Source organism: Elephas maximus, chromosome 2 (genome assembly GCF_024166365.1).
Source record: "Elephas maximus indicus isolate mEleMax1 chromosome 2, mEleMax1 primary haplotype, whole genome shotgun sequence".
Classification (NCBI taxonomy): Eukaryota; Metazoa; Chordata; class Mammalia; order Proboscidea; family Elephantidae; genus Elephas; species Elephas maximus.
The window spans coordinates 173,748,661-173,981,820 of NC_064820.1; the positions used below are offsets into that span (position 1 = coordinate 173,748,661).

Below are 233,160 nucleotides of genomic sequence, written 5' to 3' on the forward strand. Positions count from 1 at the left end.
ACAACTCTGTCTTCTTAGAAGTGCAACCAGAATGCTCCTTAGAAGCGAGGATGGTGACACTCCATCTTACATACTTTGGACATGTTGTCAGGAGGGGTCAGTCCCTGGAGAAGGACATCATGCTTAGTAAAGTACAGAGTCAATGGAAAAGAGGAAGACCCTCAATGAGATGGATTGACACAGGGGCTGCAACAAATGCGCTCAAGCATAACAATGATTGTAAGGATGGTGCAGGACTGGGCAGTGTTTCGTTCTGTTGTGCATGGGGTCACTATGAGTGGAAACCGACTCGATGATGCCTGACAACAACGACACAACTCTACCTTACCAAGCATGATGTTCTTCTCCAGGAACTGGTTCCTCCTGATAACATGTCCAAAGAATGATACTCTGGCAGCAGTGAATGTGTTCACTTGTTCACATATGTGTGTAAAGACTACGTATCATTCAACAGCATTCATTCAACAAGTGAATACGAAATGCTTCCTATGTATCATACGCTGTGCTGAGTTCTGTGGAAATAAAGATGAAAAAGGCAGTTTTTACTTTCAAGAAACCCCTGCTCTGGTTGGGAAGGCAGATATATAAGCAGGCAAAGTTATAATACAGCAATTAGAGTAACAACAGAGATGTAGTCAAAGAAGACAAGAAAACAGAGAAAAAGTGTTGGACTCTATCCAAGGAAGGGTAGCATCTGGGGCAACTTCATAGTGCCTTGCTACTCCAACTGTGGTTCCCTGGACCAGCAGCAGCATCACCAGCTTGTCAAAATTGTAAAAGTTCAGGCTTCTCCCCAAACCTACTGAAGGAGAATCTATTTTGACAAGATCCACAGGTGATCGTATGTATGCTCAGTAAAGTTTGAGAAGCACTGCCCCAGAGAATATAAAATCTGACTCAATTTTAAAGATGAATAGGCAGAGGGAACGGCATAATGCAGTGGGAAGATATCAGCAGTGCAGTATTGCTGGAGCCTAAGTGAGGTCAAGTGTGAATCCGTGTGTGTGAATGTGGTCTCAGCAAGGGCAGGGATGGTAGAAGAGATGTGCAAGATGAAACAGGTTATAAATCTAGGCAAGGACCATATTTTATTATTTTTTTTTAATTTTACTTTACATGAAGGTTTACAGAGTAAACACATTTCTCATAAAATATTACATGTGACATTGGTTTTCAACCCCACAACATATCAACACTCTCCCTTTCTCCACCTTGGGTTCCCCATTACCAGCTTTCCTGTCCCCTCCTGCCTTCTCATCCTTGTTGCTGGGCTGGTGTGCCCCTTTAGTCTCGTTTTGTTTTATGGGTTTGTCTAATTTTTGGCTGAAGGGTGGTCCTCAGGAGTGACTTCATTACTGAGCTGAAAGGGTGTCGGGGGGGCCATACTCTTGGGGTTCCTTCAGTCTTTGTCAGGCAAGTAAGTCTGGCCTTTTTTTGTGAGTTAGAATTTTGTTCTACATTCTTCTCGAGCTCTGTCCGAGACCCTCTATTGTGATCCCCGTCAGAGCAGTTGGTGGTGGTAGCCCCATACCATCTAGTTGTGCTGGACTCAGTCTGGTGGAGACTGTGGTAGTTGTGGTCCGTTAGTACTTTGGGCTAATCTTTCCCTGTGTCTTTGTGTCTTTGTTTTTCTTTTTTCTCCCTTGCTCCAGATTAGGTGAGACTAGTGGAATATATTACCTGGCCACTCACAAGCTTTTAAGATCCCAGATACTACTCACCAAAGTAGAATGTAGAACATTTTCTTTTAGATGTTCCCCGAGACCATGGTCCCCAAAACCCTCAGCCTAGTAATTTGGAAGGGCCATATTTTAAAAGACCGAGAAGTTGGCACTTTACTCTGTAGATAGGGAAGAACGGTATCATTGGGTAAGCCAAAAAATACCCACTGCCGGCGAGTCGATTCTGACTCATAGCGACCCTATAGGACAGAGTAGAACTGCCCCACAGAGTTTCCAAGGAGCGCCTGGCCGATTTGAACTGCCAACCCTCTGGTTAGCAGCAGTAGCACTTAGCCACTATGCCACCAGGGTTTCCATCGAGTAAGCAGAGAAGGTCAAATCTGTATTTAGAATGATACTCTGGCAGCAGTATGGTGAGTAGATTTGAGAAATGCAAAGCTGGGGGTAACTTTTGCCTTGTTCCTACTGTCAGGTCGTTGTTCATATACGTTCACTGATTAATTGACACACCTGAGGTTGCAGACCCACTTAACAACACAAGTGGGATTCAAACTCAGATCTTATTCCAAGCTCTGTATTCTTCTTACTGGATCTCACCAGAATACAAAATACATTAATAATAGTACTACTACTTCTGATAATAATAGCATTTATTATGTACAAGACTCTGGGCTTAGTGTGTCACTTATTATTTAATCCTCACAAGACTTCAAAGGATAGGTATTGTTATCTCAATTTTACAGATGAATGTGGGCTCAGTGAATTACTGAGGGACATCATTGAAGGCCCCACGATTAGTAAGCGACAGAGTGGGGGCTTGAATCCAGACCTGTCTGTCCCCAAAGACCATGCCCTAGTCATTTTGGGGGACCGAATAGCCTACAAAGAATACAGCAGGACCCACTGTTGTGCCTCAACTACAGTGTTGCATTCCAAATGCTGTTTAGAATATGCTCAGACCCTACTTATCAGTCCTTATCAAATTATTTTCAATAGCATGTATTTAAATAAAACTGAAACGTTCTCTGCTATCGAGTTACATGCTTAAAACACCTGACCTTCGAGTGAGTCCAGTTCTCCAGAAGTTGTGGGAAATAAGCAAAGGAAGGATAAGACAGCAGAAAAGGGAAGACAGCTATTTCCAAATGGCCCAGGGTGGAGCTGCAATGTTTCAGCCAGAAAAAATCCCCAATTTTTCATTTGTGAAATACTTCTCAGGATTGCGTGAGAATGATATGAACCTATCTATAAAAAAGGACTTAGCATAGAGGCTGGCCTCAAATAAACATTCAGTAATTATTAAATATATGATTTAACAAATGGTTTCAGATTCGAAGAGATTAGTCAACAGTTTCCTATGACAGACCTGGGATCTGGGTCCAACCTGCTGTGGGTAACCCTTTTCCTTCCTGGTCCTCAGTTCTTTTGTCTGTAAAATGAGTTCATTTTGAGCAAGCAGTCAGGTTTTATCTGATGGACAGTGTAAACTGTGTAAGTGATCATCCGTTTTTTTTTTTTTTTTTTTGCTAAACCACAAGAATGCTTAGCACATAGTTGTTTATTACTCACGTTTTTCTCTCTATCTTATATTTGCACCCTTTTCCATCTTTCTTTTTTAAAAATTTCTTATTTTTATTTTTTGTAATGTAATGTATCCCTGTAACTTGCATTAAATATGTTTTTGGAATGAGGTGGCATATTAATAAATACATAGATTCAGTTTGGGAGAGGGAAAATGAGGCTGCATGTAATCGTGGTTAAAAGTATGGGTTTTGGTTTCAGTACCTTGGGTGAGTTATTTAACTGCCTTAGTTTCCTCAACTATAAAATGGGACTAATGATTATATTTTCCTCATAAGATAATGGTGAAAATTAAATGAGATAAAGCACTTAATAAACGATAGCTATCATTATTATTATTATTTTTTTTTTTTTTCTTTCTTTGGATCCAATTCTCAAGCCAAGTCTTGAGCTATGGGCTTTACTACCAGTTCCTATGAAACAGGGTCTGCTGATGGTTTTTTAATAAGAGACCTAAATGTTCTGGCTGATTTGAGGCTTTTCTAAAAACAAGGCGATGTTGCCACACATGGAACCACAATGCGTGGGCCACAGCTTTGAAGGTGGCAGAGCAATTATCCCTCATTGTTGATGGTGAAGCCTGGGGTTGGACTCAAACGAAGTCCGAAGGCAGTAGACAGCTGCAAATTTCATTGGGAAAGTGTAAACTAAGATTTTACCTTCAATAATTCATTCAACCATTTTTATTGGGATCCTATCATGTACCACGGAAACTCTGGTGGCATTAGTGGTTAAGAGTTATGGCTGCTAACCAAATGGTCAGCAGGTCGAACCCACCAGCCACTCCTTGGAAACCCTACGGGGCAGTTCTACGCTGTCCTACAGCATCGCTATGAGTCGGAATCAACTGAGTGGAAGTGGGTTTGGTTTTGGTTTTTATCATGTACCAGGCTCTGTGGTAGGCTCTAAGGATGCAATGGGGAGCAAGACCGTCTGCTGTTTTAGATTTTATGGCCTAATGTGGGATGCAGGCAACAATTATAACACAGCATCATAACTGGCATGATAGATGAAGCCTAGGGAGCTATGGATGCATAATGAGGGACACCTAACCCAGACATGGAGGGATCATGGATGACTCTTGGAGAAGGTAACATCTAAGTGGATATCTGAAGGAAGAACACAAGTTTAGGCAGGCAAACTGAGGAAACTGTGGAAGGGGGCAGTGGTGTCACTAGGGCTGGTGTCGCCTAGTGCAGTAACTCATGGTGTTACCCCCATCCCCATGGACCTCCTCCTATACCAGACCATACAGAATCCTTGCAGCAGCAATGAAAACAACAGCATGTACTTGTAGGGCATGCAGACAAAATCACGTCATTTGAAACATCACTGTAATTGGGTAATGACAGCTCTAACCAGAGAGCATCAGGTTCAAAAAGTAAATTAGCATAGTGTTTTAGCCTTCTAGGTACACTGATACATGTAAGCTGGGCTTACAAAAAATGTTTTTGTTGTTGTAACTACAGGAATATTTTTATTAAAAATAATAAATTTCTGCTGAAACACTGCAAAAGATTTTTTAGATGTTCTGGTGCCATCCCCCCGACAGTGTAACCTGGTATAGTGTAACCCCCTAGCCCATCTAGTGACACCACTGGAAGGGTGAAGGGAAGGACAATAGTGTGCCAAGCAAAAAGCCCAGTTTACGAAAGGTCAAAGGTAAGAGAATACACAGCAAGTTTGGGGAACTAAAAGAGGTTGGTTCCCTTTAGTTGAAGCCTGTTCACAGCACAAGGAACTGGAGAGGTAGGAGGCAGATCACAAAGACCCTTGCAGGCCCAGGTAAGGAGTTTGGCCTTCATCCTGAGAACACTGGGGAGCTACTAAAGCACTTTAAGCAAGGGAGGGACATGCCCTTTGTTTTAATTCATGCAGTTTTCCACAACCATAGGGACCTTGGGGCAGGTCCAACCCACTTCGTTTTATAGATGAGGAAACAGAGCTGAAGCAACTAAGGTCACTCTTCTGTTAGTTGCAAAACTAGGACCAAAAGGCAAGTCTCTAGATTTCCAGCCCATTGATTTCAACAGTACCATATTGCTTCTCCTTTAGAAGTACATGGAGCCCTGGTGGCGCAGTGGCTAAGAGCTCAGCTGCTAACCAAAATGTCAATAGTTTGAATCCAGCAGTTGCTCCTTGGAAACTCTATGGGGCAGTTCTTCTCTGCCCTCCTACAGGGTCGCTATGAGATAGAACTGACTAGACGGCAATTGGTTTGGTTTGGTTTTGTAAGTAAATAAGATCTAACCAAATATGTAATTTTTTTTTTTTTTGAGCAACTTGGTCCTGATAGGTGAAAAGAAGGGAAGGAACAACAGGGTGAAATATACCTTCCAGGATATGACAACATCCAAAATAACACCCTTTAGAATGAAAATCCACTTTACTAGGACTCTGATCAGTAAATATTTGTAATCATTGATACTAAATATCCCAAGGTTAAAAAAATTGAAAATTAAAAATTAAAAAAAAAAAAATCAGTTCTGTTTTTGAAGCCATCTTCCATGAACATCCCCACAGCTTTCTCACATGGCATCAGGGACAGAAATATATATATAAATAAAATCATCCTCTCTAAAACAGCAATTTAAATTGGAATGAGCGACATCAAACCACATAGGATCATGCATTCTGAGCACTTGGAAATGATGTGACGTCAGTGAGGGCAAAGACTTCCACAGTCCTTTGCTGACACGTGAACAGTATGGCTTCTCTATAGGTATACCTTAATAGGAATAGCTGAGAGATTAAGTATAATTTTGAGGGCCCAAGGCAATCCTTTGGAACAAGACTTTATGCCTTGTATACATACTTTAAAATGTCTCAAATGCATCAAATTATTGACCCCGTGAGGTAGGAAAATGCCTTGAAACGGAGTCAATTCCATCTCATCACAACCCCACAGGACAAAGTAGAACTGCCCCATAGGGCTTCCAAGGAGTGGCTGGTGGATTCTAACTGCCCATCTTTTGCTTAGTGGCAGAACTCTTAACCACTGCATCATCAGGGTTCCGTGTGGCAGGTAAGGTAACTATTATTCCATGTTCTAGGTGAGGTGGCATCTCAGACCCAGAGCAATGAAGCAACAACCATCTCAAGGCTGAGATCTGGTGAAGTCTGACTTCAGCCCAGTCTGAAGGCCCACCAGGCTGCATCTTAATTGTTTCTTCAGAGAACCCTAAACAGCAGAGGGATGCCGGTTCTCTGGGTTCTTTCTGGATGCTGGGCCTTGCCAGGAACTGCTTTCCTGTCGCCGTATAATTTTCCTTTTGTCCAGTGGCCATTTCCTCTTGGATGAAGCTGGGACAGGTCTCTGCTTGAGAGAGCAGTTTCAGGGATTCTGTGGGATGGAACAGGAAGGGGGAATGGGGTGGAGAAGTCATTCTTGAGCAGAGGAGCAGTACTGGGGACCAACTTCGACTAATCGAAACACCCTGCTCCCAGCCCCTAGATCTATTTTCTATCACTTCACCCTGTTTCTTCCCTTCATAGGCCTCCCCGTTGTAACTGGGTTAATTTATGTCAGCCTCTTCAGGTAGACGGTAAGCTCCAAGAGGGCAGGGTCCCTGTCTTTTACAGCAGTGCATACCCAGCTCCTGGCACGGTGTTTGGAACAAAATAGGTGCTCAGTAAAGATTAGGTAAATAAATGAGCACTTGAAAATCCTGTGAGATTAATGTCATCCCAATGGCCTTCCATCCGCCCACTGCTGCAGATGGAGATGGGGGACATGGTCTTAGGTCCTCCCTCCCTTCTCCACTCCCAGAGCTGGGGCGGCTGCCTGTCTTGGGACCGGAGGCCTGGGTCTCCAGCGATCCTCTGAACCCGAGGTGCAGGCCATGGGTGTGCCAGCTGCATAGGGGACGCGCAGGGGGCCCCTCGCCGCAGCCATTTCCTGCTCTTTGTGTGGCAGTACGGTGGCGAAGGGCCGACCAGCAGGGAGGAGGCGGAGCCGCGGCGGGCGGCGGGGCGGGCCCTGGGCGGGGCCGAGCGGCGGCCGCCGGCTGTGCGGCCGGCCCGAGCATCCTGCGCCCCGGCGCGGGGCCCTGCGGTAGCTGCGGGCCCCTCCCCAGGACCTGCCGCAGACCCAGGTAAGCAGCGCTCGCAGGCTCTGGGACCCGGATGCAGATGGGGACGGGGATGCGGCTGTGAGGATGCGCAAGGGGCCGGCGCCCCTTTGCCCAGCTCGCGGGGGTCGCTTGGCGCCGAGCCCGGGCTAGAGCGGCCTGGGGGCCCCCGAAGCCCCCGGAGGCCAGACCCTGGCCCTGCGCGGCCCCCTTCCCCTGTGGCTGGCATTGGGTCCCGCGGCGGTGGCACTGGGTCTCCGGGAGACGCGGGCACGCCGCGGAGCTTGGGCGCGGCTGCCCGCAGCAGCAGCAGGTGCGCGGCCTGGGTCGGAGCCGCCGGCCCGAGTGGAGGCGGCGCTAATCCCGAGGACCAGAGACACCTGCAGCGGCCGCGAGCGCGGCAGCCACGACATCCCGGCGCCCAGGTACTGCAGAGCCCTAGCGGCTATTGCCGCCGTAGCCACCATCATCTCCCCCGGGACTAGCAGACCCGCCTGGGCCCACCTGGCAGCTGCGTTGGGCACGCAGCACCCTGCGGTGAACGTGAGGTGGGTGGGGCGAGGGGCGACGTGGTGATGTTTGGGGGTGCAGGGCTTTGATGAGAGAGGAGGCTTGTCAGGCCCGCCTTGAAATCTCTGGCCTGCATCAGCATCTTTCTCCCTGCTGGCTGGGAGCGCGGGAAGGAGTGGGAGGCCGGGGATGAGTGGGCTGACTCCTGGGGGGAAAGGTTGGATTTTCTTGAGCTCTAAAGAACCAGGAAGGTGCCTGCCTGTCTGTAGTGGCTTCTGCAATTCAGGAGAGACCTCCTCCTCCTCGGTGGATATAAAAAACAAACAGAGCCAGTTGCCTTTCTAGTCAACTCCAATTCATGGCAACCCCGTGTGTGTCATAATAGAACTGAGCTCCACAGGGTTTTCAAAACTGTGACCTTTTGGAAACAGGTTTCCTGGCCTTTCTTTCGACGTGCCTCTGGGTAGGTTCAGGCCTCCAACCTTTTGGTTAGTACTCGGGAACTTAATCATTTGTGCCACCTGGGTACTGTTTCTTGGTGGTTAGAGCCCACCTGTTTGTAAAGGAAGAGAAGGGGGTGTCTGAGTTTGTGGGGGGGGACAAGTGGCCTGGTTCCACAGGGCCTGAGGAATTACTGTAGGGAGAACCTCACTGGGAAGGACATTGGGACTGGCCTGTGTCTCCCCAGACCAGGGAATCTGACTTTGACTTCCCCTGCCTGGTTTCCCAGCACAGTGGAAATAGTCCCTAAGGGCTGATGGGTCATCACCTCCCCTTCCAGTGAGACCAACAGGGCACAAGGATCCTTTCCTGCCGGCTCCTGGTTGCCTGTGCCTTCACTGCGTAGGCAGGGAGACTGGGCAGTTCTGCTGGCATCCATCTTCTGCCTGTGTCCCTTTTAGGGCAGTGGATCTCAGCTTACTCTTGTGCATAGACCTCACTGGAAGCTGTGCCAGCACCCCGGGGCCCTTAGATCTTGGAGGGCAAAAATCTAGGACAGGATTGTGAAGCTTTGAAGATTATTTTCCCCCAGGGCTTCAAACCAGTTTGTTCTGGTTTGAATCCCTGCTGAACTTTGCATTTCCAGCCCAGATATACTGAATCAGAGTCTACAGTTTGACAAGATTTCCAGGTGATACTTAAAAAAACAACTGCTCTACTGGTAGTTCTCAGAATTGGTTCCTATCCAGCAGCATTAGCATCACCTGGGAACTTGTTAGAACTACAGATTCTCAGCAGGGGCCCCAATCTGTTTGAAGCCCTGTTTACTGCATTGTCAGCTCCTTTCTCTGTGGCCCTCCCTGGGGCCTCCCACCTCCACTTCCATATGGTGCCCCCTGCTTCCTTCATTCTCCTGTGCCAAAAGATGTTTTCAAGAAAGGAGCCAGTGAACGTGTTCATCCTGAAGAGCTAATACAAAAGAATTTCCCACTTGATTCAGGACAGGGGTTTTAGAAGATATTTGGCCAGAAAAGAAACAGAGGCTGAGAGGCATTGCAATGGAAACAAAGCTTTCACTAAAAATATTGATATCTTTAATGGTGGAATTTCAGGCAGCGGGCCGGAAGTGGGGGTGGGGACTAGGTAGCTCTTTTGGGGACCAGCCCCCTGAAATGACAACATTTAGCAGCTGTCAGTTCTGTGGGCTTGTAGGGCCTCTTGGCCCTGAGGGCAGGAATGCTATAGGGGTGTGTGTAAATGTAACTGGTCATGGGTCACTGTTTCCAGAAGGCATTTTTGAGCACCCAGTGCCCACTGATGTGAGGGGAAACTTCGCTATGGAGAGTTACACGTTGTGCCAGGGCAGATAGGAGACCATAGGAAGCGTGTGTTGTTGCTTACAAAGCCAGTGCCTCTGGTCAGCTCTGCACACTGAGCCTTTGACAGGGGGCTTTAGCTGTCTGCTCACTAAGCTTCTTTATTATATTTCCTGGCCAGTTCTGACTGGTTCTGTAGGCACCCTAGCCTCCCTTGTTCAGCCTCTACTGGAAAATGGGAAAGGAAAAACTTGCTTTAGGCATTAGGCCAAGATGACTGACTTCACAGAGTGGGATATAAAATCCAGTAGGGTTGGAGAGTTTTACTCAGATCAGATGGGAGACTGGCTCAGAGAAGGAAGTAAATACGAGTTTTAAAAGTGGGAAAGAGCCCCAGGAGCCCACTACATGGCCCCCCTGATAAATTGTGCCCCTTGGGGGTTCGCTGAGTCTCCAGGTTGTCATTGGCCAGCAAGCAGAATTAGATGATGAATAGGCAGCGAGCTCATTAGCATTGGGAACAGCACTCCTGGAAAACCGTGCAAGGCTCCAGCCTCCACGTGTGAGTATCAGCGTACATGCTCAAAGAGGCTTCTTTTAGCCACTGTTGGCCCCAGGGTTCTAGCACAAGCTTCACAAAATGGCTTTTTGTAGCCTCCATGTGGCCACCGTAATAATGAGTCTTATTTCTTTTTTGGCAAGAATTAATTATCATTTGTAGTTGCTGAAACCAGACATCAGTCATCTCATTGAAGTCTTTGTGGAAGGACTTGGTCTTTTCATTCCGAGGAGCAAAGCCCTGTCTAGGGTCCAGAGGATGGACCCTGCATTAGGAGTGGAGGTGGAGGGAGGGGGTGCAGCCTGCTCCTGGTTCTGGTCAGTGACATGGAGGTCAGCTGAGTGGAGATGGAGGTGGTACTTCATGGGATGCTCTTATGAAATGAGGGATGCGTGAAAGTGCTAAGCACAGTGGCTAGCTCATAATAAACCAGTTGCTATCGAGTCTACTCCAACTCATGGTGACCCTCTGTGTATCCGAGTAGAACTGTGCTCTATAGGGTTTTCACTGGCTGACTTTTTGGAAGTAAAATGCCAGGCCTTTCTTCCAAAGCACCTCTGGGTGGACTCAAACCTCCAACCTTTCAGTTAGCAGTTGAGCACATTAACCATTTGCACCACCTAGGGACTCCTGTCTAGCACAGAGTAAGTACGATTATTGTTGTAATATATGAATTGCATAATCATTGAGAATTTGCTTCCACGTATGTAGTCACCCCACAGCTCTTACCAACCCCTCTACTGCCAGGACATTCCTGGGCTTTATTTTCTGAGGAGAGCTGGTCTCTGGGACCAGGAAACCCAAACCCAGGTCTCCTTGCAAAAGGTATCCAAAGGAAAGAGTGTAAGACACAGTGATCAGCAGGGTCTTCAGGTAGGAAGTGCTCTTGAGTAGCACAGTGAAGTTGGGTATAACTTGAGAAGGCAGTGGGGAGGGAATAAGCTGAGCAGAAGCCCAGAGGTTCTCACATTTCAATGCTCAGAGGTCAGGAAGGACCTCTTCCTCTGTGTGTACTCAGCATTTTGCAACCAACTAGAAATGTCGAGGGCACGCTTCAGTTCGTGGACACATAGAACAGGGCACTGGACTTAGGACACAGGAGTTATCCCTGACTTACGCCCAACCACTACTTCTCAGACTTTAAAAACTGAGCAATGGAAAGCAGGCTTCCCAGCTTTTTACCTGCCCGTCACCACAGGAGGCTGTGGTTGAGATCATGTCTGTACACCCCAGCCTGAGAAGAAAAGGCCATGGAAATACAGACAAGAAGGATGTTTCTGAATGTGCACCCCTTTTGGATGGGTGCCCTCCATTCCTAGAGGAACAATTTATTAATTGTATGTTGCGTTTCAGTTTAAGAAGGCAAATCTGTGGCCTGTTTCTACTGTCAAGCCAATGGGAGACGGAAAGGCACTTTGTGATTCACAGACTCTATCAAGGCTGCTGGATGGCCTTGTCTGTACAAAGATCCTGAATTCAGCCAGTGGGTGTGGAACACCTCCCAGGATGCACAGTTTGGATCTCAGCTTTCTGGCTATAGCCATTAGTCCAAGGGCTGTATGTGATGTGCCTCAAAGCAGGACCATTCAAACTATATTTCTTGGGTCCTGGCAACAGAGGAGAAAATGAATTGGGTGCAAATTCTAGAAAGAAATTGTTTTGAGTCATCGGAGCTAGGGTTCAGGAAGAATGTTTTTTTCCCCAGGGATCATTTTGGTTGAATGGCATTTTGAAAAGCTTACAGTGGCTCAGAAAGAGTACAAGGAGAGGGGAAAGTAAACACAACCTTCTGGAGAGACACCCAAGAAAGACCCAACTGGTGATTTCATCCACTGGCCTTTCGATTTTGGGTTTGCATCATCATTAGGTCATCTTAGAGCAGGGAATCTCAGGCTTCAATCTCCAGGTGAGAGTGGGGAGGATGTTTAGTATGTGCACATTATATGGGCTCTGTCTTCTCAGTGAGGCGGTAAATGAGGTCATCTGCACGAAGTAAGGGCGGTGGACTGGTTAGAAGACTTCAGGATACGTCCAGAAGCTTGGACCAGCTGCCTCTGTGGGCAGAATGAGAAATCAGCTGGGGATGAATGAGAGGATTCTCTAACTTCATGGAGGGCCCAGCTGGCATCACAGAGAATCTGCAGGGCTGACCTTTCCTCATTACTTGAGAAGATACTCAGTAACTCGGTGTTAGGTAAGGGGATACCTGAGAGCTGTTTTCAAATGCACTTTTAAAATGTGATGCCTTAGGACTGATTTTGGCGAAGAATGAATGCTGAGACAAGAATTCAAAACTAGGGCTCTACCATCAACCTTCACATATAAATGAAGGCCTGCTTCTGGTTTGAGATGGGAGCTGTATGACAAGAATTTTCTAAAGAAGTCTTCTCAGATTTTTATAGCAATAGGTACGGTGCCCGAGAGGACCATGATGTTTTAAAATTACTGCTATTACTATTTTTAACCAGAAGAACTGGACTTTGGAAGTGTTCATTAAACAAGTAATACCTAGTGTGTACCCAGCTCTGTGAGAGTTACAGTGGGTCACACCAAAGAAAAATGGTTATCCCTGTTGTTCTTAGTGATCCAAAGAATTAGTTGAATGGAAAGCAGTTTGTAAAAAAAAAAAAAAAAAAAAAAAGGAAATCATGAAATATAGTCTGTGAATGCTATAGGAATTCAGAGGAATAAAGGCTGTTCTGGGGTTCCACTGGTCAGTCCTTCACAAAGAAGGCATGTCTTGAATTGGGCATTGGTGGATGGGTAGGATTTGAGGGAGGAAGAGGACAGTCCACGAGGGAGTGAAGATAACCATTTGAATAAAAGAACAAAGCAAGAATGTACATGGTCGTGGCTCCCTGTACACCCTGGCCATGGTGGATGGTCCGTATTAGGGAGTACATTGTTAAGGAAGCCCTTTGGATGGAATGTCCTTTTATTCCCAATAGTCTAATAGACTGAGGAGCCCTGGTGGTGGAATGGTCAGCTGGACTGCTAACCAAAACGTTGGTGATTCAAACCCACCCAGTCACTCTGCAGGAGGAAGACCCGGCGAGCTCCTGTAAAGATCACAGCCTAGAAAACCCTATGGGGCAGTTCTCTGTCATATGGGGTCACTATGAGTCGGAATCGACTTGACAGCACCTAACAACAGCAGTGTAATAAACTAATGTTCCAGTAGTCATTTGCTTTAGACTTAGAATGACCCTGAGAGAAGCTCAAGTCCAGTGATTCTTAACTGATTGTTTTTGCTTTTCTTTCTTTTTTAAGTACACGTGATGGACAATATTGACATGCTTAACACATCATACCCCGCAGCCAACCCTGGTTATGTCCAGTGCACCCCCTCCAACTCCACTTCATTTTCTCCCACTCAAGAAAAAGAGGTGAACAGACAAACGAGGATATTGTAGGGAAACTTTGAACCCTGTCTCACTTTAATAAAAAAGTATCTTTTTTGTAAACCTCAGTATGTAAACTTTTATTAGTATAAGTCGTCTATAGCAAACTTCACAAGAGAGGTTTGGACACCATAGTTGCGAACCACTACCAGACCAAAGTCCACAATTTACACACAGAGAAATTGCCCTTTGAGAGTTAGTGGAAACATGATTTCAGGACCGAAGCCCATCTTCAGACTGAGCCATGTTTGAGCTGAATTGCGATTCCACAGTGATGAAGATGAGGCCTGGGTGCTCCGATTTGGTGACCAAACCTGAAGTCTTGCTCTTTGTTTCCACAGCAGATTGATCAAAGCAATGCATGCATGTGCTTAAAAATACCAAATAGTATTGAAAGGCTTCTAATGCAATGACTTCCCTTTCTAAGTCATAGCAGGTGCCCCTGAGAGGCAGCTCCTCTCCCCTGATAAAAGTCACATTGGTAGCCCTCGTGGGGTGGCTCATCCCCAGCGGTAGCGAATCAGCAAGCTGCCCTTGGTGGCATGACCTCCCTTCCTGAGAGATGGGGGGCCTCTGCCACAGAGCTGCTGGCATCTGCCTGGTTTAGTTATCAAAGGAAAGGCCCCCCTGCAGCCCTGACAACACAGGAAGCAGCAGAGTAAAACGGCAAATGAAGTGGTAGGCCCTTTAAAGGCCCCACCAAAATCCCTTCCTCTGCTGTAAACATCAAGGAAAGGGTAGACCTTCTCCAGAGGCCCAGTTCCAGGCTGAGTTGGATGGCTGTGGCCTCAGGCCCACGTGTGGAAAGTGGCTGCAGGGAAGGATGGCAGTGAGGGACCGACTTAGCAAACATTGCCTGGGTAGCAATGCTATGCAGCGGTCTTGCTTGTGCTGCTAGCAGGGAGGCCTTGGGGTGTTGTCTTTTTAAATTTTTTGTTTTGATCAAAGCAATGCATGCACATGCTTAAAAAAATCAAATAGTATTGAAAGGCTTCCAATGAAAAACAACCATCCGGTGCCCACCTTCCCCAGAGGCTGCCTCTTTTAGCTCGCCATGTCTTCCGGTGGCTGACTCCAGGCCTAAATGATACGCTTACACTGCTGGCACTTGATTTATGTATTTGACGCGTTGACTAGTTACTCCCTGCCCTGATGGATGAAAATTTAGCTTCCTTACATCATTCTCCTTCCTTCAACTACCTCCATCTCCCAATATAGTAAAAAAAAAAAAAATAGTAAGAGCTCTATTTTAGCCTAAATCGTGTTTAAGACGTGTAAATGGTGATCATGAAAGAGCCAAGTAGTGTCCTTTGATTATATCTCCTTTCTTACAGAGCTTTTTGTTTTGTCCCAGAATTAGAATTTTCTTTTCCTTTTTAATATTTATCTTTCTCTCTGTTTTTAAAAAACTCTGTCACGTTAGTTATTGTATGAAGTCCCTGTGTACTCCCAGGAAGTTGCAGTGTTAGCCTGGGCTCTGCCCCTACTAGCCCATGACCTTGTACAAGCCCCTTCTCCTCTCTGGGCTTCAGTTTCCTTGTCTGTGCAAGAGAGCTCAGGTAGGAGGAGGGCAGCTAGGGCTCATCCTGTTCTCTGGCTAAAGCCCATCACCCCACCTCAGAGAGTTTTATCTTCTGAGGAACGTTTCCTTCAAAGTAGGGCAGCCCTGGACCTCCCCTGAGGCAGTGAAACAAAAACAGGCAAGATGAAGGGTCCTGGTCTGGACCCTGCCTCATGGTGCCAGTTCATCCCTGTGGGACAGGAGGCTGCTCCATGGGTAGTGTGGGAGCCTCTGGCATCCCTTTTTCTCTCCTCATAACCCTATTGATTTACACTCACCACAGCCTGTGGTTGTAGGGGCAGCGTTGTGCTCCCCTAACTCCCTGAGTACCCATTCCAGCTTATACCAGTTTCCCAAAAGTAGTCATGAAAATACTAACTTTTTTTTCTGAAAGCTTTATCGAGATATAATTCACATACCGTATGATTCACCTATTTAAAGTATAAAATTCAGTGGTTTTTAATACATTCAGCCATCACTACAATTAATTTTAGAACATTTCATCACTCCAAAAAGAAATTTCCTACTGTTTAGGAATAACGCCCCCACTTATGCCAAGCCCTAGGCAACCACTAATCTGTCTTTTTATGTTTATAGATTTGGCTATTCGTGACACTTCATATTAATGGGATCTACAGTATGTGGACTTTATGACTGGCTTATTTCACCTAGCATAGTATTTTCAAGGTTTATTTGTAGCTTAAATCAGTACTTTGTTACTTTTTATGGCTGAATAATATTCCACTTTATGGGTATACCACATTTTATTTATCCATTCGTCAGTTGATGCACATTTGAGTTGTTTCTACCTTTTGGCTATTAGACGAATAATGCTATGAATATTTGTATACAAGGTTTTGTGTAGACAGGTTTTCATTTCTCTTGGGAATATACCTAGAAGTGGAATTGCTGGGTCTTACGATAACTCTATGCTTAAAAATTTGAGCAACTGCCAAAATGTTCTCCAAAGTGGCCGTGCAATTTTACAGTCTCATAAGCAGTGTATGAAGTTTGCAATTTCTCCACATCTTCTCCAATATTCCTTATTATCAGCATTTTTTATTATAGCCTTCCTAGTGGATGTGAAGTGGTATTTCATTGTGGTTTGATTTGTGTTTCCCTAGTGATTAATGATGTTAAGCATCTTTTCATGTGCTTGTTGACCATTTGTATAACTTCTTTGGAGAAATATTTGTTCAAATTTTTATCTTTGCCCATTTTTTTAGTTGGGTTATTTGTCTTTTTATTATTTTAAAGAATCATTTACATATTTAGATACAAGTATCTTATCAGATATATATTTGTAAATATCTTCTGTGGATTGTCTTTTCATTTTCTTGATGGTATCTTTTGAAGCACATAAGTTTTTAATTTTGCTAGTGTCCAGTTTATCTCTTATTTCTTTTGTTGCTTGTATTTTTGGTGTCATATCTAAGAAACCATTGTCTAATCCAAGTTCACAAAGGTTTACTTCTGTGTTTTCATCTAAGAGTTTTGTAGTTTTATTTCCTACATTTAGGACATTGATTCATTTTTAGTTAATGTTTATGTATAGTCTGAGGATATCTTTTGCATATGGATATCCAGCTGTCCCAGGAACGTTTGATGAAAGAGTATTCTTCATTGAATTGCCTTGGTACTCTTGTCAAACATCAATTGATCATAACTATGAAGGTTTATTTTTGTACTTTCAATTCTCTTGCATTGATCTATGTCTATCCTAATGCCAGTATCACCCTGTCTTGATGACTTTAGCTTCGTAGTATTTGTAGTAAGCTTTTTGAAATTGAAAGTTCTCTAACTTTGTTCTTCTTTCTGCAAATTGTTTTGGCTTTTCTGGGTCCCTTGAATTTCCCTATGAATTTTAGGATAAGCTTGTCAATTTCTTCAAAGAAGCTAGCTGGGATTTTGGTAGGGATTTGTTGAAACTGTAGATCAATTTGTGGAGCATTGCCATCTTAACAATATTAAGTCTCCCAATCCATGAATATGGGATATCTTTTCATTTAATTAGGTCTGTTTTAATTTCTCTCAACAATTTTTTGTAGCTTTCAGAATAAAATTTTTGTACTTCTTTTGTTAAATGTTTTCCTAAGTGTTTTATTCTTTTTTTAATTTTTATTTATTTTGATATTGAGAATATACACAGCAAACCATATACCAATTCAACAGTTTCTCCATATACAATTCAGTAATACTGATTACATTCTTTGAGTTGTGCAAGCATTCCTACCCTCTTTTCCGAGTTGTTCTTCATTAACATAAAATTACTTTTTTTAAGGTTCCTATCTAATATTTAGAGTTGCCCTTGTCAGTTTGATCCCACGTAGATAGTTCTTAAAAGAGCATAGTGCTCAAGGAAGATATTTTTTACTAGTTAAGCTAAACTATTGTTTGGTTTTAAGAAGACTTCAGGGGATATTTTTTAATTAAAGTTTAAAGATTATCTTAGGGCAATCATTTCAGGGGTTGATCCACCCTCCATAGTTCCAGAAAGTCTAGAGTCCATGAGAATTTGAAATTTCTGTTCTGTGTTTCCCCCTTTGATCAGGATTACTCTGTAGAATCCTTCATCAAAATGTTCCATAATGGTAGCCAGGCACCATCCAGTTTTTCTGGTCTCATATCAGTTCATGTAGGCAATTAGCCACACATTCCATATCCTCCTGCTATTTCTGACTTTCCTTCTTCCACTGTTGCTCCAGGTAAATAGAGACCAATTGTGTGCCTTGGAAGGCCATTTGCAAGCTTTTAAGACCCCAGACACTGTGCAGTGAACTAGGAGATAGAACAGAAGCACTAAACACATTATTAGATCAGCTAACAGATGTCTCATGAAACCATGACCCTAAACCTCCAAACCAAGGAACCAAATCCCATGAGGTTTTTGGTTGTACATAAGCAGCCTCAGCAACTACTTTTTTTTTTTTTTCCTTTATTGTAAATGTTTCCATCACACAGCTTTTGCCTATTCAAATTTTTACAGGTGTTACGGATTAAATTATGTTCTCCAAAATATATGTTGTTTTTCCTAACCTCTGTGCCTGTGGTTATAATCCTATCTGGGAATGGGTCGTCTTTGTTATGTTAATGAGGCAGGATTAGTGTAGGGTGTGTCCTGAGTTAATCTCTTTTCAGATATAAAAGAGATTAATTAAACAAGCAACTGAGTTAGCGGAGATAGGGTAAGATAGATGTCAAGACACATGAAGATTTCCACAGAACCAGGAAGCAGAAGCTGAAGAGACAGGACCTTCCCCTAGAGCCCACAGAGAGAAAGCCTTCCCCTCCAGCTGGCATTCTGAATTCAGACTTCTAGCCTCTTGAACTGTGAGAAAATAAATTTCTGTTTATTAAAGCCATCCACTTGTGGTATTTCTGTTATAGTAGCACTAGATAACTGTACAACTTGTTGACAGCAATTACAATAATCTGCTGTGCAACCCTACCCTTAATCAGTGTGATTTTTCTATCACTGTTAGGCCCCCTTTTCCCCTTCCCTTGCTCCCCTGGTAACCACTAATAACCTTGATCTCTATACATTTGTCTTAGTTTGTCTTTTTAAATAAGCAAAATCATACAATATCTGTCCTTTTGTGACTGACTTATTTCACTCAGCATAATGTCTTCAGGCTTCAGCCATATTGTAGCATGTATTAAGATTTCATTTCTCATTACTGGGTGAATAATATTTCATTGTATGTATGTACCACATTTTATTTATCCATTCATCTCTTGATAGGCATTTAGATTGTTCATTGTTTTTGATACTATTGTAAGTGGAATTGTTTTCTTGATTTCATTTTTGGATTTTGCATTGCAATTGTATAGAAATACAACTGAGTTTTGTATATTGATCTTGTATCAAGCAGTCTTGCTGAACTTTTTATTCATATTAATGGTTTTTTTAGTAAACTTTTTAGAATTTTCTACATATAAGTTCACATTATCTGCAAACAGAGATAGTTTTACTTATTCCTTTCCAGTTTGGATGCTTTTATTTCATTTCCTTTTCTAATGCTCTGGCTAGAACCTTGAGTACAATGTTGAATAAAAATGGCAATAGCACAACTCTTCAGACAGGGATTAGACTGGAATAGGGGATGGAAAATGATACTGGTGAAGAATGAGCTTCTTGGATCAAGTGGACACATTATGTTGGCATCTCCTCTCTGGAGAGGGGATGAGAGGGCAGAGGGGGCCAGAAGCTACCGGAATGGACATGAGGACAAAGAGTGGAGGGAAGAACTGTGCTGTCTCATTGGAGGGAGAGGAATTAGGAGTGTATGGCAAGGTACATGTAAATTTTTGTATGAGAGACTGACCTGATTTGTAAACTTTCACTTAAAGTACAATAAAAATTAATTAAAAAAAAATGGCAATATCAGACATTTTTGCCTTGTTCTTGACCTTAGGAAGGTACATTCAGTCTTTCTGTATATGACCTGGGTTTTCTGTATATGTCCTTTCTCAGGTTAAGGAAATTCCTTTCTATTCCTAGTTTATTGAGTGTTTTTATCACGAAGGTGTGTTGAATTTTGTCAGATGCTTTTGCCACGTTTTGAGATGATCTGTGTTTTTCGACGTTTATTCTATTCGTTTGGCATATTACATAATTGATTTTCAGGTGTTAAATCAACCTTGTATTCCTGGGATAAATCTCACTTGGTTCGGGTATATAATCCTTTTTATATATTTCTGGATTTGGTTTCATTGAGGAACTAACATGTATTCAGCACTCACTACCTTCCAGTTTACATGGATTAGTTCATTTAAATTTCCAAGCCTATGAGGTAGGAACTACTATTATTCCCTGTATTAAAGATGAGTAAACTAAGGCTCAGAAAGTTTATATCGTCTGCCCAGTATCATAAAGGCAGGTAGTGGTAGAGTCAGGATTCTTACTCATCTGGTTCACCAGCATGCTAAACTACCTCTCATGTGCATACAGTTAGCGGATGTGAAATGATTTTCGGATAGTACCCAGACCTGTGTTTGTTTTCATTGCTTTTGCTTTTATGGTTCCCTTCTATTTATGACAAGCAATACTGCTTTTCTATTTTTGATTGTCCTATAAATTTGCCGTATGTATATATTTATTAAGTTTAAAAAAAAAAAAAAAGCGTGTGTATTTAGAGAAAGGAGCCCTGGTGGCGCAGTGTTTAAGGGCTTGGCTGCTAACCAGGAGGCTCGCAGTTTGAATCCAGCACTTGTTCCTTGGAAACCCCATGAGGCATTTCTACTCTGTCTTATGGGGTTGTTATGAGTCGAAATCATCTCGATGGCAATGAGTTTTTATTTTGGGGTTTTTTATTTGTTTCTTTGTTTATTTAGAGAAAAGTATTTGGAAAATTATAAAGATTTACGAATATGACTGCACATTCCATTTTGATTTACTTATGTGTTATTAATAGTGAAGGAGAAGGAATGGGAAAGCTAGATGTGAAGACATGGCCAATTTCAGGTCATCTCATTTCCTGTGTTATCGGAGATGCAGATGTGTTCAAATATTCATTCATTAGATATTTCCTGAGTGTCGCATCTGTCCAGGGCACTCTGCTAAGGTCTCTGAGGCTTTTGGTGATGGCTAAGAAATAGTTCCTGACCACCAGGAGCTTACACATGCATACACTGTTCTAATATATAGGGCAGGCATATATGCTTCATTTCATGAGCAAACTCAGATGGATTGCTGGTGGCCTCCTGGAGCTCTGAATCGAGAAGAATTCTGAGACAGCCTGGGGATGCAGTGGAAAATAAAAGCATTATCACTTAGCAATGTTTGCTGTGGCGTGGGAGGTGAAATAAGCAGTACTGAGGTCCCCTCTGAGGCAGGAAGTGTCATAAGAGAGGTACCGCTGATGAGTCCTGTGAGTTTCAAGGAAGGAACAAATTACTTCATACAGGGGAGAGATTTTGAAGGACAGGTGAAATGAGAACATGCAGGAGTAGAGGTAAGAAATTTTATTTCATACCTAACTTTAAAAATATTGAAGCTTATCACTTTAAGAGCTCAAATGTTAAATATTTGAACCATTTGGATGGCGCTCATTCTAAAATATGCATAGCTTTCTTGCTCTTTCTATTTCTTCTGCCCGTTCTACACTTAAAAAAACCAAGTAACTTGGACACATAGTGATACTTTCTTGATCTCTTGTAGTCATTGGTGTTAAGTCATTCATTCATCTACTTACTGAACAAATCTTACAAATGTATGCCAGGCAGCGTGCTAGGAGCTGGGTATGAATTAGACCCATCCCTGCCCTCAAGGAGGATTTCTTTTTTTTTTTTTTAGCGAAGGAGAGAAAACATGGCTAACTAGTGTCATAAAATGTTGTAGGTGCCATGCAACAGCGCACTGGGTTCAGTGAGGACCAAAGGAGAAAGTGAATTCAAATGCAGTGTGGGGGTGTCAGAAAGGCACATTAAGGAGGTGCTCGTTTCCTTGAGTTCCTTCCAGCTCTAAGATCATTCTGGTGCTGGATGAAGTATTCGTTACAAGTTCTAATGTTTACTGTGACGTGAATGATGCTTTTATAGGCTCTTGGGCCATGTAGAGTTACTTGCTCCTATACTCAGTGGCCCTGATTCCTATGCCTGTAGGTTCTTCTCTCCACCTTGTATAGCTCCATCTCTCCTCTCCACGCTTCACTGTAAGGCTTGCTGCTGTCAGCGTCTGGTCCTAACCTGTGGATGTAATTTACAGATTGGTATGGGTAATACCCTAAAGGTGACTTCAGGTGTCTGCTGTGAGTTATGAATCCCCAGGGTCTGTCCACTAGATAAGTGGAATGTTCTCATAATAAAGTTTTCACTCCCAGCTGCTCAGAATAAGGTGCACAGCCCATTCTGGTACACTCGGTAGAAGGCTTGTGAGATACACACAATGATTGTATCCCAGCTGGGCCCCACACTGGGAAGAAGCTGGCTCTGAAGTGTGCTCTGAAGTGTGCAAGGGTCTCAGCTCCATAGGGAACACTATGACCTGTGGCACTGTGTACTGTCACCACAGACTTGGATCCCACACGGTATCCGTGATGGAGAAGCAGGCTATGCTCCAAATTTCTTCTTTGCATTTTTCCTTGTTCAGTCAAATGCTGTATTGTACACACACAAACCAAATATTATATAAATATACAAATAAAAGCTCCTTGGAAACTCTATGGGGGCAGTTCTACTCTGTCCTATAGGGTCGCTATGAGTCGGAATCGACTTGACAGCCCTGGGTTTGTTACTGGGTATATGTATATAAGGAACCCTGTGACACAATGGCTAAATACTCAACTGCTTTCCAAAATGTCGACAATTCGAACCCACCAGCGGCTCCAAGGGAGAAAGACCTGGAGATCTACTCTTGTAAAGATTACAACCTTGGAAACCCTTTGGGGCAGTTCTACCTGTCCTATAGGGTCACTATGTGTTGGAGTCAGCTAGATGGCGATGTTTTTTTTGTTTGTTTTTTGGTGTACATTCATGCGTACATTTATGTATATATGTGTGTGTGTTTGCTGTTTAGCTAGGAAGCCTTACAGACAGGAAAAATATTTCCTAGCCTCTTGATGAAAGCTAAAGAAAAAGGTGACAGTTGTCTACATTTTCCAGCTTTTCAGAGTCTTGTTCTTCTTGAGGAAGGAAAAGGCCTCCAGGCTGGAAAAAAAAAAAAAAAAAAAAAAATGTGCTTGGCATCTTTCAAAAAGGTACAGAAGCAGGTGTGGTCTAGAAGAAAGGGCATAGAGCTGGGAGTCAAGATATCCTGTTTCTACCCTGGCTCTTCCACCAGCTGACTGGGTGACCTTGCTTGAAAGTTTTCACTTCTCAGAAACACAGTATCCTTCAAAAAACAGCAGAAAGTAGCACCTGCCCTCTTGACCTCACGGGGTAGTTGTGACTGAGGAAATCAGTGTGAAAGATCTCTAAAGTTGCAATATTAGTACAGTGATAATGATGCCTTCCCTTTTTTGTAGGAGAATTGTTGTAGTGTTTAAGTCATGCAGTCACTGTATCAAAACAGGCAGCCCCGCTGGCCAACATTTCCAGAGTGCTTACTTTGTTCCAGCTACTGTGCCAAGCCTTTCACGTGCCTTAATGCTATTTAATCCTCAGAATAAATCCTCAGGGCAGGTACTATTATCAGTTATCCCCCTTTTACAGGTAAGGAAACTGAGGTTTAGAGAGGTTAGGTGACATGCCTATGGTTATGTAGCCTAGGAAGTGGCAGATAACAGATTCGAACCCAGAACTCTTATATAAGCCCAGTGAGCACTGGTGGCACAATGGTTAAGCACTCGACTACTAACCAAAAGTTTGGTGGTTCAAACACACCAGCAGCTCCATGCGAGAAAGACCCTGGTGATCTGCTTCCATAAAGATTGCAGCCTAGAAAACCCTATGGGGCAGTTCTGCTCTGTCCCAGGGGGTCACTATGAGTCAAAAATCGATTTGATGGCATCTCAAAACAATAAACATTCTACTTTCGTAAAAATATCTTACTTTTTCTTTTTCTTTCCAAATAGTCAAACAGAAAATTACAACGCAAATCTTTTTTTTTTCTTCTTTAATTGTAGTGAAATATATTTAACAAAAGGAGGCCCTGGGTGGCACAAACAATTAAGCGCTGGACTACTAGCGAAAAGGTTGGTGGTTCAAACCCACCCAGAGGTGCCTTGGGCAGTGGGCCTGGCAATCTTCTTCTGAAAGGCCACAGCCTTGAAAACTCTATGCGCCAGTTCTACTCTGCATTCATGGAGTCACCCGGAGTTAGAATGGGCTTGACAGCAACAAACAATAACATATATAACAAAAAGTTTTCCATTTCAACCATTTTTAAGTGTATAATTCAGTGACATTAATTACATCCACCGCGTTGTGCCACGATCACCACTAGCCATTTCCAAAGGTTTTGCTGCTGTTGTTAACTGCCATTGAGTGGGCCCCAACTCATGGAAATGATGTTTTCCATCAGCTCAAACAGCAACTCAGTACCTCTTCAGCAATAACTTCCATTCCCTCCTACGTCAACCCCTGATGACCACTAGTAAACATTTGTCTCTTTATTTGACTCTATACATCTGTCTACTCTAGATATTTCATATAAGTGGGATTATACAGTATTTGTTCTTTTGTGTCTGATTTATTTCACTCAGGATAATGTGTTCAAGGTTTACCCACATGGTAGCATGTATGGGAACTTCTTTTCTCTTTATGGCTGAATAATACTCCATTGTATGGATATGCCACATCTCACTTATCCATTCATCTGTTGATGGACACTTGGGTTACAGTGTTAATCTTCTCTGAGTGAGTAGCAGGATTTAGGTGCAAGCGATCAGAATCCTGTGTGGGTCTAGCACCCTCGCTGTGCAGCCACCGGTCACTCCATCCTGTACTTGTGGGACCACACCCTGCTCTCGGTTTTTCAGTCTTCCCAGCCAGAGTGTAACCCTAAGCCCTTCGGAGAAGCAAATTGCCTGTGAGCTGAATGTTACTACTTTTCTGGGGCATACCAGGCCACTGAGTTTGAGTTTGGTATGAAGACACTGGATTTAAATCTGCCACCACTGCGCCCTGTTGAAACGATGCAGCTGTGTTTGGTAAATTATGCTCCCGGAATACTATTGATTTTAAATATCTTATTAATTTCCTCTTCCAAAATAACCGAAATGACCATGCGTTCATAGAGTGAATGTAACGAATCATTCTCATTTGGAAGATTGCGTAACAGGCTGGACACTCAGCCAGAAAAGAAATACTCATTTTCATGTATATTTCTGTAAAAATTTCCAGAATGTGTTTCCTTTCTGACTGATGTGGAGTTGGCAGTGCCTTCTAGCACTTGAGCTAAAAATGTCTAATTTCTTTCTCCCTTGAACAGCAAGCATCTGCACACACATCCACGAGAGAAGCTGCATTTATAAGCAGAAAAGGAAAGGTTGTATTAGTGGTGATTAAGACTCCTAATTCATCGGCCTTGTAGGTTGATCGCCTACTGACTCTCTTCAGGGGAAGTGCAGGGCCACCATTATGTTAAAGGGAAAACCTGAAGGGTTATTCTGATAAATAAACATTTTGAAGTTTGAGGAGCCCAGAAGTTCTGGGGAAAGGGAAATGGGAAAGCTCATGACAGATGGGAGTAGGAGGTGAAGAAGATCAAGGAGGGGAAGATAGATAAGAACTAGGAGTATATATGCCGAGTTGAGGGGGGAGTAGTTATGGAAAATGTCAAACATTAAAGCTGGATAGAAAAGTATAATAAATTTCTATACCTCACATGACACAGCTTCAGTAATAACCAAATCATGGCCATTTTGTTTCACCTGTACTCACTCTTCTCCCTTCTAATATTATTTTGAAGCAAACCTCAGTATCATTTTATCCATATTTTAGTAGATATCTCTAGAAGATAAGTCCCTGGGTGGCGCAAGTGGTTAAGTGCTTGGCTACTATCTTTGTCATCTAGCGCTGCTATAACAGAAATACCACAAGCAGATGGCTTTAACAAAGAGAAGTTTATTCTCTCACAATCAAGTAGGCTACAAGTCCAAATTCAGGGTGTCAGCTCCAGGGGAAGGATTTCTCTGTCTGTTGGCTCTGGAGGTAGGTCCTTGTGATACATCAGTCTTCCTTTGGTCTGGGAGCATCTCTGCACAGGAACCTCAGGTCCAAAGGATGCACTCTGCTCTCGGTGCTGCTTTCTTGGTGGTATGAGGTCTCCACGTCTCTCCGTTCACTTCTCCCTTTTATATCTCAAAAGAGATTGGCTCAAGACATTATCTAACCTTTTGGACCTCATCAGTGTAACTGCCACTAATCCATCTCATTACATCATAGTGATAGGATTTACAACACATACGGAAATCACATTAGAAGATAAAATGGTAGACAATCATACAATCATAGAAGGAAATCATGACCTAGCCAAATTGACAGATATTTTGGGGGGACATGATTCAACCCATGATATCCCACCATTTGCCCCCCCAAAATTTATGTCCTTGTCACATATAAGATATATTCACACCATCCTATTATAGCAAAAGTCTTAAATCAACTCCAAGTCCAAAAATCTCTTCATCTGTGAAATCCAGAATACAAGTTATCTGCTTTCAAAGTACAATGGCAGAACAAGTACAAGCTAGACATTTCCATTACAAATGGGAGAAATTGGAGAGAAAGAAGGCGTAACAGGCACCAAGCAAGTTAGCAGAACACATTACATCAGCCCTCAAGGCTTTGAAAATAATCCTCTGTTCTCTGAGACAATTTGCACAATGGCTGTACCCTCCAGACTTTAGGTATTGGCCACACTCTCTGGATTCTGAGTGGAGGCCCCTTAGCTCTGGGCTTCAGCTCTGCCTTCTAGGCCCACAGGGATGGCAACCCTGCTCCCTTGGCTTTACCTGCACTATTCTCCTCGTTCCTCTGAGTGGCAACTTCACCCTTAGAAACACCAGAGGCCATGGCTCCGTCCTTTGACGCCCCAGAGGTCATGGCCATACCTTTTGAGACTGGGGCAGCTTGGCTTCCTCTGTTGTCTCTTCAGCTTCTGCTTCCTGGTTTCTTGGCCTCTGGGGAATCTGGGCTTTACCCCCGCATCTGCTCTGCTGGGGCAAGTGTTCCAAAGCTCTGTAGCTCCACCGATAAGTGCCTGGAGGGCACCTCACTCCACCAGGGAGCCTCCTGCACACAGGTGCTCAGCCCTCTGGCTCCATAGGTTGGCTCCAGTGCTGTCTGGCACTGGTCCCTGGTTCTGCTGCTGCTGGTTCTCTGCTGCTGCTAGTTCTCTGCTGCTGCTGGCCCTCTGTCACTGCTGCTTCTCTATCCATTCACAGTTTCAAAACCACTCCACATTTTAGGTATCTGTTAGAGCAGCACCCACTCTCTCGGTAACAAATTCTGTCTTAGTCATCTAGTGCTGCTGTAACTTCCACAAGTGGATGGCTTTAACAAAGAGAAGTTTATTCTCACAGTCAGGCAGGCTACAAGTCCAAATTCAGGGTGTCAGCTCCAGAGGAAGGCTTTCTCTGTTGGCTCTAGAGGACGGTCCTTGTGATGCATCAGTCTTCCCTTGGTCTGGGAGCATCTCAGCACAGGAACCTCAGGTCCAAAGGATGCACTCTATTCCTGGCACTGCTTCCTTCGTGGTATGAGGTCCTCATGTCTCTCTTTTATATCTCAAAAGAGATTGGCTCAAGACACTAACTAATCTTTTAGACCTCATCTGTAACTGCCGCTAATCCATCTTATTACATTATAGTGATAGGATTTACAACACATACGGAAATCACATCAGAAGATTAAAATGGTAGACAATTAAACAATCATAGAAGGAAATCATGACCTAGCCAAGCTGACAGATATTTTGGGGGGACACAATTCAATCCATGGCAGCTCCTAACTGAAAGGTTGCCAGTTCAGATCTACCCAGAGGTGCCTCAAAAGGAAGCCCTGATGGTCTGCTTCTAGAAGATCACAGCCATTGAAAACCCTGTGGAGCACTGTTCTACTCTGAAACACATGGGGTCACCACGAACCTGATTCTACTTGATGGCAAACAGTTTTGGTTTGGCTCTAGAAGATAAAACCTCAGTGTCTTTATACACCTAAAAAGTAACACTATTTTCCCAGTTGCGTCACTGGCGGAATGCAGGCCATGTGACCCCCAGTGGATGACACTGTCAGAGGGAGTGACACCAAAATGACTGTCTATAAAATTTTCATGCAGTGATTCAGCAGAAATTTATAATTTTCTAATAAAAATATCCATGTAGTTAGCTATAACAGCAAAAACATTTTTCACAAGCCCAGCTTACGTGTATCGATATACCTACAAGGCTAAAACTCTATGCTAATTTACTTTTTAACCTTCTAATGTGCTGTGGTCAGAGATGTCATTTTATCCAGTTACACTGACACTTCGACTTATGTGGTTTCATCTGCACATCCCACAGGCTCGCGTTGTTGTTTTCGTTGCTGCCGATATTTTTATAGTCGCTGATTTTGTCAAATTTTCTGGTGTTTTAGCTATAAAACAGTGTTGTGGTGATTAGTATTTATGAACCTAATTCAATACCTTTTTTGAGAATAAATTATTAATTCAAGGGAAAGAAGGAGAAAATAAACATTAGAACCAAAAACAGTACTAAAGACAGGAGATCCATTGGGCTGGGAGCGGGATCAGGGGTGGGGACGTGTGACACCATGAGTTACTGCACTGAGTGACACCAACCCTAGTGATGCCACTGCCATTTCCTTAATATTATCAAATATCTGATCATTGTTAAGTTTTTTTACTCCGTTATTTTTATGGTTGGTTGTTTGAGATAGAATCCAAATAAGGTCAACGCATTGTGACAGTCTGTTTAGTCTCTTATAGCCTATAGCTTCTCCCTTCATCTCTCTTGTTCTCTTGCTCTGTGTTTTTTGTTTTTTGCAATTTATTCGTTGAAGGTACTGAGTCATTTGTCTAGTAGTTTCCCATAGATTGTAATTTACTGATTGTATCACTGTGGTCCTTTGTTTCCTGTGAACTGGTATTGTTGGGGATTGAATTATGTCCCCCCAAAAATGTGTGTATCACCTTGGTTAGGCCATGATTCCCAGTATTGTGTGGTTGTCCTCCATTTTGTGATTGTCATTTTATGTTATGAGGATTAAGGTGGGATTGTAATACCACCCGTACTAAGGTCACCTCCCTGAGCCAAGGTAAAGGGAGTTTCCCTGGGGTGTGGCCTGCACCACCTTTTACCTCTCAGGAGATAAAAGGAAAGGGAAGCAAGCAGAGAGTTGGGGACCTCATACCACAAAGAAAACAGCACCAAGAGCAGAGCACTTCCTCTCCACCCAGGGTTCCTGTGCCTGAGAAGCTCCTCCACCAGGGGAAGATTAAGGACAAGGACTTTTCCCCAGAGCCGACAGAGAAAGTCTTCCCCTGGAGCCGACGCTCTGAATTTGGACTTGTAACCTACTAGACTGTGAGAAAATAAATTCCTCTTTGTTAAAGCCATCCACTTGTGGTATTTCTGTTATAGCAGTACTAGATGACTACGACAAGTATCAAAGGCTGAATAGATTAAGGTATTTTGTTTTGGGTCTAGACTTCTTCATAAGGTGGTGATATACTTTTCCATTAGGAGACAATGTGTTATTGTCTCTCATTTAGTGATGTTAGCAGTTGTTGATGATTGATGCCTACATCCATTTGTTCATCAGGGGATTGGATTTTCTTGGAGGGGGGAGAAAAATACTTTTATGGTGAGAAACATCCCTTTCTTCTACAACTTGGTTATCCAGTGGTACTGTTTGTATAGGAAAGGCAAGTTAAATATTGGTTCACAAGCATTTTCCAACAGTAACCAAGTAATAAAGACCAAGTTTTTATTGTCATGATCACACAGATTTAAGCATATTTGATACTGTTTCAGTCCATTGTAGTTATTTTGCTAGTTGATGCTCAGATTGTCCCATCTTTGGTCAGTGGAAGCCTCCCCAGGTTGGCTTCAGGGTCCCTTTGATTCACCCTAGTAGTCTTAAATTAATAGCTTCTTTGCTTTCTGGTATGACAAGATTTTCTTGACTTTTATACATGTTCTGTCCCAGACCTAGAGAAAGCCAACTCTTCAGTGAGCACTGATTCCAAATGATATTTGGATATGACATTCTGGGCACCAAGGGTGCCCATTGCTCTTGGGTTGGGCATTGTTTCTAGGCCTTTTCAGTGGACAGAGTTTTTGTTATGTTTTATGGTAGAAAGATACATAACAAAACGTACGCCTTCTTTATTTTTTATTAAAACGTGTAAGTTCTTACTAATGCTTCAAATCCATGTTCAGGACTATTAGGTTTTTACTTAGTCTCCTCAGTCTTACATACGTATCTCCTTTATCCTGTGTCAAGGATGCCAGTACTTCATGCCAGGAAATGATAGAATTAGAACATTCCATAATTACTAATTTTCTTTACCGGACAATAAATCCTCATATTCTCACAGCAACAGTACCTCAATATAATTACGGAAAACAACTTAAGCTATATATTTACAAGTCCTTTGTCGTCTCTAGAGTATATCCCACTAAGGATGTGCAGTCAAATTAATGAATTTTAAAATTACTTGGGATGGTTTCTTTCTGTGTGGTTATGCCGCCAACCAGATAGACCTTTAGGTTCATTTGTTTTGGAGATTACTTTGTAAATTTAAATTTTATTTACATGGTTTTAAAGGCAAATCTATAAAACCAGATATATTAAAAGAATTCTAGTTTCTATCCTTGTCCCTTTAACTGTATTCCTTCCCATTCCTTTCTCCTCTCACCGTAGGTAACCAATCTTTAAAATTACATGGTTTATCCTTTCATTGTTTGCTTTTTAAATATAAGATATATGTGTGTGCATCTCCTCCTTTTTATATAAATTGTAGCATACTATACATTGCATGTCCAAGAGCTTACTGCATCACTGCATGTAGAGTGTCATCTGTCTTCGGTGCCGCCTGCTGCTTCATCGTATAGACGTACCATGGTTTATTCAGCCAGATGTGTGCATGGTTTCCAGTCTGTGGCCATTGCAGATGGTGCTGCAGTGACTACCTTGTACAGACATCTTTTTGCCAGTGTGTCTTTGGGATAGATTCCTAGAAGTGGGATTGCTGATCAAAGGGTAAAATGCTTATGAAAGTTTGCTAGATACTACCTGTCTTAGTTATCTAATGCTGCTATAACAGGAATACCACAAGTGGGTGGCTTTAACAAACGGAAATTTTTCTCTTAGTCTAGGAGGCTAGAAGTCCGAATTCAGGGTTCCAGCTCCAGTGAAAGACTTTGTCTCAGTAGGCTCTGGAGAAAGGTCCTTGTCATCGATCTTCTGCTGCTCTAGGAGCCTCTCGGTGCAGGGAGCACAGGTCTGAAGGATGGACTGTGCTCCTGGCACTACTTTCTTGGTGGTCATGAGGTCCCCTTGTCTCTCTGCTCACCTTTCTCTTTTCTATCTCAAAAGAGATTGACTCAAGATACAACCTAATCATATAGATTGACTCCTGCCTCATTAACATAACTGCCTGTAATCCTGCCTCATTAACATCATAGAGGTAGGATTTACAACACATAGGAAGATCATATCAGATGACAAAGTGACGGATAGTCACACAATGCTGGAAATCATGGCCTAACCAAGTTGACACACATTTTTGAGGGGCACAGTTCAATCCACAGCACTACCAAATTTCCTTCCATAGTGGCTGCGCCATTTTGCATCCCCACTAGCATTGTATAGGACGGCCTGTTTCTCCACTGCCTCAGCAACAACGTGTGTTGTCAAACTTTGGATTTTTGCTAGTCCAGTAGGTGAGAAACAGTATCTCTGTGTAGTTTAATCTGAATTTCTCTTATTACGAACAAGGTTGGAAGCTTTTTAAAAACACAGTCGTCAGAGTCCTATGGATGAAGCCCAGACATTTAATGCGAAGAAGCTGAGCATGTGCATCTCTGCCATAAGCAGACAGGAGAAGCACTAATGTATCATCTTTCAAACACTTAGCACAGAGCCTGATACAGGATAAACCTCCAGTCATGTGTCTGGTATCACAAGTGAGGCTGAACATTGGGGCAGAAGTACAGGGTCATGAATATGACCACAGACTTTGGAGCTGAACAAACCTGGTTCTATTTTCAGCTCCACGACTTGCCAGCACTTGACCTTGTGAAATTACTTAAATTCTGAACTTCTGTTTGCGCATCTGTAACATGGGGATAATAATAGTACCTCCTTTTATAGGGTTTTCATGCGAGATTATAATCGTCAAGTGCTTGGCATGGTGTCTGACACAGAGTAAGGCTGAAGAAATGATAGTTTTATTATTATTTGAATTAATAAAGGAAATTATTAGGCCTTTGGTGGTTATAGATTTGAATCATTACTGATTGCTGTCGAGTCGATTCCTACTCATAGCGACCCTATAGGACAGAGTGGAACTGCCCCGTAGAGTTTCCAAGGAGTGCCTGGTGGATTTGAACTGCCAGCCTTTTGGTTAGCAGCTGTAGCTCTTAACCACTATGCCATAGGGTTTCCTTTGAATTAATATGCCCTGTAAAATCATTAACCCTTCTGTAAAATGGACTTAACATTAATGTAAGAAAGAAGGCAATCTTTTATGGATTGGCAAATGGTTTTGCTGTGGAGCTGAATGTCACACTTAGGATTCTGAGGAGAGAAGAGAACAAAGAAAGAGGGGGAGGTGCAGATGGGGACCTGAAACCATCCCTGTGAGGACTGATGCCCCAGAGGGCAGAGGGGGAAGTCACTTCTGAGCTGGGTATTCCCTCATTGCACGTGGCTTTCACCATTACCATAGTACGTGACAGGAAGATGTGTTTGAGAACTCAGTGAAGTGTGTGAGCTGCTCAGCGGTGGGTGAAGGTTGTCTTTCTTCCTAGTTCAGCCCCCATCTGCCCTCCCAACCTTGGGTCTAAAGAAAATATTAGTTTAGTGATAGCACGACCTTGGTATACTCTGCAGCTGTTTCAACTCTCTGCAGCCCAGGTTCACATGTCAGTTGTTCATGCCTCCTCTGGCCTGACGCCTCGTTTCCTTTGAGCAAAGCAAGCTGACATCCAAGCAAGAAACTTCAACCCTTAAGTATGTCTCCTGCCTCCCTGGGATTGGCATGGGAGGGAGGAGTTCCCGCAATAGAAAGATGAGTCTTCTCGGTTTCCTCCTTACTCACACATGCTAAAGGGTTAGCTTTTCTTTTTAATTAATCTTTTTTAGAAACTCAATTTTTAACATTGGTGTCCACCGCTACTGCCGTTTGTTTGGTTTTGCTTTGCTTTTTTTGTTTCACTTATTTCTGCTTTTCTAATTATTCCTGTATTCTCATTTTCTTGTGTTGATTTTTTTTAATTCTCTTTTTTTTTTAGATTTTTGAATGGAAAATTAGGTTCATTTAATTCCATTTTTCTTATTTTCCAATAAATATATTTATTAGTGCTTTATCTTTCAGTTCAAAATATTTTATAATTCCCATTTGAATTTCTCTTTAGCCATCAATAACTTTGAAGTGTTTTATAAGTTTTCAACAGAATGGATTTTTTTTTGCTTCATTTTGCATTATTGATTTCTAATTTCATTGTGTCGTTATCTTTGACTGTGACTTGTTGGATATCATATTTAGGGGAACTTGTGGCAACTTGTTCTAAGGCCTAAATCACAATCAGTTTCTATCAGTGTTTCCTGTGTGTTTTTTTTAAAAAAAACAAAGATGGATAAGCTGTTCGCTGGGTGCTGAGTTCTTAAAATAGCAATTGGCTTGAGTTGGTAGCAGTGCTTTTCAGATCCTCTGCATCTTCACTGCCTGGCAAATATGTTGTTCTCAAAGCAGCTGCACTCTGCTGGGTCCAAGACAAAAAATGTCCCCTTAGGGCTTATTTGTTTGATGTGGCACACGAAACATACCAGGGCCAAGGGAGATGAGGGCTCTTCCATCTTTGCAAACAAGGTCGATTTGCTGGAGCCTGAATTCTTTTAGTCCCGGCTTATTTGCCTTTGGATGGTGTAAACTGGCTGCTAACCAAAAGTTGGAGGTTCAGGTCTAGCCAGAGGCACCTTGGAAGCAATGCCTGGTGATGTACTTTCAAAAAAATCAGCCTATGGGGCACAGTTCTCCCGTCACATACATGGAGTCACCAGGAGTCCAAATTGACGCCGCTGCAACTGGTGGCTTAATTAGCCTATGAAGCCTAGGCTCTGGTTTCAAGTTGTTGGTTATCTTGGCTGTTGAAATCGTGAATATCTGTGCTGTGCTTTAATTTAAAAGTGGAATGGTAAATATCCTTATGAAGAGCAAAAGGCGGGGACTGACTGGCCTGGTGTCAGGCATTATTTTAGGTCATTTACCTTTGGTTACTGTGGTTGTATGGGTATTACATAACTTCTCTGAGCCTTGTTTCTTTATGAGTTCTTTGAATATAATACTTCCCACTCACCCTGTTGATCATAGCGGGTTGTTGAGTCTAAGCTGAAATAATAGGCATACAAGTACTCTGTAAACTGTAAAAAAAAAAAAGTTACGGTCAAGTTGACTGACTCGTGGTGAACCCATGTGTGTCAGAATAGAACTGTGCTCTGTAGGGTTTTCAGTGGCTGACTTTTCAGAATTAGATCACTGGGCTTTTCTTCTGAGGAGCCTCTGGGTGGACTTGAACCTCCAACCTTCCGGTTAGCAGCTGTGTGTGTTAACCATTTGCATCACCTAGGGACTTCATAAACTGTAAAGAAATCCTCAAATATATAAGGTGCAGGTTGAGGGCACCAGCCATCCCTAGAGCATGGTTCTGAAGAAGTAGCAAGTGGAAGTGATCTTAATGCATGTTAGCCCCCTTTATCCCACGGAAAGTGTCTGCACTGGGTGGGGTTGGATGAAATGTTTAGAGCCCCCTGAAATCCTCTGTTGCCCTTCTCTTCCTTTCCCTCAGTGCGGAATAGGGAAGCTGCAGCCATGACGACTCACGTCACCCTGGAAGATGCCCTGTCCAACGTGGACCTGCTGGAAGAGCTGCCCCTCCCTGACCAGCAGCCATGCATCGAGCCTCCGCCCTCCTCCATCATGTACCAGGTAAGTTCTCCTGGCCCTGCCTGGAAATAGTGCATGGGCCTCAGGACTCTGGGGATCCCCTAAGAGGGTTTGCCCTGCAGACAGAGGGAAGGGGGAGGTCTGCTTCTGGAAGGTGAAAGGTTGAGAGCTGATGGAGTTCCTTGCACCCTTCTTGGAGCTGAATGTAAGGAATAGATTAGCTAGTAAATGTTCACCAAGACTATTTCCCTTCCCCAGGGAAGGCTTGTTGAACTGCACTGACCCCAAATACCTTCCTGGTTGTTCTTGCCGCTGCACCAACCAAGCTTTTGGCAGCGCTGACCTCATGAATTAAATATTGCAGTTTAGAAATCCCCAGAGCCTGCCTGGGTAATTACTCCTCCTTCATGTGTGTGAAAAGAACTCTATAACTGCCTACAGCAGGTAATGGCTCAGGGAGGCTGATCACAGTTGTTTGCTTTTGCCTACGAGAGGAAAGCTTGTGATAAACAACAATGGAATTTCTCAGATGGTGATCCCGTCAGGGCTTGGTGGGGAAGGGCACCAGCGGGGCTGGAGTTAGCCTTATACAGAGCCCCTTGTCGGGGTGTGCGAGGAGAGTATGCCACGTTAATAGAGAACTCGTTAATTTGACATTTTCGGCTGTGTTTGACCTTTTGAAAGTTCTTGGACTACTAAATGAGACTAAATATAAGACTTATTTTTAATTTCGTCCAGTGGTTAAATGTAGTTATTAAACACATGCCTGAAGCCTCAGCTAACATCAGTTAAATTTTTAATTATGCTTTTGTATTACAAGCAGTACAGAAAAGTGTAACTTTAACAAATAAAAGTTTCCCTGTATTATGCCAATATGTGTACACTTTTTTTATTGTTTTAACCAAAAGGGAATCATACTGTATGTATTGATGTACGATTTGGCTCTTTTTAACTTAAAATGTATTAGGGATATTTTTCTATGACAATACAACTGCTAATAATAATGTTACCACATTATTTTTAACCGCCACATAGCACTTCTAAGTCCATTGTATGAATATACTTTTACTAATTTAGCTGTTCTCTTTCAATGGACGTTTGGGTTGTTTCTAGTTTTTTCTATCACAAAAATTCCACAGTGATTATCCTTTCGTTTATGTATCTGCACCCTCAGATGAGTATTTCTGGACCTACTGGATCAAAACAATGCACATTTTAACTTTTACCAGCTCTTTGGGCTTTTATGGTTTAAGCCTTTATTGCTGAGGCTCCACCGAGTAAACCTGACGAACTGCCAATGGGAACAGATGCGGGCCTGTCTTCCACCTACTCCTGCCCAGTGTGATTCAGAGTGGGGTTTTGGGGGGTGTTGGGGAGGATGAGAGGGTAATATTGTGATAGATTTCTACCGAGAGCTATGGCATTTGTAGGCAGCAGCTTGTTGCCTGGACATTCAGGTCTCTTGGACCTGTTTTCCAACAATGAAATCCTCCTCTGCTCTGATTCCCACAGGCCAACTTTGACACGAACTTTGAGGACAGGAATGCATTTGTCACAGGCATCGCAAGGTACATTGAGCAGGCTACAGTCCATTCCAGCATGGTAAGTCTCTGCAGCAGATGGGTACACGCTCCCTGCCAGGGCTGGAGGGGCCCTTGGCAGCCTTCAGACACAAAGGACAGGTGCTCAGCTATTCCAACCCCCACTGCCTCAAGCAGACCCAGCTCCTTAAGTCCCTGCTCAGGCCAGGCTCCGTTCACTCTCATATTCAGCTTTCTCTTCTGGCTTTGCAAATCTGACTCACCTTTAGGGCCTAACTTAACCCCTGTTATTCTAAAGCCAGCATTGATTTCTCACTTCTCCAAGCTTCTATAGCTTTTTGGGTTAACATATGATTAAATCTTGCCTTCTCTTATACTTTATAAATTTCTAGGTGTGGGATATTTTTTCCTGAGCAAAACAAAAGGTTCCTCACTCAAAAACAGGGACAGTGCCTTTGAAATAACACAGGTATTGACTCGAGGAAGCTGGTAGCCTTCTTCACTCCCAAGTGGGGCTGGTTATTATTTTCTTTTGTAGTGCAAGTGTCTGACCCATTTGCAAAGGATCGTCGCCTTGCCTCTTGGGCCTTTGTTGGTTTTATTCTCATGCAACACAGAAATTTGAAGAATTCCAGGATCCTTACTCAAAGAGTGTGTAATTCTTATTGGCTCTGCCCATGGTTCAGTGATTTTTTATATATAATCGGTTGTATTCTAAAACCTTATCTTAACATTCCTTATTCACTCAATACTGTGCCACCTGGACTGTGCTAAATGCTGGAGAGGTGTACATGGAAAAATAGGGCTGAGTTTTGATTCTCACAAAGTCAATTGGGAAATAGACAAGCTTCATTTATTGAACACTTCTTCTGTGCAGATATTTTAAATGCATTTATATCATTTCATCCACATATCAGCCCTGTGCAACAGATATTATTATAATGCCCATTTTACAGATGGAGAAAACTGACACCCAGAAAACTTAAATAACTTGCTCAGGGTCCTTATGCTGACAAGTGACAGATGTAAATCCAGGTCTTTCTGACAACAAAGCCTTTGTTCTAGGCTATTCTTTGCTGATAAAAATGCACAAAGTTAAAGGTAAATATCGTGGTAAAATTTCAAAGTGAAGCTTTTAAAGAGTACTTGAGAGGGTCAGAGAAAGCTTGTTGAAGGAAGTGGCTTTTGAGCAGGGCCTTATAAGAGGGTAATGATACCTTTGTGTATATGGTACTTCAGAATGTATAAAGTATTCTTAATACGCCTTATCATTGGTGCCTTATAACAGCCCTGAGACTTGAAAAGGGATCATTATACCTATTTTAGGGATGAGAAAACTGAGGCCTAGAGAAGTTAATAAGCAAGTTGTCCATGATCCCACAACTAGTAAATCACAGGATTAGACCTGGAACACAGAGCCTTCAATTCCCAGCCTTCTTATCTTTCCAGTGCACTCTGCTGTCTCGTGTAGTTAGAATTTTATAAGTCAGGGAGGGCATTCCAGGTGGAGGAACTGGCATGAACAAGGCACGGAGGCAAGGATTTTCAGGGACTATCTGGGTTTGGATTCTAAAGAACATATAGGGAAGTTGTCTGTGGTATTTATGGAAAATTACATTAAGTGTCAGGTGGCTGGGTGATGCAAATGGTTAAGGAGTTGCCTATTATCGGAAAGGCTGGCAGTTATAAAGTACAAAGAGGCACCTTGGAAGACAGGCCTGGAGATCTTCTGAAAGACCACATCTTTGAAAACCCTATGGGGTACAGTTCTACTCTGCACACAAGGAGTCTCCATGAATGGATGACCGAGTTTCTAGTGCTGTTACAACAGAAATAACCACAAATGGGTGGCTTTAACAAACAGAAATTTGTTTTCTCATGGTGTAGGAGGCTAGAAATTCAAATTCAGGGTGCTGGCTCTAAGGGAAGGCTTTCTCTTGAGTCTAGGGCAAGGCCCTTATCGCTTTTTAGCTTCTGTTCCTTGGTTCCTTGGAGATCTCATGTAGCGTGGCATCTATCTTTCCCCATCTGTGCTTTGTTGCTGCTTGCTTGATCTGCTCTTTTATACCCCAAAAGAGATTGATTTAAGACATACCCTATACTAATACTGCCTCTGTAGCATAACAAAGAAAACCCTATTCCCAAATGAGATTATAACCACAGGAATAGTAGGATTTACAACACATACTTTGGGGGATACAGTTCAGTCCATAACAGTTAAAGTCAACTCAATGGCGACTAACAACAACAACATAAAGGTCAGGGCTTGGAGGACTTTCAATTCATTTAATAAAACATCAAAAGCAATGGAAATTTTTTATTCATAGGGTAAACATGAATAGTATAATGCTTTCAAAATAAGTTTCATATTTTAGTTATGTGTAGAATAAGCTGTAAGGACCTGTTAACCTATTGCTGCTGAGTCGATTCTGACTCATAGGAGTGAGTAAATCAATTAAGAGATAACGAAAGTTATCTACACTGTAGACGTGAAGGCCTCAATGAGGGTGATGGCACCGAGGGGTGGCAAAGAGACTCTGGAGAGAAGAGTCGCTGGAGGTCAGGTCCACCTGGCTTAACAATTAACTGTGCGCTGGGGCAGAGAGAGCCAGGGCCAAACTGACGCCTGAGGACACCCTGCATGCCTGAGGGAATGGTGAAGCCATTACCCAGACACACTAGGTCCAGGACACCAGTAGGGAACTGGGGAGGAGAGGCTGGTTTGGAGAAGCATCGTATTAATTTTCTATTGCTGCTGTACCAAATGACCACAAATTTAGTGGCTTAAAATAACACAAATTTATTCTCTTACTATAGATCAGAAATCTGACACAGGTCTCGCTGGGTTAAAATCAAGGCATTCGCCAGGACTCTACCTTCTGGAGGCTCTAGGGGAAAATCTATTTCCTTGCCCTTTTTTTTTTTTTTTAATATTTTACTGCATTTTAGGTGAAAGTTTACACGGCAAATTAGGTTCCTTAGAACAATTTGTATAAAATTTCGGTTCCCCTAAATTAAGTTTCCCTTTAACAATTTGTATAAAAATTTGGTTCCCCTAAATTAGGCTTCCCTTTAAAATTTTGTATGAAAATTTGTCCTCCTAAATTAGGTTCCCCTTTAACAATTTGTGTAAAAGTTATACAGATTGTTAAAGGGGGACCTAACTTGCTGTGTAAACTTTCACCTAAAACACAATGAAGTATTACTGAAAAAGAAAAGATAGAAAGCAGGGAAACAGGATTTCTCCTAGAGCCTCTAGAAGGAGCAAACTTTTCATACAAGTTGTTAAAAACCAAAACCAAACCTGTTGCCATCGAGTTGATTCTAACTCATAGCGACCCTATAGGACAGAGTAGAACTGCCCCATAGAGTTTCCAAGGAGCACCTGGAGGATTGGAACTGGTGACCTTTTGGTTGGCAGCGGTAGCACTTAACAACTACACCACCAGGGTTTCCACAGATTGTTAGAGGGGAACCTAATTTGCTGTGTAAACATTTGTGTCGTTGGTTACAGTTTTTACAATGTATCAGCATTCTCGTTATTTCCATTGTGTTTGTTCTCTTTCCGTTGTTCTAGCTTCTCTACCTCTCCTTGTCTTCTTACCTTTGCTTTTGGGTAAATGTTGACTGTGTGCTCTCATGTAGTTAATTGTGTAAGGAAGCACATTACTCACAGGTGATACTGTTTATTATATAAGCCAATCTATTATTTGGCTGAAGGGTGACACACAGAAATAGCTTTAATTCCGTGCTCAAAGGTTATCTTAGGCCGGTAGTCTCGGAGGTTTCTCTAGTCTCTATCAGTCCGGTAGATCTGGCCTTTTTTAGGAATTTGAGTTTTGTTCTACATTTCTCTCCCTTTCTGTTGTGTCCCTAGTCAGAACAGCCAGTATTGGTAGCCAGGCACCACCTCGTTCTTCTGGTCTCAGGTTTGAAGAGGCTGTAGTTCGGGTGGGCTCTTAGTTCTGTGGGCTGCTTGCTGCTTTGATTCCATTATCCTCTTTTGTTCCATACAAGTAGAGACCAATAGTTGTATCTTAGATGGCTGCTCACAAGCTTTTAAGTCCCTAGACACCACTCACTAAACTCAGATGTAGAACATTATCTTTGTGAACTATGCTATGCCAATTGACTAAATTGTACTCTGAGACTATGATCTTAAGGCTCTTGAGTCAGTAAACCAATCCCACCAGTAGTTTGCATATGTTTACTAAAGCCTCCATGATTGTGCCCCCTTGTTTTCTTGCTTCTTCCAACTTCTAGAAGCCAACCATATTCCATGGCTGTTGGCCCCCTTCCTTCTCCTTCGAAGTCAGCAATGTTACATCTCACTGGCTTTGCTTCCATCATCATATCTCTTCTGACCACAGCCAGGAAAGGTTCTGTGCTTTTAAAGATCAACGTGATTAGCTTGGACCCACTTGGTTAATTCAGAATGATGTCCCCATCTGAGGGTTCTTAACTTAGTCGCATCTGCCAGGTCCCTTTTACTATGTCAGGTAACACAGTCACCGACTCCAGGGGTTAGGATATGGACATCTTTGGAGCCATTATTCTGCCTTCTTGTTCTCTGCCCTGTTCCCAGCATACCAGTGCCAAGCACCTGGTGAGTGGTCAGTCAGTCAAACATTAGTTGAATCAATGAGTAGGAATTACTCACACCTGCTGGTGGACATTTGGTGCTAAGAAGTAAACACGTGCTCCCTATATTACTGTCACTTTTTTTGAGATATGTTCTGGGGCACGTGGCAACAGAGACCCATTGGCTTGATTTTGGGTCCCCTCATCTCAAGCAAAACATGTTGCTGATTTGAAAAGTGTTCCAAGAATTGAAAGTGTGAGAAGCTAGTTCTGTAAACCTTCGTCTAAAGTACAATAACAATAATAAACATAAATAAAATTGAAAGTGTGACTTGTCACCAATATTTGCTGTTAAAAACAAAACCATAGTAAGTAATAAACTCCAAATTAAATTTGTTCTTGTACTAGCAAGGCATTATGAAATTGATAGGGTATGTGGATTAAGACATAAATTGGTAAAGGTTTTTTGTATGAATACAAATGTTTATGTTTAAAGAGATGGTCTAGTAATACATCTTTTAATTGTATTTTTTGAGATATAATTCATGTAACAAAATCCACCATTTTAAAGTGTATAATTCCCTGTAATCACAATGTCGTACAATCATCACCGCTATTTAATTCCCATTATCCCAGAAAGAAAGCCTGGCTCCTTTAGCAGTCACTCCCAATCCCCCTCCTTCTATTTCTATTGTTAGTTGATTCGACCCTACAGGACAGAGTCGAACTGTCCTAGGCTGAAATCTTTATGGGAGCAGATCTCTAGGTTCTTTCTCGTGGGTTCGAACCACTGACCTTTTGGTTAGCAGCTAACCATTTTACCATCAGGCCCTCCCCCCACCGCCCCCCCGCTTCCTAGGCAACCTTTATCTTCTGTCTCTATAGCTTTGTCAATTTTGGACATTTCCTATAAATGCTACCATATAATACGTAGCCTTTTGTGTCTAGATTATTTCACCTAGCATAATGTTTTTAAGGTTCATCCATGTTGTAGCACGTGTCAGTATTTCATTCCTTTTTATGGCTGAGTAATGTTCCATTGTATGGATACACCACATTTTGTTTATGCATTCATCAGTTGGGTTGATTCTACTGTATTAGTTTCCCAGGGCTGCTGTAACAAAGTGCCTCAAAGTGGGGGATTTAAATAACAGAAATTTATTGTCTCACAGTTCTGGAGGCTAGAAGTCCAAATCAATGTGTCGGCTGGGCCATGCTTTCTCTGAAGTCTCCAGGAGAAGATCCTTTCTTGTCTCTTCCAGCTTCTAGGAACCCCAGGTGTTCCTTGGCTTGTAGGTGCATCTTCACATGATGGCCCTTCCAGTCTGTCTCTCTGTGTCTCTTTTCCTCTTTTATAAGGACATCACTCAGATTGGATTAGAACTCGCCCTACTCCAGTGTGACCTCATGTTCACTTAACTGATAACATCTTCAAAGACCCTATTTCCAAACAAGGTCCAGGGGTTAGGACTTCAATGTATATCTATATATATTTTTGTTTGTTTGTTTTTACAGCAAATTTTTTTTATTGTACTTTGGATGAAGGTTTACAGAACAAATTAGTTTCTCATTAAACAATACATATATTGTTTTGTGATGCTGGTCACCAACTGCATGATGTGTCAACAGTCTCCCCTTCTTGACCTCGGGTTCCCCATTACCAACTTTCCTGTCCCCTCCTGTCTTCTTGTCCTTGCTCCTGGGCTGGTATGCCCATTTAGTCTTGTTTTATGAGCTTGTCTAGTCTTTCTCTGGAAAACCTGGTGGCATAGTGGTTAAGAGCTACGGCTGATGACCAAAAGGTCAGCAGTTCAAATCCACTAGATGCTTCTTGGAAACTCTGTGGGGCAGTTCTACTCTGTCCTTTAGGATTGCTATGTGTTGAAGTTGACTCAATGGCAACGAGTTTGGTTTTGGTTTAGTCTTTGCCTGAGGGGTGAACCTTAGGAGTGACTTCAGTACTGAGTTAAAAGGGTATCGGGGGCCATACTCTCGGGGATTCTCCAAGTCTCTGTCAGACCACCAAGTCTGGTCTTTTTTTTGAGGACTTTAACATATCTTTTTGAGGGACACAGTTCGATCCGTAACATTCTGCTTTTTGCAGTTATGAATAATACTGCTATGAACAAGTTTTCATGTGGGTATATGTTTTCAGTTCTCTTGGATATGTTCCTAGGAACAAAATTGCTGGGTCATATGGTGACTCAATGTTTTACTTTTTGAGAAACTGCTGGATTACTTTCCTAGTAATATTCTTAACTTCCTTTACAGATTACCTAGCATGCATGTGTGTGTATGTGTGTATTTTTTTCATTTAACGCTTACAAAATTCCACGTGATGGTGAGATTGTTATTATTATCATCACTTAACAGATGACTAAATGGACAATTTTAGGCTATGAAAGGATTTACTGAAGGCCAAAGAGATAATAAGTATTGAAGCTGGCATCTGAGCCCAGATATTTGGACCCTCAGTTTAGGGTCTTTCCACGGTAGCACTTACTAGGTGAGGTGAGTAGTCACTGTGTTTTGCAGATTCATGCATTGTTGGTTTTGCCATCTGCTCTATTTATTATTTTTAAAAATTGATGTTAATCATGTTCTTGTTTATGAAATGGTAACACGGACTCATATAAAAGTGCGAACATTATAGAACCATATGACTTAAAAAGTGAAAGTCCCCTAGAGAGCTTGCTAGTCATAGCTTTGTGCGTATTCTACCAAAAACTGTTTCAGTACATAATACAGTATATTACTGCAATGACTACTCTTTGTTTTGTTTTTTCACCCATCTGCTGTACATGCTGTTTTGCTACGTGTTATTTTTCTGCTTACAGTATAACTGGGGCACCTGTTGCTGTGTGAACACATAGCTCTGCCTCATTCTTTCTATGGTGGTCATTCACGGTGTGAAAAACATGGCCTGGTTGCAGAACCCTGGGGTTGCTGATGTGGATGATTTAGGCCAGTGCTCCTCAAGCTTTCTGTGCATTTGAGTCACCTGGACATTATGTTGAAATGCAAATTCTTGTTCCATAGTCCCAGGGAGGAACCTAAGATTCTGCATTTCTATTAAGCCTGCAGCTGGTGCTGATGCAGCTGGTTCTGTGCTGAGGGTTTTAGACGGTTGTTGAGCAGCCCTGTGGCGCTAGTGTAGTTTCTCCCTGCTGAGCGTGTTTTGCTGTTTCAGAATGAAATGCTGGAAGAAGGGCATGAGTATGCGGTCATGCTGTACACCTGGCGCAGCTGTTCCCGGGCCATCCCCCAGGTAAGACTGTCCCTGCTGTGTGTCCCTCTTTCCCCTCCAGGGCGCGCTGTTATCTCCATGCCCTCAATACAGAGAGCTGAGAACGTTGTCCTCTCCAGGTAGCGGGGAGCAAAGCGGTGCCTGTTGACCAAGTGTGCACACTGGAGTCATTTAGAGAGCTTTCCGTAAAATTAATGACGAGGTCCCATGCTCAGGGACTTAAAAATTATTCAGTATCTTCTAGTTCAAAAGCAGTATATGTTAATTGCATTGCACTGAAACCATTGCAGAAGGGCATAAAACAAAAATTAAGACATCCCTATCCCCTTACCCTCATCACTGTGATTACTTTACTGTATATTCTTCTGGATCTTTTTCTTTGCATGTATATTACTTTATAAATTATTAACATTGACAAAATCGTGTTTTTCTTATATTTTTCTGCCACATGCTTTTTCCACTTAATTCCTTATTACTGACTTTTTCATGTTGATACATGCAGATATTATTAGTGTTATCATCATCCTATAATTACCATATTTTTACGCAAATAACGTGTGCCTTCTTTGTTTGCCAGCCATGCCCTCACCCCCCACCTCAGGGATTTTTGTAAACATACTATGCTGATTTCTTTTTTTTCTTTTTACAGCAACATGTTATTTGCATAAAATAGGTAGTGGGTCCCATTTTAACAAAACCAAAAAACCAGAAGTGTGCAAAGAAAACAGAAACCATTCTTCTCCCCTCCTCCTTATCCTAGTCCTTTGAGGTAACTGCTGTCAACAGTTTGCCTTGCACCCTTTTGTATTTTCTGTGACTGCATTATATCTGAACACACACACTCTGTTTTGTTCAACAAAATGGGATCAGATTATACTTAGTGTTCTGCAGCTTTTTCACCTGTTAGTTTATCATGGCCATCTTTTCCTGTCAGCTCATATGGATCTCTCTTGTTTCTTCTAAAGGTTGTATGATGACATTGCATGAATGTACCATAATGTATTTTATTCATTTAGCCATTGACAGGTGGCTACTTAAGTTGTACCTACCACTTTAAGAATGTCCTAACAACAGTATAAAGAATGTCCTTGTACTTACCTTGTCTCAGTCTTTGAATTCAGTTGACCTGTTGGCATGGTAGACCTATCAGGCACACATGCTGTGAAAATGTGTGTCCTGTGATTCAGATGCACACCTGGCTGAAAATCACTGGTCAGGAAATGGGCTTCTTGATGAACCCATCTCAAATTGGCCAGCGTTGGCCTGGGTATGGCTGGGGAAGCTTTGTCCCAGGTACATCTGGAGCAATGGACAGAACATTTTTCTCTGCTTAGAATCTGACCAGGCCCCGTGGGTTAGGGATGGGGGAAAGGCTGAAGGAGGGAGAACTTGCAGACCTACGGAGATATGTGTACTATTCATGATCAGGGCCCAGAATGGAGTGAAGGAGAGGAGGGTTCTGGTCTCAGGACCAGTTGGTTCCTTTTCTACTGCCAAACTCTGGGGAGCAGTCTGCCTCCTACCAGGCCTGTCTGGCAGGGGCTACCCAGCCTCTTCTTACTAAGGTGATCAAACCAAGAGTGATCACTTAAGAGTGACAAGGGGGCCTATTACTAAGACAGCAGTTGTGAACTAGGACTTTCTGGGCAAACTAGCATATGTGACCCTGCCTCTCCCCCACAGGTGAAATGCAATGAGCAGCCCAACAGAGTGGAGATCTATGAGAAGACAGTGGAGGTGCTGGAGCCAGAGGTCACCAAGCTCATGAAGTTCATGTACTTTCAGGTGAGAGGTCGGGGTGGATCATGACCAGGAGACTTAGACACTGGCATCTGGATTTTTCTGCCATGCTATTTATTTATGCTTTTAGCAAAAGCTGTTTGAGTACCTACTACACCCCTGGGCGAATAAGACAGACAAGCTCCCCGCTCCATGTAATTTACATCCTAATGAGTATATGAGTGCATTTGGGGCAGGGGGACATTCAGACAATAATACATAATAATTTCAGAACAAAGTAAGTGATGAATGAAATAAAAACAGGATTTCTGTGACGGAGAGTGGTTGCAACGTGGGTCCAGCTCTAGGGACAGCCTCTCAGGAGGAGACGTTGAACTGTGGTCTGTGTGGTGAGCAACAGGCTGCTGTGTGATGATCTAGAGGAAAAATGTGTCAAGCAGAGGGTACTGCAAAGGTCAAGACCCTGAGGCCTGAGTGAGTTTGCCATGCTTTGGAAATGGAAGGAAGCCAGGAATGCTGCAGTGCAGTGGGAAGAGAGAGAGAGAGGGACCTGTTCACATAGGGCGTTGCAGGCTGTGAGGTACGCTATGAAGAGGATATTTGGATTTTATTCATGAACCACGGGAAGCCACTGGAGTATTTTAGTGACATGATCTGATTTAGGTTTCCAAACAATGCTATGGCTGGAAAATAGATTGGGGGGAGGTGCAGAGACAGGAAGGTACGGGTCAGCGTGACAGTGGGGAGACCAGTTGCAAGGCCAAGAAGAGCGACCATTTAAATGAGGAAGAAAGAAGAGAGCCGGCACTTTCTGTGAGTGGAAGATGGCTAGCTGGCTAAACAGAAATGACAAAGGAAAAAAGAATGCAAGCAAGTTGGTTATTGTGGTTATGTCGGGAAGCTGTTCAGGAATGCAGGTTGAACACTTAAAGGCAAGTCTGTACCCCAGGGCGAGGGTCAGGCCACATCCCACACCTTCTACATGTTGCTCAAGGACTGGTAAAGTCTGCCTGCTCAGGGCTGTGTTAGCCCCCTGGGGGCAGCAGTGGGAGTGTTTAGAGAAGGTGAAAATGAAGCCAGGTGCTGCCTCTGAGCACTGGCTCAGAGGACAAGAAACCCAAGTCAAACCCTAGTTCTGCCACATTCTAACTTGTGTGAGCTAACATTGCCGACCTTCAGATTTCTCACTTGGAAATATGCCTATTTCAAAGTTGCTGAGTGGTGCAAGCTACTAACCAAAAGGTCAGCAGTTCAAACCCACCGGCTTCTCTACAGGAGAAAGATGTGGCAGTCTGCTTCCATAAAGATTTGTAGCCTTAGAAACCCTATGGGGCAGTTCTGCTCTTCTGTATAGGGTTGCTATGGGTGGTGGAAACAGTTTACACTTGGCTACTAAATGAAAGGTTTGTGGTTCGAATCCATCCAGCAGCGATGCAGAATGGCTGGGTGATTTATATCTGTAGGATTACAGTCACTGAAAACCCTGTGGAGCACAGTTCTACCCTGACACACATGGGGTCGCCCTGAGTTGGAGTCAACTTGACAGCACTGGGTCAGGTTCATAGGTTTGTGGTCAGGATTCAATAAGGTCAAATATGTAAAGAACCATGTAGAGGCCTGGCTACACTACAGAGTAAGTTCAGTAAATCACAGTTGTTACTACCATTATGGTCCTGCCTTCAGTGAGCCTAAGATCTTTTTGGGAAGAAAGATCCATGAAAAAAGAAATATCCAGAAGCTTAAATGCCAACCTGAGGTCCTCTGACAAGAGGTGCTTAGAGAAGGGAGGATCAAGAATAATCTAGAACTCAACTATCCAATATGGTGGCTATTAGCTGCATGTAGCTATTTAAAGGATGACAAGACTTTGTCTCACATACTTTGGACATGTTATCAGGAGGGATCAGTCCCTTGAGAAGGATGTCATGCTTGGTAGAGAGTCAGCAAAAGAGGGAGATCCTCAACAAGTTGGATTGACAAAGTGCCTGCAACAGTGGACTCAAACATAGCAATGACTGTGAGGATGGTGCAGGACCGGGAAATGTTTCGTTCTCTGGTACATGGGGTCACTATAAGTCGGAACCAACTCAACGGCACCTAACAGCAATAGCTATTTAATTAAAATAAATTTTAAAATGAAGTTTTTCAGTTGCGTTAGCCACATTTCAAGTGTTCAGTAGTCACATGTAGTGAGTGGCTATCATACAAGATAGTGCAGATATAGAACATTTCCATCCTTATAGAATGTTATATTGGACTTAGACTCTGGAAGGAGAAAATGTGGCTTGGTCTGGTCTTTAAAGGAGAAGAGTGACTGGCTGGTAGGACATCTCAGACTGATGGGAGAGAAGCAGAGCTCCCATTCTGAGGACTAATTTCTTCCCCTCCTCTTCCCTTTCCCTATCCCCACCTCTTCTCCTCCTTCTGCCTGTCTCTCTGAATTAGTGCAGTAGCCTCTGCTTTGTTGTTGTTCAACTGCTTTTTTTTTCTTTTTGGTAACAGCTTTATTGAGATATAGTAATTTACATACCATGCAATTCAACCATTTAAAGTGTATAATTCAGTGGTTTTTAGTAAATTCACAGGGTTGTTCAACCGTCACCACAGTCAATTTTAGCATATTCTTTATCACCTCAAAAAGAAACCCTGTACCCTGTAACCATCACCCCACAATGATCTCAACTTTCTCTTCCTCCTTTTCCTCCCCCAATAATCTACTTTCTGTCTCTTATGGATTTGCCTATTCTGGACATTTCATATAAATGGAATCTATACTACATGGTCTTTAGAATCTGACTACTTTCACTTAGCATAATGTTTTCAAGGTTCATATATGTTGTAGCTTATATCAGTATTTTATTCCTTTTTATGGCCAAATATTATCACATTGTACAGATTTACACATTTTGTTTATCTGTTCATCAATTGATGGACTTTTGGGTGATTTCCACTTTTTGACTATTGTGAGTAATGCTGCTGTGAACATCTGCGTTAAAGTTTTTGTGTAGGCATATATCTTAGTTATCTAGTGCTGCTATAACAGAAATATGGCAAGTGGATGGTTTAACAAACAAATTATTCTCTCACAGTTTAGGAGGCTAGAAGTCCAAATTTAGAATGCCAGCTCTAGGGGAAGGCTTTCTTTCTCTGTTGGCTCTGGGGGAAGGTCCTTGTCATCAATCTTTCCCTTGTCTAGGAGCTTCTCAGCACAGGCACCCAGGGTCCACAGGACACACTCTGCTCTTGGCACTTTCCTCTTGGTGATGTGAGGTGCCACTCCTCTCTGCTTGATTCTATTTTATATCTCAGAAGAGACTGACGCAAGATACAACCTAATCCTGTAGATTGAGTCCTGCCTCGTTAACATAACTGCCTCTAATCCTGCCTCATTAAGATCATAGAGGTTAGGATTTATAACACATAGGATAATCAGATCGCAAAATGGTGGACAACCAAACAATACTGGGAATCACGGCCTAGCCAAGTTGAAACACATTTTTGGGGGACACAATCCAATCTATAATATTCCACCCTTTAACCTCCCAAAATTCACATCCTTGCCACATATAAAACACAATCACCCCATCATATCATAGCGTAAGTCTCAAATCAACTCGAAGTCCAAAGTCTCCTGGGGCAAAATTCCTCTTCATCTGTTAAATCTAGAATTCAAGCTATTTGCTTCCAAAGTACAATGGTGGGACCGGCACAAGCTAGACATTTCCATTACAAATGGGAGAAATTGGAGGGAAAGAAGGGATAACAGGCACCAAGCAAGTCAGCAGAACACATTACATTAGCTCTCAAGGCTTGAAAATAATCCTCAGTTTTCTGAGACCATTTAGGCAATGTCCCTGGCTTCCAGACTCTGGGTGTTGGCCACAGTCTCCGTATTCTGGGCGGAGGCCTCTTGGCCCTGGGCTTCAGCGAATCTGGCCCCATCCCACTGGCACCTGTGAAAGGCAGACCCACACTCCAGAACCCAGTTGGTGAAAATCTGACTCTTTGAAACCTTGGAGGCTGCGGCCCCACCCTTTGAAACCCTAGAAGCCATGGCTTTACTCTGTTAGACCCCAAAGGTCATGGCCTTACCCTTTGAGACACAGGCAGCTCTGCTTCCTACGCTCCTTGTCTCTTCAGCTTCTGCTTCCTGGTTCCTTGGCTTCTTGGCCCCTTTTGCTGGCCTAGAATCTGCTCTGCTCAGGCAAGTGTTCCACAGCTCTTTAACTCTACCAATAAGTACCTGGAAACACTCCACTCCACTCCACCAGTAAACCTTAGCCAGAAGGCACTCAGCTCTCTTGCTCTGTGGATTGGTAAGCCAACCTCCACCAATAAGTGCCTAGAGGTACCCTACTCCACCAAGAAGCCTCCTGCCAAAGGCAGTCAGCTTTCTCACTCCCTGGGTTGGCTCCCACACTGTCTCACACCAGTCTCCTGGTTCTGCTGCTGCTGTTTCTCTGCTGCTGCCTCTCACCATCTGCACCATCTCTGGTGTTACAGCTGTCCTGACTTCCTTCTGAGTCCTCACCATAATTATCTTTGATGTCTGTAATTCCACCAACAGTCTCTTCAAGGCAATCTAGGCTTTTAGTACTAGGCACTTTAAAACTCATTCAGCCTTTACCCATTACTCAGTTCCAAAACTGCTTTTACACTGTAGGTATCTGTTAGAGCAGCACCCCAGTCTTAGGACCAAATTCTGTCTTAGTTATCTAGTGCTGCTGTAACAGAAATACCACAAGTGGATGGCTTAACAAACAAATTTATTCTCACACACTCTAGGAAGCTAGAAGTCTGAGTTCATGGCGCCAATTCCAGGGGAAGACTGTCTCTCCCTGTCGGCTCTGGCGGAAGGTCCTTGTCATCAATCTTTCACTGGTCTAGGAATTTCTCAGCTCAGGGACCCTGAGTCCAAAGGACTTACTCCACTCCCGGTGCTTCTTTCTTGGTGGTATGAGGTCCGCCTCCTCTCTGCTCACTTCTCTCTTTTATATCTCAAAAGAGATTGACTCAAGATATAACCTAATCTTGTAGATTGAGTCCTGTCTCATTAACATAACTGCCTCTAATCCTGCCTCATTAACATCATAGAGTTTGGGAGTTATAACATGTAGGAAAATTACGTTAGATCACAAAATGGTGGACAATCAAGCAATACTGGGAATCATGGCCTCACCAAGTTGACACACATTTTGGGGGAGCACAATTCAATCCATAACAGCACGTGATTTCTTTTCTCTTGGGAATATACCTAGGAGTAGTATTGGTAGATCACATTGTAATTCTACCTTTAAATACAATAGCCATTTTAACTATCCTCCCTGCTTCTACCCTTTCCCCATGATCTGTTCTCACCACAGCAACCTCTGTGACCTTAGTAAAATATAATTCAGACCACTTTTTCCTGTTCAGAACCGTCTCACATCTCCCCAACTTGCTCAGTGTCAGGTCCTGAGCCCTCACAACAGCCCACAAGAGCCAGTGTAGTCTAGCCCTGGCCCCTTTCTAACTCCTCTCGTGCTCTTCCCCCGCTTACCCTCAGTCTACTTCAGCCACCGGCCTCCTTCCCATCCCTCAAACACACCTGTACACTCTGTCCTCAGGGCCTTTGCACTGGTAGTTCACACTGCTTGGAACATACCTCCCTGGTCACTACCATGTCTTTCCTCTTCTCCTTTTTCAAATCCCTTTCCTAAAAGTCACTTCTTGATGCTTTCTCCTCTCATCTTCCTACTTAAAGTTACAGCTCCTCCCAGCCCTCCTCATTCCCTTGCCTTCCTTATTGTCCTCTGTGGCACGTATCATAATCTAATATAGAGCACTTATTTATTTTGTTTTCTGCCTTCCGTTACTAGAATGTAAGCTCCTTAGGGCAGAGTTGGGTTTGTTTGTTTGTTTTTTCTGTTTTGCTTCCTGCTCTATCAAAGTGCCTAGAACGGTGCCTGGTACATAGTAGATGTTCAATAAATAGTTGTTGAATGAATGAACATCTTTCTCTGAACGTCTCTCTCACTGTCTGTAGATACCTCCTTATTGTCCTGTACCTGACACTGCCCTGGGTGCTGGGGATACAAAAATGAGTAACATAATGGCTCTCAACAAATGTGCATTGAAGGGAGAAGGGTTTAATTGGTTTGACTCACCTGGGGAGAGGGGGGCAGATTCCAGGCTCCTCTCTAGAAATCAGCTTTGGATTTGGGGACTCCTCTGAAAAAGGTCACCTGGCAGATTTGCTTTCTCTAAATGTCTGGGCTGTGACTAGGACCCCAGGGGAGCCTTGACCCCGCTCCCCACCAGCGCAGCAACCAACCCCCCTCGGCTGCCCCATCCTTACGCTCTGCCCTCTGCCTGCAGCGCAAGGCCATCGAGCGGTTCTGCAGTGAGGTGAAGCGTCTGTGCCATGCCGAGCGGAGGAAGGACTTTGTCTCCGAGGCCTACCTCCTGACCCTGGGCAAGTTCATCAATATGTTCGCCGTCCTGGACGAGCTGAAAAACATGAAGTGCAGCGTCAAGAATGACCACTCTGCCTATAAGAGGTCAGGGCACCCTCCCCACACCCTGACCCTCTCCAGCCTGGCCCTTCTTTCCTGGTAGCTGGCCAAGGGGAAGGAGTGGATGGAGCCCTTCTGCCAGGCTCCTTCTCCAGAACCAAGCTAGCCATTCGCCACACACGGCGGGGATGGGCGTGTATCAATTTTTGTGGTTTGAGGGATAAGGTACAGAGCTGGGTTTTTGGACGGTTTACTGGATTTTATTTCTCAGAGTTGAATCCAATCCATATTTCCCCACCCTCATGGAGTAGCAAGGGTTTTCTGTTGTCCCGTGTAGTATGGGACCATTAAGGTAGTCATAAAATAGTTGTTTTTGGTGAGAATCAGAAAGCCAATTCAAAATGCTTATGTAAAAGAAGGAAATAATTGGCTGCTGGAACCGCAAAGTCCAGGTATACCTGGATCCAGGTGCTCGAATGATGTTCGTCCTCTGGTTCTCTTCACCTCTCAGCTCGACCTCCCTCTGTATTGGCTTCATTCTCAGGCAGGCTTATGGCTTCTGGAAGCTTTAAGCTTCCCTCTGGCCAGTGTAGCAACCCAGGCTACTAAGGAAACACCTTCTGCAAAAGTTCCCGGAGGATTGTCCTTGATCCATCTTGGGCTGTGTGGATGGAGAGAGAGGGGTTGGTGCTCTGATTGGATGTGTTCGCCCTTGGAGTTGGGAGACAGTGTCAGCTCATAAGGAAGAAGAGCCAGGAGGACTGAGAATAGGGTGGGGGAGTGGTCATTCTTCTCCAAAAATCAGGATGTAGTCACCCAATAGGAAGAAGGGCAGGCAGGAACAACACACATCCTCTGCATTGGTTAAGACTCAGAGGAGGTGCAAACTGTCTAGATAAACGTCTTGGGGAGACGTTCTGTGTCACTGATACGGGACGGGGGGACTCTCCTTCTTGAGCCACATTCCCCCAGGTTTCGAGGTAACTGGAGAAAGCAGAGAACAGGCTGATTCTCACAATTTTATCCTCCAGGCTGAAATACGAAACCGGGGGCTCCCAGCAGGCAGGGCCCCATCACGGGCCAGACTCAGAAATGGCAACTTTCACAAAGATTTCGTATATAGCTCATTGCACACTCTCTTCCCCAAATGCTTCCCGGTTATAGCCAACCACTTCCATCCCAGCCACAGCCCACATCCTCTAGTGGCCAGCTGGAGCCAACAGCAGGGTGGGTGTCCTGTCTGCCTTCACATTTCATCACACGCAGCCTGCACCTCTTCCAGTTTAGAGCGTGCATGTCCAGATAGCTGAGGGTTTCTCCCTCTGAGACCTGTTTGTGCTCCCTACACCCATCATCCCTTCACCTGTATCCTGTTAGGTTAGAGAGACTTTTGTTTTTCATGCAGTGCTTTGCTTTAGAAACTTCTGTGTTTTCCTGTAAATAACAGAGCATGTGACAAAAGCAAAGCATCCTTCCCAGGAGTGTCCTCCGTAACTTTCACGGTTAAAGCACTCATTATGCACCTTCACTGGGGGTCTCCAGGTGGCACACGGGGTCTCGTTTCACTTTTCTGGCCTGCCACTCTCAGCTTGTTTATGGGATGCTAAGGAGCCCTGGTAGTGTGACAGTTGAGCACTCAGCTGCTAACCGAAAGGATAGCCATTCGAACCCACCCAGTGTGACTCTGCGGAAGAAAGACCTGTTTATTTGCTCCCATAAAATTATAGCCTAGAAAACCCTATGAGGCAGTTCTACTCTTTCATTTAGGGTTGCTATGAGTCAGCACCAAATAACAACAACAATTGCTTTTAGGGGTCCCTGGGTGATACAGATGGTTGGAGGGTCGAGTCTAGCCAGAGATGCCTTGGAAGAAAGACCTGGCAATCCACTTCTGAAAAAACTAGCCGTTGAAAATCCAGTGGAGTGCAGTTCTGCTCTGACATACCTGGAGTCACCACAGGTCGGAGTTGACTCCAGTTTGCCTTTAAACTTTATGAGCTTGAGTTTCAGAGATTTTAGGTACCTTCCTGCTTTTTAATTTTAGGTACCTGATGTAAACAGTCCCAAACAAATGACTCCAGAACATACATTCCTTTGACTTTAGAGTCGCCTGCGATATTCAGAGTGTGTTAACCTTGGATTCTGGGCAGCTCCTGGGCTGTGTGGGAGCCAGAGCCCGCGAGACGTAGTCTGGCTGTTTGTTAGAGCAGTCCTCTCGGCAGCACCCACTCTCTGTGTTTCAGGGCGGCGCAGTTCCTGAGGAAGATGGCGGACCCCCAGTCTATCCAGGAGTCCCAGAACCTCTCCATGTTCCTGGCCAACCACAACAGGATCACCCAGGTGATCGCAGACCCCTTGCTAGTTGTCTCGGCTCCCAACCACAGTTGGTCCTTTTGTCCTCTCCAGTTTGTGTTATCTGAGCCTTCTCAGCCAGTGCTCTGCCCCTGCATCTGCCCCTGGAGCTAGACTGCCTTGTTTTCTAATCCTGGACTCACCACTGACCTGCTTTGAGACCTTGGGCAAAGTCTAAGCCTCAGTTTCCTCCTCTGTAAAATGGGGCTAATATGTTGAGGAGCAAAAGGCATGCAGTTCAGCAGTTCACATCCACCAGCTGCTCCTTAGAAACCATGTGGGGCAGTTCTACTCTACCCTATAGGGTCGCTATGAGTCGAAATCGACTCAATGGCATACAACAACATGTTGAGGATGTTATGAGAATTCATCACAACGTCATAGCATTGTTGTGAGAAGTAAATGAGATAGTATATAAAAAGCCCTTCACACACAGGGCCTGACAAATAGTGATTTAGGAGACATAGCTGTTATTATTGCCACAGCTTTGTCAGGGCACTTGCACTCAGCTGTTGCTCTCATTCTCCAAGTCCAGGCTCGACATAATGGGACCCGTCTCACTCATCTGCCAGCCCAGCCTAAACTGGCACTAACAAGAATGTCAGCAGGACCAGGCTAAACCTGAGAGGGGCCCTCACCATTTTGAGGGTTTTCATGCTCAAATTCCTCTCACGGAGGCCCTGGACTGAGAGGGCCTATCTTGCTCTTTGTTAAATGTGGAGACTGTTCAGCTGCAGAGGCTCCCCAAGGTTTCCTTCCCAGAGACTCAGCTCCATGTTGCCTGTGGGGAGCACCAGCAGTGGATACTCCCTCCTCTGGACATCCACAAGTGCCTCTTTTGTCCCTTTGGGAGAGAAAAGGCCCAGGGTAGAGGTAGTGGTCCAACCCCCTTCTGACAGGAAATGTTTCTGGACTGTCTGACAGGAGGGAGACACCCGCTGGCCCAGCTCTCCTCACTGAGCTGCCTCTTCCCTGCCATCAGTCTAAGGAGACTAGGAAATAAGCCCACACTGTAAAAACTAAGCCAAAAATTCCTACAGGCCTATTACTCTAAGGAGCCCCTGAGTGGTGTAAATGGTTAACTCATTTAACTGCTAACCAAAAGGTGAGAGGCTCCAGTCCACCTAGAGACACTTTGGAAGAAAGGTCTGGTGATCTGCTTCCCAAAAATCAGCCATTGAAAACCCTAAGGAGCATAGCTCTACTCTGACACACATAGGGTCGCCATGACTCAGAATTGACTTGATGGCAACCAATATTACTATAAAACTGAGCTGCTTTTCAGCTCAGCCCAGGAAAGAACCTTTTAACCATTGGAATAACCAGGAAATAAGATCAAGGGCCTCGAGGTGAGCTCCTACCGTGGGAGGCGAGCAGGAACAGCCACTTGTGGGGATCTTGAGGAGAGGATTCAAGCATCAGGTGTAGGCGGGCGTGCAGGGTCCCCTCACTGGTGTGTGCCGCAACTCTCAGGCAGTAAGCAGGCCCATGCACCCTCAGTCCCCACCTGGCCAGCTCTGGGCGCTGTGGTGAGGGTGAGGGTGCAGGAGCACACGGGTGCCTGCCTAACCCAGGCGCTGCTGTTTAGTGTCTCCATCAGCAACTGGAAGTGATCCCTGGCTATGAGGAGCTGCTGGCTGACATTGTCAACATCTGTGTGGATTACTACGAGAACAAGATGTATCTGACCCCCAGTGAGAAACACATGCTCCTCAAGGTAAACCTCCCTGCATTCACAGACCACAGGGCTTCCATTTGCACTCTCCCCTCCTCCTTATTTAAAATTAGGGTTTAAAAACAATGTTGATTTTTTTCTAACTTACATATTAATAACAGCTCTTATGGCGCCTAATGTTTTGTGACCTGTTCTTTCCATCTAATATGTCACGTACACCTTTCCAGGAGCATAATGACTGCCAAGTATTCCATTGTATGGAGACATCATTCTGTAGTGAATCCCCTACTGGTGGATATTTGTTTGCAGTGAGCATCCTTTTTAGCACAGCCTTTGGGCACATCCGCGATTATTGCCAGAGTGGGTCTTGCTGAAAGAGAAATTGCCGATTCAAAGGGGATACAAACATCTTTAAGCTTGTGCTATACCTTGCCACAATGGCCACAATTTTTTCATCAGTTTACAAGTCGCATTTTAAAATTATTAAGTGATATTTGTTCCTTGTGGAATATCTGGAATATACAGAAAAGCATGAAAAAATTAAAATCTCTCACAACCTTCCCATCCGGAGATGATACTTCTAGCATTTTGAGGTATTGCCTTCTAATTTTTTTTAGACTTACATATTCAAAATATGTAATAAATTGGTAAATTTCTATGTGAACAAACATTTTTAGAGTCTGAAATAAAATAAACATAAATTGTTTTGTGTATCACTTTCATCCCATGTCATTAAATGTATCTGGAATATTACACAGGCATTAAAATGTCACGTGGATAAGCCTTTGCTTGGTTAGCTGCTTACCAGCTGCCTTTGCGTCAACTCCAAGTCATAGCAACCCCATGTGTTAGCTGGTTAGCTGTTTCTGTTCTGCCTCGGCAGTTATAGTGTGGAAATGAGAAACCTTCTCCGTCAATCTTTTATTCTTTCTTCCCCAGAGCCTGGCCTTTCAAAGCTTTCCTGGTGGGTTTTCCTTTCTTCCCCTCTCTTCCAGCCCTGGTGGTATTCCCTTCTTTACTTTTCTGTAGCACCTTGATTGAGTTTTCAGGGAAGTGTGGCTTTGCGACGTGTTCTCTCTGGCTTCCTCTGGGCAACTGGAAATCCAGAGAAGCCATTCAAAGTTCAGTTGCCCCTCACCCCCAGTTCTCTACCTGGGTGGTTACTTTAGGTCTCCCCAGGCTTCCTGCTTCCACAACCAGTTACTAAATTCAAGTCCAAGTTATTAAGTTAGATACTGCCTTCAAATTTTTGGACCCTCCTTTTCTCTCACCTGCCTTTAATCCTGTACACTCCACATCCCCAACTTCTCCATTCTCTACCCTCTTCATTCTGGCCTCCAAAACTTGTGGTTTCACTTCTCCCTGCAGTTTACATTAGTTAACTCAGCTGCCACCAGGTGGTGCCACTGAGCACGAAATGAAAAAGCCTGACTCCTCTGCAGAATTGCAAAATGCAACCTAGGGGAAACCCTTTACAATCGTGTAGTTCACTCCCTTATGTATCAGATGAGAAATGCAGGCGCCGAGAGAAAAATGACTTACCCACAGTCACACAGCCACTGTGGGCCGAGGAAAGCTACTTTCCTTCTGCTTGTCCAGGCCCCCTTTCAGCTGTCCGTTTGACAAAAAGGATCAAAACAAGCCAGCATTCAGGAGGTAGTTAAATGAACTGGAGTATCAAGAATTAGCCTTGGTAGTTGACTCGTTGCTGGGCATTCTCAGTCAGAGTTCTTTTGTTTTTGTTTGTTTTGCTTTTTAATTCACTAATGACTCCAGGAATCTTGGGGAAAGATGTAGGTATTTTTATATTCATTCAGCATTTAGCAAGTAGTCATCAGATGCCTATGATGTGCTAGATCCCAAGAATGCGACAATAGGCAAGACACAGTCCTTCCCAAGAAACTCCTAAATATGTAAATTTGTTTTCAGACAGATCCTGGTTCAGATCCCATTTATTTCCATTTATGCTGTGTGACCTTAGCAAGCTGTTTAACCTCTCTGTGTCACTTCTCTAGATTCCTCATCTCTAGAATAAGGTTATTGTAGAGAACTTGAATTATGAGATTGTTGTAAAAATTAAAAGAGGTAACACTATTTTTTAAGCCCTAAGTCTAAAAAAAAAAAAAAATCTTTTTTTTTTTTTTTAAGTCAAGCCTCAGCCATCATAGGAAGAGCTCAAAGCAGCAGCCACCATAATAACATAGTAAAGGGCTTTCCATTTCTTCACAGAAATCAAATTTCTGGTTGAAATCGGACTGATGTTTCCTTTTTTTGTTTGAAGATGTGTGGGTTTTTGTAATGTACCTCTACAGGGTCTTTGTGTGTGTGTGTGTGTGTGTGTCTACCCATGTAAAAAAATCCTGCTTTTTTTTTTTTTTGAGGCTTCTCCCATGGATGTGGCTATTTCCTATGCTCTGTCCCTTCTCATTCTAGGTCATGGGCTTTGGCCTTTATCTGATGGATGGAAATGTCAGTAATATTTACAAACTGGATGCCAAGAAGAGAATCAACCTTAGCAAAATTGACAAGTTCTTTAAGGTCAGCGACTGGGGCTGCGACTGGGCCAGGGAACAGGGCTTCTCAGGGCCAAGTCTCTCTGGTGAAAGGAGTAAAGTCAGCCAGGGGAACAGTGGAGCTTGCTGATTGTCCTGTGGGGAGGAGGAGAGCAGAGTGGCAGGCCCCCTCTGCCCTTGGCGGAGGCATATGCACTCTAGAAGGCAGCCCCAAGGAAAGTCACACATGGTTCCAAATCTCAGGCCAGGATTTGGCTGGGAGGCCTAATGATTCTTTTCCCACACTGCTTTTTCCTTTTCTGAAATCCCTTATCTGAAACAAACAAACAAACATGCATAGCAACATATGCCCCTACGTTAATTTTAAGTGCAAATCAGAGCTCACAGAAGTAGGAGGATTGAAGGTTGGTTTTTTTTAATTGATTCACATGTGCAAAATCACACCCTCTCGCCTGGCCCACCAAAGACCATCTCAGCTTGCACTCTTCTTCCAGCCAGAGGCCTCATGAGTGTGCATCTATTCCATTCCGGTGCCTCGTAGATTTGAACTTCTGGCCACACATTTTTAAAAGTAAAAACTTGCAGTTAAATTAAGCCTTGAAGATTTGTAAGGGAATTTCATACTTTGGAACTGAATTCCATTTTATCAGTTTATTCTAGTGTTGGGCATCCCAGTCCTGGAGTTAGGCCCGAGGGGTCAGACATGGAAAAGCCCAACTTAATGTTGAAAAGAAAAGCCCTTGAAGATGTGGCCTAGAGGACACTGGGCTGGTCCTGTCTCACCAACTTTTCAAGATTTAAGGAAAAATAAATCACCAAAGGAATCCTGTGTATTTGGCTTGTTTCTTTTCAAGGCTGGAACTTACACTTTTTTTTAGAGATGCCCCAAATGAAAAAAAGGGCCTATATTGAAAGACCCTTGCAGAATCTGCCACTCCCTTAAATCAGCGTGGATGAGACTGGGGTGGAGCAGAAGAACCCAACCTCACCAAAACCAGGCCTGGGTTCCTTCCGGTTATGGCTCTGCCACTTCACAGCTGGATGACTTTAGGGAAGTCACTAAAAAAAACACCGGTTGCTCTGGAGTCAGTTCCAATTCATGGTGATCCCATGTGTTGCAGAGTAGAACTGCGCTCCATAGGGTTTTCAATGACTGCGACCTTTCAGAAGCAGGTCGTCAGGCCTTTCTTCTGAGACACCTCTGGGTGGATTCAAACTGCCAGCCTTTCAGCTAGTAGCTGAGTGTGTTAATCCTTTGGAACTCCAGGAAAGTCACTAAGCACCTTGAAACTCAGTTCACCAGCCCGAAAAATATGAACTATTTATCATAGTCCCCTTGGAGCCCTGTGGTGCAGTGTTTAAGAGCTTGGCTGCTACCCAGAAGGTCGGTGGTTTGAATCCACCAGCTGCTCCTTGGAAACCCTGTGGGACAGTTCTACCTACTCTGTCCTATCGGGTCACTATGAATCAGAATGAACTTAATGGCAACGGGTTGTTTTTTTGTTTTTTTACTATGAGTGAGTCAGAGCACTGGGTTATAATCTTGGCTGTTTGACATTTAGGTGGTCTGAGTTTATGAGAAGTCACTGAACCTTTCAAAGCTTCAGTTTCTTCATCTGTAAATGGGAATGAGAATAGTAACTTCAGAGGGTTATTGTACTAATTGAGATCATATTTATAAAGTTCTTGGCAGAGTGCATCGGGAGCAGAAAATAACCGCTAGCCTCCCCTCCATTTGCCCTAGTATTCTGATGGAAGTTGTCTGCCCTCTAGTGTTAGGTGTTATGATTTCAGTTACTCTCACAGCACGGAGTTTCTCAGGAAGCCTGTACCCAGCCAGCAGCACCCCAACACCCACTGCTAGCCCAGAGTTCAGAGCAGCACGGATCATCTAATCTGGGGGAAAATTAGCAGAAAGGACATTGCACTGGGAGGGAGGCCATTGGGTCCCCTTCCTTTATCCATTCTGCTGGGAGATCTCAGACAAGTCCCCCTGCCTCACTGGGCTCTTACCTGGAACATGAAGTTGGTTGGAAGGCACAAGAGGACCTGTGTGCTTGCTGGGGCTCCTTCTGGTTCAGGGACACACAGTAGCATCATCAGAGGCAGAAACTGGGAGTCAGCTTAGAAGCACACACAGTGGCCTGCCTTCCCCGCTGGACTGGCGAAGGCTGCACCCCAGCTCCTCCCTTGGTGACTCACATGCTGTGTTTGCTTCCTTTGCAGCAGCTGCAGGTGGTGCCCTTATTCGGCGACATGCAGATAGAGCTGGCCAGATACATTAAGACCAGTGCTCACTATGAAGAGAACAAGTCCAAGTGAGTGCCTGCCGTAATGTCTCTCGGCTCCTGCACGCATGCCCAGCCTGGGCAGGGAGCCGAGGGGCCACTTCAGTCCCTCCTCCCTCCCCAGCCCTGGGCAGATGGATCCTGTCACAACATTGGCGCCTGGCCAGAGGGGAGCCTCTGAGCTTGCTCTGAGCCCTTTTGTATCCTCCTTTGCTGCCAGGGCTCAAAAGGGCCCAGAGCACAGCTACCAGCACCTTCTCCATCCAGTGGTGACCCACACCGCCCCCTGATGGGACAGCAGGAGTCCTTCCCTTGAGAAGTGGGGGACAGAGGTGGGCCCTTAGTAGGCAGGTGGAGTCAGATGACATTGGTTTTCATCTGGAGTTTTCTTCATCACCCTGATTCTCTCCTCAGGTGTCCTGTCCATGAGTAAGTATGCAGTTGAGTGTGTGGTTTGGGTGTTTCCAACTCTGAAACGGGTTGATGGCCTCATCTTAGGTCATTTTATAAACCGTGATTTAAGTTAGTCTGTACCAAGATTGGAGGAGCCCTCGTGGTGTGGTAGTTAAGCATTCGGCTGCTAACCAGAAGGTCGCCGGTTTGAACCCACCAGCTGCTCCATGGGAGAAAGATGTGGCAGTCTGCTTCCATAAAGATTTAGAGCCTTGGAATCCCTATGAGGCAGTTCTACTGTGTCCTGTAGGGTTGCTGTGAGTTAGAATTCACGCAGCGGCAACAGGGTTGGTTTGATGCCAAGATCGGGGGTGTTGGTGCCTCCTAGAAGTTGGGGAGAATCTGACTACAGCCTTGACCACCCTTTTGATCTTCTTGTGAATATCTCCCAAAACTGAGCTCTTGGTTGAGAAATGTGGCCTTTCTGTATAGAAAGGGGCCACCCATCCTTTAATGAAGGGGAGGGCATTAGTCCCTTAAAAGTATGTGCATAAATAGTTACGGAGACTTCCTAAACATAGCCAAACAACTTGCAGGATTGGTTTACTGGGTCAGAGGACTTGGGACCATAGTCTTGGGGGACACCTTAGTCAATTGGCATAACATAGCTCACAAAGATAATGTTCTACACCCTAGTTTGGTGAGTAGCATCTGGGGTCTTAAAAACTTTTGAGCAGCCATCTAAGATGCAACTATTGGTCTCTCCTCATATGGTGCAAAAAAGAATGAAGGAAATCAAAGGCTCAAAGATGAAACTAGCCCACAGAACTAATAGCCCACGTGAACCACAGCCTCTTCTAACCTAAGACCAGAAGAACTAGATGGTGCCCGGCTACCACTACCAACTGTTCTGACCAGGGACACACTAGAAGGTCCCAGATAGAATGGGAGAAAAATGTAGAGCAAAATACAAAATTTCTTAAAAAAAGGCCAGACCTACTGGACCGATAGAGACTAGAGGAGCCCCTGAGACTATCTCCCTGTGATACCCTTTGAGCTTAGAATTGAAGCTATTTCTGCAGGTCACCTTTCAGTCAAATAATATAAAATAAACAGTATCACCCATGAGTAATGTACTCCCTTAAACAATTAACTATATGAGACCAAAACAGTCAACATATACCCTAAAGCAAAAACGAGAAGGCAAGGAGGGAAAGGGAAGGTAGATCAATGGAAACAGAACAAACAGAATGGAAATGATGAGAATGCTGACATATCGTAGGATGGCAATGCTGTTGGAGTCAGAAGATGTTCTTAGGGAAGTTGCCCAACCTTTTTCTTTGTTCAAATTCCAGTCCTTTGTAGCCCTAGAGAGGCTCATCTCCTTCCCTGCTTGCTCGCTCATGTACCTGGTAAGTACCTGGACAGGGTACCTGGAAAATTATGTGATTGGGTCTTAGAGGAGGCCAGCCACAAAGGAGGAAGAGGGGGGACTGTCACTCAGCCTGTAGTCCCTATAGCGTTGGATTTAGCAGGCTCTCTCGCTGAGGTGCCTGGGATACCTCTTGGGTTCCACCAAGGAAAGCTGGCTGTGTTGGTTGAGTGTTGGAGGCGCCAGGAGCAGCTGCTATGTGGAAGGAGCCTGTCTCACCCAGGCACTTCAGGCAGGACCTGCTCTGACCCTTGATTTTCTGCCCAGGTGGACGTGCACCCAGAGCAGCATCAGCCCACAGTACAACATCTGCGAGCAGATGGTGCAGATCCGGGATGACCACATCCGCTTCATCTCCGAGCTCGCTCGCTACAGCAACAGTGAGGTGAGCACCGTCTAGCTTCTAGGATGGAAGTGCATGTGGGCTCAGGGCAGGAAGCGGAAGGACCGGCCAGGATAGAGCATGGACACACAAGATACGGGAGGGCAGGGCTGAGGGCAGGCACGTGGGGATCCAGGAGGGCACAGGCCTGGCAGAGCTGGATTTGATTCTGGCTCTGCACTGACCATGGACAGCCTATTCAACATCTTTGTGCCTCAGTTTCCTTGTCTCAGAAATAGAGGTAATAATGGTACCTACCCTCAAAGGTTCATTGAGAAGATTAAATGCTCTGATTGATGATGCATGGAGCGTGATTGGAAACCCTGGTGCCGTAGTGGTTAAGTACTACGACTGCTAACCAAAAGGTCAGCAGTTCGAATCTGCCAGGCGCTCCTTGGAAACTATGGGGCAGTTCTACTCTGTCCTATAGGGTCGCTATGAGTCGGAATTGACTTGATGGCAATGGGTTTGGTTTTTTGGTGGTTTGATCCAAGCCATCTTTACTTTGGATGGCAAGAGCAGGTTTCTGAACGCACATACTCATGATGCCATCTAAATAATTTAAAACTACACAATAGTAAACAATCATGGTAAAAATATTATTAAAAAATACAATTAGGGACAAAAGAAGACCATAAAAATCCCCTATAATCATAATAGGTTCTTATTTTCCCCAATAATTACATTTTATTGATGTTGAGTTTTTCCTTCTTTTTCTTAATACAGGAACACGATCAGTGTACAAATCTCAGAAAAAAAATACAGATATGCAAAAGGAAGGAAAGTTAATCACATAAAATCATATCATCCAGAACCAACTACAACTGATCTTCAGACGTATATATCTTTCTGGACCTCTTTCCACATGAGACTGTCTAATAAATATACATGTTATTTTAAAAAACATAGATCACCTCACTTGAATTCTTTATTATCTAGCACTACTCCTGGATTGGAGTCCCTGGGTAGTGCAAGCAGTTAACATGCTCGGCTGCTAACCAAAAGGTTGGAGGTTCAAGTCCAGCCAGAGGTGCTCAGAATTAAGACCTAGCGACCTACTTCTGAAAAATCAGCCATTGAAAACTCTACGGAGCACAGTTCTACTCTGGCACACCTGGCGCCACCATAACTCAGAATTGACTCAATAGCAACCAGTACTCCTGGATTACTCAGTGCTACCCCATGTTTAATGAACCATGGTAGCACAGAGGTTAAGTGCTTGGCTGCTAACCAAAAGGTCGGCAGTTTAAACCCACCAGCCGCTCTATGGGAGAAAGATGTGGCAGTGTACCTCCGTAAAGATTTACAGCCTTGGGAGCCTTATGGACCAGTTCTACTCTGTCCTATAGGGTCCCTATGAGTCAGAATTGACCTGACTGCAAACAGGGTTTGTTTTTTGTGTGTGTGATGTTTATCCCCTGTTTGCTCACTGGCTCCATCTTGTGGCTAGTGGTCATAGCGATTATGCTTTTCAAGCCCCAATTCTGGAATGTATTTGATCATTCTTGTTAGTTGCCATCCTGTTGCTTCCAACTCATGGCAACCCTGTATGTGCTGAGTAGAACTGCTCCATAGGTTTTCAAGGCTGTGACCTTTTGGAAGGAGATCGCCTGTCTCCCAAGATGCCTATGGGTGGGTTTGAACTGCAATCTTCCAGTTAGTAGTGGAGTACTTAACAGTTTGCAGCACCCAGGGGCTTCTCTTTTGATCATAGGGCAACATATTTGAAATGGGCACCACCTGGAAAACACAAACGGTGTCGTCATTGGACCAGAGGCACACGTTCTTGTGAGGGCTCCTGGTAGACATTGACCAGGTCAAGCCCAAACCTTTGGCATTCTTCCCATGTGCCAGTCAATTGAATTAAAGCTAGGGGAATCATTTATCTAGGGTGCTTGGGCCCCAATACTCGGTCATATTTTGTTGTGGGCTAAGAGCAAGTCTGGCTCGAAGTTATTTTTTAAAATTGTACACAAAACCCATTGCCACTGAGTCCATTCTGACTCATAGTGACCCTACAGGACAGAGTAGAAGTGCCCCATAGGGCTTCCAAGGAGTGGCTGGTGGATCCAAACTGCCGACCTTTTGGTTAGCAGCCATAGCTCTTAACCGCTGCACCACCAGGGCTCCATGTAGGTATGTAAACACACACACACACCCATATATATACTTTATGTCTGTGCATACACACAATTACACAGGCATATAACATTATACTTCGTTGCCAGCATATGGATGTGTGATGTCTACATCAGTGCTTTTCAATTCATGAGTAATGTCTAATTAGTGAGTTGTGAAAAAGTTAGGTAGGTTGTGATTGACACTTTTGTGTGAGATAGACTAGAAAGTCAGAGGGAATCACATGTGTGAAGAATAAGATTGCTTCCTGAAAATGTTTCATGTATACGTTTAATATCCCTATGTAAGTATGTATTCCAGGGTCACTATATAGTATTCACTTTTTACTGTAAATTGCAGTCAAAAAGATTTGAAAGCCGCTGCTCCATGACATACCAGAGTGGTAAAGAGTGGGACTGTGGCATCGCACCACCTGAATTTGGGCACTGAACCATGTACAAGCCGTGTGGCTTCAGCAGGGCACTTTGAGCCTCAGTTTATCTGTCAAGGGGGTATCATAATAGCACCTTCTATATAGTGCCCTGGGGAGGAATCAACAAAATAATGCATAAAGAATGCCAGGCACTTGACAAGGAGAATGACAGCCAATGTTCCCCAGGTGGTGACAGGCTCTGGGCTGGACAGCCAGAAGTCAGACGAGGAGTACCGCGAGCTCTTCGACCTGGCCCTGCGGGGCCTGCAGCTTTTATCCAAGTGGAGCGCCCACGTCATGGAGGTGGTAGGTGCCTGGTGGGCAGAGGGCCCTGTCCCCTTCCCTCCCCTCCAGACTGATCCCTCTTCACTTGGGTTCTGTCTCCACCTCTCCCCAGTACTTTTTTTTTTTTCTTTTAAACAGGTCGATTGAGATATAATTCACGTACCAGGTCATTCACCCACTAAAGGTGTGCAATTCAGTGGCTTTTAGTATATTCACAGAGTTATGCAACCATCACCACAGTCAATGATAGAATATTTTTATTACCCCAAAAAGAAACTCCATACCCATTAGCTACTACCCCCTACCTCCCTGTTCCCAAGGCCTTGTCACTGTGTGCTGTCGAGTCGATTCTGACTTATAGATACCTTATATGACAGAGCAGAACTGCCCCATAGGGTTTCCTAGCCTGAAATCTTTATGAAATTAGAACTCTAGGTCTTTTCTCCCACAGAGCAACTGGTGAGTTTGAACCACCTTGCCAACCTTTTAGTTAGCAGCTGATTGCTTAGCCATTACGATACCAGGGCTCCTCCCCCAAGGCCTATGCAAACCCTAATCTACTTTCTATCTCTATAGATTTCCCTATCCTGGACATCTCATATATAAATGGAATCATATCATACGTAGTCTTTTGTGACTGGCTTCTTTCAGTTAGAGTAATGTTTTTGAGCTTCATCCATGTTGTAGCACGTATTAGCACTTCATTTCTCTTTTTGGCTGGATAATATTCCTTTGTACGGATATGCCACATTTTAGTTATCCATTCATCGGTTGATGGCCATTTGGGTTGTTTCTACTCTCCCTAGTACTCTTGGAAGCTGGTTCACCCCACAGACAAGTTCTGCAACAAGGACTGCCCTGGCACAGCAGAAGAGTATGAGAGAGCCACTCGCTACAATTACACCAGTGAGGAGAAGTTCGCCTTCGTAGAGGTAGGTGCTGCCTCCCTCCTCACCTCAGGAGGTGGCTCTTCAGGGTTTCTTGTGGTGGTTCCAGGAGCGGGCCTGAGCAAAATGACAGCAGTAGTCTTCCTGATTCGTACCCTCTTCCGTATCCCTCTTCTCCCTTCAAGTTCCTGCTGTCACCCAAATCAGTCTCTATCAAAATTTATTATGCAGAAATAATTCAGAACTCATTGTGCTCTTAAAATCACATAAGAAAGCATTGACCGCCCTCCTTAAAAAAGCGGGCAAAAGGTAACCAGCAGAAGAAAAACAAAAAAAATGTTCAAACTGATGAAAACCTGCAAATTAAAACTAAGATGGGATATAGTCTACCAATCAGGATGGCAAAGATTTAAAAGATTGATAATGCCTGTCATTGGTTGAAGTGGGGGAAGTAGACTTTCTCAGAAACTTTTGGTGGCCATCTACATTTTATAGGATTTCTAGAGGGCAATCTGATAAAACGTATTCAAATTTTTAATGTACATACCCATTGGCCCAGAAGTTCTTCTGGGAATATGTGCCAGGCAAATAAGCTAACTACAGAGACACGGGTGCATGGATATTTGTCACAGTATTCATAATGCTAAAATATATGAAACACCTTATGTACCCTTCAACATGGGACAAGGTAGACAAATTAAGGTATAGCTATATAATTGAAACTATCCAGTCACTAAAGTGGATATATATACATGGTAGGATATGCACAGTATACTGTTAAGTTTTAAAAAAAAAAGATGAAAGAACAGCATGTAAAATGATCCCATTTATACTAAAATCAATTTACTTTTGTATTTTTGCATAAAAAAATGATGTTTATGTTTATATATACCACACCATTAACAATATTAACAATAGTAATTTCTGGAGGGATAATTCTAACTTCCTGGTTTATCACCTTTTGCAATGTCTTTTGTTCGTTTGATGACAAAAAGATTTTCTGTTTTCGGGGGCAGGGGGAACACTCATTCACACTAGGTTGTGAGTGATGGCTTCCTCTTTCATGAGCATCTGAAGTCTAGAAGAGACTAGTCTAGAAGTCAGAGCCCTGGATACTAGCTCTGGGCCCTAGGTCAGTTCATCTCTCTGAGCCTTAGCTTTCTTACCTGTAAAATGGAGCTAATAATCTCTACCCTCTCCCACCCCGGGGTTATTGTTGAGAATCACCCAATAATTGTTAAATAAAATGATGGATGTATATAAACTTTGAAAGCTGTAAAGAGTCATACAGATGTAAGGAATTAGGGTGGTTATTGCAGCATTCTAAGCCATACTTTAAAGAACCAAGGCCTGGTGGTGTAATTTCTGGCAGGAAAAAAGTTTTAATCACACTTGACATTGCCTGTGACCTCTTGGCACCTCTGTTGCTTATGTCAGCCTGGCAGCAAGTGTCCCAGTCATCATCACTGGAAGAGAAAGTCATCCTCACACCTGTTTAAAATGAGTTATAGTCAGAGGGTCTATGTAATTTTGTAAAACTGTGTTTCTTTCTTTAATAACAGGAATATATTTGTACTGTAGATAAATTAGAGGTTCCCAGGTGGTACAAAGAGTTTAGCTTGGCTGCTAAGTGAAAGGTTAATGGTTCAAACCCACCCAGTGGTGCTGCGGAAGAAGGGTTTGGTTATTTGCTTCCATAAAGATTACAGCCAAGAATATCCTATAGAGCAGTTCTATTCTGTAGCATGAGGGGTCGTCATGAGTCAGAATTGACTCAACAGCAATGGGTTTGCATTTGAAAAATTCTTCTCCCAAACCCAACTCCCACCCTCACCTTCCCACAGCCTCATATCATTCAAAGACAACAACAAATAACAGTTTGCTTTGTTTCTTTCTAGTCCTTACTTTTCTTTGCATTTAGAAATTTTTAAATTTTTATTCCTAAAACATTTTTTTTAAATGTTGCAAGAAGAATAGTTCAACAGAGCGTGCAGCAACAATAGAACAAAAGTACTCTACACCATCCTCAATCCCAAAACAGGAGACAGCTTTCAACTCTTTAAGCTGTTTCTTCTGTTATTTATCTGTGTATTTCTAAGTATCATGATTATGGGATGTTTCTTGGTTTTTCAATTTATACCATTTTCTATGGATTTCCCACTTCAGAAGATAAGGGTTTAGCCCTCTCATCTTCATCTTTCACCCCACAAATCACTCCATTCTTTTCCCCCATCTTGCCCATGTGGTAATTTTACACCTTTTGGTTAAATCAATAGTTACTTTATATTATTATGACCAAGTAACTACTGCTTATTGATGAGGCAGCGGTCTAATATGAATACATTATTTTCTTGTACAACCTTTTGTTTTTCCTAGAGTTAACAATTGCCTTACTTTTGTTTGTTTAGTTTTCTATGAACCTATCAAAAATGTTACTACCAACATACTAATAAAATGTAAAACTCCTTTCAAAATAGTCAATCACAATAGTTGTTTTATGAAAATTTTTTTTTTTATTGGAGCCATTCCTCCTGAAGCACTCTCTCTTTCTGTTCCAACCTGAACTGGTTTGTCTGTAGACCTGCTGCCCAGCTACTGATCTGTCTCATCATTATCCTTTGTCTTTTCTCTTGTGTTGGATCCCAGGTCTTCCTCTTTCTTCATGTTCATGCAATCTATCCTTTGGTAGCTTTCTAAGAAAAGGATCTCGAGATCTTGAATATCAGAAAATGTTTTTATTCTAACCTCACTTATCATTTGGCTAGATAGAGAATTCTAAATTGGAAACAATTTTCTTCCAGAATTTTGAGGTATTTTTTCATTGTCTTCTAGTTTCTAACGTTGCTATTGAAAAGTTGGATTTTCTTCTGAGTTCTGATTTCTTTATTTCCTCTGTAAAAATTTTTTAATAACAGTTTTACTGGAATACAATTCGCATACCATAAAATTAGCCCTTTTAAAATAATTTAGTTTTTTTTTAGTATATTCATAATTGTATAACCATCACCGCTGTCTAATTTTAGGACATTTTTATTACTTCAAAAAGAAACCCTCACTCGTTGCAGAGACTCATCATTTGCCCTTGCCCCTAAGCCTTAGGCAACCACTAACCTACTTTCTGTCTCTGTACCTCCGGTGCCATTTGTTGAAAAGAGTATTCTTTTTCCATTAAGTTGTCTTGATACCCTTGTCAAAAATCAATTAATTATAAATGTAAGGGTTTATTTCTAGATTCTCAGTTAGTTTCCATGAATCTGTATGTCTGTCCTTATGCCAGTACTACACTGTCTTGTAGCTTTGTTAAGTTTTGAAATCACAATGTGAGTCCTCCAACTTTATTGATCTTTTTCTTTTATAGAATTTTATAGGATCATGTCTGAATGCCTTTTGTTCTGAAATTTCACACTCAGGCATCTTGAGGAGAGTCTTTTCCATTCATTGTTTTGGATACTACATAGGCCATTCCAATGTGAAAACAAATGCCCCTTAAACCAAAACCAAACCAAACCCATTCCCTTCGAGTCAATTCTGACTCTTAGAGACCCTATAGGACAGAGTAAAACTGCCCCATAGGGTTTCCAAGGAGAGGCTGGTGAATTCGAACTGCTGAACTTTTGGTTAGCAGCCGACCTCATAACCACTGTGCCACCAGGTCTGGGAAATTTCCCAGAATTTTTATTTTAATAATTTTCTCTTCTCTGTTTTTCCTATTCTCTCTTTCCAGGATTTCAAACTGTCAGATCTTAGGCATCCAGGATTTAATTTCCAATTTTCTTATTTTTTTTCTCTTGCTGTACATTGCTTCTTTTTGGTCCACTATATGGAATAGTTCCTCAAATTCAACTTTAATCTCTATTAGAATTTTTTATTTTGACTATAATATTTTTAATGTCCAAAATCTCCATCTTATTCTCTGAATGTTCTATTTTTATAGTGCACTGATCTTGTGTCATGAATGTGATATCTCCATAAGAATAATTATAATTTTTATTATCAATTTTATTGAGAAAGAATTCATATATACTGAACTGCATTCATTTAAACTATACAGTTCAAAGAATTTTGACAATTATACACACCTGTGAAGCTACCAACACAATTAACATACGGAACATGTCTATCTCCCCCTAAGGATTTCTCGTGCCACTTTGCAGTCTGTCCCTACCTTCTATATCCCTAGCCCCAGGCAACAACTTACCTGCTTTTTGTTGCCGTAGACTAATTTGTATTTTCTAAAATGTTATATGAATGAAATCATTTAGTATGTACTTTTTGTGTTTGGCTTCTTTGACTTGGCATAATAATTTGAGATTTACGTTGCTTTGTGTATCTGTAGTTTATTCTTTTTTATTGTTGAGTATTATTCCATTGCATGGATATATCATAATTAGTATCCATTCATTGTTAATGAATGTTGTACTGTTTTCAGTTTTGGGCCAATATGGGTAAAGTCGCTTTGAATATTTGAGTACAAGTCTTTGTGTGGACGTATGTTTTCATTTCTCTTGGAATGCTTATGTGGTCGGTTTATGTTCAACTTTTTAAGAAACTACCAGTTTTCCACAATGGTTGTACCGTTTTACATTCCCATCAGAAATATATGAGCATTCCAGTGGCTCCACATCCTTGTCTGTCCTTAGTATTCTCCATTTTAGTTAATTTTAGCTGTTCTTATACATGTGTAAGCTAATTTCATTAAGCTTTTAATTTGCATTTTCTTGAGGACTAATAACGTGGAGCATCTTTTCATGTGCTTATTGGCCATTTGTGTATCTTCTTTTATGTTGTTTGAAATCTTTTGCTCATCTTTTAAAATCGAGTTGTTGGTCTTCTTTTTCGATTATGAGAATTCTTTATGTATTCTAGGTACAAGTCCTTAATCATACATATGTTGAAAAAAATTTTTATTTTTCTAATTGGTGACTTGCCTTTTCATTTTCTTCAGGATGCCTTTGAAAGGCAACTGTCTTTAATTTTGGTAAAATTCAGCTTATCAAATATTTTAAGGTTTGTGATTTTTGTGTCCTATCTAAGAAATCTTTATGGCAGGATTCCAGATTTTCTCCTAGATCTAACAGACCTGCACCCCCTACCATGTTTGACGTTAATCCGAAGCATCTTCCTTATCTATTCCTTTCTTTGCCCTGATATTTCCTAGTTATATCTCTAGGCAGGAGCTCAATTCTTTTATAATCTGACCTTTCTTTAAAGTTTCTCTTCTGTTATTTCTCTGGACTGAAGCAACTGTTTACCAAGATTGTTATAGTTCCTGGTTCCAGTGGTAATTCTCCCTCCTGAGTGCTCTTCTTACCATTTCTGCCACCTCGAATGTTCTTTTTCTTTCTCCAAGGTTTAGTGGAAGAAAGAGGCTTAGAGCCTAACCTCATTCATTCATTTATTGACTCCCTTTGAACAAGAATTCCTTGGCTGCCCACTGTGCCCAGGCACTGGGGATTGGGCATGCTCAGCATCCTCAGACCTTGCCTGTGCAGTGCTCACAGTCTAGTGCAGAGGGTGGAAGTCCAGCAGGTCACGGTGGGTGTGACAAGCATGGCAATTGTGAGAAGGCTGGTTTGATAACGTGCTTTCCCCCTCTGAATCCTGAACCAATCGGGCACTTAACACTTGAGGCAAATGGGGGTTAAAGGATCAGGTTTGTTTCAGGTAAAGCTGGACAAGAGAATGTGATTTCAACCCAAGGCTACAACAGCCTTCCTGTTCCTCTCCCAGCCTACTAAACTTACCCACTGGGTAATAGGCGTGCCTACCTTTCTCAGGAGGAGTGATTACTGCAAAGAGAGGAGACTGAAGGAAGAAGCACACACCCTGCAGGCAGACAGGTCAGGCCAGGTAACTCAGCAAGAGACCCATCTCTCATCCAAACAGACAAGTGAAGGAGGCAAATAGAAGGGCAGAACCTTCTCTCCTGTGACTTTTACAGGGGAAGATGTTCCTATTTTATGGATCCAAGCAGCCACTGACCAAATTATTTTAAAAGCAAAGATTGTAAAAACTCCCTAGAAAATTTATAGTTTACAATTTAAATTTAAATTTACAGTTGAGAAAAACCTCTATATACGGGTGCATATATGGTTTTTTTACAATTGAGAAAAACCTCTATATGTTTGGGGTATGGTATAAAGTATATATGGTAATAAGGTATCTGACGTGGTATAAGGGTCGCTATGAGTCGGAATTGACTCGACGGCAATGGGTTTAGTGGTTTTTTTTTTTTTTTTATGGGTGCATGGTATGTGGAGAGGCCTCTGAAAGTGAGAGTGCTGCTCGGATTGTGGTCCATGCACCAGCCAACACTTGTCACCAGTCCTCAATGAATAAGCGCTCATGCCAGAATGAAAATCAATTGCATCACAAAACACACTGTTCAGTGTAGCTGACATCTTTGTTTTGTAGCAAGACTTTCTCGATGAAGGAAGCAGAGTGTTGACTTATGTTCTCACTGAGTTTATACGTTTCTTACCTAGTCGTGAATCAGCACTTTGAGTGGCACTAGCCTAGTGCTTATGGAGGTCTCATACCACATCGACCCACGATGTGGTGGAGGGTATGAGACAGACTGGTTTGCCAAGGCACAGTGAGCCTGACCTTGATCTGTACCTGGCCAGGTGATTGCCATGATCAAAGGCCTGCAGGTGCTCATGGGCAGGATGGAAAGTGTCTTCAACCAGGCCATCAGGAACACTATCTACGCAGCCCTGCAGGACTTTGCCCAGGTGACTCTGCGAGAGCCCCTGAGGCAGGCAGTACGGAAGAAGAAGAACGTCCTCATCAGGTGGGTCTTTGGATGGCTCTTCCCAGGAATACATCAAAAGTCAGCAGTGCTAGGTGCAGGCTAGAGAGGTAGTCCCTGGCTCGGTCAGCTTCTGGAGTAGCCCTTGAGCTCACGCAGACCCTTCTAGCAAGTCCTCTGAGGCAGGAGTCCCTCTTAGGAGAGATTGGACCTTTAGAATAAATTAAGCTTCAGCTTCCAGGTTCGAAATCCATATCCACCACTATCTAGCTGGGCAAACTTAGTCAAGTTACTTTTCTGCTCCAAACCTCAGTTTTGCTCATTTATAAAGTGGAGATGATCATAGTATCTATTTCGTAGGCAGCTGGGATGTTGAATGAAATAGCCCAACTATAGAGCTAAGCACACAGCAGCATGGAGTAAGTGTACAGTAAATGGAAGTTATTGTTAAATATTTAAATACATAGATATAATTGGACTGATGAGATTTCCCTCTAGCCAAAGAGAAAAATAGCCATTCTCCTATACTTAAGTTCTCTCCCACTGCGTGAGCTCTAGAGCCAAGTGTTCAAACATCTAGTGGGCATCAGAGTCACCTGGGACACTGGTTGAAATGCAGAAGTCTGAACTGCACCTTAAGTCTATTAAACCAGCATCTCGGGTGGGCCTGGGGTGAGCATGTGTTACAAGCACCCCAGTAATGCTAATGCAGATGTTCCCGGGACACCATGAGCCCTAGAAACAAGGCTAGCAGTGCCTCCTCCCAGTGGTAAGACTGGTCTGAATCTCAGCTCTCCTTCCCCAGTGTCCTGCAGGCAATCCGGAAGACCATCTGTGACTGGGAGGGGGGCCGAGAGCCTCCCAATGACCCGTGTTTGAGAGGGGAGAAGGACCCCAAAGGTGGCTTTGACATCAAGGTGCCCCGACGTGCAGTGGGGCCCTCCAGCACACAGGTAAGTGGCTCCAGGCACAGGCTGGCTTTGTGGACTCAGAGGCCAGTTTGGCCACGGTGGGGCATCCAGGCTGGACAGCGGGGCAGTGGGGCTGGGGGTCCTTGGGCAGGAGGGGCAGGGTCAAGCGGCTGCTCTAGTCTTACTCTTCCATCTTATTTTGATATAGGAGGGGGGACCACCGGCTTAAGATTCAGGAGACCTGGATTCTAGTCCTAGATACCTGTGTGACCTCGGGCACATTACACGGTCTCTCTGTGCCTCGGTTGTCTAATCTGGCAAACGGGGGTAAAACCAGGGGTGGTTATCTCATAGCCCTGTGAAGCACACAGAAGTCCCAGAGTACAAGATGAGTTTCAAATAGAATCTATATGCATTTATCCAGTCCCTCTTTAATCACTCCCTTCCCTGCAGTGATACCCTTGCTCAGGAATTTTCAAGTTCTGCCTCTGACTTGCTGTGTGAGCTGGGGCAAGCCCCTTTACCTCTCTGAGGTCTGAGTATCTTCTCTGTAAAAATGAAAACTTTGGATGAGGTCCTGTTACTGACAAAAGACTCCTTTCGTTATTACATTCCCCAAGGAGCACAAGTTTTAAGAACCCTTGACTCCTTAGAGAAAACCTAGTCATCAGAAATATCTGGAGTTGCTAACCAGAGCTTCTGAACAAGAGGTTGCCTGTAGTTTATCCAAAGCAGTCATACAATTACAGGGAGAAAAAAAAAAGTCAAGGAAATTGTCATTGTAATCAAATTCTTGCTTAAGGATATTTTCTGGTGGGCTTTTTGAAGGAATCCCTGGGTGGCGTAAATAGTTAATGTGTTCAGCGGCTAACCGAAAGGTTGGCAGTTTGAGTTCACCCAGAGATACCTTGGAAGAAAAGTCTGGTGCTCTACTTCTGAAAAACCAGCCACTGAATACCGTGTATAGCACAGTTCTGCTCCGACACACATGGGGTTGCCATGAGCCAGAGTTGACTCAACGGCAACTGGTTTGGCTAGGCTTTTTGAAGTACTGAAAAAAGTGTGTGGACCCCATTGCCACTTTCAAGGGTCTTACAGGCCCCAGAAGCTTCAGGCTGGGAACAGTCCTGCTTCATGTGACCTTTATGACTCTCTGGGCTCTGAACTCCTGAGGCCATGAATCCTATGAGATGAGTCGTCGGAGCCCACCCCCGACCTTTCTCACTGTGTGTGTGTCTGTGTCTGTGCAGGGGGGTGGGCGGGCCAGGGGCCAGATGGGTTCTCAGCAGTGGCACCATCACAGCCCTGATCTCACCTGCTGGTTGTGGGACATCCTGAGGAAGCTTCTACAAAAAGCTCTGTGTCATGTCAAGGACAGAGTCCATTCCAGCCTGGAGTGCCCTGGAGGGGCTGAGCAGGGCTTTTGGGTGTTTCTGTAAGTCCTAAGGCATGTGTGAGGAGGAGACAGAAGAAGCAAAAGATTGGAAAGAGAAGGATGAGAGCAAGGGGGCGAGAGGCAGAATGAGGAAGAGAAAGATGTAGAGCAATATTTTATATAGACCATGCGGGAGGATCTCCAACAGTTAACCCCAGCCCAGACATCACCAAGTCATGTCATGTGGCTCAGATGTGTTTAATAGACTCCTAGGCAGATAGACAGCTAGAAGGGCCCATAGACGCAAACTAGTCCCAGTCCCCTCCCCCTATTTTACAGATGGGGAAACTGAGGTCCAGAGAGGGGCAGTGACTTGTCCAAGTCACAAGGTGAGTCCCTGGTGGAGGTGGGACAAGAACCCAGGTCTCCTGACTCCCACCGCAGGGCCCTGTGACAGCCACCGGAGTGCAGTAGACACGGGCATCTAGCATAGCTGGGGTAGAGACAATTCCGGTGAGTTCAATACTCTGCTAAATAGAAGTCCACGTGTAAAGAGTTCACCCTCAAATGGGTGAAATTTGATGTTAGTCACTTAGCACCGCAGTGGATTGGGCTTGATGAATCCTTTTCTGTGAGGACTCCAAAGGCCATCGCTAGAGCAGTGCTTCTTGATTCTTAGGGAGGATCAGACATGCCCACCAACAGGGGTTTGGAGGGGGAACTGTCTCATAACTAGCAACTGCAGTCGTTCCTTTGTCATAACTTAAACCCCGTGGTGGAGATGGTGTATCACTCGTTTCTATGGCCTCACTGCCCAGACCAGTGCCAGGCACGTGGCGGGTAAAGTTCTAGGGAAGACCCAGAGGCAGCAGAGCTGGACTTGGTGGCAGAGGGAGGTTGGAGCATCTCAGAGGTGGTCGGCAAGTGGCCCCTATCAGTCGCGGCAGCTTTCCCACCGTATACAATACCTCTTGCTTTTCTCTCTTTCTCTCTCTCCCTCTTCCCTGTCTCTCCTGCCCTCCCATCCCTCTTCCTTCTCTCCTATCTATGTCTTAGGCCTGCCAGTGGTCCCCGCGGGCTTTGTTTCACCCCACTGGTGGCACACAGGGCCGAAGAGGCTGCCGATCCCTGGTATACCACCGCCTGGCTGGGTTGGTTTGGGTACACCTCTCCAGGAGGCAGCAGGAATGGACTAGCCTGGCTCCTCAAGGCCTCTTCCAGCCCTAAGATTCAAAGACAAATGATGTGGAGGCACTGGTGGGAAGGAAAAATCTAGACTAGCAAAGAGAATAACCCTACCACACTTGGGCCTTTTGCATTTAAGGCACCCTGTAAGCAGAGTTAATTTTTAGGCCTCCTGTGTAAGTACCGATATTAACCTGCTTTCCACTCAGGATTTTGGCAGGCTGCGCAATGCAGCTGAAGCCACCAGGGGGCGCCATCGCTCAGTAATGGATTCAGAATTCTGAGGGTCAGAAACTTGAGGTGGTGGGGGGAGCTTATTTTGACCATATGCCCTTTCACAGGTCCTCAGGATGTTAAAGCTGAAAGGGACTGGTTTGAGAAAGTATCTGGTCTAACCCCCTCGTGGTAACAGATTAGAAAACCGAGGCCCAGAGTGGGGACTTAATTGCCCAAGGTCACACAGCAAGTTAGTGGCAGCGCCTGGCCTTGAACGCTAGCCCGTTGGCTCACAGCCCAGTGCTCCATCCATGGGACCACCATGGCTGTCCAGGAAAGCAGGGAGTGAGTCCAGAGTGACGTGGAATGAGGTTCTCCTCTGATGCCCATGCCCTTGACCAAGCAGAGCAGCCAGGAACCTCTTCACAGGGCCTGAGCCTGCCTGCTTGTCACCAGGTTCACCCGCCAGGGACACTGTAGGGCCCTGGGTGGCACTTCCCTTCCAGGCTAACCAGTCTCCCTCTTGAAAGTTTTCTCAGTTCAAAATTTATTTCTCCAACCTAAACTTCCTGAAGACAACGCTTTTTAAGAGCAGGCATCTGCTGAAAAAATAAAAAACAAAGCAAACCAAAAATAAAAAACAGCAGAAAGCAACCTTCTCCCTGTGTCAGAGGGCTGGCCCTGACCTTATCATCTGACTTTCTTTTCAAGCTATACATGGTGCGGACCATGCTGGAATCTCTCATAGCAGACAAAAGCGGCTCCAAGAAGACCCTGAGGAGCAGCCTGGACGGACCCATTGTCCTTGCCATCGAGGACTTCCACAAGCAGTCCTTCTTCTTCACGCACCTGCTCAACATCAGTGGTGCGCCACAGCACCTGGCCAGGGACCAAGGGTCGGGGGGAGGAGAGAGGGAAGCCCCGGGTCCCAGAGCGACTAAGGCTGTTGGGCCCCAAGTTGCAAAGAGACATGTTCATTGACCAAAAGGGGCACACTTTGCCACCATGGAAAACACCCTTTCCAGTGATTTGGGGAACCTCAGTTTCTTACTGACTTAGCTAAATTTGGCTAGTAGACAACTGGCTGATTTGGCTCAAGCCCTTAGTGGACCGAGATCAAAACCAGCAATACACACACACATAGATACACTTGCATCTAGGCACTAGGAGATTGGCCTTTGGTTGCTCACCTGCAGCTGTGAGCTAATTAGTACTCGTTGCTCCTCACAGAGGGGGCTTGCAGGCCACCTGTCTACCCTGTGTCACCCGCCCTTCCTCTCCTTAGTAGGATGCATGTCCAGGATCATGGGAGTCATAATGTGTCAGTGTTGAAAAGAAGAGTGATCTTAAAAAATAATCCAGACTCCCCCACTAGAGAGTAGCTTAGGAAGTGCCTTACAGGCCTCTGAGCAGTAAGGAGTTCCGAATTACCCTGTGGAAGGGGTCAAGGAGCCACAACCAGTTGAAAGTGGGTACCTGGGTACCTGTCTTGAATAGTGTTTGTATAGCAAGCGTACTTTTACACTTAGGTTAAAGCTTTGTGGATGGCTTGGTGGGAGGGGGAGTGTTGGAAATTATGGGGGCATCTGAAGCTCTAAAGTATCCCCTCACATGGACACACACTTTCACTGTCTGAAGCTTGGCATACGCTGTTTTCCAAATAAACGCCAGGCTTTCCTTCGGGTCTAAGAGACAGGACATACTAATCAAGTCATGTTTGTTAAGTACCTGCAGTGTACCCAGACCATGATAATAACAATAAAAATAATAAGAACAATAAAAACCAAGAACTTCCGGGTGTTCCTAGGCGTCACTCAAAGCTCTTTCCCTTATGCTTTCAGAAGCCCTGCAGCAGTGTTGCGACCTTTCCCAGCTCTGGTTCCGAGAATTCTTCCTGGAATTAACCATGGGCCGGCGAATCCAGTTCCCTATTGAGATGTCCATGCCCTGGATTCTAACAGACCATATCCTGGAAACCAAAGAACCTTCCATGATGGAGTAAGAGGCAGGACTGGGCCAGCAAGGAGGTTCCCGGGCTGCAGGTGGAGGGCAGTTTGCAAGTGTACTCTGTTCATTCCCAAAGGAAGTGCTGAGTTGATTAGAGATGAGGCAGCGTGGTCCACCAGAGAGAGAGCTCAGGCCCACCATCAGGTCATACACATTTGACTCATCCTTGAAGAGAGGTTCAAGGGTTTACCAACCCAACAGTCTTTCCTGTATTTTGCCAGTCTCATAGCAGTCATGCTGGGATAATAATCATCTCTGGAGATTAGGACCCTAATATCCTTAACTGCCACCTGGCGTCTTTTAGCCCCAGACCAATTTCTTGCAGGAGGCGTTGGTGATTCAGTGGTAGAATTCTCACCCTCCATGCAAGACACTCAGGTTTGATGATGGCCAGTGCACGTCACGTGCAGCCACTATCCATCTGTGAGTAGAGACTTGCATGTTGCTATGATGCTGAACCTGTTTCAGCGAAGCTTTCAGACTAAGAGACTAGGAAGAAAGGTCTGGCAATCTACTGAAAACCAGCCAATGAAAATTCAATGGATCACAACAGTCCAAGCTACAACCAAACATGAGGATGGCATATAACCAGACAACATTTCAATCCTTTGTGCATGGGGTCACCAGGAGTCGGGCTGACTTGATGGCAGCTAACAACAACAACAATTTCTTTTAGGCCTTGGGTTTATTAGCATCATGGACTTTTGATTTCTATGAACAGACTGCAGAGTTCCTAAGTGGAGGCTCTGGGGACACCATCGAGTGCTAAAAGGTTGTCTTTTCCTAATTCTGGAGTTGATTCCCTTTTAGCCTAGCACTTTACATTTCCCAGGCAGGTATAAGTCTGCTTGTTCCTAACACAACATTTGTGAGCTTTTGGCTGTTGTTTTCTCTCTTCAGATACGTCCTCTACCCTCTGGATCTATACAATGACAGCGCCTACTATGCTCTGACCAAGTTTAAAAAACAGTTCCTGTACGATGAGATCGAAGCTGAGGCAAGTGATGAGCTTCTCCTTTCGTTCCTGAAACCTTGTTCAAAAACTTTGGACTATTTCAAATCTCTAGCTATTAGCTCAAAGAGGGGGATTAATGACTTGTTCCAGAGAGTGATCTTTATAAATATCCGTGATCATCAGAAAGGACCTAGAACGGGATGATGGTCTTTGTTTTCCAAATTTGTTAAGGAGTGACAAATAATAACACTAAATAGGTAACTGATTTTCTAGTTGGTCTTTTATGGTTGGATTACTTGGATAATAACAACAGTAATACCACTTACCAATTATTAGGTATTTGCTATTTGCCAGGCACTGTGCTAAGCACAAGGAGCCCTGGCAGCACAATGGTTAAGCACTTGGCTGCTAACTGAGAGGTTGGTGGTTCAAATCCCCCAGCGACTCCATGGGAGAAAGGCGTGACAGTCTGCTCTTGTAAAGAATACAGCCTTCGAAACCCTATGGGGCAGTTCTACTCTATCCTATAGGGCCACTATGAGTCAAAATTGACTTGATGGCAGTGGGTACTAACTACCAAATAGAGACATTTTAAATAATCTTTATAATAATTTAAAGAAGTATATACCACTATCTATCTTACAGAAAATAAATTAGAGGCTTAATGTGGTTAAATCTTATTACCCTGAGGTCACACACCTTAGGTTAAGGTTTTAAGGATGGTTTGGTAAGGGGTGTCAGAAATTATGGGGACGTCTGAAGCTCTAAAGTACGCCCCTGCCCCGCCTGGCCCCCACACAAATATACTGCCACTGTTTCTGAAACTTAATACATATTGTTTTCCAAATAGACACTAGACTTTGCTTCAAGTACAAGAGGCAGGATATTCTGATCAAATCATATTTGTTAAGTACCTGCTGTATACCCAGCACAGTTTTAGAGCTTACAAAATTTCGGTCTAGTACTTGTAGGACTGCAATAGTCATTTTCTCAGTGACTATTTAACATAATGGTCAGTATAAGCTAGGTTATGCCTGCAGTAACAGACAACCCAAATACTTAGTGACTTAAAAGCAAAAGTTTATTTCTCCATTGACAGTAGACCAAGAGCTCTGTTCCATATCGTGTTCAACCTGGGACCTATCAGGAATATTTGCAGTTGAGTTGGCAGGGAGAAGAGTTAGGTTAAATCACTCTCTGGTATTTATGTCTTGCCTCTGGAAATGACATGAGTCGGTTCTCACTTTTCATTGATCAAAGTCAGTCACATGGTTTTGCCTCACTTGGGTGGGGGGTCAAGGAAGTGCAGTCCTGCCTTGTGCTGGGAAGAAGGACCAGAACTGCACAGTCAACAGCACTAGTGACAACTGCAATACCTCAGTTTTGCGTTCTGGAAATTAGAAGGATGGTTTCTGCTCTATGAGCTGCATTGAGTTGTATGAACACAGAGTGAGACACAGATTAGGTAAAATTGTCATGCCGATGTGAGACATTCTTATTAATAAAGGAAACACATGAACATTTTAGCATAAGAATTACCACTCTTAGTTTCAAAGTTTATCTGTTGCAAAAAAAAAAAAAAAAAAAAGCCAGTAGAGACCCATCTTTCTAAACCCTCCTATTTCTAGAGGGTATAAACACCAATCTATCTTCTGTGTCTCCTGAACAATCCACCAGTTCTGAAAGGGAGGCTGCAGGAGATGGACTAATTTGCTGCATCTTCATTTGTTACAAGGCCATTTTCTAACAAGATTTTAGATGGTCCTATTATCCAATGGGTTGGAAATAAACAGTCTAAAGTACCATGTGTCCAAGTGACATTTTTAAAAATAATAATAATAAAAAAAATGATTATCATGAAGCCAGGCTAGAGAGATGGAGCTGTGATTGGGAGGGGTAAGGGTATTCTGGGGTGGTGGCCACTGTTTCATGTCATAACCTAGGTGGTAGCCACGGAAGTGTTTCCTTATAATTATACACTAAATTGTATGTATATTTGTAAAGTTAACAAAAAGAAAGCACACAGCCAGGCCATGTTACCATTTGCAGGCATGAGGCAGAAGTACAAATTGAGACCCTTCCCAGCTTATAGCCTGGCCTATTTTTCTTCCCATCTCCAAACTCTGTTCCATACTTGAAGGGCCTCACCTGCATGTATATGGATACGCAAGCTTAGCCTACCATCCATGCCTATAAACAATGGCCCCTTGGTCAGCCTTAGGGCCTAGGCACACATACAACAGTGCAGTCCACGCTCAGGCAGATGAACCCAGGGAAAAGACCTGGAGAGAGCTTGGATCATTCGTGCAAGGATACTCAGAGCTGGCTCTAGAGGGGAGCGTGAGGTCTGAATGGGCCTCCCCAACCTTGGCCCTGAAGATTCCTTGTCTAGAGGAGGGTCCACTGGGGATGCTGAAAGCTCAAACTCCAGAGTAAAGACCTTGGTCACCTGGGTACAAGGACAGCATTGCACACAGCACCGTGTTTCTGTGTTCTATATAACATCTGGGTATAAAATAAAAGATATGAAAGCTCTTTAAACTGAGAGTTAACCTTAGGAAGCTGAGAATTTGGTGAGAAAAAAAATCAAAGATTAAATCACCTAAATACCATCTGTTTCCTTTGAAGTCATATTCACACCCTGCAGCCACCACAGCCCCATCTCTTTAAAGCTCCATCCTTGGCCTTTTCCTATTCTCGCCATTATTGGAAGATTTGGTTTCGGTTCTCTGTGTCTGATATGAACTCATCTTCCCACCTGAGCTTTGCAGTCGACCACTGATGTGAGAAGATGCTAAAAATGTCAAGATGGCTCTTTGTTCATTAAAACCAAAGGTTTTTGAGTAAGGTTTGAAAAAAGAGTTTTTTTTTTTTTAATTTCTACTGACCATCAACTTCTTCATAACCAAATTTGCCAAGTAAGATAAAATCAAATGTAAGGAAAAGACAAGAAAATCTAACAGGAAAGATGGACTGGGGAGGCAGCAGTGGTAGGCTTTGTTCATGAGTAATTTCAGGATAAAAAAGGTCTGTCGGTGCCAGATCTTTGCTCCTTTCCCCGGTCACGCTGTCTTGTAACAGCCCAGGAGGGAAGAGGTGGGAAGGGCAGTTCCTCACAGACTTTTTAAACTTCACCATCTCTGCTGACTTTGAGGCTAACCTTGAAGACAAGGGACCAAACTTCTGCATATAAATTAAAACACCCTAGTGAACCATTTCCCAAATTATGGAACCCTGGGTCTGTGAAATATATGTTAATAAATCGTCTGCAATAAATCACTGGGGAAAAATTGGCTTCTTTCCTCCAGGGCTTCTCAGAGTCTTTAATATACTAACAAACATGCAGGTATTCTGGAAGGCTGGTGGTATATCCCAGACTTCCTTGACCACAGAATCTTTTTTTATTTTTTTTTTCCTTTCTTCAAAGTGTCTTGCCCTGGAGCATGCTTTGGGCATCCCCATTGCAGTTGGTTAAGTTCCTGTAACAATGCTAAAGAAGTCCCATTGACATTTCCTGCTTCTTCATCACCAGGTGAACCTGTGTTTTGATCAGTTTGTCTACAAGCTGGCGGATCAGATCTTTGCTTACTACAAAGCCATGGCTGGCAGGTAGGAAAGCCCTGGAGCTATGAACAGTGATCTTTCTTAAGGCTTCCACCAGGAAGACATGATTTTTCTGTTGTAAAATCTCTCTTGTTCTTTAGTACCTAAAGAAAACAGAGCAATTTCACGGGCCTGGGCTAGGTGCTATAATACAGTGGAATGGGAAATAGGTAGATATGGTCCTGGCCCTAGTAGAGCTTAAAGTCTATTGTGGAAGACAGACATTAACTAAAAAATAAAAGAAAAAAGAGAATAAATGGAGGTTATGTGCTCGCTTTAAAGGAAAAGTTCATGGACTATGAGAGTGTATGTCAGTTGAACCTGAGCTGGTCTTTGGGGTTGGAGGCTGGAAAGGGTTTCCTGAGGAGGTAGCATTCAAGTTCATATCTGAAGTTGGTAGGAGTTAAATAAAACTAAGTGAAGGATGATACAAGAAATTGTAAGCAAAAGGAACTGCTTGTGCAAAGACCCGGTGGTGGGTGTGTAATAACAATAGCACACCTACCTCTAGGGCTGTTGAGAGGATTGCCATGAATTAGTATAGGTGAATGTCTTCTTCATGGCCAGGGTTGCTGTATGTAGCACAGACCACAAGAGGGAGCAGACTGTAGGGATAAAACTGGAGGGATAGGCAAGGCCCAGATCACACAGGCCTTGTAGGCTAAGGGCAAGGTTTGGCATTTATCCTAAAAGCAATCAAAAGCCAGGGAAGGGTTTCTAAAGCAGAACAGTGACCTACTTTGATTTTTATTTTTAAAAGCTCATACTTTGGAAAGTACAAAAATGTGGAGAATGGATTGGAAGTGAGCCCGAATGGGTGCATGTAGGCCAGATAGGAGGCCAGTAAAGAAGCCTGGACGAGAGACATGTCAGGTTGTAGAGGTTTGTTGGTTTTGTTGGTATTGCCCATATATATTGATTTAGACTCTCAATGCATTCCTGGGTTTCAAGAACTCATAGTAGTAACGGTCAAGGAAAACCTCAAAATTTATAAGTATTTCCCTTATTGGAAATCCAAATGTACAAACAATTTCAAGGGTACTTCCTTACCTTAATAAATTATCTCTTCTTTCTGCGAAAAGGATTTGCTTCATTTTGCTTTAGACAACTAGAGCTACTCCGATTAACATCAAATAGGAGTCGATGAGCAAGATTTGCAGTGCACGTACGTTTCTGTTAACACAGGATGTGTATTAAATGAATGATTCATAAGTGATAGAAAGTATAAAAAGCATATAATTATGATGTCAGAAAGCACAGAGAACACAGAGCCTTTCACAAAGTAGTTGCTTAACAAGCGTTAGTGGATTGAAAGGGACGTGGTCACAAAAGAGAGTTGGGCTTCCAGATTCTCTAAGACAATTCTGATTTCAAATATACTGATCCGTTATCTGTATAAACAAACTTAGACTTATTAAATCCTAGGTCATATGTATATTTAGGAAACCCTGGTGGTGTAGTGGTTAAGTGCTACAGCTGCTAACCAAAGGGTCGGCAGTTCGAATCTGCCAGACACTCTTTGGAAACTCTATGAGGCAGTTATACTCTGTCCTATAGGGTCGCTATGAGTTGGAATCAACTCGACGGCACTGGGTTTGGTTTGTAGGCTTTTTTTAGTTATTTTTAAAAAAGGAAAAAGAAACAAGTGAAACTAATTTTAATAACACATCATACCTAACCCAATATAAGGGGCATGGTGGTTAAGAGCTCATCCGCTTACTAAAAGGTAGGCAGTTTGAATCCACCAGCTGCTCCTTGGAAACCCTAGAAACCCTATGGGACAGTTCTACCCTGTCCTGTAGGGTTGCTATGAGTTGAAATCAAATCGATGGCAATGGGTTTGGTTTTTGTTTGGTTTTAACCCAATAAAAAGGAGCCCTGGTGGTGCAGTGGTAAAAGCACTTAGCTCTAGCCAAAAGGTCAGCAGTTTGAACCGACCAGCCACTCTGCACCACTCTGCAGGAAAAAGTTGTGGCAGTCTGCTTCTGTAAAGATTACAGACTTGGAAACCCTATAGAGCAGTTCTACTCTGTCCTGTAGAGTCACTATGAGTCAGAATGGACTCAGCAGCAACGGGAAAACCAAAACCCAAACCCATTGCTGTTTAGTTGATTCGGACCCATAGTGACCCTATAGGACAGAGTAGAACAGCCCCATAGAGTTTCCAAGAAGCGCCTGGTGTATTTGAACTGCTGACCTTTTGGTTAGCAGAGCAGAACCAAGCTAGATTATATCACTTTCCTGCCTTTGAATGGCTTCCATTTGCACCTAGAATACATCTAACCTCTCTACTGTGGCTTATGAGGTTCCACATGATCCGGCCACTCGACTACGTTCCCCAACATGCCCTACCCTTTATCCATCCTAGACATTATTCTTCCCTCCAGATAGTTCCACTTTTTTCATTCAAATCTCTGTTCAAAAAACCTCATTAGAAAGACTTCTCTGCACCTAACCACAAATGATCCCATTTTATTATTTTCAGAGCACTTATTACTCTGCAATCCGTGCCTCAGTGTCAAAGATAATAATAGTATACCTAACTCATGAAATGGAACGCATAAACATCGATACCCTAGGCATTAGTTAGCTGAAATGAACTGGTATTGGCCATTTTGAATCGGACAATCATATAGTCTACTATTTCAGGAATGACAACTTGAAGAGGAATGATGTTGCATTCATCCTCAAAAAGAACGTTTCGAGATCTATCCTGAAGTACAGCGCAGTCTGTGATAGGATAATATCCATACGCCTACAAGGAAGACCAGTTAATATGCGTATTATTCAAATTTATGCATCAACCACTAGGGCCAAAGTTGAAGAAATAGAAGATTTTTATCAGCTGCTGCAGTCTGAAATGGATTCAACATGCAATCAAAATGCATTGATAATTACTGGCGATTGGAATGGGGAAGTTGGAAACAAAGAAGAAGGATCAGTAGTTGGAAAATATGGCCTTGGAGATAGAAACAATGCCGGAGATTGAATGATAGAATTTTGCAAGACCAACGACTTCTTCATTGCAAATACCTTCTTTCACCAACATAAACGGTGACTATACACATGGACCTTGCCAGCTGGAACACACAGAAATCAAATTGACTACATCTGTGGAAAGAGACGATGGAAAAGCTCAATATCATCACTCAGAACAAGGCCAGAGGCCAACTATGGGACAGACCATCAATTGCTCATATGCAAGTTCAAGCTAAAACTGAAGAAAATCAGAACAAGTCCAGGAGAGCCAAAATATGACCTTGAGTATATCCCATCTGAATTTAGAGACCATCTGAAGAATAGATTTGATGCATTGAACTCTAGTGACCAAAGACCAGACAAGTTGTGCAAAGACATCATCCATGAAGAAAGCAAGAGGTCATTGAAAAGACAGAAAAGAAAGAAAAGACCAAGATGCATGCCAGAGGAGACTCTGGAACTTGCTGTTGAACGTCAAGCCGCTAAAGCAAAAGGAAGAATTGATGAAGTAAAAGAACCGAACAGAAGATTTCAAAGGGTGTCTCGAGAAGACAAAGTAAAGTATCATAATGACATGTGCAAAGAGCTGGAGATGGAAAACCAAAAGGGAAGAACACGCTCAGCATTTCTCAAGCTGAAAGAACTGAAGAAAAAATTCAAGCCTTGCGTTGCAATAGTGAAGGATTCTATGGGGAAAATATTAAACGATGCAGGAGGCATCAAAAGAAGATGGAAGGAATACACAGAGTCATTATACCAAAAAGAATTAGCCAACGTTCAACCATTTCAAGAGGTAGCATATGATCAGGAACCGATGGTACTGAAGGAAGAAGCCATTGGCTAAAAACAAGGCTCCAGGAATGGGTGGAATATCAATTGGATGTTTCAACAAACAGATGCAGCGCTGGAGGTGCTCACTCGTCTATACCAAGAAATATGCAAGACAGCTTCCTGGCCAACTGACTGGAAGAGATCCATATTTATGCCTATTCCTAAGAAAGGTGATCCAACCGAATGTGGAAATTGTAGAACAATATCATTAATATCACACTCATTAATATCACAAGCAAAATTTTGTTGAAGATCATTCAAAACCAGCTGCAGCAGTATATTGACAGGGAACTGCCAGAAATTCAGGGCGGTTTCAGAAGAGGATGTGGAACCAGAGATATCATTGCTGATGTCAGATGGATCTTGGCTGAAAGCAGAGAATACCAGAAGGATGTTTACCTGTGTTTTATTGACTATGCAAAGGCATTTAACTGTGTGGATCATAACAAATTATGGATACCATTGCGAAGAATGGGAATTCCAGGACCCTTAATTGTGCTCATGAGGAACCTTTACATAGATCAAGAGGAAGTTGTTCAGTTAGAAGAAGGAGATACTGATTGGTTTGAAGTCAGAAAAGGTGTGCATCAGGGTTGTATTCTTTCACCATAGCTATTCAGTCCGTATGCTGAGCAAATAATTAGCGAAGCTGGACTATGTGAAGAAGAACAGGGCATCAGGATTGGAGGAAGACTCACTAACAACCTGTGTTATGCAGATGACACAACCTTGCTTGCTGAAAGTGAAGAGGACTTGAAGCACTTACTGATGAAGATCAAAAACCACAGCCTTTAGTATGGATTGCACCTCAACATAAAGAAAACAAAAATCCTTACAACGGGACCAAAGAGCAACATCATGATAAACAGAGAAAATATTGAAGTTGTCAAGGATTTCATTTTACTTGGATCCATAATCAACAGCCATGGAAGCAGCAGTCAAGAAATCAAAAGACGCATTGCCCTGGGTAAATCAGCTGCAAAGGACCTCTTTAAAGTGTTGAGCAAAGATGTCACCTTGAAAAGTAAGGTGTGCCTGACCCAAGCCATGGTATTTTCAATCGCATTTTTTATCATATGCATGTGAAAGCTGGACAATGAATAAGGAAGACTGAAGAAGAATTGATGCCTTTGAATTGTGGTGTTGGCGAAGAATATTGAATATACCACATATACCAATTTACCAAATATACCAAAAGAACAAACAAACCTGTCTTGGAAGACGTACAACCAGAATGCTCCTTAGAAGCAAGGATGGCAAGACTGCATCTTACATACTTTGGACACGTTGTCAGGAGGGATCAGTCCCTGGAGAAGGGCATCATGGCTGGCAGAGTACGGGGTCAGCGGAAAAGAGGAAGACCCTCAACAAGGTGGATTGATAACGGTGGCTACAACAATGAGCTCAAGCATAACAACGATTGTGAGGATGGCTCGGGACCGGGCAGTGTTTTGTTCTGTTGTACATAGGGTCGCTATGAGTTGGAACTGACTCGACGGCACCTAACAGCAACAACAACAACCTAACTCATAGGGTTGTTGTGAGATTAAACATGAGAGTGTGTGTGTATTTCTGTAAAACCCCAAATCCAAACCCATTACCGTCAAGTTGGTTCTGACTCGTAGTGGCCCTATAGGACAGAGTAGAGCTGCCCCGCAGGGTTTCCAGGGAGCAGCTGGTAGATTCAAACTGCCGACCTTTTGGTTAGCATCTGAGCTCTTAACCACTGTGCCACCAGGGCTCCATATTTCTATAAAGTGTCTGGTAAATAGTAAGCACTATGCTGATGTTAACTGTTGTCTGAAATTATATCGTTCCTCAGCTTATTTATTATCAGTTTTTTTCACTAGAATGTAAGCTCCATGAGGACAGGAACTTTGTATCTTCAACAGTTAGAATGTTTCCTGGGACATAACAAGCACCCAATTACTTTTTTGTTGAATGAATAAAAGAAAAAAGCAGCTCAACCTCTGTTTTTCCATCTTTAACTTAGAAACTGCTTCATGTATTAGGCTTCTTTGACTGAAAAAAATAAATAAATAAGTGAAGAAATTTGCTCCAGAGCAGAAAAAATTGTATTTGAAATATATAAGCTAGTGCTTCATAGGTAGATCCTATGGCCTAAAATAGATATAGCTGGGAAGTTGAGAACCTGCTGTTCACTGTCATATTTATTGGCCTTATTTAACTTTTTTTTCCCCTTCCAGTGTCCTGTTGGATAAACGTTTTAGAGCTGAGTGTAAGAATTATGGCGTCATCATTCCATACCCACCGTCCAACCGCTATGAAACGCTGCTGAAACAGAGACACGTTCAGGTATGGGGAACGGAAGACACAGTGGAGATGGAAAAAGCAGGATAGAGTAGCTGTGAAGTTAACACAGAGATAAGAAATCGGGACTGTGTCCTGTCCGCCCTCCATAGTGCCCAGCTGTGGATTTCTGAGCATACGTGTAACAGCCTCAGAATCTTATATACAGTAAGCAGGTATTGGGTCTTCCTTTTGGTTCAAGTTGCCATCTTCTTGGCCCATCAGCAGCTCACCTCTGGTGACTTGTGGCCATTAAAGCTGAAACCCACTCTTTCAGTCGAGACCACTGGTTCAGTGGTAGACTCCTCACCTTCCATGCAGGAGACCTGGATTCACTTCCTGGCCAGTCATCTCATACACAGCCACCACCCGTCAGTAGAGCCTTGCATTTTGCTATGATGGCTGAACAAGTTTCCGCAGAGCTGCCAGACTAAGACAGACTAGTAAGAAAGACTTAGTGATCTATTTCTTAAATATCAGCCAGTGAAAAGCCTGTGAATCACATTGGTTTGATCCACGATCAGTCATGGAGATGGCACAGGACCCAGCAGTATTTTGTACCATTATGCGTGGCATCACCATGAGTTGGGGGCTGATTGCATGGTAGCTAACAACGATAATCCATAAATAGGGCTCATATGCTGGTCTGAGTGAAGCCTCGCCTTTGAAATGAAGCTTGTCAGGCAAAAACCAAGGTAGAAACTGCGGTTTATTTTTGTGGAGTTAGTTTTTGTTAACATTTGTTCCCCGATATAGAGGAAATTTTTTTTTTATATATAGAGGAAAAGCTACTGGGAGCATTTTTCTCCCCACTTAAAGATGTTCATATGAGCCAGACAGACAAAGCAAGTGCTGACCTACTTCCAGAGCCCTTCTGGGAGCCAGTGAAATGGCCTTTATGTTGTGATCTCTGTGTGTTTATTATGTGGTCCATGGTCTCTGTGGAGCAGACTCAGGTGAATGGGCAGCACTGAGGCCAAGATGATGCCCTGGGTCAAAAGGAATGTGTTTGCCCTGGAAAACCTGGACATCCCAATTGCCATGAGAAATCCAAGGGAAATAGAAAATAATAAGAGTAATAAGTACATTTTCACCTCTGCCAACAGCCGGGGCTTAAAAAGAACTTTCCCTTCAGCCTCTCAGAAGCTTACTGCCATCAGTTGGCAGATGCAACCAGAATTAGCCACAGGATATTAAATTCTGAGAGCTTTATGTGTGTACAAGATGGCTGTAAGGGGCCTAGTCAGTTGGTAGAAAATTTATCCCAGAAGGGAGGTAGAAAAGATAAAATCTTTGAGAATAATCATCTGGCACTCAGTAAAGTGCAGTGCACGCAGCAGGTACTCAATAAATGTTTATTATTATCTACATAGCATCTGTGATAATGCCCATGTACACCCCAGTGGAGATTATCATAAGTGATATTTCCCATGCTGTAATCAGTCCTTCACCCTCTGGCTTTTAAACTCACCCCCTAAAGGCACAAAGTAAGCCCTGGCTGAGGTGGCTGCTGTTCCCTGGTGACTGTAAAGTAGAGCACAGAAACCATGCAGGAAGAACCTCAGGGCTAAATTTAGGATGTCAGCAGAAGCATTGTGTGGGATACCAAAGCCTGCCTGAGCCTCTCCCACAGTCTGAATGAGCTTTATTTTTCCTTAGCTTTTTCTATTTCAAACCTGCAGGAAAGTTGAAAGAGTCATACAGTGAATACCCGTACACTTTTTTTTTTTTTTTAATTTTTATTGTGCTTTAAGTGAAAGTTAACAAATCAAGTCAGTCTCTCATACAAAAATTTATATACACCTGGCTATATACTCTTAGTTGCTGCCTCCCTAATAAGACAGAACACACCCTCTCTCCACCCAGTATTCCCCGTGTCCATTCAGCCAGCTTCTGTCCCCCTCTGCCTTCTCATCTCCCCTCCAGACAGGAGCTGCCCACATAGTCTCATGTGTCTACTTGATCCAAGAAGCTCATTCCTCACCAGTAACATTTTCTATTTTATAGTCCGGCCCAATCCCTGTCTGAAGAGTTGGCGTTAGGAATGGTTCCAGTCTTGGGCTAATGGAAGGCCTGGGGACCATGACCCCTGGGGTCCTTCTAGTGTCAGTCAGACCATTAAGTCTGGTCTTTTTTGCAAGAATTTAGGTCTGCATCCCACTTCTCTCCTGCTCCCGCAGGGATTCTCTGTTGTGTACCCTGTCAGGGCAGTCATTGATTGTAGCTGGGCACTATCTAGTTCTTCTGGTCTCAGGCTGATGTAGTCTCTGATTTATGTGGCCCTTTTCTGCCCACACACTCTTTAACCAGACTAAGTGTAATTAAGGTTTTGCCACATTTGCTTCACTTTCTCTTCCTCGTGTATATACTTTTTCTCACATATGTCTCTCTTATTTAAATACATATATATGTATATATCTCCACCCCTGGTCTATCAGTTTATCATACTTTGTTAGCTTCCACGTTGCTATGATGCTGGAAGTAATGCCACCAGTATTTCAAATACCAATAGGGTCACCCATGGTGGACAAGTTTCAGCAGAGCTTCCAGACTATAAAACAGACTAAGAAGAAAGCCTGGCAATCTGTTTCCAAAAATTAGCCAGTGAAAACCCTATGGATCACAGAATATTTTCCGATATAGTGCTGGAAGATGAGCCCCCTAGGTTGGAAGGTGCTCAAAATACACAATGGCCCCAGCAGTGGATTCGAGAATACCAATGATTGTGAAGATGACACAGGACCAGGAAACATTTCATTCTGTTGTACATGGGGTTGCCATGAGTTGGAACCAACTTACCGGCAACTAACAACAATATGTATATATTTATACATACAGTCATGCATCACATAACGTCTCTTTGGGGTATGGTGGACTGCATATACATCTGTGGTCTGGTGCGCCCATTTGTGGAACACCACAGCCTGACTCTGCAGCAAGCTGCCCTGTCGCCCCCTACCCACGGGAACAGGCACACCTGCCACTGGGTTGAATGGGCACCTGATCCTGCTCCCAAGCGCCCAAGGTTGGCAGACATCGTGGGGCCCTGCCAGGGTGGGGGTCACTGAGTTGCAAAGACCACTCCCCTGTTGCCTGCACCGGGAGCTTCGCCACCATGACAGGGCTGTGGGGCCACATGCCTGGTGGGACTCAGAGGAGCGCTCACCTGAGACATCCACAGTGGGACCTGCCACACAGCATCCAGTGGGCTCTTGCGTCCTGGAGCCCCATGCCCCAAGGAACCGTTCGCACAACATCTGAATCACATAAAGTCCTGTTTCACAGAACGTATCGTGGATGTTAAGCGACACATGACTGTAGTATATATACATTTACTTTTATATATAGTATATATTTGTGTGTGTATATATACATGTGAGGAGCCCTGGTGGTATAGTGGTTAGGAGCTTGGCTGCTAACCAAAAGGTCAGCAGTTCAAATCCATCAGTTGCTCCTTGGAAACCCTTTGAGGCAGTTCTACTCTGCCTATACAGTCGTTATGAGTTAGAATTGACTCTATAGCAATGTGTTTGATTGGGTTTTTTTGTTTGTTTATACATATATATACACACACATATGTACATTATTATGTGTACTTTTTTTCTTAAGCATTTGAGAGCAAATTGACACTTATTCATGGCATTTCACTTCTGAATCCCTCAGCCTGTATCTAAGAACAAGGACGTTCTCCTAAAAATTCACGGTAGAATTATCATACTCAAGAAATTAAACAACATACTTTTCGACGATACAGTCTCCAGTTGTTCCAGCAATGTCCTTTATAACTTTAATCCAATTTCCTGACAGTGCATTGCATTTAGTTGCCATGTGTCTGTGTGAATCATAAGTAACCTCTCTCTCTCTTCCATACAGCTGTTGGGTAGATCGATTGACTTGAATAGACTTATCACCCAGCGCATTTCTGCTGCCATGTATAAATCCCTCGACCAGGCCATCAGCCGCTTCGAGAGTGAGGACCTGACCTCCATCGTGGTAAGAGACTGGGAGTTGATGGGCATTCTGCTTTGGAATTCCACAGACAAGAAGCTTAGCTGGGGATCATCGTTAGCCTAGTACTGGGCCAGTTAAGGAGAAGCAGTGAGTCTCTTTCCCCTCTAAATGGATCAGAAAGCAAAAAGACAAGCAGAATGTGTGTATTTTGCCAGCCTTTCCCCAGGTTCACTGGGTAGGGAGGATGTTCTTGAAATCTCTAGAGCTGGCCAACCCTCAAGCACAGCTGCTTGTCCTTAGGATTCTGCAGAGGAGGGCAAATGGATTAGTGATCCAAAGAAGACGGAGAAGGGTACATGCTGGACTAGCTTCCTTCGCATGCAGTCGCCCAGAGTCCCACGCTCAGATGGGCCCTGCACTGGGTTTAATGCTCTGCTGTCTCCGTCTTGAAATTCATAGTAATTTTTTAAAAAAGGCCCCCACATTTTCATTTTGCACTGTGCCCCACAAATTATGTAGCTGGTCCTGATGTACAAACATGGACCAGCCCGCTCCCTTCTCTCATAAAACAGCAATTTGAACTTCCCTTCATTAATTTTCTCTCTTCAAGAATTAGAATAGACTTAATTGATTAGGATTTAAGGGAATCAAAGGAAGACTTTAATGCTTTCAAAAATAGATGAGAATAAATTCAGGAAATAGAATATCACCATTAGAACAACATAGTAACAATTTTTGCAGGCAATATGGACGCTAAAGTTAGAGGGCAAAATTTGAGAAGAAACAGGATACTAGCACAGTTCCAAACTGTCTCTCCCAAGATATTTGTTAGTTACAAAGGAAAAAATAGCAACTTTACAGTGGAGAAACCCAGCAGAAACCTCTCCAACCAAGTACCAAGATTAACATCACAGAAATGCGATGTATTAATAATGTGTACCCCCTCATATGATATTCTTCTCTGGTATTTTTGGCAAAATTCAAATCTAAATCAAATCCCTGGAAAATATAAGACAAACCCAGTTGAGAGGCATGCTGCATTGTCTTAGTCATCTAGTGCTGCTACAACAGAAACACCACAAGTGGATGGCTTTAACAAAGAGTTTATTTCCTCACAGTAAAGTAGGTTAAAATCCAAATTCAGGGCATTAGCTCCAGGGGAAGGCTTTCTCTCTCTGTCAGCCTTCTCATTGATCTTCCCCTGGACTAGGAGCTTCTCCTCACAGGGACCCCAGGTCCAAAGGAACGGCTCTGCTCCTGGCACTGCTTTCTTGGTGGTATGACGTCCCCCCACTCTCTGCTTGTTTTTCTCTTTTATGTCTCAAAAGGGATTGCCTCAAGACACAATCCAATCTTGTAGATTGAGTCCCGCCTCACTAACACAACTGCTGCCCATCCTCCCTCGTTAACATCATAGAGGCAGAATTTAGGATATATAGGAAAATCACACAATACCGGGATTCATGGCCCAGCCAAAATGATACACACGTTTTCTGGGGGACATAATTCAATCCATGACACACATACACATAAAAAAGTGAACATTACTCTTCAAAAGTATAGAGGAAAGACTTAGAACTGTTGCAGGTGAAAAGAAACTAAGGAGACATAACAATTATATGCAATGTGGTACTCTGGATTAGATCCTAGAACCAAAAAAGGACATTAGTGGAAAAGCTGGTAAAATCTGAGATCTAAATAGTCTGTCATTTGTTGTTGTTAGGTGCCATTGAGTGGGTTCCGACTCAAAGCGACCCTATGCACCACAGAACGAAACACTGCCTGGTCCTATGCTATCCTTACAATTGTTGTTATGCTTGAGCCCATTGTTGCAGCCACTGTTGTCAGTCCATTTCATTGAGGATCTTCTTCTTTTCCACTGAGACAGTATTTACCAAGCATGATGTCCTTCTCCAGGAACTGATCCCTTCTGACAACACGTCCAAAGTACGTAAGACGCAGTCTTGCCATCCTTCTTCTAAGGAGCATTCTGGTTGTACTTCTTCCAAGACACATTTGTTCGTTCTTTTGGCAGGCCATGGTATATTCAATATTCTTCTCCAACACCACAATTCAAAGGCTCCAATTCTTTGCCTGCCTTATTCATTGTCCAGCTTTCGCATGCATGTGGTGCCATTGAAAATACCGTGGCTTGGGTCAGGCACACCTTAGTCTTCAAGGTGACATCTTTGCTTTTCAACACTTTAAAGAGGTCCTTTGCAGCAGATTTGCCCGTTCCAGTGCGTCTTGTGATTTCTTGACAGCTGCTTCCATGGCTGTTGATTGTGGATCCAAGTAAAATGAAATCCTTGACAACTTCAATCTTTTCTCTGTTTATCATGATGTTGCTCATTGGTCCAGTTGTGAGGATTTTTGTTTTCTTTTTGTTGAGGTGTAATCCATACTGAAGGCTGTGGTCTTTGATCTTCATTAGGAAGTGCTTCAAGTCCTCTTCACTTCCAGCAAGCAAGGTTGTGTCATCTGCATAATGCAGGTTGTTAATGAGTCTTCCTCCAATCCTGATGCCCTGTTCTTCTTATAGTCCAGCTTCTCGAATTATTTGTTCAGCATACAGATTGAATAGGTATGGTGAAAGGATGCAACCAAGACGCACACCTTTCCTGACTTTAAACCATGCAGCATCCCCTTGTTCTGTTCAAACAGCTGCCTATTGACCTATGTACAAGTTCTTCATGAGCACAATTAAGTGTCCTGGAATTCCCATTCTTCGCAATGGTATCCATAATTTGTTATGATCCACACAGTTGAATGCCTTTGCATAGTCAATAAAACACAGGTAAACATCCTTCTGGTATTCTCTGCTTTCAGCCAAGATCCATCTGACATCAGCAATGATATCCCTAGTTCCACGTCCTCTTCTGAATCCGGCCTTGAATTCCCTGTCAATATACTGCTGCAGCCGTTTTTGAATGATCTTCAGCAAAATTTTGTTTGCATGTGATATTAATGATATTGTTCGATAATTTCCACATTTGGTGGGATCACCTTTCTTGGGAATAGGCTTAAGTGTGGATCTCTTCCAATTGGTTGGCCAGGTAGCTGTCTTCCAAATTTCTTGGTATAGACCAGTGAGCACTTCTAGTGCCACATCCGTTTGTTGAAACATCTCAATTGATATTCCATTAATTCCTGGAGCCTTGTTTTTTGCCAATGCCTTCAGAGCAGCTTGGACTTCTTTCAGTACCATCGGTTCCTGATCATATGCTGCCTCTTGAAATGGTTGAACGTTGGCTAATTCTTTTGGTATAATGACTCTGTGTATTCCTTCCATCTTCTTTTGATGCTTCCTGTGTTGTTTAATGTTTTCCCCATGAAACCCTTCACTATTGCAACTTGAGGATTGAATTTTTTCTTCAGTTCTTTCAGCTTGAGAAATGCCAAGCATATTCTTCCCTTTTGGTTTCTATCTCCAGCACTTTGTCCATGTCATTATAATACTTTACAGACAATGTTCTGCTACTATTCATAATGTTCTCATTGGCTAATTATTTTCAGAAGTAGACTACGGGGTCCTTCTTCCTAGTCTGTCTTAGTCTGGAAGCTCAGCTGAAACCTTTCCTCCATAGGTGACCCTGCTGGTATCTGAATACCGATGGCATAGCTTCCAGCATCACAGCAACACACAGGCCCCCACAGTACGGCAAACTGAGAGACACGTTGGGGGTCTGTCATTTAGTTAATAGGATTTTATCAGTGTTAATTTCCTAGATTTGATGATTCTACTATGGCTGTCAAGATGTTAACATTGGGGAAGCTGGATAAAGGGTATGCAGGAACTCTGCTGTTTTTATAACTTTTCTGTAAGTCTAAAATTATATCAAAATGAAAATTTTTAAGTGAACAAAGTAGTAAAAATAAGGTTTAAGAACTAGAGCTGTAGAGTCAGAAGACCTGGGATTGGTCCTGGCTCTGCCACGTACCAGCTGGGTGATCTCAGGCAAGTTACTTATATTCTCTAAGCCTGTTTCCTTGTCAGTGAAATGGAGGAAATAATAGAATCCACCTCACAGGGTTTTTATAAGGATGAAACTAGATATTCCCTGGGAAGAACTTGGCCTATCCTCTCAAGCATTAATAAATATTAGCTAATGAAAAGAGGATGAGAGGAACATAGAAATTGTTGGCTTTGATGAAGTACTCTTAGGGAGAATTTCCAGCAGCATTTCATAGGACAACTCGGCCCAACTGCACACCTCAGCCCTGGGTCAGTTATTTGAAGAGACTAACATAGCACATGTTCTGCTGCAAAATGATTTGGCCACTTCTGTTTTGAGAAATGGAATTGTTATTTGTTTATGCCAAAAGGTTAGCAGTGATTATCTCCAAGTGTTGGGGTTTTTGGTTTCTTATTGTTTGTTTATCTACATATTCTGGGTTCCAATGACTATGAGTTGGAATCGACTGAACAACAGTGGTTTTGGTTTAATGATGAATATATCTTATACAGAAAAAATGGTGATTTTGCTGTTTTAAAAAAAAATGTGTCCGTCGCCTTTTCCCACCCCTTGAAAGGCACGGAATGTTCTTTTAGCTGAGAAAAAAAAACAAGTGAAAGCCTTTGTTTATCAGGTAAGGTCAATGGCTATCTGGGAGTACCCACTTCCTGTGAAGTCCACAATGAGGAGACCCCAGAGAAACTCTCCTTTTGGGGTCAGGACAGTCCCACTCATCTTGGCTAAGAAGCTTCTGCCTCTACTAAGCAATAATCCAAGAAATTTGCTCCCCTCAGCCCCTTCCTCCACCTTAGAAACTCCATCCTGAGTGGCAGTGGGGAGGCAGCTTGATTCGGAGCTGGGAGAGGTTGTAGAAGATTTGTCAGTCATTTTACACCACTGAGCAAATAGATTCTTGGAGAGACTTGACTCTGAAGTTAAACACTGGCAGCCTGCAGGCTGTGTTTTGCATAGTGTATCTGAACTTTTGAACCAACATTTTACATTTGGGTTTTATCTGAACTTTTGAACCAACATTTTACACTTGGAAGAATTCAGATAAAAATGCAGAAACTCTGGCATCACCAGAGTGGCTCCCATATAGCAGCAGTTGCCTGGAAATGACTAGAAGGTCCTGTTTTCGATGGGTGTACTCTCTTCAGTTTGCCTGGAGCCCCAGTTGTGGCCCACTTCATCATGTGTATTACCTATCAGGCCTCACTGTGCCTGAGTTTGAGACCCTGGTTCTTCTCACCTACCTGAGGTCACAGAGCTGGCGAACAATTGAGTGTGGATCTTCTGGCCACCATTGAAGAGCTCTTTCTACTGTTTCACAGAAGTTGCCCATTTGGGTGTTTTATGCCCCATGTCTCCAATTTTGCTTTTCTGTGTTGCCACCCAGAAATGCTGGAGGTGTATTGGCTAAGTGCTGTAGCTGTTAACCAAAAGGTCGGCAGTTCGAATCCACCAGGTGCTCCTTGGAAACTCTATGGGGCAGTTCCACTCTGTCCTATAGGGTCACTATGAGTCAGAATCAATTTGACAGCAACAAATTTTGGAGGGTCTTTTTTGGTGTTGCCACTCAGTATTTTGGCTTTACTGTAGAAAGTTGGTATCTACTCAGAAGGTGTCTAAGCCACGACTTTTTAAGCCTTCCATGCCTGTATACACAGAGTCCCGAGTCCACCAGGCAAATGTGCTTCTGATTCTAAGGCTGAAGAGCACAAGATGCATGATGCAGAAACACAGACTGAACTATGGAACAGAGAAACACATCTGAACTCATCGCTTGGTGGAAGAAGTAAAACTACAGTTTCAACAGGCCCCACATTAGGGCTCAGAACTCCCTTCAGTCTCTCTTAGAGACACTGACATGCGTTCGTGAGACTGTTAAAATCACAGAACGTTAGAGCAGAAATTGTTCCTCTCTTATCTACAGTTATCTTCCCAGTAACAGGGAACCTCAGTGCCAAGGGACTGAGTAACCTTGGAAATAAACTCGTTAGCATTTACTCAGTTTATTTTTAGTTTATTATCTGTCCTACATCAGTGGGAACAAAGGTACAGTCAAGCTAGCTAGACTCCAAGATACAGTAAGCAGAAAGTGGATACTGATGTTCTTCCCTTTGTGAACTGCACTATGCACAGTGGCTGGAAACTTGTTCTTCTGGCTGCTGCTCTAGAATCCTTTCCTCCCTCCCAAAGGCCAGCCCTGCTTGGCTCCTCTCCAGTCTCTTATCTTAGTGCAGGCCCCGAGGTCTCTTAGCCCCATTTTGCTGCTGGTCCTATAATGTCTCGTCACCACTCTCCTTTCCTTTCTTCCACCCCCTCACCCAGGGAACCAAGAGTTTACCTTTTTCTCAGTTCATGCTGATAGCAGCCCTGAGTGGAGAAGCTGATGGAGTTGACTCCTTCTTTTAAATTAATACTTAAACTCTTTTCCTCATGGAAACACTCCAGTGTATGTAGAAGTAGAGAGATGAGTCCACTGGACCCACTTTATGAATCCCCAGGTTCAGTTATCAGTGTATAGCCAATCTTGTTTGCTCTCTACCCTTCACTTTTTTTTTTTTTAATAATTTTTATTGTGCTTTAAGTGAAAGTTTACAAGTCAAGTCAGTCTCTCACACAAAAACCCACTACTCTCCCCGTGATGAGACAGCCTGCTCTCTCCTTCCACTCTCTTTTCGTGTCCTTTTCGCCAGCTTCTAACCTCCTCCACCTTCTCATCTCCCCTCCAGGCAGGAGATGCCAACCTAGTCTTAAGTGTCCACCAGATCCAAGAAGCTCACTCATCACCAGCATCCCTCTCCAACCCATTGTCCAGTCCAATCCATGTCTGAAGAGTTGGCTTCAGGAATGGTTCCTGTCCTGGGGCAACAGAAGGTCTGGGAGCCATGACCTTCCAGTCCTTCCAGTCTCAGACCATTAAGTCTGGTCATATGAGAATTTGGGGTCTGCATCCCACTGCTCTCCTGCTCCCTCAGGAGTTCTCTGTTTTCCCTGTCAGGGCAGTCATCGGTTGTAGCCAGGCACCATCTAGTTCTTCTAGTCTCAGGATGATGTAGTCGCTGGTTCATGTGGCCCTTTCTGTCTCTTGGGCTCGTAATCACCTTGTGTCCGTGGTGTTCTTCATTCTCCTTTGATCCAGGTGGGTTGAGACCAATTGATGCATCTTGGATGGCTGCTTGATAGTGTTTAAGACCCCAGATGCCACTCTTCAAAGTGGGATGCAGAATGTTTTGTTAATAGATTTTATTATGCCAGTTGACTTAGATGTCCCCTGAAACCATGGTCCCCAGATGCCTACCCCTGCTACGCTGGCCTTCAAAGCATTCAGTTTATTCTGGAAACTTCTTTGCTTTTGGTTTAGTCCAATTGTGCTGACCTCCCCTGTACTGTGTGCTGTCTTTCCCTTCACCTAAAGTAGTTCTTATCTGCTATCTAATTAGTGAATACCCCTCTCCCACCCTCCCTCCCTCCCCTCCTCATAACCACAAAAGAATGTTTTCTTCTCAGTTTAAACTGTTTCTCAAGTTCCTATAATGGTGGTCTTATACAACATTTGTCCCTTTGCAACTAATTTCACTCAGCATAATGCCTTCCAGGTTCCTCCATGTTATGAAATGTTTCACAGATTCCTCACTGTTCTTTATCAATGCGTAGTATTCCATTGTGTGAATATACCATAATTTATTTATCCATTCATCCGTTGATGGGCACCTTGGTTGCTTCCATCTTTTTGCTATTATAAACAGTGCTGCAATAAACATGGGTGTGCATACATCTGTTCGTGTAAAGGCTCTTATTTCTCTAGGATATATTCCAAGGAGTGGGATTGCTGGATCATATGGTAGTTCTATTTCTACCTTTTTAAGGAAGCGCCAAATCGATTTCCACAGTGGTTGTACCATTTGACATTCCCACCAGCAGTGTAGAAGTGTTCCAGTCTCTCCACAGCCTCTCCAACATTTATTATTTTGTGGTTTTTGGATTAAGGCCAGCCTTGTTGGAGTGAGATGAAATCTCATTGTAGTTTTGATCTGCATTTCTCTAAAGGCTAATGATCATGAGCATTTCCTCATATATCTGTTAGCTACCTGAATGTCTTCTTTAGTGAAGTGTCTATTCATATCTTTTGCTCATTTTTTAATTGGGTTATTTGTCTTTTTGCAGTTGAGTTTTTGCAGTATTATGTAGATTTTAGAGATCAGGCACTGATCAGAAATGTCATAGCTAAAAACTTTTTCCCAGTCTGTAGGTAATCTTTTTACTCTTTTGGTGAAGTCTTTGGATGAGCGTAAGTGTTTGATTTTTAGGAGCTCCCAGTTATCTAGTTTTTCTTCTACGTTCTTTATAATGTTTTGTATACTGTTCATGCCATGTATTAGGGCTCCTAACATTATCCCTATTTTTTCTTCCATGATCTTTATCGTTTTAGATTTTATATTTAGGTCTTTGATCCATTTTGAGTTAATTTTTGTGCATGGAGTGAGGTAGGGGTCTTGTTTCTTTTTTTTTTTTGCAGATGGATATCCAGTTATGCCAGCACCATTTGTTAAAAAGACTATCTTTTCCCCATTTAACTGTTTTGGGGCCTTTGTGAAATATTAGCTGCTCATATGTGGATGGTTTTATGTCTGGATTCTCAATTCTGTTCCATTGGTCCATGTATCTGTTGTTGTACCAGTACCAGGCTGTTTTGACTACTGTGGCGGTACAATAGGTTCTAAAATCAGGTAAAGTAAGGCCTTCTACTTTGTTCTTCTTTTTCAGTAATGCCTTATTTGCCCGGGGCCTTTTTCCCTTCCATATGAAATTGTCTACCCTCCACTTTTATCCCCAGCCCCAGATCATTTTGAAGCAAGTCCCAGACATCATGTCATTCTAGTTATAAATTTTTCACTATATAGCTCTAAAAGGTGAAGATGTATTTTTCCTAACCTAATCACATAACCCTCTGTGGCCTGGAGTGTTTCCCTGATGAGCCACAGGCAGAAAGCTTCACTGTAGAGAAGCAGACTGGCTACCCAAGACATTTGGCCCACAGAAGTTTTATTTGACCCACACAGAGGTTATCCTTTTTTTTTTTTTTAATTGCCAGCATTTAAGTCCATTTCAACCTTCTTTTGAAAAATGACAGGATCTGTCGTCACTAAGCTGCGTTCAGATATGACAACAACCAGCTGGAGTTAAATAGCAGCTCTGCCTTAGCTGGGCATGGGTTCTCTAACTTGAAACAGACAACCCACCCCAAAGATTCCTGCCCCAGTTTGTCTTCTTTATCTGACCTGTTCACCCCTAGAGCCATTTACGTTTGCAAGTTTTGATCCAATCCTATACCCATTTTGGAGACAAAGACTCTGAGTTTCAGAGAGACAGAGCTCCAAGATTGGAACCTTGGTCTTGGGTCTCTACTTGACCAACTCTGGACGCCATTCAAGGTTGTGGCCGAAGAGAATAAAACTGAATCTCGAGAGCACTCCTCCATCTTGTGACCTGAGACCAGTTAGCTTTAGTCCCAGCCATTAAAGCTGACCAGCTGACCACCCTACCTCCTGGGCAGACTCTGGTATACTGCCCTTGCTGATGCTCTTTTAGCTTTTATATTGTAAAAGTACTTTTACCTTTCAGAGGGTTTTCATAGATCTTGCTTCCTTATTTTAGGCTGCTGTATCACAGGGGCCAAGAACACATGATTTGGAATCAGAAGACCTGGGTTTGTACCCCAAGCCCTGTAAGTGTGACCTGGGCCAAGTGATTTAACCTTCTGAGCCTCAGCTTTCTCCTCTTATCAGACAAGGATAGTTGTACCAACCTGACAAGACAGCTTAACCAAAACAGTGCAAGAGTGTCCTGGAGTTCCACAAAGTTAGGGATGCCCCTCCCCCTGGACAAGACTGTGCTTCGATTTTCTTTCATAGCAATGATCAAGAAATTATAAGACAAGAGGCCAAAACCAGCCAAAAGGGTTGCTCTCTTCCTTTATTTCCCACCAGATGCAGCATCCTGGATATTATCCACTCAGCTCCTGCTCTCTGCCTGAAGGTGATTCCAAGTGATCAGGTCCACAGCTCTCACACTTCATCCCCTGGAAAGACTGCAGAGGGTTTGCCCATGGCTTGCTTCCTGCACTGGTGTATTGGATTCCTGGGGCTGCCATTAACACAGTACCACAAACTGGGTGGCTTAAAATGACAGACGTTCAGTCTCGCACAGTTCTGGAGGCTAGAAATCCAAAACCAAGGTGTTATCATGGCTGTGCTCTGTCTCAGAAGGTTCTAAGGGAGCCTCCTAGCTTCTGGCAATTACCAGCACTTCGCGAGGTTTCTTGGCTTGTGGCAGCGTCACTCCAGTCTCTCTCTCCATCATCACCTGGCTGGCTTCCCTGTGTCTCTGTGTCTCCTCCCCTCTGCTTAAGGACACCAGTCATTGGATTAGGACTCACCCTACTACTATATGTCTTCATCTTAATCTGATTGTATCTACAAAGATCCTGTTTCCAAACAAGGTCACATTCACAGGTACCAGGGCGTAGGACATGAACGTATATTTTGGGGGACACAGTTTGCTCTGTAACAGCTGGCATGTGTAACCAACCCGTGTGACTGAAACACCTACCTACAGTTCAAAGGAGGAGAAATTTTGCCCCTACCTCATTTACAAATGAGAGAGTTATAGTACACAGTGATTAAGAACGTGGACTTTGAAGCCCAACTGTGTGGATTTGAAACCAAGTTACTTAACTTCTCAAGGCCTTAATTTCTATATGAGTAAAATAAAGACAGCAGTGATACTGACATGATAGGATTTTTATGACCATTAAATGAGTTAAAACAGGAAGTGCTTAGAATTCTTTTGGCACATACTAAGTTCAACCATACAAAATTAACATTTGACAGATTGATTGATATTTGACAGAATTTGACCCAAAACAGCAATTTTATAAGGTTCCATCTAATAGCACTTAATAGATCACTGAATACCTGGTAAGCAGTTATTGTTATTTTCTGAAGGGCAGAGATGTGCCTTTGGTGATATCCAGTCATAATGTTCTTTTGTTTTACTCGTGACACTGAGAGACAAGGTTTTTCCTCACCAGTGTAGAAACTGGAGAGCAAGCAAGCTTTCCAGTTTAAACAGGAATTTGTACATGGTATGTGGTCTCTTTCCCAGGGCAGACATGCAGCCCCCTTCAGCATAGTCTGGCAATTCCTTCTGCTTCTCAGAAAAAGGGACAGTTGTTACTTGTCACCTTGAGGTCCTGGTCCCCATGTACGTGGTTAGGAGCTTGAGGGACTCTCACACCTACATGAAAGGGGTCTGTAAGACAGTGTTGTGTGTGTAAGGTTGACACCCAAGTCCTTAGTAGCTGCGGTTCTCTCTGGGCAGGAGCTGGAGTGGCTGCTGGAGATCAACCGGCTAACACACCGCCTGCTGTGTAAGCACATGACCCTGGACAGCTTCGATGCCATGTTCCGGGAGGCCAATCACAACGTGTCTGCCCCCTACGGCCGCATCACCCTGCACGTCTTCTGGGAGCTGAACTTCGACTTCCTCCCCAACTACTGCTACAATGGATCCACGAACCGGTAAATGAGTCCCTGCACAAAGAGGACTAGGGCTGAGGATCAGGGGAACAGCAACCTGCCTCCTCCAAACCAAGCCCGGTGCATGTCGATTCATTCCTGTAACAGATATTTCACTGAGCCCCTGCTTAGTGCAGGCTCTGCACTGGAGGCTAGGGATACCACGGCAAGCATGCAGATACCTCCCTGCCCCTTGGAGCCTTCAGGCTAGAGGAGGACACCCATGATCAAACAACTGCATGACAAATGTCACAAACAGGAAAGAGATGAAGGAAGGCCCACAGAGCCATGAGGGGGTAACAGGGCTGCCTGATTCTGTCCAGGAAGGTGGTGTGAACCTCAGGAAGCCTCTCTGAAGAAGTAATGCTTGAATTGAGATGCAAAGGACGAGTAGGAATAAATAAGGCAAAATGGGAAATGAGTATGAATGTGCCAGGCAAAGTTTCTAAGAGACTGGTGAGGGTGGAGTGAGTAGGATGCAGAATAGTGCCGTTAAAGACAAGGCAGGACACAGGAGGAAGCAGGAAGCAGACCAGGATGACTCTGTAGGCCACATCAGGATCAGGCATTTACAAGCCTTGGGAGAGCTCGAGGCAGGGAAGTGATATGATCAGATTGTACTTTTACAAGGACAGCCACGTATCTGAACGCATGTGTGTGAAACAGCTGGATATTTGCAGAGCGCACCTACACATGACAAGTGGGACGTGTCTCCCACAAACTGCGTGGCCCTGGGCACTGAGGTAGACTCGATTCCTAATCTCTCTATTCCCAGAGAGGCTCATAACCAGGTTGAAGAGGTGAGACATGTACACAGGTACATAAAACTAGCTGCTGTGGAGTCGACTCCAATTCATGACAACCCCATTGTGTCAGAGTAGAACTATGTTCCAAAGGGTTTTTAATGACTGATTTTTCAGAAGTAGATCATCAGGACTTTCTTCCACGACACCTCTAGGTAGACTTGAACCTGTAACCTTTCGGTTAGCAGCCGAGAATGTTAACTATTGTACCACCCAGAGACTCCACACAAGTACATAAGGATGCACAAAAATGTACACATTTGCAGGTCCTCTCAGTATCCCTAGGGCCAGTATTACATAAGTATACATTGAATGGATAGAAATCCACAAAGGCACCTGAATCCACACAGTTATGGAAGGTGCCTGAGTCCATACACTTAGCATCACAGACTTTCTGTTCTCTAAAGATTTGAAACTTTTAAACCTCTTGAGCAAGAGGTTGGCAAATTACAACCCATAGGCCACATCCAGCCCACCACCTGTTTGCACAACCCATGAGCTAAGAATGGCTTGGACTTTGATGTTTTTTGATGGTTGGGGAAAAAATCCAAGGAATAGTAATAATATTTAATGACAAGTGAAAATTCCTTGAAATTTATGAAGTTTATTGGAACACAGTGACACTCGTTTGTCTATGTATTGTCTGTGGCTGCTTTTGCCCCGCAATGTCAGAATTGAGTAGTTGCAACAGAAGTCGGTGTGGTCCACAGAACCTAAAATATTTAGTCTGGACCTTTGCAGAAAAAGTTTGCTGGCCTCTGCCCTTGATAAACCAAGCTGAGGTTGAAGGAATGGAGTCCTGGAGAAGGGCCATTTTCAGGCCCAGCCCACAGTCCTCAGCAGCCACAAGCCCTGCGTCAAGCCTGTAAATCTGGACTGCTGTTTTCCCATCTGTGGAAAGGGTACAGTGGTTGAATGAGAGGATGTCAGAAGAGCAACCAGCTAAGAAACGGTGGGTGCTGTTGCACCAGTGTGAACCTTCACCTGGCCAAGAAGGGCTCTCACTCTGTCATATCCCATGGAGAGCAATATTAGAACCCAATTAACTTCTGCCCCATCTCTTCTCTTTCACCAGTTTTGTCCGAACCGCTATTCCTTTCACCCAAGAACCGCAAAGAGATAAACCCGCTAATGTCCAGCCTTATTACCTCTATGGATCCAAGGTAAGTAGTCCTGCTATGTCCTACCTGTAAGAGGGTTAGTGAGAGAAAACAGAGGAGTGATCCCTGAATCAGAAAAGCAAGAGGGTGTGGAGATGAAGGAGCAGCAGTGAGATCCAGGCAGAAACAATCGCACGTATATTCACTTTTATTTGTTCACAACATGCAGGGATGGGGAGAATACAGAACTAGCAGGACAGGAAACTGAGCAGGAGCAATGAGGTGGGGACTTCACCATCGAGCAGGGAAATAGGTCTGTGGAGCTTCTTGTCTCGGCTTCTCTTCTCCTGTCTCTCATTTGATTGATTGTGGTATCGTTCCATGGTTCTGGATATTGTGCTCCATAAATATAAGGGATTTGAAGACCGGAAGAGGTTGGAAAGGTGGAGGTTCGAAGGAAATCCCAGATGGCTGGAGATGGACCTGAGCAACAGGTCTTCTGCCTATTTGCTGCTCTTGCTCACACGTACACATCCTGGCTCTAACTAAACCTTCCCAAATGGTGTCTCTATTCTAGGCCAGTCAGTCCTTTTTGCCACTCATTAAGCAAATGTTTATTAAGCATCCACTGAATGCCAGATTCTACATGCTAGAAATACACCAGGGATCAAAACACAATCTCTGCCTTCTCAGGTTCCATTTCCACAGCCAAGGTGGAGCAAGGGGACAGTGTTCACAAATGCTCACCAACACCACTGAGTATGTAGGAGGTTCTTTTCTTACTGTGGAGGTTTATATGGAGTGATAAAGAATGCCACTGAAAGGGCTAAATAGATCAACAAAACAACGCCACCATTTTTCTCTGCAATGGAATACAAATGGCCACTGTTGACCCCATTCTCAAAAAGAAAGCACAAATGGATTTAGAGGAGGAACTGACAGTGTAACAGTGTGACAAAGAGTTCTCCTCTAGGTTGGACAGTCCTTGCTTTGGAAGTGTGGTTAACCAAGATGATTTTCCAGCAGTTGGGCCCAAAGGTGGGGTTTAGAAGATCTTAGGGTGACCATGGGAGAGGGCAGGATCTTCTCCAGCATAGCCAATCTGGTCAAGGCAATTATCTCAAATCAAGGGAAGCTTATAAGTGGTTCATAGACTGGAATTAGATAATATTTACTCACAAAGTGAAAAAACACTTCCCTTTTCAATTATCTTTCAAACCTTATGATTATATCAAGGAGAAGGTGAGATTTTGGTGCTAATATCTTTAATACCTGTCCAATATTTGCTTATATCCCTTTTTATCAAAGATAAGAGAGAGCAGGTCTCCAGCCTTGAGCCTTTGGCAGGCAACAGGATCTAAATTGAACTTATTATTACTTGTTTTCATTGTATTTATTCCTATAGATCTTTCCTTCTATTTATATCAGGAGAGTACTGAGTTTTTTATTTATGGAGTAATAATATAAGGCTATCTTTTAAAAACAAGTTCAAGTTTCAAAAATGAGTCACTTTAAAGAAAAATACTGTTAACTGTAAAGATAGTCCAGGATTAAAAAAAAAATATGGAGCTGGGGTACAGAAAGGTGTGTGATTGCCTGGGATTTGGAAAACTCTAGAACAAGGCTTCCTCATACCTTCCCAACATAATCCCCCTACACATCAGAGAAGACTGAACATCCACCCAGCAGACTGAAGGTATAGCTCAAAGAGCTCACCTACAACTCAAAAATTTCCTGGAAGTATTGTTTTATTTTGTCATATAAATTTTACTTTTGCCTCCATGGTATATCCATGTTTGTTTTAATGTTAGAATAATGCTTTTAAGTCTTAACTGTGCCCCACAATGGGCTCTCCTGAAGGGATGCCACGTTTCTCCGTTGGCACACCCTAGGAGTACATATTTTCGAGTTTGAAAAGTTTTGTCATAGGGCATTCACCAAACCAGTTCTTCCCCAAGACATCTGCAGGGAGCTAAATGGGTACTCTATAGACAATTTTTTTTTTTTAACGAAAGACCTACTACGTGCAGGGTTTTAGCTATACGATGCAGGCTGTCTCCTCCCTACCTCTCACTCCGCAAGCGGAGGCAGCCTGGCAGGTTGATCACTCCCCTCCCTGTGTAAGGCATCTATCTCCTCCTCGGGGGCATCCTGGGCAGCTTCCTCTTCCGGTTCAGCGGCAGCTCCAGAGTTCTTGCGCGGCATTTCCACCAGGGGGAGCCCCTGCAGGTCTTCTTCCCCCTGACCAAGAGCTGGCGCCTCTTCCGGCCATCTCACCAGTCCATTGGCTTCCTCCATGTGGCCAGCTCTGTAAGACCACCGAGGCTCGTGGCAGCGAACGCACCAGAACTGGAGGCAGATGAAGGCTAAGACGGCTGTGAAACAGGCCAGCAGGATGGCCATCAGCACCCAAAGGGAGATTTGGGGGTCTACCAGGGAGCTTCCAGAAGCCAGTGGGCTCTTATCCAGAGTGTGGAACATAGTGCAGTAGTGCCTGTAGGGGAAGGTGATCTTCTTGCAGCTGATACACAGAAAGTAGAGAGTAGAAGGAGCCAGATGTTCCAGCACCACGGAGCTGATGGTTCGAGGCACCTTCTCTTCGTGGTGGAAGCTGTAGCGAAGATAGCCAGAGAAGATGCTGTTCCAGTTGGGCCTGTACATAATATGGTAGTAGTCCTCCAGGCAGGGCTCCGAGGACGACCAGGAAATGATGGCTCCCGAATAAGAAACGTTCCCAACCTCGATGTTCATCTCGATTCTGAAACCAGAATCAAAGTGAAGAGTGACATCCCCCTATCTAAGTACTTATTTGTAATGATCATAGCCACCATTTATTTTTTTATAGGGACTAACATGACCCCCAGTTCTACAAACAAATGGAGGCAGAGAAGTTAAATTACTTAGCATATATAGCTAAGAAGTGTTAAATGTCTCATGCCAAAGCTGGTGGCCTTCAGGCCAAAGAAAATTCACCCATATCCCCCAGGTTCATCCCACCCTGGTTCAGATCCTTTAGGTGTAACATTGTTCCAACCCTTAAAAAAAAAAACCAGGAAGAATAAAAGAAGAAATCAGCACCACAGAGTTCCCACCTGCTCTGTGACATCCAGTCAGGAAGTTCTTTCCCCTAAAATTTCCCTTCTTGATCTGCTTCTGCTCCAAACGATGTTAGCTCAGTTATCTAGAACATTCTGCCCACTACTTTTTCAGCCTCCCGGTCCTGATGCCCATGGTAACAGGAGACTTGCTTCATCACTCATCGGCTGCTGATTTTACCCCAAAACCTCTGCTCGCGTATTGTTTGTTGGTTTGTTTTTTTCAAAGCCAGTGGTACCCAGGATATCATTTCATAGGTAAAAAGAATCAGCTCCTAAATATTTATTACTACGGGTACTATAAATAATAACAATAACTACCGGTAGTTAGTGAGCAGTTGCTCTGTCCAGGCCATGCTAGCTGCCTGACATGCTGTAATAAATTTCCTTTTTTCTTCTACATACCCTCTGAGGTGGATCCCCATTTTACAAATGAGCAATCTGAGGTCAGTCAGCTAATAAGTGGAACTAAGATTCAAGGCCACTCAACCACTTGACTTCCAGATGGAAGGCTGCTGGGTTTAGCAACTGACCATTATTGCAAAGTGAGGTGGGGATCCTGAGCCCCAGTTCCTGTTTTTCCAGACAATTCAAATGAACCCCCTTCAGATTGCCACCCCTGCCATTTTCAAGCTTTTTAGTTTCCCTTTAATTCTGTCCACTTGAGAGAGAGAGAGTTCTCTTCCACTGAATTTCCCCTGATCTAAAATTAGGGGACCATCATATTCAGCCTATGTATGTTTGTGTATAAGTCTCACCTGCTTTGTTTTCCACCCCTCCTTTCTAATATAAAATACAGGTTTCGCTTTAGTGTGCAGTAACATAATAAAAAGCAGTTGCTAGGATTTTAACCTGAATTGGATATGAAGCTGAATTGATTTCTGTTATGAGCTGCCTTTCTCTCTCCCCTGCTTCCCTCCCACCTGTTTTTGTGCCCGTATTTCCAGGGGCGCAGTGCAGAAGGGTACACAACGTAAAGTAATTTTTCAGTCCCTGTTTTCCTTCTCTAAAAATGACAGTGAATTAAAATGCTCGGGAAGGGGAAGAGCTCTTTTCCATTTGGCTGGAAATTTTTTCCCAGAAAATTACGTAACGAAGAAGACTAGACAGGTACACTCAGATCCATCCTAGGAAGGTCATTGCAGAGGAGACTGACTCTTTGTGCTCCGTCTTTTGGTCTCTTTGTCTTACACATCCGCCCACCCCACCCCAACACCCTACACATTCCTATAACCACATTTCCAGCCACAACGAAAAACCCTGCCATTGGGAGTAGTCAGAAATCACGTTTCTTGTCATGAATCTTTTCTCCTGTTTGCCTCGTACCTGATACTGGCTGGCTCTGCAGACTGAGTTCCCCACAGCAGACATTTTCAATAGCTTTCCGTCAGGATGCTAGCAGCGTCCTTGGTTTTTAGGATGAAATCATTCTTTATTATTTACTTCTGTTTCTAAATTTCCCTTATTTTGAGCTATTCATGTTATCATGCCTGGCCCTTCTCTGAGGCAAGCGTGAAAGAAAAAGGTATTTACATTTCCGAGAAGCGCCATTCATGTCTCTTACCTGATGCTGGCAGTGTATCCGGCTAGAGCTCAGGTTCAGAAGCAGAGTAGACCAAAGCTGAAAGAATGGTGCTTTCTCCCCTCCTCAGCTATGGGCTCTCCGTGATACCTCTCACCACTGTCTGAGTAATCCTACTGTCGCCCCCAGTGCTCACATTATTCATTTCTTCAGATCAGCATCATTCACCATGGCAACCAACAGGCATCTCTATGCATGATGCTCACAGGGACCAGTCTGGAAAAGCTTTTGCCCAGGGAGAGGAGCTGTCACTCTTTTGGCCAAAAAAAAAAAGGCAAACAGTCTCCTGAAAATTAATCCCCAGGATGGTACTGATTCTTCCAGCGCTCCTGCATCTCCTCTTTAATTGGCCAGTATCATTTCTCCCTATTTTCTTGCCCCATCTAGATCCTCTTTGGACAATGTTTTCAAACAGGAAGATGTTCCTGGTTATTCCACAACTAAAACGATAGCTTTCATCCTCATCCCCTCTCACCCCTGCTTCCTACCCCACCTCTTTATCCTTTTCCTTCTTCTGGCCTCCTGTGGCATTACCTACTTATATGGCCTTGGTCAAAGCCCTGTTACTCTGGGCCTCAATTTTATCATCTGTAAAGCATGGGCTAGATCTGGGGACAAATAGAAGGTGTAGGTACTGTCCCTGCTCCATCCCGAACCCACATCAGGCTTGCTCTGCTATCATGGCAGCCTTTCTATTTGGGTTCCAAAACTGCCACAGAGTCCTTTTCAACACACACATCCCAAGCAACTGCTTACCAGTCAATTGGAGTTGACACCAGAAATGGAAACTGTTCACTGTTCCTGGATTGGATTTTTTCCAACGTTCCTTTCCATTCAAGAATCCCGATTTTGCTTTCTTGCCCTATTTTCATGTCCCACAAAAATGTATATGCCTCTGAGATTCCGTTCCCTTCTTGTCACCCCAAATTTTGTGAGAACACACTTGTTCTTGTTGTGACCATACAGGACGGCATAGAACTGCCCCATAGGGTTTCCAAGGCTATAATCTTTATCCCTCAGAGCAGCTGGTGGGTTCAAATTGCTGACTTTTCATTAAGCAGCTGAGCACTTTAACCACTGTACCACAAAGACTTCTAGGAACATGCTACCACCTTTCTATCGAGGAGATCTCAGCATGTCTGAAATAGAGGATAAAAAGTTGCTCAGATAGTTTAGACATGAGGTGTTTTATACAATTATATGTTTAAAAAAGTCAGCTTTGCTCTTCTTGGTTCTTAGTATCCAAGGAAATCAACCCATAAAGGTCCTCTTGTGAGTCATGTCAAAAACAATCAAAAAGTTGTTAAGAGTTAGCTGGTGAGTCACAGAACCCTCCCCTGGCCCCAGGCCTCTGTGAGAATGAAGTCACGGACGTCCAGAGTTCCTTTATGAGACACTTGCCCAGTGGATCTTCTTTGACATTCAGTCTTCCCAGAGGCCTGTCTTAAATCTCTTGTAATGCGCGCAGCACATCTCTTCCAAACGCTCACGGTGACTCCCTGCAGAGCATAAAAGTGTCCTCTCCACAGAAAGGCCAGTTCAGGTGTTTTGCAGGTACCTTTTGAAAGGGTTATTTTGGGGGGAATTAAAACACCAGAGCTTGGGGGCCTGGAGAGTGGTGAGGTGGAACTCATAACTTTATCCTCAGAAATTGTGGATTTGTTTTAATGTTCCTGGATGACATTTTTAACCGTGAGCTTTTTATGTTTGAGGAAATAAGACTTTCAGAGAACCTGAGGCCTAGTGGTCCTCTAGTTTCACTGACCCAGAGAAAAGAAATGGCATTCCAGAGGCCACAGAACTGATTCCAGGAGTGGAAACCGAGTCCCTGACTCTGAGTCTAGGGCTTGTCCTGCTCCTGTAGGCCATCCCTGATCACCAGCAGGACCCAGAGGAGACAGTAGAGCCCTCGGTAAATGAGATAAACTATGGGGGACACCTGCCTTAAGAGGCAGCACCCAGGCAAGCTCACTCCTTCTCCATCATCAGGGAGGGTCCTGCCATAGTATATCCAAGTTGCAGCCTCCTCCACTGTAAGACCAACTGGTTCCCAGTTGGTGGTAAACTACTGCAGAGGAAGTCAGCCAAGCGTAGGGTCCTGATTCACCCTCCTGAACGTGGCAGTGAAGGAAAGACGTGCGATTATTGCTGTGATCCCAAACCTGGATTGGCACATAGAAGGAGGTAATAGTTCAGAGGGCAGGCCCTGAAACCCCAGGCTGGGTTCAAATCCTGGTTGTGTGGCCTTGGACTAATTTTCTCACTTTTCTGTGCCTTGGTTTACTCATCTGTAAAATGGGACTATCAATAATACTTGCCTTACAGTGATGTTGTAGGGTCCCTGGGTAGCACAAATGGTTAAGAACTGGACTGCCAACTAAAAGGTTGAAGGTTCAAAAACCCACCCAGAGGCATCTCAGAAGTGAGGCTTGGCGATCTGCTTCTGAAAGGTCACAGCCTTGAAAACCCTACGGAGCAATTCTTCTCCATACACATGGGATCACCATGAGTTGGAATTGACCAGACGGCAACTAACAATAACAACAGTGGCTGTTGTTATAGTTGGTTGAACCCATGTCTGTAAAGTGTTGGGCTTGGGAATGTTGTTATTGTCATTAGTTGCTGTCAAGTCAGCCCCCAACTCATGGCAGCCTCACGCACAACGGACAAAATGCCACTCCACTAAAACCTGTTCAGCATCATAGCAATGAGTAAGTCTCCACTGACAGACAGATGACGGCTGCACGTGAGGTGCATTGGCTGGAAATCAAACCCAGGTCTCCCACGTGGAAGATGAAAATTCCGCCACTGAACCACCAATGCCTAGAAATGGTTATTATTAAGAAGAAAAGGTCAGTGGGTCAGAGCCATTTCCTCAGCTGGTCGGACCTTCATCCAGAGGTTAGAAAGAGCAGGGTTTGCTTTCTACGTTGTATTTCTTTGCCTTTTTTTTTTTTCTCCTTCTTACAGTACTTTTATTGTTTTGTTTTATTTTGAACATACAAGCTTACTGTACAGAATTTCAAGAATATAGAAAAGTTCAAAGAAGGCAGTAAAACTCATGCAACTCAGAGATAACCACTGGGAACATTTTGGTGCATTTTACACGTGTTCTCTCCTTTCATCCACAGTCTCCCATTTTACAAAGGGAGAAACTGAGGCTCAGAGACATTAATTCACTTGACCATTGTCACAAAGCTAAAGAGTAGCAGAGCAGTACTTTAAGCCTGGTCTGTTGTCCTCAAGGGCCTGAGCTCCAAGCCAGCCTCTTGGATGCACTGCTGTTCAGCTTGACTCTTCTATGGGCTGTGGTTCTAAGTCAACAATAGCTCTTTGCCTTATGGCTTCTCCTGGAAAGTAGAAATGGGCCTTCCCAGTGCAATGGACTCCAAAATGATGGTGACAGACAAGGAACTGAAAGACCTTGCAGAGAACATCCAGCCACCTGATTGTAGCCAACGGAGATGGGAAAACATGAAGTACATTTGAAGAAATACAGGCAGCAAACGTTTCCTCTTCTGAATGTCCCTGCTCTAGAGTCAGAAGTCCAGAGTCCAAGCACCACCGGTTAATTTAAGAGCTGTGCCACTCAGGGGTGATGTTGAATGTGAAAAACATTTAACAACCAGTCTTGTAATCTAAATTAATATATGAATCAGAACTTTAAAAATATATTCTCTAAATAAAGTGTATGTATATAGTCCATCATTAAACTGCTAACTGAAAGGTTGGTGGTTCGAATCTACCCAGAGGCACCTCCAAAGAAAAGCTTAGAGATCTCCTTCTGAGAAATCAGCCATCGAAAGCCTTATGAAGCACAGTTCTACTTTGACACACATGGGGTCACCGTGAGTCATTCTTGATCCCACGGCAACTGGTTTATCATGAAACTGCCTCTTAAGTGGTATAGCTTGTGATGCAAATTATTTATGAAATTATCTGACTAATTTCCAAATACTTTTTGGCCTTTAGAAACGGTTGGTGTGATCTTTTTGTTGGACTTGGTTGCTGGTAGCTAAAAGATGCCCCTGTCTGAGCCACAGTTTAGCCTCAGAGAAACTCAGCAAACTCTTGTGATAACTTTCCCGTTAAACTGATAGTCCTTAGGATGCAGGACCCAGTGCTTTGCTGCAGCAAGCTGGGTACACCTTGACCTGGTGCACACGTGGACGCCAGCACTTCTCACATGGCCTCACTGGAGGCGTCTGCACCTCGGCCTCTGACAGCACCACCAGGAGTACCACCTGCTCCACTGCCACTGCAGCCACCACCTCCCTCATGTCCACATGGTACCAACCCCAGACTCGGCAACAGTCTTTACCTACCACTCCAGAAGGATTTTGTTATTTTAGCATTTATATGGCAGAATATCATCTTGTATTTCACCCCAGGCAAGTCTCTTCACTTTGCTTGGGCTTCAGCTTCCTCCTTTATTAAATTGGGATAATTGTACCTGGTATGGAAACCCCAGTGGTGCAGTGGTTAAGAGCTATGGCTGCTAACCAAAAGGTCGGCAGTTCTAGTCCACCAGACGCTCCTCAGAAACTCTGTGGGCCAGTTCTACTCTGTCCTATAGGGTTGCTATGAGTTGGAATCGACTGGACGGCAATGGGTTTGGTTTTTACCTGGTAGAGTAGGCTGATAATGGCCCCAAAGATATCAGATCTTAATCCCTGGAACCTGTAAATGTTACCTTATTTGGAAAGAGGGCTTTTGCAGATGTGATTGAATGAAGGATCTTGAGATGGGGAGATCATCCTGGATTATCCAGGTAGGTTCTAAATGCAATCACAAGAGTCTTTATAAGAGAGAGGCAGAGGGAGATTTGACACACACACAGGAGAAGATGATGTGAAGACAGACCAGAGAGATTTGAACATGTTAGCCTTGACAATTAGAGTGATGCAGCCACAAGCCAAGGAATGTCAGCAGTCACGAGAACCTGGAAGAGATAAGGAACAGATTCTCCCCTAGAGCCTTCAGAGGGAGCATGGCCCTGTGGACACATTGATTTCAGCCCAGTGTTGCAGATTTCAGACTTCTGGCTCCAGAACTATGAGTATGAGAGAGTAACTTTCTATTGTCTTAAGCCACCAAGTTTGTGGTAGTTTGTTACAGCAGTCACAAGGAACTGATACGCCTGGGCAATTATGAAGGAATTAACATGTGAAAACATTCATAGACAGAGAAGCGTTATACGTGTGTGTCATCATCTGGGTACAAATGATAAAGGGAAGCGGTACCAGTGATTTCTTTCCAAATATGTTTGCATCTCTCAGTATTATAGGGCTGATTTGATACCCCAGAACTGGAAGGTTTGGTTACTATTCTCCCTCTCACCTTCTCCACAGCATTTTATTCAAGAGATAAGAAAGGAAGGGGCACCATTTCTTGAATTCTGTACAGCAAACTCCCTTGGATCTTTCAATCTCTGAGCTGAGAAGGCCAAGGAGTCCAGAACTAGATGCTGGCGACTCAGCCCTGAAGTTTACCAAAAGTCCAGAAGGGACAGAGTCGTCAGCAGTTTTACCCGTGATCTAGCAGCAGATTTGAACCTGTGACTGGGGATTTACCCATAACGTGGGTTTCACCCTGTGACCTTCCAGACGAGGACAATGTAGCTTTTAGTCATTAGCTCCAGACTTCATTTACAGGCAGTGGTTTTAGAGAGTTGAGATGCAGCTCCCCAGCCTAAATTAGAGGGCTGTGCTTGTGCTTGTGGGCTGACAATATTCAAATTATTCAAGGAACCTTAGAGAAATTGTAACTAAAACAGGAAATTCGAAATGGCTTTAATTCCTCTGGGGATCTCTGAAAACAGCACTTAGACGATTCCAAAAAGCAGAGACGCAAATTGCTTGCAAATTCAGTTTGCCAAATAAATACCCCTCCTTGTTTTGAGTGCCTGGCAGTGTTTACCATCTGGTGATAGAGACCTTACGATTCAGAGTTCCTGTACAGGTACTGCTGTGGTGATCAGGGTCTGCCAGATCAAACTCACTGTGTTTTTTCTCTCCTTAAAATAGTGGTTTTGCTTCTTAACAAAATGAGCCCCACAGTAATAACCTAGCTCTAATTCCTGAATTGGGAGTGTGTATTTCTCTAGTGCTCATAAAGTTACCTATTTTATGCAGTGTGGGTTTAAACAAGCTTGATTTGAAGTGAGCCATCCTGAACAGATAAGATACATAATTAGTTTCTAAAGGAAAGCACGCTGGCTTTTAACCTGAGTCAGTTAGCAGGATTTAGGATTTGTTCAGCGTATGAGATTTGTGGCACGTTTCCAATGTCTGTTGCATTCCTGTTTCTCTTTGCCAAACCTCAGAAAATGCCCAGGCTCCCATATTCCCACATTTTCTCAATAGGGCCCAGCCTCCTATTGAGCCAGCAGGTCAGATGGGTGCCCTCAGGGGATGTGTGTGCATGGACTCTTAGCATGTGGGTGCCATTCCTCTTGCATGTGTGTGGTGTGTTTTGGGGGGATGAGGGAGGCGTGGAGGGGAGTTTGGTCACTTAGAAGGAGGATTTGAATTCTGCTCATTTCATGCTGGTCCTTGCTGAGCTTGGGCAATGAACTGAGGCCTAACTGCCAGTCTAGACCAGAATCCAAGACTGATGTACGAACATCAGCAGGAGACCTCCTGAGTGCACTGAGCGGGTCTATAGGGGATTTTTCAAACTCTTGTGTGTGGTAAACAATTCCAAAATGACTCTCCCCTCTGCCTAGAACAGGGGAGGGTTGCCGAACAGTTTTCACCAATTGGAATACATTTTTATTTGTGCTTACCGGGAAGTACTAAGAGAAACCTGGCACCGGAAATTCCTTGGGTGGTGGTGAGGGTTGGGGAGAGCCTGGGAAAGAAAGCTTCCAGGAAGAGTGCAGGGGAGCTGGAGCCTCTGAAGGGAACATGACTGTTCCAACTCCAGCCTCAGGCACCATTCCCTGCTAACAACCCCACACAGTGTTTCTCAGCCTCCACTAGGATGAGGGACTGTACAGTATGACCTGTTGTTGGACAGCTCTCATTTTTCCTAATAGCTTTATTGAGATATAACTCACTTTCCACACAGTTTGCCCATTTAAAGTGGTTATAGTTCAGTGGTTTTTAGTAGTTACTGAATTCAACCATCATCATAGTTAGTTTTAGAACTTTTTGTCATCTCCTGAAAAAGCCCTGTATTCTTTAGCTATCACCTCCCTACGCCCTAATCCCCAGCCCTATGCCAGCTCAAGCTGTGGAGTCAACTCACTGGGGTCCTCTTCAGGATTTCATCCACGCCATGATTTTGCTTTATAATCTATAGATGTAAATGTTGGAAGTAAATTAGGTTGTCATAGCCCAGTGGGTTTTATTTAGGTATAATTTTATACAGTAAAATGTACAGCTTGCGAGTATCCATATAGTTCCCAGAGTTTTGACAAATGATACATCTGTGTAGCCAACAATCCAATCAAGATGTGGGGCAGTTCCACTACCCTAGAAAGTTCTCTGATGCCACTTTTTAACCAATCTCCCGCTCCTTGTAGAGGTGTCCTGTAGTTGGTTTGGTGTCCACAATACACACGTCATCTCTGGAGAGGGAAAAGAGAACACAGAATGGAGCGGTGATAGGGGTTGGGGACTAGGATGAACTCACTTAGGAGAGTCAATGCCCCTAAAATCCTGAGCCCTAGGCACCTCATTCTCCTAACCCTAGTTCTGGGCCTGTTTGATAATGTAGCCTGTTACTGGGGCGTTGAAATGGATTTGCTCCACGTATAGAAAATAACTGAATAAGCCTGGCCACATGGTTGGCTTAATCAAATTCAGCAATTCATACACTTCTAGGATTTGCTGTGAATACCATGCTTTGGAGTCAGGTATATTCCCCTCCCTACATAAACCATTCTGCCCCATAACATTTAGAGATCCTTAGTAACTATATGAAACACCTCCCTCTCCCAGGCTCATCCTCTATGTCATATTGTGTTCAGGCAGGGTTTACTGAGTGGCAGCTCCTCAGTGTTAGGTAGATAATTCCACACATTTTCACATTCCAAGCTTCCCAGTATGTAGGCACTGGCTTTCCAAACACGCTATGAGTCAGCCTGGTGAGCGAGTGGGTGTTCTAATTCTTCACAAATCCTTGTCGTTAGAGGGTGTCATAATTGTATTCTTCACGAATCCTTGTTATTAGAGGGTACTATAATTGTGGTAAGGAGCCCTCGTGGCATAGTGGTTAAGTGCTCAGCTGCTAACCGAAAGATTGGCAGTTCCTACCCACCTAGCAGCTCCTCTGGAGAAAGACCTGGCAATCTGTTCCTGTAAAGATCACAGCCTAGAAAACCCTATGGGGAAGTTCTAGCCTGTCACATGGCATTGCTATGAATTGAAAATCAACTCAGTGGCACCCAAGAGCACCGACATAATTTTGATTCTTGTTTTGCAAAGTTTAGGATAGATCGTGGGTAATAAAACATACTTAACTCAAAAACTAGACTGAACATAATTAAATCTTCCCTCTGTGGCTCCAAAGGGTGTTCAGAGTCTTGCAGCCTTCCAGAAGCATCACTGCAGTCCCTAGTTAGGTCACGTAGAACTTCCAGTTAGCCAACTAATCCAGAATACCAGACGTGGTCTTCCCATATTTACACATTCTGTGAACAAAATTTCTACAATTCCAGGTAGAAAAACGACACTCAGAACGCAATTTTGACGTGAAACCTTATCTAAAAACCTGGAGATGGCTTACGTAAGAATTCTTCATTCAAAGTACACTGTTACAGGTGGAGGTTAAGAGTGTGGGCTTTGGAATCAGCCATATCTGGGTTCAGATCAGCGCTCAGTTGCCTATGAACTGTGCGACCTTGAGCAACTACTTACCTTCCAAGCCTCAGTTCCCTTATCTGTGAAATGGGACTGAGAATTGCCCGTATCCCATATGTCTGTTGTGTAGATTAAATGAGTGTGCACACGGAGGGCTTCGCATTACAGAGTAAGAGGTGCTCCATAAATGGCAGCCTTTCACAAACACAGTATTAATCATTGATAACTTTTACGGTCTCAGCAACCAAGTGAGACAGATTAAAAAAAGAAAAAGAGCCCGAACCCGTTGCCATCAAGTTGATTCCAACTCTCAGAGACCAATTTAGGGCCCTATATTTTGGTCATGTATTCTCAGACAGGAAGGGATCTTACAGAAATTCCTCTAAGGTTGTTTAAACATGAAGCCCTAGGATTCCCGAAGGTGTCTCACGGGGTCCAGAGGAAGATGGAGGTGGCCAGCTAGGGGCCAGGGCACTGAGGCCCCAAACGGCTCTGCTTTGTCTGTTTCACATACTTGCTGCCAGGACATCTTTCCTTTGGACTGCCACTTGAAGTGTTTTGAAACCACTGACTTTAACCCCCTCACTTCATAGATGAAGAAACTGAGACTCAAAAAGCTTAAGTGATTTTCCTAGACACTCAGCAGTATCTCCTGACTCCCTGGCCTGTTCCCTTTCCAAGATAGCACCCTGTCATAGGTGGAAGCAATTGAAAGGAAGAAGGAAGATGTTGAATCAGCTATTGAGTTTTCAAATGGCACTTCCAGCCTGTTTCTTGTACCAGAAATGCCTCTAGAGAAAGCAAATCATCTATTTTACCTCCCATCCTCTGGTTCAATCCGTAAAAATTATGGTTGGAAGAGTTGGTTGTGCGCAGACAGTCATAGGTGGCAGGAGTCCCTGTAATAGGGACGTTGCCCAAAAGCCCTTTCTCCTCTTCTGCTAGGGAACCGCTGCTCCACCAAGTGGCCTTTGCCCCATCCTGTGGTCACTGACCACACCTCCCTCCATGGCCAGTATCTTGTAAACATTCACAGGGGTCCTCAGTGAGAGAGCGCTGATCACTTCAGATTCCTGTTCTATCAGAGAAACATTTCCTGCCAGACCTCACACCAGCGTCTATTCATACTCAGCCACTTACTTTGCCACAACCCATGTTTTCCAGCCACTCAACATTGCCTACAGCCACATCTACAGCTCCTACAGGAACTTCGTGGGTCCCCCCCACTTCAAGACCATCTGCAGACTCCTGGGCTACCAGGGCATCGCTGTGGTCATGGAAGAACTGCTGAAGATTGTCAAGAGTTTGGTAAGGAGAGGCCTGAATGAGGCCTGGGAGGTGGCCAATTAGGGTCAATATGAGTAAGATTTGCTTTCACTTTTTACCTGGCCTGTCAAAACAAGTCACAGGCACTCCAACTTTGTCTGCAGAAATAACCAGAAAGTCCTTCGCCCTTGTCCCTCGGTTGCTTTGACCTAGCACTCTGTTACATTTCTGTGCACCTTCTGATTTGGGGCTTTGCCTCTTATTTTCTGATCCAGAACCCACTCTTTTTATATGACTACTGAACTCATGAATCCTGATTTCAGTGTTTAGGGCCTGCTAATGACTGCTCATGCTCCCCTTCTGTGCTACATTGTCCAATCTGAGCACAGTACATCCGTGACACGTGTGCTGCTGTCTTTTCCCATACCCATGGCAGACATCTCTAATCAATCACCATGCTTTTCCCCTTGGAATTTCTTGCTAAACCCTGCTATCAACACTGCACTGGCCTGAAGGGAATTCTCTATCCCTTTACCATTCTGCATACGTGAATATGGTTTATGAACCTTCCTTTAATTCCTTGCAACACTACTGAAGCAAGGCTGAAGCATTCAACCAGATCGCCCTGAAGATTTGAGATGACAAAGGGAAATCAACAAAGTAATATATAACCAGGTCAGAAAGAGCAAACAGGATTTACCTGCTAACCCCAGTAATCTGGTAGCAGCTATGTAGAACCATGGATTGTTAGATTGTGCAATTAAATCCAGAGTAAAATAGTTAAATGTGGTGATTGATTAAAGATGTCTGCCTTGGATACAGGAGGGATGAATGTGCTGTGTATTTTCCATGCTTAAATTAGATAACGTGTTTCAGCCTGCACAGCTGCCTGGCCCTGTTTCATTTTTGGCTGTGCCTCTGGATCTCATCTAGCACCCTAACCTCAGGAAAAAACCCGTGCCTAGCAATGTGCCCTGCTTGAAGTCTGTATGCCCAAGAGAGTAATGAGCAGACTTCCTCTTCTGTCTTCTAAAGACCATTTTCGGAGTTTGACAGTATCCACTACCTATGGGAGGGAACTGCTTCCTCTTGTCAGGGAGCAGATCTTATCCATGTCCTAACAGACCCTTAGCCTAGCATTCAGTGTGCAGCAGTAGTGGATGGCCTTACTGTTCTTGTTCTCTTCTTTTGTCAGCTCCAGGGAACCATTCTCCAGTACGTGAAAACACTGATAGAAGTGATGCCCAAGATATGTCGCCTGCCTCGGCATGAGTATGGCTCCCCAGGTTGGTGATGGGAAAGTGGGGGCAGGGGCTGGTGATAGGAAAATAACCCAACCCCACCCATGGCAGCAGTGGCTCTGGCAATCTACCTTGTAGTGTTTGCTTTTCTAACATGCCTGAGAGCTGAGTTCTGCATGAGGAGCCAGAACCCCTGGGTTTGTATCCGCCACATGTGACTGTTGGGAAGCTGGAAGAGGATAGCAAGTGTGGAAGTCTTTAAATAATGAATAAACCTGTTGCCGTCAAGTTTAGTTCAACTCATAGCAGCTCTATAGGACAGAATAGAACTGCCCCATAGAGGTTCCTAGGCTGTAATCTTTACGGAAACAGATTACCACACCTTTTTCCTGTGGAGTGGCTGGTGGGTTCAAACCAGGGCCTCCCAGTGATTCTCCCAGGAAGCAAAACCGGAACAGACCTGAATATTTAAAATTTGGGTAAACCAGAACAGGGAAAATTATGAGCCGAAGCCGTACTAGAAACTTAATCTCCCTCTTAGAAAACAAGGGCAACGTACGCATTGCATAGCAACCACGTCTCTTGCCCGTTGGATTTTCAGCAGGTGCAGAAACTTGGAGCCCTGCTCTGGGACGACAGCCAGCTTCACTGGTTTGATGTGTGTCGCTGTCCACAGGTCACATATCAGGCTCCTGAAAGGGCTCACTGCACCTCTTCTGAGTCTCCCATCCAGGACTTCGACCCATAATTTTTCCCATTCCAGTTATTGTTCCGGTTAACTCAGATTTTAAAATTTTGGTCTGTTTTGGTTTTGCTTTGTCAGCCATGACTGAACCAGGGAGAACCCGTTTGAAGCCCTGGTTTGAACCAGCAGTCTTTCAGTTAGCAGCTGAGCGCTTAACCACTGTTTAAGGGCTCCTTCAGATGATGAAAGCAGAGCTTATATGTAAGGGTCCTCATTAGCTCAGCACCTCTAGGAATCCTTCCATTTGCCCATTTGGAGGAGGTTGATACTCTGGGTGGGGGTTCAAAGTGATGTATGTAAGGCGAGTCAGAAAACAGGAGTCTTTGCCACTCAACTTCTGGGGTGAAAGATAATTCTTTCCTTCCCTTAAGGTGAATGGTGTCAGAGGGAAAGATACAGATCGTGAGTTTAGCACATGATGTTTTTTCCAAAACCCAAGATGTCAGGTGCTCGGTCAATGTGATTCATAAGAGGAAAGGGCTGGGCCAGAAGCCCTGGTTCTTAGTCCCAGCTGCCTCACTCACTAGCTGTGTGACCATAGGCAAGACACTTACCTTCTCTGAGCCTCATCTGAAAAATAGGGATGATAGTGCCTAATTAAGGTATTGTTAGGAGTATCAAATCAGATATTACAGATAAACTGCTTAGCACAATATCCAGCACCTATAAATACATGTTACAAATAAATAAACAAATAAATGTCCTATCATTTTTCAGTAATTCAGGTAACTTTTTGGAGGGACTGGGGAAAGATCCAGGACTGCCCCATTTGTGTGTGTGTTTGGTTTGGTTTATCCGCTTTCTTCCAAAAAGGATTTTAGCCAGCTTCCTGAGCTTTTTCTGGTACTGAGCCCTGAAAGAAACCCCTACCCTGGGCCACATACAGAGGGATATATGGTTTGGCTTTTTACCCTCCCAAGTCAGTCTGGGGCCTTTGTCAGTCAGCACTTCCCGTAAACCAGTGTCGGCTTCCTGGTGACTGTTCCCCGTCTTCTCCCAGGGATCCTGGAGTTCTTCCACCACCAGCTGAAGGACATCATTGAGTATGCAGAGCTCAAAACGGATGTGTTCCAGAGTCTGAGGGAGGTGGGCAACGCCATCCTGTTCTGCCTCCTCATAGAGCAAGCTCTGGTGAGTCCTCGAGTGTCTCCAGGCTGGACGGGACCCCTGACCCCGACCAGATCCTGGAGGCCCCTCTTAGCACCCTGCCTGGAGGCTCTGCAGCACAGATTGGTATTCTCCCAGTGGTGGGGCATGCACTACTTTTCCACCCATTGTCAGACAGGTCTGCCCATTAGAGCACTGTGGAAGGAGCACAGGCTCTGGGGCCAGACATACTGGGTTCCCTTCCTGGATCTACCACTCACTAGCTGCAGGACCTTGGCCATCGTCTGAGTCTTAGTTTTGTATGCATCCATTAAACAAACAATGACTCCCTGGCTACCACAGGCCAGGCACTGTCTTGTGTCTGTACAGTCTAGAGGGAGAAACTTGGCATTGAGCAAGCATTTATACAGAAATTGTGCATTTACAATTACAGTGAGTGCTATGTGGGACAACTACAGGGCCCAGTTGGGATCTAAAGCAGTAGAAGCTGGTGTGGTCTTGTGGGTGTGAGGGAGGACTTCCCTGAGGAGATGACACGGAGAATGTGCAGGAATTAGTCTGGTATAGAGCTAGGGGGCTTGGCAGAGTACAGGGTCAGTGGAAAAGAGGAAGACCCTCAACGAGGTGGATTGACACAGTGGCTGCCACAATGAGCTCAAGCATAACAACGATTGTAAGGATGGCGTAGGACCGGGCAGTGTGTCGTTCTGTTGTGCATAGGGTTGCTATGAGTCGGAACCGACTCGACGGCACTTAACAACAACAACAACAGAGCTAGGGGGAGACTGTGCCAGGCTGAGGGAAGAACATGTAAAAAAGTATCTTCATTTTCTGTGATGGGAGATAATGAATCCACCCTGTTTTAAGGTTGAAAGCACGTAATTATATAAAATGCATACAGTAAGAGCTTGATATAATTGACAGCAGTCGTCGTGATGAGTGTCTCAGTCGTCTAGCGCTGCTATAACAAAAATACCACAAGTGGGTGGCTTTAACAAAGAGAATTTATTCTTTCACAGTCTAGTAAGCTAGAAGTCAGAATTTAGGACACCAGCTCCAGAGGAAGGCTTTCTATCTCTCTGAGCTCCGGAGGAAGTTCCTTGCCATCAATCTCCAGATTTTGAGTGTAGGTCCCTTGGCCCTGGGCTTCAGCTCCACCTTCCAGGCTCTCTGGAATGGCAATGCTGCTCCCTCAGCTTTGGGGAAAGTCCTTGTCATCAATCTTTGCCTGCTCTAGGAGCTTCTCAGCACAGGGACCCCCAGGTCCAAAGGACGTGCACTCCTGGCTCTGCTTTCTTGGAGGTATGAGGTCCCCCAGGCCTCTTTGCTTGTTTCTCTCTTTTATATTTCAAAAGATGTTGACTTAAGACACAACCTAAACTTGTAGATTGACTCCTGCCTCATTAATATAACTGCTGCTTATCCCACCTCAGCAACATCATAGAGGTAGGATTTATAGCACATCAGATGACAAAATGGTGGACAATCACACAACACTGGGAATCATAGACTACCCAATTTGTCAGATATTTTGGGGGGAACACAGTTCAGTCCATGACAATGAGCAGAAGCACACTTCCTTCTGAATTCCCCTCAGCATCACACAGAACCAGTTCCCAGTCTTTCCCACTGGGCCCTTCATCTATCCTAGCCAGCCCTCAGGGCTGAGTCATGGAGGCAGCTGTCTTCCAGGTTCTGTTCTCCACATTCCTCCCCAGTACACACCATGATGTCTCAGCTCTTCTCTGTGGGTGGAGTCCCCAGGTGGGCCCAATCCTACAGGTATGAAGGTACCTGGTACAGCCCTGAGCAACCTAATCCTCAGGATGCAGTGAGGATATCTTTCAGAATCTATCCACACATCCATATACTCATCTAGAAAACAGGGATCGGGAGCCCACTTATCACCAGACACGATGCTGGGTGGCAAGGAAATGGTGGTAAACAAGAGAGACAGATTATTTCCATTTTTATCCAGTGATGGGGATGAGCAAAGTCGTAAACAACCAGAGTGTGATTTTCAGATAGTGATACTTGCTATGAGTAATGAGTAATGAACAGAGTAATAGGATGGATAGACAGTGATGGGCGTGGGGTTGGGGGGGATGTGCTGTTCTTAGAGAGGATGGAGCTTGGTGTCCTCAAGGCACAGAAAGGACACTAGGGTAAGCTGGAGTGAAGGGGCAAAGGGGAAAAGGAAAGAACTGAGGCGGGAGCGACAGCTGGGCAATGGGTCATCAGGGCTTCCTGGGCCACCACTGAGAGCCACTGGAAGATGTGAACAGAAGAGTGTTGTTGGTTGCCACTGAGTCAACTCTGATTCATGGTGACCCCATGTGTGTCAGGATAAAACTGTACTCCATAGGATTTTAAATAGCTAATTTTTTGAGAGTAGATTACCAGGCCTGTCTCCAAGGAGCCTCTGGGTAGGTTTGAACTATAGCTGAACATTTAACCATTTGTACCACCCAGAAACTCCATGAAGAGAAATGTAATAGGATCTGATTTCCTTTTTTTAAAAGGCCATTTTGGCTGTCAGGAGAACTGACTGGAAGGTGAGTAAAGGATATGGCTATAAGTCATCTCATTTAGAGATCTTCTTGGAGGCAGTAGCCCACAGAGAATAGGGAGGAGGGTAGGGAGGAATTAAGAACAAGATAGAACAAAGGTACAGGAAAATGAGAAGGAAGGAACAGTAGAAAGCTTCAGAATAGGAGCCAGAAAGGGTTCCTTCCATACATCAGTGTCCCCATCTTTAAAATGGGGGGTTCATGCCAGTTGCTGTAAGGCCTATCTGAGAGTCTCTGAAACGGGCACTGTTGTCCTCTTCCTCTGTAGGGGATAATTGTCCTTCTTTCTCCCCCTTCAAATGGACTCTTGAGACAGCTAATTGTTCCTCTTTATGATAACAGGTTTTTAACATGGTTCAGTGGGCCTGGGTTGCTATGGAAACTTGGCTTTCAGAAGCCATAGGGATAAAGAAGAGCTGCTCAAGGCCTCAGTTCCTAAGTGTCCCCTGTTAGCACCTCCTTTCATGAGGTGCTAAGAATCTGAGAGTACCAGTTAAGATTCCCCTGTGAAGATCCCAGGAGGCAGACTTTATGGAGCTACAAGGGTGATCACTTGCATATACCACTGGGGACAACAGGACACTGAGGATCAAAGACCTTCAGAACCGAGAAAGACCGTAGAACTACATGTGCTTCAACCCCCTCTGTTCGTAGGTGAGGAGATGGAGAACCAGAGAGGGGAGGAACTCACCTGAGGTCACACAGCACATCAGCAGCAGAGGCACAAGAACAGAAACATAGGTTTCTGGTACTGACCCAACTGCAGGGACAGGGGACCACAAACCTGAGGGCCCCAGTTTGTACTTGGACCACTAGGGAAATCCCCAAGGTTGAGATACTGCTTTCTGAGACTGAAATGAGGCATGCTCTTTCTGGAGCTAATTAGGTTAGGTTAGGAAGCTGGAATTAAATAAATATTTAAATGTTAGATAGCAGTTGTCCTCATTAAAGAGGAATACTAATTGCCAAAGAGAGAGAGAGAGAAGAAAGATGCCTTAATATTCAATACCCGTTCACAGAGGAACTGCTGTATAAACTGTGAACATGAAGTCCATGGCAGATTCTGAAGCAGTTAAAAAGAATAAGGTGTGATAAAGTAGCTTTGTACATATCAACATAGAAAAGTGGTGCAAGGAATCATATGAAGTGAAAAAAGTAAGTTCCAGAACAATACACACATTATGATGCCATATGTGTAAAATAAACAAAAATAAATTCCACAAAATAGCATTGCTTTGAAAAAAAGCACAACAAAGAGCTCACAGTAATTTCCTCTAGGAAGTAGGGAGGGAGCCAGGATTAGAGGTCAACAAGGCCTCCAGCCTTGTCTGTAATATCTTAGTTTTTTTACAAGGAAAGTATATTCATGTGTTATTGGCAAACTAAACATTAATTTAAAAACAGAAGTAATACGTGATAGTTTTAGAAAGAAAGAGAAAAGGTACAGAAACCCTATGATTTGTTTTATGTTTTTAATTAAGGTATTAAAAAAAAAAAAAGTTACCATCAAGGTAATTCCACCTCATGGCAGCCCCATGTGTGTCAGAGGAGAGCTGTGTTCCACAGGGTTTTCAGTGGCTGATTGTTTAGAATTAGATCACCAGGCCTTTCTTCTGAGGTGCCTCTTGGTAGACTTGATCTGCCAACCTTTTGGTTAGCCGAGCACTTAACCGTTTGTAGTATCCAGGGACTAGGTATGACATATGTGCTCTCGAATGCATAAATCCTAAGCATACAGCTTTTTGAAGGTGCATGCCCACGTAGCCCCCACCCAGGCCTGGACACAGAACGTTTATTGTACCATGGAAGGTTTCTGCATGCTCCCTTCCAGTCTGTGCTCCAAAAGTAGCTGTGATGCTGTCTTCTGTGCCCAGAGATCAGTTTTGCCTGTCTTTGAACTTCACATAAATGGAATCATTTGTATGTTTCCCCTTTCCTGCCTGGCTTCTGTCGTTCAACATTTACCTGTGAGAGGTATCCTTGTTGTAGAACGCAGCTGCAGTCCATTCGTTTTCATTACTGTGTAGATTCTCGTTGTATGACTAGAACAGTTTAATCGCCATTTGGCTGTGGATAGACATTTGGGTTGTTTCAAGTTTGGGACTATTATGAAAAATGATGGCGTGAATATTCCTGTGCATATCTTTTGATGATATGTATCTTTTGATGCGTATCTCATTCCTATTAGGTGAACCTAGTAGTGGAATAGCTAAGCCAGTGAGTTGACATATGTTTAGCTCCCACAGAGAGTGGCAGTTTTACAAAGTGGCAGTACCAGTTTACACTCTGATCAACAGTGTGTGAGAATTTTAGTTTCTTCACACCCTCGTGAACACTTGGATTTGCCCTTCTGTTTAATTGTAGCCGTTCTGGTAGGTGTGATATAATATCTAACCATGGTTTTGTTTTCCTGATGACAACAAGTCAGAGCCTCTTGCCATATGTTGTTGGCCATTTGGAAACCCATCTTAAAGTGCTGTCCATTTTTGCCTATCTTTTTCTCATTGATTTGTAGAACTTATTTATATATTACGGATACAAGTATTGCAAATGTATTTCTGTGACTTTTGATGAATGTAAGCGCTTAAGGCTTAGTCTATCATTCCTTTCCTTAATTGTTGGTGCTTTTGTGACTTGTTTAAAAAATGTTCCCTACTTCAAAGCCATGAAGATACGTTGTCTTCTAAAAGTTTTAGAGTTTAGCCTTTTACATTTAGGTCTGTTATTCACTTCGAATTGATGTCTGTGTTTAGTAAGAGGTAGAATTTCATTTCATTCAGCTAATTTCGTATTGATGCCAAGTTGCCCCAGCACCACTTCTTGAAACGTCTTTCCTCTCTGCTCTGCCGTGCTCCATCTGACATTTATCGAGCAGTCCCTGGGTGGCACAGACACAGCAGGCACTTAATAAATGTGTTGAATCTAATCTGAAATGAATCAGCATTTAAATGTCTACTTGTAAGTCTGTTGTGTTTTTAAAAGAAATGTTATTCATGTCTAGTACTCCCTCTGGTATTTCCTACCCTGGAAAATTATAAGGTGTATATTAGGGAAATATTCCACAATCATCAAGCTTTTGTTCAAATTTTATGTGCTTTTCTAGACATCAGCCCATTGTATGTCATGCCAGGACACACCAGGAGAGGGCCCTAGTCGTTCATGGGAGCGACTGAAAGAGACCACTGGCCTGTCTGCCTTTTACTGCAGTTCCTCTTGCCTAAGACTCGAGAGTCTTCTCTGTTTTTGCCTCCATTTTTTATTTCTTCTCTCCTGCTTTTGGTTGAGTGGGCCACAGTCACGTTCTGGCCAGTTATTTGAGAGCATTACTTGTCTTATGCAAGGTGAGAAGAGCCTGGGCCCAAACTCACAGAATCAAATGCCAGTCAGAGCTAGAAAAGCCTTCAGAAACCACAGGGGGCAGAGTTTCTCAGCAACAGTTATCAGTATGCCTGTGGCAAAGTGGTGATTAGTTTCTGTTTTCTTTCTGCTTCTGAGACAGCCCACCCAGTGCCTCCCCAAACCCACCATCTATGTTTGATCCAGGATTATTTTGTCAGTCACCCTGAGAAAATCCTCCTTCAGCTACCCACAACACGAGTTCTCTTCTGTGTCCTATACGGAAAATGAGCCCGGCTTTGTGGGATGGCACCACCTTGATTCCCAGTAGGGCGTTTCCTTTCCATATCTTTACAGTCTTTAATCATATGTCTACCCTTTCAGTCATGTCCTAATTGGGAAAAGAAACCTACGAGGGTTATCGACAATAGGTACTTGGCAAAAACAGTCTGACAGGTAAAGGTCCCTGGTTCTACAGACGTGACCAAGAACTCACCACAAGCTAGGCAACATGAAGACTCCAGTACTTGTTAGTCACCACCCCTTCTCTGATGGCTCTGCCCACTGTCTACACTGAGGTCCTCAAAATAGAAGGCTAGCCCTCCAGGGAGTGGGCAAGCCGATATCAAAGCTTCTAGCTATTTATTAAAACATAAGAAAGAAATTAAGCTCTACTATTTCTTAACATGCCATTTGACAGTGACAGCTATAACAGTATCTGTTGAGGTGTTTGCTCAGAATTTTTCTGATAAAAGTATTTTGAAGACACCAGCCTAGATATACAAAGAGACGATAGCAATAGAGTGAAACATGGTATAAAACAAGAACAAACTGATCTGTGGGAATTGAAATGGGGGAGATGAAGGAAAGATTGCCCAGGTGAGGGCCATTATTGTATCCTCAGCATGTGACACAGGCCTCAGTGAATGAGAGGAGTGACATTTCACCTTGGTCCAAGATGATGTATAGAAATGTCCCTGCTTACCTAAAATTCTCAAGATACCTCCATTCAGCGTGAGATAGAGGTGATCAGTCACCTCCATCCAGAGTCATCTCGGTCCTTGAAATATATTTTGCTTATTTTACCAGCCTTGTCAGTAACTGCCAAGGAATCAGAGCCTTGATTATGTAATTTTGTATCACCGACTTCTATGAGGAGACCCCAGTGGACAGAGTACCTGAAAGCTGAGGATTTGGGGGAGCGTAATACCCTTTGCTCCACTAAGTACTATTATACAGTGGACATCTCCAAAGATGAGTAAGGCAGCAGTCTAGTGCAACTGCAGCTGCTCATTAAAGTCTCTTAGAAAGCTTCTAAAAAATCCTGTGAATCACAACAGACCAGCCCCCAGCCAATCGTGGGCATGGTGCAGGACCAGGCAGTATTTTGTTGCTGTTGTATGTGGGGTAGCCATGAGTTGGAGGCTGACTCAATGGTTGACTCTAATGGCAGCTAACAACAGTATCTCATCTGAGCCTTATCTCACTTGGAGGAAAACAAACTCTATGAGAGTGGGATCCAAGTATTTTAAAAGCTCTGCACTTGATTCAGGAGGCCTGGTAGCACAGTGGTCAAGAGATTGGCAACTAACCCAAAGGTCAGCAGTTCAAGTCCACCGACTGCTGCTTGGAAACCCTATGGGACAGTTCTACTCTGTCCTATAGGGTCACTATGAGTCGGAATCCACTCAACGGCAGTGGCGGGGTGGGGGGGCTTGTACTTATTTCAAGTGTGCAGCTGGAGTGGAGGACCGTGTTCTGGAGGGAATCTTCTTGACCTAATGTTTCCAAAATTCATTAATCATTGGTGTGTAGTCCTCATGATTTTGCTGTATCTGTATACTACTGGGAAACCCTGCTGGCCTAGTGGTTAAGTGCTACAGCTGTTAACCAAGAGGTTGGCAGTCCAGATCCGCTAGGCACTCCTTGGAAACTCTGTGGGGCAGTTCTACTCTGTCCTATAGGTCGCTATGAGTCTGAATCGACTCGATGGTAGTGGGTTTGGTTTGGTTTTTGGGCATACTACTGGGTCTATTATTTATATAATATTTTTATTTAATTCAACTTACTTTTTAACTTAAACTTATTTTAAAAGGAAAGTTTATATCATTTACATTAAAAAAGAATCATTATCTCTTGCCACTATTATAAAAAACACTTTAGGAAAGCAACCAGAATAGCAAATTCAGTAGAAATAAAGCAAAGTCGTATAATCGCAGCTGCTGCCTGCTGAGGGCTGTGAACCTGACAGCTGCCCACTCTCTCTGATAAAAAGGGAGTTTAGCAAATGTGAGCAAGGAGTTAACGAGGTGCCAGTTCCAAATGGAGACTTCCTCATTAAGCTTGTCAGAAATATTGATAAGAAATTGAAAAGGAAAGAATTCTCTCACTGTGTGAGTGACTATTACTAAATGCCATTGCCCTGTGCCCCCAGTTCCCTCTCTCTGGAGAATGCCAGCCTTGGAAGACCCTGGCATGCACTTGGGGGAAAAGGGGAAAGCCAGTTTCCTGGCCGTGGATCTCTGTGTTGGCCAGACATGATTCTGGTGAGGCTGAATTTGATCTGGGATAATAATTCTATTAGCCTCTTGGCAACTTTGGGCGGGGAGAGGGGAGATACGGTTGTTAGCTTGTTGTTGGCGGCCATCAAGCCAACCATCGAGTCAGCACCCAACTCATGGAGACCCTGTGGACAACCAGTCTTGTGCCATCTCCATGATTGGTTGGGGACTGGACTGTTGTGACTCATAGGGTTTTCATTAGCTGATTTTTGAAAGTAGATCACCAGGCCTTTCTTCCTACTGTGTCTTAGTCTAGAAGCTCCGCTGAAACCTGCTTAGCATCATAGCAACACACAAGCTTCCACTGACAGACAGATGGTAGTTATGTATGAGGCGCATTGGCCAGGAATCGAACCCAGGTCTACTGCATGGAGAATTCTACCACAGAACTACCAGTGCCCAGGGTGGTGTAAATGGTTAACGCATTCAGCTGCTAACCAAAAGGTTAGTGTTCGAGTTCACCCTGAAGTGCCTAGGAAGAAAGGCCTAGAATCTGCTTCCAAAAAAACCAGCCATTGAAAACCCTATGGAGCACAGTTCTACCCTGATGCACGTAGGGCCACTATGAGTCAGAATCAATCCAACAGCAACGGGGGAGTTACTAGATAGTAATATATAGCATTATTTTAAGTGAGGCACAGATTGGTGGGAAAAGACCACATGTGTGCACACACACAGCCTGCAGAGAGTGAGGTAAGGGTAAGTTACTGATTGTTTAGCCAGGGCTACAGAGTGCTGCTGGAAGTGAGGGGCCACAGAGTAGGAGCAGATGCAGCATATCTCAGCAGAGCTTCCCCCAGCACCGGGAGTCCCAAGTGAAATTAGCTTCATAGGGTTTTCATGGCTAATTCTTCTGAAGTAGATCATCAGACCTTCAAAGGCACCTTTGGGTAGACTTGAACCTCCAACCTTCACTCAGCAGCTGAGTGTGTTAACCGTTTGCACCACCCAGGGACTCCTCAGTAAAACGTATGTGGTTAGATGCCATTGAATCGATTCCAACTCACAGCGACCCCGTGTGACAGGTTTCCTTGGCTGTGGTCTTTATAGGAGCAGGTCGCCGGTCTTGCTCCTGTGGAGCCACTGTGTGAGTTCAAACTTGTAGTTTCTGTGCTGAGTAGGACTGTGGTGGATTCTCGTATCCATGGATTTAGCATCAGTATGTAGGAAACGTTTTCACTAACAATCTAGGTATGCCCGTATAAGGAAATGTTTAGAACAAGGAACTGTCTGGTTTCTTAAACCAAGTTCAATGCCAGAGAGGTCCTGTTCTCCCATGCCCTTCCCTCCAGAAAACTAGAGTGAGGGTTTGTGGGTGGGGGGGGGGTCCCATCAGCATTCACTTTTCTGACTCATTTCTCCACACTTAAAAAAAACATAATGTTAGAGTTAATTGTCTTTTTGCTCCCTCAAAAATCAGAGCTAAAGTTATTTAAGAATATATTGTTTTGAGATTGGTTTGATAATTTCTTCTAGGAAATCAGCTGAAAACAGTACATAGTTTTTCGCCCAGGAACAGAGCCTAAAAGTAGAGGCTACTGCTGTTCTAACATGAATCTGACATTCTTAGGATCACAATAAAAAAAAAATCCATTGCTGTCAAGCCGATTCCAACTCATAGCGACTCTATAGGACAGAGTAGAACTGCCCCATGGGGCTTCCAAGGAGCGGCTGGTGGATTCGAACTGCCGACCTATTGGTTAGCAGCCAAGCTCTTAACTAGTCCACCACCAGGGCTCCAGGATCACACTGGACCTGTTTTTTTATGTGCAGGCACTGAAACTTTGTGTTCTTTAACCACCTGAAATCTAGTTAGCCTCATAGACTAAGTGAGTTGGGAACACTTGAGGTTATGTGGTATTTGATAGACATCTCTTATAGTCTCTCAGTTTTAAATAAAGTATAATACAAGAAGAAAATGTTAAGACTGAAATTAACACAAAATAAAATACTCATCCCTTGAAAAATTTTGATCGTGGGTTCCTTATACAGTGAAACCTATGAGAGCCGGAACTCAACAGAACTGTCTTTTTTTTCCGGGTCTCTCAAGTTTTCCACCTTTGACAGGGTTGCAGTCTTAACACTTTCCTGTTGCTTGTTTAAGTGGAAAATATTTGAATTTTCCTTCTCTGACAGGTTTCTGCCTTACACAGGTTCTGGCTTCCTCACGTTGTACTGTAATAAAATAGTTTTGCATCGTGATTCCAAATGCCTCTTCACTTTTGCTTTGTTGACAAAAAGCAGTTTTACAGCAGGCCTTATTAATCACCTAGTGACCCCTTCTCTTATAACACGTTACTGGTTGGTATAAGTAATGGGAATAATAAGTGACGCTTGGTATATGCAGAAGTTACTGAGTAGCAAATTTCACCCATTAGCACCTCCCGGGGAGGAACTCTCCAGAAGCATGAGGACCTGGCAGTTACCAAAAAAGGGAATATTGAAATTTTTTTTTCATTAGAGCAACTGCTTGTTATCCATACTTTAGGAAACTTACTATGGTTATATCCTGTTTGGGAGAAAAGCTATAAAATATGTATTTTAGGGATATCTGAGGAAATTTGAGTATCGACTGCACAGTATATGATGATGTTACATATATAATAATATAAGAAATTTTTTTAAACTCAAGTGATCACAATACTAAGGTCAGGTAGGAGGATGTTCTTATTTTTAAGAGTTGCATGCTGAAGCATATAAGGCTGAAGTGACATAATATCTGCAATTTACTTTCAAATGATTCAGTGAAACATTAAAAAAAAAAAAAAAGTTGCCAACAAATCGACTCCACTCATGGCGACCCCGTCCATGTGTATCAGAGTAGAACTGTGCTCCGTAGGGATTTCATGGCTGATTTTTCAGAAGTAGGTCGCCACACCTTTCTTCCAGGGCACCTCAGGTAGATTCGAACCTCCAACCTTTCTGTCAGCTGAGTGCATTAACCGTTTGCAACAGAAACTCCTCAGTAAAGCATGTTGTATTGTCAGGTGCCGTTGGATCACTTCCAACCCATAGCAACCCCCACGCGACAGAGCAGAACTGCCCCATAGGTTTTGTCGACTATAATCTTTACAGGAGCGGATCACCAGGTCTTTCTCCCCTGGAGCCACGGAGTGGGTTCCAACTGCCAGTCTTTCAGTTAGCAGCCGAGCACTTAACCATTGTGCCACCAGGTCTCCTTGCCATAAAGCATAACGTTAAAGCAGATGCGGCAGAATGTTCATTGTGAATCTACAGGAGGAGCATAAGGATTGTTCATTGCTCTTTCAAATGTTTATGTGTGACATTTTTCATAATACAAAGTTGAAGGGAAAAAGAAAACCTTGTGAGATTTTAAGAGCTAAGAAAGAAAAGGGGTCTCTATACAGACAAGGTCACGATATATAAGGAGGAATAAAGTCAATATGAGAGTTTTTTGTTTCCAGGTACGTCCACTAGTTGGTAAGATTTATTTCTGGCAACATATGCCCTGGAGCTACTTCTGACCTCCTTTTTTAAATTTATAGAGACATCGGCTAGCTCCCTAGTCAGCCCTGACTCTAATGCTCCCCATGTATTTGATTTACCATCAGGAAATATCAACTAAAGACCATGGGAAGGCAAATGAAGCCAGGGAAACTGGCCAGTCCACACAGGATGAGTGAGTGGTCCTGAGAGAACACCCAGAACTTTGCCGTAGGCTGACCTCCTCCCAGTGGCCACCCTGGGGAGACCGGCCTTCTGCTCCAGTGACTTTTGGAGAACACAATAATAACACCTTCTCTTCACGCTTAATTGACAAGAAATGTCTCAAACCCAGTGCCTTTGAGGGTCACTTCCTTTCCACTCCTGTACCAAGGGAAGAGCATGGTAAAGGTGGTATTTACTAGTAGGAAAGAACATTAGGAGACAAAAAGGCACAGCGGATTTCTCCATGTAGCAGCAAAAGGTTCTTCATAAAATTATAAAACCAGATCACGTTACTCTTCTGCTTAAAGCAATCAGTGGCTTCTCATTGAACTTAAAACCCAGACTCCCAACTTTGACCTCCAAGACCTTGAGAATTTGGCCCGTGGCTACTCTCCATCTCCATCTTTTTTTAACAACTGTCTCTCTCTGGTTGAACAGTCCAACCACCCAGCTGACTTTGGAGGGTGAAGTAAAGGTAGGGAAACTGAGGCACAGTGCATGTCTGTAGCAGGGGCAAGGCTTAACCCTACTGAATTCTGCTCTAACATTTGTTGACAGCTCCCTCCTTGGCAAAAAACCAAAACCAAACCCACTGCCGTCGAGTCGATTCCAACTCATAGCGACCCTATAGGACAGAGTAGAACTGCCCCATAGAGTTTCCAAGGAGCACCTGGCAGATCCAAACTGCCGACCCTTTGGTTAGCAGCCGTAGCACTTAACCACTACGCCACCAGGGTTTCCCTCTCCTTGGCGTTATACTGTAATTCAAGGGGCACCAAGAGGACCTCTCCCCAACCTTCTCCTCCATTTTCTATCACAGTATCTCAAACTCTCCTGTTAGAGACCCACTCCACTGATTTGACTTTCTGAATCATACCCACTAAAATGCAAACACCGCCTAAGATGGGATCCGAGAAGGGGAGTACTGTGAGAGCCAGTACTTCGGTGGATATTCATTTTTTAAATAATTTTTAGGGGCAGGATGGGTATGGGGGAACTAAAAGATTCCCCAGGCCACAAAAAACAAAACAACCACACATTATAATAGAAGCTCTGTACAGTATGTGGTAAGATGTTCATAAAAAAAAAAAAATCCATAGTCTATGATAAAAGTGATAAAAGATAGATAACAGATGAAAAATTATTTTATGTCTCATTCTGATTTCAAAATCAATGTTTAAGTGTTATATGCATAGAAGAAACTGGTAAACCCCAAAATATTATCAGTGATTACGTCTAAGGGGTAGGATTATAATTTTTTTCTTAAAAAAATTTTTTTCTCTGGATTTTCTCATTTTTCAGAAATGAATGTAAATACCCAGCCAACAAAAAGAAAAGGGGCTAGAGTAGCAATTTAAAAAGCGTATCTGCTAAGTTAATCATTTTCAGAGGACAGCCTTTGCCTGGAGGCTAAATTAAGTATTTTGGTGCACTTCTAGAAGAAAATGACGAATGTCAAGCCAAATAATACATGTAGGGTAGCTAGAATATTACTGTTGTGGTTGTTGATGGTTCTTGGAAACCCAAGGATCCCAAATATGTAGCTTGAGTGGCCCTGCCTTTCCCCACCCCAAGGCAGACATTGATGGTCCTGCTGAGCCTGAATGTGATGTCAGAGTCCCCTCCAAAAGCAATCACGGCCTCCCAGTCATGGTTGGTACGTGAGATAACCCCAGGGCCACCACAAGCACACACGTCGCCTTTGGGCAAATAATGGAAAGGTGCTATTCCTCAAGACACTTCACTTCCTTCTATTGAAATAGTGTCATAATATATTGATTTTTCAAGAACAAGATGCATCTGCTAGAAATCAATCATAATAAGTACTCCATCTATGATGTCTGTGATGTGTATGGCATCCTTGGGTGGGACGCTGTCTGCATAACTGTACACAGCAGCCCTGGCTGATGGTGTTTGGTCATCTCTGCTGGAGATTAACTCACCCTCGCCCAGGTAAACGTAAACCCTGACAAGATGGCATCCATACCTTTCAATACAAGCAACAGTAACCTGAGATGTGTGGACACTGCCTGGTTGTCCTGACATTCTGGGCACTGGGGTTGGTCCTGCTTTGGTACCTGGGAGGAACTTGCTTCCTGAAATGCCCACTTCCTATTGGCCAGACACACAGTCTAACTAGCAAGGCGTAGACGCTAACTGGCAATCGCTAACCACTCAGCTGTTTGTTTCAAGGCAGCATGATGGAAGGAGGACTCTGCGTCTTGTCTCTGTTCCAATTAAAACCCAGACTTTTTTTTTTCCCCCCCAGCCCATGAATTTTCTGTTTACACACCCCAGTGACTTGTAACAGCCATCGTTAGTCCCCTGTGGCCTTTGCTGGTGGCATTGCAGGCTCAGCCTCTCCCTCCCAGCACCAGCAGTTTGGGTGTGCAGTCCAGTGGCTCTGAGGGGTATATGGTCTGGGGGCAGTGACCGCTGGGCCTGAAGACAAGGAGGGTAGACTCAGATGCTGTGGACATTCACCACCCAGCAGGCTCTAATCGGCCACTTGGAGTTTTAAAATCAGTATTCCCAACATGAGACTTGCTAGAGACACAGAGGAATCCTCTAAAGAAAGATCTTGCCCCACCCAGGGCCCTATATTCAATCTTCTTCGCCAACACCGTAACACAGAGACGTCAATTCTTCTTCAGTCTTCCTTATTCATTGTCCAGCTTTTGCATGCCAGTGAGGCAACTGAAAATATCAAGGCTTGGGTCTTAGTCCTCAAAGTGACATCTTTGCTTTTCAGTGCTTTAAAGAGATCTTTTGCAGCAGATTTACCCAGTGCAAAACAGATTATTTACACAAAATCAGGAGAGAGATTACCTCTTCAGGCTAGGGGATAGAGTTTCTTAAGCTAAAAGATAGCTTTAAGGATGTTTTTTCATTCTTCTTCCCACTGCATATGTACATCACGACTTTTGAAGTCTAAAAGACATTAGATGCTTATGACCAAAACCTAGTGAGTAAAGCAACAAATGATATCATCCTATCAGTTACGAGTGAGGCTAAAAATTTCTCAGGTGAAAAGATTTTAAGTAACTTTTCCTGTCTCTATCTTTAAAAATTTTATATATTTTTTCATAAATGTGTATAATCAGAAATGAGTTTCAAGTTTCCCAAGGTCTTGGCAGCATGGGCTGCTGTGGGAAAATCATGGGTGTTGAAGTGAGGGGGTCCTGCGTCTAAATGCTAGCTCAGTTGCTGTTGTTAGTTGCTATCTAGTCGGCTCCAACTCATGACAACCCCACATACAACAGAACAAAATGTTGCCAGGTCCTGCGCCATCTTCATGGCCATTGGCATGTTTGAGTCCATTGTTGCAGCTATTGAGGAGTACCTTCCAACCTAAGGGGCTCATCTTCCAGCACTGTATCAGAGAAGATTCTATTGTGATCTCTGCGGTTTTCATTGCCTGAGTTTTGAAAGTAGATCACCAGGCCTTTCTTCCTGGTCTGTCTTAGTCTGGAAGCTCTGCTGAAACCTGTCCACCATGGGTGACCCTGCTGGTGTTTGAAATAGCATTGGCATAGCAATACACAAGCCACCACAGTACAACAAACTGGTGGATGCCAGCTCGACAGCTTACTTTGATAGCTATGTGGACCCAGTGAGGAAACTTCACCTCAGTGTCCACATCTATAAGGTGGAGATAGTAAGACCTACTTCACAGGGATGTTGCGAAGCTTAGACAAAGGATATAAAGTACCTGGCACATAGTTGGTGCTCAGTAAATGCTAATCGCCTCTCCTTCCCTGAAGAACAAAGTGATTATATTGTTACAGACTCTCAGTTCTAGGGAAGGACCCTTAAAATGATAACAAAATCAAATAATACAGATGAGCTTATGATGAAAAATAGCCTTCTTAGATCTGCCATACCTCTCCCTACCTGGAGTCCCAATCCACAAGGCACCTGGTTTTAATCATTTGTTTCTAGCTCTTATGTTATTTCCTTAACAATACTATGAGAATAACCTCTGTTTCTTAATTAGCAACTTTACACAATATTTACTGTCTAGTTGGAAAGATGAGTTTTTAGCTTATTTACATTACACCCCATTTCCTCTCAATATTTGATGATATTACTTATTTCTTCTCATTTCCGTTTGTAATCATAGATAATATACTTACACCTCCATTGCTGCTTTTGGTGAGATGATACGGTATCTTGACTTCTTTCCATTAAAGACAAGGAAATGAACACTCCTGACTTCTCTCCTGACACTTCCACTTCCTGCCACCTGCCAGCTATACTTCTATATCATCACAGGAGTTAACATTAGTATTTTGTTCTGTATCTATGACTTGTCCTTAAGAATAACCTAAAAGTTAAAAAACAAATACAGTGAAACCTGTGAGAGCTGGAACTCAATGGGACTGCCTTGTTTCTCCAGGCCTCACAACTTTCCCACCTTTGACAGGGTGCAGGCTAGTCACTTTTCTATCGCTCTCTACTAGCAGAAAAGCAGGAAATATTTGAGTTTTCGTTCTCTGACAGGTCTTCACCTTACACAGCCTCCAGCTCTCGCAGGTTTTATTGTACTGTTTACTCTATTAACCACCGGCCCCCGCAAAAAAGCCCGTTGCTGCCGAGTGGATTCTGACTCATAGCGACCCTGTAGGACAGAGTGCCCCATAGGGTTTCCAAGGAGACGCTGGTGAATTGGAACTGCTGACCTTTTAGTTAGCTGACAAGCTCTTAACCACGGTGCCACCAGGGCTCCGTTTACTCTGTGAAGCTGATGCAAATATTGTTCCTTGCTGGGCCAAGTGATAGGCTAGGATTTTATTTCCTTTTCTTTGATCCCAGCACCATGACCCTGGAAGCTCCTTGCTTTAAAGTAAGAAGAATCAGTTAACTTTAAATTTAGACATTTAAATTAATTTTTAGAAGTAACATGTTCAATGTATAAAATTTAACAAATGTAGACAAGTAGGAAAAAGGAAGGAAGAAAGAGAAGGAGAAAAAAAAAACTAACTTGAAAATCCCACCACCTGGAGCTTTTCAAAAAAATGCCTCGGGTAGTTCATTGAGTAATAAGTAAAACAGAAAATGCTTTCCTTAATAATAAGAGAAAACAGCTAGGCTTCTGTGGGAACGCTTACAGTAGCAGAGATTCTGTTCTGAGTCTCAGTTCCTTTACACGCCTCAAACACTAAACTTTCTTTCCATGCACCTGCTGAGCGTTCGTGATATACCAGGTACTGTGTGTCTATAGGGCCGCTATGGGTCAGAATCTACTCAGCAGCAATGGGTTGTGCTCAGCATTGGGAATAAAATATGGTCAAAAGTGAACATGGTTCCTTCCTTCATGGAGGTTAAATTCCAACAGTAGGAGGTAGATATTAATCAAATAGTCACATGTAGGAATGCGTAATACAGATTGAGTTCAAATGCTGAAAAGGGAAAGAACCTGGTCCTATGAGGACAGGAGTCTCTGGGCGCTTAGCTGCTAACCAAAAGGTTGGAGGTTCAAATCCACCCAGAGGCACCTCGGAAGAATGGCCTGGAGATCTACTTTTGATAAATCTGTTATTGGACACACATGGGGATGCCATGAGTTAGCCGCAACTGGTTTCATTTGGTTTCTGTCTAGGGGAGAGGAGGTGAAGGGCAGAAGGGGAGGGGGCTTCAGGGAAGTGTTCCTTGACAGAATGTTGCTTCAGATGAGAGTGGAAGTTTACTAAGCCAAGTAGGGCAGAGGAGGACAGATGACTTAGGGAACATTCCAGAAGGAGAGCAGAGATTCTGGGATGGGAGCACATGTGGGGCACTCAGATAACAAAGAGCTGCTATGGGTGGAGCAAAAAGAGCAGAACAGTGGGGAAGGAACCCATGCTAACAGCCTTCAGAGGCCAGATGAAGGGCCCTTTTAGGCTGGGAGTGGCTTGATGGGTTTCTAGGCAGAGTGGGTGCCTAGTGTCCATCCTTTAAGATGATGACTAGACAAGAGGGGAGGACAGCCGTCAGATAGGCTCGCACAATGGAAGCTTGTTGGGATCCCTTACACAGGCCTTTGTGTGCTGTAAACTCGACTTTGGTGGCAGCCCTCCCATCTTACCTCTGATTTTATAGTCACGATGGCTTCACCTAATGAATGCCAAACAAATACCTCCACAAAAGGTATCACAGTGTGTGTAGCTACCTCATTATGCAAATGGCCACATAGCTCATCCTCCAGGACCTCCCAGGCAAATGCTCTGCCTCCTTTATTAGGAAACCACATCCTCTCCCTTCCTCGCCTTCATTGGCAAATGCCACCACAGAGTAGAACCCCCACAGAAAGCATGTCTGCAGGCAGCGCCCACCCACAAAGAACCTCTGATCCTGCAGTTTGCCAACTGGGGTGGGGGATATAAAGGGAGTCAGCAGAACACTCTGCCTCCCCAAAAGGAATCTGAAGGAGAAGCTCGTCAGATATAATGAATAAAGCAGCAGCGTTGTTTGGCCGTACAGGTGGCTCCTAAGGTTGATTTACGCACATGAACCAACTAGAAAGTTAATAGTTCATGCGGTGAGCAACCTTTCTAGTAAGGCATTTCTAGGAATAACTGAAATTTTTGGAAGAGGGGAAGACAAGAAAACTTGGCAGTGGAGCTCTGTGTACCAGCCCTCTGCTTGGAACAATTCATTAGCTCCTTGTTGCATTTAAAATAAAACTCAAACTTCTTACCAGGCCCCCATGATCTGGTGCTTCCATGCCTTTAGGGCCACATCCTGTCCTCTGATTCCATGTATCACTACAGTCCTTAATCACCAAGCTTATTCCTACCCCAGGGCCTGTGTGTCTGACTTAGGGAACATTATGAGGCTACATGGCCAGCTCCCTTACTTCATTCCATTTATCCAAATGTCATCCCTCAAAAAGATTTAACTTAACCACTCTCTTATTAACAACCTGTGTTATGTGGATGACACAACCTCGTTTGTTGCAAGTGAAGAGGAGTTGAAGCACTTACTGATGAAGATCAAAGCCACAGCCTTCAGTATGGATTATACCCCAACATAAAGAAAACAAAAATCCTCACAACTGGACCATGATAAATGGAGAAAAGATTGAGGTTGTCAAGGATTTCATTTTACTTGGATCCACAATCAACAGCCGTGGAAGCAGCAGTCAAGAAATCAAAAGATGCATTGCATTGGGCAAAGTCTTCTTTAAAGTGTTGAAACGCAAAGATGTCACCTTGAGGACTAAGGTGCACCTGACCCAAGCCTCATATGCATGTGAAAGCTGGACAGTGAATAAGGAAGACTGAAGAAGAATTGACCCCTTTGAATTGTGGTGTTGGAGAAGGATATTGAATATACCATGGACTGCCAAAAGAATGAACAAATCTGTCTTAGAAGAAGTACAAACAGAATGTTCCTTGGAAGCAAAGCTGGTGACACTATGTCTCACATACTTTGGACATGTTATCAGGAGGGACCAGTCCCTGGAGGACATCACAGTTGGTAAAGTAGAGGGTCAGTGAAAAAAGAAGAAGACCCTCAACGAGATGGATTGACACAATGGCTGCAACAATGGGCTCAAGCATAGCAAAAATTGTGAGGATGGCGCAGGGCCAGGCAGTGTTTCGTTCTGTTGTGCATAGGGTCGCTATGAGTCAGAACTGACTCAACAGCACCTAACAACAACAGCAACAACTCTCTCTGAACTAGTCCCCTCCCTATCCCCAGTCACTCTCTAGCCTGTTACCCTGTTGTATTTTATCACTACCTGAAGCTTTCTGATTTGTTTGCTTGTTTTTACCTGTCTCTATTAACTAGAATGTAAATTCCATGAGGACAAACATCTGGTCTAACTCGTTCAACATCGTGTCTGCAAAGCCTGTAACAGTGCCTTGCACTCAATAAATACTTGTCAGATGAATGAATAAATGAATAGAGTTAATAGTAGTACTCTCCTACTTGAAGGACATTACTATGGACAAATAAATTCATTTATTCAACCAAGAGATATTAATCAGGTAACTAATATTCACTCATTTATGAATAATTATTGGGAAAATATTATTTGCAAGGTACTGGGGATAAGAGACACCATCCCTACCCCTAAAGGAGCTCATTTTGTCATGGTGGTCAGTGTGGAGAACTGTGGGGAAAGACGAGAGACATTCAAATCATCAAGACCTAAAGACTAATTAGTCAGGGGAGGTGACACAGAGACAGAAGATAAACCCCAGGTTTCAGGCTTCTGCAGAAGAGGAGATAGTTGTTCCCTTCTGTGAGCAGGGACCCCCAACTGAGAAGGTGTGAAGAAGGTCAGATTTAGAAAAGCTGAGCCGTGGAATATCCACATGGAGTGTCCAGCAAGCAGTTGGCTGTCCAAGCCTGAATCCTGGGAGAAAAATCTGGCTGGAAACACCAATCCGATGGCTCATAGGCAATGAGCAGTGTCTGAAGTCATGAGGATTGGTGAGACTGACTAGATGGAATAGATTGAGGAGAAAAAACCAAAGTGGGACCTTGGGGAAAACCAACTTAAGAAATGGCTAGATATAAACCCTGCAAAAGAGACTAAAAGAGAGAAAACAAAATGATGGGAACCAGCAGAGCATGTTGTTGTGGTAGCTGGAGGAGGAAAGAATGGTCCACAGTGCCTAATACTTTAGAGACACTAGGTTAGATAAGGACTCAAAAGTTATACAGTGAATCAAAGGGTCTAAGCTTAGACACTGTGTTATTTGATTCACTGGTTAGATGTGTCCACGATCATGGTTTAGGAGAGAAACAGTTTAATTAAGAAAGGGTGGAGAAGTCCTCTCTCTGCCTAAGAAACAAAGTCCCTGGGTGGTACAAGTGGTTAACTCACTCAGGCTGCTAATCAAAAGGTTGAAGTTTCAAGTCCACCCAAAGGCTCCTCAGAAGAAAGACCTGATAGTTTACTTCTGAAAAATCAGCCATGGAAGACCCTGTGGAGCACAGCACCACCCTGACGCACATAGGTCGCCATGAATCGTAGCCGACTCAACAGCAGCTGAGGTTCTGTTGGCTGAGAAGCTGAGAATGATGGTCAATTAGATCGGGCAGATGCCCCGGAAGAGCCCGCTTATCCTCCCTCCGGTCTTCTCAGTTCAAGGACTGATCTGCAATAAAAAATATCCTGGGGCTTCTGTCTTTGAGCATTTAGGCTTCCCGCTTCTCAGCATGACCATGTTCACCCCTGCTTTGGCACCCACATCCTGTTCCTCTCCGATGCTTAGAACCCCAGTGTTTCGGAGTTGTAATGGAGCCTGGATCTTACCTAATCCAAACCTCCACAATTCGAAGATGAGAAACCGAGACTCAGTGGAGCCTGCTTTGCTAAGTCCTTCCTTCCTCCCCTTTTTTGTGATTGTGGGCTGGCCCCAGGACACTAAGCATGTTAGACTCTATCTTCTAGGCCTGTCTTGTCACAAACAAATTTTTCCCTCAAACTATTGTAGTTGATTTCTGCTTTAAGCTTACTTTCATAAGTCACCATCAAAAGCTATCTCTCCTGGGTCCTAGTCCCTCTTTTCTCACTAGCTGGTATGGAGTAACCAGGCAGACGCAGGCCTTTATACAGAATTATCTCACATTAGTGGATTGGAGGATTGGCCTCACCTCCTGCTTGAAGCCTACAGGCCTCACAACCAGCCAGGCAAAGAAACAGTGTTTGGGGCCTATCATCCTTTTAATCCCTTTGTCACACATTCTGATTCTTCAACAAATATCCATAAGATTGTAGTTAAAATGTATTGAGCACTCGTATGTGCAAGGCACTGTGCTTAGAGGTTGTGCATTCTCTCGTTTAATCCTTAAAACAACCCATTCAAATACATACTGTAACCATACTTGTTTTGTGGGTGAATAAATAGAGAGGTTAAGTAGCTTGTCCAAGATTACATAGCTAATAAGTAGAAGAACCAGGATTGGAACCTATGTCTGGCTGACTCCCGTGCTCAAGTTTTTAGGAATAAAAATTCTTCCTGGTTTAAGATTTAATGGTCTGATTGAGACTGGAGAAACCCCGGAAGACATGGCCACCAGGCTCTCTGTTAACCCAGAACTAAAACCATCCCCGAAGCCAAATCTTCAGGCAAAGATTAGACTGGACTGTAAGACATAAAATGATACTCGTGAGGAGTGTGCTTCTTAGTTCAAGTAGATACGTGAGACTAAGCAGGGAGCTCCTGTCTGGAGGCAAGATGAGAAGGCAGAAAGGGACAGGAGCTGGCTGAATGGACACGGGAAATCTGGGGTGGAAAGGAGGAGTGTGTTGTCACATTATAGGGGGAGCAACTAGGGTCACATAACAATGTGCGTATAAATTTCTGTATGAGAAACTAACTTGAGCTGTAAACTTTCACTTAAAGCACAATAAATAAATAAATAAATATATATATTAAAAGAGATTTTAAAAAAATTCTTCCTGGTTTAAAATGAAAATTTGTTTTCTCCTCCTTTCCTTCCTTGCCTGCTTGCAGTCCCAGGAGGAGGTCTGTGATTTGCTCCATGCCGCACCTTTCCAGAACATCTTGCCTAGAGTCTACATCAAAGGTAAGAAACCACTAATAGCAACTGAGTGTAGCCAGCCTGTATTTGAACGTCATGCTCAGTTCTTAATCCCAGTGACCTCTGATCTGCATTTAGAAAAGAAGAAGTTTAAAGCTTTGGGCAGCTATTATATATTCACAGAATTGCAGAATTGGAAATGACACTCTAGGCCTTGTTTCTTGTTCCTTCTATATCATCCTTAGTATGTTGCTGTTTAGCCTTGGTTTAAGCTTCTCAAATGAGAGGGAACTCACCACCCCACAAGATAGACAACTCCATTGCTGGGGAGAGATAATAGAAAACTTTTCCTTATAGAGAGTCATGATCATACTTTCCAGAGCCAAGGAAAACAGTACTGCTCCATCAAGTTTTGGAATACAGATACATCACCAGGTCCTCTGAGCCTCTCTCTTCCCTAGCCCTTCTTACCCCAGTGTGCCCAGAATCTCATATTCTGCTTTGCTGCTTCAATTGCAGAGGGGGAGCGCCTGGAGGTCCGGATGAAACGCCTGGAAGCCAAGTATGCCCCACTTCACCTGGTCCCTCTGATAGAGCGCCTGGGAACCCCTCAGGTATGAGTCTTGTGTCATGGACTTTAGAGGGACTTCAGAGGAAGAGCATTTGGTCTAACCCCCTCCTTTCAAGCTGGGGAAACTGAGATGCAGAGAGGGGAAGAGAGTGTCGAGCATCACAAACCGTACTAGTGGCAGGGGCAGGTCTGGAATGAGGTTTGCTGACTCTTAGGCCCGAGTTCTTTCTTCTACACCCTGTGTCATTTTTCCTTCCAAGAAAGAAGGAAGTCACCTCATTTCAACAAGCATCTATTACGCCCCTGCTAGGTATCAAGAATTCTGCTAAGTTTTCTCTCAAAATTAAAACTCCACATGCCCTGTGCACCAGAAGTTCATTTCTGGATATCTTTGCTAGAGAAACACTCAGGAATATGAGATGTTGACTGTAGAACTGTTTGTTAAAGCAAAACCTGGAAACAGCTTAAATGTCTACCAGTAGAGGGGTCGACTAAATAAAATTTGATATAGTCATCTACAGGAGTCCCTGGGTGGCACAAATGGTTGAGCACTTGGCTATGAACCAAAAGGTTGGAGGTTTAAATCTACCCAGAGGTGCCTTGGAAGAAATGCCTGGTGATCTACTTCCAAAAGCTCACAGCCATTGAAAACCCTGTGGAGTGCAGTTCTACTCTGACACATACGGAGTCATCTTGAGCTAGAATTGACTTGAAGGCAACTAGTTTGGTTTGGTTTTTTATAATCGTCTAAATGCTGAGTAGCTGCCATGTAATAATTAAATAGAAAAATTGGATCAAGACACATCAATGTGAATAGGTCTCAAAAACATGGTTGAGTGAATTAATAAGCAAGTTGCAAAAACATGGCTGAGTGAATTAATAAGCAAGTTGCACTACCGCTCATACAGTATGATCCCATTTGCATTCTTTAAAAAATGTACATAATAAGACCCTATTATAGGTAAATCTTTTTCTAAAAAACATCTGGGATGATACACACCTAGCTCATAATGGTGGCAATGTCTGAAGAGAGGTAAAGAAGACAGATTGGGGAGAGGGTACCAAGGAAGATTTCAGCTTTGTCTGTAAAATGTTTTAAAGGTCAGTGGCTCGTGTGTTCATTCTATAGATAAAATTCATTTTTTAAAAAACTGTACCAGTCACTATGAATGAGATGAGTCAGAGAGGACCTCTGGCTTCAGAGAACTCACAGACTATGAAGGGAGGCAGGAAGGAAGAGAGTTGGAGGAAAGAGGCAACAAAAAGAATGTGCTATCCCCTCAAATTGATTTAAGCAAGCTTCACATTTTGGGAGGTTCAGGGGAAGATTTCAGAAAGGAGAAAAACAGGACAGCATCATGAAACAAGCCAGTGTCACCTGTTCTGCTAGCCAAATGCAACTATTTAAAAAATTTAGGATTCATGGCGGTTTGAACCTACTCCAAGGCACCTCAGAAGAAAGGCCTAGGGATCTACTTCCAAAAGATCACAGCCATTGAAAACCCTATGGACACAGTTCTACTCTGACACACATGAGGTCGCCATGAGCCAGAATCTACTCCACGGCAATGGCAATTGGGGATACAGCGATGAAGACCACAGACCAAAAAAATTAGGATTCAAATTCCCCCTTCAGTTCGCATTCAGATGGTCCTCTCTGCTGTTCTCACAGTGGTATACAAGCCACAAGGACCCAGATCGGGGGCCAAGAGAAAAAGGCAGCTTCTCCTTACCCAAAGCATGGCAAGCATTTGGAACACATTGCAGAGCCCATCTTCCTAGACGTCCCACTGATGAGGCCATCCCATCTGGGCCTTCTGCATGCCGCCAACCTCCTACTGAAAACAGTGACTAGACGCTAAGTGGCGATTGGGCTCTTGGAGTCGCCCCAGAGAAAATTCAGATGCCATGTAGTAAGCACATTTTCTTCTTAACCTTCAGGAGCTGCACTGAAAGGATCATCTACAATGATTTCCTTTTAGGGAGAAATCCCCCAAGCCACTGACATGTAAATATGTCTACTCTAGCACTGGTGTCATCCCATAAGAATCTGGCCCTAGCACCCAAAGTTTGGCATGTGTTTCCATTTAGAAGACTGTGAATTCCTTTCATGTTCGGGTGGACACCATTTCCCTGGGACTGATAGAAATCTCAATTCATGAAATGCTCAGTACTTAATGAACAGAACTGGGCGTTCTGAGAAAGGAAATGCCAGTTTTATAAGTCTCTCGTCCCTCGAGAAAGAATCCAAAACTTAGTCATTTTTGTCAGCCAAAGAAAAAATATTAACATTCAAGCTAGCTGGGTTTCAGGGGGCTCATATACTATCGAGGACAGTGACCGAGAATCTCTGCTATATATTTAAAGCCTGGAAGCGTGAACTGAATGACACTATTTGTGTTGGGTTCTCGACGGCAGTGGGTGGTTTTCTAAGACAGATGGCCCCTCCTTACCTTCTCACCTTTGCTTTAGGGGTAAGGTTGACCAGTTGGTCTTATACTATTGTATAAAGCACTTTTTCAAAGCAGAAAAGAAAATGCCAGATAAATGAAAAGAAAATAGACATGGAAAAAAACTCACAGCATAAAAAATATAAATGCCAATGATCATAAGAAAACAATGCAGACTTGCTAGAAATCAGTGGCACACAAATGAAAAGAATGAGATGTAATGTTTTGTCTTTCGAGTTGGCAAAGATACACAGTGGCCCAGCTGTTTAAAACGAGTTTGCCACTAGGTAGCAAGAACCTTTGAAGATATTTGTACTTTTGACCTAGTAATTCTACTTTTAAGGATTTAGCCTAAGAAAATAATCAGAGATAGGATCCAAAATTTTCATGTGTAAGGATGTTTGTTTCAGAATTGTACACAATAGTGAAAAGTTATAACCAACTTAAAACACCAACAAGAATAGAGGGCCAAATAAATTATATCAATGACCATTTTATGTAGCCATTAAAAAATCATGTTACTGGAAATTTAACATTCAAAAAAATTTTTTTAATTCTTGGTATATTAAGAGAAAAAGGCAATATTGGTACTATCCAAATTTTGTTAAATATATATGCATACACATATATACATAAACACAAATCATACAGCAGTATTTTTAGAAAGCTTATCTCTGGGTAATTGGGTTTATGGGAAATTTTTATTTTCTTCCCAGTAACCTTTGCTTTTAATCTCCAAATTTTACCCAATGCCTATGTATTACTTTTATAGCTTATAGAAGAGAAAAAAAAAAAAAAAACTATGAGAGGAAACACTTTTCAAAGCAAGGAACAAAGCCCCTAACCATTTCCTTTAAGGCTTCTTTGGTTGTCTGTATTGGGTGGGCTCATCAGAGTTCAGGGTCTGTCTGCAGATCTGTAAACTCAGTTGCTAATTTTTCTAGTTGCCCCCAGGATTGTCAGGCTCCAATGATTGATTCAGACTAACCAGACACATGGGAGATTGGTTCATAGACCAGAACTCTCTGTACTGATTTAAGATAAGAATATTTATGACTCGAGAACAAATTAAAAAAAAAAAAAAAGTTGCCGTCAAGTCGATTTCGACTTATAGCAACCATGTAGGACAGAGTAGAACTGCCCCATAGAGTTTCCAGGGAGTGCCTGGTAGACTCGAACTGCCGACCTTTTGGTTAGCATCCGTAGCTCTTAACTACTACGCCACCAGGGTTTCCCCGGGAACAAATATAGGTCCTTTATTAATTTACTGAAGTCCCTGGATGGTGCAAACCACTTGTGCTTGACTACTAACCAGTAGGTTGATGATTCAAAGGATGACAGCCAAGAAAACACTGTGGAGCACAGTTCTACTCTGTTACACATGGGGTTGCCAGGAGTCAGTGAACACGACAGTAACAGGTTTTATTGATTTACTGAGCATCTCCCCTGTGCCAGGCACTCCCTTCCTGAAGTGAAGAGCCTTTTCAAGGTCCAAATACCAGCAGAGATAGTCGCTTAGGGAGAACAGAAGCATGCACAGAGTTTGGGATGTTTTATAAGAGGTATTTCTAGCTAACTGTGGCAACTTGAGTGCTCCCTCCTCAGCTAACAAGCTCTCACTGCCTATGGAATCAAGATGAGTCACCGTGAATCAGGTTTCCCTCTCTCTGTTTGCAATATGCACTGTCAGACTTCTCCATTTCATATTTTTTTCCTAGACTTCTTTGAGTTTATAGTTGTCATGACAGCTACACTCATGGCCCACATTCATCACAGGCTCCAACACTGGTGGTTCCTGATTTATTTCCCTCCATGAATTAGTTTAGAGAACCTCTCCCTGGAGTCCCTGGGTGGTGCAAAGTGTCTACATGCTCAGCTGCTAACTTAAAAGTTAGAGGTTCAAGTCCAGCCAGAGGTGCCTCTGAAGAAAGGACTGGTGGTCTATTTCTGAAAGGTTGCAGCCTTGAAAAGCCTCTGGAACACAGTTCTACTCTGACACACATGAGGTCTCTATGAGTCGGAATCTACGACAACTGGTTCTGGCCCTCTTCCTGAGGATCTCACCTTACAGCTGGCCATCAGGCACCTCTAGGCCACACTGTAAGGGCTCTTTGGGGAACTATCCCTTGAGAGCTAATCCTCTGAGTGCCCCGTGGATCTGTCTGTCTCAGAAGCCAGGCCTCTTTAGCTTTGTCCCTAGATAGGGAGCCTTTACTTTAACCTTAGATGTTCATATCTATCTTACTTTGCAGACGGCTTACAGGACCTTTACTCTAGATGTGGTAACTCATGATGATATGGCGATGCGCTTTGATGTGCTTGTCTAGCATTATTAGCTATGCAGTAATGAGGCCTCAGATGAGAAGCATTTAAATTATTCATAGAGATCATTTGCAGTTGTCAAAGAAGGACTTCTAGCTAGAGGAAACAATTCTGTGAAATCGGTGGTAAGTTTTCAAAGGACAACATATACTCATTGTAGCATTTTCCACTTCACAGAAATGTTAAAAATAACAAGTGAATCCCTCTCCACCTGATTTCCAAGCCCATCGGTTCTCACAACTGACTTTAATCCTTCCATAATGTTTCTGCGCACACACACACCCGCCACATGATTTTGTTTGTGGGGTTGTGATATTGTTGTTCCTTTAAATAGATCATGCTATACATCTTATTGTGCAACTTGCCCTACCGACTTTACAAGTTTACCCATGGACCTACATTGCCAAGATTCAGATCTTAGCTTTTGCCACTCACTGACTGCCTTTCGGAGCTTCAGTCTCTTCGTCAGTAAAATGAGCATGATAATGGTACCTACCTTATGTGAAGAGCCCTGGTGGCACGATGGTTAAGGACTTGGCTGCTGACCAAGAGGTTAGCAGTTCGAATCCACCAGCTGCTCCTTGGAAGCACTACGGGGGCAGTTCTACTCTGTCGTCATAGGGTCGCTATGAGTTGGAATCAACTCGACGGCAACGGGTATATACCTTGTGGGGTTGATGTGAGAAATATAATGGAGCCAACACCTATCGTATACTTAGGACAGGACCTGGTATATTCCACACACCCAGTGTAAGTATAAGCCAGGAGTAGTAATTGTGCAATAGTAACAGTAGTACTAGAAGCACTTTTATAGCTGTCTATTTCAGGGGCCACCTAGCATTTCATTATGTGAGTAGATCACAATTTTTTTTTTAACCTTTCTTCTATTTATGGCCCTTGATTTTACTTACCACAAGACTTCCCTGCCGTTGCACTCAGGCTTATAAAGTCAGTGCCCTGCTCTGGGAAAGATTCTAGTGAAAGAATTCCAGCTGCAGCCAGCTCCAGGGTTTGGGAATCTCGGTTGGAAGGTGAGAGACAGGTCTGAGATATGAATAGAGCCTTACATGCCCTTCCATCCCCAGCAAATCGCCATCGCTCGGGAAGGTGACCTGCTGACCAAGGAGCGGCTGTGCTGCGGCCTGTCCATGTTCGAGGTCATCCTGACACGCATCCGGAGCTACCTGCAGGACCCCATCTGGCGAGGCCCTCCGCCCACCAACGGTGTAATGCACGTGGACGAGTGTGTGGAGTTCCACCGCCTGTGGAGCGCCATGCAGTTCGTCTACTGCATCCCCGTGGGCACCAATGAGTTCACGGCAGAGTGAGTACCCCAGGGAGGGGCCACCCCCAAACTGCTTGTCCCTGAGAGTCATCAGGCTGCCGGAGTTCAGCCAGAAAGGTGGGCAGGGGTGCGTGTTCAACAACTACTTACCAAGCACATGCCATGTGCCAGGGCTGAGCGAATGCAGACAGCCCCTGGCTTCATGGAGAGAGAGGAATGAGTTAGACACCCAGGTACATATAATGAGATTGCCTTGCAGCAAGGGCAGGAGGGGTAACAGATGCCAGAAAAGGGAGATGAGTGGGTTATCAGACTAGAATTGAGCCTTGAACAGTGTCTGGGATTCAGATCTGTAGGAGGGAGAAAGGAGTATGCCAGAAAGAGTAACCAATTATTGGAGGCAGAAATGGAGCGTGTATGGGTATTCTGGTGTGTGCAGGTGTGTGAGTATGTGCACCCGGGGGTAGAGAGCTCTGGAACCCTTGTCTTTCAGAACCTGGAAACTAGGTCTGACTGAGTGGGCACAAGGGGGCCCCGGTAAGGTTTTGTATTATGAACCTCCCTGCCCACGTCATCCCCACGAAACTCCAGGGTTCATAGAACAGAGAAAGACTTCCCCTGGAAAGTCAGGACAGAACTTGCTCATGGTGGCCCCTGGCTCATGAAGCCATCTACTCCTGGAAACCCTGTCCCCAGAAGACAGAAGCAGAGCCCAGTTCTTCCTTCACCACCTAGCTAGATATGGAGTATAAACTGGTAAGCCAGGCAGACAGAGCCTGCCCTGAAGGAGTCAAGAGCTCTAAAGACAAAGCACCAGAGGCCCAGGCCTCAGGTGGGGGCTAGAGAAGGAAGTGGTGTTTGAGCTGGACAGAGGAGGAGCAAGCTGTTCCGAGGCTGTTTTCAGAGCAGCTGCTGGTCCAGCACACTCTCAGCCACAGTCGGGATGAGGAAACCTCCCCAGCTTACAGTGGGGGCTGCTTCTTGAGGACGAGAAAACAGCAGAGCGCTGCTGACTCCACCACCACCCACATTCCTGGATTGCTGTGGAGAGTTGGGGACATGCAGGCTGAGCTTTATCAGAGCTGCGAGAACCCCTACCCACCCACCAGCAGCTGCTGCTCATCACCCACTATGCCTTGTCCCCACCCTCTTGACCTTCACTGGCCAGTTGGTGACACAGTTTGAAAATATCCCATCATCTCACAGGTGTTCCTCTGGCCCCTTTTTGGAGCCAAGACAGCTTCTCCTCAGCCTGCCTGAAATAATCAGCCACGTAAATCTCTAGGCCTGTTTTGGGGGCTTTCTTTTTTGTTGTTGCTTACTTGTTTTTTGCAAATTTGTCTCCAAAGCTGATTTTCCCCTACGTCAGGGAGGCAACAGATTGACACCTCTTTGTGGTTAAAAACCAGTTGCCATGGAGTCAACTCTGACACATGGCAGCCCCATGGGTGTCAGAGAATTACTATGCTCCATAGGGTTTTCAACAGCTAATTTTTCGGAAGTAGGTCCCCAAGCTTTTCTTTCCAGATGCCTCTGGGTGGACTCAAACCTCCAACCTTTTGGTTAGCAGCTAAGCTTATTAACATTTTGTACCACCCCAGGGACTCTTTGTGGTTACAAGGGCTTGTAATATAACCATAGTCACTGGAACGAATGAATCCTGCTCACTTTTTCCCTTGTACCCATTTTACCGATTAGGAGACTTGACCCACTCACTGACCCTAGATGAAGGCTTCACCCTCCCTCTCTCTCCTGCCACTCACTCTGCTGCTTCCTCTCCCTGCCCCACCCCCAGGCAGTGTTTCGGAGATGGCTTGAACTGGGCTGGCTGCTCCATCATTGTCCTGCTGGGCCAGCAGCGTCGCTTCGACCTGTTTGACTTCTGTTATCACCTGCTAAAAGTACAGAGGCAAGACGGGAAGGATGAAATCATTAAGAATGTGGTAAGCCAGCTCGTGGCTGAGGCCTGGGAGGTGGCAGGGCCTGACAACCAGGCTTTCATCACAAAAGAATAGGAGGGTGCATTCTTATGGAGATCACCTCCCCAGACTGCAGGTAGATAACAGAGACACTCAGCACCCAGGGATCTGATTTGGGAAGCCATGAGTCACTTGCTCATAACCCACTGGGATAAATCAGGGCAGGGCTCCAGAGCTGAAACACACCTTCCCTGCCCCAGTCAGACTCTACTGGTGCTGGTTACTCATTCACACAAGCATTCACTGAGCGCCAGGAGTGTGGTAGGCACTGGCATGTTGTAAGTACGGTTCTGTGGGTCAGCAAGGCTGCAGTGGGAGCACAGACAGAGGCCGTCTAAATGAGGCTGGGGGGCTGTGAGATGGTCAGAGAAGACTTCCCATCAGAAACCATGCTTGAGCCAAGTACAAAATGGCAAGCAGTGAATAACCAGGCATAAACTAGGGTGGTGAGGGTGGGAAGGATGTTCAGACAGAAGGAACAACAAGGGCAAAGGCACAGGGGCATGAAGATGTATGGCCAGAGCAAAGTGTGGGTCTAGGGAGCCAGATGTAGAGGAGAGAGAGGTAGGAGCCACCTTGCAAAGGACCTCATGGCCCAAGCTAACCCTTGATCACCAGAGCCCACTGGGAGCCTACTGAAGGTCTTTAAACAAGAGAGTGAGGCATCGGAGCCCTAGACCTTGACCTCACCGAACCATTCTCTTGCTCTTCCTTCCCCGCTCTTTCTCTTCCCCCCATCACTCACCTGTACGTGCCTGCCCTCCTGTAGCCCCTGAAGAAGATGGCGGACCGCATCAGAAAGTACCAGATCTTGAACAATGAAGTATTTGCCATCCTGAACAAGTACATGAAGTCTGTGGAGACGGACAGCTCCACCGTGGAGCATGTGCGCTGCTTCCAGCCGCCCATCCACCAGTCCCTGGCCACCACCTGCTAGGTAGAAGGCCCTGTAGGCCCTCAACCTGGAGGAAGAGGAGAAGCAGGAGTGAGAACGCCACAGCCAGCCCACAGTAGGGTCCAACTGGACAGCGTATGGGATGGACTACAACCAAACAAGAACCTCCCCAAGCCCGTCCCCACTGCTCCCAAGGGTGGGCCTGTGCATGTTCTCCCATGACATCTCCATGGTGGGTTTCCATAGTGCAAATGAAAAAAAAGAACAGGGAAGTATGTGCTTTTTCTTTTTTTCCTCTGCTGTGCTAAGAGCCTGTAGCATCATCCCTTCCCCATCCAGTGGCCCCCCTCCACATCTTTGGTTGCTTCCCAAGATCTCCCAAGATGGTGACCTCCAACTCAGTACCCATGTGTGACCCCGGGCCTGACGTCTCAGTGATCAAGGAAAGGGCACAGCCGTTCTCAGATGTCAGCAGGCCAGTGGGCATGCCTCAGCTTACTGGCATCATCCTCTCTGCTGGCTCCCATGCCTCCAGCTCCCTGGGTGGCACCTTTTCCTGCTCTGGGGATTCCACTGCCAAGCACGCTCCTGGATTAGGTGATGCAAACACAGTGAACAGAGGAGGAGGTTCTTGGTACTTGGTATCGGCTCTGCCATTTCATAGACTTCCAGGAGCTACATCCTGACTCCCTCTCAGGGCAATCCTAGAGAGAACTCAAATTCATTTACAACTGTATCCCACTGAGTAGAATTGGGAGTAGGAAGATGGTCAGTCCTGCTGTGAGGAAGCAATGTTTATGAACACAGCCAGGAATTCCATAGCCCGAAGAAGAAAGCTTTTAGGTCATCTCAACAGCTTGCTGATGAGGCCATTTTTTAATTCATTAAGCAAATGCTTAGAGGGCATCAGGCCACACAAGGTCATCATGGATACAGAGCTGAATAAGGCAGACATGGCACTGCCCATAGCATTGACCAGTAAACAAATTAGCGGCTTCCTCTTTGCCAGAATCCTCCATCAAAACAAACTCCCAAGAGAAAGAAAATATTAAGCCATTATTTCAACGTGAACAGAGAGGTAAGGGGTATAAATACTAGTCACTGAGCTTCTAATACCCAGAAGTAACACCAGGAGGGGACCTGTCTTAGTAAATGAGAACTTTCAGTGTCCTAGAAGCCAGAAGAGCCAACTTCCTCTTTTCTAATGTTCCTTAGAGTTTGGGGGTATGGATTCTACTCCTGTTTCTCAGGTTGAGCCAGAATTCCCCTGCAAAATCTCCCACCAAGCCTGGGGAAACTGTTTAGAAGGAGAGAAGTCTTTGGGAAGTGAATGTCTCATTCATGACAGAGCACAGGAAAGTCTGTGTCCCTGAGCTTTGAAGAACATATATAGTGTCACATGTAATATTTCTCTCCCCAGCCCAGGGAGAAAACAGGAAAAAAAAAAAAAAAAAATGGTAATACCCTCCCCCCAGGGCAGATGGGTCATTTGTAACCCATGGAAGGAGCAAAGGAAGGGCCCATAGCAAGAGGTTTGTGTAACACACTCATGCGCACCAGTGAGAAAGAGATGGGGCTCTCCACAGGGGGATCCAGAGGCCTCCTACAGCAGAACTTCCTGAGATTAGCAAATTTAAATGGAGATTCCTGGGCCCCTTCTCATACCTACTAATTCTGAATCTCTGGGGGTAGGTCCGAGGAATCCACACTTCCCACAAGCTATCTGTGTTATTCTGCTGCATGTGGAAGTGAGAACCACTGCTGTAGAGGAATCATTCTGCTAACCGTGGGCTTCAGGCTACCTCTGAGCCGGGAGGCAAAACATTCATAGGGAAGGAAGGTGGTTCCAAGGGGAAGCTGGCAGATCCCCCTTGAATGTTGCTTTGTGGAGAGTTGGATGGCTCACTCCGACGAGATTGCTATTGCAACAGCTCATCCCCATCCCCGTCCCCCCAACCTAGATTTATGACCCCGAATTTGACCCTCTGGACAGAACCACATCATCCTCAAGAGACTTGATCCCAGTAAGTTGAGGTCTTTACTTTCAGGAGGGAGATTTCATTCCCCCGGCTTGCCAGCAGCACTTATTTATGAATACTGAGGAGGTTTAATATTCTTTCCTCGCCGGCATTACTGCCTTTTTTATTTTTTGTGTGTGTTCAAGAACTAGGAAAAAAAATGCTTAAGTTTTAAAAAGTTAATTAAAGAATCTGTTTCAGAAACTGTCAAATGTACCATATTTGTATTAAGAGTTGTTGGGGACTTTTGTACAATGAATCTACATTTATTTATGGTGACTTATATTTACGCTTGTGATCAAATAATGATGTTAAATTCTTAAATCATATTTGCTATGCAGCTGAAGATATTTTGATTTGTATTTTTGGGGTACCTGTGTTGAGTTGATAAACATTTCCATCTCCATTAAAATTGCTTCAAAATTCGTGAAACCAGCATCTTGATCTTGATACCTGGTCCTATTGCAATCCTTGCTAATTTGCGGAAGGCCACATTAATGACTGAGAAAACAGAGAGAATGGAAAAAGATAACAGGCCAGTACACCCTAAACTAACGGCTTATCTTGTTTTCTCACTGGGGAAATTACATCTGTACAAATTAATCAGCCCTGAGCCAGATACAGAGATAGTTCCTGCTCTTGGCAATTTCTTAGTCTTGCTGTGGTAACTATACACCTCAGGTCCCTAGTTTTACAAGGAAGAATGGGAACTGCTATTTAATGAGGCCGAATGCATGCGAACTCATAGTGACCCTATAGGATAGAGTAGAACTCCCCCATAGAGTTTCTAAGGAGCGCCTGGTGGATTCGAACTATTGACCTTTTGGTTAGCAGCTACAGCACTTAACCACTACGCCACCAGGGTTTCCAAATACAGGGTCGCTATGAGTGAGAATCATCTCGACGAGAAAGAGTTTGGGTTTTGGTTTTTAATGCATGCCGAAGGAGCCCTGGTGGCATGATGGTTAAGTGCTCAGCTACTAACCAAAAATTTGGTGGTTTGCAGTACAGGAAAGGTCAGCACAACTGGACTAAACCAAAAGCAGTTTCCTGAATAAACTGAATGCTTCAAAGGCCAGTGTGGCAGGGGTTTGGGGACCATGGTTTCAGGGGACATCTAGGTCAAATGGCATAATAAAATCTATTAAGAAAATATTCTGCATCCCACTTTGGTGAGTGGCATCTGGGGCCTTAAACGCTATCAAGCAGCCATCTAAGATGCATCAATTGGTCTCAGCCCACCTAGAGCAAAGGAGTATAAAGAACATCAAAGACACAAGGTAATGATGAGCCACCCAAGAGACAGGACCAGAGTTGTAAACTTTCACTTAAAGCACAAAAATTAAAAAAAAAAAAAAAAAATGATCTGAACCCACCAAGTGACTCTGCAGGAGAAAGACCTAGCAATCTACTTCTTTATAGATTAAAGCCAAAGAAAAAAAAAAAAAACCCACCCATGGGGTAGTTCTACTCTGTCACATGGGGTCACTATGAGTTGGGTTCAACTCAACAGTACCCAATAACAATATGTACCAAGAGGGCAGTGGTGGTTCAGTGGTAGAATTGTCGCCCTCCAGGGCTTTGATTCCCAGCCAACGAACCTCACACAGAGCCACTACCCATCTGTCAGTGGAGGCTTGTGCGTTGCTATGATACTGAACAGATTTCAGCAGAGCTTCCAAACTAAGGCGAACTAGGGAAGAAGGCCAGGTTATCTACTTCTGGAAATCAGCCAGTGAAAACTCCACGGATCACACCAGCTTGATAGGCAGCCAGTCATGAGGATGGCCAGGACCAGGCAGCCTTTCATTCTATTGTGCATGGAGTTGCCATGAGTTGGGGGCCCACTGACATCAGTAACAGCATTGTGTGTCAGACACCATGCTAAATTCTCTCCATCTGTTCCTTTTACTGAACCACAGTCACCTGTGGCATACTCCACAGTTTCCACAGAGGCTACACAGTACGTTTATTTCCGTACAGTCATTAAGTGACAGAGTTGGCATTTGAACCCAGTTCCAAAGGCTGGGCTTTTGCTGTCACACCACAGTGGACGGTCAACCAGGCCAGACCCCAAAACTAGACCTGGGGGTTTGGCCACTGGACTTTTCAGGGACTTGGGTCTATAAGACTGAGTACATCCTGGCGTCAGGAGATGGTTAGTGTGGTACCTGGGAAGTTCCCAAGACTGATGGGAAAAGGCTGATGCCCAGAAACTTTTCAAACCCATCAGAAACACATTTGCTAGAAGGATGTGTTTAGTCCCAGCCTTGGAGTCTCACATTTCACATAGCACTGGCTTCCCTAAAGGCCACCCGCTGAGAGGAGTCCTAGGGCCATTACTGACTCCCTACTCCTGTGACCTTAGGCAGCCCTCAGACTCTTGGGACCTTGGTTTCCTAGTCTACCAAGTTAGACACAATAATCCAAGACCCTTTCCATCTCTGATATTCTGATTGCTAGGTAATTTCCAACTGGTTTAATTCGAGAGGCCTGACTACTTTGCATCCTCAAAATCTCAGTATGTCACAACCTCCAGGAATTCTCATGTTAGGGACCATATATTTGAGCTAGTGTCACTGGGAAAATATTAGCCCTGAGCGATGCTCAGTGAAAAAGGATCCCTTGTTCAAATACATTTGGGAGATGCCTCGTGCCCTTTCCATTCCCGAAGATCCACAGCCCTGTGAGAATTCCAGCAGGACCTAGTTAGCCTGTGTCAACACCACACCTCCTCCATGGCTGTGACTTCAGAAACCCCTTCATTATCATCTGTGGAATATACTAAAAAGCACTGGGTTAAGGGCATGGAAGTCCGTGTTAAGATGTAACAAACTCCCACAGGAGAAGGGCCACTGACACAGTGACAACACCTGTGTACAGTTAGGGAAGCAGGGATTCACAAGTCAGGCACGTGGCAAAGTACCTAAGGATTGTGGATGGAAATGGGGAACCATCTTGATGAAGAGAGAGAATAGGGTAGCTGGGAAGAATGCACCCCAGGGAAGAAATTGTCTCTGGGAGCCTTGGATTGGTTGAAGGCTGGGACACCATGGCTTTGAGAAACACTTGTTGAACTCTCTCTGTTTGCAGACTCTATACACGATTCAAAATCTGTGGTGATCACTGACCAAAAGGAACTCACAGAGTTACATGAGGGATGAAACATAAACACATTGAACTAGAAAGCAAAGACTATTGTGAGTCTATAATCATCACCAGTATTTATTGAGCTTGCTCCATGCTAGCCATTAGAAACAATGCTTTATTCACTTAAACCTCAGAACAACTTTTAGGAGGTAAACCCAGTGCTGTCGAGTCGATTCCGACTCATAGCGACCCTATAGGACAGAGTAGAACTGCCCCATAGAGTTTCCAAGGAGCGCCGGGCCGATTCAAACTGCCGACCCTTTGATTAGCAGCCGTAGCACTTAACCACTATACCACCAGGTTTAGGAGGTAGGTACTACTATTTACTCCATTTTCCAGATGAAGATACTGAGGCAGAGGTTTTACAGTTGGTAAGGGATGGAACTAGAAGCCAAAGTCTGGGAAGTCTGGATCCAGGTTCAGGTTCTTAACCACTAAGCAAGTAGCACTATGCTGTGCCAGGCCTCTATCCTACAGGATCCCAAGAGAGGGGCACATCACATTTGGGGAGATCTGAGGGAGTCCTTCCAGCTGGAGTAAGATGGAGAGGGTGAGGCATTATCAGGGAGGCCTTCATGGAAGAGTTTCCATATGACTCTAAACTTAAAAAACGGTAATTTGAACACGCGGAGATGGAGGAGGGAGCATGGGAGCACCAAGAGGTTGAAAAGTAGTAATCTGCCTACATCAAATGTTGTCTGAGAGATGGCCTTGACCGTTACAGGCTTAGATTCAAGACAAAAGTGCTCCTTTTCTGAGCCCCATAACTTGAATGTCATACAAAACAAATTTCTTAAAGAACACTGGACATCTCTGTCACTCCAGGTCCGATGCTCAGTGCTGGCTCAGCACAACCTCTAATCAGACATTAGCTCTGGGACTAACATGTTCAGGCCCCAGGGTAATTGTTTTCCTTATCTCTTGCCCTGTCCTTGAAATGAAAGGCTATTGTGTCCATGTGCAATGAAGTTTGTGAATTGTGCTACACTGTTAGTAGACATGAGCTCTACTTGAACTGTGGGGAGGTTTGAGCTTTGGAGGCACATAGGTAAGAAAAAAGTAACATTAACGAGCTTGTCAAAGTCTTCCTCTCAGCCTGAGCGCATTATGTTCTTGTGTAACAAAGTATCATTTTTTGGTAGAGCCAAAAATCCATTTTCTTCCTTTTTTTCATATTCTATTTCATAGCTCAGGAGGTATTTACAAATTAGAGCATTGTTCACAACAGTTACACATGATGGCTGGGAAACATTTTGCAATAATGCTCTCAATACATATTACTATTAAATATATATATATATAAACCCAGTGCTGTCAAGTTGATTCCGACTCATAGCGACCCTGTAGGACAGAGTAGAACCGCCCCCATAGAGTTTCCAAGGAGCACCTGGTGGGTTTGAACTGCCGACCCTTTGGTTCGCATCCATAGCACTTTAACCACTACGCCACCGGGGTTTCCAATATATATATATATATATATATATATATATATATATATATATATATATATATATATATATATATATATATATATATGTAGGCCTGATGTAACATGCACAAAACCTGATACCTGTTCTTCACCTTGGCAAGTAAATGGGCTAGGAATGTTGGATTTAAAATAGATTTTTATTAAATATATTTTAATGATGTTTAATTGCATTCTCAAGTTGATTTAAGTTCTCACGATTAATTTAATAAATATATTAATTTGATATTTGTTAACTATAATTTATATCTTCATTTTTGATCTTAATAGAAAGTTTTGAATACTTTAGAAGAATAAATTTTATGAAAACATTTAAAATCTATTTTTATCATGTTTAATTTAGATTTTTAATGAAAGTGTATTCGAATTGTGTACATTTTGATTGGAATTATCAGGCTGAATTATATGAAATTGTAATATTTGTAGGTTAGAAATGATCGAATGTTGGCAATTTCATATCTTCAACCTAATACATTTTATTTTCTAATTCTTAGATCATTGAGAACGAGCAGACGATAAGATCACATGCAACACATTAGAACCGAGAAAAAGCCAAATAAACAGAAATCTATAGTATTTAACCAAAGCAAGTCTATGCCTAATAGAAATGTAATATACGTACTTAAAACAATACTGTGTTTAAATATTTAACCAAACAATGATGCTTTTGGTGACATTACAAAACAATAAAAAACAAAAACAAAAAAAACTGTTGCTGACAAGTTGATTCCAACTCATAGAGACCCTCCGTATAGAACAAAGTAGAACCGCCTCATGGGGTTTCCAAGGAGCAGTTGGTGGCTTAGAACTGTTCACCTTTTGATTGGCAGCCAAGCTCTTAACCAGTGTGCTACAAAACAATATTTACTAAAAATAATGAAAAATGTCTAGGTTTAATTTTAAAGATCTGAAAATTGATGCTAAAATAGTCAAACATTCAAGAAAAGTAAAAAATAATGAATACTATCTAGGAATGAGAATTGAAAATGAGATTAATTTAATGGGTGATAGAATGAGAGAAGATATCATACATGCTTTTTAAGTGTAAGTATTATTGAATATAACTGTAATAGGGAAAAAGATCATGTTATATTACCAAAATTTACTATGCATATTGTTAACAGTGAAGTAGAAATTAATCAGCATTTAATTTGTTCTTTACCTGTTATGAAAAGCACAGGTTTTGACTTCAGAGAAGAACAAAAACAACTTTCAACATTTTTAGACGTTTATTTAAAAGATTGTCAGGGCAAGACTGTGATAATGACATTAACTGTTAGCCAAAATCTGAGCACTTCTTTGTTCCATAGTTTGAATTTGTTACTTGGAGACAAGGTGAAAACAGCACCTCTAATGATGTCATTTTTTGGAACAAAAGGGGGCTATGTACAATATTTTCTGGGTCTGCTCAATGATAGAACACAACAGATTTCACATTATAACCACTTTCAAACACTTGGGCTTGCTGACGACATGCTGTTAAAACAATTAGGTTTAATTTAGACAAGATATACAATGCACTAAAAGAGTTAAAGCAGAAGATCCTCAAATAAAGAATGAATTTTGATCTTAGGGAAAAATAAAATTAATTTTGCATTTGTACTAACTCAGTTATTTGGTATGCCAGTTTGTCGTACTCTGGGGGGTTGTGTGTTGCTGTGATGCTGGAAGGTATGCCAGCGGTACTCAGATACCAGCAGGGTCACCCCTGGAGGACAGGTTTCAGCTGAGCTTCCAGACTAAGACAGACTAGGAAGAAGGACCCGGCAGTCTACTTCTGAAAAGCATTAGCCAGTGAAAACCTTATGAATAGTAGCGGACTATTGTCTGATATACTGCTGGAAGATGAGCCCCCCCAGGTTGGAAGGCACTCAAAAGATGACTGGGGAAGAGCTGCCTCCTCAAAGTAGAGTCTATCTTAATGATGTGGATAGAGTAAAGCTTTCGGGACCTTCATTTGCTGATGTGGCATGACTCAAAATGAGAAGAAACAGCTGCAAACATCCATTAATAATCAGAACCTGGAATGTACAAAGTATGAATCTAGGAAAATTGGAAATCATCAAAAATGAAATGGAATGCATAAACATCAATATCCTAGGCATTAGTGAGCTGAAATGGACTGGTATTGGCCATTTTGAATTGGACAATCATATAGTCTACTATGCTGGGAATGACAACTCAAAGAGGAATGGTGTTGCATTCATCGTCAAAAAGAACATTTCAAGATCTATCCTGAAGTACAACACTGTCAGTGATAGGATAATATCCATACGCCTACAAGGAAGACCAGTTAATACGACTATTATTCAAATTTATGCACCAACCACTAGGGCCAAAGATGAAGACATAGAAGATTTTTATCAGCTGCTGCAGTCTGAAATTGATAGAACATGCAATCAAGATGCATTGATAATTACTGGCAATTGGAATGCAAAAGTTGGAAACAAAGAAGAAGGATCAGTAGTTGGAAAATATGGCCTTGGTGATAGAAACAATGCCGGAGATCGAATGACAGAATTTTGCAAGACCAACAAGTTCTTCATTGCAAATACCTTCTTTCACTGACATAAACAGTGACTATACACATGGACCTTGCCAGATGGAACACACAGAAATCAAATTGACTACATCTGTGGAAAGAGACAATGGAAAAGCTCAATATCATCAGTCAGAACAAGGCCAGGGGCTGACTGTGGAACAGACCATCAATTGCTCATATGCAAGTTCAAGCTGAAACTGAAGAAAATCAGACTAAGTCCACGAGAGCCAAAATATGACCTTGAATATATCCCACCTGAATTTAGAGACCATCTCAAGAATAGATTTTTTGCATTGAACACTAGTGATCACAGACCAGATGAGTTGTGGAATGACATCAAGGACATTATCCATGAAGAAAGCAAGAGATCATTGACAAGACAGGAAAAAAAGAAAAGACCAAGATGGATGTCAGAGGAGACTCTGAAACTTGGTCTTGAGCGTCGAGCAGCTAAAGCAAAAGGAAGAATTCATGAAGTAAAAGAGCTGAACATAAGATTTCAAAGGGCCTCTCGAGAAGACAAAATATTGTAATGACATGTGCAAAGAGCTGGAGATGGAAAACCAAAAGGGAAGAACACGCTTGGCGTTTCCCAAGCTGAAAGAACTGAAGAAAAAATTCAAGCCTCCGGTTGCAATAATGAAGGATTCCATGGGGAAAATATTAAATGATGCAGGAAGCATCAAAAGAAGATGGAAGGAATACACAGAGTCATTATACCAAAAGAATTAGTCGATATTCAACCATTTCAAGAGGTGGCATATGATCAGGAACCGATGATACTGAAGGAAGAAGTCCAAGCTGCTCTGAAGGCATTGGCAAAAACAAGGCTCCAGGAATATGGAATATCTATTGAGATGTTTCAACAAACAGATGCAGCACTGGAGGTGCTCACTCGTCTATGCCAAGAAATATGGAAGACAGCTTCCTGGCCACTGACTGGAAGAGATCCATATTTATGCCTATTCCCAAGAAAGGTGATCCAACCGAATGTGGAAATTAGACAACAATATCATTAATATCACATGCAAGCAAAATCCTGCTGAAGATCATTCAAAAATGGCTGCAGCAGTATATAGACAGGGAACTGCCAGAAATTCAGGCTGGTTCCAGAAGAGGACTTGAAACCAGGGATATCATTGCTGATGTCAGATGGATCCTGGCTGAAAGCAGAGAATACCAGAAGGATGTTTACATGTGTTTTATTGACTATGCAAAGGCATTCAACGGTGTGGATCATAACAAACTATGGATAACACTGCGAAGAATGGGAATTCCAAAACACCTAATTGTGCTCATGAGGAACCTTTACATAGATCAAGAGGCAGTTGTTCGGACACAACAAGGGATACTGATTGGTTTAAAGTCAGGAAAGGTGTGCGTCAGGGTTGTATTCTTTAACCATACGTATTTAATCTGTATGCTGAACAAATAATCCTAGAAGCTGGACTGTATGAAGAAGAATGGGGCATCAAGATTGGAGGAAGACTCATTAACAACCTGCATTATGCAGATGACACAACCTTGCTTGCTGAAAGTGAAGAGAACTTGAAGCACTTCCTAATGAAGATCAAAGACCACAGCCTTCAGGATGGATTACACCTCAACATAAAGAAAACAAAAACCCTCGCAACTGGACCAATGAGCAACATCATGATAAATGGAGAAAAGATTGAAGTTTTCAAGGATTTTATTTTACTTGGATCCACAATCAACAGCCCTGGAAGCTGCAGTCAAGAAATCAAAACAGGCATTGCACTGGGTAAATCAGCTGCAAAGGGCCTCTTCAAAGTGTTGAAGAGCAAAGATGTCACCCTGGAGACTAAGGTGCACCTGACCCAAGCCATGGTATTTTTTATCGCACCATATGCATGTGAAAGCTGGACAATGAATAAGGAAGAATGAAGAAGAGTTGACGCCTTTCAATTGTGGCGTTGGCGAAGAATATTGAATATTGGACTGCCAAAAGAAGGAACAAATCTGTCTTAGAAGAGGTACAACCAGAATGCTCCTTAGAGGCAAGGATGGTGAGACTGCGTCTTACATACGTTGGACATGTTGTCAGAAGGGATCAGTCCCTGGAGAAGGACATCATGCTTGACAGAGTACAGGGTCAGCGGAAAAGAGGAAGACCCTCAACGAGGTGGATTGACACAGTGGCTGCAACAATGAGCTCAAGCATAAGAACGATTGTAAGGATGGTGCAGGACTGGGCAGTGTTTTGTTCTGTTGTACATAGGGTCGCTATGAGTCGGAACCGACTCGACGGCACCTAACAACAACAACAACATTGCATACTATTAATAACACTACAAAAAAAATCAAAGACATCTAAGTTTGTCAAATTTACTTCAAAAGGATTAAAAATATTTTTGCAAATTTGGGAGAAACTGGTTTTCCTAAATGAAAATGCATATGAAATATGCAGCAAAGATAGCATTCCAATAAAATATAAGGAAATTAAAACAAGGAAACAACATTTAGCATGACTAAGAAGGAGGTTAACATACAAATAATCCCAAACTAATTTTTTTATAGTGTCTGGCCATTATAGGTCAAAATACTGTCTTTATCAAAGACAGGTCCTAACAAATTGAGCCATAAACTTCCAGAATTGAACAATTTGAGAGAACAATTCAAGAAATGAATCTATGAATCTAGATGTTGCTTTAAGAGACAATAAAAATTGCAGTATAAAGGATAGTAGTTCACTTAATAAAATAAGAATATTTCATAATATTTTCTGTGATAACACTAATTATATGTGATCCATTACAATAGTTAAGCATAATATGTTAAATGCATGATTCATTTCTGAATCTAAGTATCCCTTCAAAAATCTTACAATTCCAGTTGCTACTTGTTGTCAGAGCTACTTGTCTCAAGTTGCTCCAACTTGAAATTCATTAAAAAAAAAAAAAAAAAAACAAACTAAGAGCTACAATGACTCAAAAAAGCACTTGACCACTTGCCAAAACCCACAAAGAGGTACGTTGGAAGTAAGCCCTGGAGATCTGCTTCTTAAAGGCCAGAGCCTTGAAAACCCTATGCAGCAGTTCTACTCTACACACAAGGGGTCACCACGAGTCAGAATCGATTGGACAGCAACTGACAACAACAACAAATGGCGTTACTAACATTAGAACACAAATTATATTCAAATCTTGAATTCTAAGAACATAATTTTGCCAACAGGAAGGCAAGAAAAAGAAAATCTATAGAATAAATACATATCAGTTTATGAATTACATATGTCTTTATTTTATCCATCGAAACATCACTTACCCAACAACAGAACACCAAAAATGTGCAATGATAAATTCATTCATCTCTGATATTTTTGCCAACTTTCAGTCATATACATACCATGACTTTACATAGACCTTATTGTGTATAATAAAAGTATGTTTTGTCAACTTGGGAGAGCAAAACATATTTTATAACAGTGTATTAGCATGATTTATAACTTTCAATTATTTAGAGACGCATGACATGTGGTACTTTTACCCTAGGCCCTGCAAACGCTAGGCGGGGCTGGCTCTGCTCTTGCATTTGGCTCCCCTAAAAAAATAAAGTCCAAGGTGGGAAATGAACAGGACACATATTATATTGCTTCCCTCCATGCAAAGAAGAGAATAACCAGCCCCCCACACCAGCCCCCACTTGACCCATCTGGTTTGATTTACTCTGATTTCCTCTGTCTGAGCTCCTTTCTGGGCCAATTCCCTGCACGATCCCAGATGCTTCACTGTCTGGCTGGCCCAGAGCTTCCGGCAGAATGGGGAAAGGGCAGGGTTTCCCTGGGAAAATATGCTGGGAGATGCTATCATGGCTAAAAATATGTGGCCTCAACACTCCACTCTAATTAATCAGAATACAAACCCAGGGATTCCTGCCTGCTGGGGTTTCAGACTGACAGGAAAGGGGGAAACCAAAAAGCCCCTGGATAGGGTTTTTAAAAACAGTTTCTGAAAGGAGCCCAGCCTGGGAATGAGCCTGGGAAAGCTGGTTGGACTCATTGGTGCTGCAATCAGGAAAAGGGTGTCTCTAGGTAGAGCAGTGTGGGTTCAGCCCATTACCACTGCCATATGCTAACATTTCATATATTCCTCCTGTCCCTCCCATGCAAATATCATCATCCCCATTGTGCACATGAGCAAAGACCCAGACTCGGAAAACAACCACAAACCAGATACCGTTGAGTCGATTTTGACTAATGGCGACCCTATGTATGTCAGAGTAGAACTGTGCTCCATAGGCTGCATTTTTAAGTACTTCTGAGGGTTCCAGGCTCTCCATTCCTCCCAGGAATGCTCCCCTCACCACTACCTCCAACCCCAGTCTTCACAGACTAAGGCTTTCAGTCATATTTTGAACAGGACTTAAAATGGCTCTTCCTGCTGTGGGGACCGTGGTCTCGGGGAACACATAGCTCAGATGGCATAACATAGTTTATAGAGAATATGTTCTACATTCTACTTTGGTGATTAGCTTCTGGTGTCTTAAAAGCCTGTGAGAGGCCATCTAGGATACTCCACTGGTCTCACCCCTTCAGGAACAAGGAAGAATGAAGAAAATTAAAGACACGAGGGAAAGATTAGTCCAAAGGGCTAATGGACCACAACTACCACGGCCTCCACCAGACTGAGTCCAGTACAGCTAGATGGTGCCCAGCTACCGCCACTGACTACTCTGACAGGGATCACAATAGAGTGTCCCGGACAGAGCTGGAGAGAAATATAGAACAAAATTCTAACTCACAAAACAAAAGACCAGACTTACTGGTTTGACAGAGACTGGAGAAACCCTGAGAGTATGGCCTCTGGACACCCTTTTAGCTCCATAATGAAGTCACTTCTGAGGTTCACCCTTCACCCAAAGACTAGACAGGCCCATAAAACAAAACGAGACTAAAGGGGCACACCTGCCCAGTGGCAAGGACTAGAAAGCAGAAGGGGACTGGCAAGGTGGTAATAGGGAACCCAAGGTCAAGAAGGGAGAATGTTGACATGTTGTGGAGTTGTTAACCAATGTCAAAATACAATATGTGTATTAACTGTTTAATGAGAAACTAGTTCTGTAAACCTTCATCTAAAGTACAACAAAAAAATTACACTAAAAAAAAAAAAAAAGCCCCTTCCTCCTGGAAGCATAAGTTCCAGTCAGCCTGTTAAATACCTTCCACATACTCTGTGCTTGACCTTCATGATATTTATCAAAGTTATAGTTAAAAGTTAATTGTGTGGCCATTTAATGAATACAGTCCATGAGTGCAGGGACTTCATCTGCCTTGTTCACCACCTTCATTCCTGTGCCATTTCAGTATGTGACACATAAGTGTTCCATCTGTATCTGCTGAATGAATCATTTCCTCCACACACACACACCCCAAAAACCTCGCCATGTAATTGGTATCAACAAGTTGAAACCAGTTACCAACAAGTATACTCCAACTCATAATGACCCCCTGAGTGCCAGAGAACCGTGCTTCATAGGGTTTTCAGTGGCTGATTTTTCACCAGACCCTTCTTCAAAGGCATCTCTGAGTGTACTTGAGCCTCCAACCTTTCAGTTAGCCATTTACATCACCCAGGGACTTTGTCAGCAAATTAACCCACCTTAAAGCATCAGCTATCATAGAAGAGAATAAAGGGCTCATTGTCTGATGCTGGCTGTAAGTGTTATGGATTGTACTATAGCTGGCACCAGACAATGAGCCCCTCCTTGGTGGAGCAAACAGTTAAGCGTTCGACTACTAGCCAAAAGATGGCAGTTCAAACCCACCCAGAGGTGTTTCAGAAGACAGGCCTGGCGATCCGCTTCTGAAAGGTCACAGCCATTGGATATCCTATGGAGCAGTTCTACTCAGCACACATGGGGTCGTCATGAGTCAGAATAGATTCCACAGCAGCTAACAACAACAACGACAACATATAGGGCTGTAGTTAGCAAGTAATTAGTAAGAGCTAGACAGGAGTGACAGGGACAAACTCAAGAAAGGAACAGAGTAAGGGATGAGTGTGAGCTTGGGGTGAGAGTGTGGAGGTAGAGCCTGATGAGAGTAGTTCATGATGTTGTTAATGTTCTGTCTCAGGACCCTCCTTGGCCAAGAGTGTCAGCAAAAAACGGTAACTAGTTAAGACCTGGGTTGTTGGAAACCCAGCTCTGCCACTAATTAAAAAAAAAAAAAAAAAAAATTTTTTTTTCCACTAATTAGGAAGTTCTTAATCTCTTTGAGCATCAGTTTCCTTATTTATAAGATAGGAGTAATAACAATGGTCATGCCTACTCCTTGAGGTGGTGCAAGGACTAAATGATATGATGCATGAGTCACAAGGCTATTGTCACTGATCAATAACTGGCACTGATACTGAAAAGAGGGTCAAGCCTGCCAGAGTCGTTCCTTTTTTTTTCTCTGCAGTTAGGCCTCGAGGCCCCACTTCCTTCCCTTCAATCTGGGTTTCCACTCAAGACTCCCTAGGGAAGGACAAAATGTATTATGGAGGATCGCACTTATCCCTACTCCCCATCCAGTCCAAAGCTATCTTCCAACAGATTCAAGAACCTAAAAACCTAGGTGAAGAAGAAGAAACCAGCTCAAGGAGACGATGTCAAAACATAGGAGGCCAGAGGGTCAGAAAATATTGTTCCTGAAAACCAGAGGGAAGGCCCGGTTACAACTGTAGTTCCTTCTTGGCAGAGTCTTTAGATCCTAGGAGATGATAGATAGATTAGATAGATAGACAGACAGACAGACACATAGATAGATAAAGTAGGAATGTAGGTAGATAGATACATAAATAAGTAGGTAGGTAGGTAGATAGGTAGATGGTTGGATGCTATTGAGTCAAATCTGACTCCTGAGAATCTTATGCACAACAGAAGAAAATGTTGCTCTGTCATCCTCACAGTTGCTGACATGCTCAGAACCATCATTGCAGCTATTGTGCCAATCTATCACTGAGGATCTCCCTTAGTCTCACTGGCCCTCTACTTCACAAAAATGATCTCCTTCTCCAGTTATTGATTCCTCTTGATGAAGCTAGTTGGGTGATGTTCTGTTGTGAATCATAAGGCTCTCGCTGGCCAATTTTTGGAAGTAGATCACCTTTCTACCTAGTCTGTCAAAGTCTGGAAGTTCTGCTGAGACCTGTCCACCATGGATGACCATACTGGTATTTGAAATACCAGTGAAATAGCTACCAGCATCATAGCAATACACAAGCCACCACAGTACTGATAGATAGGTGGTGGTAACTGCAGGAGGAAGCCAGAATTAATTCTCAGAAACAGAAGCCTGAGGCCAGGGTCCATAAATGGGTTTCCCATGTACCCATTTCCTACCCCAACAGAGGGCAAGGAGAGAATCTGCTCCTTGCCCTTTCTAGCTCCTAGAGGCTGTTGGGATTTCTCAGCTGGTAGCCACATCACTTCCATCTCTGCTTCTGTCATCACATTGCCTTCTCCTTTGTCTCTGATCATCCTCCTGCCTCCCCCTTGTAACAACCCTGATGATTACATTGTGCCCACCCAAACAATCTACGATAATCTCTTCATCTCAGATCTACAAAGGGACATACAAAGTCCCTTTTACCATGTAAGGTAACATATTCACAGGTTCCAGGGATTAGGATGTGGAATATTGGAGGAGCTAATATTCAGCCTGAAGTTCCTGAGTGACGTAAATGGTTACCAGACTCAGCTGATAACTGAAAGGTCAGCAGTTTGAGTCCATCCAGAAGCCCCTTAGAAGAAAGGCCTGGTGATATACTTCCAAAAAATAAGCCATTGAAAATCCTATGAAGCGTAATTGTATCCTGATGCATATGGTGTTGCCATGAGTCAGAATTGACTCAGCAGCAATTGGTTTGTTTTTTCCTGTTTGTTGTTTTAGTATTCGGCCCATCAAAAGCCCTTTTGGAGGAATCAATTTCCAAAATCCCACTTTGAAAATTCTACAAGTGTAACTGTACAAATGGATGAAGATGCATGTTTAAGGATGTCAATTACAGTAGAGTTTATAATATGAAAGTCTGAAAACAATTTGTTCTGCTGATAATTGGGAGAAAAATAATCCAGAAAAACTATTGAATATCTACACATTAAATTCTAAAAAGATATGCTATTTTTAAAAGAATGAAGCATATTTATAATATTAGGTAGTCTTCGAGATAGATTGTAAGACGAAAAAAGCAACTTGAAATACCATCTGTGCAATGTGACTCCATTTTTGAAAAGGATGTACACTTTTGTGACTGTCTACACAGATCATTTCCGGATGGAAACTGGTAATGGCAGTGATTGCCTCTTGTATAGGGCAGCCAGAGGACTTTTAACCTTTACTTTACACTCTTCTGCACTGTAATTTTTTTATTCTTACCAAAATTGTATATGACTTTTATAATTTTGTATGACCATACATATAACTCTCAAGTGGTCAACAAACATGTGAAAAGCTTCTATCATTAGCCATTGTTGTTAGATGCCGGCAAGTCAGTTCTGACTCATAGTGAACAAACGTTCAGTAGAACAAAACACATCCCCAGCCTGTTTCATCTTCACAATCATTATGCTTAAGCCCATTGTTGCAGCCACTGTGTCAATCCACCTCACTGAGGGTCTTCCTCTTTTTCGCTGACTCTTTACCAACCATGATGAAGTCCTTCTCCAGGGACTGATCCCTCCTGATAACACGTCCAAAGTATACGAGACTAAGTCTTGCCATCCTTGCTTCTAAGGAGCGTTCTGACTGTACTTCTTCAAAGACAGTTTCGTTCGTTCTTCAGGCAGTCTGTAGTATATTCAATATTCTTTGCAAACATCGTAATTCAAAGGCATCAATTCTTCTTTGGTCTTCCTTGTTCATTGCCCAGCTTTCACATGCATATGAGGCCACTGAAAACATCGTGGCTTGGGTCAGGCGCACCTTAGTCTTCAGAGTGACATCTTTGCTTTTTAACACTTTAAAGAGGTCTTTTGCAGCAGATTTGCCCAATGCAATGCATCATTTGGTTTCTTGACTGCTGCTTCCATGGGTGTTGATTTGTGGAGCCAAATCCTTGACAACTTCCATCTTTCCTCTGTTTATCATAGTTGTTTCTTATTGGTCCAGTTGTTAGGATTTTTGTTTTCTTTATGTTTATGTGTAATCCATACAGAAGGCTGTGGTCTTTGATCTTCATCAGTAAGTGCTTCAAGTCCTCTTCACTTTTAGCAAGCGAGGTTGTGTCATTGCATATGGCAGATTGTTAATAAGTCTTCCTCCAATCCTGATGCCCCTTTCTTCTGCACATAGTCCATCTTCTCAGATTATTTGCTCAGCATACAGACTGAATAAATATGGTGAAAGGATACAACCCTGATGCACACCTTTCTTGGTTTTAAACCATGCAGTATCCCCTTGCTCTGTTTGAATGACCGCTCTTGTTCTATGTACAAGTTCCTCATGAGTACAATTAAGTGTTCTGGAATTCCCGTTCTTCCAATACTATCCATAATTTGTTATGATCCTCACAATCAAATGCCTCCTCATAGTCAATAAAACATAGGTAAACATCTTTCTGTTATTCTCCACTTTCAGCCAGGATCCATCTGACATCAGCAATGCTATGTCTGATTCCACGTCCTCTTCTGGGTCTGGCTTGAATTTCTGGCAGTTCCCTGTCTATGTACTCCTGCAACTGCTTTTGAATGATCTTCAGGAAAATTTTACTTGGGTGTGATATTAATTATATTTTTAGATAATTTCTGCATTTGGTTGGATCCCTTTCTTTGGAATAGGCCAGGTAGCTGTCTTCCAAATTTTTTGTCACAGACAAGTGAGCACTTCCAGCCCTACATCCATTTGTTGAAACATCTCAGTTGATATTCCATCAATTCCTGGCGCCTTGTTTTTTGCCAAAGCCTTCAGTGCAGCTTGGACCCCTTCCTTCAGTACCATGGGTTCCTGAACATATGCTACCTACTAAAATGGTTGAATGTCGACCAATCCTTTTTGGTATAGTGATTCTGTATATTCCTTCCATCTTCTTTTGATGCTTCCCATGTTTAATATTTTCCCTGTAGAAACCTTCAATATTGCAACTCGAGCCTCAATTTTTTTCTTCAGTTCTTTCAGCTTGAGAAATGCTGAGTATATTTTCTTCCCTTTTTTGTTTTCTATCTCCAGGTCTTTGCACATGTCATTACAATATTTTACTTTGCCTTCTCAAGCCACCCTTTGAAATCATCTGTTCAGCTCTTTGACTTCATCATTTCTTCCTTTCACTTTAGCTACTCAACTTTCCAGAGCAACTTTCAGAGTCTCTTCTGACAACGATTTTGGTCTTTTCTTTCTTTCTTGAGTTTTTAAGGACCTCTTTCTTTCTTCATATACAAATGTCCTTGAAGTCATTCCAGAACTTGTCTCATCAACACATCAAATCTATTCTTAAGATGGTCTCTAAATTCAGGTGGGATATACTCAATGTCATACTTTGCTCTCATGGACTTGATCTAATTTTCAATAGGTGGATCTGATAAAAAGGGAAAAATGTGGAACAAAACCTCAGCTTCTTAAAAAAAAAAAAATCCTTAAGCCTCCCGGCGAACATGGCACCATAGAGAGAGAAGCACCACGTCATCCCTCCACAACAAAGACCTGAAAAATAAGTAAAACGGAGACAAACATCAATCCTGGAACCTGAAGTGTTAAATGAAGAGATAAAGAACTCAGCCAAGCACCGAATGGAATAAGACACTGACAGAGAACAGAGCAAGGAGAGATACGTCAAAAGGTACCCTAACAGCTAAAGCAGCACAGATTCACCATCTTGGACTCCCGTCAGAGACTGGTGGACAAGGAGGATGGGAAGGCAGCTTCCCAGCTCCAACAGGAGACAGAGCACCCATTAACCAGTGAGACATGCTATCCTGACTGCCATCCTCTCCCCGCTGCTCTACCTATGCGCTAAGCAGACCAGGAAGGGCAATGTCCATGCTGCTTGGATTTGCCCTGCCCACATTGGAGATCTGCAGACAGGGAGTATGGGAAAGCAGCTTCACGAGGTTCCCAGCGGGAGACAAAGCACCCAGTAGCCAGCAATATAAGCTTTCCTAACCCCTACTCTTTTCCCCCCCAAACCTCCTCTGCTTCTCGCCAGTCACAGTCTCTTGACAGGAGGCAACTGCTTCGGCCTGGACTGCTTGGATTGACCCTGTCCACACTGGCTGGCTCCCTGAGTGCCATTTGTCTGTTCGTACTATTGTTTGTTTTTTTTTTTTTTTCATTTCTTTTGGTTTCTTCTGTGCCTCCCACCACCGCTTTCTCCTTTCTTTGAAATACCTGGCTCCATGTGCTATCTTTGTCTTCTCTTGAAAGGTTATGAAGCACTGTTCAACTGAGGAACCACTCCCCCGGCCCGTAAAACCACACTGGGGGGATTCCCACAGTTTTTTTTATTGTTGTTTTGTTTTGTTGTGCTTTGTTCTGTTCATTTTGTTTGCTTGTTTTCTTTTTCTTATTGTGGCTTGAAAGCCCCTTCTAGCTGTGATGCACTGCACAGTTTAGGAGCCACTTCCCCAGTCTGTGCAGCCACATTGGTGAGATCCCTGGGGGCATTTCTTTTTTCTTTCTCTTTTTTCTTTTCTGTCTTTCTACATTTCTCAGTTCTTATCTCTCTATACTTACCTTCCTTTCCTGTATCCAGAATACTTTGAGCTGTGTGACATCTATACCCCTGTAGCCAGGCTATACTGTGCAGTCTGGGAGCCACTGCCTCAGGCTTTGAAGCTGCACCAGTGGAACCCCTGGGGCTTCTCTTTTTCTTTTTTTTCCCCCAAATTTTATCTAGTTTTTTTTTTTTACTTTTTCCCTTTTCTTTTCTTTTTGCTTTTCTCCATTTCTCAGTTTCTCATCTCCCCACTCTGACAGCAAGCTCCTTAGCCCTCTTTGTTTTGTTGTTGTTTGTTTGTTTTTGGCTCCTGCTTCTCTCTCCTCTTTCCCATACTCATATTAGCTCCACACATCACAGCCTCCCCCATCCTTCCTGCCTACCTGCACCATGTGCTGAATATCACACCCCCAAGCAGTACAGGCACAGCCTACAAGAACCTGCCCAGCAATGATTCTTGACCCACCCTGTTGGCCCTAGGACATGCCACAAACAACCTATCCCAGCCCTTCCCTTCAGCTGGACCTTCTCTGCTGCACCATAGCTGAGTGACTGGCCCTGCCCATTGGACAAGAAGGGGAAAAGTATCTTGACCTCAGAAGAGTAAACAATAAAGAATGCACTGCCCTCCTACTTGGACATAACCAAATAAAACAAAAAAAGCAAGATGAAACAAACAGATCTGCATTCAATAAATGAAGAAAATAATTCCCAAATGTTCCAAAGACAGCAGACAATATCAAAACATGAAAAAAAAAAAAAAAAAAAAAGAGAGAGGATGGTTCCAGTAGGTGTCCAAAATAAAACACCAGATGACTTTTCAGTAGAAGAAAAGGCACTAGAACTACCTAACAAGGAATTCAAATCTCTAATATTCAGAGGTATCCAAGAGTTGAAGCAAAAAGCAGAAAAAATGAGGGAAAAAATAGACAAACCCATGGAAAAGGCAGACAAATTCATGGAAATTACAGACAGAAAATGGTAGAATTCAGGAAAATAATACAGGAAGAAAATGCCAAAATAAACTCAAAACTAAACATTATACAAAAACAGCAATGAGAAATCCAAAAGATAACAAGATTTCAGAAATGGAGTGTTATAGAGGGATGAGAAGCAGGTTTGAAATGATGGAAGACAGGATCAGCGAAATTGAAGACAAACACTTGGATACAACTCTGAGGAAAAATAAGAAAAAGAATGAAGAAAAATGAAGAAACCTAAGAATTATGTGGGATACAATCGAAAGGAAAAATTTGATAGTGATCAGAGTTTAAGAACAGGGGGAGAAAACAGAAAACACAGAAAGGATCATAGAATTTCTGACAGAAAACTTCCCTAATATCATGAAAGATGAAAAGCTAACCATCCAAGAAGCTCAACAAACCCCATATAGGATAGACCCCAAAAGAAAATCACCAAGGCATATTATAATCACATTTGCTAAAATGAAAGACAAAGAAAAAATCCTGAAAGCAGCTTGAGAAAAACAAAGTCACATATAGAGGAGAAACAATAAGACTAAACTCTGATTATTCAGCAGAAAATATGCAGGCAAGAAGGCAATGGGATGACGTATATAAAACCTTGAAAGAAAAAAATTGTCAATGAAGAATAATATATCCTGCAAAACCGTCATTCAAACATGATGGTGAAATTAGGACATTTCCAAATAAACAGAAATTAAGACAATACGTAAAAACCAAACTAAACTTCCAAGAATTATTAAAGACAGTCCTTCAGTCTAAGAACAAACAACATCAGACCACAGACTGAATCTAAGACACAAGATTGTACCAGCCAGATACAAACCTAGGAAATGAACCCTCAAGGACTATTCAAAACCAAGAGAATTACAACAGGGAACCAAAGAGGTTAATCTGTAAATGACAAAGACGTCAGAATAATACAAGAGAGAATAAATGGTGTACGTACAGAACTTTCTAATGGAGAGGAAGGCAAGGTGATATCAAGTAATAATAGACTTTTTTTTTTTTTTCCAAACCTAGGAAGATAAAGGTAAATTTCAGGGTAACCTGAAAGTTAACAAGCCTATTCAAAGAAGAAAAACCTAAAATCTCAATAAAAACAAAAGAAATCCACAAACAAAAGGAATTCAGCACAGAAGATTGAGGAACAAAGAAAATGTCAGCACCACAAAAAAGCACTACAAAATGACAGCAATAAACTCACACCAATCAATAATTACACTGAATGTAATTGGCTTAAATGCACCCACAAAGAGACAGAGAGTGACAGAATGGATTAAAAAAACAGGATCTGTCAATATGCTGTCTACATGAGACACACTTTAGAGAGAAAGATGTAAATTTACTAAAAATAGAAGAATGGAAAAAAATACATCAAGCAAATAACTACCAAAAAAGAGCAGGAATGGCAATACTAATCTCAGATAAAATACACTTTAAAACAAAATCCACCATAAAAGAGAAGGCAATATATGACTAAAGGGTTAATCCATCATGAAGACTTAACCATAATAAACATCTACACACCCAAGGACAGGGCTCCAAAATATATAAAACAAGTTCTAACGGCACTGAAAAGAGAAACTGATGGTTTCACAATAATAATAAGAGACTTCAACACACCACTCTTAGTAAAGGACAGAACATTTAGAAAGAAACTCAGTAAAGTTACAGAAGAGCTAAAGGGCACAAGCAACCAACTTGACCTCACAGACATATAAAGAAAACTCCACCCAACAGCTGCCAAGTACACATTCTTTTCCAACGCACATTGAACATTTTCCAAAATAGGCCACATCTTAGGCCACAAAACAACCCTCAACAAAATCCAAAACATTGAGATAATACGAAGTATCTTCTCTGACCACAACACCATCAAAGTAGAAATTAACAACAGGAAGAACAAGGAAAAAAAAAAAATCAATTACATGGAAACTGAATGATACCCTGTTTCAAAACCACCAGGTAGAAGAAGAAATCAGAAATGGAATCAAAAAAATTCCTAGAATCAAACAAGAATGAAAACACATCATACCAAAACCTTTGGGACACAGCAAAGGCAGCACTCAGAGGTCAATTTATAGCAACAGATGCACACGTGAAAAAAGAAGAAAGGAACAAAATCAAAACATTAGCTACACAGCTTGAATAAATAGAAAGAGAACAGCAAAAGAAGCTCACAGCAACCAGAAGAAAGGAAATAATAAAGATCAGGGCAGAAATAAATAAAATAGAGAATAGAAAAACAATAGAAAGAATCAATAAAACCAAAAGTTGGTTCCTTGAAAGGATCAAAAATTGACACACCACTGGCCAAGTTGACAACAGAAAAACACAAGAGGATGCAAATAACCCAAATAAGAAATGAAATGGGAGACATTACAACAGACCCAACTGAAATAAAAAGAATCATAACAGAGTATTATGAAAAACTATACTCCAACAAATTGGAAAACCTAGAGAAAAATGGTCAAATTTCTAGAAACGCACTACCTACCCAAGCTAACACAAAATGATGTTGAAAATTGGAACAGGCCCATAACAAGAGAAGAGATTGAAAAGGTAATTTTAAAAAACTCCCAACAAAAAAAAAAATCCCTGGCCCAGATGGCTTCACTGGAGAATTCTACCAAACATTCAGAGAAGAACTTATGCCAGTACTACTCAAACTATTTCAGAACAAATAAAAGGAAGCAATACTTCTGAATTCATTCTATGCAGCCGGCATAATCCTGATACTAAAACCAGGCAAATTCACCACAAAAAAAGAAAATTACAGACCTGTATCTCTCATGAATATAGATGCAAAAATTCTCAACAAAATTCTATCCAATAAAATTCAGCAACATATCAAAAAAAAAAAAAAAAAAATACACCACAGCCAAGTAGGATTCATACTAGGTATGCGAGTATGATTCAACATTAGAAAAACAACGTAATCCATGACATAAACAAAAGGAAAGAAAAGTATCCCATGATCATCTCAATTGACGCAAAAAAAGCATTTGACAAAGTCCAACACCAATTCCTGATAAAAACAATTAATAAAATAAGTATGGAAGGGAAATTTCTCAACATAATAAAGGGCATCTATGCAAAACCAACAGCCAACATCATTCTTAATGGAGGGAGGCTGAAATTCCCGTTGAGAAAAGGAGCAAGACGAGGATGCCCTTTACCACTGCTCCTATTTAACGTTGTGCTGGAAGTCCTAGCTAGAGCAATAAGGCAAGAAAAAGAAACAAAGGGCATCCAAATTGGTAATGAAGATGTTAAACTGTTCCTATTTGCAGATGATATGATACTATACATAGAAAATCCAAAAGACTCCACAAGAAAACTACTGGAACTAATAGATTCAGCAGAGTGGCAGGATACAAGATAAACATACAAAAGTCAGTTGGATTCCTACACACCAATAAAGAGAATGATGAAAAAGAAATCACAAAAACAATACCATTTATACTACCCACTAAAAAAATAAAATACTTAGGAATAAATCTAACCAGGGAGGTAAAGGATCTATACAAAGAAAACTACTAAACGCTACTGCAAGAAACCAAAAGAGATCTATATAAATGGAAAAACATACATGCTCATGGATAGGTAGACTCAACACTGTGAAAATGACAATTCTACCCAAAGTGATTTATAAATACAACAAAATCTCAATCCAAATACCAACAACATTCTTTAAAGAGATGGAAAAACTCATCATTAACCTTAAAAAAAAAAAATGCTTTTTTTGCTTTGGAAAGGGCAGAAGCCCAAGATAAGTAAAGCACTATTGAAGAAGAATAAAGTAGGAGGACTCACACTACCTGACCTCAGAACCTACTATACTGCTACAGTAGTCAAAACAGCCTGGTACTGGTACAACGACAGATACATTGACCAATGGAACAGAATTGAGAACCCAGATGTAAATCCATCCACCTATAGTCACCTGATTTTCAACAAGGGCTCAAAGTCCATCAGTTGGGGAAAAGACAGTCTTTTTAACAAGTGGTGCTGGCAAAACTGGATGTCCATCTGCAAAAAAATGAAACAATACATATCTCACACCATACACAAAAAACTAATTCAAAATGGACCAAAGACCTAAATATAAAGCCAAAAACTATGAAGTTCATAAAAGAAAAAATAGGACCAACGCTAGGCCCCCTAACACACGGCATCAATAGGATACAAACCACAACAAACAACACAGAAACTCCAGAAGATAAGCTAAATAACTGGGATCTTCTAAAAATTAAACATTTATGCTCATCAAAAGATTTTACCAAGAGAGTAAAAAGACAACCAACAGACTGGGAAAACGTTCTTGGCTATTATAAATCAGACAAAGTTCTAATCTCTAAAATCTATAAGAAAATCTAATACCTCTACAACAAAAAGACAAATAATCCAATTAAAAAATGGGCAAAGGAAATGAACAGACACTTCACTGAAAAAGACATTCAAGAGGCCAAAGACACCTGAGGACATGCTCAAGATCACTAGCCATTAGAGAAATGCAAACCAAAACCACAATGAGATACCATCTCATGCCAGCATTACTGGCACAAATCAAAAAAACAGGAACTAACAAATGTTGGAGAGGATGGGGGGGAGGGATCGGAATTCTTATGCTCTGCAAGTAGGAATGCAAAATGATACAACCATTTTGGAAAATGATATGACACTTTCTTAGAAAGCTAGAAATAGAAATACCACATGATCCAGTAATCCCACTCCTAAGAATATATCCTAGAGAAATAAGAGTCGTCACACAAATAGACATATGCATTCCATGTTCATTGCAGCAGTTTTCACAGTAGCAAAAATATGGAAACAATCTAGATGCCCATCAACAGATGAATGGATAAAGAAAGTGTGGTACATACACACAATGGTGTATTACACAAAGATAAGGAACAACGATGAATCTGTGAAGCATCTCATAACATGGATGAATCTGGAAGGCATTATGCTGAGTGAAATAAGTCAGTCACGAAAGGACAAATATTGTATGAGACCACTTCTGTAAAAACTCATGAAAATGTTTACACACAAAAAGAAACAATCTTTGATGGTTACAAGGGAGAGGATGGGTGGGGATGGAAAAACACTAAATAAACAATAGATAAGTGGCAACTTTGGCGAAGGGTAAGACAGTTCACAATACTGGTGGAGCCAGCACAACTTGTACAAGGCAAGGTCATGGAAGCTCCATAGACACATCCAGACTCCCTAAGGGACTGAATTGCTGGGCTGAGGGCTGTGGGGACCATGGTCTTGGGGAACGTCTAGCTCAGTTGGCATAACGTAGTTTATAAAGAAAATGTTCTACGTTCTACTTCGGTGAGTAACATCTGGGGTCTTAAAAGCCTATGAATGGCCATTTAGGACACTCCACTGGTCTCACCCCTTCAGGAGCAAGGAAGAATGAAGAAAACTGAAGATACAGGGGAAAGATTAGCCCAAAGGACTAACAGACAACATCTACCACGGCCTCCAACAGACTCAGTCAAGTACAACTGGATGGTGCCCGGCTACCACCATCGGCTGTTCTGACAGGGATCCTGACATGGGTTGAGTTGTATCCCCCCCAAAATATGTGTCAACTTAGTTAGGCCATGATTCCCAGTATTGTGTGGTTGGCCTCCATTTTGTGATTGTCATTTTATGTTGAGATGATTAGGTGGGATTGTAACACCATCCTTACTCAGGTCACCTCCCTGATCCAAGGTAAAGGGAGTTTCCCTGGGGTGTGGCCTGTACTGCTTTTTATCTCTCAAAGGATAAAACGAAAGGGAAGCAAGCAGTGGGTGGGGGACCTCATACTATCAAGAAAGCAGCACCAGGAGCAGAGCCCTTCCTTTGGACCTGGGATTCCTGGGCCTGAGAAGCTCCTCGACCATGGGAAGATTGAGGACAAGGACTTTCCTCCAGAGCTGACAGAGACAGAAAGCCCTCCCCTGGAGCTGATGCCTTGAATTTGGGCTTTTATCCTACTTTACTGTGAGGAAATAAATTTCTCTTTGTTAAAGCCACCCACTTGTGGTATTTCTGTTATGGCAGCACTAGATGACTAAGACAGATCCCAGTAGAGGATCGCAGACAGAACTGGAGAAAAATGTAGAACAAAATTCTAACTCGAAAAGAAAGACCCAGCTTGCTGGCCTAACAGAGACTGGAGAAACCCTGAGAGTATGGCCCTGGACACCCTTTCAGCTCAGCAATGAAGTCACTCCTGAGGTTCACCCTTCAGCCAAAGATAGGACAGGCCCATAAAACAAAACAAGACTAGAGGGCACACCAGCCCAGAGGCAAGATCTAGAAGGCAGGAGGGGACAGGAAAGCTAGTAATAGGGACCCGAGGTTGAGAAAGGAGAATGTTGACAGGTTGTGGGGTTGTTAGCCAATGTCATAAAACAATATGTGTACTGTCTAATGAAAAATTAGTTTATTCTGTAAACCTTCATCTAAGTACAAAAAAAAAAAAAATCCTTAAAAACTTATTCAACCAGTTGATACTGGAGGAATTCTTGAGACTGTTGCCCTGAGATATTCTTTGAACCTTGAACTGAAACTATTCTTTAATATCACATTTTAGCTAAAATAGCAGGTTAGGTCATAAAATAAAAAATATCACTGGTGAGTACTGTGCTTCTTTAATAGATCATCTATATGAGACCAAATGGTCAACAATTAATTTAATACAAAGATGACAAAGTAGGGGGGCAGGGAGATTAGGTCTTTAGAAAGGGAACAACTAGAACAGAAATAATGAGAATGTTGACCCAGTGTGAATAATGTAACCAATGTTGCTGAATAATATGTGTAGAAACTGTTGAATGGGAACCTATTTTGCTGTGTACAATTTCACCAAACATATAATGAAATACTATTTTTTTAAAACTCATATAACCCGACTGAACTTCAACTTTGAGTAAGGAAGGGATGGAGGTGGAGTCACCTTCAGAAAGCTAGGTACAGGATGCAAGAGAGAAAGGACCAGTCTTTTTCCTTCCTGTACCTCCATCTCCCACCTGCCTCCATCTCCCTTCCTCCATCACCCTCCTGCCCTGGATCACCCTCTGCCCTACATCTCCCTACTGCTCCATCATCCTCCTGCTCCGTCTCTCTCCTGCTTCATGTCCCTCCTTCTCCATCTCCCTCCTTCTTCCATCACCGTCCTGCCTTGGATCACCCTGTGCCCTCCATCTCCCTCTGGCACCATCTTCCTCCTGCTCCATCTCCCTTCTGCTCCATCTCCCTCCTACCCTGCATCTCCCTTCTGCTCCATCTCTCTCTGCCTCCATCATCTTCCTGCTCCAACTTCCTGCTGCTCCACCTCCCTCCTGCCTCCATTACCTTGCTGCCCTCCAACCCTCTCCTTCAGGTGAAGGCATGATCCCCAGTGATGAGTCATGTGGGGTCTAGAACTTGTACTTGTCACATCCTATCAATCAACCCATCAATCAGCATTAATTCTGGGATCCTAGCACTATGCCTGGCACTGAATGATGATGGCTATTGAAGAAGAAAGCAGGGCCTTCCAGGAACCTGACAATTTGTTGGGGATGTAGGTGGAGAGTGGAGAGGAGGCAAGGCTAGGCTTTAAAAAGTTAACAGGAAAAATCCATTGGGAAGTGCTAAAGATATGCTAAAGAAGGGAAGAAGAGAAGATTCTTAGGATAAAACTGTGGACTTCCATGTCAGACAGGCCTGGGTCTACACCCCAGTGCTACCACTAACTAGTTTTGTGATCTTGAGTAAACCTCAGTGTAAAATACAGATAATATCACTTACTTCATAGGGTCTACATGAGGACTGAAATTATGTATGTTAAGTCCTATGTATTGTGTATACCGAAATTGTCAAGGATTTCATTTTTACTTAGATCCACAACCAACGCCCATGGAAGCAGCAGTCAAGAATCAAACCACTTGTTTCACTGGCCAAATCTGCTGCGAAACACCTTTTTAAAGTATTCAAAAGCAAAGGTGTCACTTTGAGGACTAAGGTACACCTAACCCAAGCCATGATATTTTCAGTCACCTCATATGCATGTGAAAGCTGGACAATGAATAAGGAAGATCGAAGAAGAATTGATGCCTTTGAATTGTGGTGTTGGCGAAGAATGTTGAATATACCATACATTGCCAGAAGAGAAAACGAATCTATCTTGGAAGAAGTATAGCCAGAATGCTCCTTAGAAGCAAGGATGGCAAGACTTTGTCTCGCTTACTTTGGACATGTTATCAGAAGGGACCAGTCCGTGGAGAAGGACAAAAAGCTTGGTAGAGAGTCAGAGAAAAAGAGGAAGTCCCTCAGTAAGATGGATCGACATAGTGGCTGCAACAATGAACTCAAACTACTGTTGTGGGGATGGCACAAGACTAGGCAGTGTTTCATTCTGTTACACAGGGGTTCCCTATGAGTCAGAACTGACTTGAAGGCACCTAATAACAACAAGAATATGTTAAGTCCTAACACAATGCTTAATACTAAATGATGTGTAATTATTATTATTAATGTTATAACAACAATATATTCAGAGAAGGCAATGGGATCCATAGACGGTACCTCAGTTTAGTTCAGTAAGCATTTCCTCAGTGTCACCAGTATTGGGGGTGCCAGGACTACTGTGGCAAAAATAGGCTTCCAAGGAGCCCCAGTGTGGTGGGACAGATAGTCACATAACTGAATAGCTACAATACAAAGTATAAAGTATAAAAATCTTGCATGTGTGGGATGGTGCTAATATTAAGAGAATTATCTCTGTTTTGGTTGAGAGTAGATGCTATGAAGGTCTTAAAAAAGTCTTGTTAAAATTTCCTTGGGCCATTTTGAGGGCTGGAAATGGTCTGTATAGTATCTGGATAATAGTTACAAGAACGTATACATATGCAAAAAGCCCCTGAACTTCACACTTAACATTTGTATGCTTTTCTCTATAAAGTCGTGCCCCAATAAAAAAATACATTCAAATTATTCAACATTATAAATGGCATTTATACAAAGCCAACAGCCAACATCATCCTAAATGGAGAGAGTCTGAGAGCATTCCCCTTGAGATTGGAAACCAGACAAGGATGCCCTTTATCACTGCTCTTATTCAACATTGTGCTAGAGTTCCTAGCCAGAGCAATTAGGCTAGATAAAGAAATAAACGGCATCTGAATTGCTAAGGAAGAAGTAAAAGTATCTCTGTTTGCAGATGATGTGATCTGATACACAGAAAACCCTAAAGAATCCCCCCCAAAAAACTACTGGAACTAATACAAGAGTTCAGCAAAGTATCAGGATACAAGATAAACATAAAAAAATCAGTTGGATTCCTTTACACCAAAAAAAGAACATCAAAGAGGAAATCACCAAATCAATACCATTTACAATAGCCCCCAAGAAGATTAAATACTTAGGAATAAATCTAACCAGAGATGTAAAAGACCTACACAAAGAAAACTACAAGACACTGCTGCAAGAAACCAAAAGAGATCTACATAAGTGGAAAAACATACCTTGCTCATGGATAGGAAGACTCAACATTGTGAAAATGTCTATTCTACCCAAAGGTATCTATAGATACAATGCAATCCTGATCCAATTCCAATGGCATTTTTTGAGGTGATGGAGAAACAAATCACCAACTTCATATGAAAAGGGAAGAGGCTAAGGATAAGCAAAAAAAAAAAAACAAAGCATTACTGAAAAAGAAGAGCAAAGTGGGAGGTCTCGCACTACCTACTATACCTCCACAGTAGCCAAAACAGCCTGGTACTGGTACAACAACAGATACATTGACCAATAGAACAGAATTGAGAATCCAGATGTAAATTCATCCACATGAGAGCAGCTGATATTTGATAAAGGCCCAAAGTTAGTTAAATGGGGAAAAGAGAGTCTTTAACAAATGGTGCTGGCATAACTGGATATCCATCTGCAAAAAAATGAAACAAGACCTATACCTCACACCATGTACAAAAACTAATCACAACGGATCAAAGCCCTAAATATAAAATCTAAAACAATAAATATCAAGGAAGAAAAAGTAGGAACAATGCTAGGAGCCCTAATACATGGCATGGCATACACAGTATACAAAACATTACTAACAATGCACAATCACTAGAAGAGAATCTAGATAACTGGGAGCTCCTAAAAATCAAACACTTACGCTCATCCAGACTTCACTAAAAAAGTAAAAAGACAACCTACAGACTGGGAAAAAATTTTTGGCTACGATAAATCCAATCAGCATCTAATCTCTAAAATCTACAAGATACTGCAAAAGCTCAACAAGAAAAAGACAAATAACCCAATTTAAAAAATGTGCAAAGGATATGAACAGGTGCTTTGAAGACATTCAGGTGGCCAACAGATACGTTGGGAAATGCTTATGATCATTCGCCATTAGAGAAGTGCAAATCAAAACTACAATGAGATACCATCTCACCCCAACAAAGCATTAATCCAAAAAGCACTAAATAATAAATGTTGGAGAGGTTGTGGAGAGACTGGAACACTTATACACTCCCGGTGAGAATGTAAAATGGCACAACCACTTTGGAAATTGATTTGGGGGTTCCTTAAAAACCTAGAAATAGAACTACCATATGATACAACAATCCCACTCCTTGGAATATATCCTAGAGAAATAAGAGCCCTCACAAGAATAGATATTGCACACCCATATTCATTGAAGCACTGTTTATAATAGCAAAAAGATGGAAACGACCAAGGTGCCCATCAATGGATGAATGGATGAACAACTTATGGTATATTCACACAATGGAATACTACTCACCAAAAAAAAAACAACGATGAATCCGAGAAACATCTCATAACATGGAGGATTGTGGAAGGAATTATGCTGAGTGAAGTTAGTCAGTCACAAAAGGACAAATATTGTGTGAGACCACTATTATAAGAACTCAAGAAAAGATTTAAACACAGAAAAAAACATTCTTTGATGGTTATGAGAGTGGGGAGGGAGAGAGAGGGGCATTTACTAATTAGTAGACTGGAATTATTATTATTTTTTTTTTTAGACTGGAATTATTTTAGGTGAAGGCAAGGATAACACACAATACAGGGGAAGTCAGCACAACTGGACTAAACCAAAAGCTAAGAAGTTTCCTGAATACAACCAAACACTTTGAGGGACAGAGTAGCAGGGGCAGGAGTCTGTGGACCATGGTTTCAGGGGACTTCTAAGTCAATTGGCATAATAAAGTGTACTAAAAAATGTTTTGAATCCCACTTTGGTAAGTGGTGTCTGGGGTCTTAAAAGGAACAAGCAGCCATCGAAGATGCATCAATTGGTCTCAACCCACCTGGAGCAAAGGAGAATGAAGAACACCAAAGACACAAGAGAAATATGAGCCCAAGAGACAGAAAGGCCCACATAAACCAAAGACTCCATCAACCTGGGACCAGGAGAACTAGATGGTGCCCGGCTACCACCAATCACTGCCCTGACAGGAAACACAACAGAGAATCCCTGATGGAGCAGGAGAAAAGTGAGATGCGGAACTCAAATTCTAGTGAAAAGACCAGACTTAATGGTCTGACTGAGACCGGAGGGACCCCAGAGGACATGGTCCCTGACTCTCTGTTAGCCCAGAACTAAAATCATTTCTGAAGCCAACTCTTCAAAGATTAGACTGGACTATGAGACATAAAAGGATACTGATGAGGAGTGTGCTTCTTAGTTCAAGTAGACACATGAGAGTATATGGCCAGCTCCTGTCCAGAGGTGAGATGAGAAGGCAGAGGTGGACAGAAGCTGGTTGAATCGACAAAGGAAATGCAGGGTAAAGAGTAGGAGTGTGCTGTCACACTGTAGGGAGAGCAACTAGGGTCACATAACAATGTGTGTGTAAGTTTTTATATGAGAAACTGACTTGAATTGTAAACTTTCACTTAAAGCACAATAAAAGAAAAGAAAACATACATTCAGAAATACAAAAGTCCTCCCACCTTGGGTGGAAAGCCAAGGATTATTAACCGAAAACCAAAAACCAAACCAGTTGTCCTTGAGTCGATTCTGATCCATAGCCACCCTATAAGACAGAATAGAATAGAATGGAATAGAATTGGAATAGAAATGGAATGGAATAGAATAGAATAGAATTGCTCCATAGGGCTTCCAAAGGGCAGCTGATGGATTTGAACTGCTGAACTTTTGGTTAACAGCAGAGCTAACCCAGTGCCCCTGACATTCAATGGTGTGTGTAGGTGGGTGTGTGCATTCTTCTGGGCTAATGTTTATAATTTTCATCAGATTTTTACAGGGACGCGAGGCCTTTAAAAAGTTAAAAATCATCAAGCACCACTTTTGGTTCTGTTGGATTTTTGCTAAATGTCGGAACCACTTGGTACAGGCTGTTTTCTGGGAATGCAGAACTGGAGAGAGAGATACACACGCATATTTATTGGACTAGTCGCAGAACAAGCAACTACATTTTTCTTTGGGAAGCAAAACGCAGATAGCTATCACCAGTTGGTCTTCAGCGCAACTAAAAGTGGGTGTGACTTTTTAATAGGCAGAGTGGCTTAGTCGGCAGCCAATCCCGAGAGGGCTTGGTGCCTGTGTCCAAATGGGCAGAGCTCTGTCACTCCCCTGTATCTACATCCAGTCCCGTCAAGAGTTCGCTGGGCGGAGCTCCTGATGGGAGAGGGGTGGGTTAGCACCTCAGCCGCACTGGACAAACCTTGAAGAAACCTTAACCCAAACTCTAGATTCCTTTGGGGCCCCTCATCTAGACCGGCTTGCAAACCAGAATTTCCAGTGTGACTGTGCTGGCATAAAGTTAACGAGCAGCCTGAGATGCTGGGGCATTAACCTTTGTGGATCCGCCCAAGGGTGAAGGGCAAAGCTCTGGTCCTTGGTCTCTGTCGGTCTTTTTCCTTGGAATGAGGAGGATGGGAGGGACGCATCTCAGGGAGTGGAAGCCAGAAATGAAAGTGGAAGCCTCAAGAGGAGGGAATCGGGAAATTGAAGCCCCCAGCCTAAAATCTCTTCTATATGTAGAGTGATTGGTGTAGGTATTCCAGACCCTGTGCTATATATAAATGCTTTAAATAAAAGAATGGATAGTTTGAAGCAAGACAGCATAGGTGTGAATTCCAGCCTGGCCACTTTGCAGTTGTGTGGCTCTGGGCAAATTGCTTTTCCTCTCTGTGTTATAGGGTGCTCCTCTGTAACTCAGGTAGAACAGTAGTTGCTGTTAGGTGTCATAGAGTTGGTTCTGACACATAGCAACCCTATGTACGACAGAACGAAGCACTGCCTGGTCCTGTGCCACCCTTACAATCGTTGCTATGTTTGAGCCCATCGTTGTAGCCACTGTGTCAGTCCATCTCATTGAGGGGCTTCCTGTCCTTTACCAAGCATGATGTCCTTCTCCAGCGACTGGTCATGATAACATGTTTAAAGTAAGAGAGACGAAGTCTCGCTGTTCTCACTTTCAAGAAGCATTCTGGCTGTACTTTTTCCAAGATAGATTTGGTTCTTCTTCTGGCAGTCCACGGCATGTTGAATATCCTTTGCCAACACCATAGTTCAAAGGCATCAATTCTTCTTTGGTCTTTCTTATTCATTGTCCAGCTTTCACATGCATATGAGACAACTGAAAACACCATGACTTGGGTCAGGTGCACCTTGGTCCTCAAAATGACATCTTTGCTTCTGAATACTTTAAAGAAGCCTTTTGAAGCAGATTTGACCAATGCAACACGTCATTTTATTTCTTGACTGCTGCTTGCATGAGCGTTGACTGTGGATCCAAGTAAAATGAAATTCTCGACAAGTTTAATATTTTCTCCATTTATCATAATATTGGTTATTGGTCTAGTTGTGAGGATTTTTGTTTTCTTTATATCAAGGTGTAATCTATACTGAAGGCTGTCTTTGATCTTCATCAGTAAGTGCGTCTAGTCCTCCTCACTTTCAGCAAGCAAGGTTGTGTCATCTGCATATCACAGGTTGTTAATGAGCATTCCTCCAGTCCTGATGCCCTGTTCTTCTTCATATAGTCCAGCTTCTTGGATTATTTGCTCAGCATATAGATTGAATAAGTATGGTGAAAGGATACAACAATGGTGACACACACCTTTCTTGATTTTAAACCAAGCAGTATGCCCTTGTTCTGTTCAAACTACTGCCTTTTGGCCTATGTATAGGTTCTGCACGAGCACAATTAAGTGTTGTGGAATTCTCATTCTTCCAATGTTATCCATAATTTGTTATGATCCACACAGTCGAATGCATTTGCATCATCAATAAAACACAGGTAAATATCATCAGCAATGGTATCTCTTATTCTATGTTCTCTTCTGAGTCCGGCTTGCATTTCCAGCAGTTTCCTGTCAATGTACTGATGCAACCATTTTTGAATTATCTTCAGCATAATTTTACTTGTGTGTGATGTTAATGATACTGTTAGATAATTTCCACATTATGTAGGATCATCTTTCTTTGGAATGGGCACAAATATGGGTCTCTTCCAATTGTTTGGTCAGATAGCTGTCTTCTAAATTTCTTGGCACAGGCAAGTGAGCACTTTCAGCATTGCACCCGTTTGTTGAAACATTTCAGTTGGTATTCTGTCAATTCTTGGACCCTTGTTTTTTGCCAAAGCCTTCAGTGTAGCTTGGACTTCTTCCTTCAGTGCCAACGGTTCTTGATCATATGCTACTTCCTAAAAGGATTGAATGTCGGCCAATTCTTTTTGGTACACTGACTGTATTCCTTCCATCTTCCTTTGATGGTGCCTTCATCATTCATTTTTTTGCCCACAGAATCCTTCTGTATTGCAACTCAAAGCTTTAATTTTTTCTTCAGTTCTTTCGGCTTGAGAAATGCCAGGCATGTTCTTCCCTTTTGATTTTCTAACTCCAGGTCTTTGCACATTTCATTATAATACTTTGTCTTCTTAAGCCTCTCTTTGAAATCTTCTGTTCAAGTCTTTTACTTCATCATTTCTTCCTTTCGCTTTAGCTACTCTCTTGTCGGAGAGCAAACTTTCAGAGCCTCTTCAGACATCCATTTTGGTCTTTTCTCTCTTTCTTGTCTTTTTAATGACCTTTTGCTTTCTTCATGTATGGTGTCCTTGTTGTCATCATACAACTCCTCTGGTCTTTTGTCGTTAGTGTTTAACACATCAAATCTTTTTTTGAGATGGTCTCTAAATTCAAGTGGGATATACTTAAGGTCCTACTTTGGCTGTCATAGACTTATTTTAATTTTCTTCAGCTTTAACTTGAACCTACATATGAACAATTGATGGTCTGTTGCAAAGTCGGCCCCTCGCCATGTTCTGACTAATGATATTGAGCTTCTCCATCTTCCCTTTCCACGGATGGAGTCAGTTTGATTCCTGTGTATTCAGGCCAGGCTAGGCTAGGCTAGGCTAGGCTGGGCTGGGCTGAGCTCAGGTGTATAGTCACCACTTAGGTTGTTAAAAAAAGGTATTTGCAATGATTTAGTTGTTGGTCTTGCAAAATTCTATCATGTGATCTCTGGCATTGACTTCATCATCGAGTCCATATTTTCCAACTAGTAATCTTTCTTCTCTGTTTCCAACTTTCACATTCCAATCACCAGTAATTATCAATGCATCTTGACTGCATGTTTGGTCAGTTTCAGACTGCAGAAGTTTATAAAAATCTTCAATTTCTTCATCTTTGGACATAGTGGTTTAGTGTGTAAATTTGAATAATAGTTGTATTACCTGGTCTTCCTTGTAAAAGGCATATGGATATCATCCTATCACTGACAGCGGTATACTTCAGGATAGATCTTGAAATTTCCTTTTTGATGATCAGTGCTACATTATTTCCCTTCAACTTGTCATTCCCAGCATAGTAGACCATATGATTGTCCAATTCAAAATACCAATACCAGTTCATTTCAACCCACTAATGCCTAGGATATTAATCTTTATGTGTCCCCTTTCATTTTTGACAGCTTAATTTTCCTTCATTCATACTTCATACATTCCACATGCTGATTATCAATGGATGTTCGCAGCTATTTCTTCTCATTTTGAGTTGTGCCACATCTGCAAATGAAGGTCACGAAAGCTTTACTCCAACCACGTCTTTAAAGTAGACTCTACTTTGAGGAGGCAGCTCTTCCCCAGTCGTATTTTGGGGGCTCATTTTGAGGTACTATATCAGACAATATTCCACGGCTATTCTTAAGGTTTTCACTGGCCATTTTTTTCAGAAGAGTGCCAGGTCCTTCTTCCCAGTCTCTTAGTCTGGAAGCTCCACTGAAACTACCACCAAACTCTTCAGGATGGGTTCCAAGCTGACCCCGGCCATTTTTAAAATTGAGATATATCTGATTTTTAAAATTGAGATATAATCACATACCATAAAATCCAAAAAAGTATTCAGTTCAGTGGCTTTTAATATGTTGACAAAGTTGAGCAACTATCACCACCATCTAATTCCAGAACATTTTCATCACCACAGAAAGAAACCCCATACTCAATTGCTGTCACTCTCCATTTCCCCCTTCCTCTACTCCCTGGCAGCCATTAATCTACTTTTTGTTCCTATGGATTCACTGTTTGGACATTTCATATAAACTGAATCATACAATATGTAGCCTTTTGTGTCTGACTTCTTCCATTTAGGATAATGTTTTCAAAGTCCATCCACATGGCAGCATGTATCAGTACTTCAATGCTTTTGATGGCTGCATAATATTCCATTGTTTGGATAATACCACATTTTGTTCATCAGTGGTGGACATTTGAGTTGTTTCCACTTTAGGGCTATTGTGAATAATGCTGCTGTGAAAATTCTTGTAAAAGGCATAACCTTTAGTGTTCACATGTATTTTTGATTCTCTTGGGTATATACCTACCCACCCACTGCCGTCAAGTTGATTCCGACTCATAGCGACCCTATAGGACAGAGTAGAACTGCCCCATAGAGTTTCCAAGGAGCGCCTGGTGGATTCGAACTGCTGACCTTTTGGTTAGCAGCCATAGCACTTAAAGACTACATCACCAGGGATACCTAGGAGTGGATAATTTTATCTTATACCGCTTTCCCCTCCTTATCGTAAAGGCCTTTCTCTGTTCCTCAAACAACCCAAACTTGCCCCCACCTCAGGGCCTTTGCACTCTCTGTTCCCTCTCCTGGAAGGCTCTTCCCCCAGATATTCACGTGGTTCACCCCTTATCAATCAACTCTCATTTTAAATATCACCATCTCAGTGAGGTCTTGCCAAATCATTTTATATGAATCATCCATCCCTCAGTCACTCTCTGTCTCATTATTTTATATTATTTTCTTTTTGTCCATTATTTATTTATTTATTATTTGTAGTATATCTGATTCGATGGCAGTGGGTGGGTAGTATATCTGAAATAATTCTTGCTGAAAGTGAAGAGGACTTGAAGCACTTACTGATGAAGATCAAAGCCCATAGCCTTCAGTACGGATTACACCTCAGCATAAAGAAAACAAAAATCCTCACAACTGGACCAATAAGGAACATCATGATAAGTGGAGAAAGACTGAAATTGTCAAGGATTTCATTTTACTTGGATCTGCAATCAACGCCCATGGAAGCACCAGTCAAGAAATCAAAAGACACATTGCACTGGGTAAATCTGCTTCAAAGGAACTCCTTAAGTGTTGAAAAACAAAGATGTCACCTTGAAGACTAAGACTTGCGCTTGACCCACGCCATGGTGTTTTCAATCACTTCATACACATGTAAAAGCTGCATAATGAATAAGGAAAATCAAAGAGGATTTGGCCTCTTTGAATTGTGGTGTTGACGAAGAATATTGACTATACCATGGACTGCCAAAAGAACGAACAAATCTGTCTTGGAAGAAGTGCAACCAGAATCCTCCTTAGAAGCAAGGATGGTGAGACTGCATCTTACATGCTTTGGACATGTTGTCAGGAGAGATCAGTCCCTGGAAAAGGACATTGTGCTTGGGCAAGTACAGGGTCAGTGGAAAAGAGGAAGACCCTCAACGAGATGGGCTGACACGGTGGCTGCAACAGTGGGCTCAAGCATAACAACGATTGTAAGGATGGCACAGGACTGGGCAGTGTTTCATTCGGTTGTGCATAGGGTCGCTATGAGTCGGAGCCGACTCAATGGCACCTAACAACGACAACAACAAGTGTATCTACCCTTTCTACTATGGAAGCCGTATGAGATCAGGGACTCTCACATGACATCAGCTATCCCTGGTGACAAGAGCAGTGCCTGACACATAGTAAGCACTCATTAAACATTAGTTATTCTTATATTGTGGAGTCCTTGGGTGGCGCGAATGGTTGATGCACTCAACTGCTCACGAAGAGGTTGGAGGCTCAAGTCCACCCAGAGGCACCTTGGAAGAAAGGCTTGGCAATCTACTTCTGAAAAACCAGCCCTTGAAAATCCTATGGAGCACAATTCTATACTGACACACATGGAGTCGACATGAGTCATGGTCGACTTGATGGCAACTGGTATATTATTACTCAATAAGTTACAGCAAACTTATGAAGCAGGTACCATTATTACCCCCATGTTACACATGAAGAAACTGATGCTTAGAGAAGTTACGTGATTTTGCCAAAAATCACACAACCAGGAAGTGCTAGACTTGGGTTTGATGCCAGGACTATTTGATGCAAAAGCCGGTACCTCAGGTATCATACTGGGCTGCTTGCCTAAGCTCCTCCTCCTGGATTTGTCCAGACTCGTGAACTGACAGATACAGCAAAGATTCCTCGGAGCTTGGACAAGAGACAGAGAGAGGAAGCAGGAATATGGGGACTGTCCAATCTGCCAGCACCAAGAGGCCTGGCACTGGGGACAGTGGGTAGGACTCCTGGGAGCTTTGACTGGAGAACAGACCTTCCCAGGGCTGCCCACCAACCCCAGGCATCTCTCCAGCTCTGGCTGGTATCATGCTCTCTAAAGCAGAAAATCCAGGAACAACACCCGTAGCAGATTGTCCTAAAGTACCAAGGATACTCAAATGAACCTCAGTTTAAGCAAAATTCCACCAGGGACAGAGATAGTTAACTTCTTACTTCATGTCTGGTGCTGTTCAAAACACTTTTTATGTATTAACTTAGTGAATCCCCAAATTAGTCTCATGAAGTATGTACTGTATTATTCTCACATTAAAGATGGGGACATTGAGGCCCAGGAAGGTTAAGCTACCGGTTCAAGGAGACATGGCTAGAGAACAGCAGAGGCAGAATATAAACCTAGGCTTTCTGGCTCAAGTGGCTTTTAACCCCCATTCTACCTTGCCTCTCAGTAATGAATTAGAGGACAGGGCTTCGTTTACCAAAGGATCTGCCACTGTATAACTCTATGACTTTGGACAACTCACATAAGTTTGCCTTTTCTGCGTAAATGGACAAAATCAGCTTCCCTTCCAAGTGTGATCAGTGGGGCTTAAAACACTCTGGGTTAAATGACATTAAGCAAGATTGTTCACAGCAGGACTTCTTAGCGCCTTTGATTGGCTATGGTGCAATGGGCATCTCCAAGGGGTTGGGGCGTGAAGGACGCTGAGCCAGTCACAGGTTTGCAAATAAAACACAAGGTGGACCAGTGTTCCACTGAACACAGTTTGTAAAACACTCACTAAAGTAGCCTCTTCGTAGGAAAAAGGCCATTTTTGCACAAGAGAAGACAGAATTATCTTCCCTTCTTCTACTTCTGCCTGCTGGGAAGAGAGGGTTCCTGGATACTCACTAACTCCTTCAGGCCTGTTAGGGGACCTTTGGTGCATTTGGCATGGAAACAAAGCACAGGAATTCATTCACTGAGCACTTGTGACAAACGAGCTCTGTGATTATGACTTGGGTTGTCTTTCGTGGTTCACGCAACAGCCCTTTGAGGCAGATTTTGTTTCAATAAGTCAGTGTAAAGCTGCAGGTGAAAATGCTGACTTTGAGTCAAACAAACCTGGGCTTGCATCTTAGTTCCGCCATTTGATAGCTATAGCTGTGTGAATTCAGACAAGCCAGCTAACTTTCCTGAGCCTCAGTTTCCTCACCTGTAAAATGGATAGTACCTACCTCATAAGATTATTGTGAAGGTCCCCGGGTGGCGAAAAAAATTGTACTCAGCTGTTAATCTAAAGGCTGGAAGGTTTGAACCCACTCAGGAGCACCGTGGAAGAAAGGCCTGGCCATTTGCTGCCATACAGATTACACCCAATTAAACAGCTCTACTGTTTTTTTTTACTGTATAACACATGGGGTCACCATGAGTCAGAATTGATTCAATGGCAATGGGGTTTTTTTTTTTTAAGTTATTGTGAAGGTTTGCTGATATAACACATGGGAAGCACTTACATAGAATGTGCGAGTTAAGTGTTCCATAAGAGGTGGCTTTATTATTATCATTATCCTTATTTTACAGATAAGACAACTCAGGCTCAGAGAGGATAAGTAACTTGCCTAAAGCCAGACAACTATTAAGTGGCTGAGGTGAGACCTATATACAGCCTCAAAACTGCTCTTCCTCCCCAGAAGTCCTGAAGGAGGCTGAGCCAGTCACAGGTTTGAAATAAAATACCTCTTCTACCCCACACCTCGTACCACACACTCCTTGCCCCTCAGGAGTCAACGGGAATTTCCTTCTGGGACTCAGACTGCACCGCCCACCCAGGTGTTCAGACCTGCTTGGCAACAATGTGCCTGTGTCCCAGGGCTCTGCCAAGTGGGTCTGGAGGAGAGCTGAGAAGGTTCCTAGCCCACAGGTATCCCTTCCAGGGCCACCCTGGGCAGTGAAGTCTCTGGGCACATCTTTAAGGCTCTTCTAACCCCTAAACCAGTTCTGTGGGGGCATCCCACGCGAGGAATGGCCAATGCACATGTTGTATGCCTAGGAGACCAGACAACCCCACTGTCAACCTCTGACCCTCCGAGTCCCAACGTGGGAGAGGGATGTCTCAGGCTGCATGGGAGGGGACAGCAGGGAGGGACGACCTGGAGGCAGAGGGGGCAAGGTTCTAGGCTCCTGCCCTGAATCAGTGAAAAAGGCCCCTCTTGAAACGGGTTTGTATTTTGTCCTTCCATGTAACTTTCTGTTTGGAACAAAGGTTTTTCTGCCTACCCTTGTCCCACCAAAAATAAGCTTTGAAAACCCCTGATCTAGCCTGCATTTTCATTGCACATGTTGGGCCAACTCAGGCCCAGATGGGAAGGCCTCAGAGTCCAGCCTGTTAGGGGCAGAGTAGGAACTAAAATGCTCATTTCCTGACTCCATCTGTACCAAACTCCCAAATGTCAGGTTTTAAGATGACCTTATTACTATTTTTTTAAACAAAAGGGAAAACAGAGCAGACATTTGTCCTTCATTCTGAAGTTGAATATTCCTACTTTGGAACCTGTCCTCCTGCCTTGGTCATCTAGTGCAGTTATAACAGAAATATCACAAGTGGATGGCTTTAACAATGAGAAATTTATTTCCTCACAGTAAAGTGGGCTAAAAGTTCAAATTCAGGGAATCGGCTCCAGGGGAAGGCTCTCTCTCTCTCTGTCAGCCCTGGAGGAAGGTCCTTGTCCTCAATCTTCCCCTGGTCAAGGACCTTTTCAGGAGCAGGGACCCCGGGTCCAAAGGACACGCTCTGCTCCTGGTGCTGCTTTCTTGGTGGTATGAGGTCCCCCTGTCTCTCTGCTTTCTCTCTTTTGTGTCTCAAGAGATTGCCTCAAGACACAGTCCAATCTTGTAGGTTGAGTCCTGCCTTATTAATATAACTGCTGCCCATCCTCCCTCATTAACATCATAGAGGCAGGATTTACAACATACGGGAAAATCACACAATACCGGGATTCATGGCCCAGCCAAATGGATACACACACTTTTGGGGGGACATAATTCAATCCATGACACTTCCCTTGGGCCACACTCAGAGCTCACTGTGCCTCTAGCCTCCCTGTTCCATATACCACATGCAGCAAGTCCACATAGGCCCGGGGATGAGCGTCCTACAGTCTCCCTGGATCTCCTGCCCTGATGATGCTGGTCAGAGCAGTGATTCAAAGATGCAAAAGATAGGGAACCAGGAAGAGGCTGTGTGACCTTGAGCAAGTCACTTGACCTCTCAGAACCTCACTGTCATCAGCTATAAAATTTGAATAACCTCATGTACCTCGTAGAATTGCTGTATCAGAGGGAATACATGTAAATAGCCTGCAGCATAGAAATCGTGCAACAGGTAATAGTTAATATCAGTATTATTATGTTGACTATAGCTGGTTTTCTATCAGGTCTGAAGTTCTAAAACATCAGTTCAGTGTACTAGGCTTTCTGCAAAACCACACCAACGCAAAGCAATGCCATGCTTCCACACATATTCCCCAATGAGCTCTGCTCTCTGGTAATTTGAAACCTCTTCTACCTGTAGGTAGACAGATGTTCTAATAAGGGGGATTCCATAAATACCGTATGATCACCCTAAGAAGAGTGGTTAAGAACCTGACTCTAGAATCAGTCTGCCAGTGTTTCACCATGCCTCCACTATTTAACTGCCAACAATTTACTTAACCTTCCTGGGCCTGAGTTTTCTCATCTCTAAAATGGGTATATTAGCAGTACTTAACTCATAGGATTGTTTTGAGGATTAAATGGGATGATATGCGTGAAATCCTTAGTGCAGTCGCTCCCTAACTAACTAACTCACTGCCTTGGAGTCAATTCTGGTTCATAGCGATGCTATAGGACAGAGTAGGACTGCTCCATAGAGTTTCTAAGGAGCAGCGGGTGGATTTGTACTGCCAAACTTTTCGGCTAGCAGCTGTAGCTTGCCATAGCTCGCCGTAGCTCTTAACCACTGTACCACCAGGCCTCCTTGGTCAATAAATATTAAGTCATTGTTTACCCTAAGGTAAGTCCTTCTTGTCTCGAAAAAAGTATAGAGGAAAGGTAAGGTAAAGTGCTGGGCCAGGTGATCAAGAGACTTGGGTGAAGTCCTAATTCTGTCACAAATTAGCTGAGTGATGTTGGCCATAATCTTGCCCATCTCTGTGCCTCAGTTTCCCCATCTGCAAACCAAGGGGATCAGAGTAGGCTGGCCTTTCCAGCTCTGACTCTGAGGGAGGCAAGTTGTAGAGCCATGCCCTGTGGTTTCTGGATGGCCGTAGTCTTCCCAGCCACCCCATACAGAGGAGGACCAGGAAGGGGCCTGGGGAAAAAGGCAGGCCTTATCAAACCAGTGACTTTATTAGGAGAGCTGCTCTGGTACTGCACAATGGCAGCTTGAAGTTTTGCTCCCACTACTGTGTGTAGCCTTTGAAAAACCACTTCACATCTCTCACCCTCAGCACCCTCATCTGTAAAATGTGACTTAAAATGGTACCCAGAGTAAGAGGTTGTAATGGCCACATAAGCTACTGCCTGCAAAGCACTTAGCACACAGACAAAGAACTCAGTGTTGTTTTAATGTCATTATTGATTCCAAGTGCACATGGATCCCACCACTGGGCAAGGTGCTCTTAGAGCCAGCCCAATGCAAATGTGTCCATGTTAAGCATTATTTCTGATGACAATAGAGCTCTTTATGAGGACAGCAGCCATCCTGGGGACATGCCTGGAGAAAATGGGTGGACCAGCCTCCACATGCCAATGGTCCAGATTCCCACTATTCCAGGTCAGCGTGAAGGAGGTGACTGCCGTGCCTTCCTTCCCCATCCCTCCCAAAAGACCAGCTCTACAGGGCTGGACAGGAACATAGACTACATCTTCTCAGACCTTTTACCTAGGGTAGGATTCAGGAAGGGGAAGTGACCCTCATAGCATGTTACTAGACCTAACACCATAAGGCAGTATGTGCGGTACTTGAAAAGAGTAGATCTGAGTTTGGTTCTTGGCTCCTGAACTTACAGGGTGAGTATCTATCAGCACTCAGTCTGCTTACCTGGAAAATGGGTATAAAAATAGAACCTGCTTCTCAGGGCAGTTGCAAAGATTAAATGAGTACATATCTGACATATAGCAAGCCCCCTATAAATAGCATTAGCATTACTCACATCTCTGCTCCTCATCCAGGGCCCTTTTGACCCTACCACACTGGAAACACAAAGAGTTCAAGACCAAATGCATTGCTTTTGGTTTTCCTTTCAGCTGAGTAATGGAGTTGGTCCTGGGGTGCCAGTCTAGAAATCCAGATTGGAGCCCTGACTGGGCCTCTCTGTTGTTCTGTGACCTTCCACTGGTCACTTTCCTTTTCTGGCCCTCAGTTTCTTTCTCTATAATAGCACTGTCCAATAGAAATATAATGTGAGCACATATGTAATTTTAAATTACTCGTTGTTAGGTGCTGTTGAGTAGCTTCCGACTCATAGTGACCTATGTATAACAGAAGGAAACACTGCCCGGTCCTTCACCATCCTCACAATCGTTGTTATGCATGAGCCCCTTGTTGCAGCCTCTGTGTCAACCCATCTTATCGAGGGTCTTCCTCTTTTTCACTGACCCTTTACAAAGCATGATGTCCTTCTCCAGAGACCGGTCCCTCCTGATAACATGTCCAAAATACGTGAGATGAAGTCTTGCCATCTTGCTTCTAGGAAGCATTCTGGCTGTACTTCTTCAAAGACATTTTTTTCATTCTTCTGACAGTCCATGGAATATTCAGTATTCTTTGCCAACACCATAATTCAAAGGCATCAATTCTTCTTCGGTCTTCCTTATTCATTGTCCAGCTTTCACATACATAGGGTGTGACTGAAAACACCATGGCTTGGGTGAGGTATGCCTTAGTCCTCAAAGTGACATCTTTGCTTTTTAACACTTAAAGGAGGTCTTTTGCAGCAGATTTGCCCAATGCAATATGCTGTTTGATTTCTTTATTGCTGCTTCCATGGGCGTTGATTGTAGATCTAAGTAAAATGAAATCCTTGACAACTTCAATCTTTTCTCCATTTGTCATGATGTTGCTTATTGGTTCATTGTGAGGATTTTTATTTTCTTTATGTTTACATGTGATCCATAATGAAGGCTGTAGTCTTTGATCTTCATCAGTAAGTGCTTCAAGTCCTCTATTTTATAAAGAACGTAATCAACAACACTGAATTTTACATGCAGAAATTGTTGAATTGGTGTATGTTCTGCTGTGTATATTTTCAACCACCACAGCAAAAATAAATTAAAAAAAAGAAATAGGTGAAATTATTATTGTATATTTTATTTAACCCCGTGTATCCAAAATATTGTCATTCTGACATATTATCAATATTTTAAAAAATCACTAAAAAGATATTTTACTTTTTTTTTTTTTCTTACTAAGTCTCTGACGTCTGGTACGTATCTTACACCAGTGGTTTTCAGCTGAGGGCAATTTTGCACCACCTACACACCCCAGGACATATGACAATATCTGGGACATTTCTGATCATTACACCTGAGGGTGTTCAATGGCCACATGGGTCTGGTGGCTACCATACTGGACAGTGCAACTTTATAACATGATATTTTATGTTTGAACATGCACTTAAAAAAGTCAAGTTTTTAGGAACTTGGATTTTGGTAAGTTTGTTTTCCTGCTCATCCCTGAATAATTGGTCAAAAATAGCTGTAGCTGGTTCGCCAGTCCCTGGCTGGCTAAGGACAGAACTCATCTGTCCCAGGCTGGTCAGACCCTTCCAAAGCTACCCGCCCTCCCTGAAGAGACCAAGCCTGGGGCAGACAGTGAACCCTGTTATTCTTTTCTGGGGAGACAATGCTGTAGGCCCTGCTACCTGCCTGACAGGGCTATTGTAGCTCGGGGAGAAAAGGGCTTTGTCAGGACAGCAGCCGAGGAGCCTGCAGTTCAATGGAGCCCTTTATGTCTCCCCTTTATGCCAGCCCTGGGAGGCCCAGCCCCCTCCTGGGACAGATGGGGAGGCTGAGGCCCGGGGAGGGTGTGGAAGGCCCTGCAGTCAATCCCAGATTCTCTTATCCCATGCCCTAAAACATGGAATTCACCAAACTCTGAAAACTCTTGTCTCAAAGCACAGAGTAAACATGGTACTGACTTTAGAGGGAAAGGAGGTCCTTTCTTTGGACCTGGAAGTTTAGAGGCTCCCCAGATCACAAACACATACAAAAATAAATGCATTACCAAACACACATGTGCGCCTGTCTCTCAAGACCTAGGCTCAGCTCTGGCATTGCACAACATGAAGCCCTGAACATTCTCGCTTGTGATTTAAGGTCAGACCCTGGGGAAACACTCCATGTCTCTCACTCTAAGTCCTTGGAACAAAAGCAACTCAGTCTGAATGTGATGAAGGTTTGTGGATCGTACAGCTGCCAGCCTCAGAGATGGCACTGTTTTGTAGCAGAAGGAGGATCAGAGCAGCAGAGGTGCTTAAAAAACAAACGAAACCAAGCCCACTGTCGTTGAGTAGATTCTAACTCATAGGACAGAATAGAACTGCCCCCATAGGGTTTCCAAGGGTGTAAATCTTTACAGAAGTAGGCTACCACATCTTTCTTCCATGTAGCAGTTGGTAGGTTCAAATCACTGACGTTTCAGTTAGCAGCAGAGTGCTTTTACCACTGTGCCACCAGGGCTTCTCAGAGATGCTTAGCGGAGAGAAAAGGACAATTAAATTCTCTTGTCAAATTCTTTCTCTCAGGTAGCATAGACACATACATTTTTCTATAATGAAATATCATTTTCCAGTAAAGTAATTATCCAGTTCTTGCTTCGCTTTGTGTTCCAGTTCATGTTGGTGTTAGAGGAATTCACCTCCCTTTGAACTCTGGTGCTACACCCCTCCAGTGTTTGTTAGGGTCAGGCCTGGTGCTCTTAAAGACCCGTGGGACTGGATGTGTTCTGTGGGCAATGTCTTGTGTGTAAGTCCCTTCCCCTTCTAACCTCTGCCCTACCCACCTCTGCCCTTACCCTGCAGTGGTTCACATATACAGAAAGGAGCCAGAAGGAGCCATGTTATTTGACAAATGAGGAAACTGATCCTCATGGAGGGTAAGTGACTTCTTTGATATCATTCAGCAAGTTAGGTGAAGCCACATGCTAGGGGAACCCATCCTTTGAGGCCTAGCTAGAAGGCCACCAGTAGACAGTGGAGACTGGTGGTTAGGAGAACAGGCTTGGGGGCCAAAGCGGCCCTGATACTCCTAGCTCCTTGACTCATAAGCTGTGAGACATAGGGACAAGTTTCTCAAAGTGTTTAAAAATACAGGTTTTCCTATACATTCATGTATAGGAAACATCTGTTTGGGCAATGTCTGACCGCATGTATCTCTGTGCTCCCATAAGGTTAAAATAGGGTGTTACCATGCAGTGCATCACGGCTCCCAAATGCAGCAAAACCAGTGCTAGTGGTAGCAGCAGCAAGAGGCAAAGGAGAAGTATCAATTTAGAGGTGAAACAATAGTTTATTAAATAATTAAAAGTTAATAAAAGTTTATTAAACAATGGAAAATCAGGGAATGCTACTGCTTGCAATTTAGGCATATCCCACTTGACAATCATGACGATTCTCAAAAACAAAGAAAAAATTCTCCAACCTGTTAAAGGATCGGCTCCACTGAAAGCTACAAGGCTAATGAAATTAGATATGGAGAAATTACTAATGATGTGGATTGAGGACTGAACACAAAAGTTATACCTCTCAGCACACTGATGATCACTGCTAAGGCACTAAGGTTGTTCCAGATGTTTAAAGAAAAAACAAGACTAGATATCGAGTTTAGTGCTAGCTCTGGGTGGTGTAAGCACTTCAAACAACACTTTTCACTGCATAAGGTGAAAGTGAGTGGGGAGTCTGTGAGTGCTGGTGTGAAGACAGCTAAAGAATTTGTTGAAACCTTAGATAAACTAATAGTAGAAGAAGGTTATTTGCCACAGCACATTTTTAACGTGGACAAAACCTCCTTGTTCCAGAAGTGAATGCTTGAAAGGACCGTCATCCCTAAGGAAGCCAAGTCAATGCCAGACTTTAAGGCTGTTAAAGACAGCAACAGTGTTGTTAGGAGGCAATGTTGCTTGCTGGCTACAAGTTAAAGCCATTTGTTATTTGGTATAAGGAAATCCCAGGGCTTTGCTAAGTATATGTAACACCCAACTCACATAACATCCGTACTCTTTCTCAGAATGTACTGTAGATATTAAGCGACGCATAACTGTATATGATGTTAACATTAGGGGAAGCTTGAAGGGCATACAGGCACTCTCTGTACTATTTTGTAACTCTCTGCATGTCTAAACTTATCTCAATAAAAAGCTTTTAAAAACACAGTTTCCCTCGTCTGTAACACGGGTAGCAGTGGTACCCTTCTTCCTAAGAGGCTTAAATAAGGTGATGCGTGTGAAGGGCTTCCTACAGTGTCCCTTGGTGAGAACTCAATAAATGACTGTTTTTAAAAGCTACCTCCTCCAGGCCCCCAGGCATCTGTCAGTTTGTTGTACTGCGGGAGCTTGTGTGTTGCTGTGATGCTGGAAGCTATGCCACTGGTATTCAAATACCTGCAGGGCCGCCCATGGCAGACAGGTTTCACCTGAGCTTCCATACTAAGACAGACTAGGAAGAAGGACCCCGTGGTCTACTACTGAAAAGAATTTACCAGTGAAAACTTCATGAATAGCAGCAGATCACTGTCTGATACAGTACCACAAAATGAGCCCCGCAGGTTGGAAGGCACTCAAAAGACGACTGGGGAAGAGCTCCTTCCTCAAAGTAGAGTCGACCTTAATGATGTGGGGTGGAGTCACACTTTCGGGACCTTCATTTGCTGATGTGGCATGAGAAGAAATGAGAAGAAGCAGGTGCAAACGTCCATTAATAATTGGAACCTGGAATGTATGAAATATGAAATCTAGGAAAATTGGAAATCGTCAAAAACAAATGAAACACATAAAGATTGATATCCTAGGCATTAGTGAGCTCAAATGGACTAGTATTGGTCATTCTGAATCGCATAATCATATGATCTACTATGCTGGGAATGACAACTTGAAGAGGAATGGCCTTGCATTCATCATCAAAAGGAACATTTCTAGATCTATCCTGAAGCACGCCGCTGTCAGTGAGAAGATAATATCCATACGCCTACATGGAAGATGAGTTAATATGATTCATATTCAAAAAGTTGGCAGTTGGGATTCACCAGGCGCTCCTTGGAAACTCTACAGGGCAGTTCTACTGTGTCTTATAGGGTCGCTATGAGGTGTAATGGGCTGGACAGCAATGGTTTTTTTTTTTTTTTTTCTTTCTTTTGGTATGTGTATGTTATCCTACTATCGCCTAGCACAAATCAAACCTATGTTGAATGAATAAATAAAAGAGAAAGCGAGAGAAGGAAAAAAGGGAGGGAAGAAGGGAGGGAGGGATGGAGAGATTGAGGGAGGCAGGGGAGGAAAGGAAGGAAAAGAGGAAGGGAGTGAGGAAGGGAGGGAGGGAGCGAGAAAGGAACCCAGGTGCCCTGACCCTCTAGCCCGATAGAGGTCCAAGTGGCAGCGGTCCCCCCTTCCAACCCCACGTTCCCAGTTCCAGCTGGGCCTGGGAGTTGCCCCCTCTGCCTGCATCCTGGGTCTTGTCTCAGGAGATGGAACTGGGTGCCGGTCCTAGTATCCGGGAGGGGTGGAGGCGGCGCTAGGGGACCCGCCCCCTCGCCTCCAGCCTTGGGCGCGGGGCGGTGACTCGGTCGGGGTAGCCCGGCAGCCTCCGCGCCCCGGTAGGGCGTGCGCCCCTCCACGGGCAGCACGAGCGCCGAGTCCTCGGCCCCCGAAGTTGCCCAAGACGCCGGGTGACTCCTTCCTCGGGAGCCTCCCCCCCTGGGGCGCGTCATTCTCCCCACCTCTGGATCCCGACCCCGGCAGCTTCTTGCGCGCGGGCCACGGCGGGGACAAGTTGAGACCACCTGCTGCGGAGCCGGGAGCCCAGGGCGCTGTCAGCCCGCGCGTCGGCCCGTGAGCCCAGGGCCCCATGGAGCTGCAGGCCAGCAACGCCAGCTGCGAGAACGGTGCGTGCCGGCCGGGGTGGGGACCGTGGCCGAGGTGGGAACCCGAGCTGGACCACGCGCGCGCCTTGCTTCGCGCCTGCACCTCCCTGCCGCTCCTTTCTTGCCAAACCCCATTCTTGCCAGGGGGTCCAAAACTGAGGAGATGGAAGGTTAGCACGAGTTGTCGCCCTCCAGTCCACAGGCCGGTCCTGAGGAGGAGCAGGGCTCTGGCTGAGACTTCACCCTGCCCATCTTTGGGAGCTGAGGTAGTTGAGAGGGGGAACGGGAAGTATGAGGGCGAAGGGGAGGAGGAGGAAGGCCTATTGCCTGGATCAAGCCAACTAGGAGTGGGGAGGTTTTTTTTTATTATTATTATTTTACTTATAGTTTTTTATAGTTGCTTCAGATTTTAGAACTAGCCCAGGTCTGGCTGTCTCCCTGGGTCAATGCTGGGCCCACCAAAGACAGAAAGGGGAAGAGTGCAGAGATTCACTGCCCCCAAACCCACACACACCTTTTAGGAAAAGAGAGGGAAAGAAACAACCTTAGGAAAAGATAAGGAAAGACCTTTGGCTTCGCGTTGAGTTTTTACGGTAATCCAGGTAGTGGACTGGGTTCTTTACCTGTATTACCTCACTTAATCCTTAAAACAACTCTAGAAGGTACTAGGCATTATTACTTTGTTGTTGGAGTTGACTCCATGGCAGCCAGGTTTTATACCCATTTTAGAGATACAAAAACTGAGGCTCTTGTTTGGTCCAGGTCACACATGGGGAAATGGAATGTAAAACCAGGGCTCTTGGATTCTAAAACCTGTGCTCCTACTACCATGCTCATGTTTTTTTTTTGATGTTTCTTCATCTCCCTACGGTGACTTGGAATTGCAGTGTATGTGAGATCCCTGTTTCTCTAACTTCTTCCCATCACTGGTGATGCTTTCAAAGCTGGTCTGTCTGTCAGGTGTTGACTGGGTTTAGTTTCCTGAAAGGCCATTTTCAGCCTCACCCCTTCCCTTGGGGCAGAACATGTTCTCCAGAAGAAGCACATTTACGCTGGGAGAGAAGGCGGTTATCATCTGGTCCAACACCCATTTTACAGATGAGCGCCGCCTTCAGAATGAAGTTTCCTTTTTTCACCAACCCTCCCTCTGTTTCTTTTGACTCCCTGGAGGGTGTTGAGCTCCTTGGGTGCTGAGGCCTCACAGTGGTAGCCTAGTGCACAGGGGGCCCTTTGGCCCTGCATGCTGGAGACGCACCTTCGGGAGGGCAGGGCAGGAGAGGGTGTGGGAACCAGCTTAGGCTTATTCTCAGGAGTCGCCTTTCTTGGCCCACATCTTCCCAGGTGCTGGCTCATTTCCCGAGCTCAGGGAACTCCCCAGGTCCAGTTCTTGGGCGAGGAGGCCCAAACTGGAGGAACAGGAGTGAGCAGCACAGAATGGGTGTGATTAGGAACAGAGACAGCTTCTTGTTGTCTTATCTTCCCTCGATGTAACACGGATATTGGGAAGGGAGATTCTCCTCCTGCAGAAGGCACATGGATATATATCTTCTAGAGGGTTCCAGACCCAGCTCTGCCACCAGCTGTTTGTGTGACTCAAGCACGTTTCTTCCCCTTCTCAGGGTCTCATTTTCCCCAGATGAAAATAACAGGGCTTGTGAACTTCTGTGCCGTGGAGAATAGTCAGCATTGCCCTTACCCTGTTCCACTAAGATGCCACAATGCCCTTCAGGTGTACCAAAGCCAAATCTCCCCAACCTTGGACTTTGGGGCCCTTCTTCTGTGGCCTGGAGTTCTAGCTTAGTCCAGGTGTACGTCCTTGGCACAGGAACCTGGTCCTTTGTGACACATAGCTTGAAAAAGACCTTTCATCACCAGAGGTCACAAAGCCTAATTCCTACAGAGGCTGAGCATACAACAAAAATAACTGAAAAGAGCCAGGTCAGAACCCTGGGGAATTGCAAAAAACATGTCCTAAGTGGCCACCGCTGCTTACCTGCAGCCAAGTGTTGCTTTACGGGAGGGCATGCCCAGTAAAATAAGCAGATCTTCTCATTTTTAACAGTAGCCCCAAACCTGAAGATGTAAAACTTCCGTATTTCTAAACGTTGGTAACCAATTCATATTTTTAAAAAACCCTCGGGGGACCAGATTAAGTGCCATCCCCCCTTGCTGCCTGCTTTATGGGGGAGGGGGTGTGTGGTTAAACTCATGGGCTTTGGTATCAGCTGGGCTTGGGGTCAAATTCTGTCTTCACCATTTACAACCAACGAAGCCTTAGGCAGGATACCAAACTCAGGGCCTCAGTTTCTTCAACTAAAAACTGGACACAGTAATTACACCGACTTCGTAAAGTGTGAGGAATCTGCATGGGAAGTTATGGATGAGAGGACCATGTGGGGAGTATCCCTGGAGGATGATTGGCTTTTCTTTGTACTATTTCATTGAGTTTCTGTAGCTTCGTACTTCTGGTTGTGGATCTGCCCCTCGTGCCCAGGTTTGTCCTTGCTGTCTGGAGACTAAACCCTCGGTGTTTGTGCCAGAGGACTCCCTGCGTGGTGTAAATGGTTGATGCGATCAGCTGTTAACCCGAAACGTTGGAATCCACCCATAGGCACCTTGGAAGAAAGGCCTGATGATCTGCTCCTGAAAAATCACCATTGAAAACCCTGTGGATCACGGGGGTCATCATGAGTCAGAGTTAACTCAATGGCAACTGGTTGACTGGTGGTTTGTGCTGGTGGGCAAGCAAGAGTGGGTTGGCTCTGGGACAAGAGGGTTGATTCAGCCTCTCAGGGATTCTAGGACTTGAAGAGCAAACTAAAGACAGATTCTGCATGAGGTGGCAGGGACACCGATCCCTCCAAGACCAGAAGGAGACCCCAGCCCTGACCATAAGCACTAGGGGTCTTAGAAGCAAGGCCTGGAGAATGGTGAGTTCTGACAAATGGGAGGCTCACCACTTAGCCTTCTTCAGGCCTAGAAGGGGCTGTGAACTATCTAACCTCACTCCCCCATGTTACCTGTCATGAGTCTTCCACTGTGGCTGTACTGTTGTTGTTCATAACACGGAGGAATCTGGAAGGCATTGTGCTGAGTGAAATTAGTCAGTCGCAAAAGGACAAATATTGTATGAGACCACTATTATAAGAACTCAAGCAATAGTTTAAACACAAAAGAAAGTATTCTTTGATGGTTATGAGGGTGGGGAGGGAAGGAGGGAGAGGGGTATTCATTAATTAAATAGTACACAAGAACTATTTTAGGTAAGGGAAGGACGACACACAAAATAGGAGAGGTCAGCACAACTGGCCTAAACCAAAAGCAAAGCAGTTTCCTGAATACAACCGAATGCTTCAAAGGCCAGAGTAAAAGGGGTGGGGGTCTGGGGACCATGGTATCAGGGGACATCTAGGTCAATTGGCATAATGGTTGTTAGCTGCCAACAAGTTAGACCCTGCCTCCTGCCAACCCCACGCACAATGGAACGAAACACCGCCCATTCCTGAGCCATTCCCATGATTGGATGTGGATTGGACTGTTGTGATCCATAGAGTTTTCACTGTCTGATTTTCAGAAGTAGATCGCCAGGCCTTCCTTCCTGGTCTGTCTTAGTCCAGAAGCTCTGCTAAAACTTGTTCAGCATCGTAGCAACACACAAGCCACCACTGACAGACAGGGCGTGGCTGCACATGAGATGCACTGGCTGGGAATTGAAACCAGGTCTCCCATTTGGGAGGTAAGAGTTCTACACTGAATTGTTGTTGGGTGTCGCAGAGTCAGTTCCGACTCATGGTGACCCTCTGTGCAACCGCTGAGTTAGGGATAAGTGAACAAAGAAGCCTCTGGGCAGGGAAGAATCCCTGGGAGTGATGGGAGCTGTTGGAGGCTAGGGAGGAATTCTTGTGGAATGGTGGGAGGTTGGGTTCCAAGCTGCCAGAGAACTTGGGGAACCTGACTAATATGCAGGGCATCAGTGCTGCTCAGTGGTTACACACTGGGCTCTGGATTCAGACAGCCAGAGTTCAGGCTCTGCCACTTAGTGACTGTGTGTCCTTAGGCAAAGTACCAGACTGCTTAATGCCTCCGCTTCCACATGGGGATTAAAGATGGTATTTAGCACAAACACCAGAAGAGAAACTAGATAACTGGGAGCTCCTAAAAATCAAACACCTATGCTCATCCAAAGACTTCACCAAAAGAGTAAAAAGATTACCTACAGATTGGAAAAAAGTTTTTGGCCATGACAATTCTGATCACTGTCTGATCGCTAAAATCTACGTGATACTGCAAAAACTCAACAACAAAAGGACAAATAACCCAATTAAAAAATGGGCAAAGGATATGAACAGGCACTTCACCAAAGAAGACATTCAGGGAGCTAACAGATACATGAGGAAATGCTCATGATCATTAGCCATTAGAGAAATGCAAATCAAAACTACAATGAGATTTCATCTCACTCCAACAAGGCTGGCACTAATCCAAAAAACACAAAATAACAAATGTTAGAGAGGTTGTGGAGAGACTGGAACACTTATACACTGCTGGTGGGAATGTAAAAACCACTTTGGAAATAAATTTGGTGCTTCCTTAAAAAGCTAGAAATATAACTACCATACGATCCAGCAATCCCACTCCTTGGAATATATCCTAGAGAAATAAGAGCCTTCTCACAAACAGATAAATGCATACCCATGTTCATTGCATCACTGTTTACAATAGCAAAAAGATGGAAGCAGCCAAGGTGCCCATCAACAGATGAATAGATAAATAAATTATGGTATATTCACACTATGGAATACTATGCAATGATAAAGAAGACGATGAATCTGTGAAACATTTCATAACATGGAGAAATCTGGAAGGCATTATGCTGAGTGAAATTAGTCAGTTGCAAAAGGACAAATATTGTATGAGACCACTATTATAAGAACTCAAGCAATAGTTTAAACACAGAAGAAAGTATTCTTTGATGGTTATGAGGGTGGGGAGGGAGGGAGGGAGAGGGGTATTCATTAATCAAATAGTACACAAGAACTATTTTAGGTAAGGGAAGGACAACACGCAGTACAGGAGAGGTCAGCACAACTGGCCTAAACCAAAAGCAAAGAAGTTTCCTGAATACAACCGAATGCTTCAAAGGCCAGAGTAAAAGGGGCGGGGGTCTGGGGACAATGGTTTCAGGAGACATCTAGGTCAACTGGCATAACAAAAGGTATTAAGAAAACATTCTGCATCCCACTTTGGCGAGTGATGTCTGGGGTTTTAAATGCTAGCAAGCTCCCATCTAAGATGCATCAATGGTTCTCAACCCACCGGGAGCAAAGGAGAATGAAGAACACCAAAGACACAAGGTAATTATGAGCCCAAGAGACAGAAAGGACCACATAAATCAGAGACTACATCAGCCTGAGACCAGAAGAACTAGATGGTGCCTGGCTACAACCGATGACTGCCCTGACAGGGAACACAACAGAGAATCGCTGATGGAGCAGGAGAGCAGTGGGATGCAGACCTCAAATTCTCATAAAAAGACCAGACTTAATGGTCTGACTGAGACTAGAAAGACCTCAGAGGTCGTGGTTCCCAGACCTTCTGTTAGCCCAAGACTGGGACCATTCCCAAAGCCAGCTCTTCAGACGGGGTTTCGGCTGGACTATAAGACAGAAAATGATACTGGTAAAGAGTGAGCTTCTTGGCTCAATTAGACATGTGAGACTATGTGGGCAGCTTCTGTCAGGAGCCAAGATGAGAAGATGGGCAGGGGGACAGGAGCTGACTGAATGGACATGGAAATACAGGGTGGAGAGGAGGAATGTTCTGTCTTATTGGGGGAGAGGATCTAGGAGTACATAGCAAGGTGTATATAAATTTTTGTATGGGAGACTAACTTGGTTAGTAAACTTTCACTTAAAGCACAATAAAAAAAGGGAAAGAAAAAACACTAATAAAACAATTATATATATATATATATATATATAAAAAGATGGTATTTACCTGAAAGGGGGTTGTAAGAATTTGGTGACTTTATGCATATAGGGCCTCTGGCGTGTAGTAAGCACTCCGAGAATGTTAACTACTATTTATGTTGGGGCCTATTGTGTGGGTGAGATCCTGCAGTAGTTGAAGCATGGGGTCTGAAGCAGTGGCCACTCCAATATTTTTAAAGCATAGAAAGGACCCCAGTGTAACATTCTCCCCATGGCTTTCCCATCCAGGTTCCCTGATCAGCGCATATTGCTCGTCCCAAGAAGTCCTGTGCCAGATCGTGGGTGACCTCAGCCCTGAGGTGCCCAGCAATGTCACCTTTCACAGCTGGCAGGAGAGGGTCAGGCAGAACTATGGCTTCTACATCGGCCTGGGCCTGGCCTTCCTGTCCAGCTTCCTCATTGGCAGTAGCGTCATCTTGAAGAAGAAAGGCCTCCTGCGACTGGTGGCCACAGGGGCCACCCGGGCTGGTAAGCTCCTGGGAGTGGGCAGGGATGGACACAGGGCAGCTGAGCTCACAGCAAGCTTTTTTTCACAGGGGCTCGGGTAGCAGTTTGAGAGCCAGGCCTTAGATGGGTCCAAAAGGCTCATTGTCAACCCTGTAGGGAAGCCCAGCCATCAACAGGAGACCTTCCTTTATGAGAAATTGTTCACCATTTCCAATATTTCATGATTTGCTAATTGGGCTGCATACAGATAAGGGAGGGTTACAGGACCAAGAATCAGAAACTAGTCTAGTCCTGGTTTTACTTCTTCCCATCTGTGTCACCATTGGCAGGTCATAGCTTCTCTGCAGAATGGGAATACAAATACCTCTGCCCATGCCAGGGTCAGACACTAATGTGCACTCACTATTAAACTGAGCTCCCCTGTGGGCTACAAAAGAATTATTGAGTCTCTGTCTACAAGGGACTTGCTTGTTTGGAAAGTAAAATATGTATCCATGAAACAATTCTTGAGCAAAGGAATCATGTGCAAGATATTCACTCACTGAATCAACATTGATTGTGCACCTGCTGTGTGCCAGGTGCCATGTGAGACGTTGGGGTTCAGTGTCCTCATGGAACGTTGAGTTGAGTGAGAGAAACGGCGAAGTACATAGGCAGTTGTCCTACAGTGGGTTAAGCAATATGATGGGGGAAATAAGGACATGCTGGAGGGGCATGTAAAGCCCAGACTTGGGCGACTGGGAGGGTTTTCTGTAAGAGATGTTCTCTAAGCTGAGACCTAAATGGTGAGGTGATAGCAAGGCGAAGAGGGAAGGAGGAAGACACAGTATTCCAGGCAGAAGGAACGGCATGTGCCAAGGCTCAGAGGTGAGAACATGAGTGATACAAGACACTGAAAGTTGTCCAGGATAGCTGGAGCATAGAGAGGTGAAAGATGAAGTAGGGGCTATATCATGAAGGGTCTTATAAACTGTGCCTTAGAAGTTGAGTGTAATTGCAAAGTGATTTAAACGTTTTAGGCAGGGGAGTGACAAAGTCCAAGTTAGAATTTGAAAAGTTGCTGGATAGAGAATGGATTGAAGGATGAGGCTGGAGACTGGAAGACCAATTAGGAGAGAGAGACAACAGAACCTGGACTTGGGAAATGGCAATGGGAGAAGAGGTGGATTTGAGAGATAGCGTGAAGGTAGAACCTACTGTGTTTGGAGCTGACAGGCTCTACGGGGAGGCTAAAAACGAGGAGTCTGGGATGACTCAGGTTTCTGACTTGAGCAACTGTGTAAATGATGGTGTTATTTTCTGAGACAAATGCAGGAGGAGCAGGTTTATGGGAAGATGATGTATTCAAGTTTGGACATGTACCTTTGATGTGTTTGTGGGATGTTGGGCTTTGGAATCAGACTATTGGAGTTACAATTTTGGCTGTTCAGTTCCTGGTGATGTGATCCTGGCAAGAAAAGTATTCTTTCTGTGCCTCAGTTTCCTTGTCTATAAAATGGGGATGAGAATAGTACCAGGCTCAAGGATTGTTGGGAAGACATGTAACATGTTTAGAAAGATGCTTGGCACAAAGTAAGCAGTAGTATTTGTATTACCATTATCTGGGTGAAGGGCTTGCCATGCAGTTGGATACCCAGGTCTAAAGCTCAGGTGTGCTCTAAGATGGTGAGACGTGAGGTGCGGGAATGAAGCTGGGCAACAATGGTTATTGTTGCTCTTTCCCCTTCACTTCTGGATGAGAGTTCAAAAGTCCAGAGACTCCTGAGGTGCCAAGAAAATGCCCGCTCGTGCTCAAGAGGGAACCCAGGGAGTCACCCCCTAGCAGGGGACTTAATAGAACTATTATTCATAATCCAGAAAGGCAACTTCCTAGAATCACCCTCTTCTCTCTGATCTGCTATTTCAGTGTCTTCTGAGATTTCAACTCTTGGAGTAAATGCCCTCAGGATTCATAACTTTTATAGGCAGTCTCAAAAAATGACATAGAGTTTCCTGGTTTTCAGGAACTGTCTAAAACACATCCATCATTGTCATTATAGCTAATATTTATTATTGGCTATGTTTTTTTTTTTTTTATGGTTGGTTTTGGTATGTGCCGAAACACAGTCCCTGGCTTCCTGGCACTTCCATTTTAGTGAGAGAAATGCCAATAAATAAACAGATGAACTCAAATTATAATTGGAGGTTTGATCTACCCAAAGGCACCTCGAAGGAAAAGCCTGGTGATCTGCTTCTAAAAAGTCAACCATTGAAAACACAATGGAGCACAGCTCTACTCTGATACACATGGGATCACCCTGAGTCAGAACTGACTCGAGAGCAACTGTTTTTTGTTTTTGTTTTTTAAAGTTCAGTGAAGGAGACAGAGATTTTCAAGGGAAAATAATAGAGATAATGGGGTCAGAGAGGGGATCTTAAGGGAACCAGCATTCAGACAGAGAGACCTGTACAGTGATTATAGGTTTCAGGCAAATACTGTTAAGAAGAATATTCCACACCCAGGGAAAAGCATGTACAAAGGCAGGTACCAAAGGAAACCTGAGTGACTAGATTGAAGTAAGGAAAAGAGTGGCACGGGGTGAGTTTGGAGAGACAGCGGGGACGAGACTGTGAAAGCCTGTGTTAAGGAGTCTGGTTTTTATCCTCAAAGCCATTGGAAACCATCAGCCAGCTGTAAACTGAGGAGTGGCATAATCTGATTCACATTCTTAAAAAGACCACTAGCTGCAGTGAGAGGAAAGATTATACAATGACAAGAGAGGAACCAAAGGACCTACTTAGAAGCAATTCTTCAACCCAGGCCAGCAGTGATGGTGCCTGGGAGAGAGGTGGTAGCAATGGAGTGGACACATGTGAGGTGTGTTTTGGAAACAGAATCAACAGGATGGACTGGATGTGGAGTGTCGGGGAGAAGAAGGGATCAATGGTAATTCCCTCGTTTCTGGCTTAAGAAACTAGGTACATGGAAGTGCTGTTTACTGAGTGCTGTTTTATTCAGGGGAAATCCTGTGGTGTAGTGGTTAAGAGCTATGGCTGCTAACCAAAAGGTTGGCAGTTTGAATCCACCAGGTGCTCCTTGGAAACTCTATGGGGCAGTTCTACTCTGTCCTACAGGGTCACTATGAGTAGGAATCGACTTGATGGTTTGGGGTTTTTTGTTTGTTTGGTTTTTGTTTTTGGCTACTTTATTCCAGGGTTCGGTGAGGAGTATTTAAAATCGAGTTCCATTTAGGACTCTATGCAGCCCAGTTAGCACATCTGTAAGAGGTGTTCTCTAAGCTGAGACCTAAATGGTGAGGCAATAACAAGGCAAAGAGGGAAGGAGGAAGACACAGTATTCCAGGCAGAAGGAACAGAATGTGCAAAGGCTCAGAGGTGAGAACATGAGTGATACAAGAAACTGAAAGTTGTCCAGGATAGCTGGAGCATGTTGTTGTCGTTGTCAGGTGCCGTCGAGTCGGTTCTGACTCATAGCGACCCTATGCACAACAGAAGGAAACACTGCCCGGTCCTGTGCCATCCTTACAATCGTTATTATGCTTGAGCTCATTGTTGCAGCCACTGTGTCAATCCACCTCATTGAGAGTCTTCCTCTTTTCTGCTGACCCTGTACTCTGCCCAGCATGATATCCTTCTCCAGGAACTGATCCCTCCTGACAACATGTCCAGAGTATGTAAGACACAGCCTCGCCATCCTTGCTTCTAAGGAGCATTCTGGTTGTACTTCTTCCAAGACAGATTTGTTCATTCTTTTGGCAGTCCACGGTATTTTCAATATTCTTCGCCAACACCACAATTCAAAGGCATCAATTCTTCTTTGGCCTTCCTTATTCATTGTCCAGCTTTCACATGCATATGATGTGATCGAAAATACCATGGCTTGGATCAGGCGCACCTTAGTCTTCAGGGTGACATCTTTGCTCTTCAACACTTTGAAGAGGTCCTTTGCAGCAGATTTGCCCAATGCAACGCGTCTTTTGATTTCTTGACTGCTGCTTCCATGGCTGTTGATTGTGGATCCAAGTAAAATGAAATCCTTGACAACCTCAATCTTTTCTCCGTTTATCATGATGTTGCTCATTGGTCCAGTTTTGAAGATTTTTGTTTTCTTTTTGTTGAGGTGTAATCCATACTGAAGGCTGTGGTCTTTGATCTTCATTAGGAAGTGCTTCATGTCCTCTTGACTTTCAGAAAGCAAGGTTGTGTCATCTGCATAACGCAGGTTGTTAATGAGTCTTCCTCCAATCTTGATGCCCCGTTCTTCTTCATATAGTCCAGCTTCTTGAATTATTTGTTCAGCATACAGATTAAATACATATGGTGAAAGAACACAACCCTGACTTTAAACCAATCAGTATCCCCTTGTTCTGTCTGAACGACTGCCTCTTGATCTATGTAAAGGTTCCTCATGAGCACAATTAAGTGTTCTGGAATTCCCATTCTTCGCAGTGTTATCCATAGTTTGTTATGATCCACACAGTCGAATGCCTTTGCATAGTCAATAAAACACAGGTAAACACCCTTCTGGTATTCTCTGCTTTCAGCCAGGATCCATCCAACATCAGCAATGATATCCCTGGTTCCACGTCCTCTTCTGAAACCGGCCTGAATTTCTGGCAGTTCCCTGTCAATATACTGCTGCAGCCATTTTTGAATGATCTTCAGCAGAATTTTGCTTATGTGTGATATTAATGATATTGTTGTCTAATTTCCACATTCGGTTGGATCACCTTTCTTGGGAATAGGCATAAATATGGATCTCTTCCAGTCAGTTGGCCAGGAAGCTGTCTTCCATATTTCTTGGCATAGACGAGTGAGCACCTCCAGTGCTGCATCTGTTTGTTGAAACATCTCAATTGATATTCCATCAATTCCTGGAGACTTGTTTTTTGCCAATGCCTTCAGAGCAGCTTGGACTTCTTCCTTCAGTACCATCGGTTCCTGATCATATGCCACCTCTTGAAATGGTTGAATTTCGACTAATTCTTTTGGGTATAATGACTCTGTGTATTCCTTCCATCTTCTTTTGATGCCTCCTGCATCATTTAATATTTTCCCCATGGAATCCTTCACTATTGCAACTTGAGGCTTGAATTTTTTCTTCAGTTCTTTCAGCTTGAGAAATGCCGAGCGTGTTCTTGCCTTTTGGTTTTCCATCTCCAGCTCTTTGCACATGTCATTACAACACTTCATTTTGTCTTCTTGAGAGGCCCTTTGAAATTTTCTGTTCAGTTCTTTTGCTTCATGAATTCTTCCTTTTGCTTTAGCTGCTCAACACTCAAGACCAAGTTTCAGAGTCTCCTCTGACATCCACCTTGGTCTTTTCTTTCTTTTCTGTCTTTTCAATGACCTCTTGCTTTCTTCATGGAATATGTCCTTGATGTCATTCCACAACTCGTCTGGTCTGCGGTCACTAGTGTTCAATGCATCAAATCTGTTCTTGAGTATGGTCTCTAAATTCAGGTGGGATATACTCAAGGTCATATTTTGGCTCTCGTGGACTTGGTCTGATTTTCTTCAGTTTCAGCTTGAACTTGCATATGAGCAATTGATGGTCTGTTCCACAGTTGGCCCCTGGCCTTGTTCCAACTGGTAATATTGAGCTTTTCCATCATCTCTTTCCACAGATGTAGTCAATTTGATTTCTGTGTGTTCCATCTGGTGAGGTCCATGTGCATAGTCGCTGTTTATGTCAGTGAAAGAAGATATTTGCAATGAAGAACTTGTTGGTCTTGCAAAATTCTGCCATTCGATTTCTGGCATTGTTTCTATCACCAAGGCCATATTTTCCAACTACTGATCCTTCTTCTTTGTTTCCAACTTTTGCATTCCAATCGCCAGTAATTATCAATGCATCTTGATTGCGTGTTCTATCAATTTCAGACTGCAGCAGCTGATAAAAATCTTCTATTTCTTCATCTTTGGCCCTAGTGGTTGGTGCGTAAATTTGAATAATAGTCATATTAGCTGGTCTTCCTTGTAGGTGTATGGATATTATCCTATCACTGACAGTGTTGTACTTCAGGATAGATCTTGAAATGTTCTTTTTGACAATGAATGCAACCCCATTCCTCTCTGAGTTGTCATTCCCAGAATAGTAGACTATATGATTGTCTGATTCAAAATGGCCAATACCAGTCCATTTCAGCTCACTAATGCCTAGGATATCGATGTTTATGTGTTCCATCTCATTTTTGACAATTTCCAGTTTTCCTAGATTCATACTTTGTACATTCCAGGTTCCGATTATTAATGGATGTTTGCAGCTGTTTCTTCGCATTTTGAGTCATGCCACATCAGTGTTGCTGTGATGCTGGAAGCTATGCCACCAGTATTCAGATACCAGCAGAGTCACCCATGGAGGACAGGTTTCAGCTGAGCTTCCAGACTAAGACAGACTAGGAGGAAGGACCCGGCAGTCTACTTCTGAAAAGCATTAGCCAGTGAAAACCTTATGAATAGCAGCAGAACATTGTCTGATATACTGCTGGAAGATGAGCCCCCAGGGTTGTAAGGCACTCAAAAGATGACTGGGGAAGAGCTGCCTCCTCAAATTGGAGTCTACCTTCATGATGTGGATGGAGTAAAGCTTTCGGCACCTTCATTTGCTGATGTGGCACTACTCAAAATGAGCTGGAGCATAGAGAGGTGAAAGATGAAGTAGGGGCCATATCATGAAGGGTCTTATAAACTGTGCCTTAGAAGCTGAGTGTAATTGCAAGTGATTGAAATGTTTTAGGCAGGGGAGTGCCAAAGTCCAAGTTAGAATTTGAAAAGTTGCTGGATAGAGAATGGATTGAGGGATGAGACTGGAGACTGGAAGACCAATTAGGAGAGAGAGACAACAGAACCTGGACTTGGGAAATGGCAATGGGAATGGAGAGAAGAGGTGGATTTGAGAGATAGCGTGAAGGTAGAACCTACTGTGTTTGGAGATGTCAAGTGGGCAGTTGGATATACACACCTGGGCTGAGAAGAATGGTCCAGGCTACAAATACGAAATGAAGAACAAGTATATAGATGGTATTGAAAACCTTGCAAATGGATGAACTCACTCAAGAGAGGGCCCAGAACCAAGCCCAAGGCACATTGAGAGGTTGGGGAGTGAAGGGTGAAGGCAGAGTTAGGAAAGAGTCTCGAGAAAATATGGCCAAATTCTAACTTCATGTCCATTCCTTTCTACAGTGGATGGAGGTTATGGCTACCTGAAGGATGGAATGTGGTGGGCTGGATTTCTTACCAGTAAGTGAGTTCTCTGCTGCTAATGGGAGTGACCTATTGATAGCAAGGGTGGAGGTGAAAGGGAGGATAGATGGGGCATTTCTGCCTCTACTGTGCAAAAGATGAATCTGAGACCCAGATTCTAGGAAAACACCTTGACAGCCTTTGTGGGTAGAACATCTTACCCTCATCTCAGATCCCTTTCTCAGCCCAAAATCAGTCTTTTGTCAAGGAAACATCTATCCCGGAAACATTTATACACAGCTGCTGATAAAGGCATATTTTTTTCTCAACTTCCCTTGAACACAGGGAGATAATATCACTGCCTTTTTGGAGCCTCTTGGATTTCTGAATAACATGGTCAAGATTGGAACTCTTAAGCCAACTTCCCTGCTCACAGGCAACTTGCTGGCCCATTTAGATGATAGCTGGTCTGCCTCCCAAGATTTGCCCAAATTTGCACGCTCATGCGTTTTACCCACTTTCTACTCAGCCTCTCTGGCTTTCAAATCCTAATTTTTTAGACGAAAAAGTGGCCAGGTTTCCCTTTACAATTCCCTAAGTCAGGTTTTGATCCAAGTTTTAACCAGAGCTATTGCATCCTTGACAAAGGGGAGACTCAGGTTTTCTCTACCGGCAGAGAGATGAAAAAGGCACTTGCAGAGGTTTGCAAACTAGAGACTCAAATGGGAGAACTTAGGCCTCTTGGGAATGTCAGACCTTTGCTAACCACCTGCCTATTGTTTGAGACTGTCTATTAGTTACCCTGGGAAAGAGGAGTCTGTGAACCAGTTGGTACCTGGAGAATCAATAAATGTAACTTTTTTATTTGGTAATTAGCACTTTCTAGAACTGACCTTGAAAATTCAGACCAAAACATTGGCAGTCCATGAGACACACTTAAACGTACCTGGAATGGCAGCCAAGAGGCCTGAAAACAAGAAGGCTTCTATCCACAAACTTGTCATGTGACCTTGGACTCTGGGCCTTAGTTGTCCCATCTTTAAAGTGAAAGAATTTGATCAGAATAGTCTAGGCCTGACCTTCTGGTCACGCCCTCTAGGGAGCGAGCATCAGGATCGGAATCAGGATTTTAAGGATTGTTGGCCTGGTGGCGTAGTGGTTAAGAGTCTGGCTGCTAACCAAAAGGTCAGCAGTTCGAGTCCACTAGGTGCTCCATGGAAACTATGGGGCAGTTCTATTCTGTCCTGTAGGGTTGCTATGAGTCAAAATCGACTCGACGACAATGAGTTTAGTTTTTTGTTTATGTGTTTGTCTTCGTCTGGAGTTCTACAAATGAGTAAACACAGAATGAAGGAGACTCTGCCCAGATTCATCTGCTCTGGAGGCGGTGCATCAGAGCCACACTAATATCTTTTCTCCCTTAATTTCCTAGTGGCTGCTGGAGAAGTTGCCAACTTCGGGGCCTATGCGTTTGCCCCTGCAACAGTTGTCACACCTCTGGGAGCACTGAGCATCCTTATAAGGTTAGCATCCTCTCTCTAGCTGACTCTGGCTCCTTCTTGTACTTAGTTTGTTGAGGCCTGGAACTACCAAATGGGGCCAGAATGCCTCACTTGACAATCAGGGACGTGGCTGTAAGTGACAGGGTGTTTTTCAATGCTTTGGACCCTTGGGTTGTTTGCTGCCAATTACCCCAGAATCCCCTTAAACAAACAAACAAAAAAAAAAACAACAAAAAACCCATTGCTGTTGAGTTGATTCCAACTCGTAGCAGTGCTATAGGACAGAGTAAAATTGTCCCATCGTGTTTCCAAGGAGTGCCTGGTGGATTCGAACTGCCATCCTTTTGATTAGCAGCCATAGCTCTTAACCACTACACCACCAGGGTTTCCAGAATCCCCTTAACTTACTGGAAAATAGAGGGACAGGATAGGCCAAGTCCTAAACCCATTTGAAAGGTCTTCCACTGCCACCAGGCTGAGTGTCTCATGTCGGTATTTTGGTACTACAATCAGAGAAGCATACAAGTCAAAAACATGAGCCCTAGGTTAACACTGTCTGAGTTCTAGTCCTAGCTCTACCACCTAGAAGTTATATTACCATGGTCAAGTCATTTAACCACGCTAAGCCTCACTTTCCCCATCTTCAAAATCAGAATGCTAATGTACACCTACCGGGGAGCATTGTTTCAAGGACTAAATGAGATAATGCACAGAAAACGCAGAGTACAGCATGGGCTTCAAAGAATTACCACGGCTAACATATACTGAAGACTTGTTGTTGTTATTAGGTAGCTTTGAGTCGGTACTGACTCATAGCGGCCCTATGTACAAGAGAATGAAACACAGCTCAGTCCTGTGCCATCCTCACAATCATTGCTATGTTTGAGCCACTGTGTCAGTCCATCTCATTGAGGGTCTTCCTCTCTTTCACTGACCCTCAACTTTACCAAGCGTGATGTCCTCCTCCAGGGACTGGTCCCTCCTGATCACATGTCCAAAGTACCTGAGACAAAGTCTCACCATCCTTACTTCTAAGGAACATTCTGACTGTACTTTTCCCAAGACAGATTTGTTGTTCTTCTGGCAGTCCATGATATATTCAGTATTCTTCACCAAAACCGTGATTCAAAGGCATCAATTCTTCTTTGGTCTTCCTTCAGCTTTCGTATGCGTGTGAGGCGATTAAAACTACCATGGCTTGGGCCAGGCGCACCTTAGTCCTCAAAGTGAAATCTTTGCTTTTCAACACATTAAAGAGGTATTTTGCAGCAGATTTTCCCAGTACAATGTGTTGTTTGATTTCTTGACTGCTGCTTCCATGGGCATTGATTGTGGGTCTAAGTAAAATGAAATCCATGACAACGTCAATCTTTTCTCCATTTATCCTGATGTTGCTCACTGGTCCAGTTGTGAGGGTTTTTTTTTTTTATGTTGAGTGAAGGCTGTAGTGAGGGCTTACTATGTGCTAAATGTGTTCCGTGTGTTTTAATTTAATTCGTTTAATCCTCACAGCAGTCCTAGGAATTAGAATGTAGGCAGGACCTGAGGGTGAGAAAGTAACTTGGCCAAGGTGGTCCAGGTTCAAGGTGTCCAAGCCAGGATTCCTACCCACGTAGTCTGATGTGAGAGTTTGTGTGCTTAGCCACTGTCAGGGATTGAATTATGTCTCCCTAAAAATGTGTGTATCAATTTGGCTGGGCCATGATTCTGAGTATTGTGTGGTTTTATGTTGAAGAGGATTAAGGTGGGATTGTAACACCCTTACTGATGTCGCATCCTTAATCCAATGTAAAGGGAGTTTCCCTGGGGTGTGGCCTGCACCACCTTTTACCTTACAAGAGACAAAGGGAAAGGGAAGCAAGCAGAGAGTGGGGGACCTTATACCACCAAGTAAGCGGTGCCAGGAGCAGAGCGCGTCTTTTGGACCCGGGGTCCCTGTGTAGGACAGTCCGGGGGAAGATTGATGAGAAGGCTGACAGAGAGAGAGAAAGGCTTCCCCTGGAGCAGACACCCTGAATTTGGACTTTCAGCCTACTTTACTGTGAGGAAATAAATTTCTCTTTGTTAAAGCCATCCGCTTGTGGTATCTGTTATAGCAGCACTAGATAACTGAGACAGCCACTATGCCATGTTGCCTCTCAAGCATTCAAAAAACATGTGATAGCCTTAAAAGTAAATGATACCAAATGTATGTGCTTCCCACTGTCCTCCTGAGCTACAGACTCAGAGTAGCTCCTCTTTGGGGGTCCCCAAAGCCCCATTTGAAGCAAGACTCTGATTCTTAGCCTAACCTTAACCAGTTGCCGTCCAGTCATTTCTGACTAAGAGCAACCCTGTGTGTGTCAGAGTAGAACTGTACTACATGTTATAGAGAGTTTTCAATGGCTGATTTTTTGAAAGGAATTTGCCAGGCCTTTCTTCCAAGGCAACTCTGGATTACCTCGAACTTCCAACTTTTTGGTTAGCAGCCAAGTATGTTAACAATTTGTACCACCCAAGGATTCCATCCTAACCTTACCAAACCAAACCAAATAAAACACCTTGCCATCGAGTTGATTCTGACTCATAGTGTCCCTATAGGATGTAGTAGAACTGCCCCATAGGATTTCCAAGGACCAGCTGGTGGATTCAAACTGCCGACCTTTCGGTTAGCAGCCAAGCTCCTAACCACTGTACCACCAGGGCCCCAGGCTAACCCTAGAACCCAGGTAAACCCTAACCAACCACATCCTCTGTTTTGTTTTACCGTCTTAATGACCAATTTGCAACATTAATCAAAAAACAAATAGAACCATGACTCATAGTTGTACAGTTGGCATGGTTGATCTCAAGTAGCTATGATAACGCTATTGTGTATCTGATTAACAAATACCCACCCCCAGAAGTTGGAAAGGCATGGAATTCTCTGGGGCATGACCCCTTCCTATGCTAATACCGTCAGACTCTCTTGAACAAGGCATTGTGGGTGAAATGTTTTTGGTAGCTTTAAGAGGCAGACAGACAGCGGAACTTAGATATCAATCCCATCTCTCCTGATACTTTTAACCCGGATTTTTTTTTTTTAACTTAATCGGGTCCCTGGTCAGCCTGCAGATCTCTACCCTGTAACAATGCTACCTTTGTAAAGAAACAGAAGGATGCACCAGTGATCATACCTGGTTTGCCCATTTCCCTACCCTCACCCCTCACCTCTCCTGGCTCATCTGGAGGTAGTGAGGGGAATGAAAATCATGCTGGTGAGGGGTAGCAAGGAGCTGCAGGCATTTTTCCCAGAAAAGAGAAGACTCAGGAAGCCACAAGAATTTTCTTCACTAAGGTGTAGAGTGACAACCATAGGCTTTATAAGTAGACAGTGCTTGAATTCAAATCCTGGCTCTGCTACTTACCAGTTGTATGACCTTTCCTCATTATTTTACCTTTTCTGAAATCACATTTTTCTTTTGTAAAACAAGTTTAGTATTTTTTACTTCACTAGAGAGTTGTGAGATGTTAGTGAGATAATAAATGAAAGTTTCTAGCACCCGTTGAAAACCCGTTGCTGTCAAGTCGATTCCAACTCATAGCGACCCTATAGGACAGAGTAGAGCTGCCTCATACCGTTTTCAAGGCTGTAATCTTTTATGGAAGCGACTGCCACATTTTTCTCTCACAGAGCAGCTGGTGGGTTCAAACTGCCAACCTTTTCGTTAGTAGCTGAGCACTTAACCACTGTGCTACCAGGGTTCCTTCAGTTCCCAGCACAGTACCTTTTTTATAATATGTCTGAAGACATAGTGCCTATAATTATTGTCATTGTGGTGGTGTGGGTGATCATATTGACATGCACAAATGGAAGAAGGAATTGATTTGTCCAGCATGACCCAAAGAACAGAAATGGGACAGTGAATAGAAATTATCAGGAGGTATATATTGGTCTGGAGTCCCTGGGTGGTGCAAATGGTTAACATGCTTGACTGCTAACCAAAACGTTGAATGTTTGAGCCCACCCAGAGGTGCTTCAAAAGCAAGGCTTGGTGATCTGCTTCCAAAAAATCAGCTGTTGAAAACCCTATGGAATACATTCTACTCTTGACAGACATGGAGTCACCATGAGTTGGAATCAACTCAATGGCAACTGGTTTTTGGTATATAATTGGTCAATAATTACAGTGAATCTACAATGGATTTATTTGGTTTGTGAGGGGGTGAGTTCCCTGCCTCCAGAGGTGTATAAGCCAAGGCTGAAAGCCATGTGTCAGCAATGTTAAGAGAGAATGTGGTCATTGGGTAGACAAGTGGAGAAGTTGGACAAGAGCGCTTTGAAGGAGACTCCCAATACTTCGTTTTAGGATACTTCCAGACTGTAATATGGAGGAAATCCACATTCATTTCTGTTCTTCGAGCACACATTGTAACCCTCCCATAAATGAGTTTCTATTTCAAACATGTTTTGGGGGTGTAGAAAAGCTCCACATGAGAGAGCAATAAGCCCTGATCCGTTGTTCTCTGTTAGTGCTTGCCCAGCCTCCATTTTACTTCATGACCCTGCTACAGGCATGTTGTTTAATCACTTTATCCCATTTCCACATGCAGTGCCATTCTCTCCTCGTATTTCCTGGGAGAGACTCTGAATCTGCTGGGAAAGTTGGGCTGTGTGATCTGTGTGGCTGGCAGCACCGTGATGGTGATACATGCCCCTGAGGAAGAGAAGGTCACCACAGTCATTGAGATGGCTTCCAAGATGAAAGACACAGGTGGGTTCCCAGCACCCGTGAGCAGGAAAACACACACCCGTGTGTGTGTGCGTGTGTGTCTGTGTGTGTGTGTACCACATGGATGGTCTGACTGGGTTCTAACCATCTCAGGGGCTGCCAGCTGGGGGAGACAGCAAGCTAAAGAAAGTGGACTGGTACTTCTTAGGAAGACTAGCTTAAAGGCTTCCTAACCTGATATATATGGATAAAAAAAAAAAAGAAGCCATTTCTTAAGTGTTTATTATTTGCCAGGTACCATTTTAAATGCTTTATGTCCATCATCTCATCTAATACCACAAAACAGCCCTCTGAGAAAGGCCCTATTAATAATTCTATTTTACAGATGAGGAAATTTGCCCAATTTATTTAAAAGTTGTAAAGTTAGAACTGGAACCCAAGCACTTAACATTATGTCCTGTTGCCATGTGTGTGGGGCTCTAGTGTGAATCACGTTATCTAAAGCTCAGATTCTCTCTCTCCCTCCCCTCCTGAAGGGTTCATCGTGTTTGCCGTGCTTATGATGGTGTTCTGCCTCATCCTTATCTTTGTCATTGCCCCACGTTATGGGCAGAGGAATATCCTGGTTTATATCATCATCTGCTCTGTGATCGGGGCCTTCTCTGTGTCTGCCGTCAAGGGACTGGGCATCACCATTAAGAACTTCTTCCAGGGGTTGCCGGTTGTGCGGCATCCCCTCCCCTACATCTTGTCCCTCATCCTGGCGCTCTCGCTCAGCACTCAGGTCAACTTCCTCAACAGGGCGCTGGACATTTTCAACACCTCCTTGGTGTTCCCCATCTACTACGTGTTCTTCACCACAGTGGTGATTACCACCTCCATCATCCTCTTCAAGGAGTGGCACAGCATGTCTGCCGTGGACATTGTGGGTACCCTCTCTGGCTTTGTCACCATCATCCTGGCTGTGTTCATGCTTCATGCTTTCAAGGATCTGGATGTCAGTTTGGCTAGCTTGCCCCACATGCACAAAAACTCAACCCCAACCCCAACCCCAGCTCCCAGCCCAGAGCCCACTGTCATTAGACTGGAAGATAAGAACGTTCTTGTGAACAACATGGAACTCTCCAGCACACCATCTCCAGAAGAGAAGCCCAAAGTATTTACAATCCATTCTTAAAACTCGGAATACACGAGGGAGAGGTTGAGCCCTGTGGTACAGCCCAACCTCTCAATTTCAGAACCACCTGGTTATTTTCAGCACAACCGCATTGCCTGTTTCCAATGGGCTATCTTCCTTTGAGAATTTTATTTATACCTCATCATTGTGTCCAGGAGAAAAATCCCTACCCGATGAGCGGTGGCGGTAGAACTTTCTGGAAGCACAGCCTCAGTGACCAAATATCCCTAGTTTACATTGGTGCCAGCAGGTCCCCTGGACCTTCCTTCCCACTTGTCCCCGGTGCCATCTCTGGCTGCATATGTTGTTGGGAAGAAGGCATAACTGACCCGTTGAATGTAGCAGAGTCTGAGAACTTCCTTGAGATATTTATTAATTTATTAGTTGTCGGAAAATCCTTAGCACCAGTTCTCATGCTGAAATGGAATCGTGTTCCTTAGGATTCCAAGGATGAGGTGCAGCTGGCTCCCAGATGCTCAGAGAGGGATCAGCTCGCCTCCCGATCCAGAGGTGACAGAGATGCAACTAATGTAAAATTTCTTCTTGCTTTTACCACATCCTCTTCGGAGACACAAACAAGACCTCAGCTGACCCCCTTACAGTGAAAGCCACCTGATGTCTCAGGGAGAAATTTCGACCAGCCCATTCCTCGAGAACTGTAGCCTGGAAGTCAGCATCTTTGTTTCCATCCACGCTATCCCTAGCGCGCCCCTTCTCTCTCTCACTTGACACCCTAAGGAGTCAGTCAGACAATGATCTTGGAACCCAAAACAAAACAACAACAACAGAGGCTTCACAGCCAAGCTCTGCTCCCCAAACCGGTATTTCATGTTGTCTTACTCTGGAAAGAAACTGCAACTGCTCTGCTCTTAAAAATGGCCTGGCTGTTGAGCTAGAATTTGCCAGAATACATTTTCCTTTTCCTCAAGGAGTAAAATCAAAGTATGATTTGGGGAGGTGGGAGGAAGTGTGAGGAACAACGTCAGGATTTGGCAGAAAGCAGACATAGACCCTCTGGAAACCAAGAGCTAAGTTTTGTGTTTACTCTGGCGCCCAGCCAAGAACCCCAGGCAAAAGGGCTCTGGGATAATTTCTGGCCTGCAGCCTCAGAAGTTTGGCCGGTGGAATCAGTTTTGAGCCTCAGTGACCAAGTAGGGGGCACAGGCTTGGCATGAAATGCATTCTGGCTGCTGGCCAGATTGCCACCAAGTCCCCAACTCCTCTGATGAGCTGTCTACACTGGAGGCAGCATGCCATGACTGCTTCAACTCCACCTGCTGTGGGGACTGCCTTTGGTCCCCTCACATTTGGCCAGAGGCATTCAAAAAGTAAGCAGCTAGAGATAATAATTGATATCCCTTCCCTTCCCATCTTCTAACTGTGAGTGTGAGGGGTGGTACAAGAACCATTGGAACAGGAAGTGAGGGAGCCGGGATAGCTATAAAGAGGGAAGACTCCATCCTTAGCCCTCCAGTTGGTGCAGAGCCCTCCCTGTGCTACCCCTTACCTGCACCCTGTGTGTACCTCCGCTGTCCTAAGCACAGCCGGGCTCAGGCCCAACTCTCGTTGACCTTGGAGCTCTAAAGGCTCAGCTGGCCAACAGACAGCCTCCCTGTACCTCCAGCCTCAAGTCCCCAGTTTTTAATCAATGTGGATTTCTATCTGTAACTAAAATCAATGCAACATGTTGGACCTTGCAAATGGAAATAAGCCAAAGGCCCTGAATATGGGCTGCAAGGTCAAGAATAAAGACTTCAGAGTGCGTTTACTTGATATTTGCATCTTGCCTTTCCTTGGACACAGAGTGATTAAACTGGTTCCCCTAGTGCTGGAGGGCTGATCCCTGATCTCTGAAGGCGTGTACTAGTTAACCAGTTGCCACTGAGTTGACTCTGACTCATGGTGATCCCGTGTGTGTCAGAGTAGATCTGTGCTCTGTAAGGGTTTCAGCAGCTGATGTTTTGGAAATAGATTTCCAGGCCTTTCTTCTGAGGCACCTCTGAGTGGACTCCAACCTTTCTGTTAGCAGTCAATCATGTTAACCATTTGCATCACCCAGGGACTCTCTGAAGGGTTGAGGCTGTCAAGAAAGTCCCCACAGGGCCTTCCACAAGCCACTTCCTCCCTGGAGTGGGGAGAACTGTCTTTGGAATGGAGTGAGTCAGTTGAAGACATTAATCACTTGTTAACTGTGTCAGGCACAGTGCTAAGTGCTTCACATGAATTTTCTCTTTAAATCCTCACAAATCCCCCCAAAAGATACATTTTTGTCCCCATTTTATATATGAGGAAAGGGAAAGGTTAAGTAATTTGCCAGGAGCCATCAATGTTCATCTCTAGCTCTGAGCCCACTTTCTCAATCACCAGGGCACACTATGCCTCTCCAAAAGACTAGACTTGTCCCCAATTGCAGATCTGATATTTTCTTAGGATCTATCTGTGTTTCTCCCATCTGGGAATAAGCTCCATTAGAGTTGGTTTTTTATTCACAGTTTATCTTCTGTGCATAGGACATAGTTGGCACTCAAAAGATGTTTTTTGAAGGAAGGAACAATACTGTTCCAAATAGTCCTTCCATGCCCATACTGTCTTGGGGGCCAGCTCTCAACCCCAATCAGATCCTAATGGGACCTTGGCATATCAACCAGACCCAAACCAAAACCAAACCTGTTGCTGTTGTGTCAGTTCCGACTCATAGTCATCCTATAGGACAGAGTAGAACTGCTCCATAGGGTTCCCAATGAGCCCCTTGTGGATTTGAACTGCTGACCTTTTGGTTAGCAGCCGACCTCTTAACCACTGTACCACCAGAGCTCCATATTAAGCAGAAACCCACTGCCAACGAGTTGATTGTGACTTATAGGGACCCCAT

General features: G+C 43.5%; 3 protein-coding genes and 1 long non-coding RNA gene across 10 annotated transcripts; 2 read left to right on the forward strand and 2 right to left on the reverse strand.

Moving 5' to 3' along the window:
• The first annotated feature begins 5,024 nt into the window (after positions 1-5,024).
• On the forward strand, positions 5,025-164,161 carry CYFIP2 (cytoplasmic FMR1 interacting protein 2). 5 transcript variants are annotated; one of them, XM_049874213.1, is made up of 31 exons: positions 5,025-5,048; positions 34,582-34,721; positions 36,192-36,281; positions 43,992-44,069; positions 45,732-45,833; positions 52,146-52,327; positions 54,526-54,622; positions 56,223-56,351; positions 58,743-58,847; positions 61,049-61,140; positions 63,203-63,320; positions 66,055-66,174; positions 66,960-67,085; positions 73,667-73,833; positions 74,597-74,744; positions 78,190-78,343; positions 79,320-79,476; positions 80,386-80,482; positions 83,973-84,049; positions 90,061-90,169; positions 94,037-94,156; positions 105,460-105,659; positions 107,535-107,622; positions 122,208-122,351; positions 123,505-123,595; positions 125,296-125,426; positions 147,996-148,068; positions 148,543-148,637; positions 154,452-154,690; positions 156,447-156,594; positions 157,400-164,161. In XM_049874213.1, exons 2-31 carry the CDS (start codon positions 34,605-34,607, stop codon positions 157,565-157,567), a joined length of 3,762 nt encoding a protein of 1,253 aa, XP_049730170.1. In that variant the 5' UTR covers positions 5,025-5,048; positions 34,582-34,604; the 3' UTR covers positions 157,568-164,161. The 5 variants fall into 5 exon arrangements, with proteins under 5 accessions (XP_049730170.1, XP_049730167.1, XP_049730168.1 ...); XM_049874210.1 differs by lacking the exon at positions 5,025-5,048 and adding an exon at positions 7,259-7,357; XM_049874211.1 differs by lacking the exon at positions 5,025-5,048 and adding an exon at positions 7,376-7,758.
• LOC126070221 (uncharacterized) lies at positions 48,211-61,053 on the reverse strand. Of its 2 annotated transcripts, XR_007516172.1 has the most exons (5): positions 60,836-61,053; positions 52,741-52,943; positions 52,126-52,277; positions 51,935-52,012; positions 48,217-49,741 (listed from the first exon to the last, which is right to left on the reverse strand). It is a non-coding gene; the product is annotated as an uncharacterized LOC126070221 (long non-coding RNA). The 2 variants fall into 2 exon arrangements; XR_007516171.1 differs by having other exon boundaries at positions 48,211-52,012.
• FNDC9 (fibronectin type III domain containing 9) lies at positions 109,218-110,310 on the reverse strand. The gene has a single exon (XM_049874214.1). It carries the CDS (start codon positions 110,308-110,310, stop codon positions 109,630-109,632), a length of 681 nt encoding a protein of 226 aa, XP_049730171.1. The 3' UTR covers positions 109,218-109,629.
• A 45,018-nt stretch (positions 164,162-209,179) lies between the features above and the next one.
• On the forward strand, positions 209,180-230,357 carry NIPAL4 (NIPA like domain containing 4). 2 transcript variants are annotated; one of them, XM_049858737.1, is made up of 6 exons: positions 209,180-209,317; positions 215,515-215,754; positions 222,919-222,975; positions 224,351-224,441; positions 228,993-229,153; positions 229,648-230,357. In XM_049858737.1, the coding sequence occupies exons 1-6, from the start codon at positions 209,281-209,283 to the stop codon at positions 230,286-230,288; spliced, it is 1,227 nt and encodes a 408-aa protein (XP_049714694.1). In that variant the 5' UTR covers positions 209,180-209,280; the 3' UTR covers positions 230,289-230,357. The 2 variants fall into 2 exon arrangements, with proteins under 2 accessions (XP_049714694.1, XP_049714704.1); XM_049858747.1 differs by lacking the exon at positions 222,919-222,975.
• Positions 230,358-233,160: the final 2,803 nt, after the last annotated feature.

Coding starts and splice junctions, on each gene's coding strand:
- FNDC9 (XM_049874214.1), bottom strand. CDS start 110,310: ATGAACATCGAGGTTGGGAACGTTTCTTATTCGGGAGCCATCATTTCC.
- CYFIP2 (XM_049874209.1), top strand. Junction 73,834..74,596: donor AAGAAGAACGTCCTCATCAG/GTGGGTCTTTGG, acceptor CTCCTTCCCCAG/TGTCCTGCAGGCAATCCGGA. Junction 122,352..123,504: donor TGAAGATTGTCAAGAGTTTG/GTAAGGAGAGGC, acceptor TTCTTTTGTCAG/CTCCAGGGAACCATTCTCCA.
- NIPAL4 (XM_049858737.1), top strand. CDS start 209,281: ATGGAGCTGCAGGCCAGCAACGCCAGCTGCGAGAACG. Junction 215,755..222,918: donor CACAGGGGCCACCCGGGCTG/GTAAGCTCCTGG, acceptor TCCTTTCTACAG/TGGATGGAGGTTATGGCTAC. Junction 224,442..228,992: donor GCACTGAGCATCCTTATAAG/GTTAGCATCCTC, acceptor TTCCACATGCAG/TGCCATTCTCTCCTCGTATT.